This window comes from Globicephala melas, chromosome 3 (assembly GCF_963455315.2).
Source record: "Globicephala melas chromosome 3, mGloMel1.2, whole genome shotgun sequence".
Classification (NCBI taxonomy): Eukaryota; Metazoa; Chordata; class Mammalia; order Artiodactyla; family Delphinidae; genus Globicephala; species Globicephala melas.
Genome location: NC_083316.1, coordinates 121,959,755 through 122,177,197, shown reverse-complemented (window position 1 = coordinate 122,177,197; position 217,443 = coordinate 121,959,755). Strand labels below are relative to the sequence as shown.

The following is a 217,443-nucleotide window of genomic DNA, read 5'->3' as shown; positions in this document are numbered from 1 at the left end:
CCGTGTCCCCTGCATTGGCAGGCAGATTCTTAACCACTGCGCCACCAGGGAAGTCCCACCAGTTTTTCCGCTAATGTCTTTTTGCTATTACAGGATCCTATCCACGATACCGCCTTGCATTTAGAATATAGTTTTTAAAAATTTTGAACCATTTAACAGTAAGTTGCAGACACCATGACAATTTACCTTTCAATACTTTAGCATGTAACCCCTAAGAACTAGGACATTATCTTGTATAATAAAAAAATATATATATATGTATATATATATATATATATAGCCCAAGAAATGTAACATTGGGCATATATTTTATATGCCCAGTGTAGTTTAGCAATAATATTAGGGGTTTTTTTTCAGGGTCTATTCAGAGATCAAGCATTACATTTTGTGGTCATGTCTCTTGATCTCCTTCACACTAGAACAGTTTCTCAGCTTTTCTTTTTCGGTCTTTCATCACAGTAACATTTTTGATGACTCCATGCCAGTTGCTAGTAAGTTTGCCTCACAATCTGGATTTGTCTGTTTTCTCATGGTTGGATTCAGATTTTAAAATCTTGGCAAGACTACTACAGGGTGATATTTCCCACTGCATCATGTATTGATGATTGTCAGATTCTTATATTGTTGGTGTGTTCCCATTACTGATGATACTAAGTTTGATCACTTGGTTAAAGTAGTATCTTCAGATTTCTCCATTGAAAAAGCAATCTTTCCCTTTTGTAATTAGTAAGTAGCCTGTAAGGTGATATTTTAAAATTTATGTGAATATCCTGTTTACCAGCAAACTTTCAGGAAATGGTAGCATTCATTGATCATCTTTCTGCCAGTAACTACATGGGTAGTTGTAATAGGGTGAGTTCTTAATTTTATCATTTCTTCTACATGTATTAGGTATCATTCTTCTGTAAAGAAGAGGTTTCCCCTTTGCTTCCATTTTTTGCCTTTCACCATTCTTTACAAACCACTATGGACTGATGGGTTCTTTTTTTCATATATGCTATGATCTGTTACCATTGTTATACTTTTGACTGCTCAGATTTTCTGGAGTTATCCAGTGGGAGCCCCGTTCAAGCTAGTTCCTTTGTGCTTTTGCTATCTCCCCATCAGTCTTGGAACATTTCTTTGCTTAATGGCACAAGCAGTTTCCTGTTCACCTTGTATTTTCCTGTCCCCAGAACAGGAATCAGTTTTTTCTCCAAGGACCTCTGCTTCATTTTAATGGAGAATGGTATTAAGAAAGCAAGATCTGGGTGTTTTGTGTGCTCATTGCTACTAAGTTGTGGGGTTTTTTTTAGGCTTTTCCAACAGGCAGAGCTAAGAAATATGTATACATAAAAATCATAATTTTATCTAATACCACAATTCTTTCTTGCATTTTCCCTGAAAATATCTGTATCTTTCTTCTCACACAGTGAAAATTCTGGTTCCCAAGAACTTCAGTATATTTACTGATTTGCTCTGTTAATAACTTCAGACTTGCCAATGCAGTGCTACTATGAACAACAAATTTACTAAGTAGAGTTCAATATATATTTTTTGAAAAACAAATTTGCAGTTCTTTGTGTCTTTAAGGTGTTTCTCACTAAGGGAAATAGTCAAAGCACTGTGTTTACATGTTACTTGAATGAATTCCTTTTTATTTGTGGTTTTAATATAAAGTCATTTGTTTCTCTTACTCAATTTTATGGGGTTTTCCCCTTTTTATTTATTTTTTGAAAAAGTAAAGTACTTACACTGTTTGAAAGTCAAAACTACATCCATTCAGAGAATTTTTACTCTCTGGCACCACATTCCCATGTTCTATAGCTAACCATTTTGCTAGTTTCTAGATTATCTTTCCTGTGTCTCTTTGTAAAATTAAGCAAATATTTATTTATATGTACTTTACTTCCTCCTTTCTCATGTAAAAAGTAGATGTTATAGATAATTATTTTATACCTTGCTTTTTTAAGTTAAATTTATTTTTTGATAAATATATGTATATATTTATTTTTTTACTTTAGGTCATGGAGATCTCTTTCTTTGTCCTTCTCCTTTTCCTCCCTTGCCCCCTTCTGTCCCTCCTCTTCTCTCCTCTGTGTTATACTTTTGTAAAGGTGTACCATAACTCATTCAATTAGTTTCCTATGGATGGGCATTTAGGTGTTTCTAAGTTTCTGATATTTTATAGAACCTGTATAGAATTATATAGTGAGTAACTTTGTGGATATGTGGTTTTGTATTTGTGGAAGTGTATCTTAAATTTATGGAAGTTGGCTTGTAGGTCCAAGGGTAAATGCATATATAGTTTTGTTAGCAGATAATCTGGGTAAAAAAGCATGTTAGGCAGAGGGTACAGCAGGTGTAAAAGCTCTGAGGCAGGGGCGTGTAGCTGGTGTGCTGAAGGGGTAGCAAAGAGGCCACGTGAAGAAACAGGTCTAGAGAGGACAAGTGACCTGTCCAAATCCTATACATCAGTGGCAGAGATGTGTCAGAGCCCTGGCTTCCATAGCTCCAGTCCATTGCAGCATACTTATTAAACAAGGAATGCATGCATGGGAAACAAGAATGTATTTGACCAAGGCCAGCAATGTCAGGGCTGTTAGGTCAGAAGAGGGAGAAGTTTCTATGGACTTGAGTCAGATAAGACTTCACAGATGAGGTGCGCTGTGAGGGATGATTAGGATTGGAGCAGCAGCTAGGAGAGCAGGGCCGCATTCCAAGCTTTTAGAACCAGGTGTGGATAAGGGCTAGGAGGTGAAAGCAAATGCATGGCTTGTTTGGGAGATAATGCTGGGAATGGAATGTTTATCTTGGAGGAATGAGAGAGAAATTGGAAACAGGTAAGTAAATTGGGCCTTATTATAACAATTCTTGGATTCCAGGCAGAAATTCGAAGTTGATTTAATTACCTAGAGAGTCACTGCAAATTTTTAGGTGGGAATGAGATGATATGTTCCTTCATGTCTGTTATAGTTTGTAGTAGTTTTGTCTTTCTGTTTTTCACTTGAAAAATTCATTCACTTAGTCATTCTGATGACTATTTACTAGATACTTACGTGCCTGGCTCAGGTAAGTTCTCAGTGTTAGCTGATACTTTGTTATGCTATTTTCTCTCCTTAATATCTTTGGCCATAACTTCATATCTGTATTAGAAAATACTTAGATGCCACCCAAGACTTACAGCATCAATTAAGTTTTCTAACTGCTCACTGCTATCCTTAAAGCTTAATTGATTATAAGGTAGGGAACACCCCCCACACGCACACACATGAAAAACAAACAGGATAGGACACGGTCCTTACTCCTAAGGGCTTAAGGAATGTGACAAAGGAGTAGTTAACTGCATTTTCACTTTGGAGGACTAAGTGGTGATTTGTTGTACCCCTTGTTTTTCTTATACTGGTGTTAGGTCTAGAGCTGTGCTGTCTCAGTAATTTAGCCACTTAACCACATGTGTCTGTAGAGGACTTGAAATGTGAGTAGTCTGCATTGACGTGTGCTGTAAAAGCGTAGAATAAAGACTTATTATGACAAAGAGAATGTAAAACACCTCAATTTTATGTTGATTACATGCTGAAATAATATTTTGAATAAATTGGATTAAATAAAATATATTAAAGTTAATTTCATCGGTTTCTTTTTAAAAAGTAGCTTCTGGAAAATTTTAAATTGCATATGTGACTCGCATTTTATTTCTGTTGGACAGCATGGTCTACAGACAAAGAGATTTAGGTTAAACATTACTTCCTGTTGTATCATATCAAGAGATACGTAATATCAGTTTGTCCCACTCTTAGTGATGCTAAATTTGATAATTTCTCAAACTCTTCCTTTTAAAGATACGTTTTGATCACTTGCAGAACTTTCCATTATAAAGATACATATTTTTAATCACTTTCAGAGTTTTTGTTGTAAATATACATTTTAAAAAAACACTCTCAGGACTTTCCATTGTAAAGATACATTTTGAGTATTTCTCCAGAGTTAAGATCCGTTATTTCTTTTACGGTTAGAAATCTGTAGAGGATGTTTTAGCACCTTGCAAATGTCCTGTTCCCAATTTTTTACCTAATGGTTTTATTACCCCCGATCCTTTCCTGAATAAATTATGTTGGAAACTGTGCAAAATGGTGATTTTCTAATGCGAAAATTATTACCAAACCAGACTTGGGTTTGCTTACCTGCTGCACAGCAAAGCCAAGTTACTGACCCTGGGTTGTGGTGAAGGAAAGTGCAGCATGCATTTGCGGGGTGCCAAGCAAGGATAATGGACAGGCAGCTTGTGCTCAAAAGACCGTAACTCCCTGATGGCTTTCAAGTACGAGTTTTTAAAGGCAACATTTGGGGTGAGGGTTGTAGCTCCTGGACTTTCTTCTGATTGGTTGGTGGTGAGGTAACAGGCTAATGTTTTGGGAATCTTAATCATCAACTTTCTGGTTCCAGCTAGTCTGAGGTTTCTGTGCTTATGGTCAGCAGATCGTCACCATCTTCTTCCAGGTTGGGGGTCTTAGTTTCTGCAGAACAACTCGAAGATATGCATCAGATTGTGTGTATATCCCTTTAGGAGGAGCTCGGCCTCTGTTTTATTGCTGAACTATTTGCTTTTCCTTTATTTTTGCATTCCATCACTTCCCTAATTAGTAATTGTCTTAGTCTTAGCCCTTTAGAACTTAGGGGGAAGGCCTAGGAGACTAAAGCCATTTTCTACAAATAAGAAACAGGGAACATGGAGGGACTTTTGTACCTGAGAGGGCCCTGCAAGGTCCTGCTCGACTTCAGTCTCCCCTTTTCTTTGATACTACTCAGTCCTGAGGGGAAGAGGGGCTGGACAAGAAAGAGAAAGTTTTGGATAGAGTGGTTAATCATAAACTCATCAGGGGACTCTGTTTCAGGGGACTGGGTTTCAGTTACCATTTCTTTTCCATAAATAGTTGTCATTCTTCTGTAAAGAAGAACATTTCTTTTTCTTCTTTCTCTTTTTCATTTATTTTTAGGTGAAAGAGCTGTGTGGCATGTGGATTGGTCACTTCATACAATAGATGTTTGATTAGAAAAGTTGGCACAAATGAAATTTTAAAATATGGAATCAGCTTACATGTGCAATGGTTGCTCATTCTTCAAAGGAATCTTATTGTAAATCTTTTTGCAAAGCTAGTAATCACTTAATTTCTGTTATTCTTATAAACTTGAATTTTCATATATAGCACATTTATTCAACAACTTATTGAGTGCTTATTAATAGTGTTTCAAACACTGTGTTAAGCACTTGGAATAGAGTGGTAAGCAGAAGAAACATGGCTGTCCTTCATGTGGGATGCATCCTTACAGTTAAGAAGACAGTGAGAGTTGTCCAGAACCTAGTGAGTGAAGGCAATTATGAAGCTGTATCTGAAGGATCTTGATTTGGGTGGTATTATATAGGCTTTTGCTAACAACCCTGTTCAAGTAAATGCTTTGAAGTTCAGAACCGTAAACAATCATTCTCTATGGGTCTGATGAGAATATATAGTAGAGTTGGCAATTTCCGCCTGTTGTCTTTCTAGTATAAATAACATTGAATTTTTATTACAGATCCCTCCCCTCAATGTGCAATTTTCTCTAATTTTATTCCTCTAGGAACATTTTCCTAGTGTTTCTGGTGTCCGTGCCTCTATAAGACATGCTCTAGAGACATAATTCAGAGGCTCCTAAGACCCTGAAGATTCAGAGCAGTAGGGAGGCGATCACCAACCAAGCCCTGCTTTGTTCACCAGATTCCATTTGGGCTGTGTAGGGAAGAAGTAGCAACACTTTCCCGGCATGCTCAATGAAGTCCATGGAAGAGTAGGAGATTTCTAAAAGTTGTAAAAATCCTTAGAGACTTGGGACAACTTAGCGTAGCTTAACCTTTAGGAAACCATCTTTTATTAGGTGGTCTCAAGCACGATATCTGTGCTGCAAGACCTTTCTTTCTGTCTCTGTTTTCAGGTTATTTGTGGGACTCATACCCTCTTGCTGAATTGGACCAGCAGCCCTGGGGATGATGAGAGGCCCCCACTACTTCTCAGTTACAAGGCATGGCGGCAATCTGTAGCCTTTTGAGTCCCCTAAGGAAAGGTCAAGTGACACTTAGCTAGATACATGTTTGCTACAGTTATCTCTTAAAGCAAAGGGATTTTTCCACCAAAGAGTAGTTTTCTTTTTATTTAACTTACACTATATCTTCAGTAGTATCTCCCTTCAGGTTAGTAAGACGGACACGCCCACAGTTAACACAGTTAACTGTGTCTTTAAAGAAATAAGATGTCTGCCAGTTACACTGCTATGACCTCAGGTTCCAGAATATCAAGGCAACATTCTTTAGATGTTTCATTTTGGATTGAACCTAAGTTTAGAATCAGCTTATTGTTGAAGGGAAAAGGACATCCCAAGTTACAAGAAAATACCTATTAACTATGAACTGGTTTGGAAATTACTTCTCTGAGTTTCCTGAGGATATTTCCTTCCTCAACACACACTCACCTCTATTGCTTTCACTCATATCATCTGAAGATGAACAACATTTTATTTCCAGCTTGAGGTAGGGAGTAGGGTGATTTTACCCCCAGCTTTTGCTCTTTGGTTGGAATATCAAATCAATATCCTCCTATAAGGAGCCAGGAAAAAGAAAACTGGGCTCAGGAAGAAAGCTGCTATCATTTCCCATGTGTGCTTGAAAAGGAGGCAACTGATTATTTCCTTCTGGCCTTGCTTGGCTGGTGAAAGAGAAGAGCTGGCTTGGATGGAAAGGTGTCTCTACTCTTAACTGAAAATTTTGCACCCTGACCAAGTGAAACTTTATTTCTGGTGGCTGCCATTAATTTCCACCCTTTTGAAACCAAAACTCAAGAGTTTTGACTTCAGTTAAGAGTTTGAAATGGTTCATCAAGGAGGCCTCAGTGGAAGGCAGAACAAACTCTTAGTACTGCAAGTTTCATTAAAGTAGAGGGTGACATGAAACCCCCCCAGGCTGAAGCACCAGGTGTGTGGGAACATGCAGTGGGGAATGTGTTTAGCTGCTGGAAGAGGTGAAGGTTAGGGTAAGGCTGAAAATGGGGAAGGCTGTGTGTCCCATCCGTTGTTTGGTAGGAGCTGATAACTAGAATGACTGCAGTGAGTCCTCTGCCTCCCACCAGTTGAAGCCTCTCTCTGCTTCTCTCCTTTATGGTGACCAACCCTCTTGGTTTGTCTGGGACTGTTCTAATTTTAACACTGAAAGTTTTCCATCCTGGAAAATCCCTTAGGCCAGGGCAAACTGGGATGATTAGTCACCCTGATTGAATTTTAAGGTATTTGGGTAGCACATATGACAACTGAGAAACTGCCCCCAATCTCCTCCCTCTGTTCTTCGTTTCTGAGAAAAGTGTTCAGGATGCCCTAGGGTATGTGCAAGATCCTTAATTTAAATAATAACGGTAGCTGCCATCAACTGCATGCCTACTATATGCCAAGTACATAATCTTGTTTAATCCTCAGGGCGACTATGGAGGCACGATAGTTTAAGTCCAACTTTATGGAAGAGGAGACCAGAGCTGAGGACTGGGACAAGTTGTATTTTACAGGGTCAAACAACTAGAATGCAGCTGAGCCACATTTGTACTTTAGTGTGCCTGAATCGAAGCTCTGTCCTCTTTACACTAAATGAAGAAGTTGCTGAATTTGATGGCAAATGGATAGCTACTCTGGTTTAGAAACTGTGTGACCATCAGCTTCACCCACTGCTTCCAAACTCATTCTTATTAATGGTAGTGTAAGATTCTGTCTATCTAGAGTAATATACAGAGCTAAAAGCTATGTAGGAAGCTGCAATAGCTACTTTAGTCTGACACCTGTAGCAGCCCCTGAATAATTATTCAGTTCTTAAAGGAACTACTAAGTGCCTGGCACATAGCAGGTACTCGGTGAAGGGTAGCTGTGCTTGTTATTTTAATTTTGACACATGAGCTATAATCTTGAACTGAAATGTTTTAGCTAATGAATGTCAATTCAAACATTTTAATATAAAAATCACCAAAGATTCAGAGTATTAAGGAAAGAAAATACAGTTCTTGAGTTCAAAATTAGGCAAACACACACACAAAAACCCCTTTTTTTCCCCCACCAAGGAAAAGCTACCCTCTTAGTTATTTGATTTGCAATAGCTAGAGGACAAGCTTCCTTGCCATAATAGGTGTTACACATATAATGCTGAGATAGAAGCAGAAAATTCTCTTCTAGGGCTCCAAGCTATAAGTGCGTTTCAGGGGAAAATCTAATCTAGGGGCTCAGCGCTAAGAAACTCCTTTACTAAAATTGCTGGAAACTCTTAGTGTAATAATGGAAGTCCCAGCTTGCAGGGATCACGTTGAGAGGTAAATGCCCTGGGTTATGTGGAGGCATGCAAGAAGATTTTAGGCTACTCTCAATAAAAACTCTTGATGTTTTTATGTAATCAATTCACACCTGAGAGTTGTGCCTTTACTAGAGAATGAAACATGGTTAAGGTCACGTAATCTGTAGCTAGATTTGAGGAGGACTCAGATATAACGGAAGAGATGTGTGAATTGAGTTTAATCCAATTTAACAGTTGTTGTGCACCCACTAGTTTTCAAGGAGTGCACTGGATTCTGGGGATACAGGGAGAAGCAGCAGGTGCCCCCTGACCTCAAGGAGTTCACATGGAAGTAGAGGAGAGAAGATATGTATAGAGGTAGTTTCTTCAGGACCAATCTGAAGTCTTCATAGGTGTCTTAGTCTGCCCAGAATTTCATAAAAAAATATCACAGACTGTGTAGCTTACGGAAGAGCTACTTATTTTCTCACAGTTCTGGAGGCTGGAAGTCCAAAATCAGGGTGCCATCATGGTCCAGTTCTGGTGAGGACTCTTCTTGGTTTGCAGCCTTCTCTCTGAGTGTTTACATGGCCTTTCCCTTCTTATAAGGCCAGCAGTCCTATTGGACCAGGATCCTACCCCTATTCTTTATTTAACCTTAATTATCTCCTTGAAGCCCTACCTCCGAATACAGTCACATTGGGAGCTAGATCTTCAACATATGAATTTGGGGAGACACAATTCAATCCATAGCAGTAAGCTTTAGCCCACATCATAGCAAATATATTAACATGTACCCATACCTATGTTATATCCTTTTTCTTTTCTGTATACTAAGTGAAAGGATTTTAATAATTTTGCTTTTGAAATTATTTGGCTTTCAGTAATTTATGATTAGCTGTTGCTTCTCAGCAGTCATTCATTCTTGGATTTTTTTTTTTTTTTTTTTTTTTGCAAAATGAGAGAATTGTAATTTGTTTTCAAATGTAATAAAATATGTGTGAATTCCAAATTGGACATTCATGTGACAGGTATCATGCTAGGTTTTTGTGTTTAATTGAGCATTAACTAATTTCAACTTTGCAGTTTTTTTGTTTTGTTTTGTTTTGCGGTACGCGGGCCTCTCACTGTTGTGGCCTCTCCTGTTGTGGAGCACAGGCTCTGGACGCACAGGCTCAGCGGCCATGGCTCACGGGCCCAGCCGCTCCGCGGCATGTGGGATTTTCCCGGACCGGGGCACGAACCCGCGTCCCCTGCATCGGCAGGTGGACTCTCAACCACTGCGCCACCAGGGAAGCCCCAACTTTGCAGTTTTTATATTTTGTAGCCAATACTTTTTTCCAGGTCTCAAACGCTTTGATAGGTTCTTGAAAAGCTTGTTAGACCCTACATATTGTCTATAATGCCAAATGGATAAAAGGGTGGGGATGTTTCATGGCTCTACTTTCACACTTCTAGATAGGTCACTCCCAACTCTACTCGCTCTTCCAAGCTCTTGTGCAGCATTCCCAGCTGTTGGCTGGGATGCCCCTCATGTCTCACTGGCACTGTAGATTGGCTGTGCTCCCAGCATCCTCTTCCCTTCTGCCTTACCTCCTATTCTATTTTCCTTGCCATCTCTGTTACATTGACATCGCCACCTACCTGGTAGGAGGTGCAGAAGCCATTGCAGTGATCATCAGTGGTCTCCAAGTCCACCTGTATCAGGTTTCAGGCTGTTATCAGGATGACTACGTGGGCATTGCCTGGGAACTTTATTATGGACACTGATTTCTATACCTCATCCCTGGAGTCCTGTACAGTGGTCTGGGGTGAGGCTTGGGAATTTGTTTTTTTAACAAGCCAATGTGCTGTCAGGTTTGGGAGGGTGTGGGTAGTATTGGTGGAATGAAAGAGAGATGTGATCATAATAACAAGAACAGTGCTCCCCATATTATGATAACTTGAAATCCCATTGGATTTAATGTCCCAAATCAGAGGTTCTCAAAGGGCTCCACACCTGTTTGCAAGATGCCCACAGGGTGTTGCCTTAAGGATGCTCAGGAGTATTCTACTCTGGCCTCTAGGTTTTGTGTCCCAGGTGTCCCAGGTGCAGAACTTTGGTGACTATTACTGTAACAACGGCTGTTACAGGAAGAAATTCTGCTGTCTTTTTATTTTCTCTCAAGTATGAGGCAAGCTCTTTATTTCCTCATAACACATCAGAGACCAGGTACAAAACTCTTAATGAAGCTTGCTAAAAGGGTAGCCCCAAACAGAATAACTGCTACTATGTACAGGCTGAGACTCATTCTCGGGCCCCTCTATCCCACTCTTGACATGCCCCTTCCATGAGGCTAGATAACAGCGTACCCTTCACTATAGGACTCACTCCAGGTATCCCCAGGCAAAACTAACTAACTTTCAGCCCCAGAAAGAGAAGGAAGTTTTTTTCTCACCTCACTTTTGAAGCCCACCCCCTGGGCCTGTATTTCTATATCAGAATGACTGAGTGGAATATCTATGCCCTTCAGGGAAAATCGAACCAGAGTTGTACTATGTGGCTGCACGAGGACAACCATATAGTGGTTTGATATCAAGATATATTCTGAAGTCTGGGTTATTCATTTAAATGGTACTACCTGTCCCACTTTAGTAGCCTCGTCCAGATTTAGATGTACCATTCAGTCCAATTCCTTATTTGTCTTTTCAACAAAGTTTCAAAATCCTTGCATACAGCCTCACTCAGGGTCACATTGTTACACAGGCTGTGTGCACAATAAACAAGTTACCTGTCCTTCAGTCCACATAATAACCCTGTGAGGTAGTTTTTTCATCTTAAATTTGAACAAACAAAACAGAGGTTAAGCCACTTAACCAAGGTCAGGCTTCCAGGAAGTGGCATGCTGGGGCTTTATTTGTGAATTTATTATTAAACACTGAGAAACACTGAGGAAGTAGACTGGACATTGAGTCTGAGTGACAGAACTTGGAATAATAATGCCACTAATAGAAATGGGGCAAAAAATCAGAGGAGGTACGATGGAGGAGGAGGGAGGGAGATGGTGAAGTCAGCTTGGGCTCTGAAATAAGAGCCACTGGGCATCACTGGGTCCCTGTCTCTTTATCACTGTGTCTTGGCTTGATGATTATCCTTCTGAACCATCTTCTTTGTTTCCAAGTTAATCACCATCCTTGACTCTCCAGGAGCCATGCACCAGCCCAGGCTGTGGTGAAGCAGCCTGTCCGGGGAGCCAGTGGCAGGACCACAGTCACAAAGATTGTCCAGACTGGTGGGGACTGGAGCACCGGCCTCTTCAGTGTCTGCAGAGATAGGAGAATTTGTATGTTTTTTCTCTTCCTTTAAGTTCTCCTTTACTATTTTCTTTCCTAAAACACCAGTGGGTAGAAAAGCTGCATCAGGCACAAGGACAGAAATTAAATGGTTTCAGACTAACTAGACTAATATTCTAGTGACTCAAATACACTCCTTGGCAGGAAGAATCTTGCTTTTCAGGGATGTGGATGTTTTTATAAAATAAGTGATGACTTCAAAGGTTTTTTTAAATGACAAAATCCATTGCATGTAAAGACACACAAAATGGGCTCCCTTATCTGCAGCTGATGGAGTATAAATTGGTACAAGCTTCCCAGTGAATGGTTAGTAACACCTATAAAAAGGGCCTCAAGTGTTATGTAGCCTTCGACCCAGTAATTACAGTTTTAGGCATTTAGTCGAAGGAAATAAATCATGTGCAAAGATTTAGCAGCATCATTAAATTGTTGCAGCGTTGGTTATTGTAGCAACAATCTGGAACAACCTAAATGTTCAGTGGGGGCTTCAATACAATGAATTATACAGCCATGAAAAGTCATATTGTAGAATAATACTTCCTGAGGTGGAAAAATGGTGGGATACAATTTTAAGTTAAAGAATCAGATTGTAAAACCATGTACATTAGACATTAATTTGGGGGAATATTTAGAAAAATATCTGGAAGGATATAAATACAAATGTTTACAGCAAGAGTCTCCAGATGGTACACTAATGAATAATTTTTCTTTTTGCTTATCTCTAGTATTTCTGTGAGGAAAGTGTAGTACTTTCCTCACAGAATAGTGAGGAAGACCAGTCATTGAATAAGACCAATCATAAAAAGATGCTCCCTTTGTTTTTTTTTAAATTAAGTTTTATTGGAGTATAGTTGTTTTACAATGTTGTGTTAGTTTCTGCTGTACAGCAAAGCGAATCAGCTATATGTGTACATGTATCCCCTCTTTTCTGGATTTCCTTTCCGTTTAGGTCACTGCAGGGCATTGAGTAGAGTTCCCCATGCTATACAGTAAGTTCTCATTAGTTATCTATTTTATACATAGTATCAATAGTGTGTATATGTCAGTCCCAGTCTCCCAATTCATCCCTTCCTCCCTCCCCGCCTTGTATCCATATGTCTATTCTCTATGTCTCTATTTCTGCTTTGCAACTAAATTCATCTGTATCATTTTTCTAGATTCCACATATAAGTGATGTTATATGATATTTGTTTTTCTGACTTCACTCTGTATGAGTCTCTAGGTCTATGCACGTCTCTGCAAATTGCACAATTTTCGTTCCTTTTTATTATGGCTGAGTAATATTCCAATGTATATATGTACCACATCTTCTTTATCCATTCTTCTGTTCATGGGCATTTAGGTTGAATAGCTCCCTTTGTTGATTGAAATCTTTTCAGACACTGGTTTAGATGTAAAGAAGTACCAACAACACTGCCCTCTAGCTGCATGATTTTCCACTGGGTTTGAAGTTCAAAGCACATTGATTCTATTTTTACCTTAGGACATTCTGACCCATCTCTGGTACCACATGTCAGTATCCTTTTCCAGGACCTGATGTTCTTGCCCTAGGGAGTAAGTCAGAATCTTTTTTTTTTTTTTTTTTGCCGGGGGCGGGGCACGTGGGGGGCTGTCCTTTTTGATGGATGAGGGCCAGTCTCTTAAGTTCAACAGACTCTGGATCCGCTATTTTTGAAGAATATGGCTCCCCCACCCTTTAGAGGGTCTGGCAAGACCTGGATTTATCCTAAAGCCTCACAAGATGGATCAACCAGAGAGCTCTGAGCTGCTACCTGATCCACGTCCTTATTCAGCTGAGTCTTGGCTGAGGCAGAAACTCTAACAAAATTTTTGGTGCTCTGATCATCCAAGCCTGAGCCTTCACTGTTTGCCTGGGCCTCACAGAGAAGAGACCGCCCAGCACCAAACACTATCCTCCATCGCTGTCCCTTTGACCATCTGACCCAGAGCTCAGCAGATTTCTTCTTGCCACAGCTACCCATGTGTACTTCTGACCAGACAATTATGGCAGCTGTTCTCTGAATCACTCAGGATTCTTCCTGGTTCTTGTCCACATTCTCTGACTTTGGTTGTCACCCAGTACTGTGGTACAGAGAAGGCAGAATAGCCACGTGGAGATGTGGAGACATAGCCCCAGTTTGGGGAGTGGACCATTTTCACTTCATAGCTTATAGTTCGTGGTTGGAGGGGTGAGGGTATCAGTGCATTTCCAAGTAGAGCAAAGCCTGGAACATAATGTAGTGGTTAGGAGAGCACATTTGTATTGGATATAGACCTTGCCTTGAATCTTAACTCTGCCTCTTACTGGCCATTTGACCTTGAACAGATTCTCAGGGCCTTCATTTTTCCAGCTCTGAAATGGGGGTAAATAAAGGTGCCCACCTTAAAGATTGTCAAGATTAAAGCAGATAATGCACAGAACCCGCTCTAGAACACCGGCTTGGAACATAACTGGATCAGAGTTTTTTTTGGTTGCATGCTATATATTGGGTTAAATAGTGTCCCCTCAAAATTCATGTCCACCTGGAGCCTCTGATTGTGACCTTATTTGGAAATAGGTTCTTTGCATTGTTGTCAAGTTACAAAGAGGTTATAGTGGATTAGGGTGGGCCCTAAGCCAGTGGCTGGTGTTCTTGTAAGAAGAGGGAAATTTGGACGCACACACAGAAAAGATGGCCATGTGAAGACAGGCACAAATTAGAATAATGCATCTATAAGCCATGGAATGCCAAGGATTGCCAGCAACCACCAAAAATTTGGAGAGAGGCATGGAACAGACTTTCCCCCAGAGCTTCCAGAAGGACGAAGCCTGCCAACACGCCAATTTCAGACTTCTAGCCTCCAGAATTCTCCAATGAGAGAATACTTTCTATTGTTTTAAGATGTCCAGTTTGTGGTATTTTGTTATGTCAGCCCTAGGAAATTAATACACAAGCAAACATAGGATTTCATTAGAAGGTTATGGGGTAGCTCACAAAATCAGGAAATCAACTAAAAGCTAAGCTTAGGAGGGACAAGATGCATTATCAGGAGATAGCTGCAAGTCTGGTCAACTCCAAACATTTTAATCCTTTTGCTTTCCTGTCTGAGAATTGCTGTTTCAGCAATGGAGCCCAATCTGCCTAGCCTAGGTCATGACTGCTGCTTGACTAGGCCAGGGCATTTTGAATGACAGTTCTCTTATTTCCCACAATAGGGAAGGGATAAATTCCTAAATTTACTATTGGGGTGTGTTACTATGAAAATTCCAACAAATATACAATAATGCACTTAGTAAATCATAGGTATTAATGTCATTGTTGTTATAAATTTTTATTTTCCAGAGTGTTGAGAGCAAAGAGTAGAATCAGGAGACTTAGATTGGTTGCTGCCCAATCCCAAGAGTACCTAAAAAGTTGACCAAAGAAAGGACCACATGCCACCCCCTCAGCCTTAAACATTGTTTCACTGCTGAGTTCTGCGCTCCACCGCCATCAGTGTTCAGGATACCAACCACACGGGTCTTCTGGGTCCCTGCTTGTCCATTGGAGAGCCCATTCTAGGGGCAAGAAGGAATGACATGTGGAGAATACAATATTCTTTACAGCTGGATGTGATCTGTGGAGGAGAGGCCATGAATATACAGTACCGGCTGATCTCAAATGTACTGTATCGTAATTGTTGTTCCCTGGATGGGCCTTCATTTTGTAACTGCTCATAGTATCTCTAAGCTAATGGTCTCACAAAAAATTTATAGGCAGTATCAATTTATACACTGGTGATCTGCACCATGATTCCCCGGATGCAGCTGGAGTATGAGTGCTATGAGTCTTAGGTTTTTTTCCTTCCTTGTTTAAAAGGGCTACTTCATCCACAAAGTTTTATTTTAATCACATCACTGTGACAATACTTGTGACAAACTTGGAAACAAAAGGGACGTCTTCTTTCCATGACTGTTTCACGTCAGATTCCCATCTTGGGATAGTTTACCATTAAATGTTGAGAATTACTGCTACAATTTGTCATCCATTAAGCAAAGGGTACATTATGAAGAGTGATAATTTCCATTTATTTTTGACATTTTGCTTCTTCATTTAATTGCACTTCTGGTTTTTAAACTGCCTCCCTCTTCCCAGCTCTGTGCTTTCTTCTGAATTCACACTGCCCTGGGATGAGAAAATGGGTGCTTTTGTGTCCTTTGAGGATGTGGTTTCTGAAAGCTCAGATGTGAAGCTGAAGCGGAGGTGAAATAAGTGACTGTGAAATGGCCTTGTGGGTGAAAGGCTGGCTGTTCCAGCTGGGGACGTTTGTGATGTTGCCCCAGAGGAGGTTTATGTGGAAGGTGTAATCAACACTGGTTTGTAATTCAGCCAGCCTTTACTGAGTTCCTACCTATGTATGGTCATGTGATAGGCGCTACAGATATAATAGTGACGAAGACAGAGATGGTCTCTGAGAGTACATAGGCAATAAGCAAATAGACACAATAATTACAATGGTGCTGAGTGCTGTGGAGGAAGTAAACAAGGTGTTTAGAAAGGAAATTACAGGGGGCAAAGGATGGCCTCTCTGAGGAACTGACTTAAGCTGATACCTGAGACATGGGAAAGAACCAGCCACTAAAATCACCTTTCCTGTGGAGGCACCACAAGCACCAGGCAGTAAAGGGCTTTGTGTGGACAAGAAGCCATCAGAGGCCCAACGTGGGTGGGGTGAAGCAGTCCAAGAATTTCTTTGGTTTTCTGGAAGAGGAAGGAGGCATGAAAAGGCCTCAGACTGGGATTCGTGTCCTTGAACTGTATCTTGGGTAAACTGTACACTGTACACTGCAGTCTGAAAGCAGGGACCACTGGTCCTGCTCACTGGTCTTGCCCAGCGGAGCACCTGACCAATAGAAGGCGCTAATGAATATTTCCTGAACGACACATCTATGAATGAATTTTAACCTGTATTCTCACTTGCTTCCTTCTTTCCTGCACTTCATTGAAACAATCACAAAGGCTTAGATTCAGAAGGGATATTGGGGTCAGCTGGTCTGACCCCTCACCAGCTTGTCTAGATTCAGAAGGGATATTGGGGTCAGCTGGTCTGGCCCCTCACCAGCTTGTCTAAGTCCCCTCTGTAGCAAGCCTGGTAAGGACCTGACAGCCTTGGCTTTCTGAACATTTCTGGAGAGGAGGGCTCCTCTCCCTTGGAGCCATCTCAGTGCTTTAAAAAAAAAAAAAAAGATTTTTAATAGGTTACCAGGTACGTGATGCAAAATTCAAAAGTACCTACCCCTTAGGTATATGAAAAGCAGCAACTCCATCCTTGCCCTCCTGCCCTGCCCAGTTCTCCTCAGAGGCCACCACTCTTACCTGAGCCCCAATATAGTCTATATGCTTATAAATATATAAAAAATTTTAATGAAAATAGATTAATCTTTTTATTATAAAAGTATCATATAATCATGGTAAAAAAGAAAAATGCAAAAGGCTATAAAAGAAGAAAGCAGTATCCTGTAATCCCAGTGTCGTAGATATACATTGTTAATATTTTGGTATCTATCCTTCCAGATTTTTTCTGTATATGTGGTATATATAATTGACACAAATAATAGAATTGTAAACACACACAGTTCTGCATCTTTTTTTTGTTTTAATTTAACAATATAGGTGACCATATTGTGCAGACCATATCAGCACTTCTGAAGCTAATATTTTAAATTGCTGCATAGATTCCATTGTATGAATGTACCATAATTTATTTATCCAAAAATTCTTATTTGTGGATCTTTATGTGGTTTCCAGACTTTTTGCTATTCAAACCAATGCTTTGTGAGTATTCTTGTATTGGTGCCATTTTGTATGTGCGTGAGTTATCTGTTGGACAATTGCTGAGGGTAAACCTACTGGTCAGATAGTACGTACCTTTTTAAATCTTGATAGATGTTTCCAAGTGGCTCTCCATTTAGAAGTTGTACTAATTTACACTCTCACCCACAATGTATGAGCATGCCCCATTCCTTATTTATTTATTTATCTATTTATTTATTTACTTATTCTTGGCTGAGTTGGGTCTTCATTGCTGCATGTGGGCTTTCTCTAGTTGCAGTGAGTGGGGGCTACTCTTCCTTGCAGTGCATGGGCTTCTCATTGCGGTGGCTTCTCTTGTTGCAGAGCACGGGCTCTAGGCGCGCGGACTTCAGTAGTTGTGGCTCGGGGCTTTAGAGTGCAAGCTCAGTAGTTGTGGTGCACGGGCTTAGTTGCTCCACAGCATGTGGGATCTTCCCTGACCAGGGCTTGAATCCGTGTCCACTGCATTGGCAGGCAGATTCATAACCACTGTGCCACCAGGGAAGCCCCACATTCCTTTTTTTTTTTTTTTTTTTTGCGGTATACGGGGCTCTCACTCTTGTGGCCTCTCCCGTTGCAGAGCACAGTCTCCGGACGCTCAGGCTCAGCGGCCATGGCTCACGGGCCTAGCTGCTCCGCAGCATGTGGGATCTTCCCGGACCGGGGCACGAACCCGTGTCCCCTGCATCGGCAGACGGACTCTCAACCACTGCGCCACCAGGGAAGCCCCCCACCGTTCCTTTTTTAAGCATCTCTTATTGTTAAATTCTGCCTCTTTGTGATAATTGACCTGAAATGTGCCTTGCTGCAATTTCCACACACCTTTCCTACTTAGGTTCTTTGGGGCTCCACACTGTGGTTTTGTGTAGCCTTCTTCTTTTTATCTCGACTCCCCCTGTGAGTTAGAGGGATGAATGATGAACCACATTCCATGCTTGAGGGTGGAGTTCATGTTAGAGAATAGGCCAGGAATGTTTAGGCTGTGGGAGCTGACATGACCACTAGGCCTTTGGGGGGAAGAGGAAGAGGCTGAATTTATGGCATGGATCTCTCTTGAGCTTGAGCTTCTTTTTTAAAAAAAGTACACACACATACACACACACACACACACACACACACGTGCACACACATACTTGCATATATATATTTTTTTTTTACTTCACAAATAACACATGAATATGTTCACTTTATTAAAGAAATGAAACATTACAGAAAAGGGAACCATGTCACTCTTTTTTATTAAATCAATTTGGAGTGTTTTCTTCCAGATCTTTTTCTCTGTATTTACATATGCATCTATTAGTAACATATACTATTGCTTTGTAACTTTTTAAACAAAGCATAAATGGTATTATGCTGTAATATCATTATGCAATTTGATTTTTTTAACTCAAAATATGTCTTAGAGATTTACTCTGTTGGTACTTAATTGATCTTTCATTGCGTTCTTAATTATTCCCTAGTATGATCTGCACCATCATGGTTTATTTACACCTTTGTCTATTAATGTACTCTTGTTTTAAATTTGAAGCCACAAATAATGCTGCAGTGGATATCCTTGTACCGGCCTCTTTGTGTGCATGTGTAAGCATTACTCTAGGGTAGATGCTAACAAGTGGAGTTACTGAATCCCAGAGTATTTAAAAATTTAAGAGATTCAGCCAAGTTGCTTTCCAAAATGACTGTGCCAGTTTCCATCTCCATCAGTGTATGGAGCACCTATTTCTCTGTGGTGCCCCATAGCATTTGACATGCTCTAAAAACCTTAGAGTGTGGCCAGCCCTGAACCAAGATGGCAGAGTAGAAGGACGTGCTCTCACTCCCTCTTGTGAGAACACCAGAATCACAACTAGCTGCTGGACAATCATCGACAGGAAGACACTGGAACTCACCAAAAAAGATACCCCACATCCAAAGACAAAGGAGAAGCCACAGTGAGATGGTAGGAGGGGCACAGTCACAGTAAAATCAAATCCCATAACTGGTGGCTGGGTGACTCACAGACTGGAGAACACTTATACCATAGAAGTCCACCCACTGGAGTGAAGATTCTGAGCCCCACATCAGGATTCTGAACCTGGGGGTCCAACAACGGGAGGAGGAATCCCTAGAGAATCAGGCTTTGAAGGCTAGTGGGATTTGACTGCAGGACTTCGACAGGACTGGGGGAAACAGAGACTCCACTCTTGGAGGGCACACACAAAGTAGTGTGCACATCGGGACCCAGGGGAAGGAGCAATGATCCCAAGGGAGACTGAACCCAACCTAGCTGCTAGTGTTGGAGGGTCTCCTGCAGAGGCGGGGGTGGCTGTGGCTCACTGTGGGGACAAGGACACTGGCAGCAGAAGTTCTGGGAAGTACTCCTTGGTGTGAGCCCTCCCAGAGTCTGCCATTAGCCCCACCAAAAAGCCCAGGTAGGCTCCAGTGTTGGGTTACCTCAGGCCAAACAACCAACAGGGAGGGAACCCAGCCCCACCCATCAGCAGTCAAGACGATTAAAGTTTTACTGAGCTCTGCCCACCAGAGCAACAGTCAGCTCTACCAACCACCAGTCCTTCCCATCAGGAAACTTGCACAAGCCTTTTAGGTAGCCTCATCCACCAGAGGGCAGACAGCAGAAGCAAGAAGAACTATAGTCCTACAGCCTGTGGAACAAAAACCACATTCACAGAAAGATAGACAAGATGAAAAGGCAGAGGGCTATGTATCAGATGAAAGAACAAGATAAAACCCCAGAAAAACAAATGAAGTGGACATAGGCAACCTCCCAGAAGGATAATTCAGAATAATGATAGTGAAGATGATCCAGGACCTCGGAAAAAGAATGGAGGCAAAGATTGGGAAGATGTAAGAAATGTTTAACAAAGACCTAGAAGATTAAAGAACAAGCAAACAGAGATGAACAATACAATAACTGAAATGAAAACTACACTAGAAGGAATCAATAGCAGAATAACTGAGGCAGAAGACCGGATAAGTGACCTGGAAGACAGAATGGTGGAATTCACTGCTGCTGAACAGAATAAAGAAAAAAGGATGAAAAGAAATGAAGACAGCCTTAAAGACCTCTGGGATAACATTAAATGCAACAACATTCGCATTATAGGGGTCCCAGAAGGAGAAGAGAGAGAGAAAGGACCTGAGAAAATATTTGAAGAGATTATAGTCAAAAACTTCCCTAACATGGGAAAGGAAATAGCCACCTAAGTCCAGGAAACGCAGAGAGTCCCAGGCAGGATAAACCCAACGAGAAACACGCCGAGATACATAGTAATCTAATTGACAAAAATTAAAGACAAAAAATTATTAAAAGCAACAAGGGAAAAAAGACAAATAACATAAAAGGGAACTCCCATAAGGTTAACAGCTGATTCTCAGCAGAAAGTCTACAAGCCAGAGTGGAGTGGCACAATATATTTAAAGTGATGAAAGGGAAGAACCTACAACCAACATTACTCTACCTGGCAAGGATCTCATCAGATTCGACAGAGAAATCAAAAGCTTTACAGACAAACAAAAGGTAAGAGAATTCAGCACCACCAAACCAGCTCTACAACAAATGCTAAAGGAACTTCTCTAAGTGGGAAACACAAGAGAAGAAAAGGGCCTACAAAAGCAAACCCAAAACAATTAAAAAAATGGTCATAGGAACTTACATATCGATAATTACCTTAAACGTGAATGGATTAAATGCTCCAATCAAAAGACACAGGCTTGCTGAATGGATACAAAAACAAGACCCATATATATGCTGTCTACAAGAGACCCACTTCAGACCTAGGGACACATACAGACTGAAAGTTAGGGGACGGAAAAAGATATTTCATGCAAATGGAAATCAAAAGAAAGCTGGAGTAACAATACTCATATCAGATAAAATAGACTTTAAAATAAAGAATGTTACAAGAGACAAGGAAGGACACTACATAAGATCAAAGGATCAATCCAAGAAGAAGATATAACAATTTTAAATATATATGCACCCAACATAGGAGCACCGCAATACATAAGGCAACTGCTAACAGCTCTAAAAGAGGAAGTTGACAGTAACACAATAATAGTGGGGGACTTTAACACCTCACTTACACCAATGGACAGATCATCCAAAATGAAAATAAATAAGGAAACAGAAGCTTTAAATGACACAACAGACCAGATAGATTTAATTTATATTTATAGGACATTCCATCCAAAAACAGCAGATTACACATTCTTCTCAAGTGTGCACAGAACTTTCTCCAGGATAGATCACATCTTGGGTCACAAATCAAGCCTCAGTAAATTTAAGAAATTTGAAATCATATCAAGCATCTTTTATGACCACAACACTATTAGATTAGAAATGAATTACAGGGAAAAAATGTAAAAAACACAAACACGTGTAGGCTAAACAATATGTTACTAAATAACCAAGAGATCCCTGAAGAAACCAAAGAGGAAATCAAAAAATACGTAGAGACAAAAGACAATGAAAACACAATGATCCAAAACCTATGGGATGCAGCAAAAGCAGTTCTAAGAGGAAAGTTTATAGCTATACAAGCCTACCTCAAGAAACAAGAAAAATCTTAAATAAGCAATCTAACCTTACACCTAAAGGAGCTAAAGAAGAACAAACAAAACCCAAAGTTAGCAGAAGGAAAGAAATCATAAAGATCAGAGCAGAAATAAATGAAATAGAAACAAAGAAAACAATAGCAACGATCAATAAAACTAAAAGCTGGTTCTTTGAGAAGATAAACAAAATTGATAAACCATTAGCCAGACTCATCAAGAAAAAGAGGGAGAAGACTCAAATCAATAAAATTAGAAATGAAAAAGAAGTTACAACAGACACTGAAGAAATACAAAGCATCCGAAGAGATTACTACAAGCAACTCTATGCCAATCAAATGGACAACCTGGAAGAAATGGACAAATTTTTTGGAAAGTGTAACCTCAAAGACTGAACCAGGAAGAAATAGAAAATATGAACAGACCAATCACAAGTAATGAAATTGAAACTGTGATTAAAAATCTTCCAACAAATAAAAGTCCAGGACCAGATGGCTTCACAGGTGAATTCTATCAAACATTTAGCGAAGAGCTGATATCCATCCTTCTCAAACTCTTCCAAAAAATTGCAGAGGAAGGAACACTCCCAAACTCATTCTATGAGGCCACCATCACCCTGATATCAAAACCAGACAAAGATACTACAAAAAAAGAAAATTACAGACCAATATCACTGATGAATATAGATGCAAAAATCCTCACCAAATACTAGCAAACAGAATCCAGCAACACATTAAAAGGATCATACACCATGATCAAGTGGGATTTATCCCAGGGATGCAAGGATTCTTCAATATGCGCAATTCAATCAATGTGATACACCATATTAAGAAACTGAAGAAGAAAAACCATATGCTCATTTCAATAGATGCAGAAAAAGCTTTTGACAAAGTTTAACACCCATTTATGATAAAAACTCTCCAGAACGTGGGCATAGCGGGAACCTACCTCAACATAATAAAAGCTATATATGACACACCCACAGCAAACATCATTCTCAATGGTGAAAAACTGAAAGCATTTCCTCTAAGGTCAGGAACAAGACAAGGATGTCCACTCTCACCACTGTTATTCAACATAGTTTTGGCATTCCTAGCCACAGCAATCAGAGAAGAAAAAGAAATAAAAGGAATACAAATTGGAAAAGAAAAAGTAAAATTGTCACTGTTTGCAGGTGACTTGATACTATACATAGATAATCCTAAAGATGCCACCAGAAAACTACTAGAGCTAATCAATGAATTTGGTAAAGTTGCAGGATACAAAATTAATGCATGTAAATCTCTTGCATTCCTATACATTAATGATGAAAAATCTGAGAGAGAAATTAAGGAAACTCTCCCATTTACCATTGCAATAAAAAGAATAAAATACCTAGGAATAAACCTACCTAGGGAGACAATAGATCTGTATGCAGAAAATTATAAGACACTGATGAAAGAAATTAAAGATGATACCAACAAATGGAGAGGTAATCCATGTTCTTGGATTGGAAGAATCAACATTGTGAAAAGGACTATACTACCCAAAGCAATCTACAGATTCAAGGCAATCCCTATCAAATTACCAATGACATTTTTTACGGAACTAAAACAAAAAATCTTAAAATTTGTATGGAGACACAAAAGACCCCAAATAGCCAAAGCAGTCTTGAGGGAGATAAACGGAGCTGGAGGAATCAGACTCCCTGACTTCAGACCATATTACAAAGCTACAGTAATCAAGACAATATGGTACTGGTACAAAAACAGAAACAAAGATCAATGGAACAAGATAGAAAGCCCAGAGATAAACCCATGCACCTGTGGTCAACTAATCTATGACAAAGGAGGCCAGGATATACAATGGAGAAAAGACAATCTCTTCAATGAGTGGTGCTGGGAAAACTGGACAGCTACATGTAAAAGAATGAAATTAGAACTCTCCCTAACACCATACACAAAAATAAATTCAAAATGGATTAGAGACCTAAATGTAAGGCTGGACACTATAAAACTCTTAGAGGAAAACATAGGAAGAACGCTCTTTGACATAAATCACAGCAAGATCTTTTTTGATCCATCTCCTAGAGTAATGGAAATAAAAACAAAAATAAACAAATGGGACCTAATGAAACTTCAAAGCTTTTGCAGAGCAAAGGAAACCATAAACAAGATGAAAAGACAACCCTCAGAATGGGAGAAAATATTTGCAAATGAATCAATGGACAAAGGATTAATCTCCAAAATTTATAAGCAGCTCACACAGCTCAATATTAAAAAAACAACCCAGGCTTCCCTGGTGGCGCAGTGGTTGTGAGTCTGCCTGCTGATGCAGGGGACACGGGTTCGTGCCCCAGTCCGGGAAGATCCCACATGCCATGGAGCGTCTGGGCCCGTGAGCAATGGCCGCTGAGTCTGTGTGTCCGGAGCCTGTGCTCCGCAACGGGAGAGGCCATAACAGTGAGAGGCCCGATACCGCAGGAAAAAACAAAAAGAACCCAATCCAAAAATGGGCAGAAGACCTAAATAGACATTTCTCCAAAGAAGACATACAGATGGCCAAGAAGCACATGAAAAGCTGCTCAACATCACCAATGATTAGAGAAATGCAAATCAAAACTGCAAGGAGGTATCACCTCACACTGGTTAGAATGGGCATCATCAGAAAATCTACAAACAACAAATGCTGGATAGGGTGTGGAGAAAAGGGAACCCTCTTGCACTGTTGGTGGGAATGTAAATTGATACAACCACTATGGAGAACAGTATGGAGGTTCCTTAAAAAACTAAAAATAGAATTACCATATGATCCAGCAATCCCACTACTGCGCATATACCCAAAGAAAACCATAATTCAAAGAGATACGTGCACCCCAATGTTCATTGCAGCACTATTTACAATAGCCAGGTCATGGAAGCAACCTAAATGCCCATCGACAGACAAATGGATAAAGAAGATGTGGTACATATATACAACGGAATATTACTCAACCATAAAAAGGAACGAAATTGGGTCATTTGTTGAGATGTGGATGGATCTAGAGACTGTCATACAGAGTGAAGTAAGTCAGAAAGAGAAAAACAAATATCGTATATTAACACATATATGTGGAACCTAGAAAAATTGTACAGATGAACGGGTTTGCTGGGCAGAAATTGAGACACAGATGTAGAGAACAAACTTACGGACACCGAGGCGGGTTAGCGGCAGGGGGGTGGTGGTGGTGGTGGGATGAATTGGGCGATTGGGATTGACATGTATACACTGATGTATATAAAATTGATGACTAATAAGAACCTGCTGTATTAAAAAATAAATAAAACAAAATTCAAAAATAAAAAACACCTTAGAAAAATTTGGCATTCTTATAGGTAATAAATGGTTTCTGATCGTCTTAGTGTGCAATTGCCTGATTACTAACGACATTGAGCAGCTTTTCATGTTTTTTCTTGGTCATTTGTATTTGTTCTTTAACTGTTCATGTCTTGTGTTCATTTTCTTCTTCTGTTTAATCCTTGATATATTGATTTTCAGGAATTCTTTGTATGTTCTGGATACTTATCCTTGGTCTGTGATTTATTTAGCGAAATTTCCTCCTAGAGCCCCCTGAAGACAAAGGATTCCATCATCCTACCCTTGTGCATCTCTTGTTGAGCACAGTGTTTATCCCACAGCACTCCATCTCGGTACACCTGACCCAAGGATCTTTCCTAAAGAAGTTGCATGATTTCAGACTCTCCACAGGAATAAATACCAAACAGTGGTAGTGAGGGCACTGTCTTAGAACACACAAGTCCACAATTGTTTACTAATTAAATACATAAAACATGAGAACATTTGGGCATATGTGGTATGTGTAGTAGTTAAGACTTTGGAGCCAGACTACTTGAGTTCAAACGTGACTTCTGCCCCTTCTTAACAAATGTATGAACTTGGGCAAATTGTTTAAGTCCTCTGGGCGTTAGTTTGCTCATCTGTAAAATGGGCCTAATAATAGTAAATTTTATAGGATTGTTGTGAGAATTAAATGAGTTACTAAATGCAAAGTACTTTTAGCAGGGCTTGGCACATGGTGAAATCTGTATAAATATTATCTATTATATAATAAAACTTTGGCTTTTATAGTGTTTTTTTTTTTTTTATCATGTCTGACTTCTGTCCCAAGGTAATTGAATTTTGGGTGTGTTTCCTCAGTATCTAGTACTCCCTCATAATGAACACTTAGATAACCTGGATATACAAATGGAAAGGCTTAAAAATAAAATTAACAGCATATGTTATATGAGTCATAAAAATAAGGTACAGGAGTTTCAGTGCACAAAACAACTTCTTTACAATATGCTTATTGAGGATGGTGGGCATTTCTCTCTGCCAGTTAAAGTGGTGCAGCTCAGGCAATTAGGTAAAGACAATTTATTACTCACTTAGCTTGCTAGCTTTATAATTATGCAACTTTTGATTAATTTTTTATCTGCAGGGATATACACTACAGTATTTTGTAATTCATGCATAAGTTTTGATTTTTTATGTGCCATGATTTCAAAGTCCCCTAATTCAGGGTTGCATACAGTATTACCACTCTGAACTCACTGCACGTTCATGGGCCATTTGCTGTCCTCTGACCTGTTTATACCAGTTGTCAGTGCTGAGTGGGACCTGCTGATCTCGCTAGGAGTAATGATTTTTTTAAAATGTGGGACAGAACATCCCAGACTTAATCAAGGATGAATTTAGTGTTTGCTTTGGGCCAAGTGATGCCTATAATACATGATTTCGTGATTTTCTTAAGACTCTTGACGAAATAGATGTTCTGTTTCTCAGATAGGCTGCTCCTTGTCCCCCTCCCCACTCCAGTCCTCATGCCCTCCATGCACATGTTCTACCTCATCTCTTATATGAAACTGGAGAAGTCCAGAGTCCAGGCACATCCCTTGGAGGTTCTAAGATAAAACAGCATTCCTAGATTTCTGCTTCTTTGTCACTGAATTTGGGAGTGGAACTCTGCACTCCTCACTGTTGAAGAGGGAGGGAGGGATGAGGCAACAGAGACAGGTGTTTGACAAGGAATTCTTCTAGTATGCTAGTGACATGGCATGTGAGCCTTTGTGTCTGGTGCACTAGAAGGCTATGAACAGTACCATTTCACACTCATTAGAATGGATAAAATAAAAAAGGTTGACAATAGCAAATGTTGGTGAGGATGTGGAACAACAAACTCTCATACATTGCTGGTGGGAGGGTAAAATGGTACAAATACTTTGGAGAACTCTTTGTAAATTTCTGGTAAAATTAAACATAAATCTACCCCATGACCTAGCAATTCCATTTCCAGGAATCCACCCAAGTGAAATGAAAATATTTGTCCACGTAAAGACTTGTATATGAATGTTCATAGTGCTTATTCATAATAGCAAAAAACGGAATAAACAGTGGGAGAGTGGACAATTTGTAGAACATTTATACATTGGTAATACTACTCAACAATAAAAGGAACAAACTGCAGATATACATAACAACATAGATGAATCTCAAGAAACGTGATGCTGAACAAAAGAAGTCAGATACAAAAGTAAACATGATTCCACTTATACGAAGTCCAAATCGAGGTAAAACTCATCTATGGGAATAGAAATCAGAATAGTGATATGTCTGGAGTGGGGGTGGGAGGACTGGGATTGTCTGGGAAGGGGCACACGGGAACTCCCTGGGGTGATGGCAGTGTTCTACACGTTTGGTTACGTGGGTGAATATGATTGTCAGAACTCATCCAACTGAACATTTATGATTTGTGCATTTTCTTGTTTATAAATTATGCCTCAATAACATTTATTGAATACATTTTTAAAGGTTATGGTTAGTTTTTTTGCTCTTTCATAGTTCAAATTATTTGTATTCGTCAAGGTTGTCATCTTTTGCAATGATATAGCATCTTAATCATTTACCGGGGGTTCTTAACCTGTGGTCCAGTGATAGTTTTCAATGGGTCCTTGAACCCCATGAAACTGAATGCACAATTTTGCATGTCTGTGTTCATGTATTTTTCTCTCCCCTTCAGGAGCAAGTTCATAGCTATCACCATATTCTCAAAAGGTTCTGTGACCCAAAACGTATTTAAAAGAGAACCTCTGTGTTAATGGTTCATGCAGGATGTGTAGGAAACAATATCAGTAGTTAAAGATGAATGAATGAATAAATGACCAACTGTTTCCAGCTGATGTTCAAGGAACCAAGCCTCTACTAGTTTACAGATTAAAACTGGCAGATGTCAGTGGCTCCATGCAACTGCAAACATTAGAGAAACCTTCTGGCCTGAGAAATAGAATAAAGTCCTTATAAGAATAGCAGGCAGAATCAGTGTACCATATAAGAGCTTTCAATCACATTTATAGAAGAAGACGCCTGCTGTTCAAAAGTATCTATACTGTGTCTATTTTAAATATTGAAATTAGATAGATGAACATAAGAGAAGCAACAGTTATGTTTCAACTATAAAAAATTATCTAATGCTTTTCTCTTGACAGAAAAAACAGTTACTGTAGTGAACGTTATCAGAATTGTAGCAGGTTCAGCTTTGCCAGTGTTTAACAAAAGAAGACGATTTTGGTGTGGCTCAGTTATGGCAATTCTCATATAGTGAGTTTTGCAAATTGGTTATTCATTCTCAGTCCCTGATTGCAGGGGGACAATGCAGTATTAAATTGATGGCATAGGGCTATAAATGCTCTTTGTGATGTGAAGTTGCTCTAAGCACAACTGAGAACCTGAGCTTGCTTTTATGTGGTTATTGACAGGTTTCTGTGGTCTCATTTGTCCCCTGTGTCTTGAGTGTGACATCGCCAGGCAGTATGGAGAGTGTTTTTGTTGGCCATTGTTACCTGGGTCCACCTTTGCACTAAGAATTGGCACCAGAGAGAGACATAGAATACGGGTAAGTGTGTTTGGATATATATGTGAAGCTGGATCTGTATGAGAACCTGGATGCCTTTCAAACCTGTGATTTTTTTAAAAAAATGAGGTGTGGGTGAGGATGCTTAAAAACACCACACTTAGTGGAATACTTTGAGAAAGGAAAGGGAAGAAATTTCTGATTTCATTTGTTACTAGGATGTATATTAACGAAAATGCCACATTGTGAAGGGTATTGCCAAGGGGGACCTATTATAATGTAGATCGTTGACCACTTCTGTTTCTCTGTCTCTTATTACATCCAGAGAAGATGATAGGTAGAAGTGCACCAAATTTGGAGGATACACTTGGGATAATCTCACTTAAAATGTAGCCCATCAGCATATACAGAATTCACTTTGGGGGTTCCCTGGGGACCCTTCAAAGAGCCAATTTCCAGTGCAGCTGAGACTGAGGTACAATGAGAGATTGAGGACAGACATGTCATACCTACTAAGATGTGGACAGATAAAAAGGCATGTTTTTATTTTATTTGTTTTTTTATTGGAGTATAGTTGCTTTACACTGCAGTGTCACTTTCTGCTGTACAGCAAAGTCAATCAGCCACACATATACATGTATCCCCTCTTTTTTGGATTTCCTTCCCATTTAGGTCACCACAGAGCACTGAGTAGAGTTCCCTCTGCTGTACAGTAGGTTCTCATTAGTTAAAGGCATCTTTTTATATATTCATGTGAAATGATCCCTAAGATATATTTTTAAGTGAACAAAAGAGTAAGGTGTATAGGTATGTAACGATTTACTTAAAAAGAATATATATATGTAGGTAAAATGTAATGTGTATATATCTGTATGTATCTATATATTTGCCTAGACATAGAATTTATCTGGAAGTGTATGTAAGAACTACCAACAACGGTAGCCCCCTGACAGGTAACTGGGTGGCTGGTGAGAGCTGTAGAAGGGGGGAATTTACTTTTTACTTCCTATTCCTTCTTACTGTGGGAATTTTGGACCATGTGCATTTATTACTCCAAAAAAGTAAATAAAGTAATTATAAACATTAAGTTCTAAGAGGAAATAAAAAGATGTTGACAGAGAATTTTCTGTCAGTGAGACAGTGGTTTCAGGTATGAAGTCTTGAGGGCAGGTCTCTGAATTGCAAGGATCGATTAGCAGTTGAGCTGCTTGGCACTTGGGTAACGCGGTGGAGTTGTGTCCCTGGGCGATGACTTCAGGGTGGTGGCGGATCTTGGGGGCAGTGGGTGGGATGGGGCATGAGGTAATACTGCGGAGGTTCCTGGGAAAGGGAACTGAGCCTGTGCGATTGAGCCAGAACAGAGACCCGGTCTCCCCTAGGGCACGCTGTGCGAGGACTGGCTGGCAGTGCACTGCTGCTGGCCTTTTTCCATCTGCCAGGTGGCCCGGGAACTCAAGATGAGGACCTCCCAACTCTACGAAATCTATGCGGCCCCTTCGACTAATGAAAATCTTATCTGACAGAGCAAGAAATCTCCTCCTCACTTCCCCGCACCCTTCTCTCAAATCCCTCTTAGTAGAGAGATTGTTCTTAAGGTTTCACTGAAATAGTATGAAAATAAATGATTTCCCACTACTGTCTTTACTGTTGTCCTTTCTTTACACGTACCCCCGATGAAGACTCTGTTATTTGTCTGAATTTGCTATCCCAGCCCAGCCATATTAGGCAGATTCGAGAGGTGAGTTTTTTACCCTCCGTCACCCTGCCTGGAGTTTTGGAAGGCTGCATTTTCCCCCATCTTCCCCTTTCACAAGAGATGTCTGGGAAGCTGGAAGAACTATTATATGGCTAAGCTAAGCCTCTTTTCCCAAAGTACCAATGATGGGGCAGAAGACGGTTTATTTTATTATTTTTAAAAACTTTTATTGGATTATAGTTGATTTACAATGTTGGGTTAGTTTCAGGTGTACAGCAAAGTGAATCAGTTAGCACCTGGACTGAGCCCTAAATATCACTCTAATGCAGGAGCATTGTCCTTCCCTTGTCCTGACTCCTTCAGTCCTGACTGGCATAAAGGGGAAAGTCTTAGCTTGTTGCTGATCATGAACAGCTCTCCAGCATTTGTAAATTTTCAGCCCCAAATTCAAAGCCATAGGTGGGCCACTGTTACAGGTTGAACTATGCCCCCCCAACCCCTTCCCACAAAAGAGCTACTGAAATCCTAATTCCTCATATATGTGAATGTGACCTTATTTGGAAATAGTCTTGCAGATGTAATTAAGATGATGTCATTAGGGTGGGCCCTAATCCAACATGACTGCTGTCCTTACAAGAAGAGGAGAAGAGACACAGAGGTAGACACACAGAGGGAAGACAGCCATGGGAAGATGGAGGCAGAGATTGGGGTGATGCTGCCACAAACCAAGGAATGCCGGGGCTACCTGAAGCTGCAAGAGGCAAGGGAAGATCCTCTCCTAGAGGTTTTGGAGGGAGCACTACCCTGCCAGCATCTTGACTTTGGACTTCTGGCCTACAGAACTGTGAGAGAATAAGTTTCTGTTGTTTTAAGCCACCCAGTTTGTGGTACTTTGTTACCACAGCAGTCCTAGGAAACTAATTCACCAACCATCTACCATGGGAATAGAATACTTTTGTTCTTGTTAACATGGCAGCACAGAGCAATGCTGAGGAGCTTGGGGTCTGAAGCTGGACTGCCTCCTTCATTTACTAATTGTGTAACTACAGGAAAATTTGCTAATCTGTTAGTACCTCAGTTTCCTCCTCTGTAAAATGACAGTACTGTCCTCATAGGGTTGTGAGTATTTTAACAAGTCAAGACACTTAGCACAATGACTGGGAAGGAGCAAGGACTTGGTAAATACCAGCTATTATTACTATTTACTGTTACCTTATATTTGCTGCAAATGATATAATTTTCCATTTACAGTTGGGATATAAAGTTTTCTATCAAGTTTTAGGTTAAAATTGAGTTAATTAAAAGAAGAACATTAGGTAAATAATAATATGATTGGTTGGTGGATAGAGCAAACATTATGAAGGTGGTAAAACATGAATTGTATTGAGTGCTTGTATTGCCAGGCACTGTTCAAAGCACTCTACTTGTTTTAAGACATTTCATCCTTAACATCCCTCAGGAAGGAGGTATTACAGCTCCATTTTCCAGACAAGAACCTGAGTCACAGAGAGGTTAAGTAACTTGCCCAAGGCCACACAGCTGGTAAGTGACAGGCAGTCAGGCTATTGAGGCTGTGCTACTAACTCCTGCACTAAGTAAGCAGAGAAAGTTTCTGGCTAAGAGGCCTTCTTGGGCCCTCGTGGTTGCGCAAACCGGAGTTTGCTCTAGGGAGGCGAACTCAGCCTGGTGAGTGTTGAGGGGAAGTGTCACTCACCCCTGCGCTCAGCCATCCTCACTGAAACTAAGCAATTCCTGTCTGACGAAGGACTCCTCTCAGCCCTCCTTTTGGATGTCCAGGGCAGCTGCCAGGGGCCAAAGCTCTTTGGGAACAATAAAATGCGCAATGTTGGCGTTTAATACATGATAAAGTACTCCCTGCTCCAAGCCAGCTACTGAAAACACCAGGCCTGAGGGACGGGTCTATTAAGTGAAAATAAACCTCTTTTATTGTTTCATGCAAAAACACATATTGTGCTTCACAAGCTTACAGCTGGGAACAATATGCATTTTTGGCAAAAGAGACTTGGGTGACCTCTCCACTGTCACGCGATGACCCCTCACTGTGTGAAGAGTAGATGGCATTTCACACACCGGCTACTGGCCCAGTGCTTCTCTTGGCTGTGGTCAGAGGTGGTCAGAGGTGCAAGCGAACCTCTCCAGCAAGGGAGCTCCCTTTTCCCCTTTGCTTCTTCTGATCAGTCTCGGTGGTAGAGCAAACTTAACACTTCTTTAGAGCCACAAACCCAAACAAATAAAACTCTGGGCTCTGAAAGCATTGAGTCTGCCAATGAATCATGGAACATCAGAGAATTAATATGTGGATGGTTCTTTGAAAACGGATGGTGGAGAGTAGTCCTGAAGAAAGGTGGCTCAGGGCCATGACTTCTAGTTTCCCCTAGAACACGTCAAGTCCATGAAGAAAGAACTTAACAAAAATATGTACTTGCTTCCCAGCAGAAAAGTTATCCAACGCCCAGTGCTTAAGTGAGAGACAACAAATTTGATCTTAAACTTCCCATTTCCTCAGACTTACAAGAAGCTGTTAGAGGTACAAATTGGAGTTACCCAACAGTGGAGGCTTCTCTGTGTTTTTCTTCTCACTAGAAAGTTCCTTTTGATTTTCCAGGATGCAAAATGTGGGACGGATCTCTGATGACTCCGTGTGGGCAAACAATACCAACACATATGCAACAGACATTTCAAAGTAATCCATTCAGATTATTATAAATTACAAAACCAGAAAGCGAACAAATGAAACCCCACCAAACCTTTTGGCTTTACAGTGCAATATACTAATGAAGAATAAGATGCCAGCCCTGGAACTCTCTATTTTTTGGAACGAAGATATGAAAAGTGTCCACTGCCCTATAAAATAATTTTTATATGTTTATATATTTTACATATCTAAGGTTTATTTGTACAGTAGTTGATAATGACTAACATGTTATATATACCCTTTTTATAAACATTATTCACATACCTATTACATCATAAAGATTGTCTTTTGGTCTATTAAAAATATTGTACTGAAAAAAGAAGCAGAGACACAAGAGTCTATAGATTTTCTGCTGATATTCCCATGGAGGAGTGAAGTTTTCTCCTCTTTCATTTTCTCTTTCCTCCTTTTTCCTCCCTAAACAACACCCTCTCCCCCTGACCCAGCATGCAGTAATAAGAAGCAACAATTCCAGAAGATGAAACTCAGACTTCATGGTTAGCAGACTATTCTCTGGTGCATTTCTGGTCTGACCTCATTCTAATCATTCTACTTCGTCCTTGGCTGCATTCCCACCACCTCCAGCACTTTTTGACCCACGACAATTTGGAATATATGTGCTGGAGCTCACAGTCTGGAGATGAAAACTTTAGCAAATGGGGGAGCTTTTCTTATGCCTCTGAGTTTGGGTGGGAACAAATCATAGTCTTCATTTTGTGCTTTAGAAAAAAAATATTTTGTTTATTTGGCTAAGCAGTTTCAAAGGAAATTGAAATCTTCATAAAACCCTCCATGATACTATAAGACATGGAAAGTTCCCAGAGAAGAAAAAACAGCAAGTGTAAAAATTAGGAGTGGTGGTTTCCTGTTATTCTAAATGTGAGAGGGGGAAGCCAGTCTAAGAAGAAGAAAGTCTGAGCGAGAGGGCCTTGGGGACAAAGCTATAATTAGCCAATGTGGTCTAATGGTTTCTGGGCGTTAAAAGTTGTATTGTTCCCCCATCCCCACCCAGCTTATACAACTTGCTTTTGTGGGGACAGTTTGCCTATACTTAACCTTTCTGTATATCACCTATAAAACTAAAATTCCTTCCAACTCTGACACTCTATGACTTTGCCCTGGCAAATGAAGTCTTTGAAACCTACCTATAGGTGGGTTGTAAGGCCTCATGATTGTAACAAGAATCTGAAGGCAGCATCTCTCTATTCATTGCTTCTGAGGAGCCAGCCAAACCCGAATTCATTCCAGAGGAAATGGAACCAACATTTAGTCACAGTAGTTCAGAGAAAAGGGATGACCGACAATTGGCAGTACCATCATGGACCACGTGTAAGAAGGAGACGTTGTCACTGCATTGGCCTTTCTGTGGTCTCATCATACCTCTTGCTTCTCACCCACCTCTTGGCAGATAAAGCCAATGCTGTGGGGCTTCTTGTTGCCTATTATCACCTTCCCCTGGGGTTAACCAAGAGAAGGCTATGATTAAGAAGTCCATTAAGTTAGTCATCCCATTAAGACACAGGTGCCAGTTTGAGCCCTGCAAGTGACAGCTTCACACAGAGGAAAACATTTCTGTAACCACAAAATACAGTCCTTACTCAGCTCATGGTTTGGCTTGGCTCCTTACCAGCAGGACTGGATGAAAGACGGGGGATGCTTCAGTGCAAAATTATGATACTGAACTTCAAAACCATCTATCAATACACATCCAAATCATGCTGCGTTCCTGTCATCGTCTTTGGTAATCAAGGTGGCATGTGCTTTTAGAAATGAAACTCTTACTGATGTCTTAAGACGGGGGAGAAGATGAAAACACGTGGCTCAAAGAGTCTGGGGGTATTTGTGCGTTTCATTTATCTGTACAATCTCTCTCTCAGGTTAGCACAGATAATTTAAAATTTATATTTTAAATTATAGTTTTTTGAAAAAATAGGGGTAGAATATCTTCTTTTGACTTCTTTAAGATGACTTATTTCTGAACAAAAAAGCCTGCATGGTTATAACTGATTTTTATATCTTTAGACTTGAAATAGCACTGCAGTCTGTGGCATCTCCCTTATAACATCATGCACGTTTCTTGTCTGAGATTATTTATGTCCTAAGTCCTTATTTCCTTGATTGGTATATTCTAACAAGAACCCTCTGGATCAGAAAGTATCAGGGTGGAAAGACAGAACGGAATTGGAATGGAAAAGAATGTGGATGTGGTGGCGTGATGCAGGAGGCACAGTCAGGGGAGGGAGTGAAGGCTGGGGACATTGTGAAGAAGCACTAGCCTCTCTGGCTTGAACATCTGAGAGGAGAATATCATGCCATCCCCTGTACTGCTCTAAATCTGAGCTGGAGCAATAGGCCAGACACAGTGTTGGGAGGCATTTGATGTTCGGTCTTTTCATTTGTCAGTTAGGTGCCAAGGTGTGAGAAATTGGCAAGACAAAGTTTGGCTTTGACAGCAGAACAGAATAACAGGAGGGCCAGGAGTCTGGTGTAACGTGTAGCGGCACACGACTCACGTGCTTTTCTCCAACCTGGCCCGCCACCCATTGATACTGTGGGAAGACACATTTGCTTTTTCTCCTATTACCCTGCTGTCTTGGAGGCCAGCCTACTGGTATTCCTGTACCATCCCTGATGTCCAAGGAGTATCACATGGTCCACAGCTCTGTACCGAGCGGTTTCCATTCAAGCAGACGATTTGCTCTCTTCAGTAACCGGTTATTGCTAGCTCCTCCTGGGAAGATCTCCAGGGCGGGGTCTGTGAAGGTGAAAAGGATTTTAGAATCTACTGTGTGTGAATGCAGCCTGGTTAGAACTGTAGTTCTTTAAAATTCTTAAGTCTTTTGGGCAGGAATTTGTCTTTTCATTTCACAAAAGAGATGTCGTGTCCTCTGTTCGTCATATCGGGAGGTACACACTATCTACTTCCCCATTACTGGAGACGCTAACTTTGATCTTTTGGTTAAGGTGGTTGTCTACCAGCTTTCTTCACTATAAAATTGTTATTTTCCCATTTGTGATTAATAAGTATCTTTTGAGGAGATACTCTGATACACTAGTTTTAATCCATAGATGACTTTTGCTCGAACCGATTGTTACTGCAGTGGTTGTCAAACTGGGATTTTAAAAAATTCCATCATTCCTTCTACAATTTTTAGTTGGCCCTGTACTGTAAGGAAGAGCTTTTCCTTCTCCCTCATTTCTTTATATAGTATGGACTCAGGGATTCCTATTTGATTATTTGTAAGGATTATCATCCATTACTGCCCAAAATGAATAATCTGAATCTATTGATTAAGAAATGTCAGACAAAGCCTAATTGAGAGACATTCTATAAAACAAATGGCCTATATTCTTTGAAATGCCAGGATCACGGAAGACAATGAATCTTGAGGAACTGTTCCAGATTAAAAGAAACTAAAGAGATATGACAAATGCAATATGTGGTCCTAGATGGGATCTTAGACAAGACATCAAAATCTGTTTTCTCTGTAAAGGAAAAGAATGGGACAATTGGATAAGATCTGTAGTTAATAGTGCTATATCAGTGTTAACTTCCTGATTTTGGTAATTGCATTGTGATTATGTAACACCCTTGTTTTTAGGAAATACACACTGAAATGTTTAGGGGAAAACGGGCACTTGATTTTTAGCTTACTTCCAAACGGTTCAGAAAGATTATATATATAATTTATATTAAATTTTAATTTAATAATTAATTAATATATATGTACCTACATATATAAAAGAGAGGATCAAAACAAACATAGTAAAATGTTAATATCTAGGGAACCTAGTCCTGAAGGGTATACAGGAATTCCTTGTACTATTTTAGCAACATTTCTAAAAGTCTGAAATTATTTAAAAAATAAAGTTAAAATTCACGAGCCCCCAGAATTTCTCCAAAGCCTCAAATATTTTATTTTTGATTTCCAAACCCAACCTGCATTCCTGTCATCCCCACACATGTAGCCAACGTCCTCCCCTTCCTGCCTAGCCCCTGGTGCCTCTTCTCTTCCCGAGGCTGAGGATGCTCGGAAGGAAGTGCAGCCAACACTTCCAGCTGCCCCTTGTCCAGGTGAGGGCAGGCGGTTTGGATGGGCATCACAGGAGCTGGCTGCTCTCTGTGACTTTGCTGCCAGTGCTTGGCTCTTGGCCCTTCTGAGTGCAAATGAAGTCCCAACTGACCATGCTGAAGGGGGACAGGAGAAAGGTAAAAGGATGATGGGAAATTGGTCCAATAACATTTAAAAAGATTTGCTTTCTAAAAGACCCAGGCTCGGAGTTTGTCCACAAGTGAATTCCCATGAAAACCCAGTAAAACAGCAAATAAGTAGGAGAGGGAGTTTTCTATCTCCTGCCCAATGTCTTTCATTTGGAGCCTGAGTCCTTCTCTATCCAACGACTCCTCCTGATTTAACAGGCCAGTTTTGTCTTTGGGGAAATTTTAGTGATGATCACAGACAGGTTCATTCTTTGCGGGGTGGCACAGGACAGCTGGATCTTGCAAGCAGAGTTTATGGGAAGTATCGGTTTTGGGAGTCTGATCAAAACCCACTCTCCAAAGGCAGAAGCATGAATTGTGGCTACAGAGACTAAGTATACAGAAGGAGCCTGAGCTTTCAAGCAGGCAGCCACATCTGGGCTAACAACTGAGCTTCTCTGCGCTCTCAGGGCCTGCCCATGCAAGACAGGACTTACGCGCTCCACTCAGAATAACAGCAAGTAAGAGCCATTGGAGGCTCCAGGTGGCTGCTTCCTATTCAACGCGAGAAGCAGGAATGAATAGAAAGCCTGTGATTATGAGGACGCATTCTGCGTCCTATCATGACAATAAGTTATGCAGGATTTGGAGTTATGCTGTCTCCATCGTACACCCCCAAACACGGGCCGGAGTTTCAGCCTGCTATTCACAACTTTAATCCCTAAAAAGGGAAGACACCTGTGTTAGACATAGTCTGCTTCTCCTCCCTGTGCCTAAGTGGGTACCGGCACTGATGCTGGGCACCTGCCTCTGGAGATGGGTCAACCCGTTGCTATCACAGGGGGCCTGGAAATGGCTGCTTTGATCTGCACATCAGGCCTGGCATCAGCAGCTGGGGGCATATCCCTCCGAGACTGGAGGCAAGGTGATTTGAGACAACTGCTTCTGGATCTCAAGGGAGTAGTGGTGGTTTGTTAGCTCTTTAACTACCTTTGTTGTGATGTAGCATTTCTGAGGGTGAGCGCAGGGACAGGGAAGTAATAAGGAAGTAACTGCCAAGGGAAGGCCAGCTGCCACATGAATCTGATCTTCCAGGTTGTGCTAAATGATGTAGAAAGAACTTTAACTCTAAGATCCACTGACATTTTAATGGACACTCAAAAATCCCATCAGTGGCAGGAGGGGTGAATTTACCTATGGCTGGCGTTGTACAGTACTGGGTAGCAGCTCTTATCAGTCCTGTGTCTACAGACCAGGGGTTTTAGGATTAGGCAGGTAATAATGCTTTGCTTATTGAGCACTCAGGGGACAGGTCTGCTTGAAGTAGAAAACCCTGATGTCTGCAGGAAAGCTTTTGTGTCTCATCTTAAATGAGGTGGCAAGCAGCTAGCAGCATCCACTGGGGTCCGATTGCCTGGGTTTATTCCCAAGCTCCACCAAGTCCCAACTGTATGACCCCATGGAAACTATTTAATCTCTCTAGGTCTTAGTTTCTTTACCTGTAAAATGGGCATAGTAATAGTATTTACTTTGTATGGTTGTAGTGAGATTTTAAAATCAGTCAATATAAGTAAAGCACATAAAAGTGTCTGGCACAAGGCAGGGGGTCTGTCTATCATTGTTGGCTCAAAAGTATTACTATAAATTAAGAGACCTCTTCAAGGCTATTTATTATGTTCCTGGTTCTTGATTATCTCAAAGAATGGAAAACCCTACAGGTGGTGGATACAGATCATTAAACCGGCTCATGGTCACACTCATTACTGGAGTCTCTTTTGCCTTAAAAACCTGAATAGAGTTCTTAAAATTTTACATCCTAATCCACAAAATGAGGATAACAATAGCTCAGTATTTACTTTATATGATTGTCATGAGAGGGCCTCTATTATTCTTCCTATCATACAGATGAGAAAATTGAGACTCAGAGAGGTGAAGTGACTTGCTCAAAGTCACACAGTGAGTCACACTTGAGATCCAATGGGTGTTCTGATTCTATAGCCTGGGCTCTCCACTGCTAGGCCAGAGAAAGGTGAGCGGAAGAGAGTGAAGGAGATGGGGGGCGTGGGGAGGAAGAGGGAGGGAGGGAGGGAAGGGGAGAGGGAGACTCGCAACTAATAATAATATTCTTGGAATGAGTAAGTGGGCGTGGGAATTCAATACATATATCCTAATGATAACAAAGCAGATGACGTTTTATGCCTTGTCTACATAATTCGAAACAACCATTTTGACTGCGTAGAAAAATGACATTGCTTTTTGCTTGCTGCAGAATCATGGCTTTAAAGAGCTGTGAGGGCCAGTCCCTTTGGAAGGTGAGTACTTAAGATCCTGCAGTCCTGGAATGCTAGTGCCTGAGCCAAGCCCCTTGTTTGAGAGGTGAAACAGGGCTGGAGAAAATGGAAGTAACTTGCCTCTAAGCTTGTGGCATCGCCCATAAGTTCATCTTTCCTGTGAAGGTCCTTCTTGGCAGGAAAAAGAGGATTCATTTATTCTTCAATTGTTCATTCAACACATATTGAATGTATGATCAAAAATGTTTGATGAATGAATTTCCTTGACACTTTGAGCTTGTTCCTCTTTATCTCACTATGCTGCATGTCCGATTCCTTCTCAGTCTTCAAATCTCAGTTGAAATCTCACCTCCTTGGAGAATCCTTTCCTGGCCACCCTACCCAATGTAGTGCATACCCCCCCAGCCATTCTCCGTCCCCCCTCTTTGTTTCCTTCATAACATCTGTCATATAGAAACAATCCTGTGTGTTTAATGGTTTACCATTTACTCCCGTTCATGAAGGCAGGAACATTACTTGCTTTGTTCACTGCTGTATCCCAACTGTATGGGGCAAAACCTCACACACATAGATGCTCAATCAGTATTTGTTGAATGAAAATGAATGAATAAATGAATGAGGTGACACTGATTTCTACCCAGGAAGAAAACATTCTGTGACTTTAAATGGAGATGGAGTGAGAGCTAGGACTTTGGCCTGGAGCCCCTTGGTCATAATGGCGTGTCCAGCTGGGGATTAACTAATCAGCACATGCATTTTCTGAATTACAAAGTGTGCCAGGGACATTTAATTTCTGTTAATTAGCACCGAGGAGGAGGGGTTGTTATCGAAATCACCAGCCAGCTGGAAGCATGTCCATGTCAGACGTATTTGCAAATCAGAATGGACATTTCATAAACCTTGTCAACCTTGTGAAGCTGCAAGTGAGTGCCCAGAGGGGCAGCACCAAGGTGCCCACCGGCTGCATTCGGGGTCACAGATGACCTTAAACCTCAAACCTTCAACAGATGAGGAGGTGAGGTGATAGGGACAACCAGAAGACAAAAGACTGATGAGGGTTATGGCATGAGATACATTTAAAAATAACTGTCATATTTCCTCAACCCTGGTGCCACTGACCAGCTGATCTGAAAAGTGAAGAGAACAAAGAAGCTGAGATTTCTAGTCTTACAGAGCCAGCCCCACTGCTTCCTTTCTGTGACCTTAGACAAGTGATTTATCCTCAGAGCCTCAGCTCTGTTTGATCCATAAATAGGGGACAATAACACCCAACTCATGGGATTGTTGTGAATGTTAAATGAGAAAAGGCATGTAAACAGTCAAGATAGCTAACGTCACAGAGCATTTTCTAAGAGCTGGGCACTGTGCTAATGACCTCATGCCCATCATCTCTTTTAATCCCCACCAAACCACTCAAGGAAAGCACAGTTAGAACCTGCATTTTACAAGCAAGGGAACTAAAGTTTGGGAAGATTAAATGACTTCCCCGTGATCACACAGGGAGGAAACGCAGAGCCTGGATTTGAATCCCGGTCACCTGACTCACTGTGCTTTTAACCACCCTGTAAATGACCCTCTAAGGGGTTAGCTCAGTCCCTGGCATTTAGCAGACGTGTAATGAATGGTAGTAAGAAGATTCTATTCTTATTTTAGCATTTCTCCTGATCACCTGCCTTTGTCATGACTGCAGAATTCACTGCTAGGGTCCCTTCTGCACGCCAGCATCTGGCCTATCTGTCTTACTTAATCTTCCCAATGACTCTGTGAAGTGTTGATTATTGTTTTCACTCCTCAGATGCGTAAAGAAAGTCTCAGAGAGGTTAGTTAACTTGGTCCAAGGTCAGACAGCCAAGAAGTGGTGGGGCCAGGATTTGAGCCCAGGGATATGTGATTCCAGACCCCAGGTGGTTTCCTCTTCATTTCTCCATGCTGCCATCTTTCAGAATCTGTTTTGCCTCAGTGGAGCTCTCCTGACAGCTGAAACACTCCTTCATTACTCCCTGCTCTTGCTTCTGAGCCTAGCTCTTTCTTGTACTCTGTTTTTGAATTGTGCCTCCATTCCCACTTATGGGTAATAGCTACCATTTATTGAACACTTTGATGTACCCCGTATCACCATCAGAGCTGTACAAGCATGATCTCATTTAATCCTGCTGAGAACCCTATGAGGTGGAGGTTCTGATTCCCATTTTACAGATGAGAAAGCAGGTTTAGGGAGGTGGTGTAACTTTCTCACGTTGCTTCAGTCATTTGCCAAAGGAAACCTAACTAGTAAGTGACAAGCTGGGACCAAACCCCAGATGATTTGGTTCCAAAACCCGTCACCCTAGCTATTATATTGTTTCTCCATATCTTGTAAAGTTCTAGTGGATTGGGAGTACAGCTAGAATAGCTACCCCCAAATCCTTGTTGACTGATGTGTTAAAATTTAGTCCTTTACTGGAGGTCTCCATGAAGAAGGTCCAAGCTATCAAATTTGCCAAATCTAAAAAGACTGTAAGCTTAAAAAAGAATTCAGTTTATCAATAGAATGTGCAGGATGGAATATTTGGAAATGTGGTTCTGATATCTAAAATCAGCCTTCCATTCCAAACAGTATGGCGCCTTCCGGCTGTCTGACTGCTCTGTCCTTTGTCATGGAAGCTGATGCCATCTCTCTCGAGCTGTGACTGACATGTTCTCCTCAGGCAGACCTCAGGCAGTGCGGTCCTCCAGCTCTCTCCTAGACAGAGATGGAAAGCATCTCCCAAGGAACTGGGTGGGGAAGGCGTAGGGATCCAGGTACAACCCTTTGAAGGTGATATTTGTTTGAATTCCTCTATGGCCCCCCAGGCGTTTTTGCTGTGTCTCCTTATGTTTTGATTCACGCTTGCTTCTGCTTATTTGTGAGAGTCTCCTGACTGCAAATAGTTCTCACAATCCTCTCAGATGGTCCAGGGAGTTGTTTTCATGGGAAGGACATTAGGATGGCTCTGGCCTCTAGGACACGTGCGACTGACAGCCGTCAAACTCTGACACTGCAAGTGGCCTTCATCAAGTCGGTCGGTCACGCTAGCATTGATTCTAACAGCGTTCACCAGGGATACACAAAATAGCCTTTGCGAATGCACTTTGCCTTTCTCCCTGGGTCTTGGCTGGCATCCTTTTAGTCCTTACCAGGCTGCAGCTCTTGTCCATCCAGCAGTGACCCTATCTGCATAATTAGCTTGCATCTGTGGGTGTGTATTTACCGCCCCCCCCCCCCCCGAAAAGCAATTGCCTTTGAACTTCGGAAAAATACCAGCATGGAACACTGGAAGGTGTCAGCTCTCTGAGTCCTCTTGTTCCCACAGAGAAGATGAAAGTGGGGGTCATTTTGGAAATCATGTTCCCCTTCTTCTGGACTCTGTATCCTTTAGAGTGAGGGCAGGCAAAACTGGAAGTAAACTCAAGAAGAGGGAGAGGTCTAGGGAATGCAAAATAATCATTGTGTTTTGATGTCAATGATCCAGAACCACATTGCAAGCTTTGGTTCTTTTACAAGTTGCTGGGCTGTGTCTGGCCGCCCTTGCAGCAGGCATAGATTTGCTTTTTGGATTTCTCTGTACAGAACACTCTCAGTCACCTTCTTTCCCATCCCTACTTCTTGGATGATAAGACCCTTGTATGGGTTGGCTAAAGAGTTCGTTTGGGTTTTTCTGTTAAGATGTTATGGAAGAACCTGAACGAATTTTTTGGCCAACCCAACACTTATTCTCTGGGAGGGCTTGACCGCCTGAGTTAAACCATTTCCCCACCCCCGTCTCCATCCTCACCCCTGTGGTCTCAGCAGCACACACACATTTGTGCAACCTCTCCAACCTCAACCATGTTATGTGCTTACAGTTGCTATTGAAGAAGAGGGATGTGGTGATTTAAGATTAAGATTTGGATTTAGAGTCCTGGGTTCTAGTTCTTGTTGCCTTGGACAGGTCATTTGACCTGTGAGTCATAATTCTAATCCCTAAAATGGAATAATAGCAGTACCTGCATTCATAGGGTTGGGTAGGATTGGATGGCATAATGCATGTACAGTGCTTGGTACACAGTAGGTGCTCAGTAAATGGTGACAGTTATTGCTGGATGAAGAATCAGTAGTCTCCCTTCCATCTCAAACTAATTATGTGACCTTAATCAAGGCATTGAAATATCCGGAGTCTCGGTTTTTTGATCTGTAGTCTGGGGACAAAAATAACTTTTCTCTGCACTCTTCACGAGGTTCTTATAAGAATTTGGTGGCAGCAGCAGCAAGATCTGTTTTAGTTTCAGAAGTTGAGGAGCTACTCTGGTTTTTGCAGTTGGCCACCCAGAGGCTCCAGACAACACCCAGAGGAGAGCTAGGTAGAAAACCCTGTATTCAAACAATGCAGGCACAGCCACAACCTATATTTTCTCTACTCAGGAGCAACAAGTTCTCCTAAAACAGCTGTACTTGGAAGAACTCTTGTAAAAACCCCTTTAAACTCAAACTTCTCAAAACCAGACGTGCTGGTGCATCAAAATCTCAATTCCCAGCAATGAATCAAAGCTTTAGAGTCCCAGTGACAGAAGCCAGATGGGAGTCCAAATATTCAGGCAGGGTATCTATGGCCCCAGGTTGCAATATTTGCTTTGACTAGTGCTTACTGAGTACCTCTATGAGCTGCACTCAGAGTTCCATATGGTACATGATTGGGAAATTTACAGGGAGTGATATGCATGGAATTCAGGACAGTGGTTGTGAAGGAAGTGGGGAGGTGGGGAAGGAAGGAATGGGACTGGGAGAAGCACACAGCAGGTTTCAATTATTTTTTAAAAAGCTAGGTAGTGGGTATATGGTTATTGGTTTTATTATCCTATATATTTCTATAGAACATTTAATTATAAAAGAGGAGAAAAGCAGAAAGGAGCCCAAAATCCAGAAAAAAGTAATAAGAAACAACATTCTGTGAGGGCCATATGTATTTTTATCTATCCTGGTAACTACTTTATTTCTGTTGCCTCTCATAGAGCCTGGTCCAGAGTACGTGATGAATGAACTGTTGTTGAATGAATGGATGGAGGGATGGATGGATGGTTGGATGGGTGAATCTAATGCTCCTCCATCCCGTCATCTTTGATCCCACCTCTGCTGCATTCCATTTGTCAAAGTATAGGTCAATAGGCAGAAGGGCTTCCTGGGAACATTTTGTTTCTGCTCTGGTCTAGGGCACAATACTATGGCCTGGCCAACAGCAGGTGGCTTTGGTCATCATTTAACATTGCTCTATTTCAAGAAAAACGTCCTTGTGAGATTTATCCTCAGGGACACCAACCTGCTGCAGGGCTCTCTGGAGTTAATTCCTCTGGCTTAGTCTTGCCTGCCAAACACATTCCCCTAGGTGACTGCCTTTCAGGCTCACCTAAGAGGTTTCTGTAAGTGCTAACACTCCTTTCACTTAGCCCAAGGGGGAACTGGAGTCTTTACTCTCAAGACTAAGTAAGAGAAGCATCAGTGACAGCAGCTGCTGCCCCAGGAGAGCCCAGCTTGTTAAGTACTTGCTCCCAGCTGCAGAGGCTTGAGAGGCCCTCGTTATTCTACCTGCTTCAGCTTCTCACTTCCTGGGAAGGGAGTCAGAGGCTGTGGGGCTGCCCGTGTGAATAAGGGCTGGGGAGAGGATCAACATGGAGGCCTGCTCATCTTATTGAAGCAAATTATGTGCTTCCATACCTGCCAACGTGATGCCAGAGGAGCTGGGAAGCTGAAGTGCATTACTTATGCCTATGAAACTCTTAGCTGAAAAAGGTAGGTGAATAGGCATGGAAATGCTTATCCTCCAAGTCAGCTCCTTTCCTAAGCTAGGGGCCTGATGAAGGTGCTTGTCCAGGGATGAACAGTGGCCAGGATGGGGGTTGGGAAGAGTGTCAGGTTTGACAGCAGTGCTCTCAGCCTCTGGGCCTTATTCTCTATAATAGGGTAACAGTCAAGATATTTAGTAATCAGTATGGCATAGGCACTAGCCAATCAGCATGAAGAAGGGCTTTATTGCTGGAGGTCTCAGCTGCAGCTGGCCTTAGCTTTTTAGCTGTTGGATGGGAGAGCGATGGGGAGGACGACATGGAGAAAGGGCCAGGGTGTGGGAGGGGGGAGAGGTCTTGGGGACCTCAGAGCATCTACTATTCTCCTATCAGTACAGGACGATTTCAATATATTAACCACCAGTGAGGTCATACTCCTGCTGAATGTCAGATCCAAATGTCAGCTCTGCTATACCACATGAGAAAGGTGAATTTGATTCTCATACTTCATGTGCCTCAGAATCACTTGGGGAGCTTGTTGAAAGCACAGAGGCTTAGTCCCCACCTCAAAACTACTGAACGACACCCTGTAGGGCCCTGGCTTGGCCTGCTATGCTCCTGAGACCTGTGTGCCTGGATCAGTGGATGTCTGGGGATCCAGCTGTAACTTTCAAGGGGTTTATGATGCCTCTGGGAGATGAAGTCAAGCACGCAATCTCTAGGGGAACGCGCCCAGTTCAGGTGCAGGTCGTGTGAGTGAGTGAAGCAGGCTACTGGGGCTGCGTGGCAAATTGAAAAGCACATGTCCATTTCACGGCAATTGCAGCCCCATCAGATGGCTGCCAGTCGGGAGCGCAGGCCTGGCGTGGACGGACATTCTGAATTGTCAAGGGAAGTTGGAAGTCAGTGAGTCAGCTCTGCATCTCACCAAGTCACAGGTAGGGCATCGCTTTAAACTCTTCCTGCTACAAAAGCTCTGTCTGTGGGAGGGGGAAGGGTGGAGGAGGTGCAGCTGGTCCCGCGCGATAAGGGAAGGAGACAAGTTTTAAGTGAGGCCCTTGATGCTGCTCAAGTCAAGTGTGACTCCACCATTTCCTTAGGTGTGGCCCTCAGAGTCTGTCCTCAGCTGGTTGCGCCCCTCCTTCACCTCTCAGATGCCCCCCCTGCTCTCTGCCCCCGCCCCCAGGCAGAGCCTGCCCTCCACAGCTTTCCTAGCACTGAGGTGTCAGGTCTGATCACGGGGTGAATGGGCACCTCTTCTAGGGACTCTGAGTCTTAGCTGAGGGGATGGAGCTCTCACAGGATGGAATATCTGGCTTCAGACGTGAGGTGCTAGGGATCCCACTGGGATCCCGGGAATGTTCCACAAAGGAGTAGATTCCTCGGTACTTAGGTGCAAGAGAACTTGGCTTGATTGCTACGTTTAAACCCATTGCCACATGCTGCTTTCCCTGCTTGGGCACCCACCCCTTTGTCTGCCTGACTCTTCTTGTCCTTCAGGACTCAGACTGTGTTGTGACCTCCATGACTAGGCTACTTGGTCTCCTTTTAGCACCACATCCCCGGACAGGCCCTTGTTTTCGGCTTTTTCACCTGGAATTTCGATGGTCTGCTTCCTTGAAAACATTCAAGGCTAACATTTATCAGGTGTTCACTGTGTGCCAGCATGGTTCCAGTCACTTTATCATCTCAGTTAACCCTCACAATAGCCCAGTGAGGTTGGCACTATTATCGTTCCTATTTAAGAAGACAAGGCTCAGACAGGCTAAGTAACTTGCCCAGCATCACATAGCTAGCACGTGGTAAATGAAGATTTGGACCCAGTCTTTGTGCAGCAGAGCCTGCAATTGTAACCACTGCATTATGCCACCTCCTTGCAGTTTGAAGTCAGTGGCCTAACATCAAGGATGGTCTCTTGGTTCATGTAGCGTAGTCCCAAGTTAGGCTCTGAAGTTAGATAGGGTGAGGGCAGCTATCAAACTCGCTCTGTCACTGTCTGTGGTTACCCTTCAAGCCTCAGTTTCCTTGGCTCTATAATGGGGACAATTGTACTTGCCTTATAAGGTTATGGTGGACGTTATAGGAGAGGATGTCTCTCTTGTTCTCATTGCAGTACCCAGCTCATAGGAATATCTGAAACATGGTGGTAGAATAAACGATGGGCAGTGCCCAGCGAGTTCAACTCGTACTGCCCCTTTCAAATCCTCATATGACTCCGCAGAGATGGGATTTGGTTTGGGAGGGAGTGAGTCTGATGCAGGGCATGGGGGAAGAAGGCTGGATGGAATGGGGATGGCCAGCCTCTGGTGTTGTTTACATTTCTCAGAGAGGTTACTCTATAGAGATCGTGGACAATGGGAAGAATATTCTGTTTCATTTGGAGGGTATGGATTGTATCTTCACTACGCCCAAACAGCCTGCTTTTCAGCCACAACAGTTAAACGTTAACTGGCTCCATTGCCACTGAGGCACAGACTAAATGTCTGGCTGGCTGGGCATGCCGTGTGTCTGCCACTCTGGGTGTAGACTGCTAAACTCATTAACTCACCGAGAGTGCTTTTCGGGGTAAATACGAGGTGTAAGTACTCATATTTTGACAAATCATACAATGCCTGCCTGTCTTTATGACTTTTCCCCATTTCTCCATCTGGATTACTATATTCAGCTCATTGAGTCATGCAGTTGGGCCTGACAATTTTTGTGGAATAGACATGGGTCCCTATCACACAGAAACACCAGAGCATGTGACCACATTGGCTCTACCAACCCCAAAGGTCTGACACAGGTGCAGTATTCCTTGGCAGGATTATGGTTTGTTTTTTGTTTTATTAAGGCCTGGAAAAGTCTTGACAATTTAGTTTGCCAAGTGCGTGGTTGGTACATAAAATATGGATGTTTTTAATCCCAGGATCTTCAAGAACTGTCCAGGGAGAAGGTCTAATTAGACCTGCCTTTTTTTTTTTTTTTTGCAGTACGCGGGCCTCTCACTGCTGTGGCCTCTCCCACTGTGGAGCACAGGCTCCGGACGCGCAGGCTCAGCGGCCATGGCTCGCGGGCCCAGCCGCTCCGCAGCATGTGGGATCCTCCCGGACCGGGGCACGAACTGGTGTCCCCCGCATCGGCAGGCGGACTCTCAACCACTGCGCTGCCAGGGAAGCCCAGCCTTTTGTTTTTTTAAATGACATCCAGGCTTAGTAGCAAATGGCATTTATGCACTAAAGTGCCCACATTGATGGGCATGCAATGAATGTTAAATCACAACAATTAAGTTAAATGAGAATTAATGATTTGTCTTACAGCATTGCCTCCACTCCCTGGGGTGCTCTTTTACCCCTGTTTACAAGGCTTTGCCTGGCTGGTCCCACTCACTTCAGCCCCATCTTAGTGGGGTCACCTACTTTTGCAGACTCCATCCTTCTTTCCCCACCTGTCAAGAATGTCAAGGCTGCTCTCCTACTCTTTTATCTTCTTCCCTGACACTTCCCCTAATCCTCTTTCTCACTCACTCTCATCACCTCCCCACTCTCTCCTCCATATTTTCTTCACTCTCCCTTTCTCCTCCTTCTTACCCACTTTTCCTCTCCAACCTTATTTGTCCAGTCCCTTTTTATAGAAACTTTCCTCTAGAAGGCACCCCCAACCCAGCTGTGGATTGGCATCTTCTCAGTGACATTGTTGCCTTATTCTGCACCCTGGTGAAACAGCTAGTCTGCCCCAAATACAAGAAATCAGTGAAAGTAAAGACTGTTGCAATGCAAACAGAATGTATATCTAAACTCAAACCCCTTGCCAAGCTGTTTCTAAGCATGCATTGTTTTCTTGGGGAAATCAGACTAGAGCCAGGATGAATGAATTGTCCGTAACACCATACAAGACCCTCTCCACGAGTACGTGATTCCTGCTTATCTATCGTGTAGGATTATATGTGGGCAAACAGATTGAGAAGCTTAAAGTATGACGGTAGTCAGCTTTCTCTCTGACCTTGTTTGGAGCAAAGACAGGAAGCTGTCTCTCTTTGGTTTAGAGGGTTCTTGGAATGTTCAAAGTATCTGTCTCACACCCTTCCCAGAAATTCTCCTTTGGCAGCCAGGATTATGACGATGGAAGCACAAAGATATGGTGGCTACTAGTGGCTGGTGTCTAGGTCCCAGAAGATGGCAGAAGCTGTTCTAAGATGTTGAGGTCAAAGAAGTAATGCCAGCATTCCACCATTGTGACGCCCCTGGCTGAAGCCCCTTTTATAACATCATAGAAATTCTACACAGAACCCAGAGGATGAGAGGCTGCACACTCCACGCCGGGGAATAGAATGGGCAGGATGAGCTCCCATTCTTTGGTCTGGGTAGTGGCCTTGCTACATTGAATCATTATGTTTGGAAGGTCATCTAGTCTATCTTCCCAGCCAGGGCAGGAATCCCCACTCCCACCTGTCCTTTCCTGGAGGTAAAATGGGCAGAACAAGGACCCATGCTTGAGTCCCCAAAGAATGGCAGGACGCCCTCAGTGGAGGCATACTGTATTTAAATGCAATTCACCTCTTTGGGGTCTAGGAAAAGCCACCTGTAGATTCATTTGCTGGGAAACACGGTCTGCGTGGTCGAGGCAGTGGACGCTGGGGCCATGATTTTGCTAAAGGTTGACTTCCTCCGGAGGTCTGTCTGCTGTCCAGAATGGCAGCCGCTTCGGTGGGCGAATAGGGCGGTCATCTCTGGGCCCAAGGGGGCTGCTTCAGGCTGGGACCCCTTCGGGGTGGCTGGTTGTTCAGGCTTCCCAGAGGTGTGATGTTTGGCGGGAGGAGGGCTATAATTCTGAAATCTCACGGTTTTGACTTGCTGTAAGACAGAGGAGAGCAAAGGGACATAGGTGAGTGGGAGACCTGTGCTATTTCCCCCTGGGACTTGGTTCATGCTGTTTCTCTACACTTGTCCCTTCCTGGAATGCCTCATTCACGTGTTCATCCAGCAAATACCTGTGTCTGTCATGAGTGTCGACCATGCATCACCATTCTGTCAGGCGCTGTGAAGCCAAGAGTGAACAAAACCGCCCTGACAAATGACAACGATAACCAGTGCCACTGCGGGGGAAGCAGAAGGTGCTGAGGAATGCGGAGAAGTATCCACCTGAAGCTGGAATGGGCCTTGTCCGAGAAGGCCTCTTAGAGGCAGAGTTATTTCAGTCGAGAACTGAAGAACGACTGGGAATTAGCTACGAGAAATAGCGGGGACAACCACCTACCTGAGAATAGGGTCCTTCACCTCCCCTCTCTCCTTCCCACCTGCCAGTAAGGCCTCCCTGCTGACTCCATCCAGACAGTTCCTTCATAAACCCTCAGAGCAGAGTTAGCCAACTGGACACTGCTGACTGAATATAGTCTGCAGAAAGTCTGGGAGTTTGATTTAGTTGCTAACACATTAAAAATTGGGAGATGCATATAAAAATCAGCATTTTATATGTCCCTTAAGATAATCAAAGGGCAGGCACACTGGGGCCTGTGCCCCATTCTGGCAGCAACTGGCTGGAGCTGATTAGCAGGTCCCGCTTTATGTGGGAGTCAATGATCTGATGTTTGCATAAGCCCTTCCTCTCTCCCTTCTTTCCTAGCCTGTTATAGATCTTGTATATTAGATTTTACTTTGGCCATTCCCTATCTTACAGCTTAATAAAGTGTTCTGTGCTACTGCTCAGAAATCTTTTTTTTTCCTGTGAAATTCAATCCCAATGTCTTGAGATTGAAAGGTGAGTGGGAGACCAAATGTCTTCATTCTTTTGACCCTTACCATGTCCAGCGGAGGTCTGGGCACTTACTAAACACAGTTTGAGGGCTGCATCTAAATGGCTTGGGGGTAACTGACAAGTGAGGTCTGGAAAACTTTGAATTATTTGAATACCGTAATTCAGAAGAAGAACTCTCAACATTTAAATCAGTTAACACTAACTTTTTCCAAATGCCTTTCCCTGCAAGCTTATAGCTTAGTTTTTGTGTCAGATCTCAGTTCTACTCCAGACACTCATGTGTGTCAGCTGTGTGCTTTTGGGTAATGTACTTTAACTCCATAAGCCTTCATGTCCTCATTTTTAAATGAGGATGACAATAATAATTATAGTTACATCAGAAGGTTGTTGTCAGAATTAAATGAGATAGGACATGTGAAGTACTCAGCACAGTGCCTGCTAGGTCGTTAGCATTCAGTAAATGCTTAACAAAGAGGAGGAAACCACACCATCTTTCCATTTGGAGGGAAATGGGTGATGGTAGTGATGGTGATGTTGGTGGTGATGGTGGTGGTGATAGTGATTGTAATGGTGGTGGTGCGATGTTCAATACACTAAAAGATAACAGTCACCTAATTTTCTTCACGTCACCTCCTCCATCCCTGCCTCAAGGATATTGTTGAGAACATAACACTTTTACAAAAACTCTTAGGACTCCTAGTGGGAAAAGCCCTAGAACCGATAACCGCAAAGGTCCCGATAACAGTTGTTGGAGTAGTTATAACTCAGTGTGACCTTACTAAGTCACTTACCTTCTCCTGTGCCTCAGTTGCCTCTCCTATACTGTGAACGAGTACGTATCAAACCCTGTGTAAGTACTTTACTCATTTAACTCCAATGCTATGAGGCTATTACTCTTCTTACCGCCATTTTAGGTAAAAGAGTCTCAGAAAGGTGAAGTGTTTTAACCAGAGTCACCAGCTAGCAAGCAGCACAGCTGGAATTCAAGTTAAGATTGTGTCTGATGCCAAAGCCGTGTTTTTTCCAAGTTGCCTCTGGGCCTCGAAAGAAGGATGTGTAAAATCTTCTGGAAGCATAAAGGAGCTTCAGTAACATGTCTGGGGAGGGTGCGGGTGATGTGAGGATATGGAAGGGGGGTTGTGTGTGAGGATTCTTTGGTGGCTGCAGTTTTGATTCCTTGTCCATTTACGGTGAAATCTCAGGAGCTGGGACACTGTGCAAAGTTAGGGGTCTAAAGAATCAGGCCCCCCTAATGTCACCTACTCCTACCTTTTCGCTGCCATTTCTTGAGTTCTCTGGTTTCACCAGGATGGATGGCGGGGCAGATGCAGGCAGTTTTGGTAGAGGCTCACTCCTGACGGGGATTTCTTTGCCTTCCATGATGAGGGAACTGGCTGCCGAGTGGATCCTGGTGTCGCTGCCCCTGCTGACGCACGTGAGGGCAGGCTCCCCAGCGGCAGTGGGCTTGGGTCCCATCTCCGCCACCACCGCCGAGGGTGAGGAGGGGGCCCCCTGTGGCTGGTAGAATTGGAACTGCTGAGGCCGGACGACCATGGTGGGGCTGCGTCTGAGGGAGCCCACCACGAGGGTGTGGACCCCCGACCGGACGGGTCTCTGCAGGGATCCATCTGGGGAATTGTATGACAGAGATATCAGCAATGGGGCAGCTGACAGCAGCTTGGGTGGGAGCTGGGTAAGCAGTGTGTCCTGATAGCCCAGAATAGTTAAGTGCTTTCCCAGTTTGACTGTGCTCACATTCTCCCAGGGTCTTTCAAAGGTGACCTTATTCTTTTTTTAGTGCTGTTTGCTGATGCTGGCAGCAAATGACTGGCTAGGTGAACACTGGGGGTGGGGTGGCGTCAGAAGGTATATCACCTCTATTTGTCCTCTCCCTCTCTCTCTCTGTCACACACATACACACACACACTCCTACTTTCTCCCTCCAGGCCTTTAAGATGGAAAGTGAAGAAGACAGTCCTAAAGAGAGAGCTTCGCAGTGAGAAATAAAGGCATGGAGACCAAAGAGGAAACAAAAGCAGAGACAAAGAAAGAGACAGCAGAAATTGAGACACGCAAGAGAGAGTGGGAGGGAGAGAGGGTAGGAGAGAGGGCAGAGGACTCCAACCAGCTACTTAAAGAAAATTCTGATGGAAGCTTTAGGCCTGTGGTGGTGGGACCTCTGCTTTTCATCGGGTCTGCAGGGAGGAAGGGTGAGCGGAATTTAGGGACTGTGTGTACCAGGCAAACGTGACAGCAGCTGGAAGCAAATTTGGAAAGGTTATTCCCAAGTTAGGGATGTGAGCGGATGAGCTTCGTGAAGTCCCATGACTCAGGCTCTGGAATCAGATCTCCTCCCAGGGAGCCAGGAGCACATCAGTCACATCATCTCCCTGCTCCTCGGTCCCCTGGTTGTAAACTGGAGCTAAAAACAGCACCTCGTGGCCTGGGGTGAGGATTACATTTTATGATGTGTGCAAAACGTTAGGATAGTGCCTGGAACATCATAAATGCCCCGTGTTTTAAAACTTTTTTGTGTGTGTTTTTAGGTAAAGGAGAAGCAAACTCTAAAAATGCACCGTCCAGGAGTTTGGTTTTGCCCCTTCCGTTTCCCTGAGCTCATTTTTTTTTTTTTTAAACTGAGATAGTCCTCCCTCAGTAAAAGGAAGCCATTCCTTCCCCTCAAATTCTCTGGAAGACAGGAGATCCCCATCCTTTGAGCATATGTCCTGTGGGTGACCTGGAGAATAATCGAGAGTTCATTGTGCTCTGTAGGGGGCAGTGGGGGAGACACCCTGAGAAGCATTGTGGGCTATTTCTTCATAAGGGTCTCCCAGAATTTAGAGCTATAGGTGACATCCAGCAGAGATGTTAGTTCTTTGTGACTCTCTATGGACACGTGTGTGAATCAAAGTCATCTGTGTCCAGCGCAGAAGGCCTGAGCCTAGGCCATGTTCTGTGTCATGACTCTTTATCAAGCCGGGTGTGAACATGAAGAGCAGATGCTCACTGTAACACTGCTGGCGTTCTCAGCTGCCACTGGCAACCCAGCTACCACTACACAAGTCTGACCTTTCAACGTCAATGTCTGTTTTTCCACTGACAGCCCTGTGAGATGCATACAGTCAATTCTCTGTCATTTCTCTTTGCTTTAGGGAGATTGATAGCTTGACCATCCTCACCTTGGGAAAAGGGAGAGAGAGAAAGCCTCTGGGACCTAGGAAGGTCAAAGCCACACTAGGCAGACCTGTCCTTAGGCTCTCAGAAATGGGTGAAAAATCAGTTTACCGCCTTATCTACTTATCTTTTCGGGTTCCTAATTTCCAAGAGCTTTAATGCTTTCTTATTACATGTGCATATAATGCAAGCGTCAAAACTCCAAGCCAATCAAGATCTACACAAAGTTAGAGAGGGAGTGTCCGAAAGGAAGTGTGAACAATTGCCGAGGGGCTTTTCTCCCCGGTATTCAAAAGTGGTCTAGACTATGTGAACATTTCAACACAAGTGAAGTGAATTACATTCACATTCTGGAGGGACCCAACATGATCTGCTTAGCTGCAGTAGCAATATTGATACTGATAAAATGCTATACTATAAAAATAGCTAACATTTCTCGAGAGCTTATTATGTGCCAGGCACTGGGCCATTAGTGTTAAATGAATTATTTAATGCCCTGATGAGGTAGGTACTATTTTTATTTTCATTTTGCAAATGAGAAACCTGAAGGCCGAAGAGGTCAGTAACTTGCGGTGGGATAACTTATTGCACGTATGTTTTGTGGGGAGAAGGTGGAGGAGAGGGTGAGGAGGGAGGCACTGTTGGCTAGAATTAAGAAGCAACGGTGGGATTGGTGGTCAAGCAGATGATCAGAAAGCACTGAGAAAGGGTAGAACTAAGATAATTGCTTTAATTGTCTTGGGGCACTAATTGCTTTAATGTCTGTGTGGCATACTGTCCCACATGTGAATCTTTTGCTCTGACTAGTACTGCATTTTCACCTTTAATCATTTTTTTTTTTTTTTTTTTTTGCGGTATGCGGGCCTCTCACTGTTGTGGCCTCTCCTGTCACGGAGCACAGGCTCCGGATGTGCAGGCTCAGCGGCCATGGCCCATGGGCCCAGCCGCTCCACGGCATGTGGGATCCTCCCGGACCGGGGCACGAACCCGTGTCCCCTGCATCGGCAGGCGGACTCTCAACCACTGCGCCACCAGGGAAGCCCAGCTTTAATCATTTTTTAAGATAGCAGGAGGGATGGCAGAGCCCAGTTTAAGTCAGGGGATGTAGAACAAATCAAGTTGACTTTGCTTGGCTTGTTTTCTTCTTCTAGAGAGGTGTACGAATATAGAGGCTTGATGTTTTATAGAACAATGGTTTCAACCACTTTTTGAGAACCCCTGAAAATGAAGCCTTATGCAGAAATTCAATATATTAGGAGATAAAAGCATGGCTTTGAAGATGAAGGAGCTATGTAATTGCCATGTGTGCAATGTGGATGTTATATAAAAATAAAACCAAGGTGCAGAACAGTGTACTAAGATTACAAGGTATGTATGTACATGGACAAGAACTTGGGACTGGGGGGCAAGGATATGAAGGAGACATTTGTACAATATAATGTACTTTTGTACAATATAATTTTTTTACCTTGTGCATATATTAGTTAAACAAAGTGGGATTCAGGGGCTCTTAGCAATGACTCCTCTTTTCCTCTTCCCCTTGTTTCCCTTTTGGCACCTCCTGAGGGGTTCCATGGAGCACAGTTTAAGAAGCATTGATCCAGCAAGTGCTTTAGTTGTCCTGTCTTAATAAGAACCAGCATCCACCTTGGCCATGCTCTAATTATATGTTGGCATTCAGGGCTGGTATCATCCCAGTCAGTCAGCGTGCGTGTATGAAGTGACTGAGGGCGGGGACCTTGAGTCCATTTGGCTTCATCTGATAAAACAATGCAGTATTTGGGAAGTGTAAAGCAACCTTCACAGAGGCTTGTTTTAAAGCCGAGATCCTTGTTTTTGCAAAAAGCACTCTGTTTGCCAGTGTGAGATCCCCCCATCCCCTAGCTCTAGGCACGTACCTCTCTGCCACCACTTACTCTTTCTCATGTTGCTCCGCCCTTTGCGGAGGGAGCCCTGCCCCAGGGTTCTCAGACCGGCCAGGTTCCGCACGGGGTTGACTATGGCCGTGGGCACGAAGACGGACTTGAAGGGCCGGCTCTGCCGGGGATCACCTTCTGAAATGCTGCCTTGGGAGGACACAGAGGAGGTGGATAACGTCCATGTGGCGTAGAGAGCAGAGCTCCGGGAGTCTGGAACACTAGATGTCTTTCTGGTTGTGCAAATTTTTTTTTTTTTTTTTGTGAAAGAGAAGAAATAGAGAAAGAAAAGGTTCAGTCAAGAGTCCTGTTTTAAAAAAACGATCTGCTCCCAACTGTATAGCACATGTGGTCCCTCCTCATCGTATTCCTACCCATACATACCTACATACATATATATATATATATGTTTATACTTGTCTTCATCACAGGCTTAACTATGGAGGCCTCAGCTTCCACACCTGGATAACTGTGTGGGCATGCTGAGGGAGGGGAGGGGGTCTCATACTGAGGCCTGGTGGAACTAGAAGACTTGAATATCATCATCTTTCACTCCAGCTCTGATCACTCTTCACCCCGTGTCCCTTCAGCCCTCAGTTCAGAGCACAAGATCTTGTATGTGTTCATTTCGCTTTGCAGAGGCGATTTCTTGTTCTTTCAGTGACTTTCCCACTAGATCCTAAGCTCTTTGAAGGCAGAGATTTTATATGACTTGTTTTATAGCCTCTGTGTTCTGCACGTATTGTTTATTAATAAATGTTTGTTGAATGGCTGCCATGATGCTTTTAGCACTGCAGCCAGTCATTTTGTCTCACACATAGTAAGCACTTACTGTATACCCACTGTAACACCCAGCATTGGCCAAACACTGCCCACATCATCTCACAGGTTTTTCTCGACAGCCTTCTGAGGTAGGTACTGTTAGTGCTACTGTTTTGTAGGTTAAAAAATAGAGATTTACCGTTACTTGTCCAAGCAATTAATAGATCTGAGATTTGAACCCAGGTCCAGGCTGGCCCCTCGCTCTACCACTAAGCTACCTACCTACTGGCTAGTTAGAGCCTTCATCATTTGGAAAACCCTGCATCCTACTTGAAAATTAACAAACTAAAGGAGCTGGTAGGCCCTACACATGCCTCCATAAGACCTAATTCTTCAGCCTTAGGCTCTGATTTTTAAGAACAGTGTTAATATTTTGTAAAACACCAATCTCCTGTCCATGTTTCCAGCCTGCAACTCCCTGAACCCCATGGGGAATGGTGTCATTTTACATGCCCTTCTTGCCCTTTTACCATCCTGCCCCAGCATCACAGCCCCTACCGAGTAGTCCATGAATCCCCTTGTCACTCTATTGATTAAATAACCCCTGCTAATTCCCTGGAGATAACCAGTTCAACCAAGGCCCCGGCACAGAGATGCCCTCCACGTATTTTCCTTCCTGTCAATGCCTCCAGGTTTCTCTTTAGGTAATTCCCCCTTATTTCTCCTTTTCTCTCCTTGTTTTGCTTTAAAAAAGTATATGTAGTTTAATATCGAGCCACCAGTGTTGTTCAAGATGGGAAAGGCGTCATGTAATGCAGCCAACTCTGCCCAGGAAGCATATGCAGCCAAACACGCTGGGAACTGATGCTTGCAGAGAGGGGCTTCTGTCCACAGCCTTCAGCCTGCTTCTGGCCCCTGGGGATGCAGTCAGTGAGGCGGAGTGGGCTGTACACCAGGAAGAGCTCAGACTACATTCTGGAGATGAAGGCTGGGCTGGAGAGAACTCCCCAGCACTGGCTTGCCTGGCAGAGTCTGCATCTACCTGTTTCTTTTAAATGAATTTATTTATTTATTTGTGGCTGCACTGGGTCTTCGTTGCACTGCGTGGGCTTCTCACTGCAGTGGCTTCTCTTGTTTCAGAGCACGGGCTCTAGGAGTGTGGGCTTCAGTAGTTGTGGCACATGGGCTCAGTAACTGTGGCTCGCGGGCTCTAGAGCGTAGGCTCAGTGGTTGTGGCGCACGGGCTTACTTGCTCTGCGGCATGTGGGATCTTCCTGGACCAGGGCTCAAACCTGTGTCCCCTGCATTGGCAGGTGGATTCTTACCCTCTGCACCACCAGGGAAGCCCCTACCTGTGTTTTAAACAAAGGCCTCAAAGTGTTGGATGCTGCAAAATGGACTGGCAACAGCAAAGACAGGTTCCAAATTTGTTGCCAGCAGCATCAGCAGCCTGGACAGAATACAGTTAATGAGGCCCAAGCCAGCCTAATCCCACCAGTTCCTTCTTTGGACAACTGTTTACAGACAAAGGTGCAACTTCATTTTTCTGGACCCAGCATGAGGCCAGATTCCAGAAACTCCTAAATCTCAAGTCTCCCATCCAACACTGAGTCCCTCTATGTCTTTTGGCAAAAAGCTCAGCACTTACCCAGCATATTCTTCTAGCATCAAAGCACTTTGCAAACATATATTCATTAATCTCCATGACACCCCAGACCTGCAGATATTATGATCCCTGTTTTCTAGATGGAGAGACTGAAAGACATTGTGGGTTTAAGTGGGAGGTGTGTGTGTTGCCTCTGATTTGCTCTGCTGGGCTGCTTTGAGTGTGCAGGTCCCTGTGTCCCCTTTTCTACCTGAGATATGAGCCCTTAAGAACTTGCGCAGTATTTGAAAGGGACATGACACACAGCGGCTCTATCCTGCTCAGCACTGTCAGTAACCTCCTGGTAAGGCAAAAGCTTGGACCATGACAATCTTTATATAGTTCTATGTAGAAAGTTAAAGGAAAGTGAGTGGTGGCCCTCGTGTCACTTTTCTCCACCCCTTAGGCATCAGGATGGCATATGTGTCCAGTGAAGGTTGCCAGAAAGAGAAATATCCTGGCTTATTGGGCAGAAGGGCATTTATTGGGAGGACAGGAGGGAGCGGAAAGAGCTTGGAAACAGGATCCAAGGGAGGCTGCTGAGAGCTGGGCAGCAGGGATAGGAGGTGGGAAGAGTCTAATCAGGTGCTGCGCCTTGAGTCCCCGCCATGAATGGCCTTCAACTCTGTCCACATTCTCTCCTCCCTTGTTCCTTCCTTGTTCATGTTTCCAAGTCCCAAGAGGCTGAGCCTGTCCCTCACCTGTGGTGATGAGTTGAGGAGGTTGGGGATGAGGGGAAGGGGGAGAGGGAGGAGGAGGAGGAGGGGGAGGAGCAGGGGGAGGGGGAGGGGAGGGGGGAGGAGGAGAGAAGAGGAGGAGGAGGAGGAGGGGGAGGGGAGGGAGGAGGTGGAGGAGGGGGAGGAGGAGGGGGAGGGGAGCGGGGAGGAGTTGGCTTCTGCAGCCTCTGAAAAGGGAGGAAACTTATGCCTCTACCGAGACTGTGCATGGAAGAGGAAACCAAAGGGATGTAGGTGCTGTTAGGAAGGGCTTGAATGAGAACGTGACAAGTGTTCTGTACCACCTGAGCCAGGGGATAACTCTGGGATACGGGAACTAGGTCGTGGTGGCAGATATTTAGTTGTGGTTGGCACAGCTGGACAGGCTGGTGGCACCACTGAGCACAGAGGACTGGAGCTTTACACAGCATAGCAGCCTTTCCTCTCTCAGTAATTAAAAGGCTCCCTTGCTGAATCGTAAATCAAAACCCTGGCGTTTTTGTCAACTCTGTTCTCTAATTGATCCTGAAACTCTGGCTGGCTCAGTTCATTAGGAGATGATGCTAGTAAGAGCAGAGGTTCAAATGCTCAGGGGGCACTACACACCTTTGAGGTCTGGCTGTCTTATAAAAGGCAGCCCTGTGCACCACGGGGGCTGGTGGCAGTGCAGAGCCATCACTGCAAACAGACAACAAAAATGGGGCAAAACCTCTCACACACACAGAACGTTAGAACAGAAAGGGGCCTTGCACACATAGTCCAACCCACTCGGTAGGAAAAACTCAGCTGACAAAGGATGGCATCATTCAGCCCTGAGAAGCGGGAGGAATTAAACCTCCCAAAATGGGAAGGGTTGTTAAGAACAAGGGTGAGCTGCCCCCAGATAGACAAACTGAGCATGTCATCTGCGTCCAAGATTTTGGGGATGGGAACTTTCTCTGCATCTGAGAGGCTGTCAAGGAAAACACATACACACAGAAAGCATTGATCTACTGTCACCTAATAGCCCTCAGGAGATTATACTGTGACAGGGACTTTCCGTTTTAGAAATGCTGGCTCTCTAGAAGCAAACACACACATCAGCATAAGTAGCATCTCAGTATATGCACATATGCAGGTTTCTATGAGCTGGGGGTGGGGATGGACTCATGGCAAACTATGCTGGTGCTGAAACTCCATCCACTGCCTAACACGTGGCCATCATGGAGCGGGTGAGTCTAGATGCTCATGACTCGCCCAAGAACAGATCTAACTTGGAGAAAAGCCAAGAAGGAGAGAACGGGAAGCTGGAGCCTTGAAGTACACTGGAATGGAGTCCTACATGCATTCTAGTTAGGGTGACCTTACATCCAGGTTTTCCTGGGAGAGTCTCAGTTTACACCTGCTCTCCTGGTAGAGTGTCCCTCTTTTATCTCAAAAGCATCCTAGTTTGGATGGTAAGTTATATGGTCACTCTTCTTTTAATGTTTTTTTCATGGAATATCCAGGACTTTGGGCTAAGGCCTGATGCATAAGCAAATTCCCCAGTAGTAGAGGTGGTCCCTAGAGCATTCATGATAAGATTCCATGGAAGACTGTTCATGAGTTAGGGTAGGTCCTTGCTCTTTGTTGTCACTTCTGGATCATCCTCCCACTGGAGGGACTTCTCAAGACTTCCCAGCTTGGGTTCACATGATTAGACTCCACCACCTACCACCCTGCCGTGTTGGAGCCATCATTTCCCCTCTTTCCTTGAGGAATTGAGCTCCTGGATCACTGTCCTTCTCTCCATCTCAGTGGGTCCTATCATGATGATCTCATCTAGTCTTAGGGCTTTAAATACCATCTCAAGGCTGGACCTCTTTCTTAAATGCTAGACGTGTATACTCAACTGCTTACCAATGTCTTTACTAGGAATACTAAGGCATCTGAGACTTAATCTTCTACGAACCAAGCTTTTGCTTCCCCCCAACACCTCAAAACCTGTTTGTTCCTCTTTTGGTTTTCAACTCCATCTCAGTAAAAGGCAACTCTGTCTTCCAGTTACTCAAAGCAAAAAAAAAGTGGACTCACCATGAATCCTCTCTTCTTTTACACCCAGGATTTGATTTGTCAGAAAATCCTGTTGTCTCTACCTTCAGAATATACCCAGAATCTAACCATTGCTCCCTCCCTCCACAGCTAGCGCCTTGGTTCATTTCACCATCACCCCCTCCCCCAACCGGATTATTACAATATCTGCTTAACTAGTCTCTCTGCTTCAACCTTTTCCTATCTATAGTTTACTTTCAACCCAGCAACTAGAGGGATTCTGATTACAACATAAGTTAGATCATGTCATGCTTCTGCTCAAAGCCCTATAAATCGGTTAAAGCCAAATTCCTCATGATGACCGAGGAAATTCTGTGTGATCTGAATCCCTGTTACCATTCTGACCTCATCACCTACTAACCCCCTCTCACTTCCCTAACCCAGTCCTATTGGCCTTCATGTCAGGCGTGCTCCTCCCTCAGGGCCTTTGTTCTGTACTTGCTGTTCCTTGGGCCTGGAACACCCCTCCCTCATTTCTTCATTCTACCTTCTTACCGCTCAGTAAGGCCATCTCTGACCAAGCGATTAATATTGTAATCACCCCCACGCAAATTCTATCCCCCTTTCCTGACTTCTTTGTTCTTCTTAGAGCTTATCATTAGCACGCCACATATATTACTTATATGCCTTGTTTATTGTCTGTCTGTCCCACTAGAATGTAAGCTCCACTGGGCGAGGATACTGTGTCTTTTATTCACTGGCGTTTCTCCAGCATCTAAAAACGTACCTGACATATAGTGCTCAGTACATATTTGTTGAATAAATGAATTAAAGCATCAGTTGTAGACATCCTTAGTTTGCCTTTGGAGATTTTGCAGTTTTCTAACAAATTCCAAGAACCTTCCATTTGAAAGGAGTAACTGTGATCCTCTATTCCAATTTTCTGGCATGTGAAGAAATCTTTTTGCCTGGATCTGTTGGAACCCACAATTTACCTGTAGTCTTTCTAGAAAGGGGATCCACCACCTCACCAGCCAGACTGATTAGAAAAATCCATGGGTTAGAAAGTGCAGTCTTTTATTGAACCGGAACCTTCTAAGTTGTATTCACTGGTTCACTGTCTCCTCATGGAACAAATCTACTTCCTGGTCTACACATTCTGTTATGGTCCCTGTGACCCTTGTCTTCTGTAGCTCAAATAATCCTACTTTCTTTATAGGTTTCTCCAGTGATGTAGTTTCTGTCTCCTCACCATTGCTGCCCTCCACTGGACACACTGCCCCGCCTACATGAAAGTCCCCAAAACTGGCCATATATGACTCTAGCTCTGACCCCCAGAGAGTAAAATGGGATTTTTCCCTTTCCTTGGAGTTATGACTCTGATATGTCATAAAGACAGAGTGTATATGTAGTGATGGTCTTACTACCTTGTGACAGGCTTTGCCTGGACTTATGGGGGTGGGGGTAGGAGGAACCATGGATAGTTTTGGGGTCTGTGTGTAGTTGTGGTCATATGAGGTGGCTGGACAAACTGTATGCCAGTGAAATTGATGAATGTGCCAGAGAATGAAAAAGATTGAGAAAAGCTGTTTGGGAAGAAGATCTTCAGGGTAACTAGCATGTGACCTGGGGTGTGGATGGATGGGTAGTGGTCTGAGTCACAAAAACCCTGCCTAATGGACCAGAATCCTGGGAAGTCTCCCAAGGTGCTCCAAGAGGTCTTCTGATCATTGTGTTTTTGCATTGTGCCATGATTGTGAAGTGTCAGGGTGCAGGGTGTGAGGTGCGATTGGGGGGGGGATTATATAGTAGAAAACCTGAAATCTAGTTCTTGAGCAGACTGGTTAACTCTGCACATCAATTTCCTCATCTGTAAAATAACATCTACCTTAAACAAGATTCTTGAGCATAGCCAATGAGTTAAGAGATGCAAAAGTGCTTATAAAATGTGAAGAGCTATTTAAAAGATAACTATTCTGCTATTTTTTTTTTTAAGTTAAGTGTTAGGAGGGTACTAGAGCAAAAGCTGTTTCTTGGCCCTTACTCTGAAAGGGCATTGAGTCCTTCAGAGATTCAACCCACAGATGGCCCCTGGCCTAGGTGACCTGACCCTCTGATGCCTGAGATTGGAGAGGACCCACCTGAAAATGGGGATGACATAGTTGTTGGGGAAGATGCCGACTCGCCCGGTCACCAAGGAGACACCCCTGAGCCAGCCATCCTGGTACTTCCCCAGGACCCTGATGCCCTCTCCCTTCTTCAGGTCCAGTTCGTCAGGTCCATGGGCTGAGTAGGAGTGCAGGGCTACAAACCTGGGGAGACAAAAGGAACTGGTAAAGGAAGCTGGTGAGCGGAAGGCCTGGAACCAGTGAAGGGTGAAGCGAGAGGAAAACTTAGAGCCCACCTGCCCGGTGTTTAGCAACAACACCTTTTAAGAACTGAAATCTCACTATGTAAGGCAGATGAAAGTGGTGGAGCCTGGTTGAAGTAGCAGTGAAGGCGCCCAGATCCCTGCCCCCACCTCCTCCCTGCTCCTCCACAGAGTGCCCCACAGCTGCAAATCACTCATTTAGGTCACATCAGCACTTTGACAGTGGGGAAACTGGTCTAGAATAGGGAAAGGAGCTGATGACCAGGAATCAGTGGCAGAGCTGGGTCTCAAACCTGGAAGTGATGGTTCTATCTAGGATGCTTTTTCACACTGCTTAGAGTATCCCCCAAGACAATGGTCACAGCCATCAAGGTTCAGGGAACTGAGGGGTCAGAAGAGAAACCTCTCTGATCCACTCCCTCTCCTAAGGGTAGGGACAGGTGTGACCCCCAGGAATGGCCCGAGGAGCTTAGCTTAATGTAGGCCAGAGATGGACATGGGAAAATGGGAGGCGGGTGTTAATTTCAGTGTTTGGCACGCAGTGGAATACTGGCTGCATGTTGGCATGGAGGAGAATGGGCTTGAAACATGGTAGAAATGCTCTCGGGTTAGAGCAGTGACTTGCCTCTCTGAAGTCCACACAGGAGTTGGGCAGGTGATATCCAGGTATAAGCCAGGGGGTGAAGACCCTGGGGAATAGTGAGGCTGTGGTAGGAGAATAACTGCCCGACTAAAGGCATTAAAAATAACCCACTTTGGGGCTTCCCTGGTGGCACAGTGGTTGAGAGTCCGCCTGCCGATGCAGGGGACACGGATTCGTGTCCCGGTCCGGGAGGATCCCACGTGCCGCAGAGCGGCTGGGCCCATGAGCCGTGGCCTGAGACTGTGCGTCCGGAGCCTGTGCTCCGCAACGGGAGAGGCCACAACAGTGAGAGGCCCACGTACCGCAAAAAAAAAATAAAATAAAATAACCCACTTTGGCTTGCCAGGTTCGGGGTTACCAGTGTATGGCCTCAGGCTGGATGTTAGGAAGTCCTTCTAGACTCTATGGACTGTGAGGCACTGAACGGTTTTATCAAAGGGGCTAGGAGAGTGTTCCCATCTGCAAGGTTCCTTTCCCCTCTAAAATGCTGTATTTATTTCTTGCTGATTACTAGAGCAACATCTATTGATGACCTTGCATTGTGAATCTAAAGGAAGACAATAGAAATTGCTCAGTACCTAAGCTTCCTGTAATGTTTTGGTATATAATCTTCCAGTCTCTTTCTATTTTTGTAAAATAATGAGCCAGGATGATGTGGTTTGGTAATTTGTGTTTTTCACCATTATTCCCTTTGGAGGTTGTAAAAGAAGGGGAGCTGTTATCTCTCTGGATGTGTTGGTTGGGGATGGGGGATGCTTGATGGCAGAGGGATGGCAAAGATGACCCCTCTATGCCAGGACCGGGAGTGGAGGGTTGAACTGTTTTTACTCACATGTTAGCTGAGAGGTGTTGCTGGGAGCCGGGCAGACTGATGATGGCCGTGGAATGTCCTGGGGAGGCAGGTGCAGGGTGATAAGTGCTGACCTACACAGACAGAAAAGCCAGGCAGAACCAGTGAACATCACCAGCCAGGCCCACAGCAGAGGCAGCCTGACATGACCAAAAACCAAGGGCCACGCCTGGCACCACCCAGCATGTGTCTTCTCTGTGGTTTGGGGCTGTAGGCAGAGCCGAGTGGTGGTAGATTGGTTTATCGTTTGCTGGGGTGGCATGCCAGGGTCGCAATCCAAAAGACTGCTCAGAGAGGGCAGAGGAGAAGACCTGTCTAGGTTACAGTCAACAGGGTACTGCCAGGATCCTCGATCTCTTCCCTGGGCCCCTCCCTACCCATCTCCCACTTCACTCACCTCCCTCTATGAAAACCTATTCTCATAAAATGATACAATAGCTAATACTGAGAACTTAACACTCGCCAGGCAGTTTTAAGAGCTTTACAAGTATCAGCTAATTTAATCCTTATTAAAGGGACTATTATCATCCCTATTTTTGGATGAGAAACTGAGGGAAAGAAAAGTTACCTAACTAGTATGAAACAAACTTTTAAACCAGGTTGTCTAGGTCCTGAGCCCACACTATCAGTATTAACACACACACAGACACACACACTCACACACACACACCAGTTTACCCAGTGACTTAAGGAAGGTAAATCTGCATCCTCTTTACTTTTCCAGGATGAAAGAGGGAGGAATAATGCTAAAAGTATCGGAAACTGCCTATTATCCTGGCACCTTGCCTGTTGTCTAACATCTTACCTTGCTCATTTCCTTCTTGGCATATATCACAGGCTGTGATTGTTTCCTTGTTTAGTTATGGACCATCCCCCATCACTAGACTGTAAGTTCCATGAGGGCAGGGACTATGTCTTTTTCATCATTGTATTTCTTATGTGCCCAATATGTACTTGTAGCTTAAAGAATGAATAAATGAACAAAAAGATCTTTCTACCCAGTCCACCAAGGACTAATGAAACCTCAACCATCTCCATGCCATCCAGAGTAAATACATTCAATCTGTCTTCAGTTGTTGACTCATAAGCGATGGTAGCTACATATGTGTGCCTTTTTACGACTATGCTTTTGTGGGTATAACTATTATTTGCATATGTGTGTTTGGGCAGTTGCTAATCCATTACCGAGTATATGTATCTCTGGTTCTTTCTACAATTGCGTATGCTTTTTCAGAACCCATGACAATTGTATGTACATGTATGATGGCACTGGTCTATTGTATGTCTGATTATGTTCACATATGTGGGTCTGTGGATTGATAAGCATGTATACTCTGTGTGATTATATGTATGTATGGTTGTAAGTGTCTATCTGGAATTATGTGTGTAGGTATGTAAACTCTAGAGGTGTGTGCAAATATGAATGGGTATAGTTTTATGTGTGTGCCAATGACTGTGGAAATATATGTATGGCTGCGTATGTATGTGTGACATTTCAATCCAGGTATAGGATCAGAAAACTATTCTAGTCAGATAGTAACAAGTGTTGGCAAGAATGTAGAGAAATCAAAACCCTCATACAGTGTTGGTGGAAACGTAAAATGGTTCAGGCCCTTTGGAAAATAGTTTTGCAGTTCCTCAAATGACTAAACATAGAATTACCATATGACCCAGTAAGTCCAATACCCAAGAGAGATGAAAACATATGTCCACACTAAAGCTTGTGCATGAATTTTACAGCAGCATTATTTATAATAGACAAAAGGTGGAAATAACCCAAATGTCCATTGACTAATGAATGAATAAACAAAATGTGGTATATCCATACAGTGGAATATTATTCAACCATAAAAGAAATGAAGTATTGATATATGCCAGAACATGGATAAGCCTTGAAAACATTATGCTAATTGAAAGGAGTCAGACACAAAAAACATTACATAATTCCATTTATATGAAATGACCAGAAGAGGCAAATCTATATAGAAAGTAGATTAGTAGTTTCCAGGGGCTGGGGATATAGGAATAATAGTTAAGGGTACAGGGTTTCTTTTTGAGGTGATGACATATCGTAAAATTGTGGTGAAAATGGTTGCACATATCTGTGAATATATTAAAAACCACTGACTTGTACATCTTAAATGGCTTAAATGTATGTTATGTGAAATATATTTTAATAAGCTTTAAAAAAAGATGCCAAAAAGCATATGATCATCTCAGTAGATGTAGTAAAAGCATATGATAAAATTCAACATCCATTTATGATAAAAACTCTCCAGAAAGCAGGCAAAGAGGGAACATACCTCAACACAGTAAGGGCCATATATGGCAAACCCACAGCTAACATCGTACTCAATGATGAAAAGTTGAAAGCATTTCCTCTAAGATCAGGAACAAGACAAGGATGTCCACTTTCGCCACTTATATTCAACATAATTTTGGAAGTCCTAGCCATGGCAATCAGAGAAGAAAAAGAAATAAAAGGAATCCAAATTGGAAAGGAAGAAGTAAAACTGCTCGTTTGCAAATGGCATAATACTATGAGTAGAAAATCCTAAAGACACCACCAGAAAAACTACTAGAGCTCATCAATGAATTTGGTAAAGTTGCAGGATATGAAATTAATGTACAGAAACCTGTTGCATTTCTATACACTAACGATGAAAGGTCAGAAAGAGAAATTAAGAAAACAATCCCATTTATCACAGCATCAAAAAGAATAAAATACCTAGGAATAAACCTACCTAAGGAGGCAAAAGACCTGTACTCTGAAAACTATGACGCTGATGAAAGAAATCAAAGATGACACAAATAGATGGAAAGATATACTGTGTTCTTGGATAAGAAGAATCAATATTGTTAAAATGACCATACCACCCAAGGCAATCTACAGCTTCATTGCAATCTCTTTCAAAATACCAATGGCATTTTTCACAGAACTAGAACAAATAATTTAAAAATTTGTATGGAAACACAAAAGACCCCGAATAGCCAAAACAATCTTGAGAAAGAAGAACAGAGCTGAAGGAATGACACTCCTTGACTTCAGACTATACTACAAACCTATAGTCATCAAAACAGTATTGTACTGGCACAAAAACGGATACACAGATCAATGGAACAGGATAAAGAGCAAGAAATAAACCCACACACTTACGTTCAATTAATCTATGACAAAGGAGACAAGACTATACAATGGAGAAAAGACAGTCTCTCTTCAATAAGTGATGCTGGGAAAACTGGACAGCTACATATAAAAGAAAGGGGGGTTCCCTGGTGGCACAGTGGTTGAGAGTCCACCTGCTATGTAGAAAAATAAACTCTAAATGGATTAAAGACCTAAATGTAAGACTGGGTACTATAAAACTCCTAGAGGAAAACATAGGCAGAACACTCTTTGACATAAATTGTAGCAATATTTTTTTGGATCTGTCTTCTAAAGTAAAGGAGATAAAAGCAAAAATAAACAAATGGGACCTAATTAACTTAAAAGCTTTTGCACAGCAAATGTAGCCATTGACAAAATGAAAAGACAACCTACTGAATGACAGAAGATATTTGCAAATGATATGACCAATAAGGGATTACTATCCAACATATGTAAACAGTTCATACAACTCAACATCAAAAAAACAAACAACCGATTAAAAATGGGCAGAAGGTCTAAATAGATATGCTTCCAAAGAGGAAATGCAGATGGCCAACAGGCATGTTGAAAAGATGCTCAACATTGCTAATCATCAGGGAAATGCAAAACTAAACCACAATGAGATATCACCTCACACCTGTGACAATGGCTATCATCAAAAAGGACACAAATAACAAATGTTGGTGAGGATATGGAGAAAAGTAAACCTCTGTACACTGTTGGTGGGAGCCACTGTGGTGCAGCCACTGTGGAAAACAGTATGGAGGTTTATCAAAAAAAAAAAATAAAACTAACATATGAACCAGCAATTAAACTCCTGGGTGTATGTCCAAAACAAACAAACAAAAAAACAACAAAAAACACTAATTTGAAAATATACATGCACTCCTGACCTAGAGGAACTTGACCAACAAGTAGAAGATGACGAGAGAGCCTGAGCCAAGATGGCGGAGTAGAAGGATGTACTCTCACTCCCTCTTGTGAGAACACCAGAATCATAGCTAACTGCTGAACAATCATCGACAGGAAGACACTGGAACTCACCAAAAAAGATACCCCACATCCAAAGACAAAGGAAAAGCCACAATGAGATGGTAGGAGGGGCGCAATCCCAATAAAATCAAATCCCATAACTTCTGGGTGGGTGACTCACAAACTGGAGAACACTTATACCACAAAAGTCCACCCACTGGAGTGAAGGTGCTGAGCCCCACGTCAGGCTTCCAAACCTGGGGGTCTGGCAATGGGAGGAGGAGTTTGTAGACAATCAGACTTTGAAGCCTACTGGGATTTGATTGCAGGACTTGACAGGACTGGGGGAAACAGAACTCCACTCTTGGAGGGCATACACAAAGTAGTGTGCACATCGGGAACCAGAGGAAGGAGCAGTGACCCCAGAGGAGATTGAACCAGACCTCCCTGCTAGTGTTAGAGGGTCTCCTGCAGAGGTGATGGGTGGCTGTGGCTCACCGTGAGGACAAGGACACTGGGAGCAGAAGTTCTGGGAAGGACTCCTTGGTGTGAGCCCCCCCAGAGTCTGCCATTAGCCCAACCAAGGAGCCTGCAGGCTCCAGTGTTGGGTCACCTCAGGCCAAACAACGAACACAGGGAACCCAGCCCCACCCATCAGCAGTCAAGCAGATTAAAGTTTTACTGAGCTCTGCCCACCAGAGCAACAGCCACCTCTATCCAGCACCAGTCCCTCCCATCAGGAAACTTGCACAAGCCTCTTAGGTAGCCTCATCCACCAGACGGCAGACAGCAGAAGCAAGAAGAACTACAATCCTGCAGCCTGTGGAACAAAAACCACATTCACAGAAAGATAGACAAGATGAAAAGGCAGAGGGCTATGTACCAGATGAAGGAACAAGATAAAACCCCAAAAAAACAACTAAATGAAGTGGACATAGGCAATCTTCCAGAAAGAGAATTCAGAATAATGATAGTAAAGATGATCCAGGACCTCGGAAAAAGAATGGAGGCAAAGATCGAGAAGATGCAAGAAATGTTTAACAAAGACCTAGAAGAATTAAAGAACAAACAAACAGAGATGAACAATACAATAACTGAAATGAAAAATACACTAGAAGGAATCAATAACAGAATAACTGAGGTAGAAGAATGGATAAGTGACCTGGAAGGCAGAATGGTGGAATTCACTGCTGCTGAACAGAATAAAGAAAAAAGAGTGAAAAGAAATGAAGACGGGGCTTTCCTCGTGGCGCAGTGGTTGGGAGTCCGCCTGCCGATGCAGGGGACATGGGTTTGTGCACCGGTCCGGGAAGATTCCACATGCCACGGAGCGGCTGGGCCCGAGAGCCATGGCCGCTGAGCTTGCGCATCTGGAGCCTGTGCTCCACAACGGGAGAGGCCACAACAGTGAGAGACCCGCGTACCGCAAAAAAAAGAAAAAAGAAAAAAGAAATGAAGACAGCCTAAGAGACGTCTGGGACAACATTAAATTCAACAACATTCACATTATAGGGGTCCCAGAAGGAGGAGAGAGAGAGAGGACCAGAGGAAATATTGGAAGAGATTATAGTCAAAAACTTCCCTAACATGGGAAGGAAATAGACACCCAAGTCCAGGAAGCGCAGAGAGTCCCATACAGGATAAACCCAATGAGAAACATGCCGAGACACATAATAATCAAATTGAAAAAATTAAAGACAAAGAAAAATTATTGAAAGCACCAAGGGATAAACAACAAATAAAATACAAGGGAACTCCCATAAGGTTAACAGCTGATTTCTCAGCAGAAACTCTACAAGCCAGAAGGATGTGGCATGATATACTTAAAGTGATGAAAGGGAAGAATCTACAACTAAGATTACTCTACCTGGCAAGGATCTCATTCAGATTCGATGGAGAAATCAAAAGCTTTACAGACAAGCAAAAGCAAAGAGAATTCAGCACCACCAAGCCAGCTCTACAACAAATGGTAAAGGAACTTCTCTAAGTAGGAAACACAAGAGAAGAAAAAGCCCTACAAAAACAAACCCAAAACAATTAAGAAAATGGTCATAGGAACATACATATTGATAATTACCTTAAACATGAATGGATTAAATGCTCCAACCAAAAGGCACAGACTTGCTGAATGGATAAACAAACAAGACCCATATATATGCTGTCTACAAGAGACCCACTTCAGACCTAGGGACACATACAGACTGAAAGTTAGGGGACGGAAAAAGATATTCCATGCAAATGGAAATCAAAAGAAAGCTGGAGTAACAATACTCATATCAGATAAAATAGACTTTAAAATAAAGAATGTTACAAGAGACAAGGAAGGACACTACATAATGATCAAGGGATCAATCCAAGAAGAAGATATAACAATTTTAAATATATATGCACCCAACATAGGAGCACCTCAATACATAAGGCAACTGCTAACAGCTCTAAAAGGGGAAATTGACAGTAACACAATAATAGTGGGGGACTTTAACACCTCACTTACACCAATGGACAGATCATCCAAAATGAAAATAAATAAGGAAACAGAAGCTTTAAATGATACAATAGACCAGATAGATTTAATTTATATTTATAGGACATTCCATCCCAAAACAGCAGATTACACGTTATTCTCAAGTGAGCACGGAACATTCTCCAGGATAGATCACATCTTCGGTCACAAATCAAGCCTTGGTAAATTTAAGAAAATTGAAATCATATCAAGCATCTTTTCTGACCACAACACCATGAGATTAAAAATGAATTACAGGGGAAAAACCGAAAAAACACAAACACATGGAGGCTAAACAGTACGTTACTAAATATCCAAGAGATCCCTGAAGAAATCAAAGAGGAAATCAAAAAATACCTAGAGAAAAATGACAATGATAACACGAAGACCCAAAACCTATGGGATGCAGCAAAAGCAGTTCCAAGAGAGAAGTTTGTAGCTATACAAGCCTACCTCAAGAAACAAGAAAAATCTCAAACAATCTAACCTTACACCTAAAGGAACTAGAGGAAGAAGAACAAACAAAACCCAAATTTAGCAGAAGGAAGGAAATCATAAAGATCAGAGGAGAAATAAATAAAATAGAAACAAAGAAAACAATAGCAAAGATCAATAAAACTAAAAGCTGGTTCTTTGAGAAGATAAACAAAATGGATAAACTGTTAGCCAGACTCATCAAGAAAAAGAGGTAGAGGACTCAAATCAATAAAATTAAAAACGAAAAAGGAGAAGTTACAAAAGACACCGCAGAAATACAAAGCATCCTAAGCAACTACTACAAGCAACGCTATGCCAATAAAATAGACAACCTGGAAGAAATGGACAAATTCCTAGAAAGGTATAACCTTCCAAGACTGAACCAGGAAGAAATAGAAAATATGAACAGACCAATCACAAGTAATGAAATTGAAACTGTGATTAAAAATCTTCCAACAAACTGAAGTCCAGGACCAGATGGCTTCACAGGTGAATTCTATCAAACATTTAGAGAAGAGCTGACACCCATCCTTCTCAAACTCTTCCAAAGAATTGCAGAGGAAGGAACACTCCCAAACTCATTCTATGAGGCCACTATCACCCTGATACCAAAACCAGACAAAGATACTACAAAAAAAGAAAATTACAGACCAATGTCACTGATGAATATAGATACAAAAATCCTCAACAAATTACTAGCAAACGGAATCCAAAAACACATTAAAAGGATCATACACAATGATCAAGTGGGATTTATCCCAGGGATGCAAGGATTCTTCAATATACGCAAATCAATCAATGTGATATAGCATATTAACAAATTGAAGAAGAAAAACCATATGATCATCTCAGTAGATGCAGAAAAAGCTCTTGACAAAATTCAACACCAATTTATGATAAAAACTCTCCAGACTGGGCCTGTGTGCCACAACTGCCGAGCCTGTGTTCTGGAGCCTGCGGGCCACAGCTGCTGAGCCTGTGTGCCACCACTACTGAAGTCTGCACACCTGGAGCCTCCTGCTCCATGGCAGGAGAGGCCACCATAGTGGGAGGCCTGTGCACCGCAAAGAGGGGTGGCCCCTGCTCGCCGCTTTTGGAGGGAGCCCGCACGCAGCAGCGAAGACCCAACACAACCAAAAATATAACTAAATAAATATTTTTAAAAATGGTTAAAAAGAAAAAAACTCTCCAGAAAGTGGGCATAGAGGGAACCTACCTCAACATAATAAAGGCCACATATGACAAACCCCAGCGAACATCATTCTCAATGGTGAAAAACTGAAAGCATTTCCTTAAGATCGGGAACAGGACAAGGATGTTCACTCTCACCACTAGTATTGAACATAGTTTTGGAAGTCCTAGCCACAGCAATCAGAGAAGAAAAAGAAATAAAAGGAATACAAATTGGAAAAGAAGAAGTAAAGCTGTCACTGTTTGCAGACATGATACTATACATAGAGAATCCTAAAGATGCCACCAGAAAACTACTAGAGCTAATCAATGAATTTGGTAAAGTTGCAGGATACAAAATTAATGCACAGAAATCTCCTGTATTCCTATATACTAATGATGAAAAATCTGAAAGTGAAATTAAGGAAACTCTCCCATTTACCACTGCAAAAAAAAGAATAAAATACCGAGGAAAAAACCTACCTAGGGAGACAAAAGACCTGTATGCAGAAAACTATAAGACACTGATGAAAGAAATTAAAGATGATACCAACAGATGGAGAGATAGACCATGTTCTTGCATTGGAAGAATCAATATTGTGAAAATGACTATACTAGCCAAAGCAATCTACAGATTCAATGCAATCCCTATGAAATTACCAATGGCATTTTTTACGGAACTACAATAAAAAATCTTAAAATTTGTATGGAGGCACAAAAGACCCTGAATATCCAAAGCAGTCTTGAGGGAAAAAAGTGGAGCTGGAGGAATCAGACTCCCTGACTTCAGATTATACTACAAAGCTACAGTAATCAAGACGATATGTTACTGGCACAAAAACTGAAATATAGATCAATGTAACAAGATAGAAAGCCCAGAGATAAACCCACGCACCTATGGTCAGCTAATCTATGACAAAGGAGGCAAGGATATACAATGGAGAAAAGACAGTCTCCTCAGTAGGTGGTGCTGGGAAAACTGGACAGCTACATGTAAAAGAATGAAATTAGAACACTCCCTAACACTATACACAAAAATAAACTCAAAATGGGTTAGAGACCTAAATGTAAGACTGGACACTATAGAACTCTTAGAGGAAAACATAGGAAGGACACTCTGTGACATAAATCACAGGAAGATATTTTTTCATCCTCCTCCTAGAGTAATTGAAATAAAAACAAAAATAAACAAATGGGACCTAATGAAACTTCAAAGCTTTTGCACAGCAAAGGAAACCATAAACAAGATGAAAAGACAATCCTCAGAATGGGAGAAAATATTTGCAAATAAATCAATGGACAAAGGATTAATCTCCAAAATATATAAACAGCTCAATATTAAAAAAACAAACAACCCAATTCAAAAGTGGGCCAAAGACCTACATAGACATTTCTGCAAGGAAGACTCACAGATGGCTAAGAAGCACATGAAAAGTTGCTCAACATCAGTAATGATTAGAGAAATGCAAATCAAAACTACAATGAGGTATCACCTCAAACCAGTTAGAATGGGCATTATCAGAAAATCTACAAAGAACAAATGCTGGAGAGGGTGTGGAGGAAAGGGAACCCTCTTGCACTGTTGGTGGGAATGTAAATTGATATAACCACTATGGAGAACAGTATGGAGGTTCCTTAAAAAACTAAAAATAGAATTACTATATGATCCAGCAATCCCACTACTGGGCATGTACCCAGAGAAAACCATAATTCAAAGAGACACATGCACCCCAATGTTCATTGCAGCACTGTTTACAATAGCCAGGTCACGGAAGCAACCTAAATGTCCATCGACAGGCGAATGGATAAAGAAGATGTGGTACATATATAGAATGGAATATTACTCAGCCATAATAAAGAATGAAATTGGGTCATTTGCTGAGACGTGGATAGATCTAGTGACTGTCATACAGAGTGAAGTAAGTCAGAAAGAGAAAAACAAATATCATATATTAACTCATATATATATATATATATATATATATATATATGTGGACCTAGAAAAATTGTACAGATGAACTGGTTTGCAGGGCAGAAATTGAGACACAGATGTAGAGAACAAATATACGGACATCAAGGGGGGAAGTGGCAGAGGGGTGGTGGTGGTGGTGTGATGAATTGGGAGACTGGGGTTGACATGTATACACTGATGTGTATAAAATTGATGACTAATAAGAACCTGTTGTATAAAAAAATAAATAAAACTAAATTCAAACTTTAAAAAAAAAAAGAAAAGATACATGCACTCCAATGCTTATAGCAGCATTATTTACGATTGCCAAGATATGGAAGCAACTTAAGTGTCCATCAAGAGATGAATGGATAAAGAAGATGTGGTATATTGATACAATGGAATACTACTCAGCCATAAAAAAGAACAAAATTTTGCCGTTTGCAGCAACATGGATGGACTTGGAGGGCATTATGCTAAGCGAAATAAGTCAGACAGAGGAAGACAAATACTGTATGATATCACTTATATGTGGAATCTAAAAAATACAGCAAACAAGTAACTATCACAAAAACAGAGCAGACTCACAGATACGAAGAATAAACTAGTCGTTACCAGTGGGGAGAGGCAGGAGGGACAATATAGGGGTGGGGAAGTGGGAGGTACAAACTATTGTGTATAAGATAGGCTACAAGGATGTATTTAGAACATGGGGAATATAGCCAATATTTAGTAATAACTGTAAATAGAGTGTGACCTTTAAAAATTGTATTTAAAAAAAAACCCAAAGACTATTCCATGGTTATCCATCTGAAAGCCTCTAACACTGCATAAAGTGCTCTGAGCTTTGCAATCAAACACTTTCATACTGGTTTCCTTAAACAAGCTGCTGGCTTTGGGCTAGGATCTCCTTCCCTGCAACTGGGCAAGATAAAACCCTGCTGGGATCGGGAGATGTGCCAAGGGAGGGCCTTGTTGTGTGAACAACTAATCTTATGTTTGTGTAGGCTGTTGGACCACTGATTAAGCAGGGTGAACCTCACTTAACACCTGTGACTTTCCAGTGTTATGTTTGAGTAAAAAGCCCTGCCATCCATAAACACTATTAATCACTTAGGGAGGAGGAAGATGCCAGCATGCAAAAAAGTCATCCCTTCATTATACCAGGCTTTTTACCTCTCTAGGTCTTCGACTAGAGAGGGGATCTTTCCCCCTATTTGGAACATGGAACCCTGCCAGAACTGAAATCACTGGGCTTGTGATGGAGTTCCTTCTAATGTGGAATGGGAAACGAGGACAGATTCTCAGATTTTGAGGTGTCTGAGAGGAGAAGGAAGAATACAAATGGAGAAGGAGGAGGAGGGAGAGAGGGAGATAGTAAACAACTCTGAAAGTTGGGGAGAGAGTCAGAAACTGAGACTGAGACACAGTGGGAGAAAGAGATAGATCCAGAGGGATAGAGGAAAGAAGAAGAAAAGGGAGATTAAGAAAAGACTGGGGAAACTCGTAACCCATTCAGAAGACAAATAATCCAATTAAAAAGTGGGCAAAAGACATCACAGAAGAAGATATATTGAGTGGCCAGTAAGTACATGAAAATGTGCTCAACATCAACAATTATCAAGAAAATACAAATTAAAACCACCATGAGATACCACTATACACCTATAAGAATGGCTAAAGTTTAAAACTGACCATACCAAGTGGTGGTGAGGATGTGGAGCAACTAGAATTTTTTTTTTGTTGCGGTACGCGGGCCTCTCACTGTTGTGACCTCTCCCGTTGCGGAGCACAGGCTCCAGACGCGCAGGCTCAGTGGCCACGGCTCACGGGCCCAGCCGCTCCGCGGCATGTGGGATCCTCCCGGACCGGGGCACGAACCCGCGTCTCCTGCATCGGCAGGCGGACTCCCAACCACTGCGCCACCAGGGAAGCCCTAGAATTCTTATATGTTGCTGATGGAGATGTAAAATGGTGCCACCACACAGGACAACAAGTTGACTGTTTTAAATAAAGTGAAATATACACTTACCACTCTACTCAGCATCCTACTCACAAGTTTTTACCTAAGAGAAATGCAAACTTATGTCCATACAAGGACTTGTTCATGAATGTTCATAGCAGCTTTATTTTAGCCAGAAACAGGAAACAACCCAAATGCCAATCAATGGGTGAACGAATAAACAAACTGTGGTACAAACACAGGGGAATATTCCTCAGGAATACATGCAACTACATGGAAGAATCTTAACATCATCCTAGGTAAAAGAAGCATGAAACACGAAATTACATATTCTGTGATGCCATTTATGTAACGTTCTAAAAAAAGCCAAAACTATAGTGACGGCAAGATTAGGGATTACCAAGAGCCAGGGATGGGGAGAGATGATTGATTGCAAAGGGGCACAAGGAAACTTTTGGGGGTGATAGAAATGTTCTATATCTTGATTTTGTTAGTCATTACCTTTTTACATCTGCCAAGTCATTGAACTGTATGCTTAAAATCGTTGAACTTTATGTAACTATAGCTCAATAAAGCTGTTAAAAAAATAGGAATATATTATCTAGCTGGCAGGAAACATCCAAGTGGCCATAGCTTGACCCAGCCCAAGCTCTGGGATTGGTCAGCGAAGGAGATAAGGGTGATGGCTCAGCTTCACAGTGAACAGCTAGGCAGTGGCCCTCATGGCAGGGGGCCACCTGAATAGGAGAGAAATCAAAGGTGGAAACCTATGCATCAGACAGAAGCTCAGTAAATAAGGTGAAAACAAAAATGAATGAATGAATGAATGGAGTGATAGGAAAAGAGAGCAAGATAGATAAAGGCAGGGAAGGAGGACAGACAGAACAAGAGAGAAACAAAGGCACCACCCAGTAAATAAAGACAACCAGGTAGACGGCCAACTTCTGAGGAGGCAAGTCTGTTCCTGTCACTGGCATCCAAGACAGACGGCCAGCCTGTCTGAGTGAACGGGCCTCTGGCGGGTGGTTTCCTGAGGTCAGTTGTGACCTCAGGTCTCCGAGCCACAAAGGGTTTGTGAGGCTGCATGCAAGGTCCTCTAGCATCTGGTGCTTCCTGGGATAGGATTTGGGGATCTGAGCAGGATCAGAGAAAGGGTATGTACTTGAGGGTAGGGGTGGGTATTTCTGCTGCGATCTAAAAACAGTTTTTCCTCCTTTTTGAAGGAAATGACTCATTTAAAAGAAGTCTTTATCGGGAACAGAAGAATCTACCGCTGTGTGGCCTCTGGGTGTTTTCAGGTCTCGAGGTGTTAAGTGAGGAAGGAAGGGGGCACGGCGCCTGGCACAGAGCTGCTGCAACATTCCACTGGCCCTGTGCCAGCCTCGTCAGTCATGTGGGCACAGAGTCAGCTCCCGTCCAGGAGTCTGGAGGCAGGTCTAGCCTAGTACTCAAGCATGCGGCTCTAGCATTTTCCAGGATGTGTGATCTTGGGCAAGGACTGAACACTGTGGCTCCTCCACTTCGTCATCTGTTAAAATGGGGGCAGTAATGGTATTTGTCTCGTAGAGTTGTTAGGAGGATTAAATAAAAGAATCCATGTACAGGATTTAGCACATTGTAAGCAAGTGCTCAATAAATATTACTTATTTTAAAAAATTTTTATTGAAATAGAGTTGATTTACAATGTTGTGTTAGTTTCAGGTGTGGAGCAAAGTGATTCAGTTATACATATATATATATAAATATATATATAAAAATATATATATATAAATATATATATTCTTTTACAAAATTATCTTCCATTATAGGTTATTACAAGATAGTGAGTATAGCTCCCTGTGCTACACAGTAGGTCCTTGTTGGTTATCTTTTTTTTTTTTAACTTTTTATTTTATATTGGAGTATAGCCGATTAACAATGTTGTGATGGTTTCAGGTGCACAGCAAAGCACTTCAGCCACACATGTACATGTATCCATTCTCCCTGAGACTCCCCTCCCATCCAGGCTGCCACATAACACTGAGCAGAGTTCCCTGTGCTACACAGTACGTCCTTGTTGGTTATCCTTTTCAAATATAGCAGTGTGTCCATGTCAATCCCAGACCCCCTAACTATCCCTTCCCTCCACCCTTCCCCCCCCAGCCCCGTAACCAAAAGTTCATTCTCTAAGTCTCTGATTGCATTTCTGTTTTGTAAATACATTCATTTGTACTTCTTTTTAGATTTGGTTATCTATTTTATATATAGTAGTGTGTATATATTAATTAACTCTACTTATTTTGATCTACCAAGAGATTAGCTGCTGTGCAGGGTGGGGTGGGGTGGGCTGAGCAGCTCCTTTTATGCGACGGCCCTGCGAGGTCTTGGACTGAGACCAGGACCCAAGGATGCGGTGGGGGATGGCAGTAAGCAGCCCTACTCTTCTAGAGGAGTTTGCAGGTCCCCGGCTTTCCCAAATGTAAGTTTGCTGTTCCCCCCCCACCATGCTGTGGCACTCAGCTCTTTCCTCTGGGGCTCATGCCTTTCAGTAGCTTGGTGGGTATGGGGTACTATCTTCCTCAACAGAGTGTGACCTACTCCCAAGCCCTTGTGGTCATGCATCTCAGTATTCCCAGGAGCTAACAAGGGCCTGAACCTACAGAGTGTTCACTTAGGGTCGGGAGAAGGGCTGCATTTTAGAGACAGAAAATTAACTACTATACGGTAGTTTCTATACCAACGCTATGGCTAATCTAGAGTCGACCACTGAACTTTATGAAGTTAAAAATTCATTCTCGTCTTTAATTAAAAGAGGCTTGCTGGAGAGGGTGTGGAGAAAAGGGAACCCTCTTGCACTGTTGGTGGGAATGTAAATTGATTCAGCCACTATGGAGAACAGTATGGAGGTTCCTTAAAAAACTAAACATAGGGGGCTTCCCTGGTGGCGCAGTGGTTGAGAGTCCGCCTGGTGATGCAGGGGACGCAGGTTTGTGCCCCGGTCCGGGAAGATCCCACATGCCGTGGAGTTGCTGGGCACGTGAGCCATGGCCGCTGAGCCTGCTGGGCACGTGAGCCATGGCCGCTGAGCCTGCGCGTCCAGAGCCTGTGCTCTGCAACAGGAGAGGCCACAACAGTGAGAGGCCCGCGTACCGCAAAAAAAAAAAAAAAAAAAAGAAACTACAAATAGAACTACCATACGACCCAGCAATCCCACTACTGGGCATATACCCTGAGAAAACCATAATTCAAAAAGAGTCATGTACCACAATGTTCACTGCAGCTCTATTTACAATAGCCAGGACATGGAAGAAACCTAAGTGTCCATCGACAGAGGAATGGATAAAGAAGATGTGGCACATATATACAATGGAATATTACTCAGCCATAAAAAGAAACAAAATTGAGTTATTTGTAGTGAGGTGGATGGACCCAGAGTCTTTCATACAGAGTGAAGTAAGTCAGAAAGAGAAAAACAAATACCGTATGCTAACACATATATATGGAATCTAAAAAAAAAAAAAGGGTCATGAAGAACCTAAGGGCAAGATGGGAATAAAGACACAGACCTACTAGAGAATGGACTTGAGGACACGGGGAGGGGGAAGGGTGAGCTGTGACAAAGCGAGAGAGTGGCATGGACATATATACACTACCAAACGTAAAATAGATAGCTAGTGGGAAGCAGCCGCACAGCACAGGGAGATCAGCTCAGTGCTTTGTGACCACCTAGAGGGGTGGGATAGGGAGGGTGGGAGGGAGGGAGGGAGACGCAAGAGGGAGGATGGGAGGGAGGTTCAAGAGGGAGGGGTTATGGGGACATATGTATGCATATGGCTGATTCACTTTGTTATAAAGCAGAAACTAACACACCATTGTAAAGCAATTATACTCCAATAAAGATGTTAAAAAATAAATAAATTAATTAAATTAAATTTAAAAAAAAAGAGGCTTAAGAGCCACAGTCAGCAATTGCAATGTGTGGGCCATAGTTGGTCCTGGGCACTGGAGTTAATGCAACGAACAAGACACATAGAGCTCCTTCCTCAGGTGGACCTCACCATGTATACCAGGGAAGACACTTAAACCCATAGTTATGTAAACGTGGTGCATGTTGGCGCCGCTGAGGGGTGGGGCTGAAGGTGCTCTGGGCGCTGCTGGGAGACGCTTGCCTTGATCTCCAAGAGGTATTTCACTCACAGCCTACGATTCCAGCACTAACTTGTGATACACAGACCTCACTGTCATCAATTCCCATTTTTACAGATGAAGAAGCCAAGATAGAAAGATTACATGATGTTCAGGAGATGGCCAGCAAGTCACTGGTTAAGTTGACACCAGGAGCAAGGACTCTGGCCCGGAGCCCCTTCTGTGAGTCAGCAAGGTTAGCACTTAACTCCATTTGGCTAGAGGGCTCAAGTATGTGAGGCATGTTTGTGCATCCCAGGAAAAAGCCGTGTAGCCAAATTCAGCATGCTGTTTTTATGTTCACAGGTATGTCATGTTCATGACAACCACCATCCCTGGCCAGTGTCCCCCGTAATATACAATAGATCTGGAGGGAGGTTGAATATGACGTTGTTTTTGTTTTGTTGTTTATCTTCCTCCTTCCCTGGCCAAAGCGATGTCCCAACAGAGTCAGAGCTCCTTTTGCCAGACTGCTCGCCTTCCTTCTCTAAGCCTGTCTCAGAACCAGTCCGGCCTGCAAAGCCTCCCTGTTCTGGATGAGCAGGGAGCCACCATCCAGTGCTTTGATTTGCCCTGCAAATAAAAGCGTTGTCTGAAAAAGAAAACTCGATCATGAGCTGGCAGCAGGTCCCTTTAGGTCCACCTCGAAAAATGTCTTCTAAAGTACACAGCGAGGTCAGCAGGGGTAATATTATATAATGCTGTGAAGCCAACTACATCTCCATTTTCTAGGTAGTCATCGAAGCTTTGAATGTGCTCTGTGGTCTAGCCCCTGCCCCACTCTCCAGCCTCACCTTCCTCCCCTCTCCCTCCCCGCTTCACTTCCTTCAGCCGTGGGGTCTTTTCTCAGCTCCTTGAGCAGGTCACACTGCTTCTGTCACCCCTGCCCTTTCTATGCCCCCCACCCCCATCTCCACTCTGTTATTTTCCCTCGTTATTGACATTTTAAATTATAAATACAGTAGGCATAGAAATAAGTGTATATAATTTTTTGTTATTTAAAGAAGAATAACAAAACTAACACCTGCATACATACCACCCAACTCAAGAAACAGAATAAATATAGGAATTGAATACTGTACTTAGAGGCCCTCTTCATATTCCTCTCTAATCAGATCTCTTCCCTCCTCCCAGAGCTAACTACAATGCTGAAATTTTATTAATTGTTCCATTGATTTTCTATGTAATTTTTAACAACGTTGGCATACATCCCTGAACCATATGTGGCTGAGGTCTGCCTGTTTCTGAACACAGTGTGAATGGATTCACATTGCGTGTGTTCTTCTGTGACTCGCATCTTCAGCTTAACACTAAGTTGTCGTGGTTGGTTTTCACTGCTGTCCTGTATTGCACTGTATGCATCTACCACCATTTAACCATCCTATCATTTATGTGTCATTTGGGTGATTTTCAGTTTGGGGCTGTCCTGAAGGATGTTGCTATGAACATTCTTGTATATGTTCCCCGTGCACATGTACAAGAGTTCCCCCAGGATCTACACCTACGAGTAGAATTGATGGACCGCAGGGTAGGAGCCTGCTCAGTTTTATTAGGCAATAACAAACTGGTTCCCACCGTGGCTGTAACAATTTACACTCCCACCAGCAGTGAATGACAATTCCTGTTACCCCACCGTCTCACCAGCGTGTGTTAATGCTGAGCTTTTTAATACCTGTTTGTGGTGGGTGTGAAATGATATCTCATTGTGGTTTCAAATTAATTTCTCTGAGTACTGATGAGCTGGGGTTTCTTTTCAAATGTTTATGGACCATTCTTGTTTCTTATATGAAATGCCTGTTCATTTCCTTTGTCTGCTTTTCTACCCCTCTCAGGTTATTTTCTTCTTAAGTTATGGAGTTCTAATATTTTGGATATGAATTTTTTGTAGTTTGTGTTTTTACTCTGTGGTGTCTTCTGAAGAACTGGGGTTCTAATTTTTAATAGAGTCAAATTTACAATATATTCCCTTATGGCTTATACTTTTGAAGAATCTTGAATACTATTTTTTTTTATCCCAAGGTCATAAAGATATACTTCTATGTTGTCTTCTAAAAGTTTTATAGTTTTGTCTTTCCCATTTAAGTCTTTAATCCACCTGGAATTGATTTTTTGACAAGGGAGGAATCCAATTTCATCTGTTTCCACATGGATACCCAATTAGCCCAGCACCATGGTTCATCCTTCCCTTCTGATCTGCAAAGCCTGCTCTGTCATAAATCAATTCTCCATGTTGTCTGTTTCTAGGTTCTCCAGTATGTTCCATTGGTTTAATAGAATCCCTATGCTAAATTCGTGCCATCAATTATTATAACTTTAAAATAAAATTTGATATCTGATAGGGTAGGTCCCACTCTTCACCCCAACCAAATTCCATCTTCATTTTTAGGAGCATCTTGGCTAGTGGCTTTTTGTCCTTCCATTTGAATTTTAGAATCACCTTTTGAGTTCCACACAAAGAACCCACTGGGATTTTAATTTATAAATAAAATTGGGGAGACAGTGAGTCTTTCTATCCAAGAGCATGGCATAATTCTTCATTTATTTTAGATCTTCTTTTTAATTTTATTAAAGTATAGCTGGTTTACAGTATTGTGTTAGTTTCTGCTGCACAGCAAAGTGATTCAGTTATACATACATACATTCTTTTTCATATTCTTTTCCATTATGTTTATCACAGGATATTGAATGTAGTTCCCTGTGCTATACATTAGGATCTTGTTGTTTATCTATTCTATATATAATAGTTTGCATCTGCTAACCCCAAACTCCCAATCCATCCCTCCTCCACCATTTTAGGTCTTCTTTAATGTCTTTCAGTAAAGTCTGATACATTTTCTCCATAAAGGGCTTGCATATCTTTTGTTGGATTTTAAAAATTGAGTAGCTGTTGTAAATGGTATCTTTTTTTAAAAAAATATTTTTCTATTTTCTTTTTATTTATTTTTAATAATTCTATTTTATTTTATTTGGCCATGCCATGCAGCTTGTGGGATCTTAGTCCCCCCACCAGGGATTGAACCTGGGCCCTTGGCAGTGTAAGCACCACCTAACCACTGGTCTGCCAGGGAATTCTCTGTTTTCTTTTTAGAGTACAGAAGTGCAATTAACTTTCTTCTGTTGATTTGTATGCAGTAACCTTGCTAAGTTCTTATTTATTCCTAATACATTTTTCTGGATTCTTTTGAGTTCTCTATATAGACAACAGTATCATCTAAAAATAATGACAACTATGTTTCTTCTTTTCAAATACTTAACCTTTTACTTCTTTTTCCTATCTTCCTGTACTGGCCAGGTACTCTGGGAGGGACAGTGTTGAGTAGAAACATAACAGACATTTTTTTTCTTTTTCCTAATCTTAAAGGGAATGCCTTCAACATTTTACCATTAAGTATGATGTTTGCTGTAGATTTTACATGGATTCCATTTATCGTGTTAAGGAAGTTCCCTTTTACTCCTAGTTTGCTAAGACTTTTTTTTTTTTTTTTCTTTTTTGCCGTACGCGGGCCTCTCACTGTTGTGGCCTCTCCCGTTGCGGAGCACAGGCTCTGGACGCGCAGGCTCAGTGGCCATGGCTCACGGGCCCAGCTGCTCCGTGGCATGTGGGATCCTCCCGGACCGGGGCACGAACCCGTGTCCCCTGCATCGGCAGGTGGACTCTCAACCACTGCGCCACCAGGGAAGCCCTTGCTAAGACTTTTAAAATATGTGTAATGAATGGGTAGAGAATTTTATCAAACTTTTTTTCTTTATCTATTGAAAAGATGTTTTCCCTTTAATTTGTTAATGCGATAGATTACACAATTAATTTCATAATGTTAAATTAACCTTTCAAATCTTGGGAAAACCCCAACTTAATCATGGTATAGTCTGTTTTCCTATATTTCTGGATTTGGTTTGCTAATAGACACTTGAGGGGTTTTGCATCTATGTTTATGACTGAAGTAGAACTCAAAATTTCCTTTCCTATGTTGTTGTTTTCTGGGTTTTGATGTTAAGAATATCTTGGCCTCATGAAATGAGTTGGGAAATGTTTTCTTTTCTTCCATTCTTTAGAAGAGTTTGTAAAAAGTGAAATTATCCCCTCCTTGAAAGCATGAAAGAATTCACCTGTAAACCTGTCTTGGTCTGGGGTTCTCTTTGTGGGAAGATTGTAAATTTCTTTAACGGTTATCATACGATTCTAAAGAGCTGCCAAGAACTGTGTCCCAGATGTAAAATGATTTTCATAAAGCATGTTTGCTGAAGATAAATTTCTGATTAATTTGCTTGACGGCCTCCGTTGGGGAGAAAAGGTGATGCTTGGAAAAACCCAGGTGATGTGGACCACCACACTGTCAGTTCAAGTTCTTAGCGTCTCCAGGGTCCCATGGCATTACTCAAGAAGAACTGCATGGGGACAGTCACTGATTTGGTGGATTTCTATAAATCCTTGAAACACTAGGCCACCATGGCTAAGAGAATGGACTTTGGGGGCCGTCTGAATTGAGTTTGAAATTTGGCACTGTAACCAACTGTGTGAGGCTCAGACATAATTCCTCTGAGCCTTAGTTTCGTCATCTATAAAAGGGGCCAATAACGGTAGCTATCCCTTAGAATTCTTGTGAGAATTCAACAGAACATATACGCAAAGTACTTTGCACAACATCTGGCTCATATGAAATACCCCCCAAATTGTAACATTGTTACTCTTCCAAGAGGGGAGACATACAAAGCAGATGTGTGAGAAGAAGCAGCAGAAGATAGGACTTTCTCAATGAGATTGGATTTTTAAAAATTTTTATTTAAAAAAATTTTTAATTGGAGTATAGTTGCTTCACACGAGATTGGATTTTAAGGAGGAAATATTCATTCTCTGGGACACAAGGGCCTCAATAGTCCAGATTCCCTTTGAGAAAGACTGAGTGACGGGCACCTAGCCCTGTGTGTGGGACATGTATTCAGGAGTCCTTTCCTGACACTGGACTGGGCTTTTCTCATGTACCCTGAGGCTTCCAGTGAAGGATGGGGTCTGGCACCTCTCTGTAGCTGTGCTCTGCACTGGCTTCTTGGGAAAATGCAGAAAAAAGGCCACACCTCAAGCCAGAAAGGCAAAATCCCCTTCTTTAAGCTGGGTCCTCTGGTTGCGCAAAAAGTATCCCCAGCCCTGCCACTCCCCCTTCGATTTTCGACCTGATGTTCTCCTGAGCCTAACAGCCTGTGCCTGCAAGGTGGGATTTTGTACCAAAGCAGAATCTGATGAGTTGAGTGCTATTAGTGCTTTTTGAAATGCCACGGTATACCAAAACCTTAATTATAACCCTTGCCCTCCTAGTCATAACGGTCCATTTGAAGAAGTAACTGCTTGGCAATAATTATAATTAAATCCTCTCCCTGGGCTTCATTAGGGGCCATAAAAATCTAAACAAGCAAAGTTCCTCTTAAATCTGCTGTGGGTCCTCTCATGGCATTTATTCCCAGGAGATGCTTGCCATGCATCTACGGAGTACCGAGTATTGTGCTAGGTCCTGGGGATCGATGACGAAGGCCACTGCTCACCAGGATAGCGCAGACTGTGCGAGAACTCTTCTGTCTCAAAACCCGACAGAACCTGGGTCCTGCCTGCACATCTTCCAGACACAAGCAAGCCAAAGAGGAGTCATTTCTGAACATCTAGAAATTCACATGCTGTACTGGCCTCTGATACAGACTCCATGACTTAGAAAGTGCCTTTTTATGGCAGAGAGAGTGGGGCGGACAGTTATTTCCTGAACTAAGGAAAATGGACCCACAGGGCGAGCTGGATGGGGAAAGCAGCAAACCAAAACCAGTCAGGAGACAATATGGCATAATTGCTAAAAACGTGGGTTCTGAATTCAGATTTTCCTAGGTACGGCTCCCTGCTTTATTACTCTTTTACCAGGTGACCCTAGGGAAGTTAACCTAGTCCTAAATTTACCTACCTGGTCCTAAATTCCTTCATCTGTTTTAGGTGAGGTTTAATAGGTTTTTCTCTAAGGACTCTCAATCTTTATAGGCCTGTGGCTTTCGCTTTGAGGGAGGTAGCTGGAGAAGCAAACTGAAGCAGGGCTTAAAGGAAAGTTAAAAAAAAAATTCCCTTCTAAAAAATTTAGTGAAGGGAATTCTCTGGTGGTCCAGTGGCTAGGACTTGGTGCTTTCACTGCTGAGGGCTCAGGTTCAGTCCCTGGTCAAGGAACTAAGATCCCACAGGCCACATGGCACGGCCAGAAAAAGAATTTAGTGAGCCCAGAAATCATGTGACAGTGTCAAGTTCACTTGGTATCTTCAGAAAGTTAATTTCTTGCCACTTATTTGTTCTCTCTTCTGTTGGCATTAAGAAGTTGTTAACACCAAACAAGGTATATATATATATATATTTTTTTGGGGGGGATGGAGAATTCTACTTTTTGTTCTTTACCTTCTCTTGATGTTCCTTAGCTCAGCCTCTTCTCACAACCTGTGTCATTTTTCTCAAAAGAAGGCTAGGTGCCAGTGCCCATGGATTTTGACTAGCAGACCTCCTACAACATTTGAGAATGAATGTCTGATGCCTGTTGACTGACAAGCGTTCTGAGTGTTCCCAGCCTTGGATGAGGCAATGTGAGGATGGGGTTGAGAGGAAGGTGTAGTCCCTGCCCTTAAAGAGTGTACAATCTCACTGAGATAAGATGGGGAACACCATCCCCAGATTTTGCAAATCACAACCACCACAAGGGCTAATATTTGAATGCTTCCTAGGGATCATCCATTCCTAAGCACCCTATTAGCTCAGGTCATCTTCACAACACACCAAAGGGCTAACTACTATTATTATCATCATCACCATTCCCATTTTACAGATGAGAAAGTCAAGCCAAAACCCATGAAAGTAATTTTCCCAAGGCCATAGAGCGAGCAAGTAAGCAGAGCTGGGGTTCAAACCTAAACATCCTGACTTGAGAGCCGACCCTCTCAGAACTCCCTACAGTAGGCAAAGCAGTGTGTGCAGTTTGGAGGTTGGATCAAGAGGCTGTCAGGGCTGGAGGGTTCTCAGAGCGCAGGAGTCTGTGAGGGTTGGAGCCCTCAGACCAGTCCTCTCCCAATGTTTGTACCTCATTTGCTGGGCTGAGCCAGGGCAAGTATGCTTGGTTTCTGGGAATCCTGCAAGGATGGCTGAGAAGAGATTTCCCAGTCCTTTCTCTCCCTGGGGTTTCATGGTACACTTTCATGGCTTTCATAAGGCACCGGCAGCGGGATGTCAGGCCAGGCTTTGGCTCTGGGCAGAGGTTCAGCAAAGCTTAAGGGAGAGGAATGGCTGCATTTGGATAGTCACACTTGATGCTCAGACGGCCGCTGGCCAAAACAGAGATGTTACTACACCCAGTGTCACTTTATCTCCATCATGAGCCAGATAGTTAAAGTTTTTTTTTTTTTTTTTTAGAGTTGTGGTCAGGGAACTGAGGTTCTTATTAACTAACTATATATGAACCTTGAAAAATCTGAAGCCCACTCCCCTTGGCTTTAGAACTGTAGTATATGAGAGCTGCAAGGGACCTTAAAGATAGTCTAATTTAATCTCCTGAGCCAACGAGAGGCGAAATGGCATGTTGAAGGTCATACGTGGGATTTGGTGGCAGAGTCAGGTCAGGTCCCCATTGGGAGAGGGGATCCTGTCTTGGTAGCTGGTTCAAGCGGTTGGTTTACATGACTTGTTTTCCAGACAATGTTTCACCCATTTTCACCAAGTATTTATTGAGACTTCCATGTGCCTGGCTCTGTCCTCAGGGAGCTTATATTCTAGTGAGGGAACAGGCAAAACAATAAACATACACAAAGCAAAAAACAAGGAAAGACACTTAAAAATACATGCTAGGAGGGAAACAGAATACCGGGAGGGGCTGGCTTTGGAGAGGGTGTTTTTGATTCCACGTCTTCCCACCTGGTTAGGATGACCGTGGCCATGAATGTCATCCAAATCAACATGTTGCCCATCCCTTGCCCTGGGAAAGTGTGCCTTTGTGGGGACCTCAGCTTTTGGGGTAGGTCCTATTCCTGTGTGGTGCACAGAAGGGATGGGGCTGAGGATGCATCAGCTGAAGGTGTATCTTTTCCATATATGGGAGACCACAGTAAGGGAGGCACGGCCATTCGGCCTCACGCCCAGGGGCGCAGGTGTTTTTGTCCTCTGACAGAAGCCCTAGACGCTAAAGCACTAAAGCATGGGCACACCCTCAGCAAGGGAGGGTGTTGATTAAGCACAAAATCCCCACGGCTGGCAGGGCATGAGCAAGCATAGCAAAATGAGGGGATCAGCAGAGCTTGGCGGTGACACCCTTCATCTCCTTTACGTGGCATTTGTAGACAGCTCATCTCCCACTTTCACTTGTATACTTCTTTCTTCAGTTCCTCACTCTTACAAGCATTCCCTCACTCATCCATGTCTCCTGTCTTTCATCCAAACCCTAGATCACTTGATCATTCCTTACTTCAGCCATTTCTTCAGTCTCTTGTTTACGCTTATTGACTCAGACACATTGGTACACTCACTGGGTTTCACTCACTTCCTCACTCAGACATCTACTAACATTTACTAAATATTTCCCCATGCCAGGCTTAACTAGGATTAACCCTGGAGGGGGTCAGGAGGCACCAGTTACCTTGCTGTTATGGAGTTTAGGGTAAGAAGGCAGCAGTTAGGTAAATGCCAAAACAAGGTGTAAAGTGACAGCTGTGTACCCAGAGGCAGATATGAATGGCTATGGGGGCTCAGCTGGTGCCTCCCAGGCATCTGCTGCTGCCTCTTCCCTGCAGGGCTGCAAGTGACCAGGTACACGCATTCTCACCAAGGCATTAGGGACCTCAGATGTCGCTAGACCAGCAAGTATTTGCATTTTAAAGGAAGAGAGAGAGAGAGAGAGAGAGCAAGGTTTCACCTAGGGGTTGGCAAACTTTTCCTGTAAAGGATCAGACAGTAAGTATTTTAGGCTTTGTGGAACATACAGTCTTTTTGAAAGTCCTCAGCTCTGCTGTGTGGTGTGAAAACGGCCGTGGACAATACGGAAAGAATGAGTGTGGCCGTGTGACAGCAAGACTTTATTTTTGGATGCTGAAAATGGAATTTTTACATGTCATGGAGTATTCTTCTTTTGATTCCCCCCACCCTCCAACCAATTAGACCTGTAAAAACCTTCTTAGCTTTGTACCATACAAAACGAGGCTGAGGGCCACATCTAGCTGGTGGGCTGTAGTTTGCCATTCCTATTGTAGCACCTCCCCAGCAAATAAATGAATAGTGGATAATTTCCAGGTGCCAATAGCAGAAATAGTTTGCAGTGCATAGCCCTTCCCCTGGTGACTGCTTTCTCTATTTGCATAGAGAGGTGAGGGCCCAGCAAGGGCCTAATCCCAGGCATAGGGAATATGACTTTGAACATCAAGGGTAGACATTCTCCAATCTCATTCATGTCCTACCCACTTGAAATGGATGCAAGAGAATGATTAAAATCGTGAATGTTCTCTATGACCTGGTACATGCTGCTTCAAATATATTTAGGGTTGGTCTCCCCAGTGCTTGCCCAGAACTTGGCACATGACAGGGAATCAGTAAGTCTTTACTGAATGAATGGTTGGCTGGCACGTGGTGGGCACACTGTGTTAGTGAACAGGACCGTGAAGGCAAGGAGCCTTCCCTAATCAGTGCCAGCACAGATCAAGGTCAAGGCCAAGGTGGAGCACAAGCGCTCACTTAGGCAGCTTGAACTAAGCCCAGCAGGAGGGAAGGATCTGTTCCCATTTCTGACTCTACCCTCTCTGTCCTCAGGGTTGCCCTAGACTCAGCCATGAGAAAGCACGTTTCCCTAGCTGAAGTGTCTGGAAACAGATGAACTGGTGTTTGCAATGTTCTTTACACGTGTAAGCAGGTTTTGTTATGCATCTAGTTGTGCAATTTTCCACCAGGGCTGGATTATTTTGGAGTGGGAAGAGAGGGAGAAGGATAGATATTGCATCTTCCAGAGCTTGTACTTTGAAAATATAGCAAACATTTTTTTCTATGAAAAAAAAATGGCCCATTTCCTCAGAAGTTTCTCTTTCCTTTTCTTTTTTGAGAACAGTTTAATCATCAAAAATAAAATTCCTCAAGCATTAACAAAGAGTTGTGATACCTTGTTTCTCCATGAGAACAATGTGTTAAGAACAGGCTCCTTGTGCCCTCTGTAGAAACCCTCACCTATGGAGAAGACTTGATTTTCAGCTATGCCCCGAGAAAGCAAGAAAGCAGCTAATTTGCCGAACAAAGCGGGATGTACGCCTAGTCCAGTGTAGACCCCAGAAAACGCCAGCTAGGATGATACAGAATCACTGAATCTTGGATTATGGGTCTGTACAAGGATGGCAAACACCTGGAACACCTGCCTCCTTTTCCTATTCCTGGGCCCATGACGGACATTGCTAATCAATCCCATCATTCCTTCCCACTAAGCCTGGTTGCTGCCCTCGAATTGCTCTTAAACTCTCACTGTGAATGATCAAGTAGGCATATGAGAAGCCCTACTCCTGCCACCTGGGTGGGGAAGGAGCATGGGCTTGGAAGAGAGTCAGACCTGGGTTCTGACCCAAATCCTGAAATGTACTTGCTGAGTAACACTGAGCTAGTTACTTAGCCTCTCTGGGTCACAGTCCCTCCATCTAACATGGAAATAATAATATCTATTCACAGAACTCACAGAGGCTGGTCTATATGTAAGACCCTGGCACAGGGCCTGGCACCTGCTACCCATGCCACAAAATTAGCTCCTTTCCCTCTGAGCTGAGCAGAGTGGAAAGTGGACCTGTTCCAACAATCCAGTGAATATATAGGTCCCTTCAGCCTCTCCATCCCTGTGCACATGAGTCTGTTTGCACATTTCCAGTGATGGCACTGGCAAGTCTACCCATCCCACCTACGGAAAGTTCCAGTTTTTCTCCAAAGCCCTTATATTCTTGGCATGTGTTTGGGAAGAAGGGTCTGATATTCAGAAAGGGCATTTGCCTTGCACAGACCTTATGTCAGCTGCCGTTTATTCTACATGTATTGTACGCCAGGCCCTGTGCTATCTCCCGCACATAAGTGGCCCCCAGTTGGGGCTAATTTTGACCCTGGGGGACATTTGAGAAGGTCTGAAGATATGTTTTGTTGCCACAACCAGGTGGTGGGTGCTCCTGGCATCTAGTAGGTAGAGGCCAGGGATGCTGCTAAACACCACACCGTGCATAGGACAGTATCCACACCAAAGAGTTATCTGGCCCCAAATGTCAGCAGTACTGAGGTTGACAAAGCCTTCTCTATGTGAATATCTCATTCACTTTCCTAACAGGTCTGTGTGAAAGGTGCTATTACTGAGTCCTTGCAAATTTGAGCCACATGGACAAGGTCCCTGTGCCATTGAGGAATGTCCATGTCTCCTGTACTACCCTTCTCTATACTACCTTCCTTGTCCCTGACTGTTGCCCTGTATACCTCTTCTCTCTTTCTCTTGCCCTTCTATTTTATTTTTCCTCTCCTATTTTTCCTTCATGCTGAATTCTGTGAGTGTGTGTGTGTGTGTGTGTGTGTGTGTGTGTGTGTGTGTTAAGGGCCCCAGTGGCCTCGCGTATCAGTTACCCTTGCTCCTGGCTCCCAGGGCTAAAGAGTCTGTGTTAAAATGTCTGCGGTGCAGGCCAGGCCGCTCCCTTTTTCAACCCTGGCAGGGCTGGGGCCCCTGAGTGGCTCACCTGCCAGGATTAATTGGGCAGAATGATGATGTAAAGTTTAACTTCTTGTTGAAGAAATGCTGAATCAAAGAAGCAAGCTGGGTTAATTACCAAACTTGATTTGGTCACCAGAAACAAGAATGGTTTTTCCCCAGAGTACCTCAGGGAGCTTGGGCAGGGCGGGGATCTGTGCACTGCAGGCCTCATGGTGCTCCAGGAGCACTGCCGTTTTCTGGGGTTAACTTCAGTATAAAGTGAGCTGGGCTGCTGGGGCTGAAGGAGAGGGTCTCGCTTCACCACCTTCTTTCCCCAGGCTGACTTCCTTTATCCGTCAGGTCTCTCTCTACCTGAAGGTCACTTCCTGCAGGTAGGCTTCCCTGACCACCCTCAGACTCTCTTCATTCCCCATCCTTCAACCTTACAGAACTTTGCACACTTACAATCTTGTATCAGGTATTTATAATACTTTGTTTAGTATTTGTCTTCCCTGCTGGTCTGGAGATGCCACGAGCTTAGGGACCAGGTCTGCCTGGTCCACTGTATTGCCTGTGCTTGGAGCATTGGGGGCACCTGACAACTCTTCGTTGGCTGCTTCACTGGTGGGCTGTGAGGGGCTTGGGCAACTAGACCAGATGAGGATGTGGCTTACAGAAAAAGCTGAAAGGTGCCAAAAAAAAGATGGTGGAAACACGGCCCTGCCTCAGTCTCCACCCTGGTCTCCTCCTTTGTCCAAAGTCTTTTTTCATGGCTTCCCTCCTGCGGGTTCCCCTTGGGATTATAGCTGAGGGTCTGAGCTGAGCAAATACAGTTGCCCCAAGGGGCCGCAAGATACAAGTCCAAAGCCATACTCCTTCCCTACTTCCAGAATTGCCACTGCTTAACAAGGAAGCACGAGGACTTTTGGAAGCCTCTGCACTCCAGGCAGGCTCTGATGGAGCATCCTTCTGAAGCGTGCTGCTGGCGGACGGCATTCTTAGCAAGGCCTGTTTGCACAGGCCAGCCCTGGGGCATGGGCATGGGGGCAGGTCATAGCTTCCTGAGCCGACCCAACATTAATCATACAGTGAACATTTACCGAGCCATTTACCACTGCCAAAACCTGGCCATTATCTCATGTACACGCATCACCTCATTTTATCCTCACAGCGATCTTAAGAGGTTTAAAAAAACCCCAAAATCACCACATCACTTTCATTTTACAGATGGAAGAACAGAGGTCCAGAGAGATTAAGTAACTTGCCCAATGTTATATTGCTCAGTAAGAGGCAGAGTGAGAGCTGGCTGACCCCCAAAGCCCTTATTTTTATCTTCTTACTATACTGTTTCTCCCTAAAGTGCCAAGAAGCTCTTTGTTTAAAAGCTCCTACAGGAGATCTCTACCTGACACCTATTGGGGCTGAGAAAGCTGTGCAGTAGCCAGAAAGGAAAGAGAACTCTTGTGTGAAAGTGTGCTTGAGAAAAGACCAGAGGAATCCCAACCAGGACCATCATTAACTAAATAATAGGAGCTGTTCTTCCTGGTGTCACTTACCTTCAGAGTGTGCTATTCGCTAACTGAGCAACATAATACTCTGCCAGGTCTGTTTTATTACTCCACCTAGAAAATGAGAAAACTGGGACCTAGAGAGGCAAAATGGCTCCCCCCGGTCATGCTGCTGATGGAAGGGAGCATTCGGATCAGATTCTTAGGCCTAACTGGAGACATCATGGCACATCAGGTGGTGGTGGCACCTGTCTTGTACTAATGATCACTCTTGCAGCCTGGGACCACATGGCTCACGGATGAGGCATTAAATGATGCAGTAAAAGGACTCTTAGTTTGGTCTTAAACCACATTTAGTTGATTTGATTTTGGAGGAAGACGTTGACTCTGTTACGGAATTACCTTTTCCTGCCAATTTTCTCACATATAAAATGAGACAAGATCACCCCCGTGTTGGCCAGGAGTTGTGAAAAATATACCTTAGGGAATTCAGGTTGGAAGGGTCACCTGGATCTTGGAAGATGTCTGGCTCAATGCCCGGTTTAAGCCAGGGGTTCTCCTCAATCACACCAATGATGATATATTCTAAACACTCTGCTTGGAGGCAAGCAGGTAAGAGCAATGGCAGCAGCTTACTGAGTTACGGCTAATCCCTGAAAAGACCTCGCATGGAAGGACCTACCCATTTTGCAGATGAGGATGCTGAGGCTCAATGGGGTAAGGTACTTATTCACTGTCATTGAGTTATTAGGTAGCAAAGCCGTGGCATGAAGCTTAGCCTGACTCAGAGCCCTTCTGTTTATATTAAGCTGCCTTCCTCTACAGGGAAAAATAAAAACCACACCAAAACCCAACAGCAGCATGCACAGACTCCTTCAGCATTTTCAGTGCTTAGTTTCTAACAGTCTATGTGATGGGAGAGATTTCTCCCTGTTCCTCATGAAATCCTTCATGTGCTGATTTCTGTTCCTTTCCTCTTCCAGACACAGGAACACAAAACCAGTCTATAAACCCATGTTTGGAAAAATAAAGTCAACTCCTATTCCCACAGCAACACTGAAGCCCTTTCTTCTCCAGGCTGAAGAAACCTGGTCTTTTCCTCCTGGTCTTAGCCCAGCTGTGGGAACCAGTCCTCAGGAGGGGCAGAAGGGTGAACACACGGCTGAAGGGGCCAGGATGAGGAGGCCGGCCTGAGGGCAGTGATAAGGATGTAAACAAGCAGACTGGCACAGGCAGGCAGGGGAGATTAGCCCAGCTGGCAGCGGCCAGTGGAAAAAGGAGTAGCAGTTCAATGATGGCAAACATGCCAGGAGAGAAGGTGGTGAGAAATGAGTCCTGTCTTTGAACTAGGGAAACGCCCGGGAACAAACAAGGAAGAGAGAGAGAGAAACGCGGGGCGGGTGGGGAGAGAATAAATATATGGTGGTTAAGACATGAACTTTGGATTCCCCAGTGTATGCTGAGGGCCTATGGTATGAAAGTTTGGAGATCATTGTGAAATAATTTAGTTAAAACTCACAGTATAGGATCTTACACATCATCAACTCTTAGAAGGTAGTAGTCAATCTTACAGAAGCATTGCAGCTTAAAAAAATTCAGGAGGGGGACTTCCCTGGTGGCGCAGTGGTTAAAACTCCACACTCCCAGTGCAGGGGGCCTGGGTTCGATCCCGGGCCAGGGAACTAGATCCCACATGCATGCAGCAACTAAGAGTTCGCATGCCACAACTAAGGAGCCCACAAGCTGCAACTAAAGGAGCCTGCCTGCCACAACTAAGACCTGACACAACCAACCAACCAAATAAATAAATAAATATTAAAAAAAAAATTCAGGAGGGATGACAGATTTGCAATGTCACCATTTTGCAGCCCTGAATAAATGGTCATGAATGGTTCCTCATGAATGGTGGAGAGGAATGTGTTAACATTGCATAGGCTCAACCAGTACCACCCAGAATGTGGAAAATTCAACAGGAAAAATGACTTGGCTTTTTTTACATGTCCATGGCAAAGGACGAGAGAGAGAGAGAGAGACAGACAGAGAGAGAGAATCAGAGACAGAGAGACAGAGAGACAGAGAGAGAAAGCAAAAGCAAGAGGACCTGTAGAATAAAAGAAATCTAATAGACATATCAACCCAATGCAAGGTGTTTACCTCATTTAGATGTCATTTAAACAAAACATCTTGTAAAAAACTTATAAGGCAAATGTGGACATTTGAGCACTGAACATTTAATGTTTTTAAGAAATTATTTTCCATTTTCTAGTGTGTGATAATGGGATCACTCTTATGTTAAACTCTTGGAAGAAAATACTCCCTGAAATTTTTAAAGAGATGCTGAGATGTGTATGGATGAAATGATATTATGTCTGAGCTTTGCGTTAAAATAACTCAGTTAGGAGCAGGTTCATGAGCGGTGGGGTATAACTGAAATAAGATAGGCCTGTGAGTGGATAATTGCTGAGACTGGGTGATTATGTACCGGAGGGTTCACTGTGCTCTTCTCTTAACATTTATATGTGTTTGAAATTTTCTCTTACAAAAACGTTCAAAAAACCTGGAGGCGAGTGCTTGAAGAGAAATCTAGCAACTGACTACTAAGCAATTTTGACTGCTAACATTTTTAATAATAACAAAAATAATAAAAATGGGAGCCAAGCGCTTTACACCCACTTTACATCTTTGATATTCCCGACAGCCTCGTGAGGCAGGGGTTATTCCTGCTTTTTTGATGGAAACTGAAGCTTAGAGTGGCTACGGACTTGTCAGAAGTCTCACTGCTGAGACGGGGGAGAGGTGTCTGGGTCTAAGGCTGGAGTGGTTTCCCCTGGACATAACACTGCTTCTCTAGGTGGCTCCTGACAGCTCTTTACCCAGGGGATCTGGCAGAGCAGAGGGCAGCAGAGGCCCTCTGGTTCTACCCTGTGTCTTTTTTTTTTTGCTTTCAGATGTCAGCCAGGGAACTTCTGCTAAGACATTAACTGATAATGTATGAGAACAGTCTAAGGGGCTGTCTCCACCCAAGGGGTATGTTCTTGAAAATTTAATAAACATATTTCAAGCACCTGTTGGGTCCCATAGAAGGTACTTTGGGGCAGATAATGATGACATGGAACAGAACAGTTTGAGGGGACAGGTGTTCATTTAGTGGAGCGTCCCCACTTTACACTCATGACTCTTTGGGGCCAATCCGGCCAGTTCAAGAGAGCTCTGACAGCTTCACTTGTGAGCAGGGGTTTGTTGCGTGAAAATTGTAAAGATAAAGATTTATATTGGAAGATAATCAAAATAAGAATATAAGCATAGGGGAAGTTTATGTCTGTAAATTACCTTAGAAGGAGGATTAGCTAAGAATCTTAAACATACATTAGCACTGACACTGTGTCCAAAGGAAAAAAAATTATCTTACTACTCAGTAAAAACCATCTCTCATGGCCGTCCTGAGTACCCTAAAGTTGGGTTGGGAGATTTCTGCGAAAGATGGAGACAAAGGGACACAGGAGATCTGGACTTATAGTTGAAGCTCCTAGAAATTACTTTCTTCAGAATATTTTGAATATTGGATTGAAAGGAGAGTCAGCTTTACAGACCTCAGAATTCCCTAAGGCACATGACAGCTCATCTTCCCAGGAGCCCAGGAAAGATGCTTGGACTTGCCATTATCATCCTGGGATGGGATGGAGGAGGCCTGGGGGAGGGAATCACATCATAAGAAATGATTTCAGTGGCCTGTCTTTCCCCTCTCTATCTTCCCTCTTTTATTTTCTGGGTAATCAGAAGAGGGGAAAGGGATTGGTAGTTATTTAAGTAAATCAGAGGCCTCTGTCTTTGTTTTTGATTCTTGAGGCAAAATACGTTATTAGAAAACTTTATTGGGGCTTTGGAAAGTCAACAGCAACATAAATGAATAAAACACCACCCCTGCCCCTAACAAGTTTTCAATCTAGTAAGCCTGGTGATAAGATACATATGGGATGCTTATGGTACTAAGAACACAAGTGTAAACAATGTGATGTGAACACAGGGGAAAGGTATTAATTCTGCAGAAGAGGGGTAGCAGAAGTTTCCTTGAAGGAATGGTATACATACAGGGCTTGGGGTATGCATGTGACTGTGACAGGCAAATGAACCAAAAGTAAATTCCAGGAGGAACAGCACTTATTTATTCCACAAACATTTGTTCATTGCCCAGAGTAATGCAGGCACTATGCCGGGTACAAGGACAAAAAGCCAAGAGGCGGCCTAGTATACACTATGCTTACAAATGTTGAGTAGGTCACTGCAACTTTTGTGTATGCCTGTGGCGGGGGACATGGGGGGAGGCTGGAAGGCTACCGTCAGATCAGGGAGGGTTTAGAATGCCTTCACTCATTTAGGAGAGAAGGCACAGGTCTGGCCCCCAATCCTGGGTCTGTTTCTAGCTTTCAGACTTTGGGCAAGTTATCTAATTTTTCTGTCCCAAACCTTTTCTGTTTGGTAAAATGGGCATATGAACACCTACTCTGCAGAGCTGTGAGAATAGTCATAATGTCTATAAATCATCTCATATCGAGAGTTGCTGACTTTTAGTGGGCACTTAGTTAATGGCAGGTATCGCCGCTTCTGAAGACTGTAGGGAACCATTGGTGGTCTGGGGAGGAGAAGCAGACAAACGGATTTGGATTTTCCAGAGTATGGAGGCTATGATTGGGAGAATGGGTAGGGGTGAGGGGGTCGGCAGGGTGAGGGGTTGAGATTGAGCAAGGTTCTGGGAGACCAGGAAGAGACTGAAGCAGTGATGGGGACCAAAACTAAGGCAGTGGGATGGGATGAATAGAAACAATTGCAATTTAGGTGGCAAACTGAACTTGCTGACGAACTGGATGTAGAAGGTGAGGGAAAGAGAGAACTCTGGAATGACGACGGGCTTTCTATATAGCTGCATCGCAGTTGTACTCACCTGGGCCTGTGATACAGGGGAAGGGGCAGGCTGAAGGAGGGGGCTGGAGGGATTGGCAGTGGTGGGAGGGGGAAGGGAGGAAGAGGCTGAGTTCCCTGGGCAGGGAGGGTGCGTAGACTGGGGGAGCAGAATGTCTTAGGAAGGCTAGAGTTACAGCAAACAAGAGCACCTCATGGTGCTGTGAGTGGGGAGATGGGACAAACTGACTCCACATCCTGAAGAAGTCAGTTTGGGAATCTCCAGGGTGGACCTGGCACTGTGGCTTCCCTTAAGAGGCATTACTGACGGACTTCTTTCTAACTCGTGTCCCATGCAGTTGACTTTCCTTCTCCTTCGAAGGCATCGCCGTCCTCAGTGCAGACCTAGAGATAATCTCCAGGACTCCCCCAAAGGCCAACTACATTGGTTCCCATCCCCCTTCTTAACCTCCTCCAGTGCAGTTTCCCACGGAACCTACTCAGAGTCTTCAGGTCTAATCCTGAATTATTTTCAAGCACAATTGTGTTTAGTCCAAAGTTTACCTTTAAGGTCACTTCCTGACATTCCAGCCAGATGTGTCAGGTGGTTTCCCAAGGGTGGGAGGACACAATGACAACAGGAAAACAGAATTCCTTGCTTCAGCTTCTCTCTGTGAGAAGATAGGAACTGCTACCCTTTGGTGTTTAAGAGGTGAAGGATAATCCTCCTCTTCATTGTTTCTTTAGAGGTGTTTTCAGAAAACCTACTCCTTGATCCTCCAAGCCCCCTCCGTTTAGTTGGTGGGGACTGAACATTCTTTAAAGAGGCTTTTCTCTAAAAAATTTTCCTGGACTTTTTACACGTCAGTCACAGAAGGACCAATGTTCAAATATTCAAATATCCCTCTCTCAGGGAACAGGACTGAAGCTAACAAACGCCCTCTTCTCTGCTTCCGTAGCACTTCCTACATGTTCTAATTATGCATGTATTTACTCTGGATTGGTGCTTTCTAAACTGCATTGTGTCCCATCTCCATGGTTTTTGCCATATCCACATATCACTTGTACCTTTATTAACTCACTGTTCTTTAAAAAAAAGCTTAAACATGTTAATAAAGTATTAAAAATTTTTCATAGACTTCTGTGAACAAGAACTGGTATCACTTGTAAGATATGGAGGATAACCATCCGACAACATGATGAAAACATACAGTGTTATGAAATTCAGAGATGGGCAGTTGCTTGCCCGAAGCTCTGAGCCTAATGCCTGGTTCTCGCTTCCTGACAGAGGGAGATTAGCAAAACCTGATAGAGGATGTTAAAGACAGACTAGCACCAAACTAAGACTTTCTGATATCACCAAGAGGCTTGGGGAAAGTTGGAAAGGAAGTAACTTTCTCTGTCGACAGTTCTGTGTTGTAAAATTCCAAGTATCTTCACCGCCTAAGTCAGTGTGGGAGCCATCAGGGTGCTCATCCCATTTTAGGAAGCCCTAACTCCACCATAGTCAGTCATTTATTTTCTGTATCCCTGCTAGACTGTGAGTTCCTTGGGGCAAAACTTACTCCTGGTGCCTTCAGTACTGTGCACAATGCTTGGACACGGTAGTTCATAAAGGAACAAAGTGATAGTAAATGAAAACCTTCTTGAGGTGGAGAAGACTTAGGGCAAATTCTTTACTGAGGGGTGGGCAGGGAAGAGAATGCTGGAAGGCCTTGGAGTCAAGTGAAGATGTGCAAGAAAAGGGAGGCTACAGACATTCAAGATAAACTACATTGATGTAACGGTGTTGCCTGATGACGTCTCTGTTAATGGCGAAGCACAGTGACAAGAGCTTATGGGCCAGAATCACACAATTCTACGGTCAGAACAGACTCTCACTGTTCACTAATTCTAGGAACGGTGGCCCAACCATTTTTCTTTGGGGGTCTTAATTACGTCACTGTAAATTGGTGAGAGTACCTCACCTACAAAGGCTCTTACCATATTTTAGGATGGAGCGCAGGACTCAGGACACTGGCAACAAAGAAAGAATTCCTTCCTCCCTCCCTTCCTCCCTCCCTCCCTCCCTCCCTTCCTTCCTTCCTTTTCTACCTATCAATTCTTTTACTTTCAATAAATGTTTGAGATTATTATTGCTGTTCTTGATGTTTTGGTAGTAGAATCCCCAGGACTCAGTCTGGTAATTAGTACATTGTAAGCACTCAACAGATGTCTACTGGTTGAAAGAATTACACTTACCTGTGATCTTTCTATAGGAAAGAATTCCTCCTCCAGTCTTCCCTGTCTATGTATACGTCACCACCACCTGCCCAGATGTTTAAGCCAAATGTCTTGATTCCTTGATTTACTGACCACCTACTAGGGACTATGTACTATGAAAGGTGCTGGGATGGGGAAGGAGGGGAAGTTTGATAAGCTAGACCCAACCACAGCTCTCAAGGATGTTAGAGAAAAAGGAAGCAGGAGATCTTGTCATTTGCTCAACTTTCCACTGATCTTTAGATGTAGCTCATAAGTGGGGCATTTTAAGAGTGTGTTTTTGACAACATCTGGGCAAACATGTAGAAATACTTATAATCCACCACTATGTGAATTGAGAAAAGGCTATCAGTACTGTGCAGTGGTTCCCTGGGGATAGGGTATGCCAATGCCACACTTTGGAATTCTCACCATTTGTGAACATTAGGAAGGAATACTACTTGTTTTGAATCCTACTAGGATTCTCTGCTTTGGTCCAGCCTCTCTGTTGATGAGGTAAATGACCAGGAGAAGAATGAAAAAGGCACAGGGAAAGTGACTCTTGGTTAAATCCTTTGGGAAGCCAACTTATAGCTGAGTGAGCTAGCCTAGATCTACTGAGTGTGGGCTGTACTTCGTATACCTATGTCTATATATTTAGAAAGAATGGTTTCAGAAAAATTCTGCTAGTCTTTCGCTTAACTGTGAGTCACTAGGCTCCCATGTTGGAGCATGTATGTGTGTGTATATGTGTGTACGGGGTGTAGAACTTGGGGCACAAAGTGTGTATATACTTGTAAAAAAGTGTTTGGAGTGTGTGTGGGTAGGAAGGGAAGGGAATTTCGCAGTTTTTTAATGCAAGGAGAGTGTATAGGGAGGGGAGAGTGTAATTGTGTGTGAGTGTGTATGTAGTGCAAGTGGCGGGCAGAATGACGTCAACAGCCAGCCTCCTAGAGATGCAGACAGTGGTATAAGGTCTGAAGTGCTGTAGCAGGTGATTGTTTTCCTTTTAGACCAGCACACAGGTCTTTGAGGAACCCTTGACTTTCTCCTCCTCCTTGTCTTGTTAAAAAGGGATTAGAGTCCAATTAAGTCATTTAATCCCAAGGTAGAGATTCATGTTTAAAAACAAGATTTACAGCTTAATAAAAATTACATCAGTGCAAGTTGAGGTTTGTCTTTTCGAGTTGTCACCTGCATGGTTCCAAAGAGTGTTTATAGCAGAATACCTGACATGCAATTCTTAATTACTTTGCCTTGTACCTCTGGTCCTTCATCTTTTAAAGCATCCTTCAACCTAAATAGCCTCATGCTGTTAGAAGTAGTTCTGCTTCTGGATTGCCAGGACGGCCCCTTGGCTTATCTCCCTTCACTTGGCAACTCAGTGGCCAGGCTTAATAATAACAGCAGTTGTGTTAATAACAATAGTATTAAGAGCTAATGCTTATTGGGTACTCAGTATGTGCCAGGCATTGTGCTAAGCACTTTACGTACATAATCTTATTAAATGCTCCATATGAAAACCACCAGGGCTGGCTTCAAGGGTATGTGACATGTGTAGTCACACAGGGCTCTGTGCTCAGAAGGGCCCTTCACTTGGTCTGATGCTCTGCTGTTGCCATCTTGAAATTCTTAATCATTTTTGACCTGCATTTTCATTTTTCACTGGGCCTTGCAAAGTATATAGCTAGTCCTGAAAACACCCAATAACCCATAGTTTCTTTTTCTTTCTTTTTCTTCCCTGTCACGTGATGCCTGATACATTACTGGAGGATGGAACAGTGAAGGTTAAACTGTGATCCCAGAAAACAGATGTCATTATCTCCTTGGAGGGAAGTTCTCTAAGGGACAGGAACCATGCCATGGCTCTTAGCAAGGGAAAGCAAACCCCCCTCCTCTAAACCTCAGTTTTCTCATCTGTAAAATGGGGGTAACAATAGCAATAATAGTAATACCTAGCTCACAGGCTGTTTCAAGGATGAAATGAGATCATGTATAGACAGTTCTGACACATAATGACATGAGTTGTTATTAATGCATTATGGGGGCTTAGCAGGTACTAAAGATCCAATATTGCTTGTGACACGGTGTGGGTCACTTGCCCAACTCCAAGGTGCCCTTATCCCAGGGGTTTGTTCCCTACCTGCCCCACAGAGCTGGGAGGAGCATCCGCTTTCTCCATGTGCTGAGTGATCACAGAGGGGTTGCTGGAGCTGATGAGCACTGGGGTGCTGATCTCCACCATATGGTGCCCCGAGGGAGAGTGCACCATCCTGTTGAGGGTGTTCAAGGCCGTCATGATGGAGAACTGCCCGGGCCCCTTCCTCCTGGACCCCGGGCCCCTTCGGAGTGTGGGTGCGTTGGTCGCCTTGCCTCTGGAGGATGACACCAGGGACATGCCTTTTGTGTGGGATGACTGACGGCCTTTGTTCTTCTGTAGGAGGTGTCTTGCAGTGAGGTTTGGCTGAAAAGGCAAAACGTCTGATGAGAATTTAGGCATCCTGATCTCATGTGAGCGGCTGTGTCTTACCCAGGCTAGTCTGAAGTCGGCTCAGATGCCACCGCCTCAGTTGTCATTCCTTGGTCAGCTTCCACCTGTTCTCAGTATATCCCAATTCCTTTACTATATCCATCAATTCTCACAACTCTCCTGCAACGTAGCTATGACTCTTACTGAGGTCTGAAGAATTTAAAACAAGCCATGATACTCTACTCTGATTTTCCCGTCTCTCTCAGCATCATCCCAGCCGCCTTTACCTGGGGGACCCTTCCCTCTTCCTCTAGCCACCCCTGAATCCCCACCTCCACTCTTGACTTGTCTGTTTGCCCTTCTCAGTGTTCCTGCAGCCCCCATGCTTTCCCACTCCACACGGTAATCATTTATCTTCCTTTCCTCCGCTGGACTGTTAGCTGCCTGAGGGCTGAGACCTTATACACGTGTTCTCTGCTGTATCCCCGAGTGGGTGCTCAGTGAGCGTTTGTGCAATAATGAGTGGATGAAGTTGCTCAGGTTCATACGTTCGATAAGTGTTTAACCAGAATGTAAATCCATTCAGGACCCTGGATCACCTAACGCTAAGACCACCTTTTACTACTTCCTTTAAATACTTTTACCTCATCACCATTCTCTCTTGTTCTATACCTCTTACCGTCAGTGGTGTGCTGGTACATCAGAAAAACAAACAAAACAAACAAACAAATGACCCCCCTCACCCCAATCTGTAGAGTTTACCAATCTCTGTGGTGTAAAGATCTACCAATGGTTTAACAACTGGCTAGCAAGATTCCTGAAAACCTAACACCCAGCCCTTGCCATCTAGCTCCAGCCAGCTCTAGCACCACCACTGACTGTATTGTATTTTGAGTACCCTGCCCACCAAGGGCCCCGTGAGTTCATGTCGTTCAGAAATCGGAAATATGCTGACAAAGGGGATTGTGTGAATAAACTTTCCAGGACAGTTACTTAACCTTCCATCATGATGATTGTTACCAGTTGCCCTCTAAAAGCACGTGTCTCATTCTAGTTTAGAGATTCACCTATAGAGGTAAAAGGGAGTTTGCTCCTTTAAGAACTTTTTCTTCATTTAAGAACTTTTTAATAACAATGTGAGGATGATTAAGGTGATTAATATAGTTGAGATAGAAAATTTTAGAGAAGATGTAGTTCCTGCCACCAGAAGCTTGTAATATTGTGAAAAGAAACCAACAAGTAGGGGAAGGGGCATTATTATGCCCACTTTAAAGACAAGAGAGCTGAAGGGGTGACATACATGGCAGAGCCAGCATGTAAACAACCAAACAAGAAAAGACCAGGCGGTAATAAATGCTCTCATGTGTCAGAGGGTGACTGCGGGAGGCGGCTACTTTAGATTGGTGGGGGGCTGTCAAGGAAGACCTGCTGAGAAGGTGACATTCAAGCTGAGACACAGATGCCAAGAAGGAACCAGCCATGTGAAGACAAGCATGAGAACATTCCAGGAGAGGGATTGCAAGCTAGTGGAAAGATCCCGAAGAGGGAGAAAGCTCAGGCTGTTTGAGAAAACGATGTGAAAGAACCAGAAAGAAGTGAGGAACAGGTGGTAAAGAGGAGACCATGGAGGCAGGCAGGATCCGGATCGCATACGACTGGGAGGCTCTGAGTCTATTGACTGTAATAGGAAGCCTTTGGCAGGATTTAGGTGGAAGGGCGACGTGATCTGATGTATGCTTTTATTTAGAAGCTCATGCTATGGTTTGACAGTTTCCTCCTTAGCGTCTGACCCAGCCATCCCACTCCTAGGTAATTACCCAAGAGAAATGAAAACTCAGGCTCGCTGAAAACTTGGTATGCACGTGTTTATAGCTGCTTTAGTGATAGCTGCCAGACAGTTGGAAACAATCACAGTGTCTTTCAGTCGGCGAATGGATGACAGACTCCGGCACGTCCGCATCGTGGAGTATGACTCAACAAAGAAAAGGCACGAGCTGCCAATACACCCGACAGCATGGATGAACCTCAAAGGCATTATGCTAAGTGAAGGCAGCCAGACTCCAAAGGCTACATTCTATGTGATTCCATTTCTGTGACATTCTGGAAAAGGAAAACTGCAGGAACCGAAGACAGATCAGTGGGTGCCAGGGGTTGCAGTCAGGGAAGGAGCGGACTTCCAAGAGGCAGCCTGCCCTCGTATTTTTTGGCAAGTGTTGGAACTATTTTATATCTTGATGGTAGTGTGGTTATACTGTATGCATTTATCAGAATGCAGAGACACCAAAAAGAGCAAATTTTACTGTATGTAAATAAAAATAAATGCATAAAAAGCTCACTCTGGCTGCTATGCAGAAATGCTAGACCGGAAGGAGGGAGATCAACTGGGAAATTACTGAAATCATTTAGGGCGCTTCTGATGGAAGCCTGGACCATGTCTCATGTTCCCCCAGAGCACCCATCCCGCCACTGTTCACCCAGTAAGACGATAATACACGCTCTCTGAGTTGACTGAGTAAAGTTCTTTCTGGTCATTCATAGCCACGATGAAATAAGTTAATTTTTTTCTGCCTTCAGCTAATTGTTCTGCCCCCAGGTGAGCAATACCGTGGGTGTTTCCATCAGCAACACAAAGAGCCCCGTATGACTCTGGGTCTTCCCTGTCCTCTGCCAGGGTGATTAATAGCTCAGCGGGGGAAGGACTGCAGAGCTCTTCAATTTGCACCCACTCATTAGAAACAATATCCTTGAGGTCCACTGGGCTGAGCGAGGTTCGTATAACCCAGGCAGGCCCCGCTGGAGAAGTCCTGACAAGAACGGGCATAAGCTCCGCGTTTGTTTTACCACCTTTTACCCAGATGCAATTCAATAAGTCAAACGATACATTAACAAGAAAAATCCTGTTTATGCCAAAAAGCCCACCTCACTCTCAGGAGAAAGCTCTCCTTCCTTCCAATTGCTTTGCATGGCGCTGGTAGTTCAAAACTTATTTAAAGGGTTCTCGGCAAGTGCTGGTCTTAATGAAATGACTGGAATCAAATTTTAAGTACTGCTTTAAAAAGCTCAATTTAGATTTCAAGTAATTTTTGAAAACCAGGTTCCCAGATTACAGCAACCACTTGATTATCTTTTCCCCTCCTAGCAATTAGGAGAACAGGACCCTAGTTTGATGATGACTGTGAGGGTTCTTGTAATCACTAATTTTAGAGGTGGAGTAGTGGGGAGAGTATCCAAATGAATAATCATTAAATGTAGAAGTTTTGGAAAAAAAGGATATCAGAAATGGGTAATGAAGTCAGTGATGCCTTTTTTCCCCAGACCTATGAAGAAGCTTCTTGAAATAATACAGGGGACCATGCAAGCTCTAATCTGCAAAAATTTAAGCACCTCCTATGTATCCAACTAGGATTAGTTGTAGCTCATCTCTGTCCTCGGAGACTTAACGGTTATCTCCCAAACATCGTAATTGTTCCTCTTCAGCATATGTTGCTTGATCCAGCAAATGGCTCTACCACTGACCCACACAAATCCGAAAATGGGGCGTGATCCTTGACCACTGCCTCACCCCTATCCCCCGCTCCTGTGGATCTACCTCCTAAGAGGTCCTGGAATCTGTCCAGTTGTTTCCAATCTACTAGTCAAAGCTACAATCATTTTCTAACTGAGCCATGTAGTAGCCTCCTAATTGATCTTTCTGCTTTTTTTAAATCCCTCCTCCTCAAATTATTCTTCCCACTGCATCCAGAGCAATCTTTAAGAACCCCAAATCTGATGGAGTCACTGCCTTACTTTAAATTTATCAGTGGTGTCTTCTGACTTCTGGGTCAAGTCCAAACTTCTTATGATACAGCAGAGGTGAGGATGCTCAGCAAATACTCCAAGTAGTCCCCTATACTTCTCAGCTGATTTCAAGCCAGGTGGGACTATGTGACTGGTTCAGGCCAATGGACAAATGTGGGAGTGGGAGTGACAAATGTCACAGAGCTGAGGCCTTTGCTGATACACAGCTCACTCTTCTTTACTCTTCCCTGCCATGAAACCTAGGAAGTCCATATGTTCCAGATGGCACGGCTACAAGATGGCCCAGCCTCATCAGTCTGGGTTCCTCAGTGACTGTGTGAGCACAGCCTCTCACCATTCTGTGCTGAACATGTAATATGGATTCAAAATAACTTTTTCTTTGTGAAGCCACTGAGATACAGGGGCTGTTTATTACCATAGCATAACCTAGCTCATCCTGACTAATGCAGGAAGGTTTACAAAGTCTCCTGTGGTGTGTGTCCCATTTACTTCCCTGGCTTCATTTTTTTTTTTTTTTTTTTGGTCTCTCTCTTACTCTCTAAGCTCCAGCTCTAGTATTCTTTGGTCCTTTGGAGGCACCACACTTCCTCATCCTGCAGGACTTTTGCACATGTTACCTCCATTCCCTAAAACACTCTTCCCTCCATGCTTGCTCCTCATCATTTGTCAGATCTTGGCTTACAAGGCATTTGCTGACACCCTACCCAGGTAAGTTGAACATCATACTCTCCTCCCCCCAATAGTTCCCTCTCCTTCACTCTTTGCATCATTCATCACACTTATAATTATTTATTCATGTCTGCCCCTACAATCCTTGAAAGTAGGGACTCATATCTGTCTTGTATCACTGGAACTTAGCACAGGACCTGACATGGCAGGCACTCAATGAAAAATAAGTTGGATGATTGAATATATATTTAGGACAGGGTCACGTTGAAAGGTATGTTCTCTGAATTTTTTTCCTGGTCAGTCGGACCACCTCCCAAATATTTTTTTCATTCATTCACTTGTGAAGCTAATTTTTTTTTATGAAGTACCTGCTCTGTGTTGGGCTAGCCTGTGAAGTACAAGCCACACACCCATCAGGTGTTCTGAGAAGAAAGAGACAACTGAGTATTCAACTAGTTGCTGGAATTTTATGGAAAAAGAAGATTTCTAGCTGAGCCTCATAAAATGAGTGAAGTTGAACACGTAGAGAGAATTGGGTGGCTGTACCTGGAAGGGGCTTCAACAAGAGAAAAAGCACGATCATTTAGTGGAGAGAGTAGGAAGACCAGCCTCTCTGGACCATTCCTCTTCCCCTCCCTTCCGTCTTTCATTCCTTCCATACAGATTGAGATGAGAGGGTGAGGGAACCTTGACAGCTGGGCAGTGTTCTGGGCACACCATTCACTTCAGAACCCGCTTCGGCTCTTACGAATGGTAGAACTGGTCCCTTCTTTCCAACTCTGCCTCTGTTCTGTTTCATCCTACCCTCCTAGAGGGCAGGGAGCATACCTTCTACTTCTTTTATAGCTCAGCACCGCTAGCTTTTAATGCTTTATGCCTGGTAAGCACCCAATAAGTGCAGTTAAACAGTGAAACCTCTCTTTTAAATTTGTAATGACCTGCTTCAAGCTGGGGTGAGAATGATGGCTAGAGAGGTTAGGGGCTATAGGTTATATTACTATCCTGGAGAAATAGGTAGATAGCCTAGCATGTGTTCTTTCTTTTTTTTTCAAAGTAGATTTAAAAAAACAATAGAAGTAATATGTGCTCATTTCTGAAGATTTACAAAATACAAGTCAGCAGAAGAACATGAAAATTATCTAGAATCTCACCATCTGGTGATGACCACTGTTAATATCTTGGTACATAGTCTTCTAGCCCTTTATCCATTTATATATACACATATGTATTTACAAAGCTAGTTTCAAGCAGTTAATTATTTTTAATTGTGGTAAAAAACACATAACAAAATTTACTATAATAACCATCTTTAAGTATACAGTTCAGTAGTGTTAATTTTATCCACATTGTAATAGAGCTCCAGAATTTCATCTTCTAAATCTGAAACTTTATACTCATTAAACTTTATTTTATTTACCAATAAATCACAAACATATTTCCATAATACCAGATACTCCATGATATTGAGTATTCTCCTTTAACATTATTTTTAATGGGTATATATTTTTTCATCACCATAATTTTAAAAAACTAAATCCTTATTGTTGAGTTTTAGATTATTTCTGGGTTTTCACCACTATGCACAATGCTACAATGAACATTTTTGCACATTTTGTACACATATCTTTGCACACTTGTTTTAATACTTCCTTCTAATGAACTCTCAGGTGTGGAATTAGGGACTCAAAGGAGATGTACATTTTCAACATCCTTGATAGGAGTTTGAGTCTGGAAACGAGAGATGGCACCAATTTGTACTCCTAGCAGCAGAATGAAAAGGCCCATTTTCCCACACTCTTGCCAGAAATAGGTATTATCATCTAGCATCTTTTCTTTCAAGACTTTAGTTAGTTCCGAAATAAGCCTCATATCAAATAGGAATTACTCACTGTAGCACATGTATAATTCTGAGTAAGCTTGAATCAGATGTAGACTTGATAGTCACGTACCTCTACGAACAAGATTGGGAAGATGCCGACTTTATCTCCTAACTTGCCTTCTGCCCAGTTCTCATCCACTCGGTTGATCACAGTGATGATATCATCCTGAAAGAGAGAAAGTCTCCTGGTTAGCATTTACTGTGAGTTTTCAGGTGCTGAAAGCCTTCAGTGGAGATAGGCTTGGAGTCTCAGATGGTGGAAGGGGCAAGGAATGTAACTCTTTCACAATTTATTTACAAAATCTTCCACTAAAATAATCTTTCTCCATAAAGGGCAGTATTTGGGTCACCAAGACCAAAAGAGGAGTAGAAATAATTTGGAGCATTGAAGAAATCCAATAGGAAAACTTGGAAATGTCTCTAATTTTCCATCACCAGCAGAATCTGGGCTTTTCATTTAAATTAATCTGATGGAGAAACCAAGATGGAAGAGGTAGGGAGATAGAATTTTGGCTTAGCAAAAGGAAGAATGAATTGCATTCTGATTTTGAACACTTTTCAGTGTTCCAAAAAATTTTTTAAAATAAATTTATTTGGCTGCGTGGGGTCTTTGTTGCTGCATGTGGGCTTGCTCTAGTTGCTGCGAGCGGGGGCTACTCTTTGTTGCAGTGCGCAGGCTTCTCAGGGCTCCTCATTGCGGTGGCTTCTTTTGTTGCAGAGCATGGGCTCTAGGTGCATGGGCTTCAGTAGTTGTGGCTCGTGGGCTCTAGAGCGCAGGCTCAGTAGTTGTGGTGCACAGGCTTAGATGTTCCACGACATGTGGGATCTTCCCGGACCAGGACTCGACCTGTGTCCCCTGCAATGGCAGGCGGACTCTTAACCACTGCGCCACCAGGGAAGTCCCCCTATTTAATTTTTAATGTATCAAACATGAAGTGGCTTTTTATTTGAATGTTTCTTATTACCAAAGGTTATAGGGAGATTTGTAGAAACACTTGGAAACACAGATAAGCAAAACAAAGAAATAATTCTATCACAATATAGATACAACCACTGTTAACATCTTGGTTGCCACATTTTTTCCCAGATTCTTTTCTATGAGGATAAAATATATGTGCATAGAGACACACTGATTTTTAAAAACTTTTCAGAAAATATACATAGGCATGCAATAAAGTACAAACATTTTAGATGTAAAGCTTGATGAATTTTTAAAATTGAATATATCCACAAAACCCCAACCCAGAGTAAGAGATATAAAATACTTCCAGCACCAAGATGGCTCTTTAGTACTCTTTCCTGTCACATAGCAAGAGGTAGCCACTACTCTGACTCCTAGCAAATACATTCATTTGGCTTATTTTGTGTTTCTTACAAATGATGTCATATAGGATACATTGAATTTTCACTTAATATCACATCAGGAATACCTTTCCATGTCCATGCCTGTTATCAATCTAAATCTGAATATTCATCCACTGATCTCTGATCTTCAGATCTATGCCCCTTAGTAATATAGACGAATCCAAATCTAAATCCATTACTGTATTATACCCTTTCTTAGATTTCTCTGTCCTTATTACAACCTGTAATTACATATTTATAGGTTATGATTTCTTTAATGCCTGTCCACCCCATCAGACCATAAACTTCATGTGTGCAGGGCCTTATCTGTTTTGTTCATTTTTGTCCCTAGGATCTTATATAGCGGCTCCCCTATAGCAGTCAACCAATCATTCCTTTTTAAAATTTTTCTTATTGAGGTATAGTTGATGTATAATATTATATAAGTTTCAGGTGAACAACATAGTGATTCACAGTTTTTAAACACTATTTCTTGAATGCATGCATGCATGAATGAATAACTGCATGTGTGAATAAACTGGAAAATTTACTGAGATAGAAAATACTAGGAATAAAAGCTTCTGGAGAGAAGATCTTGAGTTTTTTTGGACATGCTGAGTTTAGGAAGACCATGAGATATCCTGGTGTAGTCTTGGCCTTCAATAGGCTTCCAGAAGGGATCAAATCCTCTCTTCTGGGTCCTCTGTCCTCATTTCCCATTTATGTGTCTGTTCCTTCCACTAGACTGCTGGCTCCGTGAAGACAGGGACAGTGACTCATCACTTTATCTCCAGTGGACAGCTTGGCACATGGCTGGATTCAATGAATGAACAAGCAGGTGGGTAAGTGTCCCAGTTTGCAAATTCCCAGAAAAGGGCAAAAAAGCAGGTACTGCTTCCTGCCTATGTCTTCCTCCAGCTGTGTCCCTAGAGCTTAGTGTCTAATGCCTGGCACAAAGTAAATACTCAATAAACGCTTGTGGAATTGAACTGCCCTTCTCCAGCTGTAGTCAAAGTATAAAGTTTACAGGTCAGCTACAGAATGACATTCCTTAGGGGACTCACTCTGAGGTGCTAAGACAATAACAAAGATCAGTATTTCAAAATATGGAGGACAGTGGGGTTATCTAGTTTGAGTGAATCTTAAGTAAATCTCATTTCCAGTAGTGATGGAATAAAAATGTTTTACAAAACAAAAGACCTTTCCTGAGCTACTGTAGCAGTGCCACTTGAACTTGTATTTGCTACTTATCATAAGTAGCAAAGAATGAAAATCACCCCAACTTTGGTTTCTAAGAGAGAATTCAAATGTTTACGGAATAATAAGTACTGAATACGATGACTTAAAGTACAGTCGACCCTCCTCGTCCGCAGCTTCTGTATCTTCAGGAATCAATGTGTCCTAGAACTAATCCCCCTCAGAGACCGAGGGATGGTTGTAGTCTAGACTTTAGTAGACTTGTCCTTACTTGCAAATGCTGAAGAATCATCCAAAAAAAAAAAAAAAAAAAAGAGAGAGGAAAAAAACCTTAGGGTAAGTAATGTGTTTGGAAAATATATCTTGTAAGAGGTGATTTATGTGTAAAGATATAATTATGTTATTATGTTGTTTGGAGTGTTTTGAATGCAATGTTTACAAACAAAATAAAGTGTTGTAAACGAGTAGTACTAGGTGATCAGAACTTGCAGATACACAATGAAAAGGTAAGATCTGTAGTTCTACACAGCACGCTGTTAAACTGTGTCTGTAATCTTCTGTCCAAGTGTCTGTTTATCTCACTACTCTGCCTGAGGGTAGGTGTTGTGACTTGTTCATGCTGTCTCCCCAGTGTCTGCAAAGAACAGGTGCTCAAAAGTGATTGTAGAATGAATGAATGAGTGTGCAGATACTTTGTTTTGCAGTTGCAATAGAACAGGTTTGAGGATTCCCATCAAACTCCTATTAGATTTCTCTGGCGACTTTACTACCATATGTTTGAATTATACATACACATTACATATATAGGTACACATTTATACATTTATGGATAAAATATAATTAAAAACAACCAGCAAATATTAAACAAAAACTCGAGGTTCTGCCAGTCTTTATGTGGTCACTGGTGACTTTGGTAGCTGCCCAGAATCTTACCTTGAGGAAGGTCAGGCAGTCCTGGTTCTTACTCTTGTCCTTGTCACGCAGGTCGAAGTTGTAGAGGGCCCGGCAGAGTGGGGGTGGCTGGGGAAGCTGCTTGAGGACCTCTACAGAGCTGGCTGGGAAGATCCCACTGACTCCATTGATTTCCCCCTGGTACCAGTTCTCATCCAACTGTCTCTGGAGGAGGATGACATCTCCCTTATTAAACCTCAGGTCACCAGGATTCTGCCCTCGGTAGTTGCACAAGGCCTTTGCTCGCGGCACCTGCAGTGTCACGGATCAATAAAATATGTATGACTTAGAGGCTGGAGGGACACAAGGGATCATATTAATAACTAAATACAGGGCACTTCCTATGTACTAAGTGCCGTACGTGGGTCATCTTGTTTAACCTTTGAGATAAACACTATTATTCCCCTTTCTAAGATGAGGTGACTGAGGCACAGAGTGGTTTAGGAAGTTGCCTAAGGTGACACAGCTGGGAAATGGCAGATATGGGGTTTGAACTCTGACAATCTGATTTTAGAGACCTGTTCTTTTTTTTTAAATATACATTTATATATTTATTATTTATTTATTTATTTTTGGCTGCGTTGGGTTTTCATTGCTGCGTGCGGGCTTTCTCCAGTTGCGGTGAACGGGGCTACTCTTCCTTGTGGTGAGCCAGCTTCTCATTGCAGTGGCTTCTCTTGTTGTGGAGCACGGGCTCTTGGCGCGGGCTTCAGTAGCTGTGGCGCACGGGCTCAGTAGTTGTGGCGCACAGGCTTAGTTGCTCCGTGGCATGTGGGATCTTCCCGGACCAGGGCTTGAAACCGTGTCCCCTGAATAGGCAGGTGGATTCTTAACCACTGCGCCACCAGGGAAGCCCAGAGACCCTGTTCTTTTTTTTTTTTGCGGTATGCAGGCCTCTCACTCTCATTTCGGAGCACAGGCTCCGGATGCGCAGGCTCAGTGGCCATGGCTCACGGGGCCCAGCCACTCCATGGCATGTGGGATCTTCCCGGACTGGGGCACGAACCCATGTCCCCTGCCTCGGCAGGTGGACTCTCAACCACTGCGCCACCAGGGAAGCCCAGACCCTGTTCTTAATCACTATGCAGGGAACAGGATTTTGGACTTGACTCCACAACTATGTGAACTTGAGTGAGGCTGTGACTCTTTCTGGGATCTGAGTACTGATTTTGAATTACGGCTCCACCTCTTTGCTCTTGTGTGACTGTGGTCAAGCTATTTCATCTTTCTTAAACCACATTCATTTATAAAATGGGGTAATAATAGAATGTCTACCTCATTAGAGTTGCTGTGAGGACTAAAAAATATTGATAATGCATTCTGTGTATTGCTTGGTACATAATATGTGCTCAATAAATGACACCTTTTAGAATTAACACCTGTAATGTAGGGCTCAGTGTTGACGGCAAGAAAATTGAGGTGAAAACCCCCTGAACATAGAAAGTGCTATGTGAGAGTGATGCATTGTAATTTGTCTTCAGCCTGTCTAGAAAGTGTAAACCTCATCTGTGTTTGGATCTTTAGGAAGCACAACCGAGATGAGTTAATAGTCAGAAATCAATAATCACCTAAAAAAAAATCAGCTAAAGAATTGTCATTTGTCAAATCAATTGTCAGTCTAAATAATTATTTCAGTCAAATGCATTTCTTTTCCTGATTGAAACTGGTTTCTCCACAGAGAAATGGCGTCACTTTGGTCTTGTTTGAGGTCAGTTTGACAAATGGAAAGTTCTAGTAACTTAGGTTTTATAGAAAGCCCATCAGTGTCACCTGTGATTGTATTGTATTTTGTGCTTTCCTCGGCCATTGGGTGGAGTATTCCCCTCTGCTGGGGACAGTCTTGCTGGGACCTTCAAGGACCTTCAGAGTCTGCAGTGTTCATTTGAAAAGGAATTTCAAGCAGCTTCAGGGTCGAGACAAGACCTGAACGGCATCATATTGCTGATGGGACAGCAGCAGAGCAATGGTTTTCTGCTGGTCCCTGGGGAGTTAGAAAACCACAGGAACATAGCTCATCCTTGGGAAACTGGTGGACAAATGAGCAAAGATGTATGTGCTAGGAGGTTTAACACACTGTTGTAGATAAATGGAACCAGTTGAATAAATTATGATACATCCATACAATGGAAAACCCTACAGTCATTAAAACTGATGATGTTGATCTATAATTAATAACACTGAGAGTTACTCATAATATACTGTTAAGTATAATAGAAGAGATTAAAAACAGTTATGTAGACTAGGCTCTCTTTGTAAATATACATATATATTTTTTACCTGGGGAAAATGCTAGATGGCTATATACTAACATTTTAAGAGTAGTTATTTCTAAATGATGAGATTTTTGAATATTAAAAAAAAAAAAGTTTCCCTAAGTGCTTTGCAGTGTTTTCTAACTTTTCTACAATGAAAAAATTGTACTGTCTATTACAATTGGATAGTAAAAAGAAAATGAATGAAGCTGGGGGATAAGAAGTGAAAGGTATGGGAGGAATTTAAGAAGAAAATAAGCCTAGCTGAGTGGGATCAACAAACCATGTAACTACCTTTTGGAGAAGCTTCTCCCTTACCTGAGAAGTAAGCAGGTAGAAGCAGATGGAGAACAGAGGATTTCTGGGGAATGATCTGAATCTGTTAGACTCCCAGGGTTAGACATATCAGGGAATAATTATTGTCCCTAAGCCTTCTCCCAATTTTACACTGTGATATAAATCACATTTTTATGGGTATATGAGCACCTGGCACACACTGGTCACACTTACCAGGCTCACTGGCAGCTACATCTGGCCAATGGGATATAAGCAAATTTTAGGAAGTGTCCCTACTGAGAGAGACTGACTTTCTTTTTCTTTCCTCCATTTTGCTATGTGGGATGCAGAGCTGGCGCTCTAGCTGCCATCTTGAACAATGAGGATAAGGGTCACACCTAAAAAGGGGAGAAAGTAGTCTGGGTTGCAGAGCTGCCAGGCAAGTCCTGGACTACTTTACTTCCAGACTTGTGTCTGAAATCTAAATAAACTTCCATCTTGGCTAATACGCTGTTATTTTGGATTTATAAAAGGAAAAGAAAGAAAAGGAAGGAAGAATGAAAAAATTAGGAAAAAAGGAATTGAAGCTCCTTTGACTTTGCATAATAATGATAATATCAATAGCTAATATTTATTGAGTGCTTCCTCCTATGTACCAGATACTGTGCTAAGCGCTCCACAGTATATTTTATTTAATTCTCACAACAACCTGTGATTAGAAAACTGGGGATCAGAGAGGTTAAAAATTTGCCAAAGTTCATGAAGCTAGAAAGTGGTAGATTTTGGAATTTGAGCTCAAGTATGTCTATTCTCAAGCCCAAGCTCTTAACTACTCAACCAGTGTTTCTCAAAATGAAGTCTGTGGTTTACCTAGATCAGAATCTCGGGAAATGTAAAAAATGCCGACTCTTGGACCCTAGCCCTGAACCAATTTGACCAGAATCTCTTAGAGGGCAGTTTAAGTAGCTGCATTTTTATCCAGCTCTCCCATCCATCCAAGTTTGATGCCGCTGGTCTGAGTTATGTCTTATTCTAACTAAAATGGAGATTTGATGTAGTTTTATAAATGGCTGAGCTGCTTTTTCCCTTTCTTTTCTGGAAGACACTCCCATACAAGGTGGCTTATGTATTTTAATGACTATTGAGCAAGTATATTAGACTAAAACTGCACAAAATGCTTAAATCTCTTTGAAGGTGCATAAACTTTGAAACCCTGAGATAGTACTAATTGCCTGACCATCTTCATCTTTTCTCTATCTCCGCTCAGTTGAGATAAACTATTGTGGAAGCAAACTGTAAATTCTATTTTTAACATGAAGACTCTTTTCATCACCTCTTTTCTTCATTCTCCCCTTTTACTCTCAGTTCTACATTCATACTTATAGAAAACATTGGCTTCCATGCTGTAAAGAGGGTTGGGGTGGGGAAGGAGAGAGAAAGAATCTGAAGAGGGGAAGGAAATTAGCATTTATTGTGTTTCTGGCAAGCCATAGAAATTTGTCTTACATTATTGCACTACTACACTTTCCATGTACAGTACTATCTCATTTATAGGAGCTCAAAGCCCTGTGAAGTAGGTTTATCTTAATTTTATCGACGAAGAAACAGGTTCTGAGACGTTCAACCTTCAGCCAAAGTCACACAGCCAATGTACAGCAGCCCCGAGACTGACTTCCGTTCATTTGACGTCAAAGCCCTGATTTCTCTTTCATCCCGCTGAAGTCACCTAGTATGTTTTTCCATCATAAAACTCATTTGGGGTGATGTTTTATAATCACAATCTGAATAGAGTTTGAATGCCATCTGCTTGCTGCTGGCTGCACGAGCATGAATTATTGAACTCTAGAGCCCTCGCATAAAAGTTAAGCACCTGCCTGGAGAGACTCAGCTGGTTGATTCTATCCAGTCAGCAATGGTTCTCTCAAGGGAAAATGACTCCAAGTTCTGCAGCAGCCATCACCCGTTGTTCTGTTGGGTGAAACAAAACACCACCCCAATTGTTTTCTGTCTTGACAGGTGCAGGAGGGAGGGAGAATGGGGATAAAGTGGGTGTGGCGGTCTCACAGCCAGGTCATTACCAAATGTTTCTCCTGGTGTTTTTCAGAAAGCCAGATAATCCAGTGGAAGGCTGTGTGTGTGCCTACAAAGCTTTCCTTCTCTGAGATTCAAAAGGATTAATACTTCTATGCACCTGTAATTTGCCTATTGATTTGTCATCTCAGTAGGGTGAGGTGAAAGCCACACGAGGTCCATGCTTTTGATGGAAGATAAAGCACAGAACCCTGAAATAAGGAAGCAGGGGGTATGCAGAGGCATTAGTGGTAAAATTATGTTGTAGTAGTTATGTGTGTTGGTAATAAAATGGCAGCCATCCCTTCTCTGAGGATCCACCCATTTGCTCTCCATCTTCTCATGGGCATGTTATTCACTCTGGTCACACCACATGCACATGGGTATGTGGCCCAGGCTGGCCAGTTATATAACCGAGCAAGGTCCTGTGAAGGCCTTTCTGGGGACAGAAGCACCCCCACCCACCCCCACCATGTCCCTTGCCTCCTGTTTGTAAAGGAGCTTTAGCCTCCTAGGCCTTCCCTGAGTTCCAGAGAACAAATTCAATCAAAAATGAGAAAATGCAGAAACAAAAACAGTCAAGTGAGACAACATAATAGTTTAGCCATAATACAAAGTCAAGGACCTTCAGTTCCTCCTTAAGGACTATAAGTAATATTTTAGCCATGTCCTTGAGTTGTTTTACAGATACTAAAACCCTCCCCAGGTGAAAAAAGTTAGCTGCATGCTGACCATATACACGTAGACCCCAGACCAGTTAAATCCAAAAGGTTGATGATGTTAACTCCCAAAACACTACTCAGTTACCTCTCCACCAACCAATCAGAAAAATGTCCATGAGCTGATCCGGCACCCCGCAACCCTCTCCCTCACCTTGCCTTGAAAATCCCTTCCCTGAAATCCTTCAGGGAGTTTTGGTCTTTTGAGCATTAGCCACCCATTCTCCTTGCTTGGTGTCCTGCAGTAAACGCCGCACTTTCCTTCACCACAACCTGATGTCAGTAGGTTGGCTTTACTGTGCGGGTGAGTGGACCCAAGTTTGGCTTGGTAACAGAGTGCCCAAATCCTCCTGGCATAAAGCTTGGTACAGGGCAGGCGTGTGCCCCAAATAGGGTCAGTTAGAATCTTCTTTGACGTTTGATATGTAGACACCCAAGAAGAGAGTGTTTCTTTTGGATCATGAGCCTGGAGGTGGTAAGCCTTGGACTACCAGTGGTGATATTTCCCAGCCAGCAGACACACCTTCCTGAGTGAAGCTGCAGAAAGCAGCAGAACTAGAGATATCGTGAGATAAACAGGTAAGTAATGGATAGAGCCTTCACAAGAAAATTTGAATGTCTATATCCAACTGTGCCTAAAGGATACACAGTTAAATGAGATGATATCCTCAATGTATTGCTTATTACTGAAACTGCTTGGAGTTATTTTCTGACCCCTGAAACTGAAAAAGTCCTGATTAATACATATTAAAAACCCAGAAACAACAAAACTGCATAACAGTGAAATATCCAAAAAGCAGAATTTAGAAACAGCAGGAGGACTAGCTGCCAGTGAGCTCTGAGCTTATTTCCAATTGGAAAATAAAGAAGGAGGCATATGGATTGATAACAGGGTAAGAGAAAAGGAGCCCAAGATTGGAATCATCACAGTGATGAGACAAGGGAAAAAGCTGAGCTAGAGTGAGCATTCAGCCTGTTCCTGTGTAATGAACTGTTCACCATGCATGAGTGGCATTCCCACTTGTTTAGAAAGAGGTAGGCCTGGTTCTCTACTTCTGGCATCGGATGGGGCCAAAACCAACATGCTGAGCTAACTGCTTACCTCCCTAGCTGGTCATGAGATGGCCCGTCACAGGAGAATGGAGCCAAGAGAAAACATCCTGGCCTTTGGCTCAGGTATCATTCACCAGGCTATGAATTCTCTGCCCGAGAGTTTAGGATTTGTGTCTGAAACACCTCTGAAACTCTGTCTCTGAGCCCTAGACACAAGCAGATGTTTCATAAATGCTTGGTGAATGAATCTGTGAATTAATAAAGAAACATCCAGGAATTGCCATTCCTGGAGGAAAAGAATGCATATAAGATTAATAAATATGACTGATAATAATTATTGGAAAGATCTAGTTGCATGAACTAGAAAATAAAAAAGGAGAGTTTGGGTCCTCTGTTCCAAATTGCCCTGAATTTTAACAATTTCGTGCTACCCATACTCAAAAAGGTTTCCATACTCAAATAAGCTCAGGAATCACTGAGTTGAACAAAGGCACACAGGCTCTTTTGCTGACTGGCTTCTCAGAAGTTTTACTCCACTAATGTGACCTTGTATTTGCATCTGGACCACTTTGCAGGATTAGCAGAACGGGCTTGGGGAATGCTGGGTAAAGTAAATGTGAGTTCCCCTGTGATTTCATTCCACTTGTGAGGCAAAGGGTCAGCTAACTGTCCTGGGTCCTAACTTCCCAGCTGCTGCTTAGACAACTGAGCCATCCTGCATCTCTCCCTCATGTTGGCAACCCTTTTGGATCTGATGTTGGGGGCAAGGGAGCATATGTTAGAAAGTGCTGGCTGGCCCTTGTGCTCATGTTTCTCTGGTGAGGAGGGGGAACACTTCAGTGCTCACTCAACAGCATCAGATCTAACAAGGCTTGACAAATCCCAGACCATCTGCTGCTTGGGGGCTTGAGATCATCAGACGGTCTGAATCCTGACATTCAAAGGCTTGAGATCATCAGAAGGTCTGAATCTGGACGTTCAAATTTGAGGCCAGGCTTATGAGACATACCATGTGAGTTTCTTCCTTCATAGAGAATTTTACTTGTTCAGGGGTGGTACTAGGGTGCAACAGAACACAGATGTTAGAGTCAAGTAAGGTGTTGGTTTGCATTCTGGCTTTTGTAACTTTGGCCAAATCACTTAAGTCTTCCTGATTCTTAGTTTGGATCATCCACAAATTGGGGCTAATACTAATACTTCTTTATGCAGTAAACTCAGCAAGTCTGTGTTACCCAAATCCTTCAGATTCCAATGGAAGTTTTGGCCCTTGACCTGGGCCAAACTCTCTAAGCCCCTGGAATATCCTGCCTGACCAGGGAGACTGTTTACCTGGCATCTTTTTGAGTGCCACCCATGCCAGGCATCGTCTACCTAGTGAAACAAAGATCAAACTTATAAATAAACGAGTATACACATAATTACAAGTTGGAGTAAGTGTTATAGAAAAGAATAGGGAGGTGATAGACGCTGAGGGATGGAAGGAGAACCGTGCAAGGAAGGTTCTTATTATTGACCTTATACCTATATCTAAAAGTCTATTCTGTCCTGTGACTTTTATCATGTATCGCTCTCCTTTTTCTCTCCCCCCAGCCTTTTGTCTCAGCCTCTCTTCTTCTAGTCCTAGGCAGAGACATGGGAGAGCACAGCTCTCCATTTTCCTTCCTTTTTGTGTGTGTGATTTAAAAAAAAAAAATTAATTTATTTTTTATACAGCAGGTTCTTATTAGTTATCCATTTTATACATATTAGTGTATACATGTCAATCCCAATCTCCCAATTCATCCCACCCTCCCACCCACCTCCCCCCTGCTTTCCCCTCCTTGGTGTTCACATTTGTTCTCTACATCTGTGTCTGTATTTCTGCCTTGCAAACCAGTTCATCTGTACCATTTCTATATGCGTTAATATATGATATTTGTTTTCCTCTTTCTGACTTACTTCACTCTGTATGACAGTCTCTAAGTCCATCCACATCTCTACAAATGACCCAATTTCGTTCCTTTTTATGGCTGAGTAATATTCCATTGTATATATGTGCCACATCTTCCTTTTTTTTTTTTTTTTTTTTTTTTTTTTGCGGTACGCGGGCCTCTCACTGTTGTGGCCTCTCCTGTTGCGGAGCACAGGCTCCGGACGCGCAGGCTCAGCGGCCATGGCTCACGGGCCCAGCCGCTCCGCGGCATGTGGGATCTTCCCGGACCGGGGCACGAACCCGTGTCCCCTGCATCGGCAGGCGGACTCTCAACCACTGCGCCACCAGGGAAGCCCTCCTTTTTGTTTTTAAACATCTTTATTGGAGTATAATTGCTTTCCAATGGTGTGTTAGTTTCTGCTTTATAACAAAGTGAATCAGTTATACATATACATATGTCCCCATATCTCTTCCCTCTTGTGTCTCCCTCCCTCCTACCCTCCATATCCCACCTCTCTAGGTGGTCACAAAGCACCGAGCTGATCTCCCTGTGCTGTGCGACTGCTTCCCACTAGCTATCTATTTTACGTTTGGTAGTGTATATATGTCCATGCTACTCTCTCACTTTGTCCCAGCTTACCCTTCCCCCTCCCCATATCCTCAAGTCCATTCTCTAGTAGGTCTGTGTCTTTATTCCCGTCTTGCCCCTAGGTTCTTCATGACCACTTTTTTTTCTTTTTTTTTTAGATTCCTTATATATGTGTTAGCATGTGGTATTTGTTTTTCTCTTTCTGACTTACTTCACTCTGTATGACAGACTCTAGGTCCATCCATCTCACTACAGACAGCTCAATTTCATTCCTTTTTATGGCTGAGTAATATTTCATTGTATATATGTGCCACATCTTCTTTATCCATTCATCTGTCGATGGACATTTAGGTTGCTTCCATGACCTGCCTATTGTAAATAGAGCTGAACATTGTGGTACATGACTCTTTTTGAATTACAGTTTTCTCAGGGTATATGCCCAGTAGTGGGATTGCTGGGCCATATGGTAGTTCTATTTTTAGTTTTTTAAGGAACCTCCATACTGTTTTCCATAGTGGCTGGATCAGTTTACATTCCCATCAACAGTGCAAGAGGGTTCCCTTTTCTCCACACCCTCTCCAGCATTTGTTGTTTGTAGATATTCTGATGATGCCCATTCTAACTGGTGTGAGGTGATACCTCATTGTAGTTTTGATTTGCATTTCTCTAATAATTAGTGATGTTGAGCAGCTTTTCATGTGCTTCTTGGCCATCTGTATGTCTTCTTTGGAGAAATGTCTATTTAGGTCTTCTGCCCATTTTTGTATTGGGTTTTCTGTTTTTTTAATATTGAGCTGCATGAGCCGTTTATATAGTTTGGAGATTAATCCTTTGTCCGTCCATTTTCCTTCTTTATCTATCTCCTGCCACTGTGGGTCAGTGGGCACGGCATTCCTTCCTTCCTCCCTTAAATATCAATCAGGCACCAGGAATATGCCAGTCTTCTTTCCCCTGGTCCCTCCTGCCTTCTTTCTGAGTTATCAGGGATCCTAGGGCAGGAAAAGGGGGAAGGAAGCAGGATTTACGCCAGTGGGCAGAGAAAGAACCATTCATAACCAGCAGCCTGTTTTCAGGGTCACCATTAGCATGCTTTCATTTTTCCTTCCAGACATTTCTCTGAGATTGCCTTGGGGTGATTTCATTCCCCCATCACAGGAGGTAATCCCAGACATGCTCATGGCCATATTCTTGGGTACCTACATAAGCTGGTTTTTAATACACAGCTTGGGATTGCATTTGAGATGAGCTGGGTGCCAGATGCTGGAGCTGTTCAGTGGCAGCACACTGAATTCTCCAGGAACCAAAGCATTTTGGTTGCCATCTCTTCTAACAGGCGGGTACAGGGCACCTGTGAGGGAGGGCTGGAGGTGCGTGGGAGCCTGAAGGACAGAGGGAAGAGCCATCTCACTCCTCCTGGGAGGCCACTCTGCCCCCTTCCATTTTCTCCATTCCCAGAGAGAGCTTTTCCTGTAGGTGTGGCACTTGGTGGATGAGTCTCTTTCCATATGGCTCGAGAAACTGAGCCAAGTCCACCATGCAGAGGGAGGGAAGATGAGTCAAATGACCCTCCCACCACCATCACCACCACTTTTCTGACTTAAGGGGAAAAAAACTGTGGTCACATGTACACTGGCTTTCTCCGCCAAGTTGTTTCTCTCTTTCACCTCCATGTGGAGGTTTCTGGAGCTGAAAGAGGAATGACTGGTGACAACATGATTCAGGCAAACAGCAGAGCGTTTCTGATAATGTAGCCATCTGGTCTGGGGACTGGAAGTGGCCCCTAGATGTAATACACAACTTACAGACTTGGGTCCTTGGGAGAGGCACTGAACCTCTCTGGGCCTCGGTTTCCTCAACTGCAAAGTGAAGAAGGTGAATTTTTCCATTCCTTCAAATGCTAATGATAATGGGATACTAAGTGAATGATCAGAGCTCCAGGAGTATCTTTAGAATATGCTAGAAATAAGGGCGATGGATGAGATGAAACCAAATTGGCAAAATACATTTTTTGAATTTTATTATTTTATTTTTATACAGCAGTTTCTTATTACTTGTCTATTTTATTCATATTAGTGTATATATGTCAAGCCCAATCTCCCATTTCATCCCAGCACCCCCACCCATGCTTTCCCTGCTTGGTGTCCATACATTTGTTCTCTACATGTGTCTTTCTGCCTTGCAAACTGGTTCATCTGTACCATTTTTTCTAGATTCCACATATACGCATTAATATACGATATTTGTTTTTCTGACTTACTTCACTCTGTATGACAGTCTCTACGTCCATCCATATCTCTACAAATGACCCCAAATTGGCAAAATATTGATAATCATTGAGATTTGAGTCATGGGGAGAGGCAGTTTATTCCACTACTGTCTCTGCTCTTGTGTACGTGGTCCTCCTAGAATGGCTGGTGAGTAAAGGTGCCACTGCAGGACAGGCTGTGGTGAGGAGTGAAGGGACGTGAGTGCCCCAGAACCGCGGGGAAAGTGACTTTGGAGAGGAGAGCTGAAGTGGCTGGGCTTGTCCTCTCCTGTCCAAAAGTTACATCTGGATTTCAAATGCTTTACTTTTTTTTTTTTAACATCTTTATTGGAGTATAATTGCTTTACAATGGTGTGTTAGTTTCTGCTGTATAACAGAGTGAATCAGCTATACATATACATATATCCCCATATCTCCTCCCTCTTGCGTCTCCCTCCCACTCTCCCTATCCCACCCCTCTAGGTGGACACAAAGCACGGACCTGATCTCCCTGTGCTGTGTGGCTGCTTCCCACTAGCTATCTATTTTACATTTGGTAGTGTATGTATGTCAATGTTACTCTCTCACTTCGTTCCAGCTTACCCTTCCCCCTCCCCGTGTCCTCAAGTCCATTCTCTACATCTGCGTCTTTATTCCTGTCCTGCCCCTAGGTTCTTCAGAACCAGTTTTTTTTTTTTTTAGATTCCATATATATGTGTTAGCATATGGCATTTGTTTTTCTCTTTCTGACTTACTTCACTCTGTATGACAGCCTCTAGGCCCATCCACCTCACTACAAATAACTCAATTTTGTTTCTTTTTATGGCTGAGTAATATTTCATTGTATATATGTGCCACATCTTCTTTATCCATTCATCTGTTGATGGACACTTAGGTTGCTTCCATGTCCTGACTATTGTAAATAGAGCTTCAAATGCTTTACTTCTTAAATAGCCTCCTCCTCTCTGACTTGGGTGTTTGTGTCTGTGTGCCTATCTACACTTATTTGCACTTTAATTTGGTGATACCCAAAGAAAAAGTCTACATGACTTTTGTTGAAAACAGCAAGCCCTGGGAAGTTAGAAATCTTCCCTCTCAGTTCAGCTGTCCTTGAGACGGCATTGTCAATACCAGGACCTCCTGCAAATCTGCAGTGTATCTGCCTCTTTGAAATCAAAATTCAGAGCATGCCTCTCCTTTACACCAAATGGAACAGATGTGAACTTACAGGAGAAGTACCCTGCCTGCCTGTAGAGCTGGACCCCATTTTAGGAGTGAGTGGCTGGACATCAGAGAGGTACTAAAGACCCACATGTCATCTGTCACACTGAGCACAGGACTGTTCCAGTGGAAAGCTTGAATTGAGGGAAACCCTCTGAAAGTCCCTGAGAAATGGAAACCGTTTCCAAGGATTAAGCCATAGAAGTATTACAGCAGCTATTTGCAACATATTCCACAATGAGATAAAGTCATTAGTCCTCCCAGAAATGTGAGATACTGCAGAATATGCGGACAGTTCCTTTTTTCTTTAAGGTCTTATCCAGATAGGTGCCAATATCTTTGGCATTGCCTCTGTCTTCTGCATCTTGGTCTTTAGAAAGCCTTTGCTGTTTCTTCCCATCAGGTTGAGTTGGGCTTCCTATTTTAGTGAGCCACTGCACCCTACACTTCCCCTGACACAGCACTCATCACTTTGTATTGTAATTGCTAGTTTACTTGTCTGCTTGTCCACAAGACTTGAACTGTGCAGCAGCAGGGTCTATGATTTGTCCATCTTTATGCCACTCACACGTGGCAAAGCAATGGCATCCACTCATTCATTCAACACAAATGTTCTGAATGCCTACAGCACATCATACAGATGCAGTCTCTGCCTTTATGGGATTTACATTCTAGCAGCACCTAGTAAGAACCAGTAAGTATTTGTTGAATGAATGAACGAATATTAAGCCACACCATGCCACTTAAACCCAACTCCAACTTTGATAGTTTGCCATCTCTGCTCCTGACATAAAATTCCAACAGGCCCAACTAGTTATTTTTCCAGGATTGGGGTGTATCCAGGCATGCTAGCCACGGATAAAAATAGTATTTTTATAGGTCATCCTTTAAAAAGGCCCTATTACATAAAATGTGCTTTGAGCTATGTCCGTATCCCTATTTTTCCAACGGATACCTGCCTTGGAGCCTCCCACTGCTGAAGACTTTTTCTTGCCTACATGTCCTCTTCATCAAGTGTCTAATTTCCACTACAGGAAGCCATGCTGAGTGACAAAAAAACGCCAGCTGGCAGTGCCGGGAAAGGGAGCAGAAGGAAGCAAGGAGATATCTTTTTCTGCCTATTCAGAACATTGAAATCCAATTTCTCGCTGGCCACATGAGCCAAAGGAAGCAGCTCCTAGCAGCTGTTGATCTGAGAGGCTCCAGTCTCATCTCTGTGACCCTGGTGTCAGTGGCACTCCTCAGGCACGTCTGGGAATGGGTTGGCATGATGGAATGGCCCTGCTCTTCTCTTCCCCGAGCACTGGCTTTGGGTGGGCCTGTTTCAGATGGCAGAAAAAATGATAGACTCACTCTGTGAAAAATCTTCTTTGTTGTGGATGGACATTCCTTGATAATTGCTGCCCCAGGGTTCCTCCTCTTTCTATTCCTTTCATTCTCACTTGGTGGTGTGCTGGTAAACCAGCTCTCCAACAAAGGAAAAAAAAGGCTCTGATTTGTAGTATTTGCCAATTTCCATGGTGTAATTACTTCTACCTGGGCTACCAACCCGGCGTTGCTGAATATGGAGTTGGGAATACAGGAGACATATGCGTTATTGCCTTTTGTGGGCCCGCAGGGACCAGGTCCGACACTGCGACACAGCTCCCTAATTCATGCTCGCTCAAGGGGTGCAAGATGGTACAGAACAGTACGGTTGTCTTTCTACAACTCGGACTTTAGGATATGGTTTGTAAAATACTTCTGCATCTGTTGGGTCACTGGGCTCTAACCACAACAGTGCACGGTAAGAATTACTATGCCTATTTGGTGGAGGAAGAAATCGAGGCACAGGAAGCTAGGACTTGCCTCAGCTCCGAGAGCTGGGATTTGCTCAGGCCCTGTCTCTCCACTCTTAACCCTAGTCATTCTCCTACCACACTGCCCACTGCAGCCCAACCGCACATCTTTCTGTACTACCAATGCCTCGTGCATGGCTACTTCTTACATTCTTCCAGAATGTTCTTTAAGCATCCCACCCTCTTCCTCTCCTGCCCAACTGCTACATGTTTTTTCAGTCTCAGCTTAAACAGTATGTCCCTCAGTGTCCGTGTCAGGGGCAGGGATCTCTTCTGGGTACTTTAATGACACTGTCTAGCACAGCACCCCCGTGCCCCCAGTATGGTATTTGTTAAATGGCTTGTTTATGGACCTTCCTCCTCCATCAGACTGTAAACTTGGTGAGAGCAGAAACTTTTAATGAGCTCACCTTGTTCCTAGTGCCAAGCACAGTGTCTGGCCCAATAAGTATTTTTAATATTTATTTATTTATTTATTTACTTTTGGCTGTGTTGGGTCTTCGTTTTCTGTGCGTGGACTTTCTCCAGTTGCGGCGAGAGGGGGCCACTCTTCATCGCGGTGCGCGGGCCTCTCACTATCGTGGCCTCTCCCGTTGTGGAGCACAGGCTCCAGACGTGCAGGCTCAGTAGTTGTGGCTCACGGGCCTAGTTGCTCCGCGGCATGTGGGATCTTCCCAGACCAGGGTTCGAACCTGTGTCCCCTGCATCGGCAGGCAGACTCTCAACCACTACGCCACCAGGGAAGCCCCCCAATAAGTATTTTTAGAATGAATGAATCCATGAATGATGGTCTCCTAACCCCAAATTCACAGAATGCTTTTTTTTTTTCTATACCTATCTCCTATCAGGACCCCAAAGAATACATTTCCTCATAGATTGGTTGAGGTTTTCTCAGGAACCCGGGGAGGTTTCTGCTAGAATGCACAGCCAGCCAGATGGCTCCATTGTCAGTGGCAGCTGCTCCCCTCCTCTGCCTTGCTGTGGCCCCTGTGGGCTTTTCCAAGTGTCACAGAAGTAAGCTGAGAAACCTATTTGGTGTGGTCTGAAATGTGCTCATTACACACATGCCATGACAGACACAGGCAGGAAGAAGGCTCCAGCCAGAAACACCTGCACCTCTGGGAAAGGAGGAGTGTTTAGGAATATTCTGGAACCAGCATGTCCTGTAATTGCAAGACTGAGCCTTCTGAATTAGCATTGATTCCCTCAATTTCCCTCTGAGGAGGCAGGAAAGGGTCAGGGCTGCTTGCACGCTGGGAGCTGCTGACCTTTTAGCCTCACAGAATCTCATACATACCTGTGGCGCTCATCACAAACATCTAATCATCGTCTGTAAACACAGGTGGCTGCCACTTAAAACAGGCAGGGGTAGTCTGGCACATGTGAGTGACTTCCCTTATATTACCTGAGCCTACCTAGTAACACAAACTTCAAGGCGTTCATCTTTGCTCTTGAGCACAGATGAGGAAAAAATAATTTAATAATCATAGAGGATCTGATGATGCCTCTAGAAGCATTCTGTGCAAAGAGCTGTCTGTGATGATGGAAGTGTGCTATTCTGTACTGTCTTATACAGTAGCCACCAGCCATACATGGTTACTGAGAACTTGCCATATGGCTAATGTGACGGAGGAACTGGATTTTAGATTTTTATTTTTAATTCGTTTAAATGTAAATAGCCACATGTGGTTAGTGGCTACTGCACTGTACAGCATAGCTCTAGAGCTAACAGTTACAAGATATACAGAAGACTGCAGACATATTAAATGACACGCCCCCCCCCCAAATAAACAAATGACACAACAGGGATGTAATAAGAAAAATTCAGAAAGTGGGAAACTCTAAGACAAATGACCCAATTCCTCTAATGAGTATATTGCAAGGAAAAAAAGAAGAGAATGTGTGTGTGTGTGTGTGTGTGTGTGTGTGTGTGTGTGTGTGTGTGAAACAGAGAGATTTAGACATGTAAGAAGCATATGAACCAAGTGTAATGTGTGGACCTTGGTGGATCCCGATTAAAACAAACCAATTATTAAAAACTTCTGAGACAATTGGGGAAATTTGAACACTGACTGGGTATTTGATGATATCAAGGAATTTTTAGATGTGATAATGGTATTGAAACTATGTTTAAAAAAAAGAGTCCTGGGCCTTCCCTCGTGGCATAGTGGTTAAGAATCCACCTGCCATTGCAGGGGACATGGGTTTGATCCCTAGTCTGGGAAGATCCCACATGCCGCAAGCAACTAAGTCCATGCACCACAACTACTGAGCCTGTGCTCTAGAGCCCGCGAGCCACAGCTACTGAGCCCTTGAGCCACAACTACTGAAGCCCATGTGCCTAGAACCCATGCTCTGCAACAAGAGAGGCCACCACAACGAGAAGACTGTGCACCGCAACGAAGAGTGTCCCCTGCTCGCCACAACTAGAGAAAGCTCGCGCACAGCAACGAAGACCCAACTCAGCCAAAAAATAAATAAAAAATAAAAATAAAAAAATGATCAATATTTTTTAAAAAAGAGTCCTTATCTTTTAAAGTTACCTATTGAGTTGTTTACAGATAAAAGAGGATGATATATGAGCTTTATCTCAATCTAATCTAGTGGAGGGAGAAAGTGGGGTATAGATGAAATAAGATTGTTGATAATTGTGGAAGCCAAGTGATGGCTACACAGCAGTTCACTATTATTAGTTTCTTTGTTTTTTTTATTAGTTATCTATTTTGTACATATTAGTGTATATATGTCAATCCTGATCTCCCAGTTCATCCCATCACCAGCCCCCTCTGCTTTCCCCGCTTGGTGTCCACACGTTTGTTCTCTACATCTGTGTCTCTATTTCTGCCTTAAAATTGTTGATAATTGTGGAAGCCAAGTGATGGCTACATAGCAGTTCAGTATTATTATTTTCTTCGTTTTTTACATCAAGAAACTTTCATAATAAAATGTTTTAAAAATTATCAGAGGAATGCCAATGTTGGTGAGGGTATGGACAAACAGGCACCTTCCTTCTTTTGTTTTGAATTGAAGTATAGTTGATTTACAATGTTGTGTTAATTTCTGCTGTACAGCAAAGTGATTCAGTTATACATATACATACGTTCTATTTTTTATATTCTTTTCCATTATGATTTATCATAGGATATCGAATATAGTTCTCTGTGCTATAGAGTAGGATGTTGTTGTTTATCCATCCTACATATAATAGCTTACATCTGCTAAGCCCAAACTCCCACTCCATCCCTCCCCCAATGCCCTCCCCCTTGGCAACCACAAATCTGTTCTCTATATCCATGAGTCTGTTTCTGTTTCATAGATAGGTTCATTTGTGTCATATTTTAGATTCTACATGTAAGTGATATCATATGGCATTTGTTTTTCTTTCTGACTTCACTTACAATCTGTAGTTGCATCCATGTTGCTGCACATGGCGTTATTTCACTCTTTTTTATGGCTGAGTAGTATGCCATTGTATATGTGAACCACATCTTCTTTATCCATTCATCCGTCAATGGACATTTAGGCTGTTTCCATGTCTTGGCTATTGTGAATAGTGCTGCATGTATAGGGGTGCATGTATCTTTTTGAATTGAGTTCTGTCTGGGTAAATGCCCAGGAGTGGGATCGCTGGGTCATATGGTAGTTCTGTTTTTAGTTTTCTGAGAAACCTCCGTACTGTTCTCCATAGTGGCTGTACAAACTTGCATTGCCACCAACAGTGTAGGAGGGTTCCCTTTCCTCCACACTCTCTCCAGCATTGTTATTTGTAGACTTTTTGATGATGGCCATTCTGACCGGTGTGAGGTGATACCTCATTGTAGTTGTGATTTGCATTTCTCTAATAATTAGCAATATCAGGCATCTTTTCATGAGGCACCTTCCTTCTTGAATGCTGGGAGCTTAAATTTCACATTGAGAAGTCAGTTTGGGTACTCTGATCCAGATTTAAACTAGGTGTTCTTTTTGACCCAGAAATCCTACTTTTAGGAATTTCTTCTTCAGACATGTGAAAGAATCTATAAAAGATTGTGGAGTGGGGAGTCATTTATATGAGTGAAGAATTGGAAACAGCCTAAATGTCTTTCAGTCATGAAGTGGTTAAATAAATGCTGGTATGTAGCCACTGTGGAGTGAGTGATAAAAGCTTGAGAGAGAATGACATAGATTGGTATGGACCACCATCAGAAAGATGTCCATGATATACTGTTAGGTTAAAAAGAAAAGAAAATTGCAATAATACGACCCGATATAAAACGACATATGTGTATGTGTACATATATCAGTGTACAAGCACAGAGAAAGCCTGGGAAAAAAGTTTGCCAAATTGGGGAGGGGAGTAGCTTACATCTGTCCCACAAATAATGAACAGCTGGCTCTTCCATCAGACAACCTGGCAGCTCTGGTCTGAAGGTTGTGTCCCCCGCAAATTCATATGTTAAAATCCTAACCCCCAAAGATGATAGAATTAGGTAGTGGGGCTTAGAGAGGTGCTTAGGTCTCGAGGATGGAGCCTTCATGAACAAGATTAGTGTTTCTGTAAAAAAGACTCCACAGAGCTCCCTAGCTCTTCTGCTATATGAGGACACAGTGAGAAGACAGGGGCTATGAACCAGGAAGAGGATTCTCACCAGAATGAGACCATGCTGGTACCTTGATCTTAAACTTCCCAGCCTCCAGAACTGTGAGAAATAAATTTCTGTTGTTCACAAGCCACGTGGTCTGTGGTATTTGTTATAGCAGCCTGCATGGACTGATACTGGCCCTTCCTCCCAGAAGAAAATGAATGTAGCATCTGTGACTGAGAAGTTTCTTTCAGCACAAACTGTTGATCCCTCCTTCCAAAGTGGAGAGGCATTTAATAAGTTCATTTCTATGGTGATAATAGCTACCAGTTACTGAGCGACACCCTGTGCCCAGCATCATGCAGAGAAGTCTACACACAGGTGCTAAGAAGTCTCTCACTCACAGGCTCTCCCACTTGCTAGCTATGTGACCTTGGACTAGTTCCTTCAGCTGTTTCCTCATATATAAAATGGAAAGAATAATAGTACCCAACTCATGGGTATGAGAATTGAGTGAGATAATGCATATTAAGTGCCTGGTACATATAAGTACTCTTATTATATTTTCACTTCAACATTCCAACATTCCATTTACCCTATGAGGTAAATACTAAATCTGTCCATTTGACAGATGAGAAAACTGAGTCTTAGAAACAGTGGTGTGCTGGCATCAGCTTGAATGGGTTTATGAGAACTAACTGTTAAATTTTCATGAAATTTTTGAGTTAGTTGACCATTATGTGGGCAGCTTGAAATTAGCTGAGATGGGAGTATTTACACCATGGAAACTGGCAAACACTACATTTCCCACCGAGCTGTTTGTTAAACATTTACCAGCACACTATTGCTTAGAGCAGTTAAGTAACTTGTCTAAGCCCCATGGCTGGTGAGAGGCAGAGCCTGGATTGGAGCCCTGCTCTACGCAACTCCAAACATCTTAATGTTTAGATATGCCTTGTTAGATATGCCTCTAACTCTTTATGAGTTAGAAATCCCATCTCCTGGACAAAGCTAGTAGGATCATGCTCTTCAATATCATGTTCCTAGAAACGTGGTTCTCAAATTGTAGCGCACCTCAGATTCACCCGAAGGGCTTGTTGAAACACAGATCGCTGGGGATCTCAGGACTTCTTATGCGTTTTGGGTGGGGTTCAATAATTTGCATTTCTAACCAGTTCCCAGGTGATGCTGTTGCTGCTGGTCTGGGGACCGCACTTGGGGAACTGCTATTCTAGTGCAAACTCTGAAGCTTTGTGCTATATATCTTGCCATAATCTTAGTGGCTTTACCAGTTCTTCTCTGATCTAAAGATGGGAGGATTTAGATAGTGGTTCTAGGCCCAGAGCTTTCTACAGGGGACCATTTTGCTAAGATACTTGTGCTCCCAGCAGTCTGAGCACAAGAAAACAGGAGCCAAATCTTGGTGCCTCTCTCTCTCCAGTTGGCCCCCATTTAGCTCTGGCAGGTATCCCAGGAACCTGAGCTGCTCCCCACACACAGCGGGAGGCAAATGAAAAAAGAAACATTTCAAAGTCTATCTTTAAAGCCTGGCAGAAAGCTGCCCTATAATTACACTAAGTGAACTAGTTACAACTTCTCTCGTATTGATGTAGGATTATTAAGAGATTGCTCACACAGCCCTGTGGAATTCAACTAATGAATTTAGAGATTTTTTTGTTAAACCACCCTTCTCTTCTAACCACTTCCTGCCTCTGAAATATAATAGAAAACCAAACCAGGAAGGAAAATGAAGTAAATCCTGAATTAATGTTCCTGATCAAAACATGATTACTGCTTTTAGAAAAGCGTAACTTTCCTAGCCTAATGTTCTAACTTAAGTATTCATATTTTGGTAAATGGGGGAGAAAGCAAGAGGACATGGAGTTACATATAAAAGCTCACCTGTGGACATCACCTCAAGGGAATCTAGAGAAGCTAGGATGGGGGGTTGGCTATCCCAAGGTTGCACAGGTTTAATTCATTCTCCCGGCAACGGTATTCTGTGGACACACCAGCCAATGGTGTATAGAAGGAAACAGACGAGGCCAATGGACCGTGGTGGGCCACTTTTATAATCCTGAGCTTGGGAGACAGGACAGACCCTCTTGCCTTAAAATGTACCACGGGCTTATACCATTTAGATTTGCTTTGAATTAGGAAATCAGGGAATATGATTCCAGGCATATGAATTCTTTTTATTAAATATTTAAAATTTTGTATTGGAGTATAGTTGCTTTACAATGTTGTGCTAGTTTCAAGTGTACGGCAAAGTGACCCCGCCATAAATATACATATCTCTATTCTTTTTCATGGGAATATGAATTCTTGCCAGCAATTGGAATCCCAGTTTCTTGAGAGTAGGCACTAAATCTTATTAATCTTTGTAGCTCCATATTCCTGAGCACATAATTAGAGTTCAATACACTCAACAAATGCTTACGAGTGACAGAATGTTATTGTGGAAAGAACAAGGGCTTTAGAGTCAGAGCGATTTGCATTCAAATCCCAACTTGATCTCCAGCTCTCTGTGTGACCTTAAGCAAGTTATTTAGCCTCTTTGACACTCAGCTTCTTCATCTGTAAAATGGAGGTCAATCAGTCCATGAAATTTACTGAGTGCCTGTGTGTGCCGACACAGTTTTGGACACTGGGGCACGTCAGCGAAGCGGCCAGAATTTCTGTCCTCAAGGTGTATGTAATATTAGAGCCCCTATCTCAATTTGCCTCTCACAGAGCCCAGATATGAGACAAGGGTCAGAGTTCCTGGGTTCAAATCCTGCCTTGACCACTAACTAGCTGTGACATCTCAGCAAGTGAACAGTAATAGGACCAGCCATATGGGGATGCTGTCAAGATCCCTCCACCACATATCTATGCATGCCTTTGTGTATATTTGGGCAGATAAGTTACACAAAGAGGCACTCCTACCAAGCAGCTGATGTGGTTGCATTTCAGGGTTTGGTAAGCAGAGGTTGGATTCAGCCTCCGGTATACCTCCTTGGCTGGGTACCATGTGCAAAAACACGTAAAGCTCCTAGAAGAGCAGCTGGCTATCTTTAATCAATAAATGCTATCTTTCATTATTGTAGGTGTATGATGAGAATTTAATGCAAGCAAGGCATCTACAGTATATAGTTGGTGTTCAATAACTGTTAGTTTCCTTCCTCGGAGTTTGTGGGAAAATAGTAAACATATATGTCAGAACAAAGTATAGGTGATGGACAACCATAAGCTATCTTGTTTTTCCTTTTGTTATAGTAGGTACAGGAGGTAGTTTGACCTAAGAAAAAGAGCTCTGGGCTAGTAATCAGAAGACTTGGGTTCTGGCCCCTGCTCGCCCATTGCTTGTCTCTAATTGTCCCAAGTGACCTTCACCAAGCCTCAGTTTTCTCATCTGTGACTGACATGAGGGTGTGGGTTGGCCTAGGTCATGTGCTGGTATTATGACATGAATGTACTTCATTTGAACAAATTCTTGCTTTGCCTAGTCTGTGTAAAGACAAAAGGGTATGAGCCAGACTCTAGAAGGTGGTGAGTGGGTGAGTCTTAGAGTGACTTTCTGTTCTAACATGCTTTATAAAACACTAATAGAAATGACAGGACTTGCCCAGGATCACACAGTGGGTCAGCTTTAGATCGTTTCAAATGACCTCAACTCAGAGAACCATGGGGAGAACTGGATGGAGAGCCTAGCTGTCAACTAGATGACTTAGGCATGTGAGCTTCTCTTTCATGTTCTAGGCTTGCTTGGGATAACTGGGTTACAGTGGTGAAGTCGCTTCTGCTCAATTTGGTCTAAGAGTCTATCTGGCTCAGACATTTTATCTGTCATTGACTAATATCTTTCACTTCTCACTGACTTTTCCAGTTAGAACAAGGCTATTCAAATTCCTAGTCAAGCATGAATAAGGCAATCTTTCTGTCAATTTAGGGAGTGAAACTACAGCAAGGTGTTTTCTAAGAGTTAGTGATTTTAGCCTTTAGGCAAGTGCATTTCAACTGAAAATCCCTTTTTGTTTTCCTTTTTAACTCTATTAGTCTGTAAAATAGCGAATGAAAGTCATTACTTATCATTTAGTGTTTGCTGTGGATCAGGAACCAGGCTAAAGTGCATTTAGATGTAATATCTTATTCAGTCTTTATAACCAGCCTGTGAGGCAGGTATTACTGTTATTTTATAGGCAAAGAAATTTGAAGCTCAGAGAGGAGGAGTAACCTAAGGTCACACAGCTGATAAGTGGTGGAGTCTGAGGATAAAGCCCAGCCTCCTTCCTCTGCAGCATCCTACATTTATTTATTTATTTATTTACTTACTTACTTATTTATTTTATTGCAGTACGCGGGCCTCTCACTGTTGTGGCCTCTCCCGTTGCGGAGCACAGGCTCCGGAAGCGCAGGCTTAGCGGCCATGGCTCACGGGTCCAGCCGCTCCGCGGCATGTGGGATCTTCCCGGACCGGGGCACGAACCCGCGTCCCCTGAATCGGCAGGCGGACTCTCAACCACTGTGCCACCAGGGAAGCCCCATCCTACATTTATTAATGATCCCTCTCTATGTACTGTTATGGGATTGGCTTCCCTGTTGTACTTGCTTAATATTCCAGGTCAATTAATTCCCCAAATATTTACTAAAATCCATCACATGTAAAGGAAAGTTCTTTATCAGTATGCATGTGACCTGTCACTGTCTTACTCAAGTTGCACAGTTAAGTATTTGTGTACGCTATTCACTGCGGGTGTCGAACTTTTCATAAAAGTCAACACCCTTCATTCCTTATCAAGTGCCTACTATAAATTACATTTATTGGTTAGTTAGTACTATGTCCTAAGGCAGCATCTCATCTAAGCCTCACAATAGTCCATGAGATAAGTCCACTTATCATCCCAACCCTCAGATAGGGACGTGAGGCACAGAGCAGGGATCTGTCCGCAGCACCGCAGCTTGTAAATGGCAGGGGCCGGGTATGAGGATATAATGTCTTCCGTTTCCTTGGACTCTGCTGAGGGTCCATTGGCCCTGTGTAAAATGTGAACTCAGTTCACATTTATGGCTTGGTTAGACTCCAGCAGGGTTGACTGTGAACCATAAGATCAATGGTTTTACTCATCTCTCCCTCTGGGCAGGTGGGGACCAGCTGGGGGCTTTGTCAAGTCAAACAGTGCAGGAGGCAGGGGCGGGGACTAGCCATGCTGCCTGCCCCAAATTGGTGCAGGGGGGCGTATTTCTAAACCCTTCCTTTCCCCCATACTGCTTGCCGTGAGTCACCTTTTGTCAGCGGAGGAGGCTTCCTGTGCGGCCTGCAGCTGCCCCTTTCAGACACGTGAGGGGAGTCAGGGGTATGCCATGTTCAGCCATCCTTCTTAGAGCCAGTGTTGGACAATGCTAGTTCCAAGGACTGGTGCTGAGCAGCGCTTTTGGAGCCATCGTGGTAAAGTGGTTATTGGGAAACTTGAGCTCCAGTGTCACTTGGGAAGGACGGAGTGCCCAGGAATAGAACGGGACATTGCAAATGAGTCGTGAAAAACAAGCCCAGGCTCCGGCCCAGCGCCTGGGCCCAGATGTGCTCCTGCAGAAATTCGGCAGAACGTGTGTATAGGACGCTGCCTGTTTGAGCTGGCGTCTCCAAGGTCCCGAGCGCAGCTTGGCTGTAGTGCTTTTGCTCTAGGTTCTGCAAAACCTAGGTGGGCCAGAAAAGGGCTCAGAAGCCTGAGACTCATCAGTGGTCCTACCAGCTTCAGTTCAAGTTCATGTTTTTCTAATTGGCTGCTTCTTGCTGAAACCAATCCAATATATTGTAGACCTAAGATTTCCTCATTGATAGCCAACTGTTTTAGGAGCAAATTTGCATTTGTTTGGAAACTCTGTCCTGTCTTATTGCTCCATTCACTTTAATTCTCTTTTGCTCTCTCCTTCCCTGCTCTCTTAAAACACAGAATAGTAGTTATAAGCTTGGACTGTGGAATCTAGTAGAAATGATTATGAATTCTTGTTTTACTTTTTACACTATGTAAACTTGAGAAATGTATTTAACTTCTTTGAACCCTAGTTTTCTCTTTTGCAAAATGGTGATATTAGTAACACCTACTACACAGGGTGATAAAATGAACATAAAGATAACTGGCACAGGAACTTGCACACAATACATGGTTAATAAATGTTACATACACGTAGATATTTTTTCCTCCTCCTTGCATTTTTCTTTTCCTCTCCTTGCTCTTTTCTTGCCCTTTCCTTCCCTATCCTTCTGTGGCAGACAGACTCTAAGGTGACCTCCATGACGCCCCACCATGGACAAATGTGTTCAAGCCTTTGTGTAATCCCCTCCCCTTGAGTGTCAGTGGGATCTGTGACCTGTTTCTACCAACAGAAGATGGCAAAGGTGTTGAGACGTCACTACTGTGATTACTTCATTTGTATAAAACTCCATCTTGCTAGTGGTTCTATGCCTTGCTGGCTTTGCGGAAGTAAGTGGTCATGTTAGCAGGTCCTTATGGCCAGGAGCTGAGGGCAGTCTCTAGGAGCTGAAGGTGGCCTTCAGCCTACAGCCAGCAAGAAGCCTGGGCCCTCAGTCTTACAGCCATAAGGAAATGAATTCTGATAACAACCTTAGTGAGCCTGGAAGTGGATCCTTCCTCAGTCGAAACTCCAGACGAAAACCCAGCCCTGCTAGAAGCTTTGACTGTAGAAGTTTCAGCTGGTTGTGCCTGAACTCCAGATCTACTAAAACTTTGAGATAATGTGTGTGTTGTTTTATGCTTCTAAGTTTGTGCACGTTTGTTACACAGCATAGACATGCCCTTCTTTCTCAATTATTCTACTTTCCTTTTCACTACTTCATGACTTTCATAATTGCCACATATATGTCTCAAGTAGAAAATGCAGTAGAACCATATCCATATATCCCTTGCTGAAATATTCAGAGGGCAATTTTGTCTTAAGGTTAAAAACAAAAACAAACAAAAAAACAATCAAGAGAACAAACTGAGTTGGGTTGAATGGGCTCAAGTATCCTTGGAGAAAGACCTAGGGAAGCTGCAGTTATTTTTTCTGGCATAATAAAAGCAGCATGTCTTTCCTCCTATACGGATCAATAGAGATTTCAGCAACTTCTCCTTCTTAAAAGGATGAATCTATTTTGGGGCATTTCAACAACTACTACATATGTGATGAAAAGTTTGAAAGACTGAAAGGGACTCAAAAGACTTATTATGGAGAGAAGCACGACTGCTCTCAGATCCACTGTCTTTCTTGAAGGATGTGGAAGATAATGTTGAAAATACCCAGTTCCTAAATGATCATATCATTTTTTTGTTCAGAACTCTTCAGCAGTCTCCCCATTGCCCCCAAGATAAAGTCCCGACTCCTTAACATGGCTTAAAGGCCACTGTCAACTTCTTCACCCTCATTGTTCCTCTTTCTTCCTCTGATGTTCCTAGATCTCTCGTTTCAGAACCTTCCTCCCGGAGGGATGTGTTTTTCCTCTGCTCTGAACCCTCTTTGCCATATTCTTTAACTGGCTAGCTCTTATCCATCTTTCAAGTCCCAGTTGAGATGTCATTCACTCAAAGGCTTTCTTGACTCCCAAGCACAAGTCAGGTGTCTCTCCAGGGGACCCTTTACTTCCCCAACCATAGCTCTTACTATACTACATTTAAATTCCATGTTCACATGCCTGTCTAACTGCAGTGAAGCATGAGTTCCTTAAGGGCAGGGTTCATACGTAGGTTCCTCTTTTATCCCTCACGCTTGTTGTGTGCTTACCACTGTGACTAAAGCAGCAAATAGGACAAAGTTCCACCTCCATGGAGCTCAAAGTAGGCTCAGGGTAATGTACATTGCCAGCAAAAGCTTCACTTTGGCCCCAGTTATACTCTCAAAATCCCTCAACCAAAGCAGCCAAGTGACTTGCCATGGTGCTAGATCATTAGAGGTAAAGATAATTTACGCAGCCTCTGGATCTCCTGGAAGGGTGCAAAGGATGTAGGAGCAATTGCAGAGCAGATGTCTCCCTCTGGGGTCATGTGGCCCCAGATACTTGCGCTTCCTGTGACACTCACACATTGAGGCAGTGTTCAGGCTGGGAGAGAACTTCACATCCAGTCCATTGCCCCTTCTATGGCTTGGGGCAGTCACTGGTGATTACCTTGTGAAGTAACACTCTGGAGCAAGTCAAGTATTTGGGGTGGGTAGTGGGGAGGGGGGTGGCGCCCACATCCTCCTAATGCCGTAGCTTCTGCGCTCACTCCCTTGGAAGGCAGCAAACCAGTCTCTCCTGAAGAGTAGAAATGGAGCCTTTGCTGTTCTGGTAGGGTGCTGGAACAGTCCCTGTCCTCTCTACCTACTATGGTTCAGAGCATGACCTCTCTTCCTTCCTTCCTTCTTTATTTTCCTTCTTTCCTTCCTCCCCTCCCTCCCTCCCTCTTTTGGTATTATTAGTTTTATTTATTATTTTCCAGATGAATTGATGCAAGCAAGCTAACTTAAATAGCATGCTCAGGGTCATCAGATGACTGGTCTAGTAAGGATTAAAACAAAGTCTCTCTGGTTCTAAATTCCAAGAAGTACCTTCATTGAAGAGAGAATGTAGGTTCACATCCCAGCTTTTGCACTCCTAGCTGAGTGACCTTGGCCCAGTCTCTTCCTCTTTATAACGAGGATGATAATACCACCAACCTCATACAGTTGTGGGACTAAAGGAGATAGCCCATATACAATGCTCAGAACTTCGTAAATGCTCAAAATTGTTAACCATTATCATCGTTATTTTCACTTCTTGGCTATTTCAAACCTCATGTTTTGTCTTGTGTCTTAACTTTGGGGATTGATATTAGCCTGACCATTCCAGATTGATAGTCTTATTTATCAACACTGATAGGGTCAGCTAAGGCCATGTAATTTTCTTCTTCAGCACCCACCATAGCACCTAGCACATGGCTAGCCAGAGTAGGCATCTTGATCATTTATTCAAGCCTGGATGCTTGCCTCCCCCATCCTAGAAAACAGCACAGTATTGAGGAATAAACACAGGCTTCAGAGCCATTTGCCAGCTGGGAGACTTTGGAAAAATAACCTGCCTATTCTAATCTCCACTTTCCACATCAGTGAAGTAGAAGTAATAATTCCCACCTTGTACAGTCGCTGTAAAGGTGAAATGACACATGTGAGAAGCCCCACATGCGCTGGTCCCTTCTCCTCTTCCCTCAACCAGCTCCTGTAACTAGGACAGGCACCTTCTGATGCCGGGATCCAGACGGAAGGAGGGAGGCAGACTGCTGTTTATTGGCTTATTGCTTCACTTACTTACAAACCAATAAAGTCTGCTTGTCAGCTTTTGACTGGTAGGAAAAGTTTCCAAACCCAAGCGCTCAGTTTGTAGGTGGAACAAATATGGCTTCCTGCAGAGTTCTCAAGTCCAGATGCAACCATGCAAGTAATAGTCATAGGTTGTTTTGGGCTGAATTTCTAAGTTTTGGCAGGAGAAAGCAGAGGGACCTCCCTGGTGGCACAGTGGCTAAGAATCCGCCTGCCAGTGCAGGGGACACAGGTTCGAGTCCTGGTCCGGGAAGATCACACATGCCGTGGAGCAAATAAGCCTGTGCACCACAACTACTGAGCCTGCACTCTAGAGCCCCCAAGCCACAACTACTGAGCCCACGTGCCACAACTACTGAAGCCTGCGTGCCTAGAGCCCGTGCTCCACAGCAAGAGAAGCCACTGCAATGAGAAGCCCCTGCACCACAACGAGGAGTAGCCCCCACTCGCCACAACTAGAGAAAGCCTGCCCACAGCAATGAAGACCCAATGTAGCCAAAAATAGATAAATAAAGTAAATAAATTTATTTTAAAAAAAAAAGAGCGAGAAAGCAGAGCCCTGGTCTAAGGAGAACCAGCCCACTGCAAAGGAAACCTCAAAACTAGAGACTATTTAAGGTTGGAAGGCCTTGGAACTGGGTTCCCATTAATTTTCCTTGTGGCTCAGAAATGATTCAAAGTTTTGTGAAGAGATTGATTTTCCTCTTCTTTTCAAATGTTCTCAGAATAATGTGGAGATCAAATTGCATGTCTAATCATGTCAGTGAAAATTACACATTCATTAATTGTCAGAACATCTGATATACACCAAGTTCACGTCCCTCTTTAAAAAAATTCTCAAAGCTCTGAATTCCCAGGTTGTTGGGAAAATTGGAAAAAATGTTTTTCTTAGGCTGACGTTGCTTTCATTTACTAGAGTGAGATGGGGCCCAGTCAACACCCAGTGGGAGGGAAAGCAACTATAGCACAGAGGTCAAGAGTACTGGTTGGGCAAACCTGATTAAAAATGTGCAGAGGAGCTGAACAGACACTTTTCCAAAGAAGACATACCGATGGCCAACAGGGACACTAATAGAGGCTTAACATCACTAATCATCTGGAAAATGCAATTCAAAACCACAATGAGATATCAGCTCACATCTGTCAGAATGGCTGTCGTCAAAAAGGCAACAAATAGCAAGTGTTGGCGAGGGTGTGGAGAAAAGGGAACCCTCATGCACTGTTGGTGGGAATGTAAATTGGTGCTGCCACTATGGAAGACGGTATGGGGATTCCTCAAAAAATTAAAAACAAAACTACAGTATAATCCAGCTATTCCACTTCTGGGTATTTATCCAAAGTATATGAAAATAGTAATCCAAAAAGATATCTGCACCCCCATGTTCATTGCGGCATTATTTACAATAGCCAAGATACTAAAATGACCTAAGTGCTCGTCAATGGATGAATGGATAAAGAAGAAAAGAAGACGTGGGTGTGTGTATACACATACACACACACACACACACACTCACAATGGAATACTACTCAGCCGTTAAAAAACGAAACCTTGCCATTTGCAACAACATGGATGGACCTTGAGGGTATTATGCTAAGTGAAATAAGTCAGACAGAGACAAATAATATATGATTTTACTCCTATGTGGAATATAAAAAGCTGATAAACAAACAAAAACAAAATCAATGAACAAACCGAACAAAAACAAACACATAGATACAGAGAACAGAGTAGTGGTTACCAGAGGGGAAAGGGTGGGTGGCAGGGGAAGAGGACAAAATGGGTAAAGGGGATTAACTGTATGGTGACAGATGGAAAGTAAATTTTTGGTGGTGAACACACAGTAGGGCATACAGAAGTAGAAATATAATATGGTACACATGAAACTTACATAATGTTATAAATCAATGTTACCTCAAAAAACAAACAAACCATTGGGGGTGGTAGCAGAATGCTGGTTTGGGTTCAGATTATATCAAATGCCAGTTCTAGCCCTTACTGGCAGGGGGAATCTGGGCAGGCAAGCCACTTAATGTTCCTGAGTCTCAGTTTCCAGTGTCTAAAAGGGGATGATGCTCAAGGTTTGGTACAGCTGCTCAAGGTTTCTGTGAGGATTAAATGAGTTAATGCACGTATAGCCAGTGTGAATGAGGGCTTGGTCATGATTAGCCATTATTATTATCATGCAGTATGAGTAGATTCTTTTGCACATGAATCGCTTCTTTCTTGGTAAGTAGAGCATTTTCAGATTAAAGGGATGGGGAGAGAATAAATGCAGAGTTCTGGGAGAATGTGTTCAGAATATGTGATGTTGCAGCGCAACCTGGGTCTTCCAGGATCCGGGGAATCACACACCCATGTTAGAGAATATACTGACCACCCCATCCAATCTGCCTGGTGTTCTTTGCCGACTCACGGCTAGGATCCTCCTTTCCTCTAAGCTGCTTTACCCTCTCACCTCTGTAGCTGCTACATAAACCAGGTAGAGAATAAGGAGGTGTTGGGATCTGCCCTCCATCCCTTTCCATCACTACTCAGTGACACAGTGAACCTGAAGTCCTGCTCTGATACACCCACGATGGGCATTTTTTGTTTCCCACCTCCTTCACTTCCATCCTTCCTTCCCTCCCACTTCCCACCAACTCCCATTTCTTTGAATTCCCATTGCACTCTCACCCCTACACTGCCTACCTGATGATGCCATTCAACCTTGAATTTTTTCTACAATTTTTCCATAAATAAGTCTTTTCTTCCAACAAAATTCTAAATTCGAGGGCAGGAATTGTGCCTCCTTCTTCTTCATAACCTCCATGGGGTTTAGCTCTCACTGAGATTTTTTTCACACTGTACATTTTTAAATTGATGTATAGTTGATGTACATTATGTCAGTTACAGGTGTATAATATACTGATTCACAATTTTTAAAGGTTATATTCATTTATAGTTATTATAAAATATTGGCTCTATTCCTGTGCTGTACAATATATTCTTGTAGCTTATTTTATACCTAACAGCTTGTACCTTTTAATCCCCATCCTTATATTGCCCCTCCCCCTTTCCTCTCCCCACTGGTAACCACTAGTTTGTTCTCTATATCTGTGAGTCTGTTTCTTTTTTGTTATATTCACTAGTTTGTTGTATTTTTCAGATTCCTCATATAAGTGATATCAAATAGTATCTGTCTTTCTCTGTCTGACTTATTTCACTTAGCATATGCCCTTCTAGTCCAGCCGTGTTGCTGCAAATAGCAAAATTTCATTCTTTTTTATGGCTGAGTAGTAGTCCTTTGTATATATGAACCACATCTTCTTTATCCATTCATCTGTTGTTGGGCACTTAGGTTGCTTCCATATCTTGCTGCTTGTAAATAACGCTGCTGTGAACGTTGAGGTGCATGTATCTTTTCGAATTAATGTTTTCATTTTTTTTGGATATATACCCAGGAGTGGGATTGCTGGATCCTATGGTAACTCTCTTTTTGGTCTTTCGAGGAACCTCCATACTGTTTCCATAGTGGCCGTTAGCAATTTACATTCCCACCAACAGCGTACGAGGGCTTCCTTTTCACCACATCCTTGCCAACATTTATTTGTGTTCTTTTTGATGATAGCCATTTTGACAGCACACTGTATATTCTTTGTGTGTGTGTGTGTGTTTGTATATTCTGAATAAACACTTGATGGCTTGATTTATCTGCTTGGCAGCAGCATGTAAATATTGATCACGACCCTTGACATCAAGTATGTTATAGCCTGGGTGGATATCTAGCTGGACTTGAGAAGCAAATTCAGGTACCTCTGTGTTGCTCCTAATAGTTCTTTAAAATATATGTAACTAAGAAGTAAAAAAAGAAATATATCTTTATAAAGAAACCTAGACACTATAAAACATATAAAGAAAATATAGCTCCCTTTTTTTTTTTTTTTTTGTGGTACGCGGGCCTCTCACTGTTGTGGCCTCTCCCTTTGTGGAGCACAGGCTCCGGACGCGCAGGCTCAGCGGCCATGGCTCACTGGCCCAGCCGCTCCGCGGCATGTGGGATCCTCCCGGACCAGGGCACGAACCCGTGTCCCCTGCATCGGCAGGTGGACTCCCAACCACTGCGCCACCAGGGAAGCCCATAGCTCCCTTTTTTTGCTCTCTCCTCTATCCTACTTCCTGGACTATCCAGTATGGTAGCCACATGTGGCTACTCAGCACTTACAATGTGGCTAGTCAAATTTAATGTGCTGCAGATACACACTAGATTTCAAAGACTTAGTATGAAAAAAGAATGTAAAATATCTCATAATTTTTATATTGATTACATGTTGAAATAATACTTTGATATATTGGATTAAATAAAATATGTTATTAGAATTAATTCCACCTTTCTCTTTATTTAATGCAGCCACAAAAAAAGCTAAATTACATACATGGCTCACATTATATTAGGGAATAATGTTCTAGGACTTTTTTCTATGCATACACAAACCTGCATACATGCACAAACACAGATGTAAACATAATTTTTAACAAAAGTATGTATATAGCACATGTAGATATGTTCTGCAACTTGCTTTTTTCATTTAGTTGTACTTTGTGGACCTGTTTTATTAGTATATTAAGAGCTACCTTCATTTTTTAAAATGGCAATAAATATTCTGTTGTATAGATAGACCACTGTTTACTTGATCATTTCTCACAACTGGGGTTGTTTCCAGTGTTTTCTTTTATAAGCAGTGATGCAGAGTTTGAGCATCTGTACAAAAATACTGTTAAGCACTTCACTAGTATTTCACAAGTGAGATTATTAAATTAATAAGTACACACATCTTAAATTTTGATAGATTAAGCCAACTTTTAACATTTGGGGGTCATGACCCCTCTTGAGAATCTGATGGACTCTGCTGGAAATTGCACACAAGTAAACATCTATACGGTTTTCCATAGGGTGTCAGGAATTCATGGATCTCCTGGAATCAAAGTTAAGAAGTCTACTTCTAGGGAAACAATTTACCATAAATTCAGCTTCTAAAGTGTCCTGACTGTTGACTAGAAGAGAGAGACAATCCCACATAGTGGTCAAGACTCCCCGCCCGGTGTTAGGCAGACGTGGACTCAGAGCCCCACTCAGGCTTATGCCTTAAACTCACACAGCCTCAGTCTCCTCCATGAAGCAGGGGAAAACTACCTACCTCATGGGGTCTGACCCACGGCAGGCACTAAATAGATATTACTTCTCTTTTGGCACTTCTGCTGAATGATTTTATCTTGAGGCATCTTTGTTCCACTGACAGAGTTAACAGTGCTTTCAGTGCTCGGTCATTGGTCCTGACTGGAGCAGGAGTCATAAAAGGGAGAATTAGAAGAGTGAACCGGTGTCAATGTTGAGTTTACTTAAACCTTGGGCACCTTTTCTCCACACGAAGCTATTATTTTGAAGCAGTTGCCTAAATAGGAACAATTTAAACAGTATTCAACTTATACCAGGGCTCCTATTCCAAAATCATGGTTCCACTTGGCAGATTTTCACCTAAAGGGTAAAAGCTAAAGGGTAGAAAAGACTCTTTGAAGGGTCTTTAGTCCCTATTTATAAAGTCATTACTTCTATTTGTTTCATGAGGACGCATCTTATCATCTCTTCATTCCCACCCATCAAATCTGGATTTTTCTGAGTGCAAGAACCATATCTCCTCTGTCTCTTGTGTTCCCTCCAGCATTTGGTACAGGGCTGGATATAGAATGTGTATTTTAATTCTTGTGAACCAGAACCCTTTCAAGAAGGTTCTTAATACAGAGGAGAGAGGTTTTTGTTTCCCAAGTCATTCTGAAAATTGCTCTGAAAATTATGCAAACAATAATAGCTAACATTTACTGAACATTCACAACGTGTCAAGCATTGTTATAAACCATTACATACATTGTCTTCCTTTTTTCTCACAACCCCAAGGTATAGGTGTTATCGATTCCACTTTAAAGTTGAGGGAATTGAGTCTCCAAAATGGGTCTCGTCACTTCTCTGTCTTACTTCCACTCTCATCTGTCTCTGCCATGCTTTCCTCATAGTCACCCCTCTTCCCCTTTGCCCTCACCCAGTCCTTCATAACAACACAGCCAGGAAGATCCTTTGAAAATGTAAGTTAGATCATATCCTTCCCATCTAAAACTTTTCAGTGGCCTCCCATTGCATTTAAAATCTGATTCTGCCTCCCTCTCCTCTACCTGTGACTCCTCTCCCCTTCTTTACAAAGCCTGAGGGCAGGTCCTCTAACAGTTCCTTTCTCCTCTGCGGGACTTCTGCACAAGCTACTCCCTTGCCTCAGATACTCCTGCCCAGCTCTTTAGTTGGGTCATCCCAACTTATCCTTCACTCCCTCAGGAAGTACCTTTTTCTCATCTCTGATTCTCACTTTAATGAAGTCTCCCTCATTGACGCTTGTCTAAAATATCCCTCCTCAAGAATAGGCCACAGCTTTCAGGTCTTTTTCTTATTACCCATCACACCTCAAAATTTTATACATATTTGTGTGTTTTACTACTTAACCTCTCTCCGATGAGATGGCACACTCCGTAAGAGGGGAAACTGCATCTACATTGTTTCTTCACTCTACCCCCTCCACAGCCTAGCAGTATGTCCGGCAAATGGTGGCTGATAAATGAATATTTGTTGAAAGGATGAATGACATTTAGAGTAGTTCATGTAAACACTGATTATCTTACCTCTTTTCGACTTTGAAAACCCCACAGTGCCCAGTCTATCACTCTCTGTGCAAAAGCAATGTTTGTTGAAACGAATACAATTGAATTTCAACTTTCTTTCCCTTCTCGTAGTTTAACAGAAGACTGCCATCATCTTAGTCCAAAACGGTGATGGCTCTAGATCACAAAATGACGATTGCTCAGAAGTCTTACGATGATTTGTAACACAGAGAGTCAATTGACCATTGATATCGGGCTAATATAGCCCCAGATAAACAAGCGAACTCACATCACTCTTTACTTGATAGCTACCTACAGAATCAGACAGAGCCTGAGGGTAAACATCACCGACAAAACAGGGCAGTGCCATTTCTAGGAGAAAAATTGAAAAACTGCAATTGGCTGAAATAGGGCTCTTCTAGTTTTTGCTTTTTTTTTTGTTTGTTTTGTTTTGCGGTACGCGGGCCTCTCACTGCTGTGGTCTCTCCCGTTGCGGAGCACAGGCTCCGGACGCGCAGGCTCAGTGGCCATGGCTCACGGGCCCAGCCGCTCCGCAGCATGTGGGATCTTCCCGGACCGGGGCATAAACCTGTGTCCCATGCATCGGCAGGCGGACTCTCAACCACTGTGCCACCAGGGACGCCCTAGTTTTTGCTTTTTGAACAACCTTGTCAGAAGTAACAAAAGCCTCAAAAATGAGCTGGCCACTTCATTTAATTATTCTCGGTACATACAAGAAAATGTCTTTCTACTGGAGCATTTTTTGTGAGAACAAAGTGGAGCCTTGGAGCAGATCACTTAAGGGTCCATGGTCAAAACTGACACAGGGAACATGTCCACAACATGCTTGCCTCTCGTTTTGCTGTAAGTAGAATTTAACTAGAACTGCACTTTTGGGACTTTCGAATGATATGGAGACACAGCAATAAAAAACCCAAAACAATTAAGGGGAACTTCAAGGAATCAAAGAGCTGGGGGTGAAGGAGAGGGTTGAAGAAGGTCACCTGATGTCATTTAATCCAGCCCCTTGTGTTCAGGGGACTTGAAAAGTAGTAAGTGAAGGTAGGAGGGGTTTTGGTGTTTAATCAGCCTGACAGGAGGGTAGTTTTCCATTATATTAAAACAAATTGTCTTGTGCAATAGTTTAATGTATTGTGTTCCATTTATTTTCTTTTTGTGTATGTGTGTGTTCCTTTTGTGTTCAATGTGGTTATGATACCTTCCAGTATAAAGTTGCTTACTCAGCTGATCTTAATCCCTTCATTCTTTGGACCTGAATTTTATTGGAGAAGGGGAAGGTTTATGTCAGCCTGCAACTAACTCTATAAAGTCATTTATTTATCCATCCATTCATGCATCCAGTATTTATTTTGTGCATGCTATAAAAAAAGGAATAATTGAACAACATAGTCATTGCCTTCAAGGAACTGAGTCCAGGAGGAGAAAGAGACAAGAAATCCATGTCAATAAAGGGGGAGGTGTGGAGTCCAAAGGGGATCCTGACTTAGCCTGCTTCTTTTCTTCCTCCTTCTCTTGATCCCTTAATCTTTCCTTTCTAAGTATCTTCTGAGTTTTATTCTGGTGGCAGTCAGGGGTTGGTACCTAAGGCAAAACCGTGCATATATAAGACACATGGAGGCTGGGCGAGGGAACTGCCAGGTGAGGCTATCGGAACTAAAGAGGGACACGGAATCTCAGACAGGGACAGACTGAGAAGATTTTCTAAAGAAGTGGCATTTGGGATGAAAGACCTGAATGTAAGACTGGACACTATAACACTCCTAGAGGAAAACATAGGCAGAACACTTTTGACATAAATCACAGCAATATTTTTTTCGATCCATCTTGTAGAATAATGGAAACAAAAGCAAAAATAAACAAATGGGACCTAATTAAACTTAGAAGCTTTTGCACAGCAAAGGAAACCATAAACAAAACAAAAAGACAACCTCCAGAATGGTAGAAAATATTTGTAAACTTTGTGACTGACAAGGGATTAATCTCCAAAATATACAAACAGTTCATATAGCTCAATATCAAAAAAACACAAACAGCCCAATCAAAAAATGGGCAGAAGACCTAAATAGACATTTCTCCAAAGAAGATATACAGATGGCCAACAGGCACCTGAAAAGGTGCTAAACATCGCTAATTATTAGAGAAATGCAAATCAAAACTACAATGAGGTGTCACCTCGCACCAGTCAGAATGACCATCATCAAAAAGTCTACAAACAATAAATGCTGGAGAGGGTGTGGAGAAAAGGGAACCCTCCCACACTGTTGGTGGGAATGTAGATTGGTGCAGCCACTATGGAGAACAGTATGGAGGTTTCTTAAAAAACTAAAAATAGAGCTACCATATGATCCAGTAATACCACTACTGGGCATATATCCGGAAAAGACAAAAACTCTAATTCAAAAAGATACATACCCCCCAATGTTCATAGCACAACTATTCACAATAGCTGAGACATGGAAGCAACCTAAATGTCCATCAACAGATGAATGGCTAAAGAAGACATGGTGTGTATGTGTATACGTACATACACACACACACACAATACAATATTACTCAGCCATAAAAAAGAATGAAATAATGCCATTTGCAGCATCATGGATGGACTTAGAGATTATCATACTAAGTGAAGTAAGCCAGACAGAGAAAGACAAATACCATATGATATCACTTATATGTGGAATCTAAAAAAATGATACAAAGGATCTTATTTACAAAACAGAAATAGACTCACAGACATAGAAAACAAACTTATGGTTACCAAAGGGGAAGGGGGTGGAGGAGGGATAAATTTGGAGTATGGGATTAGCAGATATACATTACCATATATAAAATAGATAAACAACAAGCTCCTACTGCATAGCACAGAGAAATATATTCAATATCTTCTAATAACCTATAATGGAAAAGAATCTGAAAAAGAATATATATATTCCAGTGTAGAAGTGTTCCCTTTTCTCCACACCCTCTCCAGCATTTGTTATTTGTAGACTTTTTGATGATGGCCATTCTGACCAGTGTGAGGTGATACTTCACAAACACACTGAATCACTTTGCTGTACACCCGAAACACTGTAAATCAACTATACTTCAATTTTAAAAAGTATTAAAAAAAATAAAGAAGTGGCACTTGAACAGGACCTTAAAAATGTAGGCAGGATTTTGATACACTGAACCGTGGGGTGGTGAAAAGGTTGGATGGAAAGCCAGACAGTTCAGGAAATAATAAAACATTGGGAGGTACTTGGTATTTTGGTTCCTTTTTGCTTTTAACTGCCATGCATGGCAGTTAATCCTAAATAATATTAAAAACGTGCCCAGGATTTAAATGTATTCTTACTGAGACATTTGTCTGCACAGGCTCTTTTCCTTTAGTGAACCAACCACCTCTCCTTTTCCCTAGCAATTCTGCCCAGTCCCTGTGATGCAGGTGGGCTGACCCTGCCCTGCCCTCTGGCTTCAGGTGTGGCCACGTGACCTAGTCCTGACCAGAGTATTCCTTATATCCCATCCACAGCAGTTGCTCAGAGATGCACAGAGGACCTAAGGCAAGCTAATTAGCATCACTGGCAGAGCTGTCAAGGAGTATGCCCTCAATTTCTCTAAGATTAAGAGCCTTAAGAATGATGTAGAGTTTGGCTGCCAATATCCTTCTCCTGGAAAGAACTTTCCTGAGAATGAAGAAAGCAGTAGCAGGCAGAGCAGAGAGACAGAGAGATACAGAATTAGATTACTGTGAACTCATAGATCCTGCCACTCCTAAAATCTGCTCTTCAAATCTCCGTGAAACCACCAATCCTCTAGTCACCCTCTCCCAATTTTTTTTTTTTTTTTTTGGTTAAGTTAGTTCGGCAAGGAATTCTGCAAATTACAACTGAAAACGACCTCACACATAGAGCGGATAAACTGTGTTGACACAAGGGAAATTTTCTTGGATAGGTTAGTCTAAACAGTATAAATAAAAATTGATATTTCAAGTTGACCTCTGGCTTGGCCCACTTTTCTTTCTTGATGAATTGATGGCCTCAATCAGCAACTTCAGTTAAAATGATAAAACCACTGTGGTTATAATAATGGCCAAGCAGATGCCCGGACTTCAAATATTTTAGATCAAAACCACAACATTCTTTTAACCATGAATCACTGATTATTTCATGTATTTTAGGTACTTGAGTCCTTTCATTCCAGAGAATCCTGAAATAGTTCCCTGTCTGCACCCAGGATTCTATGAGTGTTACTTCATCCACCTCTGAAAGGTTATCTCTCTCTGTGCCTCCCTCCTTCCCCGCAGGCAGAAAGAGGCAGTATAGTCTGGAGAAGAGTCAATGTGCTTTCTTGAGAAATGAGAAAATTCTAATGACTCAACATGTGCTTATTTCTACTACCAAATTAGGGAAAGACTGTTACAAGTGACAACTAAAGATAACCCCCTCAGGATTTTTCTCTGCTACAAATTTTTGAATTGACATGAGGCAAAAAAAAAAAAAAAAATGAGGATGGACGTGGGAATGCAGTAGTTGCTGAAAAATCCTACTGTCTTCAAAAATGATACCAGTTTGCCCTCTTCATTTTATCTCCACAGGCAACTTGCCAAGAGTCAAGGCTGGGTAGTGCTCACTGTAGGAGTAGTGTTAGCAAAGCTAATTTCAGCATCTGTATAAAAATTTCCATCAGTTGCTTGCTGCTATCAAATATCACACTACCTGTGAAAGCTCTTTGAGGGATTGCATGTTAACTCCCTGCCCTGTTTTCAATGCAGCTGAGAATTGTGTTTGTCATCTGCCTCGCCTATTGGGTTCTTTTTGATCCCAGTTTTGACCCTCCTAATGCATCTTTAAGTGCCAATAGCAATTTTACATGTTGTTAATGTTCTTCCCAGGTAAGAATCTCATTTTCTATTTCAGTAGACTTCCATTGGTAAAAATGTCAAGTTTCCATTTATCAGAAATATTACATCCCCCTTTTTCCCCCCACAAAAAGAAATCAGACAGCCATAAAAGTTAGACACAAGTGAGGTAGGTCAGCCTGCCCACCTTTAAACGAAAGTTCAGGTAAGAAATATTTTAGATATAAGGAAACTAGGGGGACACAGGACTTTAATTTCATCTTCGTTTTGTCAGTGTCAGACAAAGGAGTCTTGGGATTTGGAATCAGGTCTTACTTGTGAAAGCTTCTGGATCGTTTCTGTCCAACAGGTATTTACTACGTGCCAGGCACTGAACTAGGCAGTGTTGAAAGAGGCTTTCCTTTTTTTCTGGGGTGGTGGAGCTAGAGCGATATAAATCTGAGCTGTCTGTTGCTGTGTTTTGTGTAGTACGTGTTCATGAGTCTTTTGAATGCCATGCATCTGAACCCACTTTCTATGTTTGGGAATTCCCCCACCTTATGAATTTTGGTGGGTGGCGGAAACTGCCTCAGAATTAAGAAGCTGAAAATGCCAGCTTTATCAGTACTGCTTTCAACTAGGGGTCTAGGCTCTGTCAGTGACAGAGATCTGACTTGAACTTCAAACTGGAAGTTGGTGACACAAAGAGGGGACCCAGGAAGACCCATCTTTTCTTCTGTGCGAAAGTGGTAGGGGCTAATGCAAAGGTGACCTCCAACTGCAGTTAACAGGAGGGGGGCCGCAGGAGGCCTCCATGTTCAGAGCCTGCAAGGTCAGCCCTGGAAGTCAGCACTTGGTCATTTAAGGCAGTGTTCCTGGCAGAGTGGCCTCCAGTCAGGCTTTGCAGCCCTCCCAGAAATGCTGTGAATTTAGTAATTCTGCCTCTTCTTAATTAATTTATTATTATATTTTTTAAATTTTTTAATATTTATTTATTTGCCTGCTCCAGGTCTTAGTTGTGCCATACAGGATCTTTTTTTTTTTTTTTTCGGTACGCGGGCCTCTCACTGCTGTGGCCTCTCCCGTAATGGAGCACAGGCTCCGGACGCGCAGGCTCAGTGGCCATGGCTCACGGACCTAGCCACTCCGCGGCATGTGGGATCCTCCCGGACCAGGGCACGAACCCGTGTCCCCTTCATCGGCAGGCGGACTCTCAACCACTGCACCACCAGGGAAGCCCCATACAGGATCTTTGATCTTTGTTGTGGCATGCGAACTCTCAGTTGCGGCATGTGGGATCTAGTTCCCTGACCAGGGATCGAACCCGGGCCCGCTGCATTGGGAGCGCAGAGTCTTACTCACTGGACCATCAGGGAAGTCCCTATTATTATTACCAACTGCAGTGGATTCTGTTGGAACCTGGGGGATGCATCTTCTTCCAACTCCGTCGTGGAGAATGTTATTTGTAATTGGGGAGAATAATGCCAATATAGGGAAAGAAGTGGAGTTAAGATACAGGAGCAAACTGGCAAGACAGTCTGGGTCCTTAGAGGCCCTGAGATCAGCTCTCTGAACTTCCCATTTCATGAGCTAACAAATTCCCACTTTTATTTGAACTCATTTGAGGTGAGTTTCTGTCACTTGCAAGTAAAAGTTCTGACAAACACAGATGAAAGCAAATGAACATTACATATCAGGAGTCTCAGAAAGCCAGCAATCGCTTTTCTATTCTTTGGAAATAATTTAAAATATTTAAAAGACAAAACCGAAATAGCAGGTGGGATTGGGCAAATGGTTGCATAACAAAGTGCTTCTAAAGAACAATATCCATGAAATTAGAGCCACTCGATGCCAATTCCAGGCGCATCTCTTTCATACCTTTTGCTTTACATTGGAAAGATTTTTCTTTCATTGCCAACCTAGTTTTATTCTATGTCTCTCTGTATAGCTTGTCCCTTGTTCTTTCCCCCTGAGTCTTTGGAAATTGCCTTTTGAGGCTCAAAATTGGCATAAACCATGAGACCGTGTAAATGCTTACATGCTTTTCAGCCCAGATTGCAGTTGAGGGCCAGAGGTTTGAAAGTGCCCTCACCAGGCCATGCTGCAAAACACTACACATGATCTGAATGTGCTCACGTTTCTAAAGGAGTTCTTTATGCTGAAATCTGGTTTGGAGGCCTCTGACCCAAGCCCAACAAACTCACTACAATGGCCTGGGCAAGATGCAAGGCAGTTAAAATACAGAGTGCTCAGGCCAAGATTCAGAGCGCCCGGACTTTGGTCCCAGTGTTTATTCACTGGCAAACTGTGTGGCCTTAGATAGTCCTTTCTTCTCGCTAAGCAGCAGACTCCGCATTTGCATAGGAAGACATTGGGCCAGATGGTTTTTTATGGTCCTTTTCAGCGCTCAGCACCTGTGTTTTTTATTTTTTTTTTTTATTTTTGTCTGTGTTGGGTCTTCGTTGCTGCGCGTGGGCTTTCTCTAGTTGTGGTGAGCGCGGGCTACTCTTCACTGCAGTGCGCAGGCTTCTCATGGCGGTGGCTTCTCTTGTTGCAGAGCACGGGCTCTAGGTGCACAGGCTTCAGTAGTTGTGGCGCATGGGCTCAGTAGTTGTGGCTCATGGGCTCCAGAGCGCAGGCTCTGTAGTTGTGGCGTACAGGCTTAGGTGCTCTCCGGCATGTGGGATCTTTCCAGACCAGGGCTCGAACCCGTGTCCCCTTCATTGGCAGGTGGACTCTTAAATCACTGCACCACCAAGGAAGCCCAGCACCTGTGTTTTATGATTCCTTACAAGGTGGCATTTTTAAAGAAAGCCTGAGATAAACTTGGGTTAGGACTGCCTTTTATGCAACACCCAGTCTAGGTCGGGCCTCAGGCAGAGTCATGGGAGGAATTTGTTTGGATGAGTTTCCCCTTTGAAGAAATCTGCCCCTCTGAGTCCTGAGAGTCAAGTCTCCTGAACCAACTCCCAAGGATGGAGGCCTTATGTGGCCCCAATTCTGTTCCTGGCTGGAGGCACCCAGGGAGGTGGTCTGAGTTGGGTCTGGACAACCTGGTGATTCAGCCTTTACAAGGATCCATTTATCATAATATCAAGAACAACCATTTGAAACAACATTGTAAATCAACTATACTTCAATAAAATTAAAAAGAAAAAGAACAACCATTTGAAGTAGATGTTACTCCCTTACTGAGGAGGAAACTGAGGCTCAGAGAGTTCTAGTGACAGTAGCCAGTGAGAGAGCTGGGATTCAGACTCAGGTCTTTTGGTTTTAATGCCTGTGCTTTTCCCTCTGCCTGACTGACATCCTGCAGGTTTAACACCGTTGAACAGTGAGGCACACATTCAAAGAGGGTGACGGGCCAATCCCCACCTCCTCTTGGGTTTAATGAGACCATAGAGCACCTTAAGGTCACCAGCTATGGCCACATCCAGCTTTGTCTCTTGATCTCTGTGAGACCTTGAGCAAATTAATCTTTCTGAGCCTCAGTCTCCCTACCTGTAAAATGGGGTGAAGGTAATGGTATTTGCCTCACACAGAAGTTGCAAGAGTTCAATGGAAGTGCTTGGCATAGTGAGTTTTCAGTAAGGTTAGTGGCACATAAAGGGTCCAATTTGCGTGCCCAAATGCAGCAAGTCCCACTGTTTCTACTTCCAAGTTTGCTCTCAAACTCATCCACTTCTCTCCATCACAGATGCCATCTTAGTCCAGGCCACCTATCCAGAAGACTTAAAACTGATCTTCTGTTTCTACTGTTGTACCCCAGAAATTCGTTTCCCACACAAGAGCCAAAGTAATATATTAAATTGAAAATCAGGTCAGATGATTTTCCTGCTTTAATCTTTCTCATTGCATCTAGGATCCAAGCTCCCTTCATGACCATCGTTTCTTGGTCCCTCTATACCTTCCTCTGAAGTCTATTCTCATGCGTCTCACCTCATTGCTTATCACCCCTCAGCCAAGTGGGCATTCAGTTGGTTCCCCAAACTTAGCGAGTTCCATCTGGGATCGGGCTCAAGATGTCCTCCTTCGCTGGAACCCAGCTCTTTCCTTGTCACAGAGCTGCCCTCTTCTCATCACTCAGGTCTCAGCATCAATGCCTCCCCTGATCAAAGATCTTCCCTTTTATCCTCTATTTCATATCCTTGTATAGATAAGGGTTAGTTTATACAGCAGACACGCAGCACAATTTGTGATTATCTTGGTTATTTCGTATGTATGTAAGTGACATGGTTGGTGCTCTACCCATATCTTCTCAGATCCCTTTATCATTTCTGTGCAACTCAACTTCACTTCCAATAGCCAGCACCTGCAATTCTGTTGGAAGCCTTCCCTTGATCTTCTAGAACATACTTTGCCCCTTGGGGTAGCTCTTAACCACTGGCTGACAGGTATAGAGGTATAAATGCCCCAGATCTCTCACCTCTTGGCCAGGATAATTCTTCAGTCTGAGTTTTACACTGTTTCCTAGAGCTTTTCCAAGGGGTAAAGCATCAGTAGCCCACTGTGGTGAGTGGCTTCAAAACACACCTTAACTAGTCACCTCCCCCTCCTGTATGATGTTCCCACTCCCCCACCGATGTCCTCATTCCTCCCAAATGATCTATGAGCACTCAATCCTCATGTCAGAGTCTGATTCTGGGGGGAACCTAACTAAGGCCATGGCTTTTTTCTTCTTTTTATCAATCCCAGTAGAGTGTACCTTTTATGTCTATCTTGTTCATTATTATATCCTGCTGTCCAGTTTACTGTCTGGTACATAGTGACAGCACTCGATATATATTTGTATAATGAGTACCTAGTAGTGCTATTATTACTGGAATGTAGTGCTTTTTCCTTTCATTGAGTTTAGTTTATACCAGTAGCCTACCTTGCACCCACAGAATGTTATGTGCACCCTCCCAAACATACAGTATATAAAAGGAGATATTTTGTCTTCTATAGTGCTTTCAAGAGTAGCATTCCTGTTATTGTTTTAGCAAGGTTTGTTGTGGCTAGAGGCTCTTTACAGGGAGGAGATCCCAAGAGGCATTCTCTAGGACTGTGGCATTTCTTCCTGAAATCCCAGTGTGGGGATACCTCAGAGGTCTTTTCTGGGACAGACCCTGTTATGCTTATTTGTGGGTGGTTTAAGCAAAAAGCAACTGGATCCTGGACCAGGTGCTCCCAGTGAAATAAGATGGACAACTATGCAGGGAGAGGGGCAATAATAATACTAAAGAATAAAAAAGTCACCAACATGTTGGAATGTAAATTTGTGCAGTCACTATGGAAAACAGTATGGAGGTTCCTCAGCAAACTGAAAATATAACTACCATATGATCCAGCAATTCCACTCCTGGGTATATATCTGAAAAAACCAAAAACTCTAATTTGAAAAGATACATGCACAACAACGTTCACAGCAGCAATATTTACAATTGCCAGGATATAGAAGCAGCCCAAGTGCCCATCAACAGTTGAATGGATAAAGAAGATGTGGTTTATGTATACAACAGAATATTATGCAGCCATAAAAATGAATGAAATTTTGCCACTTGCCACAACATGGATGGACCTGGAGTGTATTATGCTAAGTGAAATAAGTCAGAGAAAGACAAATACTGTATGATATTACTTATATGTGGAATCTGAAAAAAAAAAACAGTAGTGAATATAACAAAAAAGAAACAGATTCACAGATACAGAGAACAAACTGGTGGGGAGAGGGAAGGGGGAGGGGCAATATAGGCGTAGAGAATTCAGAGGAACAAACTACTATGTATGAAATAAATAAGCTACAAGGATATATTGTATAGCACGGGGAATATAGCCAGTATTTTATAATAACTATAAGTGAAATATAACCTTTAAAAATTGTGAATCACTATGTGGTACACCTGAAACTTATATAATACTGTACATCCTCTATACCGCAGTAAAAAAAAAAAAAAATCACCAACGTGGACTAAGTGCACTTATGGGCCAGTCCTTGAGTGTGTCACATGTGTCATATTGTTTAATCCTCAGAACCACTGTGTGGGGTAGTTTGGATGTTACCTCATCCTCAGGTAAAGAGAGTGAGGCTCAGGGAGGTTAAATGACGTCCCAAGTGCATACAGCTAACAGGAGGTAGAACTGGGATTTGAAATCAGCTCTCATGACTTCAGAGGCCCTGCTCTTATTCCTCCATCTTGCCCCCTGAGTTAGAAATACTTAAACCAGCTCTCTAGGTGAACTAAGAGAAGTACTTTAGCCTGTAGAAGGTAAGATTGAAAATGAAATACAAAAATAAGATGCAACCCTCCAGAGTTGCCTTCAAAGACCTGTAGGCTTCCATGGAAAGAGCGAGCAGGTGTGTTTTGTGTGGCTCAATCTCAGAAAGACTTTTCTAAGATTGCTGGCAAGAAATGGAGGGAATAGACTAGGTTCAGGCACAGAAAACTCCCCCACTCTGGAGTTCTGAAGGCAACAGTCAAGTGGGTGTCTCTGTGGGAAGTCAAAGAGGACTGAAGCATAGGAGAGTGGCTGGCTAGTTTGGAGGACCTTAAGATCTCCTACAGGTGTGAGATTCTAGAATACAAAGGAATTAGAAGACTCACTCAGCCCCTGCACATGTGGTTGGTACCATGTAGTTCTGGAGTGACAAGATTTACACAGGTAACATGACTTGAGAGGAAGTTACTAACGCCACGTTAATAAATACAAAAGATACGTGCTACATATACTCTTTGCACAAGGAAAGCAGAGCTACTGTGCTGCAGGGTAGCATAATGCGATAGTCAAGAATGTGGGCTTGTGGAGAGGGTGTGGAGGAAAGGGAACCCTCCCACATGCTTGGTCGGAATGTAAATTGGTGCAACTGCTATGGAGAACAGTATGGAGGTGCCTTAAGAAACTAAAAATAGAGTTACCGTACGATCCAGCAGCCCTACTCCTGGGCATTTATCTGGAAAAGATGAAAACTCTAATCTGAAAAGACGCATGCACCCCAATGTTCGTAGCAGCACTATTTACAATAGCCAAGACATGGAAGCAACATAAATGTCCATCAACAGATGACTGGATAAAGAGGCTATGTTGATATGTATACACAATGGAATATTACTCAGCCATAAAAAAGAATGAAGTAATACCATTTGCACCAACATGGATGGACTTAGAGATTATCATACTAAGTGAAGTAAATCAGAGAAGGACAAATATCATATGATATCACTTATATGTGGAATTTAAAAAATAACACAAATGAACTTATTTACAAAGCAGAAACAGACTCACAGACACAGAAAACAAACTTATGATTACCAACAGGGAAAGGGTAGGGGAGGGCTAAATTAGGAGTTTGGGATTAGCAGATACAAGGTACTATATATAAAATAGATAAACAACAAGGTCCTACTGTATAGCACAGGGAACTATATTCAGTATCTTATAATAACCAATAAAGGAAAAGAATCTGAATATATATATATATAACTGAATCACTTTGCTGTATACTTGAAACTAACACAATATTATAAATCAGCTATAGTTCAATTTTAAAAAAATTTAAAAAAACAACGTGGGCTTAGAGTTAGTCTACACAAGTAACTTTGGGCAAGCGACTCAGTGCTCTACTCCTGAACCTCAATTTCCTCTGCTGTTAAACAGTGTTGCTCTGTGGTTTCAATAAGCTTTTGCAGGTATTTAGCCCAGGCCTGTGAAGACCATAAGGGTTCAAAACCAGTAACTATTTCTCTGAAAATCTTTAAATTTATATAGGTTAAAAAAAACATAAATGCAAATACTTCTGTATCATTTGCATATTCTGTAAAATATTTGAGACAGTGGAATTCTGAGACTCAGAGAATCTAAGACTTTTTCTAGCCATAGTGATTGCTTACATTTACTAAGCACTCAGATACATTTCATGTCACCAGGCTGGTTCTCAGCTAAGACAGGATTAGAAGCTGACTTTCCTGAATTTCAGGCTCTATTTTTCTCCACCTTTAATAGACCATTCTGCCTATCCCGATGACAGTTTTCCGAAAGGAATGGAGCATAAATATTTTGATCTAACTCTGTTTATATTTCGAGAAACGCAGACCAGCTCCGGCTCAGAGCCTGCCATATCTCCTGATAACATATCTCCCCAAGGAGTCCTCCCCCCAGCACTTGCTTCCTTGATCAGCTTCTCCCTTTCCTCCTCCTTCCTCCCTGCTTTCTGTTGCCCGTCTACATCTCCCATGTGTCTTTTCTGCCTTTCTCTATCCCTACCCTCCTCTTTTCTCTGGCTCCATTTCCTCCTCTCTTGTCTCCCTCTCCATCCACTTAGACTCATTCCTACCACTTAAACCCTTACATTTATGACCAGGTGCACAGCATATCGTGCTCATGGAGTTGCATTGGCTACAGACTACATCATGCTCTGGAAGGCTTCTCAACCACATTAGAATGGTGGTGTTGGTGCCAACAGGAACCAACCAGCAATGGCAGGTGGTGCAGGGCTCCCTGAGGTGCCAAGGGAACACCATACTTGTCTTGGTCACCCTGACTGATCTCGTTTAGAACCCAGTCCTTGGATGTAGGCAAACCTGGTTCAAATCCTGTCTCTGCCACTTCCTAGCAGTTCCTTCAACTGTAAAATGAGAAAACACCATGGACTTCCAAAGGCTGTTGGGAGAACTCAAGAAAACCATGCTTATTTCACACAGTGTCTGGCACACGGTGTGTGCTATGTGACAGTTGTAGTTATTAAGGTGCAAATTAATAATGTCCACCTCCCGTCTGGCTTCTCTCTGTTCTGGTCCCACCCTCCTTGCCCAAGCAATCGGGCCAAGCACTCTGCGTGCTGGCGTTTGCCTGATTCTCGAGGCTTTGGGACAGCAAGTAGAGGAGAAGTTAGAAAACCCAGGACCTCTCTCAATCACAAAGTTTTATGATCGTGGAAAAAAAAAAATCTTAGTGTTCCAACAACTTAAGAAAATAAAAACAAAATAAAAAGAAACATGTTTAACAGCAAATTCTTTTCCTTTCTCACACAAAGGGAAGTAAAAGGAGGAGATGGAAAATGTCCTTTTTGTTAAAATGTGGGCTTCTGCATCCTTTTTATAATCTCTTAAGGCGAAGAAAACGCTGCCATCTCCTTTTGTTCTTCAATCATCCCCTTCCGCCTTCCTTCAATGAGAAACTGGAAGTCCAGAAGGTTACCTCTCCTGCTTCCCCAGAAAGCCAGAAAGAGAAGTTTTCTCTTCTGCCCCTCCATTTCTCTGCCATTCCTGTTTATTAAGCAAAAGTCCCAAATCAGGTTTATGTCAGCCTTGCCTTTCTCCTATCCAGGCAGCTCCTTAATATCACAGCCAATCACCCTACCGGAACACAGCTCTGAAGAGATCTATTCCTGCTCCATGCCCACTGACTCTGCTGCGTTGCCTTGGCAACCAAATAAAACACTTCTATGTGTGCGGCCGGCCGTATCATCCTCAATTCCGCAAATCCAGGGCAACCTGCTCAGAGGGCGGCGCCTGCCAGTCAGTTGGTGTTCTCCTCTCTCTCTGGCTCCGTTCTGCTCTGATTTCTTTTTTCACCTCCCAATTACCTCTGAATCCCCTGCAAGCACTTACGTGCCATTCCTAGCACACCTGGCCTTGAGTCAAGAAACACCCTTGTCAACAAGACAGAGGCTGGAAGGGATCCTGGGGACGAGATGGCTGGGATGTCTCCTCTCCTCCGGCCTCAGGGGGAGACACCAGGGGCTCCTGAGCCTTGAAGATTCTGAATCTAACTGCAGTGTCTTGCAATATCGCCAACATTATGCATTCAGTACTTCAATATTTATTGAATGCTGGTTGCATTTCAGGCACTGTGCTGAGTACAGAGGAGACAAGACACTTCCCTGACCTCATGGACCTTATGTGTGCTATGAGGCCAGAGGGTAGCACTGGGCACTCTGGGAGCCTGAGGAGGAACAAATGGCCGGCTGGCTTGGGATTTGGGACAGAGGGCTGACTTCCTGGAGGAGTGAAGGCTACACTGAGACCAGAGGATGGGTTGCAGTCAGCCATGTGGGCCAGTTTCCCAGTTAGGCAGATGGTTCCATACTTGCCTTCTCTCACACTAGCAGGTGGCTGATACCCTCAGCTGGGGTGGTTTGCTTCAGGCACCCCGGGAGCTATTTGCCTTATGTCTTCTGTCTCCAGGCTAAAGTTTTCCTGTTAGCCTCTCAGAGAAGAGTAACAGTGAATGATCCAAGCTCTCTCACCTCTTCGCTTGGCTTTCCATGCTGTGCGTGGGAATGGCAGCCAAAAGGCACATTTTCCCAAACCAGCAGCCTTGGGACCATGATGCCAGGACTCACCACCCAATGTACATGCCTCTCAGTGTATTCTGAGGTTTGCAATCCTCAGTGTCGCGGGTTTCTATGAATGGTTAAGCATCAGACCATTTGCATTTTAAAAAATGCAACCTCAACAATTGCCCCAAACACAAATACAGGAATGCTCAGTTTTGATCTGCAGCCATTTCCTCCCATTGTGTTTTCTTATATGAACATTTATTGAGCACAAGCCTCTTATTTGTGAGGTAGAGAAAACGGTAGCACCTATCTCAGTGGGTTGTAGAAAGAATTAAGTTTAAGTGAGATTCTGTAGGTAAAAGTGCTTCACCCAGTGCCTGACATAGTAAGTCCTTTGTTTAACATTTATTAACTGCATCATAATTATTACTTTACGTGGATGTGTCCCAAAAGACCATGAGCTCTTTAAGGGAGGGTTTCAGCCATTTTGGTGAATTAGTCAGTTTTCCTGGGTCTCTTCCATGTCTACATGTTATTAAGGATCATATCTTATTTGCTTTTGTTCTTCACTAGAGCCTGGCAAAGGGTCTTACTCATAAAAGGCATCCTGTATATGCTTGTTGAATGAATGAGGCATAGGAAAAAATAATAATGCCTCACACTTACTGTCATGGAGTACCATGCGTCACGCCCTGTGCTAAGAACTTCACAAGAATTATCTTGACTTATCCTCCAAATGATGCCACGATCACCGTTACCCCCGTGTCTTCAGTGTAGTAAAATGGCAGGCTGACCGCAGTCAGTGTAGTAGTACTTTCTGAGATTAACCTACCTGGATGAGTGCAAGCAGACAGTTAACCTTTACTAGGAGCTTATACTTTGTCCAGACCCTGTGCTAAGCACTTTACAAGAATCGCCTCATTAACTCCTCCCAAGAACACTATGAGTTAAGTTTCCTATTTTCATTTTGTAGCAACGATGCTCAGAATTACTAAGTAACTTGCCCAGAAGCACACAGCCAGTATACATTTATGAAGAGCCTTTGCCCTGAATCACAGCATTATCTTTTTTTTTATATATAAATTTATTTATTTATTTTTGGCTGTGTTGGGTCTTTGTTTCTGTGCGAGGGCTTTCTCTAGTTGCGCGAGTGTGGGCCACTCTTCATCGCGGTGCGCGGGCCTCTCACTGTCGCGGCCTCTCTTGTTGCGGAGCACAGGCTCCAGACACGCAGACTCAGTAGTTATGGCTCACGGGCTTAGTTGCTCCGTGGCATGTGGGATCTTCCCAAACCAGGGCTCGAACCCGTGTCCCCTGCATTGGCAGGCAGATTCTCAACCACTGCGCCACCAGGGAAGCCCTCACAGCATTATCTTGTTTGCTTATCTCATTGGAAGTCTAAGGTCAGAAGCAGCAGAAAACTGGAATACATATTTTAAAAATGATACTAAAACACCTACTCCTCTTACTCAGAAAAAAGTTTTAAATATGCGTGTGTATATGTACATATATATATACAATCACATACATGTACACACACACACGGGGGCAATGAGGAGTTATTGTTTAATTGGTACAGAGTTTCAGTATGGGATGATGAAAAGTTCTGGAGATAGATAGTGGTGATGGTTACAAAACAATGTCAATATACTTAATGCCACTGACCTATACACGTAAAAATGGCTAAAATGGCGACCTGTATGTTATATACATTATATACATGTGTGATGTAGGTTTGTCAGCGTGAGAGGTGCAGGGGCCGTGTTCCTACCTGAAGTAACTGCCTTCCCTTCATGTAGGAGGCCAGGTCAATTTAGCTCATAACTCAGGAGCAAATTCTTCTAGTGCCTCATCTTTTCTGTCACTGGTATCCCTGGGACTAAGTGTACATTAACTCAACATGAAGTGTTTCCCCCATGATCAAAGGAGCACATAGAATTTGTGGTGTCTGATGCAGGAGTTTGGCCATATATGGAGAGGCATTTCCTATCTTCTTAGGGTTAGCAATTCATGAGCTAAGTGGTTTTGAACCTGGCCCATTGTGTTTTCTGGACAGTACTGTTTGTCACCCAAAAAGGTATTTAATAAGGTGATTCCCAACTAGAATATTTCAGTATGCCTACTGTAATAAGCTGCTCATTCCTCACATAGCTTTGTCATGGTTCTATCCATAAAGAGTTCATTTCTGCATTATGAAGGGTTATTCCATGATTCCATGAAGTCTACCGGAGACATGAATACATTCATTATTTATTCATCCATTCGAAAAATATTTGGGGGTTCCTAATCTGGGCCAGGTTGTAGTCTGGGTACTCCAAGCACAGTATTGAGACACAGGACAAGTTGCCTGTTCTGCTGGTGTTTGGAAAAAAGATTGGAAAAATGACAGAGATCTGAGGTGAACTCAGCTGCTATGTGAGTCCTGGAGTCTGGGACCATGAGCATTCCTGGTATGGGCTTTCAATGGTGTGAGCTTTCAGGACAGAGCCTGGCATGTAGCAGGCACTTAGAAGCAGTCTGTTGAATGCCCTGGCTTCTGACCTGGGGATCTAGAACGGTGTGACCCTGGGGGCGGACACAGACCCAAGTTGCAGGAAGCAGCTCATGACAGATGGACTTGTCTTTCCTTGTCCTGTGTTCTACTCCTTGCTTTGGGTGTGCTGGCTCGTGTTCCTGCAGGCTAGGGTTGTCAGGTAACCTGACCATTTCAGTGGAAAAGAGTGGCTCTGTCTGCCAGTGAAGTGGAGACTACTGCTCAGTTACCCAGTGAGCTCAGCCATCTGCTTGGAGCAGAGGTATCTTGTTTGGCTGCACTGAATCCATCAGGCCACATGATGACAGGTAAGCAGTTTGGCTGCAGAGAGACTTTATTACAGAGTAACTGACACATACCTTCCTAGCAGTGGTATTGAAGCAGGTAACAAGTCACCCCATCTCCACTCCATCTGTTTCCTTCTCCCTCTCTTCCAACTTCCATTCTGTTCAAGATATCCTTGTCCTGCCCTGACTTTCCTAGCACCCACATGCCCAGAGTAGACCCTGCTTTTTCACTCCTTGACCATGTCCTTCCTGACCATTAAAACACCTATTTTTTTGTAGGAAGTTTCTTTTTATTGGCCAAACTTCATTTCCCTTAAACTGAACCACCTCCTCGCCTGACATTTTCATAAACCATCATCTTTTGTGTCTAAGGCTTCTTTGTCTTAATCACTTTACTGGGTTATAATTTACATACCAAAAATGAGCTTTTTAAAAATGTACAGTTTGATGAATTTAGACAAACCTATATCCACCACATAAAACATTTGCATTACCCAAAAAACCACTATAGTTTATAGTTTTGCCATTTCTAGAATTTTATATAAATGGAATCACACAACATGTACTCTTCAGTAAGACATTCCTTTTTTCATATCTTAACATTTCTAAAATTGGATGTATCTTACAGTGAACATCTAACATGGTAATGCTTCTTTTCCCTTAAGAGCTATAACTAAATAATATATCTTACAATAGATAATATCTTTAAATCAGGAATATGTTATATATATATACACACACACACATATATTCACATATATATTTATTTATGTATGCTTAGACACATGTATCTAACTAGTTGGTTTTACCATTAGACGGTAAGCACTGGGAAGGTAGAATCTTTACTTTGCTGTGTGGGTTCCCAGTGTACCTATAGCTGACTACTGACAGAAGCTAAATAAATACTGCAGAAGGTGGTGATAGTGAGTTTCAAACAGTTTTCCAAAAATATCTTCTAATGACAAGAGCTTGCCTAAAACTCTTCTTGGCATGAGTCAACAGTCTCTAACCACAATAAAGGTTCCCTCTGGGAGCTTAACTACCTCTGCATTAGTATGAGACAGCATTTCCCCAAATTTGTTCCATGACAATTAACACTACTCAAGGTACTAATGAAAGGAGGGAGAGGGGAGTATCACTGTTACAGAAATTTGGGGAACGTTTCTTCTTCTTATCTACCACTTAGAGATTCACAGCGCATTAGCGTGCTAAAAGTGCTGAAAAGTCCTGCAGCAAAGAAAAAATGTTTGGCTCTGTTTCAGTCCAGGTTTGTTTGACCCTGGAGTTTTATGGAACATCCATTAATAGCGTACAGAATACAGTGTGTGAAAGACTGTCATATAAGCATGAATTTAAAGATAAGAAAGAAAGGGAGAAGATGATGAGATTGAAGAGAGCTGTATGTGGGCTGGGCCCAGCTAAGCCCAAAGCTATGTAATGGTGCCTGGAATGGGATGGATGACATGCTCTTTCTGAGTCAAGGGCTGAACAGCACTTTCCCTCATTCCATAATCTTTTTATAGTATGAAGGGACATGTGGAAAGACAACCTAAGAGGCAACAAAATGACACACAATATGCGTTGACTGATCCCTTAGGTGACATGCCCCAGCGCATGTGCTGGATAATTGAGGTTGAGTGAGGAGAACCTTCTATCCCAGGCATCTGCCTGGGCCATCCACTGGGGGTCAAAACGCTGTGTTTGTCTACTGGCCAGATACCTCTAACTGATGAGAAAACTGAAGCAGGTAATAGAACGGTTTGCTAAAACAGAGAGAAGCCCACCTGCAGGAATTACCCTGATCATTTAAATGATGGTAAAATCCTTCTCCGAAATAGCATTGACCCAGTACACACAGAGATGAAAGGACATCAGAGTGGGACCTGAGGCAGAGACTCAAAGAAATGTATAAGGGCTCCCTTTCATTTTTAAAAATATTCTTTTAAACATCATCATACAGTGAAATGGACTTTTTTTTCTCTTGGTATATATTCCTATGAATGTTAACACATACACAGATTTATTTAACTGCCACCACAAACAGGATACAGGACAGCCCCTTCCTCCCATAAAATTCCCTCATGCTATCCCTTTATAATCCTCTCCCAACCCAGAACCCCTGGTAACCACTGAAAGCCACTATTTTTCATCACTACAGTTTTGTCTTTTCGTGAAGCCCCTGTCCTTTTGCTATCTCCTTTGCTTAATTTTTTAACAGAAGACTCTGCATGTTTATGTGTGGGTGCAAATCCAATGCCCCAAGCTTTCTCCTCTATTGTTAATTTTGTTATTTAACATTTATTAGCATCTATTATGTACCATACTACACTAAGCTTTTCACATACATTATCTCATTTTAATCTCACAATAGCCTTCTGATATATGTACGCCATTATTATCCCCATTACACAAATATGGAAACTGCAGGTCAGGGAGGTTAAGTGACTTGCCTGAGGCCTCATAGCTCACAAGTAATTGAATCCCAGCACAAACCCAGCTCCATTTGACCACAATCCTTAAACACTAATCAGTAAAAGGGAGGGAACTGTAACTAGGAAGGAGGTCCGTGGAGAGAGGGTTGGGAGCAAAGCCAGTTTGGGGCCATGTGGTTTTTTAAAAGGTTTGCATATGTGGGTGGATCTGGGGAACCATCTGGGTCTCCTGACTTCTCAACCTCAGCTCCTACCTTTATGTCTTCCTCCACTTGCCGCATCCAGGCCTTGCTGACCCAGTGGCATCTGCCTGCTGTTTTCAGGGGCTTGGGATGGTTTTAGTCCCATTGTAAATTTAGCAGAAACCACCGTCTGTGTCACAGCTCTGCCGAAGGACACAGCAGCTGAAACCCAGGAAAAGGGGCTGGGCGCCTTCTGGTTTCTACCCAGCCTCAATTCCCTCATGTGCCTTCTGACCTCATTTTGCCATCTCAGCTGCTTGCAACACCAGCTGAAAAAGTTTCTAGGACACGGCCACCTGGTCTGTGTGCTGTAGGTGGCAGGTGTGTTCTTGCTGAGACAGGGCAAGTGAGACGGGAATGTGTGTGGTTGGCATGTTGTTTAACAAAGAAGGGAGAGAGTCCTGCCCTGCAAGGCCCAGGGCGGCAACGTTTGTATTGGGGATAGAGAGATGCAGAGGAAAGGAAAGCTAGACCTTAATGAGGAACTGGTGATGCTGCGGAGGTGCACCAGGTTGTTGCCCTTTGTATGGTGTCCTGCTGAGCTGCCATTTGGGGAAGTGACGCTGGGTAGCACGTTTTCTCCTAGAATCAAGTCCTTGCTCCTAAAGGGTCTTGGAAGTGAGCTGCCAAGTCAGCGCATGCTGGGAGAAATCACACACCTGAATCATGGCCCCAGATCCTTTGGAGACACACAAAGCAAACCAAAAATCAGGGTACCCAGGACCATCTCTGGAGGACACTCGATTAACAAGGGAGTGAGAGATGTTGTGTAATTTAGACTGGAAAGTCTTGAGTCGCTTTAATAAGAATAACAGCTCATATTTATTGAGCTTGTAATAGGAACCAGTTGCGGTGCTACGAGCTAACTGACATTAACAGTTTCATTTATTTCTCCCCACTGACGCTCTGAGGTAGATACTACTGTTATCTCTAGTTTATAAAAGGGGAATTAGAGGCACTGAGGTTTAAGTGATTCATCCAAATTACACAACTATCAAGGGGCAGAATCAGGATTTGAATTCTGGTATTTTTCAAACCTAACTTTGCAAATTTTATCTTCACTGCTTTCTTGCCTTTTTTCTATTTTTTCTTAAATAAATTTATTGATTTATTTTTGGCTGCACTGGGTCTTTGTTGCTGCCCGCGGGCTTTCTTTAGTTGTGACGAGCGGGGGCTACTCTTCATCGCGGTGCGCAGGCTTCTCACTGCGGTGGCTTGGCTTGTTGCGGAGCACAGGCTCTAGGCACACGGGCTTCAGTAGTTGTGGCACATGGGCTCAGTAGTTGTGGCTCACGGGCTCTAGAGTACAGGCTCAGTAGTCGTGGCGCATGGGCTTAGTTGCTCCACGGCATGTGGGATCTTCCCGGACCAGGGCTCAAACCCATGTCCCCTGCATTGGCAGGCGGATTCTTAACCACTGTGCCACCAGGGAAGCCCCTCTTGCCTGTTCTAATTCAGAAATATTATTAAAGGATAACAGATGGAGGAGGAAGAGAGATCAGCTATACAGAAGCCCATAATCTTCTCGAAGGCTTGCAAAGTTCCTCTGGCTCACCTGCAGTACGGGAAGGAATAAGAGCCCGTGGGATTTGCACTGCCATGGGCCCTCCAGGAGTCTGCCGATCTCCCCTGCTGGTTTGAAATAATTGCGTGCTGTAGAAACCCACAGCCGTTTCTCAAGTTTTCTTTTTACACAATCGGCTTAGGAGGGTTTTAGACAGGTAGGCACAGTGGACTATTTTTTTGTCTCTTGGGCTGGCACCGTGAAGTGTGACTGTTGGTTCCACCCTAGTATACTGGCTGGCACAAAAAGTACCAGGCCTCTTTGAGCCAACAGAAACATCTTGATGAGCTTGTGGTTTTGATGAGTTTAGGAGAGCAGAACAGACTTTGGGCTTAAAAAGCTGCTGGACAGGAAGTTAAATGAACTCTTTGGGAGTGCCACCTTAACATCGAGTCCTTTGGAAGAGGTGTTTTAGAAAATGGTACCCTGTGACAACAGGTTATTTATGCCGTAGTAGGGTAGTATTTGATACTTAGTATTATCCTGGCCTGGACTCATCGTAGACTCAAGTTCAATAATAAGACCTATTACACTCTCCTGCAAGGGCTATCACTCCTGCTGTATTTTGTAGAATGCTTCATGCACGGCAGGGCCCACTAAACAGTCAATAATAATGCTTACTATGATAACGACCTTCCTAATGCCTTTCATCTAAGGATCTCAAAGTGCTTTGCAAACACTCATTAGTTAAGCCTCACAGTGGCTCTCTGTTTTTGTAATACATTTTCCCATTTTACAGAATTTTAAATTGCGACCCAGCGAGCTTAAGTGGCTTGCCCAAAGACATACAGCCAGTTTAAATTAATGATAATGATGATACTTTGCATTTACATGGCATAGGTTTTCTAAGGTGCTATGAGTATGTTGTAAAGATAATTTTTACACTATCCTGGAGGAAGAGGGGTAGCAAGTATTACTAAGTGTTGACTGGATTGGGTAAACTGAGGCTGAGAGGGCAAGTAGGTTGGTGAGGGTTTGACTGAGGATGCAAGGCCATCACTCCGCCTCTCAGAACAGTGTGGCCTCCCAGATAATCCACAATTCTCTGAACCCAGGGACACGTGATCGCTTTCACACTTATAGGAAAGGTAGCTGTATTTGGGGGAGTAGAACAGGTTGCAGAATTACAGCCGTATTTACATCCAGGAATAGTTTGTTCATATCCCCATTGAGAGAGGCAAAAGAGATGACACGAGGCACTTGGAGAAAGGGAGGCTCAGGAAATGAAGGAAACAGGGGCAGTTGCGGGCTGGCTGCCAGCTCTGCTCTCTTGTAGAGAGTCTTCACTAGTCCAGGTCCTGCCTGAAAGCAGGAGCCCTCAACGGCTTGGTTCTCCATTTCAGGCTCATGGCAGGACTCCAGTGCAGCTCAGAGGATGGGCACAACCCCATCACCGGCACCTTGGTCTGAAGTGACAGGTCCTCGTAAAAGAGTTCCAGGGACACGCAGCATCTTACTGGCTGTCTCTTCCGTTGGACCAGCTCTAGTTCCTACAACTCCCTGTGCCGGGAGGGGCCTGGGAATCCTCTGTGGTTCAAAAAGTAGGTAGCTGTGGATCCATCTGTTGCTACCTTTTCTTAGCAACGTAGCCACATCGAAAAAAGATGAAAGCATGAACAAAAACATGCGAAGGTGGTAGGGGACTTGCCTTCTCCCAGTCCCCCGACACTCTGAGTGATCGATGATACTCTGCCCTGCAGGGACTTTGCAGACTTTGCAGCGCAAGGGAGGGGAGAGGTTGCTGGGTCTTAGGAATTCAAAGGGAGATTCGCTGACCAAAGATAGAACCTAATGCTCTATAAACACAGCCTGCCTCAGAAAGTTTGCTCCGCAACCCTGACCCCGCCTTTTCCAGGCCTGTGGATTCTGATTGATGACTAGACCTAGGGCTAATAAGGAGCCTTAAACAAGGGCGCCAAGCCCTCTTCGGGAATGTGTTCACGCACACAGGCCCAATGGCACTAAAAAGTCCGCAGTGAAGAAATCACACCAATGCCCTGCTTCTTCCCGCTCTCATTTTGGAATGTTTCCATACACCCCTACTGCATGGGTGGCTTAAAGGTGCAGGGAACCCGAGGAGGGGTGAGCTCTTGGAAGGAATACTTTAGAAACTTGCTCTGAATGCACACCACAAGGCTATTCTTCTTCAGTGGGAAGGAATCCAGGGAAGACCCTCCCACCCTCTGCGGCTCTTCACAGCAGGGAGTCGTGAGACTCTGCTGCCAGTGTTAAAGCTTGCTTCAGGTGGGACTTCACAGAATACCACTGAGACTTTCTAAGTATGCCAAGCACCCAAGCCACAGCTTGCCATGTCCACGTGGACACACTGACTGCAAGAGTGACAGCAAATAATCCTCCTGGAGCCACAAGGACCACGCCCTTCTCTTGAAATGTCCCCTTACCCAGCTTCCCATATCCAGGTCAGATAGAGTCCTGAGGATGTGCCCACAAGGCTGGAGAGAGCGATTCACATTACAAACACCAAAAACATTACTGGGTGATCTCCCGGGGCTCTCCTGCGGCTCTTCATTTTTTTTTTATTGCAGCCTCTGATGTGTACTTTGTGTATGTTTTATTCATTTTGTAAAGTAAGACACACCTGCGGGGCTCCTACACACATCTATTGTACTTTACAGCCAGCCTTTCCTGTCAATCACTCTACCCACATATACGCTCCCTTCCCACGTGAAATTTGGGCAGTTAAGTATCTTGATAACTTTGAACCATTATGAATGAGCATTGTCATCATGGCACTTTATGACTGGGAATGGAAAGATGGATCGGGGTAAAATGCAAACAAAACCTGACATTTGGAAACTTCTTTGAGATCTCAAAAGCAACAAGCAGTTAGATTTGTTTTTCTTTTTTCCCATCCTCTGTGCATTTCCCGTGCCCTGGTTTGGCCTCAGAACAGCACAAATGTAAGACCAAAAATACAATCAAGAAAGCTTTCCTTGTCCTACCACCTTCTGGACGAGGAGCAGGGAGAACCTGGGAAGCTTTAACAATCTAAGCATTCGTGGGTGGATCAGATAGGCTCAGGATTCCACCAAGTCTCAGTACAACGATCACCGCCCACAGAAACTTATCCCCAGGGAATCCTCGGCAGGGGGTCTTTGAAATGTAACTAAAAGAACAGAAGCCCCAACTGCTGGTGCAGGCAAACCCAACCTCCAAGTGGACACAGTAGGAACAAATGAGATCTTTCTTACCCCATCCATGTGGATTCTGATGTTAGGCACCAGCTGGAAAGGGCTGCACTGCAGACCTCGGGGGTGAGTCTTGCTCTTCCTGCTGCCCTGTGAGGTCAGCACGCCAGGCCTGCAGAGGGAGCCCCCTCCCCCCGAGCCCTGGCCCGAGCGCACGCCATCCAGAAGGCGCACGAGCAGCAGGTTGGCCGGCAGCGCCTCGATGCTGCAAAACACCAGGGTCCTGCATTCGGGGCACCTCAGCTCTTTGTGGGTCTTGAAAATCCTCTGGAGACATGGTTTGCAGAAGGTGTGCTGGCAAGGGAGGACTTTGGCGGTGACATCGAGCTTTTCGAGGCACACGGGGCACTCCAGAAGATCAAGTAATGTCACATCATCCATTTTATTTTAAAACTCCAGTCCTGACCCGGAGGGGCTAAGTCCACATGGTCAGGTCAGCTGAGCCAAAGGGGCAGAGACTGCCTCTTGAGAGTGTCCGGATGCCTGCCGGTTTGAAGGAGAAAGGAAGAGAAGAAAAAACTGTGAGCGCTCGGAGAGGTGTATCCCACCTACATCCAGCCAGCGTCTCATAAGGCAGTTTGCAAGGACTTTGCTCCCGCACCCAAGTTTCAGATGACTCATTCTGATTCAGTGCTAGCAGGTATAAGCCTCGACTCCTGCCTGCTGGCAGATGTGAGGGAGCTGTCTGCACGGCCGGCCACTGGCTACTTACTCATTGCCTCTCCGTGTGCAAGGCAAGAGGGGGAAACAGAACTGGCCTGTTGAGGGGACAAAGCCACCCCGCTCTCTCAGCCAGGGCTCCAAGGGTGAAAGCCCTCAGGCAGTCCATCTGGGTCTCAAATGAAAGGCCCCTCAGGATGCAATTTCTCTGAAGCTATTTACTCTTTTTTTTCCCCCCTTCTTTTAAGTTTATCTGCTATGCACCATACTATAACAAACTGTTTACATAGATAAATGTATCTGAATCTCATGTAGTTGTAGAATTCTTTCCTTCACAATACATCTTCCCCCATTATTTTGTTCTAGCAATGTACAAAAAACATTTCTACTAGAAACTAATTTTCAAAAATTCTTTTGTCAACTCCAGGCCATGTGGCTTGGAAGTTTCTTTTTTTTTGTTTTCTTTCTTTCCTCTCTCTTTTTTCTCACCTTGATTATCTTAGCCTCAGAGACAATAGCCCTCCCATATGATAAGTTGCACAGCCTGTTTTGTTACTTTGACAATGGTTCTCAGTTTCAACTGAAGCAGATAGGAATTCTGGATTGTGGTCACAGCCTGCAAGAACCAAGATGGAGCAGTGTATACAGGTGTGTGTGCGCGCCTATGTGTGTGTGTATTCTGAAAATCATCCTTGTCCCAGAAACAGTTTCCTTTCGGATGTCTGAAAAGAAGTCTCCCCTTTAGGAGAGTCTCCAGGGAAGAGGACCCCGGCCCTCACAGCGCCAGGGCTTGGGCGAACGCATTCGCGGGAGGTTTGGCACGACAGCCGGCGGCCCCACTGGTGAAGAAAGCAGACAGGACACACCAGGCTGAGAGCCGGCGCCGGCCTTCCTGAGAACTCTCCAAAGATGTCAGCGCGGGGAGGTGTGCGGGGGCCACTAACCTTGAGTTTGTAATCCCGGCTGAGTTCAGCTCAGCACGGTTCTCGGTTGCCGCTCCGCCAGGCTCCCTCGACCGGCTTCCATCTCCCTGGGAGCTGCTGCCGCCGCTGCTTTGCAAACTTTTACAACTCGAGCCTTACTCACTTCAGGGATCGCTTTACTCAGCCCTGTTAACGCTTTCAGCGCTGGGCGCCGGCAGTGCTTTCCTCTGTGCTTACTGCTACTGATCCTTCCTTTGTGCAACGGAGTCGATTTCTGGGAAGAGATTACAGGGGGCCAAATATTTTGCTAGCTCATAAGGACAAATATTTACAAAGTTCATATTTTCACCTTTCTCATTTTCGCTCCTTTCCCAGACGCTGAAACACACTCAGTTATAAACATGCCCCGGTGATTGTGTTTATTTTAACCTTGTATGAGGATTTCCTGAAAACGTCAAACGTATTAACGGTAGCTATGATACCAAAGATAAACCGGCCACCTAAAAAATACTGTTCCTTAAAAATCACAGTCAGTCCTTGAATTGTGAGATTTGAGAGGGACTTGAGTGATCTTTTTGCTCAATCTTTTGAAATTAAAAAAACAATACTGTGGTGGTCCAGACACATCCTTGAAAAGTCAAAGCACAGGAGGGCTTAAAGAAAAAGGAAAAGCAATGTCCCAGGTCCCCCCTACCCTACCCACTGGAGCCTTTTATAGCCCCAAATAATGCTTATACTTCTATTTCTTGATTTATCAATAGTATATTTCTTTTAACACTACAAAGTTACCCAATAAAGTAATAATGATCTTATTATTACGTAACACCAGAGTAGTGTAGCCCTTATCTGTGCCAAGCAGTGTTTTAAATACTTTAACTGCACTAGCTCATTTAATCCTTTTAGCCACCCAATGATACACTATGCTCTTCTTACCCTCGTTTTACAAAGAATGAAATGGAGACTCGAGGTTAAATAACTCATCCTAGGAGTCACAGCTAGCAAGAGGCTGGTAATCTGGGCTCTCAACCACCATGTCATGTGGTGATACCACTTTAAGGGGAGGAGAGATGTTTGAGGGGAGCTAAACCTCATCTAGGATGGCAGGAAGTCAAAAGATAATGACCCAGAGTGACCAATCAAATTCTCTGGCAGATGAGGCAGCTGTGCCCAGAGAGACTGAGAGATTCCTTGACGTTACCCAGTGAGTGAGGGGCAGAACTGGGACTAGATCCTGGGTGCTCTGCTTTTACTGTATCTTCTCTCTCAAACACAGGGATGACAATTCCTTATCATGAAGAAAGTACTTAGATATAACTCCATGGGAAAACCATAAGAGGGAACCAAGAGGTCTGAGAACAGATCACAGTGGTTTACAGGCTTTTCAAAGTTCTTCTGTGTCAGTTCTGAAAAAGCAAACATGCGTGAGGCTCAAAACAGGGGGGAGCTTTGGGATGGAGCAGATGAAGTCATATGTTCTCCAAGCACAGGGGCCTGATTTGGATACATGTCAGTTCCAAGAGATCACTTTCAATTCTTTTTTTTTCTTTCATCTCTCTTTTATGTAGGGTGTTTTGAACTTCAGCAACACATTCCACTCCGTTGCCTGTTTCCTTCAACTGATTTCTACTTTAGATTCTGTGCTTATCAGGAAGGCCCTGTAGTTCCAGACCCTTTGGTGTCCCCGCTTGGTAAAGCTGAGCTGTCTCCTCTGTGAGCTGTCCCTCAGTCCCCTCACCCCACAGAAAGGGCCACTCTAGTGGGAACTCCACCTGCAGGAGTGGCCAACATTCTCCCTCTTCCCCTCTCTTGTATTTTTTTGGGATCTTAGTTCCCCACCAGGAAGCGCAGAGTCTTAACCACTGGACGGCCAGGGAAGTCCCCCCGCTCCTCTTCCTAGACATACTCTGTCTCCCTTACATACCCACATCTGCACCTACACGTGCAGGCACACACATGTTTGCACAAGGACAAACATACTCATCATCTTAGTAACGTAACATTTATGCCTCAGAGCAGTGCTAAGACTTTAAACAGACTATCTCATTGAATCCTGCCAACCACCCTATAAGGTAGGTGCTACAACTTACCTGGAGTCACAGAGATTGTGATCTGAACCCAGGTTGGTTTAATCCTGGGACCTATGTTCCTTACCATTATTGCTTCCCATGTTATAAAGTCATGTATATGCCATAAGTATACCCATCTATGTTTACCTAAGTTTATGTAAAGATACACATGCAACATTATGTATGCATCCTTTAACTACAAACGAGCCCAAGCTCCTTTCACTCTCGCTGTATGTAACCTACCCAGTCTCATGGCCCCTCCCTGCCCCTGTGTGGCCAGTGATCTCAAAAAGCTTCAAATCCTCCCATCCCCGAGAAAACACAAAAAACCAGCTCCGTCCCAGGAAGGCAGGATAGATCCAGTGCTACCATATTTGACAGTTGAACATTCGTCAGAATGGAATGGTGATGGTAGAATTTTAGACACTAGCAGAGGGCATAGAAAGTTTACACTGAATAGGAGTGGCGTTTTAGCACCTTTTGAGTCACATCCTATAGGCGGTCCCTACCACCACCCACATATGAGGTTAGTCTTAGTGGAAACTTGAGAAATTTTCTTTTGAAGCTTCTGAAGAAGGGGGAGAGTTTTCAGTGGGGATTTCATTGTGGCTTACCCAAATGCAAACCTGGCGTCAAATCAGACCAAGAAGTAGTCCTCAAAAACACAGAAAAAGTGAACTACGCAGGCCTTCCCAGACTCCAGGCTCAGGCCACCAGCCCACTGCTCCCACCTCATCAACACTCCTCTTTGTTTTTGTACAGTTACATAGCGATTACAGACGGTGCTCTTTTTAAATACCTGTGTGATATTTATGAGCTTCTGCTGCTTGTATTTACAAGCGTATCTTGCATTATGTAAAACAAAACCCCAAATCTGATTATAATTGTTCCCCTGTTCAAGATCCTTTGGTAGATGCCCATTGACCTTAGGATAAAATCCAAATCCTTTTCTGACCTATCAGGCCGGACGTGATCTGGCTCTTGCTCAGCCACCAACTTACCCCTGCCTCTCCCCCTCACTCACACACTCCAGTGCCCCTGGCCTTTTCTTTTTCCTCAGGACAGTTAAAGTTTTTCTGCCAAGGGGTATTTGTTCACGTTCTTCCTTCTGCCTGCAACACGCTTTCTAGTTATTCTCCCCTACTTTACTTTCTTCACCTCCTCCTCTGCAAGTTTTAGCTTAAATGCCACTTCCTCGGGGAAGCCTTCCTTGATTCTCATGACTAGAAAGTTTATCATCCTACGCTTCATGATAGTTATCACAATTGTAATTCACTAATTGTTATAATAATTTACTAAATGCCTGATTCCCCCAAATAGACTGCAAGTTCCAAGAGAGCAAAGCACTTATGATAGACAAACTACTGGATCCCTCGTAGTTAACATAGTCACCGGCATGTGGTTGATGCTTAATAAATGTTTGTTGAAAAAAAAAATAAAAATAAAAAAATGTTTGTTGAATGGGTTTATGAATGAATGAATGAATGAATGAATGGTGTTCTTAAAAAACTGTGTCTGGGCAGATGCTGATAATGGTTTTATATTGGCGACCTCTTGGATGCACTTGGATGTTCTCAGCCTCACCTCTAATGCTAAGAAGTTTCACCAGATTCAGGTGAATGCTACCTGGCGCTGTCGGGACCCTGCCATGCACCTCTTGCTTCCTGTCGTCAGCTTCTCTGACGTTGCAATAGGGACACCCGTGGGAACTTGCTCTCCAGTAACAAGTGCATGATCCAAAACTGTGGACCACCTTTCACTAATGGGGAATCTATGGATAAATGCTTCCTCCGTTCAGCCTTTGGAGTGGGCACTCCTGAGATTTCATAAGGCTCTTCAGAAGGTTCTGTGGGACGAGTTGCACTCATCGTTGGGTGGCTAATACAATAATGCGTCCTTATGTTACCTCTCCCTCATTCCCTGTAACACTCTTTCATCCCTAACCCTTGCCTCCAAATAAATTACCTCAGGCCAGCAAGCCTTTGTCTCAGGCTAAGAGAGTTTCTTTCTTTTTTATTTTTTTTTTGGTAGCACCGCGTGGCTTGTGGGATCTCAGTTCCCTGACCAGGGATTGAACCCAGGCCCTTGGCAGTGAGCACAGAGTCCTAAGCACTGGACTGCCAGGGAAGTCCCTCAAATTTAAAATTAAATCACAAAATAGCTATGCAGACAATTTTTTAAAACATCTTTATTGGAGTATAATTTCTTTACAATGGTGTGTTAGTTTCTACTTTATAACAAAGTGACTCAGCTATACATATACACATATCCCCGTATCTCCTCCTTCTTGTGCCTCCCTCCCATCCTCCCTATGCTACCCCTCTAGGTGGTCACAAAGCACGGAGCTGATCTCCCTGTGCTATGTGGCTGCTTCCCACTAGCTATCTATTTTACATTTGATAGTGTGTATATATGTCAATTCCACTCTCTCAATTTGTGCCAGCTTACCCTTCCCCCTCACTGTGTCCTGAAGTCCATTCTCTACGTTTGAGTCTTTTTTTTTTTTTTTTTTTTTTGCGGTACGCGGGCCTCTCACTGTTGTGGCCTCTCCCGTTAAGGAGCACAGGCTCCGGACGCGCAGGCTCAGCGGCCGCCGTTGGCTCACGGGCCCAGCCGCTCCGCGCCATGTGGGATCTTTCCGGACAGGGGCACGAACCCGTGTCCCCTGCATCGGCACGCGGACTCTCAACCACTGCGCCACCAGGGAAGCCCTACGTCTGCGTCTTTATTCCTGTCCTGCCCCTAGGTTCTTCATGACCAATTTTTTTTTAGATTCCATATATATGTGTTAGCATATGGTATTTGTTTTACTTTCTTTTTTTTTTTTTTACATCGTTATTGGAGTATAATTGCTTTCCAATGGTGTGTTAGTTTCTGCTTTATAACAAAGTGAATCAGTTATACATATACATATTTTCCCATATTTCTTCCCTCTTGCATCTCCCTCCCTCCCACCCTCCCTATTCCACGCCTCTAGGTGATCACAAAGCACCGAGCTGATCTCCCTCTGCTATGTGGCTGCTTCCCACTAGCTATCTATTTTACGTTTGGTAGTGTATATATGTCCATGCCACTCTCTCACTTTGTCACAGCTTCCCGTTCCCGTTCTCCATATCCTCAAGTCCATTCTCTAGTAGGTCTGCGTCTTTATTCCTGTCTTACCCCTACGTTCTTCATGACATTTTTTTCCCCTTAAATTCCATATATATGTGTTAGCATACAGTATTTGTTTCTCTTTCTGACTTACTTCACTCTGTATGACAGACTCTAGGTCCATCCACCTCATTACAAATAGCTCAATTTCGTTTCTTTTTATGGCTGAGTAATATTCCATTTTATATATGTGCCACATCTTCTTTATCCATTCATCTGTCAATTGACACTTAGGTTTCTTCCATGTCCTGACTATTGTAAATAGACCTGCAATGAACATTGTGGTACATGACTCTCTTTGAATTGTGGTTTGCTCAGGGTATATGCCCTGTAGTGGGATTTCTGGGTCGTATGGTAGTTCTATTTGTAGTTTTCTAAGGAACCTCCATACTGTTCTCCATAGTGGTTGTATCAATTTACATTCCCACCAACAGTGCAAGAGTGTTCCCTTTTCTCCACACCCTCTCTAGCATTAATTGTTTGTAGATTTTTTCATGATGCCCATTCTGACTGGTGTGAGGTGATACCTCATTGTAGTTTGATTTGCATTTCTCTAATGATTAGTGGTGTTGAGCATTCTTTCATGTGTTTGCTGGCAATCTGTATATCTTCTTTGGAGAAATGTCTATTCAGGTCTTCTGCCCATTTTTGGATTGGGTTGTTTGTTTTGTTGATATTGAGCTGCATGAGCTGCTTGTAAATTTGGGAGATTAATCCTTTGTCAGTTGCTTCATTTGCAAATATTTTCTCCCATTCTGAGGGTTGTCTTTTCGACTTGTTTATGGGTTCCTTTGCTGTGAAAAAGCTTTTAAGTTTCATTAGGTCCATTTGTTTATTTTTGTTTTTATTTCCATTTCTCTGGGAGGTGTGTCAAAAAGGATCTTTCTGTGATTTATGTCATAGAGTGTTCTGCCTATGTTTTCCTCTAAGAGTTTGATAGTGTCTGGCCTTACATTTAGGTCTTTAATCCATTTTGAGTTTATTTTTGTGTATAGTGCTAGGGAGTGTTCTAATTTCATTCTTTTACATGTAGCTGTCCAGTTTTCCCAGCACCACTTCTTGAAGAGGCCGTCTTTTCTCCATTTTTACTCTCGCCTCCTTTATCAAAAATAAGGTGACCATATGTGTGTGGGTTTATCTCTGGGATTTTTATGCTGTTCCATTGATCTATATTTCTGTTTTTTTGCCAGTACCATGCTGTCTTGATTACTGTAGCTTTGTAGTATAGTCTGAAGTCAGGGAGCCTGATTCCTCCAGCTCCGTTTTTCTTTCTCAAGATTGCTTTGGCTATTCGGGGTGTTTTGTATTTCCATACAAATTGTGAAATTTTTTGTTTTAGTTCTGTGAACAATGCCGTTGGTAGTTTGATAGCGATTGCATTGAATCTGTAGATTGCTTTGGGTAATATAGTTATTTTCACAATGTTGATTCTTCCCATCTAAGAACATGGTATATCTCTTATCTGTTGGTATCATCTTTCATTTCTTTCATCAATGTCTTATAGTTTTCTGCATACAGGTCTTTTGTCTCCTTAGGTAGGTTTATTCCTAGGTATTTTATTCTTTTTGTTGCAGTGTAAATGGGAGTGTTGCCTTAATATCTCTTTCAGATTTTTCATCATTAGTGTATAGGAATGCAAGAGATTTCTGTGCATTAATTTTGTATCCTGCTACTTTACCAAATTTATTGATTAGCTCTAGTAGTTTTCTGGTAGCATCTTTAGGATTCTCTATGTGTAGTATCCTGTCATCTGCAATCAGTAACAGCTTTACTTCTTCTTTTCTGATATAGATTCCTTTTATTTCTTTTCCTTCTCTCATTTCTGTGGCTAAAACTTCCAAAACTATGTTGAATAATGTGGTGAGAGTGGGCAACCTTATCTTCTTCCTGATTTTAGTGGAAATGTTTTCAATTTTTCAGCTTTGAGGACGATGTTGGCTGTGGGTTTGTCATATATGGCCATTATTATGTTGAGGAAAATCCCCTCTATTCCTACTTTCTGGAGGGTTTTTATCATAAATGGATGTTGAATTTTCTTGAAAGCTATTTCTGCATCTATTGAGATGATTATATGGTTTTTCTCCTTCAATTTGTTAATTTGGTTTATCACATTGATTGATTTCTGTATATTGAAGAATACTTGCATTCCTGGGATAAACCTCACTTGACCATGGTGTATGATCCTTTTAATGTGCTGTTGGATTCTGTTTGCTAGTATTTTGTTGAGGATTTTTGCATCTATATTCATCAGTGATATTGGCCTGTAGTTTTCTTTCTTTGTGACATCCTTGTCTGGTTTTGGTATCAGGGTGATGGTAGCCTCGTAGAATGAGTTTGGGAGTGTTCCTCCCTCTGCTATATTTTCTAAGAGTTTGAGAAGAATAGGTGTTAGCTCTTCTCTAAATGATTGATAGAATTCACCTGTGAAGCCATCTGGTCCTGGGCTTTTGTTTATTGGAAGATTTTTAATCACAGTCTCAATTTCAGTGCTTGTGATTGGTCTGTTTATATTTTCTACTTCTTCCTGGTTCATTCTCGGAAGGTTGTACTTTTCTAAGAATTTGTCCATTTCTTCCAAGTTGTCCATTTTATTGGCATATAGTTGCTTGTAGGAATTTCTCACAGTCCTTTGTATTTCTGCAATGTCAGTTGTTACTTCTTTTTCATTTCTAATTCTATTGATTTGAGTCTTCTCCCTTTTTTTCTTGATGAGTCTGGCTAATGGTTTATCAATTTTGTTTATGTACTCAAAGAACCAGATTTCAGTTTTATTGATCTTTGCTATTGTTTCCTTCATTTCTTTTTCATTTATTTCTGATCTGATATTTTTGATTTCTTTCCTTCTTCTAACTTTGGGGTTTTTTTGTTCTTCTTTCTCTAATTGCTTTGGGTGTAAGGTTAGGTTGTTTATTTGAGATGTTTCTTGTTTCTTGAGATAGGACTGTATTACTATAAACTTCCTTCTTAGAACTGCTTTTGCTGCATCCCATAGGTTTTTGTTAATCATGTTTTCACTGTCATTTGTTTCTAGGTGTTTTTTGAGTTCCTCTCTGATTTCTTCAGTGATCTCTTTGTTATTTAGTAGTGTACTATTTAGCCTCTATGTGTTTGTATTTTTTACAGATTTTTTTCCTGTAACTGATATCTAGTCTCATGGCGTTGTGGTCAGAAAAGGTACTTGATACTTGATTTCAATTTTCTTCAATTTACTGATGCTTGATTTGTGACCCAAGATATGATCTATCCTGGAGAATGATCCATGAGAATTTGAGAAGAAAATGTATTCTGTTGTTTTTGGATGGAATGTCCTATAAATACAATTCCATCCATCTTGTTTAATGTATCATTTAAAGCTTGTGTTTCCTTATTTATTTTCATTTTGGATGATCTGTCCATTGGTGAAAGTGAGGAGTTAAAGTCCCCTACTATGATTGTGTTACTGTCGATTTCCCCTTTTATGGCTGTTAGCATTTGCCTTATGTATTGAGGTGCTCCTATGTTGGGTGCATAAATATTTACAATTGTTATATATTCATCTTGGATTGATCCCTTGATCATTATGTAGTGTCTTTCTTTGTCTCTTGTAATAGTCTTTATTTTAAAGTCTCTTTGGTATGATGTGAGAATTGCTACTCTAGCTTTCTTTTGATTTCCATTTGCATGGAATATCTTTTTCCATCCCCTCACTTTCAGTCTGTATGTGTCCCTAGGTCTGAAGTGGGTCTCTTGTAGACAGCACATATACAAGTCTTGTTTTTGTATCCATTCAGCCAGTCTATGTCTTTTGGTTGGAGCACGTTATCCATTTACATTTAAGGTAATTATCCATATGTATGTTCCTATTGCCATTTTATTAATTGTTTGGGGTTTGTTTTGGTAGGTGTTTTCCTTCTCTTCTCTTTCCTGCCTAGAGAAGTTCCTTTAGCATTTATTGTAAAGCTGGCTTGGTGATGCTGAATTCTCTTAGCTTTTGCTTGTCTGTAAAGGTTTAATTTCTCTGTTGGATCTGAATGAGATCCTTGCTGGGTAGAGTAAACTTGGTTGCAGGTTTTTCTCCTTCATCACTTTAAATATGTCCTGCCATTCCCTTTTGTCTTCCAGAGTTTCTGCTGAAAAATCAGCTGTTAACCTTATGGGGATTCCCTTGTATATTATTTGTTGCTTTTCCCTTGCTGCTTTTAATATTTTTTCTTTGTATTTAATTTTTGATAGTTTGATAATATGTGTCTTGGTGTGTTTCTCCTTGGATTTATCCTGTATGGAACTCTCTGTGCTTCCTGGACATGATTGACTATTTCCTTTCCCATATTAGGGAAGTTTTTGACTATAATCTCTTCAAATATTTTCTCAGTCACTTTTTTTCTCTTCTTCTTCTGGGACCCCTATAATTCGAATGTTGATGCATTGAATGTTGTCCCAGAGGTCTCTGAGACTGTCTTCAGTTCTTTTCATTCTTTTTTCTTTCCTGCTCTGTGGTAGTTATTTCCACTATTTTATCTTGCAGCTCACTTATCTGTTCTTCTGCCTCAGTTATTCTACTGTTGATTCCTTCTAGAGAATTTTTAATTTCATTTATTGTGTTGTCCATCATTGTTTGTTTGCTCTTTAGCTCTTCTAGGTCCTTGTTAAACGTTTCTTGTATTTTCTCCATTCTATTTCCAAGATTTTGGATCATCTTTACTATTATTACCTGAATTCTGTTTCAGGTACACTGCCTTTTTCCTCTTCATTTGTTAGGTCTGGTGGGTGTTTTCATTGCTTCTTCATCTGCTGTGTGTTTCTCTGTCTTCTCATTTTGCATAACTTACTGTGTTTGGAGTCTCCTTTTCACAAGTTGCAGGTTCATAGTTACTGTTGTTTTTGGTGTCTGCCCCCAATGGCTGTGGTTGGTTCAGTGGTTTGTGTAGGCTTCCTGGTAGAGGGGACTTGTGCCTGTGTTCTGGTGGATGAGGCTGGATCTTGCCTTTCTGGTGGGCAGGTCCACGTCTGGTGGTGTGTTTTGGGGTGTCTGTGACCTTATTATGATTTTACGTGCCTCTTTGCTAATGGGTGGCGTTGTGTTCCTGTCTTGCTAGTTGTTTGGCAAAGGGTGTCCAGCACTGTAGCTTGCCGGTCGTTGAGTGGAGCTGGGTCTTTGCCTTGAGATGGAGATCTCTGGGAGAGCTTTCGCCATTTGATATTATGTGGGGCCGGGAGGTCTCCAGTGGACCAATGTCCTGAACTCGGCTCTCTCACCTTAGAGGCACAGACCTGACACCCAGCTGGAGCACCAAGACCCTGTCAGCCATATGGCTCAGAATAAAAGGGAGAAAAAAATAAAGAAAGAAAGAAAAATAAAATAAAATAAATTTATTAAAATAAAAAAGTTAACAATTATTAAAAATTAAAAAAATTAAAAAGTAATTAAAGAAAGAAAGAAGAGAGCAACCAAACCAAAAAACACATCCACCAATGATAACAAGTTCTAAACGCTATACTGAAAAAAAATCCAAAAAACAGACAGACAGAACGTTAGGACAAATGGTAGAAAGCAAAGCTATAGAGACAAAATCACACAAAGAAGTATATACATACACACTCACAAAAAGAGCAAAAGGAAAAAATATATATATATATAAAAGGAAGAGAGCAACCAAATCAATAAACAAATCTACCAATGATAATAAACTCTGAATACTAAACTAAGATAAACATAAAACCAGAAACAAATTAGATGCCAAAAGCAAACCCCAAGTCTACAGTTGCTCCCAACATCCACTGCCTCAATTTTGGAATGATTCGTTGTCCATCCAGGTATTCCACAGATTCAGGGTACATCAAGTTGATTGTTGAGGTTTAATCCGCTGCTCCTGAGGCTGCTGGGAGAGATTTCCCTTTCTCTTCTTTGTTCGCACAGCTCCTTGGGTTCAACTTTGGTGCTGGCCCCGCCTCTGCATGTAGGTCACCCTCTGGCATCTGTTCTTTGCCCAGACAGGACGGGGTTAAAGGAGCGGCTGATTAGGGGACTCTGGCTCACCCAGGCTGCGGGGAGGGAGGGGTACGGAATGCGGGGCCAGCCTGAGGGGGCAGAGGCCAGCGTGACATTGCATCAGCCTGAGGCACGCCGTGTGTTCTCCCGGGGAAGTTGTCCCTGGATCGTGGGACCCTGGCAGTGGTGGGCTGCACAAGCTCCTGGGAGATGAGGTGTGAATAGTGACCTGTGCTCGCACACAGGCTTCTTGGTGGCTGCAGCAGCAGCCTTAGCGTTTCATGCCCATCTCTGGTGTCCACACTTATAGCCGTGGCTCGCACCCGTCTCTGGAGCTCATTTAGGCAGTGCTCTGAATCCCCTGTCCTTGTGCACCCCGAAACAATGGTCTCTTGCCTCTTAGGCAGGTCCAGACTTTTTCCCAGACTCCCTCCCAGCTAGGTGTGGCGCACTAGCCCCCTTCAGGCTGTGTTCACGCAACCAACCCCCGTCGTCTTCCTGGGATATGACCTCTGAAGCCGGAGCCTCAGCTCCCAGCCCCCACCCATCCCAGCGGGTGAGCAGACAAGCCTCTCGGGCTGGTGAGTCCTGGCTGGCACTGATCCTCTGTGTGGGAATCTCTCTGCTTTGCCCTCCGCACCCCTGTTGCTGCGCTCTCCTCTGTGGCTCTGAGAGTTCACCCTCGCCAACCCCTGTCTCCGCCAGTGAAGGGGCTTCCTAGCATGTGGAAAGTTTCCCTCCTTCACGGCTCCCTCCCAGAGGTGCAAGTCCCGTCCCTATTCTTTTGTCTCTGTTTTTTCTTTTTTCTTTGGCCCTACCCAGTTATGTAGGGGAGTTTCTTGCCTTTTGGGAAGTCTGAGGTCTTCTGCCAGTGTTCAGTAGGTGTTCTGTAGGAGTTGTTCCACATGTTGATGTATTTCTGATGTATTTGTGGGGAGGAAGGTGATCTCTACGTCTTACTCCTCCGCCATCTTGAAGACCTCTCCCGCAGACAATTTTTGTCAACGAAATTTATTTACTTTTTCGAATTATAACGTTAGAGGTGTGCTGTTTTCATTTGACCTGCTCTTAACACTTTGGTGGTCTCAGGAGCTTTTCCATAAGCTTAGTCATTCATAACCCAATCCATAAGTCCATCAAAGGAGTTCAGGTCACTGGAAATCTAAGGTATTATAACTGAAAGGTCATGAAGACTCTCTTGACTGTCACTGGACTCTTGTTGGCAGAGCCCATGCTTTGTAATTCTTTGCTCTCTGTCCTTAGTACCTAGTATAAATTTGGATATAGGTTTTAAATATTTAAATCGAGCTATATTATCTGTTTCCGTGATGCTGAATTTGCCTCTGTGATTTGGTTTTCTAATGATATTGGGAAACCTTTGGAACTATTCAAGGAGAGGAATGATTGGAGAGAAGTGGGCACGTTTCCAATAGTGGAAATGTGCAGGAAAGTAGAACGGCAGGGGTTGAATGGCTGTTTAGACCTTCTGTCTCTCTCTGAAAGATGCAGGCCCCTAATGAACTGTGAGATTTCCTTTCTAATCAGGAGTATGTCTGTCTAATCAGGTCAGGAATGTACTTTAGGGAATTCCTACGCAAGCACCAGACCCGCAGTGACCCAAAGTCTTGGCAAGGATAAAGAGTCATCCCAAATTTTCTAGAGATGACTAATGGTCTTTAAGTTTAATGAGAAACAGTATGAACCAGCAGTCACCTGGTCTGAATCCTAGCCCTGCCAGGTCCTCTGTCCCTTGGATTCCTCATGTTTAAAATGAAGTTATTAATGAAATCTATCTCATTGGGTTGTTCTGGGGAGTCTATGAAACGATGCATCCAATAAGTGCTTACTAGATGTAGGATTCTGTTCATCTATTTCATTTTTGCAAGCAAATCCCAGAAGAGAACCAGAAGCCAGGTGATTCTCACTCTCACCCAAACTCAACCCCAAGGAAGAATATTCTGGGCCATTTGGCTGGTCAGTTCTGTTTTTTTTTTTTTTTTTTTTTTTGCGGTACGCAGGCCTCTCACTGTTGTGGCCTCTCCCGTTGTGGAGCACAGGCTCTGGACGCACAGGCTCAGCAGCCATGGCTCACGGGCCCAGCCGCTCAGCGGCATGTGGGATCTTCCCGGACCGGGGCACGAACCCGTGTCCCCTGCATCGGCAGGCGGACTCTTAACCACTGTGCCACCAGGGAAGCCCTGGTCAGTTCGTTATTGACCAAAATGCTCTAACACAATGTATCACTAAGCTCAGCTATTTGCATTCCATCTTTTTGCTTTTTGTTTTTAATTTTTAAAAATAAAATCACTTTTTTGTTAAAATAAATTTATTTTAAAAGGAAACTTAAAAAATACTCCTGTAAATGGAAAACCAGTTTCATCTGCTGCAATTTGAAAGCAAAAGTACATTTCGTTAAAACAGTAAAATGCCATTGAATTCCAATTAAATGATGCTGCCTGCCTACGTCTGAACTTGAGGCCTAAGCAATTTGTCAAAAAGGGAGAATTAGTGTTATAGAGGCATTGAAGAGTAGCCCTAAACTGAGGCTTTCTCCTTGATGTCATCAAAGGAGTGAAGGAGAAATGAATCACTTTCTCACTGTGTGATTCACTGTTACTTGCTTTGTGTTGGGGTACCCTCAGCTTTGGAAAACTTTGTTCCAGTGTATTATAAAGGAACTGGAATGATGCAAAGAACCAAAAGGAGGGCAGAATCCTATGCATTTTCTGTGTCATAAATGTTGGTTCAACCATCTCTGCATCTGGTGAAAGTCTTACTTGCATTTTTTTCCTCTTAATTTTTAATAAAAGACAATGGTCTACTAAACATAGTTGTAGTCTTTCCACTCTGTAGGCTTTGAAGGGAGTGCTAAAGACAGCTGTGTGAGAGGAGAAAGTAGGAAAGTGAGAATGCATCTTACCATTCTATTAATATTAAAAAAATAATTCAGCTGCTTAAATCCAAGTAAAGTCTGTAGTCTAGTTATTACATTATGTTAGTGTCCTAGTTTTTATACTGTATTATTGTTATGTATGATGTTATCATTGAGGGAAGACTGGTGAAGGGTGCAAGGGATTTCTCTGTACTACTTCCATGTTTGCAACTTCTTGTGAGTCTATAATTATTTCAAAAAAAAAAAAACAAAGAAAAGAAACCAGTAAAAAAATTAGCTAAAATCTTACAAATATGTCCTTATTTGACCCTGAAATACCACTTCTAGAAATTTATACTAATGCAACAGGTATATACCCCAGTATGTTCCTCATATAATTATTTATGGTATTTGAAACATCCTTAATGTCCAATAATAGGGGAATGGGTAAATGGGTAAATAAATGGTGGCATAGATAGATAGATATTACAGCTATTGAAAATTATAGTGGAGATGTATATTTAATGACATAAAGGACATGCACAATTAAGTAAATATAGAAACTTACAAGCCATATGAGCCCAGGTTATTTAAGAATGATATGTAGATATATATTATTGAGACTAGAAGAATGTATGCCCAAATGTCAGTGACAGTAATTTCTGGCCACTAGACTTACCAATTGATTTTAATTTTTTTATTTTGCTCATGTGTATTTGTAGTTTTTCTGCAATGAATGTATGTTACCAGTGTAATAAATATTTCAAAGATAATAAAACTAGCTTAAATCGTTATAGATTTACTAAAACATTTTCAACAGACAGAGTTAAATCCTGTAACACTAATAATCTATGCATTACAATTGATAAGATAGCCATTGGAAAGAAAAATAAATCACAAAGCTCCGAAATTGCTGTATGTAGATGTTATTCCACAACAGATACTGTGACTTACAAAAGAAAAGGGCTGTGGTCAATTACTTCACTCATAACCTGTCTTTCTCCTTTTCCTTTACTGTTTCTTTTCTGATGAAATCACTAAATGTTTTGATTCAAAATCATGAGCAGGATGCACCCTTAATACTTACTAAACTCAGGGCAAGTCTGTGCAAGAGCTGACTATTTGCCTAGGCTAATGAGTAACCACGATCTAGTACTTTTGATCACAGTTGGGAAAGTTACAAAACTTAGTAATTCCTTACTTGCCCTGATTAGTCCTACATGCCTTTCTTCATAGGTAAGTCTTCTAGGATAATATGAAAATACATGGTAAACAAATGTCTTCCTCCTTTTAAAAATATTTATTATTTATTTGGTTGCACTGGGTCTTAGTTGTGGCAGGCGGGCTCCTTAGTTGTGGCATGTGAACTCTTAGTTGTGACATGCATGTAGGATCTAGTTCACTGACCAGGGATTGAACCTGGGCCCACTGAATTGGGAGCACAGAGTCTTAATCAGTGTGCTACCAGGGAAGTCCCCTATCTTCCTCTTTTTTAGAAGAGAGAAGTAGAATTATTTTTCTGTAACTGACTGTAAATATTTGCCAAATCAATTAGACATTTTTTTGGGCCCTGTGATGGTGCTGATTATATATTAATTATATAAAATATTACTTACTCACTTGTCCCTGTAAATTGTTTCTCTTCCAAATAATCCCTGTTCCTTGGTGCAGGAACCGTTTGTGTTGTTCATTTGCACCTGAGACAAATTTTAAGTGCTTAATAAATATTTGCTGAGTGGTGAGGATGACTCATTTGTGCTTGGAATTCTTACTGCAATCCTAGGGAGAAAGCCTGGGACTTGGAATCTGCAGACATGTTTAGGAAACTCACCTCTGCCGCTGACAGCTCTGTGACCCCAGGTGTTCAGTAGCTCTAAGCCCCATCCGCAAAAGTGCTATCAGTAACATGTAATTCTCAGGCATGGCATAAGGAATAAACCTCCTAATATGCATTGGTAGCATTAGAACAGTATCTGGTACAGAGTAGTTGCTTGAAAGATATTAGTTGACAATACCTGAATTCCTCCTTTTGTCCTAGCTGTAAATGGCCTCTTTCTGCCATTGTTTCTGACTTACTATAGTGGTTAAGAGTGTAAGCTCTGAAGTCTGAAGTCAGTCTGTGCCATCTTTTTTTTTTTTTAATTTTTATAAAAGAATAGTTGCTTTACAATGTTGTGTTAGTTTCTGCTGTACAGCAAAGTGAATCAGCTATATGTATACATATATCCCCCGTTTTTTGGATTTTCTTCCCATTTAGGTGACCACAGAGCATTGAGTAGAGTCCCCTGTGCTATACAGTAGGTTCTCATTAGTTATCTATTTTATACATAGTGGTGTATATATGTCAATCCCGATCTCCCAATTCATCCTATCTCCCCCTTCTCCCTTTGGTATCCATACCTTTGTTCTCTACATCTGTGTCTCCATTTCTGCTTTGCAAATAAGTTCATCTGTACCCTTTTTCTAGATTCCACATATAAGTGATATTACCTGATATTTGTTTTTCTCTTTCTGACTTATGCCATCTTATTAAATAAGAGGATGACTTAGAGCAAGTTGATTAAACACTCTGTACTTGGTTTTCTCATCTGTACAACAGGGATGATAATAATAGCGCTCATTCCATAGGATCATTGTAGGCATACACTGAGAAGATGCTTATAAAATGCTTCAAAGAGTGTGACACAGAGTAAGTGCTAAGTAAAAGTTAGCCATTATCCTCTTACCAGGCCTCTTATCATTTATGGTGTTGCATCTAAAGTACAATTTAAAACTGAGCCCAACTCCTGGCTTCTTCTTTTCCTGAAGGAGTCATTCATTCCGATTTGGCCATTACATGATTGTCAACTCACAGAGTAGCCGCAGTGGTCTTGAGCGTTGTAGCATCTTATAGACTTTAAGAGGGGGTGGGGGCTTCCTATTATGTTAGAATAAACAATAACAATGAACATTATTTTGTGCCAGATTCTGCGCAAAGAACGATAACCCTAGTATTACCCCAATCTTAATAGATTAGGAGACAGTTTTAGAGAGGTTTATGTTTTGCCCCAACTAGTGCTTGGGGGAACGTCAAGACTTATGCCCAGGCAATCTCTACTCTTAACCTTCAAGTCATCCCATTTGCTACATTTATCATAGAAAAAACGACGCTATTTTTGTGAATTCCTTATTGTAATTTTGATCCGAGATTTTTATTTTTAGTTCCACTCAGTAGAGCCCAAACCTTGGAAACATAAGCAGCCTTCACACAGTAACATTGGGTTAATCTACAAGGAACAGAAATGGAAATAAGCCTGAAACGTAAATGGAGAAAATATAGGGGGTATTTTTTTTAGATGAAACGATGAGAAGTGCCAAAAACTAAATAAAGACTAGTCAATATATTTGGATAAAAATTCCTTTTGTTTTTAACAACAAATGGAGAATTCCATAAATATAACCAGAATTATTATCTCATTTTGTTTTCACGCCCAATTTATGACTGTGAAATAACTTGTGAGCTAGAACTCTAAAATAGATTTGTCCTGCTGCATCTGCCTTTTCCATCTGCAATATTATCTTTGTGGAAATCATCTATGGGTAGATTAGGAGTATAGGAGTACGGTTATTGAAGAAGAGGGCTCACATGTTGGACAGTTCATCTCTTAAACATTTTTTTTTCCGAAGTATAGTTGATTTACAGTGTTGTGTTAATTTCTGCTGTACAGCAAAGTGATTCAGTTACACATGTATACATTCATTTTCATATTCTTTTCCATTATGGTTTATCACAGGATATTGAATCTAGTTCCCTGTGCTATACAGTAGGACCTTGCTGTTTATCCATTCCATATATAATAGTTTACATCTGCTAATCCCAAACTCCCACTCCATCCCTCCTCCCCCCACCCCCGTCCTCCTGACAACCACAAATCTGTTCTCTATGTCTGTGAGTTGAACAGTTCATCTCTGGTGCCTGTCTCTAAACTCAACTACTCCTTGCTCCTTGCTTGGGGCAAAAAATGGCTTGGATTCTAAACCAACTTCAGTCTTTTGGCATTATCTATTGCAATTTTAAATATGTGTTCCCTTTTACTCAGTAATTTCACATTTAGAAGTTTATTCAAGAGAAATGCCCAAATATACAAAGATACATATAAGGGTTTTTACTGTTACCTTCTTTGTGATTCATGATAAATATCCATCAGGAAGGGATTGTGTATATATACCATAATGTGGTCATACAGAGGAATACATAGATAGATACAATACAAAAGAGAAAACTGTAGGCAGTGTTCATAATACTCATACTACAGAAGGGTTTTGAAAGGATAGACATCAATGATTGCAAACTCAAATGCATATGGGGGCCAGACTGGTTTTATGAATGGGTCAGGTAGGTACTGTGACAACCTTGAGAGCACACCCTATGTGAAATCAACTGGCACCACTCAGCTTCAGATAATCATTGCTAATGGGTTGGTGGATTTTTGGATTTTCCAAGAAAAGCTGTAACTTCTCGTGCTACTTTGTGGTAGTCTATTTCCTTCTCTGCCGCCTTCAGAGCTCCACAAAAAATATCTCAGTTACATGAACCTTTAGATTTTTATTTTGTGGCAACTAATAGAAATATTAAAAAAAATATTTTAAACTGGATTTTGTCTTGCGGGCTCACAGTATGGGGGCCATACTCTTAGCAATGGCTCTCTCTGGAGAATCGTATTATGGGCCAATTTCCACTCTCTATACGTTGCTTTACGTTTGAGGGGTTTTCGGCCTGTCTCAAGAACCCGTTTCTTGGTCGAGGTGAGGGCTGAGGGCCCTATACCCATGATGAGCAAGAGTTCAGGCCTTCCCAGTGACCTAGAAATCCACCTCCTTGACCAGGTCTTGGAGATAAGCCTTGTACTGGTTCAAGGTGAGGGAGAGTAAGTGGCTGTTGGAAATGTGCAGGTTCAAGGTATGCCCCAGGGAGGAGGTACCCTCTAAATGGGCCATATCTGGCAGGGTGCTGAGGCACGTGGGAACAACCTTGACCACCAGGAGCCTCTTGATAGACAGCTGGTCCTGGGACCACGAGTCCCCAGCAAGAGGATTACAGGGTGTAGATGGTGTCTGCTTCCTTCCCTGAAGATGATCAGGTTTGCCACAAAAGGTTCCAGGTGGCACATGCCTCCTTTCTTGCCCTTGGGGGCCTCGCCATTGTGCTGGTGGCCACCATCAGGAAGGCGGTCTAGCCCATGGCCCAGTACCAGTGGCGGTACCCCAGCCTCTGGGCCCGTAGCTGCTGCCAAGCTCTCTGCAGAGCTTCCCGCTTCCTCCCCCCACCCCCCTGCAAGGCAGCTCAGCACAGCCTCATGTAGCCTGTCATACCCTGGGGTCTGACAGTCTTATTGGCTGTCCAAGCAGTGCCCTGTCCCCTGCATCTGACCCCACCAGCCACAGGCCCCTGGGGCAGAAGACAGTCTGCTGGAAGACTTGGTACCCAGGTAGGAGGTGGTCCCCTTGAACTTCCACTCTGAGCAGTGATAGCAGCAATCTTAAGAGAGAGGGATGAGAGAGTGTAAGGGGCCGTCTCCCCAGCTCCAGCCCCTCCCATTGCCACAGCTGGTACTCACCTGCCTCAGGTAAGCTGCCACAGTGGGCTATTGGGAGTGGGAGCGGGGGTCCAAGTTAGGGCAGGGAACAGGGATGTTTAAGGTGGGGCTCAGCAAAAGCTGAGGAGTGTGCTCAGGGTCCACACCCAGGCTCGAGGGCCCCCATCTGGTAATGGGGCCAAGCCCATTGTCACTCAGGAACTCCTTCTGGGCATCAGAGGTACCACATCTGCCACTGGTGTCTGGAGAGGTATCCGGCTCAGGAAAGTCCCCAGCTCCTGAGGTCACAAACTCGTAGATCTAGTGCAGATCCTGGGGGGTCCTTGCTCTGTCCTAGGCCAAATGCAATAAAATACTTCCTTCTGGTTTAGGGCAGACGGGAAATACCGTTTCTGGGTCAGCAGGTTGGGCTTATCCTTCTCAGGGTTTTAGGACCTCTAGCCTTGGCCCAGGCTGGAAGATGCGGAAGTCCTCCCGCTGGGCATCTTGCCGCAAACCATTCTTCAAAGTGATGCAGAGGCACATGCGGCTCTGGTCCAGGCAGGCCACGCCCTACGGCTGCCCCAGGCCCAGCTGCCACACGGATCCGAGGCTTTAGGGTTCCCATGGTCCAGCATAGAGGCTCGGTGCACGCAGGGTGCTGGGACCTAGGCCTGCTCTTGGACTCCATGTAGCTCTTGAGCTCAGAGCTGCACGTATCCGTCCCCTTCCTGGCAGCTGGGATTTAGAGTGGTGGAGCTTTCTTTTCTATCTACTGCTTTTATGATGAATACAAACACACAAACATACTTACACTGGCCTCATGCTAGAAAGGTCTGAACCAAAGTGAGTTTCCAGACCATTTCAGACTGGAGCCAGTTTCAGGATTTTGGCCTAGCTTTGGTTTTGTTACTGATCGCAAGTATCTTGAGTTTGGTGGATACCCCTGGGCTCATCTAGATAATGAGCTCATCTGGATACTGCTTTGGACTAGGGTTTCTGCAGCCTTGAGATACTTCTGGCTGTGTTGGACCGTATGGGTCCTTGGGGTAGAAGCAGCATTTTAAGGAAGGGAACGATCATCTCTCTCAATTTCCATGATGTGCTCAGAGTTTGTGGGAAAATGAATAGCTAAGTGATCATCTTTCATTCATTCATTCATTCACTCTTTCATTCAACAAAGATGCTCTGAGTGCTTACTATGTGTCTGGCCCTTTGTTGGGTCTTGATAGCAGTGAGAGATTTGCATGGAGTTCCCAGCTTTGGAGGTAGCACCAAATAAAGAGACTGATGTAAAATCGTGTGAAACGTAGTGTGGTGAGGATCAGCACATGATGCCTCGGGAGACTCCAGTGGAAGTTAGGGAAGACTTGCCTGAAGAGGTAGCACCTGGGCTGAGTTTGGAGAGATGAGCAGGAGTTAGCCTGGTAAAGAAATGAGGGACTGTTGAGAGATCCACAGGTGTAAAGGCATGAAGGCAGGAGAGGACATGGGACCTTCTGGGAACAGCCCGTACTCTGTAGAGCCTGAGTACTGAGTTTGTGGCAGGAGATGTCAGGCTTTGGGATGAGCGTGGGCAGCCATCTGATCACAAGCGCTTGATAGAGCAGCCTGGGATGCCTGGGCTCCATCCTAAAAGAACGTGAAAGCCAACGACTGGTTTTAAGCTAGGGAGATTTGGGGGCTGTCTTATATATTTATGTCAACAAATATTTTCACCCAGAGTTTTCATTTTGTGTTCCCTTGATTCTATGAACCAAGGGGTGTGAGGTGGGAAATACTGTTTTTTTGGTTTTGTTTTTATCAAGTGAAAGGAAACAAGTGTTTAAAAAAAAAAAACTCTACAAAATAATGGGTGAGAAACTGTAGCTTTAAGTTTTATACCTTCTGTGCTGCTTGACTTTAGATGTTTCATGACATGTCATACATTGCCTGCAAGTTAATTAACCCATTAACTTGGAAGGTTGCTGGTAAATTCCAAACCAGTTTCGAGGGTGTGTATGTATTCTGAGTGGGGAGCTGGTTAAAGACATCCATAACATTATGATAATCCTTGCTGAATATTGCTAGGATTTCAACTAGCAATTCATGCCATTTCTGGCACCATTACCCACAAAAGGCCACGCTTCCCCAGAAAGGTAGATGAATCCTCAATGAATAGGAAGAGAATAAACATGTTTAACTTGGTAATAACTTGACTTCCCTGTCTCACAAGGTGAAAGGGAAAAGTCAGTGGTTTTTGAGAGAGAGAGAAGGGAGGGGAGGGAGGAACAGACTGGGTTGACTGGTGACGCTGTGAAAGCCCCACAATTGCTGTCACGGTGGTTTTTCATCCCTGGAGCAGGGTGATCTCATTTGCTGCTGCCTATGCATTCATCTCTGGCTTTCTTGTCTTTTTGCCATGAGGACACATGCATATGCTGAATGTGTAAGTGTGCCCCAGGGAGGCTGTAAGGATTTTAGAGGCAGACTAAGCAGGATTCAGATTCTCCTCTGCAACTTACTTAGCTGTGAGAGCCTGGGAAAATTGTTTACCCTACCTGATCGGATTTCAGAGTGCCCACCTAGCCTGGGCTTCTGTGACAATTAAATGGGCTGAGATGTTTGTGTATAGTGACTGACACATACCTGATGTTCAATAGATGTTAATTTCTCTCCCGACCCTGGACTAACGTTACTTTTAATTGGTTTTCATAGGAATAGCCATTTGTCTCCCTGACTCTCTGTCCTGCTTACTTTTCACCAGTAAGGAAACACATGTTCAGAGAAGTGGGAACTTTGGGAGCAGAATGCCTTGTATTCCAATCCTAGTGTTACTACTCGCTTTGGACAGGTGACTCAATATTTTTATTTTATTTTATTTTTAAATTTATTTTAAAGTAATGTGTATTTTGTTGTAGTTTATCTTATGACAGGGCCGAAAGTAAGCTCATCGCACGAGATGAATTGTGCCGAAACACAGCAGTAGAGGGCTGCCTGCCGCTCGCTCAGGCAAAACAGCGCCGTCTGTCCCGCTGTGGTAGCTTTTATTAAAGCATTATCTATGTTTACATTTTAAGACTTATTTTCTTAACATTCCAGAAATGCCAAAGCAGCAACATATGCTTCTATTGATTATACAAGCATTAATGGGCTTTCTTGAAAACATGCCGTGCTTCGTCCTTGAGCGCAAAAGCAGCACAAGGTTCCCACCATTATTTTGATTATACTGAAGTAGCACAAGGACATTTCCTTACGTTCCCACCATTCTGATTATACTGAGGACATCTCATGGATCAGTGCCCAAAACACTCAATGCTTATTCGCAGGCCCCCGGTTTGCCGGGGTGGGGCTCAAAGCATCCAGGACTGTTCACAGTTCTGGCTTATTCGCATGCCCCTGGTTTGCCGGGGTGGCTCAAAGCAATCAGGACTGTTTGCAGTTCTGGCTTATTCGCCAGCCCCCAGTTTGCTGGGGCGGGGGGCCTCATGGGTCACATCTCCTTTCCATGTCCTCAGTTATTCCACTATAGTATTTGTTTTGTTGTTGTTGTTGTTTTAATTAATTCATTAATTTGGTTGCACTGGGTCTTAGTCGCGGCAGGCAGGCTCCTTAGTTGTGGCATGTGAACTCTTAGTTGCGGCATGCATTTGGGATCTAGTTCCTTGACCAGGGATTGAACCCGGACACCCTGCATTGGGAGTGCACAGTCTTATCCACTGCACCATCAGGGAAGTCCCTCAATAATTTCAGAGTTAGTTTTCTTCTCTTTGAAATGGGAACAGTGATGCCCAATACTTCCTGCATCTTCCACGGTCATTGTAAAGACTCAGTGAAGTAAGGCAGGGTTCCCAAACCTCAGAGAATCAGAATCACCCAGACATCTTGTTAAAACAGAGCGCTGGACTCCATCCTCAGGGGTTGTGATTCCTGAAGTCTTGGGAGAGGCTGAGAATTTGCATTTCTAACCAATTCCCAGACAGTGCTAGTGTGGTGGTCCCAGGCCATACTTTGACAACAGGGCAGCCTGTCAATACCAGATGGATGTGAGCTACCATCACCTTTTGTATTTTTGGGTAGGGGTCATAAAGTAGTTGCCACCACTTGGCTATTATTCTAATTTGGGGTCCTTATTTTGGCTATGTCAATTAATTGCTTAATTTTGAATTTAAGTAGAACTAATATAAGCAGTGAGGAGAAATAATTTAGTATTCTAGGGGGTTGGAATCTACCTTTGCTGCTGAGGACATCTGTGTGACACAGACATAGGAAGGAGGGGCCTGGACTGACCAGGCATCAATACAGTTTTATCAGCCTTGACCTCTTGGGACGTGTCTGGATTAAAAAACACATTTCTGGAACATTCTCCTATTGCACAAGACTCTCTACCAGGTGTTAAGGGCACGTTTTAGGGAAATTCTGGAAAATGACAGGGGAGTTCCACAGGCCAGAATTTCTTTTAGTAACTTGTAAAAAAAAAAAAAAAAAAAAACACCCATCATCCCTAGGGCTTTTAAGTGCATAAAGATGGATCTTCCCACTGAGGAAATCATGGGCCCTGACTCTTTTATTTTATAAGGTGGATGGCATGGGCTTCTCTGGTGGCGCAGTGGTTGAGAGTCCGCCTGCCGATTCAGGGGACGTGGGTTCGTGCCCCGGTCCGGGAAGATCCCACATGCCGCAGAGCAGCTGTGCCCGTGAGCCATGGCCGCTGAGCCTCCGCATCCGGAGCCTGTTGCTCCGCAACGGGAGAGGACACAACAGTGAGAGGCCCGCGTACCGCAAAAAAAAAAAAAAAAAAAAAAAATGTCAGGAAGTAGAAGGTGGATGGCAAAGATAAGGGTCATGGTGACACCTCTGTCACTTCATGAGCAGCCTGAATTACAGATCTAAAATTAACAGCTTCTCCCCCAACCACCAACCCAATACTTAAACTCTCCTTTGTCATTGTTTCTAGAAGCAATCGAGTCATAAGAAATTCTACCTGAATCTGCAAGCCTTTCAAACACAGCCAAGGTGGGGAATTCAGTGTCACGTTAGCGTTAAGGGTTTAGATTCTGGGGCTTCCCTGGTGGCTCAGTGGTTGAGAGTCCGCCTGCAGACGCAGGGGACAGGGGTTCGTGCCCCGGTCCGGGAGGATCCCACATGCCGCAGAGCGGCTGGGCCCGTGAGCCATGGCCGCTGAGCCTGCGCGTCCAGAGCCTGTGCTCCGCAACGGGAGAGGCCACAGCAGTGAGAGGCCCGCGTACCCCCCCAAAAAAAAAGAAAAAAAAAGAGTTTAGGTTCTGGGGTCAGATGGATGGGGCCCATCTCTCCACTTTCTGGCTTGGAGAGAGTGCCCTTAACAGATGACTTTCTAAACTCCCATTTTCTTATCTAAATTGAGGGCAGTAGTAGTACTTATTCCAAAGAGTCTTTGTGAGGGTTATTTAGATAAGTATGTGAGGACTCAATAAATGACAGCTATTGTTACTACCCGGGTGATTTTTAAGAGTTTAGGATTGGGACCAACAGCTGCATGCCCCCCTGAGCTGTCACGTTTACAGAATTATCCAGCAGTGTTCAGTTGGTTTGTGGGGCTAGATTTTCTGTTTTCTCCAATTTGTTTATATGGTTTTGGATTGAAAGAGAAGGGGAAAGAAATGGGGACACAGTGACAGAGGATGGCCTGTGGGGAGTATGACCCTGCCTGACCCAAGGAACTGCAGCTCAGACCCCGTAAGGCAGGGGTTAGAGCCATAAGCTGAAGGATCTGTTCTCCCCAGGTGGTGCGGGACACTCAGTGGCTCAGAGGCCAAGGTGACAAAATGCAGAGTTGGGGAAAGGGCTTACACATGGCACCAGGGGTGCAGTGAAAACAAAAGGGAACCCGGGTCTCTTTTCCTCTCAAAGTTTTAAGGTCCCAAGAGGCACCATCCTGGGCAGGAAAGCAGTGTTTTCATGGAGGCCACAGCATCCACGGAGATGACAAAGTAATTCCCACAGGGACTTGTGAGTGGGTAGTAGTTATTAATGAAGAACACAAAGGGACTCGTTCCGAAGGTTCTCCTTCTGTGTGCGGGGAAATCCCTAAACGACGGGGGTGGAAGTGACACAGGTAGGAATAGGGGAGGAGTAGGGACTTTCGGGTGATGTAGCTGAAGTCTGCTGCAGAATGCTGGGCACAGGGTAACCATCCAGGAACTGGTCATTATTCCTAGCTGTTTCCTGCCACCTGACCTTGCCCTGTGCCCATGGCCCCGGGCAAGGTCTGCTTGAGTATTGAAGGACATGAGAATTCTCAACCTCTCTTTCCATGGAACTCTTCGGAGAATGCAGAGTAGGGTATTATTAAGTCCATGGTAAGTCAGTTTTCTCCATCACAACCACAAAATACCTACTTTTGAGAGGAAAGAGTAACTTAGGCCTTAGGTACTAGGCAATAGTGATGATCCTGGCCGGCTCCCTAGACTTGGAGGCAGAAGACCTTGTTCAGACCCCAGATTTGTTACCTTTGAGCGTTGAGGCCATAGGCTAATTATTTAACTTCCTCGTCTGTACAGTGGGGACAAAACTGCCTGCCCTACCACCAGATAATAAATGCAAAATGTTTTGTAAACTGTAAAGTTCTGTTTAAGGGAATTAAGGAAAGTGGTTTTGGTTTGGCTGATGATGACAGCTCCTAGGGCTACTGGCATTCGACCAAGTGATGGTGCCTTATTCCAAAATGAAGACTCATGAGGGAACTCAGGCGTGGAGACAGGTGAGGGATGGGGAGGTGTTTGGGGAGATCTCTGGGTGTTCACTACCTACTCCCGAGGCTGGTCTGTGGGACACGAACCCAATAATCTCATCAGGAGGTATCAATTACTGGGGCAATGCTGAGGATGCGACAGCTGCCCCTCCTGTCGCCTCTGCCGTGGTCATGTATCCCTGTCTACCTTCTAGACTGTGCACTTCTAGATCACGGACCATGTTCTCTTCTCTTCATTGTCCAGCCCCTGGCACAGGGCCTGCCACTCAGTGGCGGTTCGTCCCATCAGGGTTTATGGAACAATTTAGTGAGTGAGTGACTGAGAGGGTGTGTTTCCTTTTTTTGGATCACGGTTCTTGTCTGTATTCTGCACACTTTCATTCTTACGCTGCTTCTCTTTCTGAAATGCCCTTAAAGTAATCCACAGCTCTGGGGAGACTGGAACATGGAAACACAAATTCATGGGTTGAAGAAACAGGAAAAGCTGAGGAAGAACAATAAGAATTGCTTTCCTTTCTGAGCTCTTTGTGCCTTGGGGATCAACTCTGGGGGAGAAAGGAGACTTGGGAATTGGTCGCTGGTGGTGGGTGCGTGGGTGGGGCAGCAGGCATCTTCTGTGGAGAATTCGCCTGTCTTGACACAATAATGCTGTTCTGTAACTTGAAGGAGATGTGGGCTCTGAAGACTTCTGGCCCTGGAAATAGGAGCTTTTTCAAAAAGAACCGGGAACTGACAAAATAAATCTGGAAATGGCTCCTATTGTTGTTAGGGTTGAAACAGGTGTCTTGTGAGTTTCCTGCATGCTGCTATGATTGTAAACCAGGGAACATCTTGATTTTATGTTGGTTTCCCTTGTTGCTCCCAAAACCTCTTACGGATCGTAACAACAGTGACATCAATGTGGACAGTGCCCTTTCTCTAAGGGCTTGCTCTACATCACCCTGTCTTATTTCTCACAACAACTCTGGAAGATTAGTGACAACCATGACCCCATTTTACAGATGAGGAAATGGAGGCTCAGAGAGGTTAAGTGATTTCCCCAAGGTCACACAGCCAGTCAACTTAATTTGAACCATGTTTGAATACCAGCCTGAAAGCTACATCCATTCCCTCCTCCACCCCCTGAACTGCCTCCTTTGAAAAGTGTAAGGTTGAGTTTATTGATGAGGTTGTACAGACTTGCCTCTGAAGTATTTTCTAGGCAGTTCAAATAAAGCCCTTCAAGATACAGACTGTGTGTATTTCCCCGACAAGAAATCCTCCCCGTCCCAACACCTCCCTTCAAGGGTTTTTTAATAGACAGCGCCCCCTCCCACCCCAGGGTTCAGCCTGGGGGAGAAAATGAGACAAGAAAACAAGGAAATAAAAGAAAACAAAAGACCCCAAGGCCTGTAACCGGTCATGAATGAAACATGCTTGCCCAGCCTCACAGAATGTCAGTCAGATTCTCTTTGTGCTCAAAGCTCTGGTTTCGCAGAGCATCAGTTTCCCCTAATAATAAGCTTTTTTATCCTTCATCTGATGATGCGGCCTGGTCTTGAGGGTTCTTATCATGTCTATTGCTCATCCAGGATGACAGACACACGCACAGAGAGTTTGTCACTTCCCTTCATTTCTTTTCCTTTCCCGTCACACGTGATTTCCGCCCCAGTGCAAGCAGGGGTCTGAGCAGCATCCCGCCTTTTCCTCCGCCCCCCGCCTCCCTCCCACACAGCTCTTTGAGTTCCCATGAGTAAGCTCGTCTTTCTCCAGCCCTCCACGGCGACTTGTCAGCTGGGTGTGCCCCTGGGGGCCCGGTATTTCCGACAGGATGTATATTTGAGCTAACACGTGTCATGTATGAACTTTGTTCCAGGCACATGCTGAGAGCTTTGAACGGATTATCTCATTTGCTACTTACATCATCCCAAGGAGGAGGGTCCTGGTGGTAAACCCACTGTACAGATGCGGAAACTGAGGCACAAGATGTCCAAGGGCACATAGCCCTCTAGTGTCTAGAGTCTAGAGCCTATCTTCTTAACCAGCAGGACTCACCCGCTTAGGTTTTGTTCTGGAAACTTCCTCGTGCAACATCGGAGAGCCTTGAGAGTATCTCTGGTTTTTGAAGTTCTCAGCCCACAGGGCCCTAGAGCAGTGGTCCCCAACCTTTTTGGCACCAGGGACCGGTTTCATGGAAGACAGTTTTTCCACGGACAGGTTGAGGGGGGCCGGGGGTGTGGTTCAGGTGGTAATGCGAGCAATGAGGAGCGAAGGGGAGCCGCAGATGAAGCTTCGCTCGCTCTCCCGCCCGCTTGCCTCTCACCTCCTGCTTTGCGGCCCGGTTCCTAACAGGCTGCAGACCAGTATCTGTCCATGGCCCGGGGGTTGGGGACCCCTGCCCTAGAGAATCAAGGTGGACAGTAACCTCGGAAAGGTCAAGTCAAGCAGTAACAATGACTAGAGGGGTTTACAGACCATCCACAGACCGTTTAAGGTAACCAAAACCTGACCATTCTCTCCCTGTAAGGAGAGCGCAGGAATGGTGGTGGGAATGGCCCCCTGCACCTGTCTCTGTCTGTCACCTCCTGCAAGACCTCCTCCCCATCATTTGCACCTTCCCCACACTTCTGTCATTACAGCCATCTATGGATAGGTAGGGTGACCTTAAGGACAGCAGTTCTTAAGGTTTCAGGGGGGTCAGGATCACTTAGGGAGCTTATCTAAAATCTGGATTCTGGAAATTCTGATTCAGGAGGCCTGGGAGAGGGACCTAGAATTTTCATTTTTCCAAGCACCTCTGGTGATCCTGATGCAAGAAGTCTCCAACCCGCTATTTAAAAGTAACCACTGCTTCTGGGACAATAGCATTAGGACAAGGAAGCAAAATGCAATGGAGGTCAGCTGCCTCGAGCAATCTCTCACAAGTGCCCGAGAGCAGGACTGTAATCCCGGGACCCCAGCATCACTTGGTTGCCCTGCTCTCTGCTCTTCACCCTTCACCTCTGTTGCTGGGGAGGATGCAGCTGAGGAGCTGTCCATCTTTATCTGCTGTGCTTATTGTAGGAGCTCAATAATATTGATTATTATTTATTAATCTTCTTAACTAGGATCAAGATTTTTATCTTCTGGTCTAATATCGCCTACCAAGGGATTCTCTAACCCATTTAGAGACCAACTTTGACTGCCCATTTTGACCAACTGCAATGATCAGGAAAAAGTAGGGAAGAGATCCTGCACTAGAGACAGGTTATAAAGACAGCTGCATGTTTAGGTGTAGACACAGCTGAAGGTGCCCCCAGCTTGGTTCCCTCTTTAAGTTGTGCTGGAGGCTTCACCTCCCACAGGAGGCCTTTTTCCGAAGAGAAGTGGCTACCCGTCCCATCCCAGATATAATCTGCGGGGCACTCCCATTACTATGCTCAGTTTACAGCCAATCCGTCAATGTTAAGTGGCATGTAATCATTTGCTCTATCAGGTTAGTAATAAACCTCTGAACATGTCATTCTGCAATAAGTTATTTCATTTTCTTTGATCCACAGCGTGCTTCTAAAACCAGAGCTTTTCTGATGCCCACAAAGGCTGTAGACTCTACGAGGACAGGAAACACAAGGATCTTGAGAGCAGTGTAGTGCCTGACACACAGAAGGTGTGCCGTAAATGTTTGTTGATTAAGTGACTGTAATTCTGTGAATCCACAATTTTTTGAGGAGCGGTTGTCTCCAGATGAGACTCTGTGGGCTGGACCAGAATAAGTCCATGTAAAGTTGCACTCTTCTCAGACAAAAATGCAAAACTTTAGGGCAGTGTATTAAGTTTTTCATAAAGCTAAATTTAAAAGACTGTCTATTCTGAGACTATGTTCTTCCTAATTTGGGTGTGTTAAAATTACCTCTATTCTATGAGGTGATAGCAAGAGATGTGACCATATTGACTTAACTGACTCCACGCCCCCCTCTTTTGGGTAGGCTCCTGCATTTCTTGCCTAGAAGACTGAAGTAGCCTCCAGAAGTAGCCTGCCTGAGCCCACTTCCCCCCTTTTATCTGTCAAGACTTTCAGTTACAATCCAGACAAGGGGATTCTAGCTGACCTGGGTATTTCCTCAAAGACAGAAAGACTATTTAAAAGAAGGTAAGCCTAAAGGCATTGTGCTATCCTCAGCTGGATCCTGGAAGAGAAAAAGGACATTAGTGGAAAGACTGGTAAAATCCAGATGAAGTTTGTAGTTTAGTTAATGGTAATCTATCATTGTTAGTGTCTTCGTCGTGCTGACTACACCATGGTTATGTAAGACGTTAGCGGTAGGAGAAACCGGGTGAAGGGTATAGGAAATCTCTGTGCTATTTTTGTAGCTTTTCCACGAATCTAAAATTATTCCAAAATAAATAATAAAAAAAAAAATTAAAAAAAATGCTGACAGTCCATGTGCTCAAAAATCCATTTGATCAAAGTTACCTTTTGAATATGTAAATCAGAGCATATCAGTATGTTTCTTAAAGTCTTTCAGTGACTTCCCATTGCCCTGGGGATCAAATCCCACACCTATACCAGGACCTCGGGAACCAGCCCTGCTGTATCTCCCACCTCATGTCTGGTCTGTCCACTCTGCCTTTGATCACTCCAGTCACAGTGGCCTTCCTGCAGTTTCCTGACGAGGCCATGCTTGTTGCCTCCTTAGGCCTCTGCACCAGAGGGTTCTAGAACCCTCTTCCACCAGATGTTCTCATGGCTGACTCTGGACACTTAGGGCTCTTTTCCAGCACTTTTGCTGCCCACCCACTCCAGCGTAGCTTCTCTGCTGGTCACGGTCCTTCACTTCACTCTGCTTTGTGGTCTTCAAAACACCTAACACCATCTATCAAATTACTTAAATGATTTCTTTCCTTGGTGTTTATTTGTTTATTGTCTCCCCCTCCCCTTTGGATGTCAGGTCCGTGAGGACTGGGGTTTACTGTTCATCCCTGGATCCTCAGCACCTAGAGTAGCGTCTGGCACATACTAGGGGCTCTCGAATTATTTGCTGAAGGAACGAAAGCAGGGACATTTCATCCAGGAAGGCTCCCTGACCGCTGCTCAGGGATAAGATTCCCCGCCTCTGGTCCCACGGCCTCCTGCATTTCTCTCTTCTACAGCCTTTGCCCAACTGGGTTGTAACTGCCTGTTGGCCCTCTGTCTCCTTCACTAGGCCCTGAGCTCTGGTGGGTAGAATGATGTGATCCACCTTTGCACTTTTAGAGCTTGCCCACACCTGGGACAGAGGGGCATTCAACAGCAGTGGAACTCATTAGGGCCTCTGGCTTGGACACTTGCTGGCTAACTTGGGGAGTCTGAGGTGAACCCTATTTTAGACAAGACCAATCACTGACCACTTCATTCATCTTTGGACCGTCACTGCCTAGCATTAGAATGGGTTATATGGGTTTCCAAACCCTGCCTTGTAATGACTGAGTAACCTTGGGCAGGAAATGTAACCTCCCAGAGCCCTGCTCTCCTCATCCACAGGACGGGGATGTAGATGTTGATGGACATGTGCATGCCCACATGTACACACACACACACTTCACATAGCTGATCTTCTTACCCTTTCAATCTCACTTTAAATCTTATCTGCTTTATCTAAAGTAGGTCCCTTGGCCTCAGCCATAGCGCTTATCACAGTTTATAATGAAGTGATTTACATATGTTTTGTGTCATCTCCACCATCAGAGTGCAGGTAGGTGGTGTAATTAATTGGCATCACTGTATCCCAGATGTTGCAACAGCAGATAGTATAGAGTTGCTATGTTATTATGCCATTATTTATACTTATATTATTTTTATGGACAGTGGGGAGTTATTGAAAAGAAGGAAAAAGAAAATCTCTGGGCAACAAGGTCCTCTTTGCTTGGTTACTGGAGAGGGTAATTTAGATTCACAAAGTCAAGTCGTAGTCTGGGGGTGCCGGCCAAGAGAAATTATTTCCCAAGAAGAGGTGGTGTGTGTTCTACTGATTGTCAATTTATGACCGGCCCCCGAGTTTGAAAAGATAAAGTTTCTTGGATACCTCTTCCCCTCAAGCCTGCTCATGTAGTTTCAATTTATTTTAGTAGTGAATTCAGTTGGCATTTTCTCTGGAACCCTGTTATTAAAACAAACTTGACAGAGACCGTGCTTGCAAATACAACAGCCTAGGAACGAAATGAACTCCGATGTACTATGTGAGTCCCAATATTGGTTCAGCCACGGCATGACACTTAGAATGTGTGAGAGCGACGGGAATCTCATTAATCCTCACAATTTAGCACCAGCCTTAGGAAGAGGAGAAAAACACATCTGATCGAACTGTCCTGTTAGTCTTATAAATGTGTTTGAGGGAGGTATTAATGGGGGGCAGTAAAGGGAGCAGGAATATTTATCCCCATTCCTTGGTCATTTGCTGGTAGATCTAAGACAGAAGACTAACTGAGAAGGATTTATAGAAGGAAAATGAGGCTGCCTTCCAAAGGCTCAGATAAGTGGAGAGAACGTCAGTCATTCATCTTTCATTTATTGAGCATCTGCTATGTGCTGGGTGCTATTCGAGGCCATGTGGATCGAGTGTGAAGAAGCCAGTCGAAGTCCCTGCCCCCAAGGAGCTTACATTCTGGTGGGAAGAGGTAGACAACAACCAAATGAGCAAGTTAATCAGTAACTTTAGTAAAGAAAATAAAACAGGGTCACGTTATAGGCTGGTACTCGGATGGGGGTGGTAGGGACTGTTTAGGGTTGACGGTCAGAAAAGGCTTCTCTGAACATGTGACATGGAATGAAAAGCAGATGTTTGGGCGGAGGCAGCTGCTCGGAGATGGAAGTTCCTAGCAGCTCAGCTGAGGAACAGAACAGGAGAAGCTGTGAAATGAGCTCAACATCAGGGAGAAAACCAAAAGGTCTCTCAATCCCCGCCACGTACTAAAATACAAATAATGAACAATTTCACATTCTTTATTACTTACTAGTGATACTTATTACTTACCAGCAGTGTGACCTTAGACAAGGTATTCATCACTCTAATTTGACAGCCATAACATAGCAGTAGTAATGACTACACACCTCCTGGCCGTGTTATGAGACTTACATGTGATGGTAATAAGTACTGATAATTATTGAGTGCTTATTATGTGCCGGGCACTGTGCTAAGCGTTTCATTTACCAAAGCTCATTTAATCTTGTTGCTAACCTTCTTGATAAGGTTAGAAGCTACTATTATGTTCCTCATTTTGCAGATGAGGAAACTGAGTACAGAGAGGGTGAGCAACTTGCTCCAAGTCACCCAGCCAGTGAGTGACAGGGTGGGGATTTGAATCCAGGCACTCTTCGTCCGCAGTCCTCAGCCTTACCCCCTGTATCTTCCAGATTTAGCAGGCTTAGAACAGCAGCCATCAGATACCTCGCCCAGTGCCGGCAGTGATGACTCTCAATGCTCCTAGTTCTGTCATTACTACGCACATTTTCTTCCACTTCGCAGCAACCGTGAGAGATCTTAGGACCTGCATTTTAGAATGTGACATTCAGAAGTCAGCGATTTGCCATCAGGTTGGAAGCCAGATCTGATTCCCAATGCACCGGTCTTCTCCCCATGGCACAACCCCCTGGAGTTTTTGCTTATTATACTTAAGTATATTTTGAAAGGAACCCTCAGAAATACACACTGAATTTGCTTCAGTAGATCCAGCTGTTTGTGAAACAGTAGTTTCCATTTTCTTCCTTAATACTGCTTCTATTAATATTTAAAAGATTCCTCCATATTCATTGTTCCTATTTTGAGCTAAAAAAATCCCCCCAGCGTTTCAGTATTCATCAGATGATGAAAGCCACCGCGATTCTGAATCGACCCCCACTCTGCCACCTGTCACCCAGACGTTGCTCTCGGTGCCTGTATTGCTCCTGCTTGTGTAGAGCCCAGGAATTCCAGGTCTCCTTGAGACTTCTCAGGCAGGAAACATTGTTCCCAGTGAGTTTGTTTTTGTTTTTTGCACATGGTCATTCCTATGTTCTTGGATCTCTAGAGCTGAACTTTCACCTTGAAAAACTTAAGAAAAAAAAAGTCTTCTTGGATAGGGCTGTTAGAATATAGAAGATCCTCTGAGACCAGAGGAAAGCATGTTTGAGCTCACTGCCTGGCCAGGCAATTACAGTTACAAGGGGAGCAGGTGCAGTGACAGAGGAAAAGTAAGGCCGCCGGAGCAGCTTCCCCTTGATCTTTCTCTGAGGTGGGTGCAGGTGTGTCACTCCAGTCCAGATGTTTTCTCTGGAGTCGAGACTCTAATATTTGACCACCTACTCCGTGTCTCCACTTAGAAATCTAACAGGCAACTCAAGTTTAACAAGGTAACGACAAATGCCTGACCTTCACCCTCACGCTTGTTCCTCTCTTGGGCTTCCCCACATCTGTTAACAGCAACTCTATCCTTTGAGGTGCTTGAGGGAAAACGTTGGCGTCTCCCCAACACTTTTCTTTCCCTGACGGGATCCATGTCCGATTCATCAGCAACACCTGTTGGCCTTCACTTTCAGACTAGATTCAGATTCTGACCATGTCTCACCACCTTCATGGCTGTCACCATGGACCGAGCCACCATCCTCTCTTTCCTGATTTCCATGGTCTCCTAACTGGCCTTGCGCTTCCACTCGTGCCCTTTTTCATACACAGTGTGGCAGCCAGAGTGATCCTTTGAAATCTGCGCGAGTGCATACCCCTCCTCTGCTCAAAACTCTCTAATGCTTTCCTGTCCTCAGAACAAAAGTTAAATCCTCAGAATGGCCTATTAAGCCCTCTAGGGTGCCCCTCCCCCATTATTGTTCTAATCTCATTTGATCTAGCCTGCTTGTCCACCCTAGAATGTAAGTTCCTTGAGGGCAGGAATATTTGTCTGTATTTTCACACTATTTCCAATGCCTAGAATAGTGCCTGGCACAGAGTAGGCACTTAAACACATTTCTTAAGTGAATGGATGACTGTTAAGGGATTCACATAGTGCCTGACTGTATGAAGTCCGGAATCATTTCATTACAAAAAGAAAACCAATTCAAATGGAATATGATTGGATCACTTCCAATGGGATAGAAATTCAGGGGTGCATTACTTTCAGGGCAGCTCTATCCAGGAACTCAAATGAAGCCAATAGTCACTTGCTTCCTTTGCCTATTGTCTCTTTTTCTTCCCTGTTAGCCTCATTCTCAGGCAGGCTTTCTTGGTCACCATAAACTTCAGCCTTACATAGCACTATGTTAGCAATACCAGTGGGGAAAAAACAAACACGTCTTTCCCAACACTTCTATCCAAAGTCCTAGGAGACAATCTTACTGACCTAGCTTGAATCAGACACCTCTCCCTGAACCAGCCACTGGGATGAAATGTTCCCATTGGTCAAGTCGAATCACCTGCGCATCCCTGGAGTAGAATGAGAGAGTAGGGGTACCAGGCCCCCCACCATCCGTAGACTGAGACAGACGGAGGGCTGCTTCTGTAAAGGGACGTATAGGTTCATCCCTCATTATTACCAGACTGATCTTTGCAAAACATGGTTCTGATCTTGTCATTATTATGCTCCAGGATCCTCACTGACTCCCTATTGAAATAAATGCGAAAATCCTTTGGGCTGGTATTCAAGGCTCCTCATAATGTGGTCCCAATCTATTCCTCTGGTTTTGTCTCACCATTCCCTCCCATCTTCCCTTTACTGCAGAAGCACTGGATGCTGTGCTATCCTTGGGACACCATTTATTCACTTACTTATATCTATCTATCTTTTTCTCATGAAGCACCTACTGTACGCCTCCCAGCCTTTGTCCTTTTGGTGACCGCTCTCCAGAATGCCTTTTGCCTCCTCCATGTATATAAAAGCCAACACATTCTTTATGGCCTAGGTTAAGTACTATATTTTCTAAGATGCCCTCATTCTTCTCCCCTCCACCCATCATGCAGCTCAGAATGATTTATTCCCTCCATCTCTCGTCATAGAAAAATTTATTCCTCTCCTGAGGCAGCATTTTTTTTTAGCCTCAGGTTAATGTTTTATATACATATATATATATATGGGTTTGGCCAAAAAGTTCCTTTGTTTTGTTTTTTTAACATCTTTATTGGAGTATAATTGCTTTACAATGGTGTGTTAGTTTTTGCTTTATAACATAGTGAATCAGTTATACATATACATATGTTCCCATATCTCTTCCCTCTTGCGTCTCCCTCCCTCCCACCCTCCTTTGGTTTTTAAAGTTAAAAATAAAAGACACATTTTTCATTTTCACCAAGAACTTCATTGAACAAAGTATTCACCTTCTGCCATTTTTCAGGCAACTTCATCATTCCCTCTTCCCAAAACTTTTGATCTTTTTGAGCAAAGAACTGTTCCAGGTACTTTTTACAGTCTTCCAAGGAGTTGAAATTTTTTCCATTGAGAGAATTTTGTAAAGACCGAAATGAATGGAAATCCAAAGGTGCAATGTCTGGTGACTACGGCAGATGAATCAGAACTTCCCAGCCGAGCTGTGACAGTTTCTGCCTGGTCATCAAAGAAGCATGTGGTCTTGGGTTATCCTGATGGAAGATTATGCATTTTCTGTTGACTAATTCCGGATGCTTTTTGTAGAGTGCTGCTTTCATTTGGTAACTGGGAGCAGTACTTGTTGGAAATAATCATTTGGTTTTCCAGGAGCTCATGGTAGAGGACTCCCTTCCAATCCCACCATATACACAACATCACCTTCTTTGGATGAAGACCAGCCTTGAGTGTGGTTGGTGGTGGTTCATGTCGCTTGCCCCACGATCTCTTCCGTTCCACATTATTGTACAGTATCCATTTTCATCACCTGTCACAATTTGTTTTAAAAAAAGGAATGTTTTCCTTACATTTAAGTAGAGAATTGCATGCAGAAATACGGTCAAGAAGGGTTTTTTTTGCTTAACTTACGTGGAACCCAAACACCAAACCGATTAACACAACCAAGCTGGTGCAAATGATTTTCAGTGCTTGATTTGGATATTTTGAGTATGTCAGCTGTCTCCAGTGTGGTATAAAGTTGATTGTTTTCAATTAATGTCTCGATTTGATCCCTATCAACTTTCAGCTGGTCTACCTGACCTCGGAGCATCGTCCAGGGAGAAATCTCCAGCAGGAAACTTCACAAACCACTTTTGACACATTCGATCAGTCACAGCACCTTCTCCATACACTGCACAAATCTTTTTTTGCATTTCAGTTCAGTTTTTTCCTTTCTTGAAATAATAAAGCCTAATATGCTGAAAATGTTGCTTTTTTTCTTCCATCTTCGATATTAAAATGGCTACACAAGAATTCACCAATTTCGATAAGTTTTTTTCAAATGCACGCTGATATGACAGCTGTCACAATACAATCTAACAAAATTGTTTCGAATGAAGTTAAGGACAACTAAGCGCTACTGGAGCCATCTTTCAGAAAAAAACGAACTTTTGGCCAATCCAATATATATATACATATGTGTGTGTGTGTGTGTGTGTGTGTGTGTGTGTGTGTATACCTGTTTCCCCTATTGGACTCTAAATTCTTTGAGGGCTTGGACATCGCCTGCCACTATACAACCAGCCAGTTATAATAGTATTGTACACATAGTAGATATCTAAGAAGTGTTTGTGAAATGAATCAATTACAAACTGAAGTGACTTAAACTTTCAGTTTCTCCTGCTTTATCATCACCTTTATCATCATCATTTATGTTATGTTTATTTGTATAGGACATCTTATTTGTATAGCATGTTGGGATTTTTTAAATGTTTTGGGATTTTTCATCTTATTTACTTTCTATAATGGTATTCTGAACTGAATATTATCTCTTATCTTACGAAGAAACTGAATCTCAGGTCAGGTAACTTTTTGGCTGCACAGTGGTAAGGACAAGAATTGAATTTAAATCTTTGACTCTGTATTAGTCATAACTCTTTTGGCAACAAGTGAGAGCAACTCAAGTCAGCTTAAGTACAATAGGAAATTTATTGGTTATTGGTGGCCCCCAAAGAACCATGCTTTTTGGTACTCACACTTGTGTAGGGCCGGCCATCCCTCAGTGACTCTGAGCTTGGACATGTGACGTGTTTTGACTGATGGGATTTTAGCAAGTGTGATGTAAACAGAGGCTTGATAAATTGCTGGCAAATTGGGACTTGCCTACTTTGAATGCTCCTTCTTGGAACCCAACTGACATGCCCTAAAAAACCCAAGCCACATGGAGAGACCATGGGGTAGAAGAAACAGGATGCTCTCGTCAACAGCCCCAGCTGAGCCTTCAGCAGCCACTCAGCACCAATAGCCAGCATGAGTGAGCCTACTGGGTGCAGTGAGTGTCCCAGATGGTCCAGCCCAGGCCAGCCTCCAGCTGACTGCAATTCCAGCCAGAGAACCTTGAGGGAGAGTAAAATGGTTGTCACTTAAAGCCATTAAGTTTCAGGACAGTTTGGTCTACAGCAATAGGTAACAGAAGCATCAGGCAAGCGACTGATTTATTCCAAGTTCACCTGCCCAGCCCTGAACCAGTCACCGTGGCCATGGTGGTGGGGTCTTGTACCTCCTTGAGGACCGTATGGATCAGGGGAAGAGAGCCTCACAGAAGGTCTGAGAAACTGTGCAGAAGAGACAAGTGTAGGTCCTGGAACCTGGTAGAGACTGCAGAAAGCCAGCATAGCTCCTAGGGGAACCGGTGGAGGTCCTTCATATCCCGGAATCGTAGATTGTCAGAGTTAACAAGTTCAAGTCCAGTTCTTTCGTTTTACAGATACTGTAATTAAGGCCCAGTTCTAGGGTCAAGATCTACCAGTCATCAGGCCAGAAGCCCAGTATCCCAGTTCCTCCTCTGGGTCTTTTTCTGTCACCCCAGGTTTCCTCAGCGGTAATGGTTGGCGGGGGTGGGGTAGAGGTGGGGTGAGTGTGTGTGTTTCTGGGAATCTGACATGGGGTAGATTGGAGGGGCCTTGGGCTGGGGGTTTAGGGGCAGTGATGTAATCCTCCCAGAGCTCTGTGTGCTCCCAGTGCCCCTCTGGCCAGAGACCCATGTTCGCACATTAATCGGCTGCCTGGATTTGGAGTGAGTCAGACCCAGCTCAGCTCCAGTCACCCCTGCTCCGCAGCCTTTACCAACAGAGCTGATCGTTAAGCCAGGCAGTCCAGGACACATCTCTGAAGTGCTCTAAAATTTTCATAGGGAGGAAGCATTTACAGACAACATTTGGGACCTCAGGCTTCTCGTAATGCCCTGTTTGATGTGAATTTGTGGCTCTTTAGACAATTTAAGATCAATTTTTGTGAAATTTCCCAGAACGTTTTGTTTCCTCAGGCAAAAAATGGCTTTTGCTGCATGAACAGCAGTTGAGCGTCTGCTCCAGAGGAAGACAATCAATTGTGGCCTCTGACAAATCAATAAATATAGATAGGAGGCAAGATTCTTCGTGTTCACTGCATCCATAATTCTCTTCCTTCCCATCACCACTGGAGACAGAGTTGTAGGATGTTCATTCTGAGAGATAATTTTGAGTTTCTTTGGTTTACTGATGATTTCAGAGATGGGAAAACAGGCTCAGAGAGGGCTAAGGGCTTGGTCCAGTTACACAGCAATGCTATGGATCGAGTTGGGACTAGACTCTCAGCTTCTGAGTCTGAGGCAAATCCTCCTTCCACAGCCCTGAAATCTTTTGGTGACTTTGGTGACAGCTCTGACACAGGATAGAGAGTAGGTCATGAAGAAGGGAGATAGGGAGGATGCTGCGTTTCCAAGGAAACTGATTTGTAGCAGGGGGACCACAGGGAGTGGAGAGAATGATCTAGATTTCTCCAGTAGAGACTCTGGACTTCAATGTCTGTCTTTAGCCACAAATAGGACACTTGGATATAAAATCTTTAAGAGGTTTTTATACTCACAAGTCCCCATAGAGAATTAGCCACGCTATGTTTTGTTTTCTCTGGGTCCTGACCCACTTCTCTAAGGTTTAGAGGGGTTAAACTGTTTACTCAAGATCATACAGTCAGAAAGAGCTGATTCCGTAGGCCGTGTCCTTTGCATTAACCTGTACTGCCTTTTAGGGGGGCAGGCATAGTCCTTACTGTAAATGGAATTGAAGGTATTTTGTCCCAAGGAAAAATAATCACAGGGTAATGTAGAAGTTTATTTATATTAAATACTGCACAGTGCAGATGGCTGAGGATGTGAGCTTCAGGGCCAGGTTTAAGTCCAAGGTCCATCAGTTATGTGTGTTCGACCTTTGGGGTGCATTTTTCCCCTGCAAGGTCTTATTTTACTTCTTAAGTATACAATGGACATAAACATTTATTTCATAGTGTTGTCATGAGGGTAAAAATGAGAAAATGCTGGTCCATCACTTAACACTGTGCCTGGCACTCAAGTGCTCAAAAATGTTAGCTGTTATGTGATTTTATCATGCACGATATTAATTGGGGAATGGGATGATGCAAGAAGAGAAAATGTAAAAGAGAAAAGATGACCTTTTCTTCGTGCTTAATTTGGCTTCACGCACCAATTCCTTTGCATGTCCTGAGAACACGTCTCTCCTCCCTGGTGTATTAGAGTAGATCAGCTCGTTTCAAAGGTGAGAGTTGAGTGAAACTGTTCACTGGGAAACCCAGCTGGATGTGCATAAAGGTACATGTAAGAGGATAACCTTTGCAATGTCATTTATAATAGAGAAAACCTAGAAATAACCTAAGCGTTAGCTTATAAAGAACAGGTTACATCAGCTATGGTACATCACAGTTAATGCAGTTCAGTACTTCCATGTACTTAGGATAAATCACCTTTGATTCCTTTTTTCTCCCTCTCACTCCCCACGTGAATACCGTCAGTAAATCCTGTTGACTCTACCTTCAAAATATATGCAGAATCTGACCAGTTCTCATTATCTGCTACCACCCTGATCTTAACCCACTGTCATCTCTCATAGATTTTTGCAGTCACCTTCGACCTAATCTTTCTTCTTCCACTTTTGCCCTTTCCAGCTGCTGTAGCATGCTCGCTGTTTCTTGAACCTATTAGTTACATTCCTACCTCAGGACCTTTGCACAGGCTGTTTCTGCTGCCTGGAAAACTCTTTCCCACAA

At 43.1% G+C, this 217,443-nt stretch overlaps 2 protein-coding genes and 1 pseudogene across 2 annotated transcripts; 1 reads left to right on the top strand and 2 right to left on the bottom strand.

Annotated features, from left to right (window-relative positions):
• The first annotated feature begins 6,416 nt into the window (after positions 1-6,416).
• On the top strand, positions 6,417-30,519 carry PLAC8L1 (PLAC8 like 1). The gene is made up of 4 exons (XM_030841088.2): positions 6,417-6,541; positions 11,498-11,634; positions 28,785-28,921; positions 30,259-30,519. The coding sequence occupies exons 1-4, from the start codon at positions 6,417-6,419 to the stop codon at positions 30,397-30,399; spliced, it is 540 nt and encodes a 179-aa protein (XP_030696948.1). The 3' UTR covers positions 30,400-30,519.
• Positions 30,520-30,810: 291 nt separating this feature from the next.
• Positions 30,811-176,192, bottom strand: SH3RF2 (SH3 domain containing ring finger 2). The gene is made up of 11 exons (XM_030841085.2): positions 176,061-176,192; positions 174,460-174,939; positions 114,343-114,612; positions 110,939-111,034; positions 104,196-104,516; positions 65,361-65,452; positions 63,656-63,826; positions 56,382-56,614; positions 52,561-52,919; positions 50,094-50,390; positions 30,811-36,046 (listed from the first exon to the last, which is right to left on the bottom strand). The coding sequence occupies exons 2-10, from the start codon at positions 174,835-174,837 to the stop codon at positions 50,127-50,129; spliced, it is 2,184 nt and encodes a 727-aa protein (XP_030696945.1). The 5' UTR covers positions 174,838-174,939; positions 176,061-176,192; the 3' UTR covers positions 30,811-36,046; positions 50,094-50,126.
• Positions 176,193-194,940: 18,748 nt separating this feature from the next.
• LOC115844232 (interferon regulatory factor 3 pseudogene) lies at positions 194,941-196,199 on the bottom strand (annotated as a pseudogene).
• Positions 196,200-217,443: the final 21,244 nt, after the last annotated feature.

What these genes read in the sequence shown, in the direction of transcription:
- PLAC8L1 (XM_030841088.2), top strand. Translation starts at nt 6,417, where the DNA reads ATGAACTGGTTTGGAAATTACTTCTCTGAGTTTCCTGAGGATATTTCC. An exon ending in CATTTTATTTCCAGCTTGAG is followed by an intron (nt 6,542 to 11,497) that starts GTAGGGAGTAGG and finishes TTGACTCTCCAG; the next exon opens with GAGCCATGCACCAGCCCAGG. An exon ending in CTGCAGAGATAGGAGAATTT is followed by an intron (nt 11,635 to 28,784) that starts GTATGTTTTTTC and finishes GGTTATTGACAG; the next exon opens with GTTTCTGTGGTCTCATTTGT.
- SH3RF2 (XM_030841085.2), bottom strand. Translation starts at nt 174,837, where the DNA reads ATGGATGATGTGACATTACTTGATCTTCTGGAGTGCCCCGTGTGCCTC. An exon ending in TCCCAATCTTGTTCGTAGAG is followed by an intron (nt 104,517 to 110,938) that starts GTACGTGACTAT and finishes TTGCCTTTTCAG; the next exon opens with CCAAACCTCACTGCAAGACA. An exon ending in TATGTCATCCCCATTTTCAG is followed by an intron (nt 56,615 to 63,655) that starts GTGGGTCCTCTC and finishes TTGCACAACCAG; the next exon opens with AAAGACATCTAGTGTTCCAG.